The 288,358-nt window shown below is 42.5% G+C and overlaps 7 protein-coding genes and 1 pseudogene across 10 annotated transcripts; all 8 read right to left on the bottom strand.

Annotated features, from left to right (window-relative positions):
- Window positions 1-13,448: 13,448 nt before the first annotated feature.
- LOC139418096 (ceramide synthase-like) lies at window positions 13,449-51,454 on the bottom strand. Of its 2 annotated transcripts, XM_071167275.1 has the most exons (5): window positions 51,101-51,454; window positions 28,510-28,596; window positions 18,784-19,003; window positions 17,034-17,129; window positions 13,449-14,768 (listed from the first exon to the last, which is right to left on the bottom strand). In XM_071167275.1, exons 1-5 carry the CDS (start codon window positions 51,220-51,222, stop codon window positions 14,424-14,426), a joined length of 870 nt encoding a protein of 289 aa, XP_071023376.1. In that variant the 5' UTR covers window positions 51,223-51,454; the 3' UTR covers window positions 13,449-14,423. The 2 variants fall into 2 exon arrangements, with proteins under 2 accessions (XP_071023376.1, XP_071023377.1); XM_071167276.1 differs by lacking the exon at window positions 28,510-28,596 and having other exon boundaries at window positions 51,101-51,432.
- Window positions 51,455-92,480: 41,026 nt separating this feature from the next.
- Window positions 92,481-103,589, bottom strand: LOC139418095 (ubiquitin carboxyl-terminal hydrolase 2-like). The gene is made up of 12 exons (XM_071167274.1): window positions 102,913-103,589; window positions 98,353-98,403; window positions 98,027-98,150; window positions 97,193-97,304; window positions 96,814-96,924; window positions 96,396-96,460; window positions 96,206-96,309; window positions 96,035-96,115; window positions 95,653-95,731; window positions 94,993-95,100; window positions 94,313-94,433; window positions 92,481-93,564 (listed from the first exon to the last, which is right to left on the bottom strand). The coding sequence occupies exons 1-12, from the start codon at window positions 103,069-103,071 to the stop codon at window positions 93,477-93,479; spliced, it is 1,203 nt and encodes a 400-aa protein (XP_071023375.1). The 5' UTR covers window positions 103,072-103,589; the 3' UTR covers window positions 92,481-93,476.
- A 30,647-nt stretch (window positions 103,590-134,236) lies between these two features.
- On the bottom strand, window positions 134,237-211,954 carry LOC139419186 (alpha-tectorin-like). Its single transcript, XM_071169181.1, has 34 exons — window positions 211,711-211,954; window positions 209,136-209,302; window positions 208,705-208,854; window positions 207,663-207,802; window positions 204,169-204,350; window positions 203,144-203,406; window positions 199,936-200,062; window positions 199,505-199,621; window positions 190,161-190,515; window positions 183,236-183,364; window positions 169,985-170,090; window positions 169,543-169,682; window positions 169,096-169,383; window positions 168,564-168,701; window positions 168,106-168,271; window positions 167,592-168,004; window positions 166,868-167,438; window positions 165,956-166,566; window positions 163,616-164,186; window positions 162,736-163,406; window positions 152,049-152,733; window positions 151,450-151,649; window positions 146,974-147,354; window positions 146,568-146,729; window positions 146,304-146,428; window positions 145,738-146,018; window positions 143,149-143,259; window positions 141,627-141,829; window positions 139,304-139,467; window positions 138,165-138,413; window positions 137,847-138,009; window positions 137,568-137,652; window positions 137,321-137,440; window positions 134,237-135,703 (listed from the first exon to the last, which is right to left on the bottom strand). Exons 3-34 carry the CDS (start codon window positions 208,844-208,846, stop codon window positions 135,600-135,602), a joined length of 8,163 nt encoding a protein of 2,720 aa, XP_071025282.1. The 5' UTR covers window positions 208,847-208,854; window positions 209,136-209,302; window positions 211,711-211,954; the 3' UTR covers window positions 134,237-135,599.
- Window positions 211,955-227,715: 15,761 nt separating this feature from the next.
- On the bottom strand, window positions 227,716-238,593 carry LOC139419459 (ribosomal oxygenase 2). The gene is made up of 10 exons (XM_071169406.1): window positions 238,460-238,593; window positions 237,755-238,183; window positions 237,071-237,190; window positions 233,482-233,610; window positions 230,395-230,498; window positions 229,955-230,060; window positions 229,468-229,639; window positions 228,513-228,601; window positions 228,278-228,433; window positions 227,716-227,948 (listed from the first exon to the last, which is right to left on the bottom strand). The coding sequence occupies exons 2-10, from the start codon at window positions 238,175-238,177 to the stop codon at window positions 227,790-227,792; spliced, it is 1,458 nt and encodes a 485-aa protein (XP_071025507.1). The 5' UTR covers window positions 238,178-238,183; window positions 238,460-238,593; the 3' UTR covers window positions 227,716-227,789.
- A 98-nt stretch (window positions 238,594-238,691) lies between these two features.
- On the bottom strand, window positions 238,692-242,941 carry LOC139418094 (TIP41-like protein). 2 transcript variants are annotated; one of them, XR_011635273.1, is made up of 8 exons: window positions 242,866-242,930; window positions 242,127-242,254; window positions 241,607-241,786; window positions 241,318-241,417; window positions 240,342-240,473; window positions 239,933-240,072; window positions 239,727-239,789; window positions 238,692-239,508 (listed from the first exon to the last, which is right to left on the bottom strand). XR_011635273.1 is itself a non-coding variant. In XM_071167273.1 (8 exons), exons 2-8 carry the CDS (start codon window positions 242,249-242,251, stop codon window positions 239,377-239,379), a joined length of 828 nt encoding a protein of 275 aa, XP_071023374.1. In that variant the 5' UTR covers window positions 242,252-242,254; window positions 242,866-242,941; the 3' UTR covers window positions 238,692-239,376. The 2 variants fall into 2 exon arrangements, 1 of the variants encoding a protein (XP_071023374.1); XM_071167273.1 differs by having other exon boundaries at window positions 239,977-240,072; window positions 242,866-242,941.
- A 1,705-nt stretch (window positions 242,942-244,646) lies between these two features.
- On the bottom strand, window positions 244,647-248,849 carry LOC139419457 (tapasin-related protein). The gene is made up of 6 exons (XM_071169405.1): window positions 248,743-248,849; window positions 248,151-248,208; window positions 247,365-247,715; window positions 246,885-247,184; window positions 246,072-246,167; window positions 244,647-245,458 (listed from the first exon to the last, which is right to left on the bottom strand). Exons 2-6 carry the CDS (start codon window positions 248,206-248,208, stop codon window positions 245,322-245,324), a joined length of 942 nt encoding a protein of 313 aa, XP_071025506.1. The 5' UTR covers window positions 248,743-248,849; the 3' UTR covers window positions 244,647-245,321.
- A 4,199-nt stretch (window positions 248,850-253,048) lies between these two features.
- LOC139419185 (general transcription factor II-I repeat domain-containing protein 2A-like) lies at window positions 253,049-253,717 on the bottom strand (annotated as a pseudogene).
- A 13,424-nt stretch (window positions 253,718-267,141) lies between these two features.
- LOC139419456 (uncharacterized) lies at window positions 267,142-275,134 on the bottom strand. 2 transcript variants are annotated; one of them, XM_071169404.1, is made up of 5 exons: window positions 274,681-275,134; window positions 273,113-273,430; window positions 272,690-272,974; window positions 272,283-272,378; window positions 267,142-267,799 (listed from the first exon to the last, which is right to left on the bottom strand). In XM_071169404.1, the coding sequence occupies exons 1-5, from the start codon at window positions 274,739-274,741 to the stop codon at window positions 267,660-267,662; spliced, it is 900 nt and encodes a 299-aa protein (XP_071025505.1). In that variant the 5' UTR covers window positions 274,742-275,134; the 3' UTR covers window positions 267,142-267,659. The 2 variants fall into 2 exon arrangements, 1 of the variants encoding a protein (XP_071025505.1); XR_011635411.1 differs by lacking the exon at window positions 272,690-272,974 and having other exon boundaries at window positions 274,681-274,750.
- Window positions 275,135-288,358: the final 13,224 nt, after the last annotated feature.

Here is a 288,358-nt window from a genome sequence, read left to right as displayed (position 1 = left end):
CACCATTTAATCTCTCTAGATCTAGAAAGGTTCCTAGTGGGTAGGCAGTAGCGACCATTTTGGAATTGGGACACTATGGGGTTCTCTCATTTGGGCAAAAATCTGTCCTCCGTCCTCTCTCCTCCGTGACCCAGTAACCAATAAGAGGTCAAGGAGTGTGTGAATTCCTTAGTAGGCAAACTAAAGACGGTCATCCCCTCTTCAATAGCCTCATTTTGGCAAGTGTAACCTACCGGAGGCCTTTGTCCGAATAGTTTTTAAAGCTGCAATATGTCACTTTTTGAGCGACCTGACCAAATTAATATATACATGTGAGTTATAGATATGTTATTCTCATTGAAAGCAAGTCTAAGAAGCGGTATATATGTTCTATATGCGCTATTTCCATGCTTCCCGTTCTTAAGTTTCATTTTTGCTTCTGGTTTTGTACACCAGCTTCAAACAGCTGAAAATACAATATTTTTGGTTATGGGAAATATATTTCACAGCGGTTAAGATGGTAAATGATTCTCTACACTACAGTTGCTTTTTTTGTCACAAACAGAAGTTAGGTGAACCATTAGAATTTTAGCAACCAGGAAATTGCAGAGCGATTTCTGCATAGTGCATCTTTAAAACCTGCCAGATCCTCTTTGAATCAGCTATATTTTTCTCCATGGGAAAAGAATGGAAACATTTAAAAACGATATGCTACGTATCCTTTTATCAATAAAATGTCTTGCATAACTAGCTAAATTAGTTTGTATCACTTTATACATTTATTTTGGAAATCTACCCTGTAAATATAATTTGCCAAATGAAGCACGATTGTAGAAGGAGAGTCCCAAATCATACAAGTGCTTTTTTCCCCCACTTATCCTCAATGACTTTTGAGCTTTTTCAAAAGGAGGCCAGAGAGGATGCAGGAGTTGAGCAAATCAAATTGACCCTGTGACCTGTCCTGTACATGTGTCCCCGCAAGTGCCACCACAGCCTGACCCTACTCTTTTAACTTTAACACACAGACTGACATGGACCGAGACATAAACATTATATAGTTTAACCTGACTCTTTGAGAAGGAACAGAGCCAGTTCCAAATCGCCCTCCCACCTTCTCCTCCCCAGCCCTGACCCTTTAATGTTTGTTGATCTGTCAGGTGGAAGCAATATGGTGGAAGCTTCAACACTACACTGCTGATATATATCCAGGTCCATCCCACATGCTAAGATCAAGTGGTTAGGGCCAAGGGGGAGAGATAGGGAGCAATTTTGGACTGGCTGATCCGACAGACAGACAGGTCATGAATTCAAAATGAATATTTTTTATAGGACTATGTTTCCTCTGCGTGATGGAAAGCTGCTAAGTGGCATTTTAATGGCTCAACTAGATAAGTATAAACCCAGTAGCCATCAAAATAAAAGCCTTAGACATTTCAGATCAAACTGAGAGAGACAAGTGACATGAGATAACTCTCTACAGTGGTACAGGATAACAAGAGCTTCGGGACCAAATTGAGCTGCCTTATAATCGCCATCTGCTCCACCAACTGTCCAGGACAGGGAAATGGCCTTTCCCATTGCATCTGCTCTAACAAACTCCAACACTCGCCCCATGCAACCTAGTTTGACTGATGAGCAATGCACAAATCATGTAAAATCCTCCATTGATGGCAACTGGAGACCTGCGAGAAAATTTGAGTTAGGTTTAGAGATCTGAAGGTGCCTTATTGTGTTGCGTGTGATTGCCATCTGCTGGTTTTAGAGAGAACATTTCATTTTCTAAAGGAATGTGGCAGCCTGGTCCCAGATCAGTTTGTGTGCGCAGGGATCATCAACTAGATGTAGCTGCAGGACAATTTTTTCTTGATCTGACGGTCAGGGGGCCGGAACATAATTACAAATAATTTGTAAACTGCAAATTAACCGCAAGAAGTACAAACAGATAAAATATTTGACTAAAATATAATAATTTCAAACCTTGCTTACATTTGTATACGATCACATATATCTCTCTATTATGTGTGGGGATACTTTGGCACAGATTTTCAAAATTAAAAATCAGTTGGAGCAGATTTTCTGTTTTTTTTTTTTTAGGTCCAATAAAAAATGTAAATTACCTGTTGGGGAACCCTGCTCTAGTGGTTATACGACTATAGGAGTTGGCTATACAGCACTAACAGATCTGGGACAAGGCTAGGAACGTGGGAGGAAAGAAACAGAAGGTGCATCTCAATAAGCTGAAGTTGCATCCTCTTCTATCGAAACCAGCTTTCACTTGTCCAGATCTTTCTCATCTGTTACGTCAAAGGACTAGAGTGGAAGACACTGCAGACTTCAGAGATGCACCCAGAGTGAAACAGAGACCAGAGATGCGTTTAGTTCGGTTCAACGTTTTCTACGTTGTGTGGCGGTTTGTACTGAACAACATGTTTCCACAAAAATGTGCACAGCGTTCTTCAACAGCCTTTGAAGTAGTGCTACGCTTGCTTCCGTTTAGTGGGTGTGACAAGTTGTAGCCTGATCAATATGGGAGGGACCATTAGAAATCACAAAACTCATGCAGCCAAACATACACGATCGCCCTCTGGGCCACCATAATCACACCATTCTTCTACTGGTCGTTCAGTACAATACCTTTTCCATTAAATCAAACAATGTTCTGTCATTTCGAACACAACCCTGGGTGGTGTTCATTGAGTCCCACCATAGAAAAACGATAAATCTTAATGAGTGTTTCTTCTTGGACAACTTCAGATAGTACCTCCCTGGTTCACTCCGTTTTGGAACATTTTCTCAGATTTTGTAGCTACTAAAGAAACCCTAGAGTTCTCTGTGCAAATTGAGGAAGAGGCATGTACAGCAAATAACAGACTCTGGTTCAAAATAATTCATCAAATCAGTTTTATTTGTCTTTAAGGGGTGTCTGATTTCACAAGTTGCAACTAAATATTTCCTCTCAATCAATGCTTAGTTTATTTAATTAAAGAGCCCATTCTCTTCTCAGATAAGAAAATCCTCAAAAAGGGCACACTACAAACAAACAAAAACATATATGTATATATCAAAGTAGATACATAAATATATATGAAAAAAATCAGATAATGTTATCAAAAAAATAACAGGAGGCAGGGAGTGTTGAAGGTTGTGAATAAGCTGCATATGGTAATTTACACAGCCAAGATGGGACATGAGATGACAGACACTATTGTGTATATATATATATATATATATATATATAAATAAATAAGAGAGAGAGAGCTAGAGAGAATATAATTTGAATTCAAAAACAACGAAGCACAGCAAACTAATTCTGAACTGGAGTATATAAAAAAAAGGTACAGAATCGTGATGAAGGAAGAGAGAAACACATTGGAAGACTCCCCGTAGGAGTCGACAAACACCCTTTTGTCTTAAGAAAATTAAGATAAAAATTTGGGGGATTTTTTAATACGTGTACAGATATTGTACTAAGAGAACGATGGGAGTGCATGCAACGGATAAAACTGCCGGCGCCTCGTTTGATAATGCCCCAAGGGTTTGCTTTCATTTTCGTTTTTTGGAGTTGACCCAGAAAGAAAGACAGCCACAACCTGTAAATGATGCCTGCCAACTCTATTATCGCGCCGAGTTTTGTGGGTATCACAAAGGCAAGGGATACCAATTTGGTTCATTATATCCAGAGTTCCAAATCAAATCAAATTTTATTTGTCACATGCGACGAATAACACAACAGGTGTAGAACTTACCATCAAATGCTTACTTACAAGCCTTTAACCAACAATGCAGTTCAAGAAATTGAGTTAAGAATACATTTACTACAAACAAATTATAAAATCAATCTGGACCATACATTTGCCCAAAAGTTCTAATCCATTTTTTTTCCCTTGATAGTTTTTACATTTGTAATTTATTTCATCAGCCCAGTTCTACTAATATAACTCCCTTCCCTCTTGTTTTTTTACAACCCGATTGATTCAGTCTTAAATTGGAATTGAAATCCACTGGCCAGCAGTCAGTGGGCCATACCCTCGATAACCCTCCAGGCCCATATGTCCCTTGATAGGAGCGACTGGCCCTGTATGGATGTATGAAATCAAAGCAGCAAAAATACTGGAAATGTAAGTCTGCCACCTCAACACAGCCATTAATCCTGATCACACTGGCCATGCACACCTCACGGTCCACCCCACCAATGTTCCTGCATAGACTGGATGTGGATGGATGGTGACCTGGGATAAGGGTTGTGTTAGTGGGGGAGTGGAGACACTGCCATGCAGTCTGGTTGGTAAGGCATGCACTCCCAGTCCTCATTCCTCCCTGGCCGGGTGGGGGTAGGCGGGTGGTTCAGTCTACAGTAAGCCCAAGAGGGTAAGCCCTCTCTTGAGTATGAATAGTGGAGAGTCCCCCCTGGAGAACCAGGCTGGAGGAAGGAGGAGGATGACAGTGTGAGATGAGATGACACACTGAGGGTGGTGGGGGGTGGGATCTAGATCTGTGCTACAGTGGTTTGGAGATTAATGTTAATGATTATATGATAACATGGTTGACTAAAGTGCCTGACAATCTTTGGTCTACCAACCCTACAGGTTGCGATACCGCAAGCCATGCCAGAACGCATTTGGAAGAAAGCAAAAAAACAACAGAACAAGCAGGAGAAGACAGCACAACATTCCAGGTATTTTCATATTTCAGAATCCATCATTTTCATCGAAACTCTTGTTTCACTCACAGCTTCACAAATGTTAAAATAAATCTAAGCTATACAGATATATGTTAACATTTTCTTCATCAAACCCTGAGCAAAGAGAGGAACCTCCAAGGAGGCCGAACATAAGACTTCATACATTATTGTAAAAATAAAAAATAAAATAAATCTGTCCGGAATAAGAATGAATATAAAGAGGATTATCAGGATATGTGTTTTGAATGCTGACCCTTGAACCGCGGGATTCAAAGGCCCTGGATTGCATGTCAGGGAAGGGGGATTGCACTTTAGCGACACATCGAGGTGCCCTAAGTTTCAAAGTGTAGGAGACTACTGGCTCTCTATACTCCGCCTCAAACCTCACAACAACGACATCGAGCTATCAAGAGACAAAGGGACATTTTAAACGTATACCAGAAAAATCCCTAAAGCCATCATTGTCACCCTTACTATATCAGGCCACACCACATATGTCATCGGCTTAAACATCAAATCAATCAATAACAACCCATATGAGAACAACTGAACACTTCAAGATGGGGGCAAATATCTCTGAAATGTCGATTTAAACCATAAAAGGCTCCCCACAGTGGCTGTGCTGCATTGAGAGGACATAAGTGGCGTCGACTTGTGAGGGCATGTGTATTCTGCTCTGGGTTCTGCTCAAAAGTAGTGCACTATATAGGGAATAGGGTGCCAGTTGGAACAGAACCCATGTGTACAGATGATGAGTCTGTCCTTCAGGCATCTCACTGTGTGCTGTGGACTGACTCAGGAGAGCTGCAGACTGCAGTGAGCAGCACATCCAGAGAGCCTTTTTAAAGCCATAATGGCCTCGTTAAGAAAGGGCCCCGTATCCCCTTTAACCCGGTGTTCCCTGGACTCTGAGCTGCTGAGTAGAGACTGGACACCTGAAGCCAGTGGCAGTGCATCTAGACAGGGTACGAGGAGTGAGCGAAAGATGAAGAGACATGAAGGGAGAGAGAAAGTGTAACAGACAAAGAAAGAGGGAGGGCAAGAGAGTGCATGGCAGGGTAGCCTAGTGGTTAGAGCATTGGACTAGTAACCGAAAGGAGAGTCCCCCCTGGAGAACCAGAACTCTGTAAATCTCAGAGCTGACAAGGTACAAATCTGTCGTTCTACCCACTGTTCCTAGGCCGTCATTGAAAATAAGAATTTGTTCTTAACTGACTTGCCTAGTAAAATAAAAAAAAATAAAAAAGAAGGCCTGGGATGTTTCTAGAAGGAGTGCCGTGGTCGTCCCAGGCAGACAGACAGAAGACTTGAGTCGAGGCACATTGATAGAGCTAGACTGAGCCTCACCACTCTCTGCCCGGGCCAAACAAGCCCATCATTTTGCAGTAGCAGCATTCAGCTTCCCTCCTTCCCCAGCCTCCTGCCTGCTCTCGCTCCAGTGGTTACAGAACAAGCCGTCTGCCAGCAGGCCCGCAGTGCACTCATCACTTTCACACACGACCGCCCCGGGAAGCAGGGTCCAACATTAACTTTTTTTTCTACTGGACCGAACAAAATTTCTACTGGCCCAAACATGGGGTAGTTTATAAATGTATTAGGGTCATGGCGGGCCTAGGTTGACCTGCTTTCACTCTATTCAGCAAGTAAGAGACAACATTTGGTTATTAGGGTATATATTAAAAAGCTGTGTAATATAATTTAGCAATGTAAGACATTCTATTCTTTAAAATGGCATTGTATTCATTGTTTTTTGTTTCTAAAGTAGGAGATTTGTTTTCTCAAAATAGGACGCTGCCACGTTAAGACAACTGCTTTTCAAAAGATATCTGGCTACAGTAGGCTAGCCAAGATGAACGCTAGGTGTCTTTTAGCATTCTTTTTGCAGACTAACAGTAGCTACTAGCCAGTCTATTGCTAGCATTTTTTCACTATTAAAAGGTTTACTTTTGTGATTCACTTTCCCTAAAATAAAAAAGCTCAGTGAGTGGATTGAGTGCTTGTGTGTGCAGTGTGAAGGCATCAACTAACTTATTGAGTGCTCGAGAAGTTGAGGATCGTGGTTGAATGAATAGCCAATCATATTGCTCAGATTCAAATAGCATGACTTCTGTGTGCAGTCTTCAATGGTTTTCTATGGCAGACTGCGATACAGCAGGTAAATGTTCAATTGGAACTCCAAAATGCACTGAGAAGTTACTGACCCAGTGGATCTTGTCAGTCACTGGCCAGACGGGGTCAGTAACTTCTCAGTGCATTTTGGAGTTCCAATTGAACATTTACCTGCGATAACATTTTTGTTTTTTTAACAAATGTTTGTTTTTTTCACTGGCCCTGGGCCAGTGGGCCATCGTTAATGTCGGACCCTGCCGGAAGCACAGTGGCCCGGTTTTGTTTGGGCCCGGTTTAGCTCTGGACTGGAGTGTTTTCTGCAGAAAACAGCTGAGTCCCCACAATGCAGTGGTCTACAGAGAACAGCAGTCCCCACAATGCAACTGTCCCCTATAAAGTAAAGCAGTCCCCACAATGCAGCAGTCTCCTACACAGGAGAGCAGAACCCACAAAATACAGTAGTCTCCTACAGAGAGCAAAGTCCCCACAATGCCCGGAAGCACAGTGGCCCGGTTTGGCTCTGGACTGGAGTGTTTTTCTGCAGAAAACGGCTTTGTCCCCACAATGCAGTAGTCTCCTACAGAGAGCAAAGTCCCCACAATGCAAGCTTGAACTTGCAAACAGAATTTCAGGGGACAGGGACACGTTGACATAACTGACGCAAAGGAGCAGAACGAGGGTCTGTACATAAATCACCTTTGTTGGATGTGCCACAAATAATGCATCCTTACAAGGTACCACTACTTATTAAAATAGCCTCCAAGACCTGATAATGTTAATTAAAATCATTATGATTAACTCAAGCTAAAATGTAGTCAGTCGGTGCATGTAGGTTTGAAGCAAAGTTGTTTTTGTTACCACACACAAACTCCCCTCCTTTCTCAAATGTATTCAATTGCCTAGGTCAGCCTTTTTATGTCTGCTCAGCGTTAAAACTAGAATCATGTTTTGAGTTTGAGCAGAAATACAGTGTGTGTGTGTGTGTACACATGATATAAATGTACCGCTCAAGTGCAGTTTGATGGCTTCAGACTTTAAGTGCTAACAGAATCTACAGAAGCTGCTAATTAAGGTTGTCATCATAAAAAAAATTGCGTTCATTTGGTAATGGTTTCTCTAAAAACACATGTTGTTATTATTATCCTGTATTTACAGCCCTATGATTGGTGCTCCATGCTAGCAGCGCTAATGCCAACACAAACGCCACTTCCTCGTTGCCATTATAAACACATGCCATGGATGGGAACTCTGGTTAAAATCATTAGCACTTAAATTTAGCTGTAAATTTGTAATAATTATCTACACGTTAACATTATTTAATTCATTTATACAGAATTATTGCCTTCAGATTGGAAGGCTAAGGAGGAATATTTTTAAGAGAATAACATAAAACTCAAGGCTGTATGGGTTTTGTGACCAATATGAGGTGGATCACATTTAAAAATTGTGCATTGTATAAGTATGGGGTATGGGGTCATTTCTGTATATACTGTATAAGTATGGGGTCATTTCCCACCTAGCTGACCTTTCCTAAGGACCCAACCAAGTAAGGGACAAACTCTAAATTCATTCCCACAACAGGAAATCATAAGGGAAAGTAGAATGTATGAAATGAGTGTGTCGCCACCACCAAGACTTTCTTCTTCTTCTATTCGACAATCTTTGTGAAAATAAATCATTTTGGAGCAGGGTCGCATGCAGCTGGGTAGTCATCCTGCTCAAGCATCATGCTAGGAACCTTACTGTTTTTCTATCAAACATCGGGTTAATCTATTCTACGTGGGGTTTTACATTGTCCTCGCCGTTTTCAACCTTGTTTTATTGCTCTAACTCAGTGGTTCCCAACTCCAGTCCTCAACAGCACACACTTTTGTTGTAGCCCTGGACAAACATATCTGATTCAACTCATTGAGGGCCTGATGATTAGTTGACAAGTTGAATCAGGTGTGCTTCTCTGGGACTACAATAACAATGTGAACTGTTGGTGGTACTCGAGGACCTGAGTCGGGAACCAGTGCTCTAACTGGCGCCTTGTGAGCGGTCCCCGGTGGGCACCATTTGACGTTAAAGAGGAACTGACAGCGTTTTGGCACCATTAAATCTCATTCAAATATGGCGCATTTCTTTACATTTTGTGACAAGTGAGCACATAGATATGGTAATTTCACGTTTTTATACATTCATAGAATGTTTGGGAATGATGTCGAGTCGGGTATTTGTGAAAATTCTATAGTAATATGAGTGGGAAAGTGGCTGTGTGTCTGAGCAATTAATAGACACAGCATACCGCATTAAATAAAAACTAATAAAAACTTGTCAGTATTGTCCCGGATCGGAATCTTCACAGATTACCTAATCAGAGCTACAATCGGCCTGTATGCAAATAAGCCATTGCCATATGGGGATAATGCCATTCACTTTGAACTGTGTTTACAGGCAGTTACAACAGCACGACATTAGGTCATAGAAAGCACTCAGCAAAACCCACAAAATACACCTGAATGGTTTTCTTTAAAAGGGGCAGTTCAGTCAAAAATGTGATTTCCAGTTTTTTTTAAATGATATTCCAACACTATAAAGGCTGAAATAACACTCTGAAATTGTGAAAATTATGATAATAACCTTTTAGTAAGAGCTTTGTGGAAGACAAAAAACATATTCTTGGAATTTCAACCTGTTCAGGTGGGATGGAGTTTTTGGCCAACAGCATGACATCACATTCTGATCGAATTATTCTGACCAATGACCATTCAACTTTAATTTGCATATGTTTCCTCCTACTTTGAAGGGGTAAGCGGGGTAGGTTCTAGACCAGGAGTGGGCAAACTATTTGGCTCGAGGGCCACATCAGGATTTCAAAATTCAACGTAGGGCCGCACATGTTTTGTTTGTCAAAATCTTTTTGCGGGCCAGAAAAAGTGCAGTTATTTGAAAATATATAGGTCCATTATAATTTCTACATATCTTCTATCTAGTTTTAGACATTCAACACAGTGGCCTGTAGTGTTTTCTTAAAAAAAAAAATTACCCCTTTTTCTCCCCAATTTCGTGGTATCCGATTGTTTTAGGAGCTACTATCTTGTCTCATCGCTACAACTCATGTACGGGCTCGGGAAAGACAAAGGTTGAAAGTCATGCGTCCTCCGATACACAACCCAACCAACACATGGTGTCAATGGCCATCCAACCCGGAAGCCAGCCGCACCAATGTGTCGGAGGAAACACTGTGCACCTGGCAACCTTGGTTAGCGCGCACTGCGCCCGGCCCGCCACAGGAGTCGCTGGTGCGCCGACGCTAGGCCAATTGTGCGTCGCCCCACGGACCTCCCGGTTGCGACAGAGCCTGGGCGCGAAACCAGAGTCTCTGGTGGCACAGCTGGTGCTGCAGTACAGCGCCCTTAACCACTGTTTTTTTAAAACCCATAATTCCCCCCCCCCCCCAAAAAAAATTCCCACCGGCCGGATTGAATGGGCTTGCCAGCGGGCCATAGTTTGCTTGTCCCTGCTCTAGACTAGAGTCTAGACGATCCTATCCATCAATTAGGGCTGTGTATGTAAATATATTTACATTTTTATCAACACACCCACACAATCAGACTGAGCATTTCAATGGCAAAACGAGGCTCAGGTAAATAAAAAATATATTTTCATTAAATAAAACAGTGATTTATTAAACATATATCATTGATTTAAAATGAAAAATAATGCATCGGGGCTTTAAATATGTAAATACCAGAAGAGTTAAATCTAGTGAGGGATAAACTCAGTCAAACCTTTTCAGCCTGTAGCTACACTGATACGATGGTGAATAGCTTGCTTGCTCGCCCTGTTGTAGCCTGCCGTCTGTCCCATAACCCACGTTTTTGTAAATTTAACGGGAATTACCAGCTTGCTAGCCTGCACATTTGATTGACAACTAAGATATATGGTAACTGTGGATAACAGTCATTCAGGTTCAGAAGTGAGTCAGATTTCTTGTTAGCTAGCGAACCAAATGACAACTGCAATTTAGCAGTCTGTCAGGGCCTCCCGTGGCGCAGCGGTCTAAGGCACTGCAGTGCTTGACGCATCACTACAGATCCGGTTTGTGTTGCAGCTGGCCGCAACAGGGAGACCCATGAGGCGTCGCACAATTGGCCCAGCGTTGTCCAGGTTAGGGAAGGGTTTGGCCGGTCGGGTGTCCTTGTCCCATCGCGCTCTAGCGACTCCTGTTGCGAGCCGGGCGCATGCATGCTGACACGGTCGGCAGTTGTACGGTGTTTCCGACACATTGGTGCGGCTGGCTTCCAGGTTGAGCGAGCAGTGTGTCAAGAAGCAGTGTGTCTAGGCAGGGTTTTGTTTCGGAGGATGCATGGCTCTCAACCTTCGCCTCTCCTGAGTCCGTAGGGAGTTGCAGCAATGGAACAAGACTAACTACCAATTGGGGAGAAAAAATATCTAAAATAATATAAAGTCTGTCACTTACCCACTCATCCAAGCCTTGACATTAAATCCTCCCAGCAGCTAGCTAGGTACAACAAGGTCATGTGTTTTTAGCTTGCCAAAAATACATAAAAAGATCAGATAGCCTATTAGCCACGTTGACTTGTGATCATTGCCCTTGGTAGCTTTGTCGAAAATATTGAGCGAGTGAAACTTACGACAGTTCATCACTCGAATGGCTGCAAGCAGCAAACAATGTCAATCACAGCTCATACAACCTGATAGCAATATTTTTTACACTGCCAAGAACGTATTGGTAAAATATATTAATCATGCATTGACTGCATCCATCTATTCTGCCACCAATACCAGACTATAAGTCATTGAATTTTGAGTTAAATCTAAGTTATATATACAGTACCAGTCAAAAGTTTGGGCACACCTACTAATTCAAGGGTTTTTCTTAATTTTTTACTATTTTCTACTATGTAGAATAATAGTGAAGACATCAAAACTATGAAATAACACATATGGCAAACATACAAAAAAGTGTTATACAAATCTAAATATATTTTATATTCCTCAAAGTAGCCCTTCTTTGTCTTGATAACAGCTTTGCACACTCTTGGCATTCTCTCAACCAGCTTCATGAGAATGCTTTTCTTGAAGGAGTTCCCACATATGCTGAGCATTTGTTGGCTGCTTTTCCTTCACTCTGTGGTCTAACTCATCCCAAATCTTAATTAAGTTGAGGTCGGGTAATTTTTGAGGCCAGGTCATCTGATGCAACACTCAATCACTCTCCTTCTTGGTCAAATAGCCCTTCCACAGCCTGGAGTTGTGTTTTGGGTCATTGTCCTGTTGAAAAACAAATGAAAAGTCCCACTAAACGCAAACCATATGGGATGGCGTATCGCTACAGAATGCTGTGGTAGCCATGCTGGTTAAGTGTGCCTTGAATTCTAAATAAATCACAGACTGTCACCAGCAAAGAACCCCCACACCTCCTCCTCCATGCTTCACGGTGGGAACCACACATGTGGAGATCCTCCATTCACCTACTCTGCATATCACAAAGACACGGCGGTTGGAAGGCCTGACACGACCATGAAGGCCTGAATCACACAGTCTCCTCTGAACAGTGGATGTTGAGATGTCTGTTACTTGAACTCTGTGAAACACTTATTTTGGTTACTACATGATTCCATATGTGTTATTTCATAGTTTTGTTGTCTTTACTATTATTCTACAATGTAGAAAATAGTAAAAATAAAGAAAAACCTGGAATGAGTAGGTGTGTCCAAACTTTTGACTGATATATATATTAAAATATATATTAAAATAACCTCTTATAAAGTTGGTTTTGAGGGATAAACTGGGAATTGATTGATATTATGATTGTCTGTTTCATATCTGCAAAGTAGTTAAAACGGTGTCAGTTCCACTTTAAATGGGATGCCCAGTGGTATACAAGCCCCTCCCATGTGGCCCCAGCCCCCTTTGCCAGAGGGCAGCATTGACCTAACAGAAGCACCCCTGACACCTTTTGCCGGAGGGCAAAATTTACCTAACAGAAGCACCGGATCACCCACACCCGGCAAACTTGACCTCGAGTGACCGTAAAGTCTTGTCTCCACCCATTAAAAGCAGCTTCAGTTGTCGCTGTAGCAACCGAGCCGAACCCGGGACTAAACAACCTACCCCATTCCTTTTAATGCCGCTACAGCGCTCCCAGAGAAGTCCAAAGATGGTGGATAAATGAAGATAGTTCACTCAGGCCGTTTACCATATCATTTTTTTTCCAGTTCAGGTGTACTTAAGGGGGTGGCTCTCCCATAGACACCAATGTAATAGCAGCTGGGTCTGGTCTACCTCGTTCGTGGACTTCCATTGAAACAGAAAAAATGAGGGAGTGGGATATCTCGCTTGCTCTTCCGTCTCTGAGAAGTCCTGCGTGTGTAAACATACGGACTAATCTTTTGCTAAGCCTCCCCCTTTAGGCAGGTAGGTCACAGCGCATAATATAGAGGCTCCTCCCCCTCTCTTGGGAGGGGTGGAGCTTGTGATGCCCCACCCCCTGTGTGATACTGAGGGGTGGGGCTTATAGACTTACTGTAAACAGACGCAGCAGGGCAGCACACAGAACTCTGTTGGGCCATAAACAACAAAGGAGGAAGATGGGAGCGTTGCAGGCGCACCGATTGGCCAGCGGCAGCAGCCATAGAGACAGGCAAATGAGGAGAAAGGACAATGGGAGGTGTCAAAGTGGATAAAGGAGTGTGGGGTTCCACAATCCAATCACATTAAATGTTTTTTTTGTGTAGCTATGCTGGTGCAAAGAGCTTGGAGCAAACATTTTTACTTCATTGTCTCCTTCAAATGTGGATGCTGACACCCGTACCTAGCTTAGTCTATCCCATCCCACCCCTCCAACCCACCCCTTGTCCCTCCACCCAGCCTTGTCACTATTTCTCTCTGCATGCCGAGCCCCCTACCCGCTTCTCCTCCTTTCCCTCCGGTCTTTTAAAGATCAGGACTGGGTGGGTGGACAAACACTTCATAAAATGGGGATCTTCAAAACTTGACACTTAAAAATCATTGACACCAAATAGAACAAATCAATAAATTCTACAGACACATTCATCTACACTGTAACAGACCCTCCAATCAGCAGATCTAGTAATAGAGAGGGGGCGAGGCTGGGGGAGTGACTCAATACTAAACAGGTCACGTAATATGGGGGAAGAAGCAAGACCCCCCCCCCCCCCCCAATCCCCCCCATCAAAAAAAGCCAGGAGTTCCATTCTCAGTCTTCTTCATATCCTTTTCGGATACTCCACTGTAGCACTCCAAATATAACCCATGTCCAGTCCCTATAATCCAGAAAGAGGGGGGTGGGGGGGTAGGAACTCCCAAAAATATCTAAGGGGGGGGTCAAAAATCATCATCAGTATCGCTTGGACTGGGCATGGGTGGAAGAGCAGTAGCTAGTGTAATCATAGTAGTAACGATAGTAGTAGAAGTAGTGATAATAGTAGTAGTAGTAGTAGTAGTTGTTGTTTTGGGGAGACTGTGGTAAGTAGCCATAGTGCCTTTGCAGTAGTAGTAGTAGTAGTAAGTAGTAAATAGTAGTCAATGGTGGTTCATTTTTGTGTGACTCGAGCGCAGGTAGAGTAGAGAGAACAAGAAAGATCCGAGAGAGCGCAATGGTGACAGAGTGAGCTCTCCAGCTCTAATGGTCTCCCTTGGGTTGGTTGTCCGTGAGGGAGGGACTAGGTGGGGGCAGGGGGGAGGAGTCCTGGCTGCCGGCAGCAGCGGTGGCGTGACGCTGGCGCTGGTAGAGCCGCCAGCCCTTGCGGCAAAGCAGCACGAACCAGTAGACCTGCGGCGCCAGGATGCATAAGTTGCCCAGGTTGACCGACAGCGTCAGATGGAACGGCACGCCGTAGATGGGGATGCCGTAGTGGCGGCCGTAGACCCAGTACATGTAGGGAAAAAGGGCAATTCGACACAGGAAGAAGCTGAGCAGCACCATGCCCCCATTGGCCTTGTGGACCCAGCAGTCCTGCAGACCCAGCTATGACAAACAAGAGGAGAGAAGGGAAGGATGTGTTGGGAAAATATTCAAAAGAGACAAAAAGAGAGAAAAGAGGTCAATATATGGTCAAACAGTGTTGAAATTCTAAGTGAGCAAAACATAAAGTGGGTTGGAATACCTGGGCCTGTTCAAATACTTTGAAAATGCATTCTTCCTTCCTTCCTCCTTTCCATAATGAAATGACTGATCTGACACGACCGAACTGGTGAACTCTATGATGTGGTACCCATGCATAATGATAGATCATTTGATACACCATTACAGGAAGGCAAGGAGGCATTCTAACAGGGCCCATAAGTGACAGTGGCTCTGCAGTACCCAACCAGTCCACCAGAAGGAGGTGTGAGTAAAGACAGAGAGTGGCCCCAAAGATTTTTATAACTAAACCAAGATAGCCCACAGCCTGTCGTTTACAATGGGAACAAATGAGCCATAGTAGGCAAAACAAGCAAGGAGGGGGGCAGAGCCAAGCACAAGCTAGCGAGATCCTATTGGTGCGTTCTAGCATAATCTGCATTATTCCGTTAGGGAACGCTTACTCTGTGAAATGCACCTGTGCAATAACTCAATTTGCCTTTGCACTCCTTCTAAACAATGCACATTTTTCAAACTTTTGCAAAGGCTTAAATTTACAAACCTAAAGTCCACTCTGTTTATAACAGATTCTAGTTTTGGGAACAGCAAACTGTATTGAGATCAAATGTTTCATTGATGAGAAAATGTGCAGAATTTCATCCAAAATCCATCTCCTTCCATCTTCTCCAACTGCCGGCCACTGGGCTTCCCCTTTTCACTACCATATGAGTGGGAACGCCAACCGGATGCTTCACATTTAAACATCCAGTGAAATATCTGTCTCATTGTTCTATCTGTGGCGGGCGGCCCTACAGACTGAAGAGACAGATGTCAGCAGAAAGGGAGCTGGAGGCCAAGAGGACTGCCTGCTCACTGTTCTGCTTTTTTTGTGATACACACATACCAAAAGTGTGCATTTAGTGAGTGGCTGTACGAATACAAGTACATTCACTACATGACCAAAAGTATATGGACACCTGCTCGTCGAACATCATATTGGGCATGAATATGGAGTTGGTCCCCCCTTTGCTGCTATAACAGCCTCCACTCTTCTGGGAAGGCTTTCCACTAAATGTTGGAACATTGCTGCGGGGACTTGCTTCCGTTCAGCCACAAGCGCATTAGTGAGATCGGGCATTGATGTTGGGTGATTAGGCCTTGCTAGCAGTCGGTGTTCCAATTCATCCCAACAAAGTTTGATGGGGTTGAAGTCAGGGATCTGTGCAGGCAAGTCAAGTTCTTCCACACCGATCACGACAAACCATTTCTTTATGGATCTCGTTTGGTGCACGGGGCATTGTCCTGCTGAAAAAAACGTTACCACAAAGTTGAAAGCACAGAATCGTCTAGAATGTAATTGTATGCTCTAGCGTTAAGATTTCCCTTCACTGGAACTAAGGGGCCTAGCCCGAACCATGAAAAACAGCCCCAGACCATTATTCCTCCTCCACCAAACTTTACAGTTGGCAGTATGCATTCGGGCAGATAGCGTTCTCTTAGCATCCGCCAAACCCAGATTCGTCCGTCGGACTGCCAGATGGTGAAGCATGATTCATCACTCCAGAGAATGCTTTTCCACTGCTCCAGAGTCCAATGGCGGCGAGCTTTACACCACTCCAGCCGACGCTTGGCATTGCGCATGGTGATCTTAAGGCTTGTGTGCGGCTGCTCGGCCATGGAAACCCATTTCATGAAGCTCCCTACAACAGCTCTTGTGCTGATGTTGCTTCCAGAGGCAGTTTGGAACTCGGTAGTAAGTGTTGCAACCGAGAACAGATGATTTTTACACACTTCAGCACTCGGTAGTCCCGTTCTGTGAGCTTGTGTGGCCTACCACCTTGTGGCTGAGCTGTTGTTGCTCTATGACATTTCTACTTCACAATAACAACACTTACAGTTGACTGGTGCAGCTCTAGCAAAGCAGAAATTTGACAAACTGACTTGTTGGAAAGGTGGCATCCTATGACGGTGACATGTTGAAAGTCACTGAGATCTTCAGTAAGGCCATTCTACAGCCAATGTTTGTCTATGGAGATTGCATGCCTGTGTGCTTGATTTTATACACTTGTCAGCAACGGGTGTGGCTGAAATAGCCGAATTCACTAATTTGAAGGGTGTCTCATACTTGTGTGTATATAGCGTATCTATACATTGTTAGGTGTGTGTCACCTGGATGAGGATCTTCCCTAGGGAGACGAAGGGCGTGCTGAGCTCTGTGAGAAACAGGCAGCCAATGAAGTAGTCTCCCTGGTCCCTCCTGAAGAACTGAAAAGGCACAGGGAGGGAGATGACACACCGTTACTACAGTCTGATACAAGACCATACACACACACACACACACCCACCCCCCCCCCCCCCCAGTACTTTAGAACAGAAAGGACTTGGAGAATGGATTGTCCCTATGGCTGCACATACAAAAACAGGAGTCAGGACCCGGCTCAATAACACCAACAAGGCCACAAACCAACAGAGAAGAGAAACCAGGCCCAGAAACTCCAATAAGAAACACTCGTATTTCATTGTAAAAGGTTTCTGTTGAGTACACTAATGAATACGATCCAGACTTATGCCATGAGCCCAGTCAGTACGGGAAGAGAATGGATCACTATGAGTAAACATAAGGAGGAGTGTATTGATGGAAGCTGCAGACAAGGATGCCAAACAGAGAGGGCTCTGTGTGTGTTTTGTGTGTGTGTGTTAGATATGGCTGTGCGTGTGTGTGTGTGTCTGTGTGTGTGTGTGTGTGTGTGTGCGTTAGACATGGCTGTGTGTGCGTGTGATGTGATGATGAATAAACCAGTAGCGTGCGGGTGCGAAGGGTAAGACACAAACTCTGCCATCTGCCCAATGGAAGGATGACCTGCAGCACACACTGCTGCTATGTAACACTACACCTACCTACCTACACACACCTACCTACCCACTGTACCTTCCTGCTGGACCAGGCCTCTGTGTGTGTGTGTGTGAGTGTGTGTGTGTATGTATTACATGTCAGTGTGTGTTACCTGCGTGTGTGGGAGGGGAACAAAGCAGGGAGCGAGGGAAGAGGAGGAAGAGAGGAGGATTACAGTAGCTGGAGCCTGAATAATGGAGGGGGGGTAAGGTGATCTCATATCACCATTGACAGCCACTGCAAACACAGGGGTCAGGTTTCCAATGCACCTGGCCTCCTCGCTACATGAAATGGACGCTAACACAATCTGTGTGTGTGTGTCTGTGTAGGTAGGTTTGCTGTTGAATACTGTATTATGCACTCATCTGTCGTTATGCGGCTATTAGCTAGCATTCGACTGAAAATGCTGTGGAGGGGAAGACTGAAGACGCCAAACTAATAGAAGGAAAATATCAGCTAGTCTCTACCTCTTGTATCATTGTCAAAGCACTTGTCAAATAGGGTTAGTGCCATATCTCTCTTAGCCTCTCCCTCCATCATTCACTCATCCCTTTTCTCTCCCCTCTTTTGACTCTCCCTCTCATCAATGTCAGGAAGCAGAATGGTCAACAGGGTATCCCTGTCTTCCCCCTTCCTTCCCTCCCTCTCTCTATATTCTCTCTCACCAGAGTGATGAGCAGCACAATGGTCAGAAGGCCCATGTCACTTTATCACTCACTCACCCTCCTCTCATCTCCCTCCCCTCCTCCTCTCCCATGTCTCCCCTCCTCCGTCTCCCCTCCTACTCTCCCACGTCTCCCCTCCTCCTCTCGTCAGTGGCAGGCAGCAGAATGTTCAGCAGGGCATTCAAATCTCCCTGTTTTTCTGGCCTCAGAGAGAATCTGTGTGTGTGTGTGTTACTGACCAGCGTGATGGGCAGAGACAGGGACAAGAGAGGCATGAGACTGAGGCCAGAGAGAGTCTGTGTGTGCGTCTGTCTGTCTGTCTGTCTGTCTGTCTGTCTGTGTGTGTGTGTGTGTTACTGACCAGGGTGACGGGCAGCAAGATGGTGAGCAGGGCGATGTGGTGGAGCACCAGTAGGAACTCGCGGCGGACAAACGAGTTGACCGTGGTCAGCGAGTGCTCCTTGTACTCCTCGTGGCCCTTGACCCGGAAGCGGTAGTAGTGGCTTAGGTACATGGCATAGATATCGTATGTCATGTAGGGTACGCCGTACCAGATGACAAAGTAGGTGGCCAGCCAGTACCTGAGAGAGAGGGAGGGAAACAAGCGTTTCTTATTGGACACGTTCAGGTTAGTCCATCCCCGTTCTGGCTGTTTGCTTGTGTTTGGTTCCTAGTGAATACAACCCAAGGTCATGTTCATTAGTGACTTCAGATTGTCCCTCCACATTATGGCCCCTTTGGTTCCGTATGTTCCTAGTGATTAAGACCTAGTGTGGGTGTGTTCAGTGATGTGAAAAGTTCAGAGTATCGTAAAATGGATAGAATAGTATGAATAGTGAATAGTGCTGATCTGGCATACAATATTAATAATAACACGATACATTTCTATCTGAATGTTCTGTAACGTTGTATACTCCAAAACAGGGCCCAGGTAGCTTCGCGGTTAAGAGCTTTGGGCCAGTGACCGAAAGGTAAAACCCCAGCCCGCAAGGTGGAAAAATCGGCCGTTCTGCCCTTGAGCAAGGCAGGCTTGGGCGGTATACCGTATACCGGGGTATTTGGAAAAATCTATGGGATGGTTTTTAAATACCGTCAAAACTATTTAAGTTTGTCAAAAGATTTGAATATTTGTAGTTACTTTTTAAGCTAATAACTGCAGTCAACTTGTGCTATATGTTAGGAGATAAAGCATTGCGTTCCTCATTTCACCTGTCACATTACTTTACATTATGAAGCTTACCGTAGTTCCCCAGAACAGTTAAGCCAGTCACGTATGTAAAAAGCACAACGGGAGAAAGTGCTTCTACATATGCAATCCACTACTACATGTTAGCCATCAGCTATCTAATAATGGCTTTCTGACAGAAGTCAAAGAGCTCTGGATGAGTTCTGTACAGTTGCTATTTTTTCCCTGTGTTGCTATTAGAATTTTTTTCCTATCCTCCATTCTTCTCCCCTCTGCTCCGTGTACACATACTGCTCTTCCTTCAAAGAAGCATGCATCAAAACTTTATTCATTTGTACAATTTATCTCATTCCCTTTTGCTTGTAAAATGTCCACTCACCGAAAATTACATTCGGTAGCTACTTGCTATGCTTATATAACTTTATGAGCTGGATTTGCCTGTCTTTGCAATTAGTTTGTTTGTTTTCGCTTGTTAGCATTTAGCTAACAGCGTCTATGCGATTTTGCTATTAGTTTGTGCAATTTTTTTCAGGATTCTGGTGAAAGAGGCCCAATGGGATTTATTTGCTTCTTTAGCGCCCCCTTGTGTGCTATGCCGGTAATACCGTAAATCCCGGGATGAGAGAAGGTCAGTATGACGATATGAAAATCTGTATACCACCAAAGCCTATAGTTTACCCCCAACAACAACTGCTCCCGGGTGCCGATGATGTGGACGTCGAATAACGCAGCCCCCTGCACCTCTCCGATTCAGAGGTGCTGGATTAAATGCGGAAGACACATTTTGGTTGAATGCATTCAGTTGTGCACCTGACTAGGTATTGCCTTTCCATTTCCCAGATTCTTTCTGTGTGTATGGGGAGTGAGAAGTCTTGAGGAAGTTTCATCCTGTGTTTCTGTTGATACAGCATTACACATTTTCCTGCGATACTCATATGAGCAAGCAAGCACTCTCAGACACATGAGTGATCATGTACACAACAACAGGGCTATACAGGCAGCTAAGCTTATGGTGCAACTGTAATAAAGAAATGAAGAGCTTGGGAGTGAGCAGCACAGGAGCAGACTGCCCCTAATAAAAGCAGATTGCTACTGGTTCATATCATGACCGGCCAGAACAGCGTTGGTGACCTTTGACCCCCTCAGTAGATTCAACCTTCACCCTGTATTATAAGGTCACCAGACAGCCATGATGGCTTAACATGCCAGCAAGTGCTTAGGATAAACTGGGTAGTAAAGCTAGTGAGTTTCTCTTGGTCCTGGAGTGGCTCAGTTGGTAAGAGAAGTGTGAGCCAAGTGGGCAAAAAGTTTGTGGGTTCAATTCCCTCAGGGATCACATACATACAGTACCAGTCAAATGTTTGTACATACCTACTCATTCAAGTTTTTTTTCTTTGTTAATATTTGCTACATTGTAGTAATGAAGACATCAAAACTATGAAATAACACATATGGAATCATGTAGTAACCAGAAAAGTGTTAAACAAATCAAAATATATTTTATATTTGAGATTCTTCAAAATAGACAACCTTTGCCTTGATGATAGCTTTGCACACTCTTGGAATTATCTCAACCAGCTTCATGAGGTAGTCACCTGGAATGCATTTCAATTAACAGGTGTGCTTTGTTAAACATTTATTTGTGGAATTTCTTTCCTTCTTAATGCGTTAATGCGTTTGAGCCAATCAGTTGTGTTGTGACAAGGTAGGGGTGGTATAAAGAAGATAGCCCTATTTGGTAAAAGTCCAAGTCCATATTATGGCAAGAACAGCTAAAATAAGCAAAGAGAAACGACATTACTTTAAGACATGAAGGTCAGTCAATGTGGAACATTCTAAGAACTTTGAAAGCTCCTTCAAGTGCAGTCGCAAAAACCATCAAGCGCTATAATGAAATTGTCTCTCATGAGGAAAGGAAGACCTACATTTACCTCTGCTGCAAAGGATAAGTTCATTAGAGTTACCAACCTCAAAAATTGCAGCCCAAATAAATGCTTCAGAGTTCAAGCAACAGACACATCTCAACATCAACTGTTCAGAGAATACTGTGTGATTAAAGCCCTCATGGTCAATTAACAGCAAAGAAACCACTACTAAAGGACACCAATAAGAAGAAGCGATTTGCTTGGGCCAAGGAAAACAAGCAATGGACATTAGATTGGTGGAAATCTGTCCTTTGGTCTGATGATTCAAAATTTGAGATTTCTGTTTCTAACCACTGTCTTTGTAAGACGCAGAGTAGGTGAACAGATGATCTCCGCATGTGTAGTTCCCACCATGAAGCATGGAGGAGGTGTGGGGGTTCTTTGCTGGTGACACTGTCTGTGATTTATTTAGAATTCAAGGCACACTTGAAGCATGGCTACCACAGCATTCTCCATACCATCTGGTGTGCGCTTAGTGGGACTATCATTTGTTTGTCAACAGGACAATGACCCAACACACCTCCAGACTGTGTAAGGGCTATTTGACCAAGAAGGAGTGCTCCATCAGATGACCTGGCCTCCACAATCACCAAACCTCAACCCAATTGAGATGGTTAATGATGAGTTGGACCGCAGAGTGAAGGATAAGCGGCCAACAAGTGCTCAGCATATGTGGGAACTCCTTCAAGACCGTTGGAAAAGCATTCCAGGTGAAGCTGGTTGAGAGAATGCCAAGAGCATTCAAAGCTGTCTTCAAGGCATAGGGTGGCTACTTTGAAGTATCTAAAATATGTTTTGATTTGTTTAATACTTTTTTTTGGTTACTACATGATTCCATATGTGTTATTTCATAGTTTTGATGTCTTCACTATTATTCTACAATGTAGAAAATAATCAAAATAATGAAAAACCCTTGAATGAGTAGGTGTGTCCAAACTTTTGACTGGTACTGTTACAAAATATTTATTCAGTGAATTCACTGTACTGCAAGTTTCTTTGGATAAAAGTGTCTGTTTAGTGTTTGTGGCAATTATTTATAACATTAACTCTAGCTATATGTAGGAATGTAGCAATGTATAGACTGAAACACAACACACCGCGTAGAACAATTAGCTCAGTTGATTAGAGCACATTAGTTGTTGTTACTAACCCTCTGCTGGTCCCTCCCATGCCAGCAGTGAGTCTATTGGAAGAATAGTGTGTGTGTGTGTGTGTGTGTGTGCCTGCCTGCCTGCCTGCCTGACTGCCTAAGCTAAATGACAAGGATAACACAAACAGTCTATCCTCCTTGCACCGTGGCTGTGTGTGTTGCAATGTTACAGGCTGGCGACTCGCGCGCCTGCTCTGCGCTATGCTGTTGCGGAATTAAGCCCAGGGGGGGGGGGGGGGGGATTAGCAGAGCACTGATGCTGGGTTAGGTCAGGAGGAAGAAAGGACATTGCACTGACTGAGGCTGGGCCATGGTCAGAGGCATCCCGGGCTATGGCAACTGACTGGCTGGATTACACTGACTATTAGCATTAGCAGTAGTGTTAGTATTAGCCAAGCAGCACTGCCCAAGCCAAGATAGAGATACAGGGATAAGGATCCTAAGCTACACTAGCCCACACAGCAACCTGCTACTTGCAGACTGAGCATATGGCCATCTGACCGAGATACACTATTAGCATCAGCTAGTTAGCACTGGCCAGGTCAAGGATACGGATAGTAAGCTAAAGCTATGCTGTTGACTGCCACTGACTGACTGAGCAGGTGGCCATCTGACTCAGGATAGAGGGGTTCTGGGCCTAAATGAACTTTTTGGTCCACCAGCCACTGTGGCAGGTAGATAAAAAAATATTCCAGCCACTCAGATGTTTTACTAGCCAAAATATTGTTGCTCCATAATTATATCACAAAAACACAAACAGATGACCATGCTTCGTAATGTTTCTAAAACAATACATTTATTAGTAAGAAGTAATGTGGTATATTGCTCAATTTCTTTGAAAAATAATTGTGACCGGAGTCTATTAACGAAAATATCAGAGAAAAAATGTTCAGCTGCTCCTTTAAGGGCGGGATGTTATTGTGGTATCGGGCCACTCAGTCCTGTCATGCTTGTCTGGGTGTATGAGATTTGGAATCTGACTAGGGCGTCTCTTCGCTATCAGTTGAAGCAGCAGACAAACTAACGTTGAAAAACAACCGAGCTTGTGAAAAAAACAATGCAAATGGCCAAGAACCACGAGAACAGTCTCACTTTGTAGACTTTTGAGTAAATTAGACCAACTGTTATGCCTGTGTGCAGCGCCTACAAAAATGAATCTATCAGCACTTCACTCATTGCGCACAGTTCCCCTGCCAGGCAGTGTTTCTGTGTGAGGTGAAATATGGGATTTATATTTATTTTGTGCAATCAGCAGCTATAAAACAAAACAGCAGAAATACTCATGTGCTCATACTTGACTTTTGACAATTTTATTTGAGAATGTAATGCTATCATTAATGTAATGCTATCATTACTGTAATGCTATTACTAGCCTGTTCAATCTCTCTTTCGTATCATCTGAGATTCACAAAAATTGTAAAGCTGTCACGATCATCCCCCTCTTCAAAAGGGGGAGACACTCTAGACCCAAACTGCTACAGACCTATATCTATCCTACCCTGCCTTTCTAAGGTCTTCGAAAGCCAAGTTAACAAACAGATTACCGACCATTTCGAATCCCACCATACCTTCTCTACTATGCAATTTATGCAACATTCTATTCAGGAGACTAAACAGCCTTGGTTTCTCAAATGACTGCCTCACCTGGTTCACCAACTACTTCTCTGATAGAGTTCAGTGTGTCAAATCGAAGGGCCTGTTGTCTGGACCTCTCTATAGGGGTGCCACAGGGTTCAATTCTCAGGCCGACTCTCTTCTCCGTATACATCAATGATGTTGCTCTTGCTGCTGGTGATTCTCTGATCCACTTCTACGCAGACGATACCATTCTGTATACTTCTGGCCCTTCTTTGGATACTGTGTTAATTAACCTCCAGGCGAGCTTCAATGCCATACAACACTCCTTCCGTGGACTCCATCTGCTCTTAAATGCAAGTAAACTAAATGCATGCTCTTCAACCGATCGCTGCCCGCACATGCCCACACGTCCAACATCACTACTCTGGATGGTTCTGACTTAGAATATGTGGACAACTACAAATACCTAGGTGTCTGGTTAGACTGTGAACTCCCCTTCCAGACTCACATTGTCACGTTCTGACCTCTATTTCCGTTGTTTTGCATTTATTTAGTATGGTCAGGGCGTGAGTTGGGTGGGCAGTCTATGTTTGTTTTTCTATGTTTTGGGGCAGTTCTATGTTTTCGGCCTAGTATGGTTCTCAATCAGAGGCAGGTGTCATTAGTTGTCTCTGATTGAGAATCATACTTAGGTAGCCTGGGTTTCACTGTTTGTTTGTGGGTGATTGTTCCTGTTTTTGTGTTTGCACCAGACAGGGCTGTTTTGAGTTCTCACGTTTCTTGTTTTTTTTCGTTAGTTTGTTCATGTATAGTGTCGTCAATAAATACAATGAACAACCACCACGCTGCGCTTTGGTCCGCCTCTACTTCACAAGAAGAGAATCGTTACAGAATCACCCACCACAACAGGACCAAGCGGTGTGGTAATGGGCAAAGGAGAAAGCAGCAGCAGGAGCAGCGCGAGGAGGTATGGACATGGGAGGACGAATTAGACGGTAAAGGACCTTGGGCTCAGCCAGGAGAATATCGCCGCCCCAAGGAAGAACGGGAGGCGGCGAAAGCGGAGAGGCGCTGGTATGAGGAGGCAGCGCGGCGTCGTGGATGGAAGCCCGGGAGTCAGCCCCAAAAATTTCTTGGGGGGGGGCTAACAGGGAGTATGGCTACGCCAGGTAGGAGACCTGAGCCAACTTCCTGTGGTTACCGGGGGGCTAGAGAGACCGGGCAGGCACCGTGTTATGCTGTGGAGCGCACGGTGTCCCCAGTGCGGGTGCACAGCCCGGTGCGGTACATTCCAGCTCCACGTATCGGCCGGGCTAGAGTGGGCATCGAGCCAAGTGCCATGAAGCCGGCTCTACGCATCTGGTCTCCAGTGCGTCTCCTTGGGCCGGCTTACATGGCACCAGCCTTGCGCACGGTGTCCCCGGTTCGCCTGCATGGCCCAGTGCGGGCTATTCCACCTCGCCGCACTGGCAGGGCGACCGGGACCATTCAACCGGGTAAGGTTGGGCAGGCTCGGTGCTCAAGAGCTCCAGTGCGCCTGCACGGCCCGGTCTATCCGTCACCACCTCCACACCCCAGCCCTCCGGTGGCAGCTCCCCGTACCAGGCTGTCTCTCCGGCCCATCCGTCCAGAGCCTTCCTCCTCTCCAGCGCTGCCGGAGTCTCCCGCCTCTCCGGCGCTACCAGAGCCTTCCTCTCCAGCGCTGCCGGAGTCTCCCGTCTGTCCGGCGCCTCTGCCGGAGTCTCCCGTCTGTCCGGCGCCGCTGCCGGAGCCTCCCGCCTGTCCGGCGCCGCTGCCGGAGCCTCCCGCCTGTCCGGCGCCTCTGCCGGAGCTTCCCGCCTGTTCGGCGCCATCTGAGCTTCCCGTCTGCCCAGCGCCATCTGAGCTTCCCGTCTGCCCAGCGCCGCCCGTCTGCCCAGCGCCGCCAGTGCCGCCCGTCTGCCCAGCGCCGCCAGTGCCGCCCGTCTGCCCAGCGCCGCCAGTGCCGCCCGTCTGCCCAGCGCCGCCAGTGCCGCCCGTCTGCCCAGCGCCGCCAGTGCCGCCCGTCTGCCCAGCGCCGCCAGTGCCGCCCGTCTGCCCAGTGCCGCCCGTCTGCCCAGCGCCGCCAGTGCCGCCCGTCTGCCCAGCGCCGCCCGTCTGCCAGGAGCCGCCAATGCCGCCCGTCAGCCAGGGGCCGCCAGTGCCGCCCGTCAGCCAGGGGCCGCCAGTGCCGCCCGTCAGCCAGGGGCCGCCAGTGCCGCCAGTCAACCAGGGGCCGCCAGTGCCGCCAGTCAGCCAGGGGCCGCCAGTCAGCCAGGGGCCGCTAGAGCCCCTCCGCCCGGAGCAGCTGCCCCTCCGCCCCGAGCAGCTGCCCCTCTGTCCCGAGCTGCTGCCGCCCCTCTGTCCCGAGCTGCTGCCGCCCCTCTGTCCCGAGCTGCTGCCGCCCCTCGGTCCCGAGCAGCTGCCGCCCCTCGGTCCCGAGCAGCTGCCGCCCCTCGGTCCCGAGCAGCTGCCGCCCCTCGGTCCCGAGCAGCTGCCGCCCCTCTGTCCCGAGCAGCTGCCGCCCCTCTGTCCCGAGCAGCTGCTTCACCTCTGTCCCGAGCTGCCCCTCTGTCCCAAGCAGCCCCTCTGTCCAGTGGGGTCATTGAGAGGGGTGGGCATGGTGAGTAAGCCACGGAGGCGGACAATAAGGCGGACTAAGACAATGGCGAAGTGGGGTCCGCGTCCCGCGCCAGAGCCGCCACCGCGGACAGACGCCCACCCAGACCCTCCCCTATAGGTCAAGGTTTTGCGGCCGGAGTCCGCACCTTTGGGGGGGGGGGTACTGTCACGTTCTGACCTCTATTTCCGTTGTTTTGCATTTATTTAGTATGGTCAGGGCGTGAGTTGGGTGGGCAGTCTGTTTGTTTTTCTATGTTTTGGGGCAGTTCTATGTTTTCGGCCTAGTATGGTTCTCAATCAGAGGCAGGTGTCATTAGTTGTCTCTGATTGAGAATCATACTTAGGTAGCCTGGGTTTCACTGTTTGTTTGTGGGTGATTGTTCCTGTTTTTGTGTTTGCACCAGACAGGGCTGTTTTGAGTTCTCACGTTTCTTGTTTTTTTTCGTTAGTTTGTTCATGTATAGTGTCGTCAATAAATACAATGAACAACCACCACGCTGCGCTTTGGTCCGCCTCTACTTCACAAGAAGAGAATCGTTACACACATTAAGCATCTCCAATCCAAAATTAAATCTAGAATCGGCTTCCTATTTTGCAACAAAGCATCCTTCACTCATGCTGCCAAACTTACCCTCGTAAAACTGACCACCCTACTGATCCTCGACTTTGGCGATGTCATTTACAAAATAGCCTCCAACACTCTACTCAACAAATTGGATGCAGTCTATCACAGTGCCATCCATTTTGTCACCAAAGCCCCATATACTACCCACCATTGCGACCTGTACACTCTCGTTGGCTGGCCCTCGCTTCATACTCGTCGCCAAACCCACTGGCTCCAGGTCATCTACAATTCTCTGCTAGGTAAAGCCCCGCCTTATCTCAGCTCGCTGGTCACCATAGCAGCACCCACACGTATCACACGTTCCAGCAGGTATATCTCACTAGTCACCCCCAAAGCCAATTCCTACTTTGGCCGCCTTTCCTTCCAGTTCTCTGCTGCCAATGACTGGAACGAACTGCAAAAATCACTGAAGCTGGAGACTCATATCTCCCTCACTAGCTTTAAGCACCAGCTGGCAGAGCAGCTCACAGATCACTGCACCTGTACATAGCCCATATGTAATATAGCCCATCCAACTACCTCATCCCCATACTGTATTTATTTATCTTGCTCCTTTGCACCCCAAAGGTATCTCTACTTGCACATTCATCTTCTGCACATCAATCACTCCAATGTTTAATTGATATGTTGTAATTACTTCGCCACCATGACCTATTTATTGCCTGTAAATATATTTTTTCCTACTGTATTATTGACTGTAAGTTTGTTTATTCCATGTGTAAATCTGTGTTGCTGTATGTGTCAAACTGCTTTGCTTTATTCTTGGCCAGGTCGCAGAACTTGTTCTCAACTAGCCTACCTGGTTAAATAAAGGTGAAATAAATAAATAAAATAAAATCACTGTAGAGCCCTGCAAACTGACCACCTGCCAACGTGGCTGGTGAAATAGACATTCTTACCTGCCAATACCTAAATCTACCCGCATTTGGCGGGTGGCGGTTGTTAATTTTGTGCTTGTCCCAGTCTGTGAGTGGCTGTCCTACCTGTCAGTCATGACGTTACCGCTGCACGCCGACACCACGATGACTCCCGCCGTGGTGGCCATGATGGCGTGGATGGAGGACACCAGCCTGAGAAAAAGGGGAGAAATGTTTCAAACACGCAATTAAGACAACTAGAAATGTGAAGTTTCAGTAGAAACCGTCAGTTCACTACTATAATTACCAGCTTGCATTAATAATACCAGTTGCATTAATAATAGCAGTTACCAGAATGTCAATGACCAGAAACAGTATTTACAGGCAATAGTCATATGAAAAGCTGTCAACTTTTTTATCAATGTATGTTAGATTTCAAGAAGAGACAAGAAAATCATAGGGAGAGCAGAACTAGACAGCATCATCATACTCTCCATTTTCTAAAGGAAGTATGTCACTTCACAAGTTGCAAATAGACAGAGTATCATTTTTCTTCAGGCAAATTAAGGATGTAAGCATTTTACCCAGTCTAGGCTACTCCGTATCCTGTCTCACAAGCATTTATTATGGCAGGCTAATAGAAAGTCCATTTTATCAGTTTACTGTTCCATTTGGTCTTGAACTGCAAACTTTTATTAACTACATTATTGATTGGGGTGCAATTCACATGTAGCATAATGGAGTAGTTGGAGTAGTTCATTGTAGTTTCACTTCTCCCTTTCCTTCTGGACCTGCCTTCATTGAAACTGTTTGCACCCCATGTCTGTAATGTGGGATGTCACGCAAAATGTCAGCAATTGGCTCACATTCACAGGTGTTGCAACAAATAAATAATTGATTTATTTTTAAAAGTTTTCCATTTTAGAATTAAAATTCAAAATCACATCCTGAATTGGGTGACCTCAGTTCGAATTGACCCCAACCGTACAAATCTTTTGACCCAATCTTTAGACAAAAGCAAAACCAGACAATAGTTTTGAAATATCACATGTACATGAGTATTCAGACCCTTGTTGAAGCACCTTTGGCAGCGATTACAGCCTCGTGACTTCTTGGGTATGACGCTACAAGCTTGGCACGCCTGTATTTGGGGTGTTTCTCCAATTCTTCTCTGCAGATCCCCTTAAGCTCTGTCAGGTTGGATGGGGAGCGTCGCTGCACAGCTATTTTCAGGTCTCCCTGGCTGGGCCACTCAAGGACATGAAGTGAATTGTCCCGAAGCGACTCCTGCGTTGTCTTGGCTGTTTGCTTAGGGTCGTTGTCCTGTTGGAAGGTGAACCTTGCCCCAATCTGAGGTCCTGAGCACTCTGGAGCAGGTTTTCATCAAGGATCTCTGTACTTTGCTCCGTTCGTCTTTCCCTCGATCCTGACTAGTCTCCCAGTCCCTGCTGCTGAAAAACTTTCCCACAGCATGATGCTGCCAACACCATGCTTCTCCATAGGGATGGTGCCAGGTTTCCTCCAGACGTGACACTTGGCATTCAGGCCAAAGAGTGGTTTCATCAGACCAGAGAATCTTGTTTCTCATAGTGTGAGAGACCTTCAGGTGCCTTTTGGCAAACTCCAAGCAGGCTGTCATGTGCCTTTTACTGAGGTGTTGCTTCTGTCTGGCCACTCTACCATAAAGGCCTGATTGGTGGAGTGCTGCAGAGATGGCACCACTATGGGCCCTAGTCAAAAGTAGTACACTATAGGGAATAGCGTGCAATTTCAGACACAGCAATGGAGTTCCCCTTTAAAATGTGGAAAAATGGCTTGTTCAACCAGGCACTTCCACCTCCCAGCTTAGTTTGACAGATCTTGGCACCTCTGGCAATAAGCAGCTCTGAAATATTACGGAAATCTCATTAATTCGCCCTTACCACAGCCACTCGCTATTTACGCCTTTTATGCATTGCACGATTTCCAAATGATTAAAGGGGTGATTCTATTTAGCAGTACAATGGAGTCTCTCAGTCCAGGCTAGGTCAGAGGGAGGGAGGGAGAGAGAAGGCACACACACACAGAGCTGTTTCGTCCGGAGGCCCGCCACCCTTCTCTTTGGGAACGCAGGCCGTCGTGATGACGACAGTGGTTATGTGACCCTACCAGCCCGTAGCTGGATAAGACTACCAACCTCCCCTTCTCCCTTTCACCATCCCCCCCTGCCTTCCTCCACCCCAACTGCCCTCCATACACCCCCCCCCACCTGTTTTTACCTCCACGCCTCACTGCCTCCTTGGGCTGCACACTCGGTCACGAGACCTAGATTTTCAAAACTCACAATTGTGTCCTCCCTTTAAAGGACTTGAGGGGGAAGAGAGGGAGGTGGGTTGCCATGTTTTGTCATGTTTCCCTTTCTTCCCTACCCTTGGCTTCCTTTTCCCAGAACAGAGTCGGTCGGTCTTCCTTTTCTTTCTTTATGGCTACTGTGTGTGGCAGGGCCACGTTTTGAAGACTACCCTCTCGCTCTCTCTCCCTTCTGCCCTCTCTGAGTCAGGAGCAGTGTTTTTCTCCTCCTATGGTTCATGGTGTGTGTAATTTAGAGCAGCACAGTGCACTGGTGCCTGCCCGGGCCGACCGGGAAAAGAGTGCAGAGTGAGAGGAAAAGAGCAAACAGAGCAACACTCATTAACTTCTTGGTGACTAGGGGGCAGTACTGAGTATCTTGGATTAATAAGGTACCCAGAGTAAACTGCCTGCTACTCAGCCATAAAATCTATAATATGCATATAATTAGTATATTTGGATAGAAAACTCTGACATTTCCAAAACAGTTTGAATGATGTCTGTGAGTATAACAGAACTCATATGGCAGACGAAAACCTGAGAAAAAATCCAACCAGGAAGTGGGAAATCTGAGGTTGGTCGTTTTTCAACTCATTCCCTATTGAAGATACAGTGGAATATTGGTCATGTTGCACTTCCTAAGACTTCCACTAGATGTCAACAGTCTTTAGAAACTTGTTTGAGGCTTATTCTGTAAAGGAGGGGCTCATAAAGGCTCTTTGAGTCAGTGGTCTGGCAGAGTGCCACAAGCTCGTGACGCGCGGTCATGAGAGAGGTAGCTTCCGTTCCATTGCTTTTCTACAGACAAAGGAATTCTCCGGTTGGAACATTATTGAAGATTTATGTTAAAAACATCCTAAAGATTGATTCTATACATCATTTGACATGTTTCTACGGACTGTAACGGAACTTTTTGACATTTCGTCTGCTCCTAGTGAACGCGCTTCCTGACTTTGGATTTGTTTACAAAACGCGCTAACAAAAGTAGCTATTTGGACATAAATGGACATTATCGAACAAATCAAACATTTATTGTGGAACTGGGATTCCTGTGAGTGCATTCTGATGAAGATCAAAGGTAAGTGAATATTTATAATGCTATTTCTGATTAATGTAGACTACACAACATGGCAGATATTTCTTTGGCTGATTTGGACTTTTCTGACACAGCGGTTGCATTAAGGAGAAGTATATCTCTAATTCCATGTATAATAGTTGTATCTTTGATCAATGTTTATTATGAGTATTTCTGTGAATTGACGTGGCTCTCTGCAAAATCACTGTATGTTTTGGAACAACTGAACATAATCCATTTTGGATATAAATATGCACTTTATCGAACAAAACATACCTGTATTGTGTAACATGTCCTATGAGTGTCATCTGATGAAGATCATCAAAGGTTAGTGATTCATTTTATCTATATTTCTGCTTTTTGTGACTTCTCTCTTTGGCTGGAAAAATTGCTGTTTTTCTGTGTCTTGGTGGTGACCTAACATAATCGTTTGTGGTGCTTTCGCTGTAAAGCCTTTTTGAAATCAGACACTGTGGCTGGGTTAACGAGAATTGTATCTTTAAAATGGTGTAAAATACTTGTATGCTTAAGGAATTTTAATTATGAGATTCTTGTTGTTTTGAATTTGGCGCCCTGCACTTTCACTGGCTGTTGGCGGAGTGGGGCGCTACCGTCCCGAATATCCCAGAAAGGTTAAAGGCACAGACAGTAGCGAGTCCAGCAGCCCTGCACTCTTTCTGTCCCTCCCCCTTTCTCTCTCGCTCTCTCCTCATACACAGATTAAGCCGAGCCTGTTGTGCTCAATTCATTCATCCCCTAAACTGGACACTATAATAACTGGTTGGAAGCTATTGACAAAACAAACGAGGCTACTGGTTGCTTCTCCTAACACAACCAAAATCATCACAATCCACAATTTCCTGGCTTTAGTAAGATGAGAAGACCCCGAGGCCTGTTCAGAAGGGATGGAGTGATGTGGATTAACCCACATGGTTACTTAGTAACGGCTCATGTTCATGTAGGCTAGGTAGGTACCAAATAGAAGAACATGGACTGAAACCGGGAAGGACTAATTTTAGTCTTCCGTTGCAATGCCCTAGTGAACACTGCCCTGGTGAACAATGATTCATTCAGTGGTGCTTTGGTTCATTATATTGTACTCTATAGTCTATCCACCCATTTTATGTTAACAATGAATAGCCTTTGAAGTTTATAGGCCTATAATTTCTTCCCTAAGGACAAATAAGTATCTAACAGCTATCTATACATCTACAGTATCTAGAAGCATATCTCAAATCAAACTTTATTTGTCACATGTACCGAATACGACAAGTGTAGACCTTACCGTGAAATGCTTACTTACAAGCCCTTAACCAACAGTGCAGTTCAAGAAAAGCTAAGAAAATATTTAACAAATAAAACTAAAGCAAAAAAAAATGTAAAAAGAAATATATACTAAAAAAAAAATATTATAAAAAGTAACACAATAACATACCAGTAACGAGGCTATATACAGGGGGTACCGGTACTGAGTCAGTGTGCGGGGGTACAGGTTAGTTGAGGTAATTTGTACATGTAGGTAGGTGTAGAGTGACTATACATATATAATAAACAGCGAGTAGCAGTAGTGTAAAAACAAATGGGGGGGTCAAAGTAATTTGTTCGGTGGCCATTTGATTAATTGTTCAGCAGTCTTATGGCTTGGGGTAGAAGCTGTTAAGGAGCCATTTGGTCTGAGTTTCCCTTTGTAGTCCGTAATAGTTTGCAAGCCCTGCCACATCCGACGAGCGTCAGAGCCAGTGTAGTAGGATTCAGTCCAATCTTAATCCTGTATTGATGCTTTGCCTGTTTAATGGTTAGTCTGAGGGCATAGCGGTTTTTCGTATAAGCGTCCGGATTAGTGTCCTGCTCCTTGAAAGCGGCAGCTCTAGCCTTTAGCTCAATGCAGATGTTGCCTGTAATCCATGGCTTCTGGTTGGGATATGTATGGTCACTGTGGGGACGACGTCATTGATGCACTTGTTGATGAAGCCGATGACTGAGGTGGTATACTTCTCAATGCCATTGGATGAATCCCAGAACATATCCCAGTCTGTGCTAGCAAAACAGTCCTGTACTGTAGCATCCGCGTCCTCTGACCACTTCCGTATTGAGCGAGTCACTGGTACTTCCAAGTGACTCGGAATCAAGAGGATAAAATTATGGTTAGATTTGCCAAACGGAGGGTGAGGGCGAGCTTTGTATGCATCTCTGTGTGTGGAGTAAAGGTGGTCTAGAGTTTTTTTCCCTTTGGTTGCATGCTGGTTGAAATTAGGTGAAATGGATTAAGTTTGCCTGCATTAAAGCCCCCGGCCACTAGGACCGCCGCTTCTGCATTTTATTTTTTCCTTATGGCCTTATACAGCTCGTTGAGCGCGGTCTTAGTGCCAGCATCGGTCTGTGGTGGTAAATAGACGGCAACGAATAATATAGATGAGAACTCTTTTGTTAGATAGTGTGGTCTACAGCTTATCATAAGGAATTCTACCTCAGGCGAGCAATACTAATATTAGACATTGCGCACCAGCTGTTATCTAGTGTCTATCAATCTATCCATCTAGTTTCTAGGCCAAGCTCTCCAACCCTGTTACTGGAGAACTACCCCCCTGTAAGGTTGCTCCAACCCCAGTTGTAACTAACCTGATTCAGATTTTCAACCAGTTAATTATTAGTAATGTGCAAGATTAGGGTTGGAGCGAAAACCTATAGGACGGTAGCTCTCCAGGAACAGGGTTTGAGAGCCCATCTAGTATAGATCTTATCCATCTACAGTGCATTCGGAAAGTATTCAGACCCGTTGACTTTTTCCACATTTTGTTATGTTACAGCCTTACTCTGAAATTGATTAAATATTTTTTCCCCCTCATCTACACACAATACCTCATATTGACAAAGCGAAAGCAGACATTTTTGAAAATGTATATATAAAATACTTATTTACATAAGCCTTCAGATCTCTTGCTATGAGACTCAAAATTAAGCTCAGGTGCATCCTGTTTCAATTGATCATCCTTGACATGTTTCTACAACTTGATTGGACATGATTTGGAAAGGCACACACCTGTCAATATAAGGTCCCACAGTTGACAGTGCACGTCAGAGCAAAAACCAAGCCATGAGGTCAAAGGAATTGTCTGTAGAACGGCGAGACATGATTGCGTCGATGCACAGACTTGGGGAAGGGTAGCGAAACATTTCTGCAGCATTGAAGGTCCCAAAGAACACAGCGGCTTTCATCATTCTTAAATGCAAGAAGTTTGGAACCACCAAGACTCTTCCTAGAGCTGGCCGCTCAGCCAAACTGAGCAATTGGGAGAGAAGGGGATTGGTCAGGGAGGTGACCAAGAACTCGATGGTCACTCTGACAGAGCTCCTCTGTGAAAATGTCAAGAATAGTTAAAAACTGAGTTTAAATGTATTTGGCTAAGGTGTATGTAAACTTCCGACTTCAACTGTATATAACGTAGGTACAGTTGAAGTCGTAAGTTTACCTTAGCCAAATACATTTAACTCAGTTTTTCACAATTCCTGACATTTAACCAGAGTAAAATTCCCTGTCTTAGATCAGTTAGGATCACCACTTCATTTTAAGAATGTGAAATGTCAGAATAATAGTAGAGAGAATGATTTCTTTCAGCTTTTATTTCTTTCATCACATTCCCAGTGGGTCAAAAGCTTACATACACTCAATTAGTATTTGGTAGCATTGCCTTTAAATTGTTTAACTTGGGTCAAACGTTTTGGGTAGCCTTCCACAACCTTCCCACAATAAGTTGGGTGAATTTTGGCCCATTCCTCCTGACAGACCTGGTGTAACTGAGTCAGGTTTGTAGCCCTCCTTGCTCGCACACAATTTTTCAGTTCTGCCCACAAATGTTCTATAGGATTGAGGTCAGGGCTTTGTGATGGCCACTCCAATACCTTGACTTTGTTGTCCTTAAGCCATTTTGCCTCAACTTTGGAAGTATGCTTGGGGTCATTGTCCATTTGGAAGACCCATTTGCAACCAAGCTTTAACTTCCTGACTTGACTGATGTCTTGATGTTGCTTCAATATATCCACATAATTTTCCTTCCTCATGAAGCCATCTATTTTGTGAAGTGTACCAGTCCCTCCTGCAGCAAAGCACCCCCACAACATGATGCTGCCACCCACGTGCTTCACAGTTGGGATGTTGTTCCTCGGCTCGCAAATCTCCCCCTTTTTCCTCCAAACATAGCAATGGTCATTACGGCCAAACAGTTTTATTTTTGATTCATCAGGCCAGAGGACATTTCTCCAAAAAGTACGATCTTTGTCCCCATGTGCAGTTGCGAACCGTAGTCTGGATTTTTTATGGCGGTTTTGGAGCAGTGGCTTCTTCCTTGCTGAGCGGTCTTTCAGGTTATGTCGATAAAGAACTAGTTTTAATGTGGATATAGATACTTTTGTACCGGTTTCCTTCAGCATCTTCACAAAGTCTGGGATTGAGTTGTTCTGGGATTGAGTTGCACTTTTTGCACCAAAGTACGTTCATCTCCAGGAGACAGAACTTCTGATCCACTGGAATTATGATACAGTGAATTATAAGTAAAATAATCTGTAAACAATTGTTGGAAAAATTACTTGGGTCATGCAAAGTAGATGTCCTAACCGACTTGAAAAACCTATAGTTTGTTAACAAGAAATTTGTGGAGATGTTGAAAAATGAGTTTTAATGACTCCAACCTAAGTGTATGTAAACTTCCGACTTCAACTGTACATGATGTAACGACGCCACATAAAATTATGCGCTACAGGTGCAACGATGCATTGCTAACCTAGCCCACAATGTGTGCTGTGTGGATTGAGCAGTCAACAAGTTGAGCAGTCATTTGAAAGAGTAAGAACATTTCAGCGAGAACTGAAAGGTGAAATCCATTAACGCCAAGATAATGGGATTCATTGCCCTTGACAAATCAACCGTTCTCTGTCACGGGTGATGTACCAAGTAGAGGTCGACCGATTATGATTTTTCAACGCCGATACCGAAAAAGCTGATGCCGATTAAATCGGCCGATTTTTATATAATTTATTTGCAATAATGACAATTACAACAATACTGAACGAACACTTATTTTAACTTAATATAATACATAAATAAAATCATTTTTAGCCTCAAGTAAATAATGAAACATGTTCAATTTGGTTTAAATAATGCAAAAACAAAGTGTTGGAGAAGAAAGTAAAAGTGCAATATGTGCTATGTAAGAAAGCTAACATTACAGTTCCTTGCGCAGAACATGAGAACATTTGAAAGCTGGTGGTTCCTTTTAACATGAGTCTTCAATATTCCCAGGTAAGAAGTTTTAGGTTGTAGTTATTATAGGAATTATAGGACTATTTCCCTCTATACCATTTGTATTAGATGTTCTTATATGCACTTTAGTATTGCCAGTGTAACAGTATAGCTTCCGTCCCTCTCCTCGCTCCTCCCTGGGCTCAAACCAGCAACACAACGACAACAGCCACCATCGAAGCAGCGTTACCCATGCAGAGCAAGGGGAACAACTACTAGAAGGCTCAGAGCGAGTGACGTTTGAAACGCTATTAGCGCGCGCTAACTAGCTAGCCATTTCACTTCGGTTACACCAGCCTCATCTCGGGAGTTGATAGGCTTGAAGTCACTAACAGCGCAATGCTTGACGCACAACGAAGAGCTGCTGGCAAAACGCACAAAAGTGCTGTTTGAATTAATGTTTACGCGCCTGCTTCTGCCTACCACCGCTCAGTCAGATACTTGTATGCTTGTATGCTCAGTCAGATTATATGCAACGTAGGACATGCTAGATAATATCTAGTAATATCATCTACCATGTGTAGTTAACTAGTGATTATGATTGATTGTTTTTTATAAGATAGGTTTAATGCTAGCTAGCAACTTACCTTGGCTTACTGCATTCACGTAACAGGCAGTCTCCTTGTGGCGTGCAACCAGAGAGAGGCATGTCGTTATTGCGTTGGACTAGTTAACTGTAAGGTTGCATGATTGGATCTCCCGAGCTGACAAGGTGAAAATCTGTCATTCTGCCCCTGAATGAGGCAGTTAACCCACCGTTCCTAGGCCGTCATTGAAAATAAGAATGTGTTCTTAACTGACTTGCCTAGTTAAATAACAACAACCCACACAAGTGGCTCAGGTAGTGCAGCTCATCCAGGATGGCACATCAATGCAAGCTGTGGCAAGAAGGTTTGCTGTGTCTGTCAGCTTAGTGTCCAGAGCATGGAGGCGCTACCAGGAGACAGGCCAGTACATCAGGAGACGTGGAGGAGGCCGTAGGAGGGCAACAACCCAGCAGCAGGACCGCTACCTCCGCCTTTGTGCAAGGTGGAGCAGGAGGAGCACTGCCAGAGCCCTGCAAAATTACCTCCAGCAGGTCACAAATGTGCATGTGTCTGCTCAAACGGTAAGAAACAGACTCCATGAGGGTGGTTTGAGGGCCCAACGTCCACAGGTGGGGGTTGTGCTTACAGCCCAACACCGTGCAGGACGTTTGGCATTTGCCAGAGAACACCAAGATTGGCAAATTCGTCACTGGCGCCCTGTGCTCTTCACAGATGAAAGCAGGTTCACACTGAGCACGTGACAGACGTGACAGAGTCTGGAGACACCGTGGAGAACGTTCTGCTGCCTGCAACATCCTCCAGCATGACCAGTTTGGCGGTGGGTCAGTCATGATGTGGGGTGGCATTTCTTTGGGGGGCCGCAGAGCCCTCCATGTGCTCGCCAGAGGTAGCCTGACTGCCATTAGGTACCGAGATGAGATCCTCAGACCCCTTGTGAGACCATATGCTGGTGCGGTTGGCCCTGGGTTCCTCCTAATGCAAGACAATGCTAGACCTCATGTGGCTGGAGTGTATCAGCAGTTCCTGCAAGAGGAAGGCATTGATGCGGGCCCAGCCCGTTCCCCAGACCTGAATCCAATTGAGCACATCTGGGACATCATGTCTCGCTCCATCCACCAACAGACTGTCCAGGAGTTGGAGCATGCCCAGGAGCATGCCCAGGCGTTGTAGGGAGGTCATACAGGCACGTGGAGGCCACACACACTACTGAGCCTCATTTTGACTTGTTTTAAGGACATTACATCAAAGTTGGATCAGCCTGTAGTGTGGTTTTCCACTTTAATTTTGAGTTTGACTCCAAATCCAGACCTCCATGGGTTGATAAATTTGATTTCCATTGTTAATTTATGTGTGGTTTTGTTGTCAGCACATTCAACTATGTAAAGAAAAAAGTATTTAATAAGAATATTTCATTCATTCAGATCTAGGATGTGTTATTTTAGTGTTCCCTTTATTTTTTTGAGCAGCGTATGTAAACCAAATTCTAAAGATTGATTCAGTACATCGTTTGACATGTTTCTACTGACTGTTACGGAACTTTTGGACATTTCGTCACGTTATAGTGGATGCGCTTTGTGACTTTGGAATTGTTTACCAAATGCGCTAACCAAAGTAGCTAATTGGACATAAATAACAGACATTTTCGAACAAATCAAGCATTTATTGTAGACCTGGGATTCATAGGACTGCATTCTGATGAAGTTCATCAAAGGTAAGGAAACATTTATCATATTATTTTCTGGACTCCAACATGGCGGCTAATTTGGCTTCTGTTCTGAGCACCGTCTCAGATTATTGCATGTGTTGCTTTTTCCGTAAACATTTTTTGAAATCTGACACAGCGGTTGCATTAAGGAGAGGTATATCTATAATTCCATGTGTATAACTTGTATTATCATCTACACTTATGATGAGTATTTCTGTTGAAACAATGTGGCTATGCAAAATCACTTGATGTTTTTGGAACTAGTGAATATAATATTTGTTTTATTTATTTTATTTTATTTTAATTTTATTTTTATTTCACCTTTATTTAACCAGGTAGGCTAGTTGAGAACAAGTTCTCATTTGCAACTGCGACCTGGCCAAGATAAAGCATAGCAGTGTGAACAGACAACACAGAGTTACACATGGAGTAAACAATTAACAAGTCAGTAACACAGTAGAAAAAAAGGGGAGTCTATATACATTGTGTGCAAAAGGCATGAGGAGGTAGGCGAATAATTACAATTTTGCAGATTAACAACACTGGAGTGATAAATGATCAGATGGTCATGTACAGGTAGAGATATTAGTGTGCAAAAGAGCAGAAAAGTAAATAAATAAAAACAGTATGGGGATGAGGTAGGTAAAAATGGGTGGGCTGTTTACCGATAGACTATGTACAGCTGCAGCGCTCGGTTAGCTGCTCAGATAGCAGATGTTTGAAGTTGGTGAGGGAGATAAAAGTCTCCAACTTCAGCGATTTTTGCAATTCGTTCCAGTCACAGGCAGCAGAGAACTGGAACGAAAGGCGGCCAAATGAGGTGTTGGCTTTAGGGATGATCAGTGAGATACACCTGCTGGAGCGCGTGCTACGGATGGGTGTTGCCATCGTGACCAGTGAACTGAGATAAGGCGGAGCTTTACCTAGCATGGACTTGTAGATGACCTGGAGCCAGTGGGTCTGGCGACGAATATGTAGCGAGGGCCAGCCGACTAGAGCATACAAGTCGCAGTGGTGGGTGGTATAAGGTGCTTTAGTGACAAAACGGATGGCACTGTGATAAACTGCATCCAGTTTGCTGAGTAGAGTGTTGGAAGCAATTTTGTAGATGACATCGCCGAAGTCGAGGATCGGTAGGATAGTCAGTTTTACTAGGGTAAGTTTGGCGGCGTGAGTAAAGGAGGCTTTGTTGCGGAATAGAAAGCCGACTCTTGATTTGATTTTCGATTGGAGATGTTTGATATGAGTCTGGAAGGAGATATAAATATATGATATAAATACAAACTTTATCAAACAAAACATGCATGTATTGTGTAACATCAAGTCCTATGAGTGTCATCTGATGAAGATAATTCAAGGTTAGTGATTAATTTAATCTTTATTTCTGCTTTTTGTGAATGCTATATTTAGCTGGGAAATGGCTGTGCTTATTGTGGTTTGGTGGAGACCTAACATAAACGTTTGTAGCGCTTTTGCTGAAAAGCATATTTGAAATTGGACCCTTTGATGGGATTAACAACGAGAATAGCTTTAAAATGGTATGAGACACATGTATGTTTTAGGAATTGTAATTATGAGATTTCTGTGGTTTGAATTTGGCGCCCTCTATTTTCCCGTTAGCGGGATTGCAGCCATAACAAGTTTTAAACAGTTCAACATTCACAAGGCTGCAGGGCCAGACGGATTACCTGGACGTGTACTGCGAGCATGCGTTGACCAACTGGAATGTGTCTTCACTGACATTTTCTCCCTGTCTGAGTCTGTAATAATAAGATGTTTTAAGGAGACCACCATAGTCCCTGTGCCCAAGAACACTAAGGTAACCTGGCAAAATGATTACCGACACGTAGCACTCATTTCTGTAACCATGAAATGCTTTGAAAGGCTGGTCATGGCTCACATCACCTCCACCTTACCGGCCACCCTAGACCCACTTCAGTTTGCATATCGCCCTAACAGGTCCACCGACGATGCAATCGCTATATCACTCACTGCACACTGCCCTATCCCATCTGGACAAGAGGAATACCTATGTAAGAATGCTGTTCATTGACTACAGCTCAGCATTCAACACCATAGTAACCTCCAAGCTCATCATCAACCCCGCCCTGTGCAATTGGGCATGGACTTTCTGACAGGCAGCCCCCAGGTGGTGAAGGAAGGAAACAATATCTCCACCTCGCTGACCCTCAACACTGGAGCCCCACAAGGGTGTGTACTCAGCCCCCTCGTGTACTCCCTGTTCACCCATGACTGCGTGGCCATGCACGCCTCCAACTCAATCATCAAGTTTGCAGACGACACAACAGTAGCAGGCTTGATTACTTACAACTACGAGACAGTCTACAGGGAGGAGGTGCGGACAATCGGAGTGTGGTGTCAGAAAAACAACCTCTCACTCAACGTCAACAAAACAAGATGATTGTGGACTTCAGGAAACAGCAGAGGGAGCACCCCCTATCCACATAGAAGGAACAGCAGTGGAGAAAGTGGAAAGTTAAGTTCCTCAGCGTACACATCAACGACAAATTGAAATGGTCCACCCACGCAACAGCGCTTCTTCAACCTCAGGTGACTGAAGAAATGTGGCTTGTCACCCTAAAAAATCCTGACTAACTTTTACAAATCCACAATCACAGCGTGGTACGGCAACTGCTCCGCCCTCAACCGCAAGGCTCTCCAGAGGGTGGTGCAGTCTGCACAACTCTTCACCGGGGGCAAACTACCTGCCCTGCATGACACCTATAGCACCCGATGTCACAGGAAGGCAAAAAAGATCATCACAGACAACAACCACCCGAGCCACTGCCTGTTCACACCGCTACCATCCAGAAGGCGAGGTCAGTATCAGTGCATCAAAGCTGGGACCGAGAGACTGAAGAACAGCTTATATCTCAAAGGAAATCAGACTGCTAAACAGCAATCAGTAACTCAGAGGCTGCTGCCTACACGGAGACTCAATAACTGGCCACTTTAACAAATGGATCACTAGTCATTTTAAACAATGCAACTTTAATAATGTTTACATTACTCCTATCATATATATATATATATATATACTGTATTTTATACCCTCCATTGCACCTTGCCTACGCCGCTCGACCATCCATATACTTATATGTACATATTCTCATTCACCCCTTTTAGATATGTGTGTATTAGGTAGTTGTTGGGGAATTGTTAGATATTACAGCACTGTCGGGAACCAGAAGCACAAGAATTTCACTACACTCGCATTAACATCTGCTAACCATGAGTATGTGAAAAATACAATTTGATTTGATTTGACTACAGCTCAGCGTTCAACACCATAGTGCCCTCAAAGCTCATCAATAAGCTAAGGACCCTGGAACTGAACAACTCCCTCTGCAACTGAATCCTGGACTTTCTGACGGGCCGCCTCCAGGTGGTAACGGTAGGTAACAACATATCAGCCACGCTGATCCTCAACACACAGGCCCCTCAAGGGTGCGTGCTCAGTCCCCTCCTGTACTCCCTGTTCACTCATGACTGCACGGCCAGGCACGACTCCAACACCATCATTAAGTTTGCCGATGACACAACAGTGGTAGGCTTGATCACCGACAACAACAAGACAGTCTATAGGGAGGAGGTCAGAGACCTGGCCGTGTGGTGCCAGGACAACAACCTCTCCCTCAATGTGATCAAGACAAAGGAGATGATTGTGGACTACAGGAAAAGGAGGACCGAGCACATTTTCATTGACCGTGCTGTAGTGGAGCAGGTTGAGAACTTCAAGTTCCTTGGTGTCCACATCACCAACAAACTAACATGGTCCAAGCATACCAAGACAGTCATGAAGAGGGCACGACAAAACCTATTCCCCCTCAAGAGACTGAAAAGATTTATATATCCTCAAAAGGTTCTACAGCTGCACCATCGAGAGCATCCTGACTGGTTGCATCACTGCCTGGTATGGCAACTGCTCGGTCTCCGACCACAAGGCACTACAGAGGGTAGTGCGTACGGCCCAGTACATCACTGTGGCCAAGCTTCCTGCCACCCAGGCCCTCTATACTAGTCGGTGTCAGAGGAAGGCCCTACAATTTGTGAAAGACTCCAGCCACCCTAGTCATAGACTGTTCTCTCTACTACCACGCGGCAAGTAGTACCGGAGCACCAAGTCTAGGTCCAAGAGCCTTCTAAGCAGCTTCTACACCCAAGCAATAAGACTCCTGAAAATCTAATCAAATGGCTACCCAGACCATTTGCAGTGCATTGCCCACCCTCTTTTACACAGCTGCTATTCGGTTATCATCTATGCCTAGTCACTTTAATAACTCTACCTACATGTACATATTACCTCAATTACCTCGACTAACTGGTGCTCCAGCACATGGACACTGTACCGGTACCCCCTGTTTATAGTCTCGCTATTGTTACTTTACTGCTACTCTTTAATTACTTGTTCCTTTTATTTCTTATTTGTATTTTTTAAACTTCATTGTTGTTTAGGGGCTTGTAAGTAAACAACATCTGTTGTATTAAGGCATGTGACTAGGTCTGCACATTTTGGGTAATATTCAGGGGTGGAAACTTTCCGTGGGAATTAATGGCAATATTTGGGAATATGTGCAAATGAATATTAATACCATTTAAATGTAGATGTTTTTGCATTGGATATATTTACCATATCATAGGGAGACAGAAACATAAACATTTTACCTAATCATAAGTAGACATAATTGCAAATTATTAAATCCTTCCAATAGAAATAAAGAAAAACTATTTAGTTACGGAATTGAACTGTAATTAAATTAGTTGACTTCACATGAGATGATTTCACTGAACAACAAAAGGGAATATTGAATGATCTCCAATGATCCATTGCATCTCTCAAAAACGTTTTCAACATATGTGTAAAATTATAGTCTAGAAACTAAAGCTTTGGTTGTCTTCCTCTCAGGCTTCCATGTCTTCTCCCTGGACCTCCTCAATGTCCACCTCTTGATCATCAGACTCTGAGGCCTCATCTTCACTGTCACTTTCCAACCTTGTCGAGGATGGCTCTTTGTCAGGCTCAAAAAGCCTCAAATTTGCCCGGATGACTACCAATTTTTTAACCCTTGTATTGATCAGCGTGTTGTGTGCTTTGGTGTGTGTGTTCCCAAACAAGGACCAGTTGTGCTCTGAGGTGACTGATGTTTGTGGGATTTGGAGGATGATGGAGGCAACAGGGGAAAGAGCCTCAGATCCACAAAGTCGCTTCCACCAGGTGGCTGATTAGATATCTTAGCACGACTGCCATATTGCATCTCAATCCCAAAGCCCTTGCTTGGAACTCTACTTTGCCAGACTACCAAGAACCTTGACCTCATTCAGGCCAAGGTGGCGAGACAGTAGTGATGACACCATAGGCCTTGTTGATCTCTGCACCAGACAGGATGCTCTTGCCAGCATACTTGGGGTCCTACATGTACGCTGCGGCATGTATGGGCTTCAGGCAGAAGTCTTCACACTTTTTGATGCATTTCAGAACTGTAGTTTCCTCTGCTTGGAGCAACAGTGAAGTGGGCAGGACAGTACGGATTTCTCTTACATCTGCAAGCAGAGTCTGAACTAGAGGTCGATCGATTAATCAGCATTTTTGGACACATTATGGCCGATTACATTGCATTCCATGAGGAAACTGCGTGGCAGGCTGACCACCTGTGACGTGAGTGCAGCAAGGAGCCAAGGTAAGTTGCTAGCTAGCATTAAACTCTATGATTTGATAATTGATAGAGTAGTCTGAGCGGTGGTAGGGGGCAGCAGGTTCGTAAGCATTCATTCAAACTATACTGCGTTTGCCAGCAGCTCTTAGCAGTGCTTGATTCACACGCTGTTAATGACTTCAAGCCTATCCACTCCTGAGATTAGGCTGACAATACTAAAGTGCCTATTAGAACATCCAATTGTCAAAAGTATATGAAATACAATGGTATAGAGAGAAATAGTCGACGCGTCATAATTCCTATAATAACTACAACCTAAAACTTAACTGGGAATATTGAAGAACTGGGAATATTCAACCACCAGCTTTCATATGTTCTCATGTTGTTAAGGTTTTCTTCCGTCGAAGGAGAGGAGGACCAAAATGCAGTGTGGTTATTTCGATTAATCCTTAATAAAGATAATGACGACCAGAACAAAAAAATAAACATTTTTTAATTTATTTTTTAAACAGCCCTATCTGGTGCAAACAAACACAGAGACAGGAACAATCACCCACGAACCACTCAAAGAATATGGCTGCCTAAATATGGTTCCCAATCAGAGACAACGATAAACACCTGCCTCTGATTGAGAACCACTCCAGGCAACCATAGACTTTTCTAGACAACCCCACTAACCACAATCCCATAACCTACAAAAAAAACCTAGACAAAATACACCTCATAAATAACCCATGTTACACCCTAGCCTGACCAAAATAATAAAGAAAACACAAAATACTAAGACCAGGGTGTGACACGTGTTCTGAGCAAGGAACTTAAACGTTAGCTTTTTTACATGGCACATATTGCACTTTTACTTTCTTCTCCATTACTGTGTTTTTGCATTATTTAAACCAAAATGAACATGTTTCATTATATATTTGAGACTAAATATATTTTATTTATGTATTATATTAAGTTTAAAGTGTTCATTGTTCATTTAGTATTGTTGTAATTGTCATTATTACAAATAATATATATAAATAATAATAAAAAATAATAAAAAAATATCATCAGATGAATCCGTATTGCCATTTTTTGCTCCTGCAATAATTGGTATCGGCGTTGAAAAATCATAATCCTTCGACCTCTAGTCTGAACATCAGACAGGATGGCATTGTCTCCCTCAATCCGTGCAATGGCTACTGCTATAGGTTTCAGGAGTTTCAGGCTGCTTTCCACTCTCTCCCAAAATACATCATCCAGGAGAATCCTCTTGATGTGGCTGTCCATATCGGCAGACTGTGATATGGCCATTTCTTGGAGAGACTCCTTCCCCTCCAGGAGACTGTCAAACATAATGACAACACCACCCCAACGAGTGTTGCTGGGCAGCTTCAATGTGGTGCACTTATTCTTCTCACTGTGCTTGGTGAGGTAGATTGCTGCTATAACTTGATGACCCTTCACATACCTAACCATTTCCTTGGCTCTCTTGTTTTCAGTGCCATTATGTCCTTGAGGAGCAGATTCAATGCATGAGCAGCACAGCCAATGGGTGTGATGTGAGGGTAGGACTCCTCAACTTCAGACCAAGCAGCCTTCATGTTCGTAGCATTGTCTGTCACCAGTGCAAATACTTTCTGTGGTCCAAGGACAATGACGACTGCCTTCAGCTCATCTACAATATAGAGACCGGTGTGTCTGTTGTCCCTTGTGTCTGTGCTCTTGTAGAATACTGGTTGAGGGGTGGAGATGATGTAGTTAATTATTCCTTGCCCATGAACGTTCGACCACCCATCAGAGATGAATGCAATACAGTCTGCTTTCTCTATGATTTGCTTGACCTTCACTTGAACTCTGTTGGACTCTGCATCCAGCAAATGAGTAGATAAAGCATGTCTGGTTGGAGGGGTGTGTGCTGGGCGAAGAACATTCAGAAATCTTGTCCAATACACATTGCCTGTGAGCATCAGAGGTGAACCAGTTGCATATACAGCTCGAGCAAGACATTCATCAGCATTTCTCTGACTATGATCCTCCATTGAGTCAAAAAAAACTTCTGATTCCAGGAGAACCATGAGCTGTTGCTATCGATAAAGTGTCTGATTCATAATTTTCACCTCGAATAGAAGTAGAGGGACTTTTGTCAGAGGTTGCTTGTTGTGAGTGCTGAGGGAACTTTATGCACTTGGCCAGATGATTCTGCATCTTTGTTGCATTCTTCACATGTGATTTAGCACAGTATTTGCAAATGTACACAGCTTTTCCTTCTACATTAGCGGCAGTAAATGTCTCCACACATCAGATAGTGCCCGTGGCATTTTCCTGTAAAGATTAGGGGAAAAAAAGAGTAAAAAAAACAACAAATACAATTCCATGTACAGATAAATAGTTAAGCAGTTAGATTAAACAACTCCTTTGTAAGATACACGTTTAATTTTAAATATGTATGTAAACAGGTGAATTAACACTCAGTTAGCAGGCTCAAGCAAGCTAAAAATCCACATGATAGCAAAAACTAACTAGCAGAAATTGTTAACAAGTTAGAAATTATTTAAACACACTTTGCCGTAGGCTACTATTTATTAGTTAACAAAATATCATGTATGTCACATAAAATATATTCACCCCACCCAATATTGTAATCAAAACTTACCAGAAAGCATGTAGGCCTTGGCTCAGACAGTGTGGTAGTGTGGGCTCAATAGCATCTCATTAGTGTGTAAGATCTTGAGAATCAGCTGTACATGTGATGGAAGAGCGCACTACACATGTGATGGAAGAATGCACTGTGCATGCAGAGGATTGCAATTCCATTGAATTGGGGATAATGTAACCAAAATATGCCACAAGACCTAGAATTACCTTGTGTATCCCACAAAAAACATTCACTGTTATAAGCTAGCTTTTTTGATGAATTTAAGCAAAATTCCCCAAATTCCCGAGCTTAACTTCCCATGGACAATTTCTGATTTTCTTTTTTAAATTTACCAGAAAGTTTCCTACCCTTTGAAACCCTAACTGCCTTAATTTTGCTGGACCCCAGGACCCCATCCATGGAAATGACTGGTACAAGAAAAATATGGTGGAAACTCCCTCTAGCATAGAATCATGCTTTAATTGTAAGTGGAGTACACAAGTCAAGTGCACACTCCAGGAAAATGTGGGATGCAGCCACACATTGAAAACTGACATTCACATAATAGCAGAAATGGGGCAGCTGAAAACCTTCTGGTGCAACGCTGTGACCATGTCTCTCTCCGTCACTGTGGAGGAAACTATTCTCCAATCCAGATAAACTCAGTGCTTTTTAAACTGGGGCAAGGTCATGTCTTGCCTATAGGTACCCTGATGCTGTTGTATCATTGTGCCAAAAAATATCAAATGTGGAAATGGCCACATACAGCATGATTTTCAGTTGGTTGGAGGAGCATGGGGCTCAAAATAGCTGAGGTGTGGGTTTGATTTAGGTATTGTATTGAATAAATGTCATAACAATATGTTTCTTTGGATTTAATTAGGCCTATATTACTACTGTGTTGGCCAATAGTCATGTACAATGACTATAGTTGGCTATATACACGGAGTGTACAAAACATTAGAAACACATTCCTAATATTGAGTTGCACCCCCTTTTGCGCTCAGAACAGTCTAAATTTGCCAGGGCATGGACTCCACAAGGTGTAGAAAGTGTTCCACAGAAATGCTGGCCATGTTGACTCTAATGCTTCCCACAGTTGTGTCAAGCTGGCTGGATGTCCTTTGGGTGGTAGACCATTCTTGATACACACGGGAAACTGTTAAGCGTGGAAAACCCAGAAGCATTGCAATTCTTGACACAAGCCAGTGTGCCCAGCACCTACTACTATACCCCATTCAAAGACACCTAAATATTTTGTCTTGCCCATTCACCCTCTGAATAGCACACATTCACAATCCATGTCTCAATTGTCTCAAGGCTTAAAAATCCTTATTTAACCTGTCCCCTCCCCTTCTACACTGATTGAAATGGATTTAACAAGTGACATAAAAAAAGGGATCATAGCTTTCACCTGGATTCACCTGGTCTGTCATGGAAAGAGCAGGTGTTCTTAATGTTTTATATTCACACAGGCCAGTTTATTAGGTACACCACCCAGTTCATGACAATGGATCGCACGTGGCATTCACATGCTATATAAAGCAAGCTGACAGGCATCGAGGCATTGTTACTGTTCGATTGAACTCTAGAATGGGAAAAACTAGTGACTTAAGCGACTTTGAGAGTGGTATGATGGTCGGTGCCAGGAACGCCAGATCCAGAGTCTAGGGTAAACAGAGAATGGTGCAACTAGGGTTGCACATGTTGGGGAATATTCGAAGGTGGAAACTTTCCGTGGGAATTAACGGAAATATATGCAAAATAATATTAAGACCATTTAAATGTAGATGTTTTTTGCTTTGGATATATAGTTGAAGTCAGAAGTTTTTTTTATTTATTTAACCTTTATTTAACCAGGTAAGGTAGTTGAGAACAAGTTCTCATTTACAACTGCGACCTGGCCAACATAAAGCAAAGCAGTGCGACACAAACAACAACACAGAGTTACACATGGAATAAACTAGTTTACAGTCAATAACACAATAGAAAAAAATAAAGTCTATATACAGTGTGTGCAAATGGCGTGAGGAGGTAAGGCAAAAAAAAATAGGCCATAGTAGCGAAGTAATTACAATTTAGCAACTTAAAAATCTGCCGTTTCCAGCTACAAAGTCATTTATAACATTAACAATGTCTACACTGTATTTCTGATCAATTTTATGCTATTTTAATTGACTTTTTTTTGCTTTTCCTTCAAAAACATGGACATTTCTAAGTGACCCCAAACTTTTGAACGGTAGTATATTGAAATGTATGTTTCATTGGATAAGCGTGTTGACATAATTACCATATTATAATTAATATGAGGCCTAGATTATTACATAAAGCATGGATTCGAACAGTGTGGGTACATGGGAATTAATTACCTGATGTTCTGTCATGGTGGTGGGCCTTGAACCCACCTGTAGGGGTGGTTAGAGTTGTGGTTAGAGCGTTGGACTTGTGACCGAAAGGTTGCAAGATCTAATCCCTGAGCTGACAAGGTTAAAATCAGTCTGGATTTGAACCAGTTGTCTGTAGTGACGCCTCTAGCACTGAGATGCAGTGTCGGTAAAACACATCACTGGCTAAAATACCGCTAGAGATAGAACAACTCAAGCATCACATCCTGCAGCTTATCCAGACGGTCACTGACCCACTGGCACTTCTAACAGGCAGGTAAAATAAATAAAACACATACAGTTGCTGGCCAACAGATCGGAAAACAAAACTTATCCTATAGCCGTTATTGCAGACAGATAACGTAAAAATTATTCTAAAGAAAACAACATCAACACACGGGCTGTGTGACATTGTAGCAAACTGGAGAGGCATTCAAACGGAGTTTACCGGGCTACTGAGAATGTAGCCCCTGGGGCATCCACACGTGTCAATTATTATTTATTTTTTCCCCGTTAGATGAGCATTATTACCGAATTGATAAGAGCGTTATTAAAACCAAGCGATCCGCTCAGTATAGTTCAGCACTTAACATTGCATAACTCAGTAGCCAGCGCTGGAGGTTGGCGGGGATTATCAACTGGAGTGACAGGGTTCCCAACTAGAGTGACAGGGTTCAAATGAACATTGAATTGACCGTTGCGCATGTGAGTGCGTAATTTTGACCAAAACGGAGCAATATTCCCAAGGTGTTAGTTATTATGTTGTAATTCACTGGGTTAGCCACCGTTATAATAACGCTACTAACGCTACCTACAATAAGATTTGAGTACGACATGTAATGGCCATTAAGACAAATCAAATTTACAAACAAATAATATCTAATCTAATAATATATTTTAGCGCTGTTTGAAAGAGCAAATGTGGCTAATTCGGTTAAAACCTTGTGCCAAGCTCAAGACTCAATTTGTTTTATCAGCTTGCACGACCGTGCTAGCCAGCTAGCTAGCTAGCATAGCCTTAGGGCCAGCTACTGCTTGTCCAGGGTTAAACATATACCATAGAGAAAGGAAATTAATAATTACCTCTCGCTGACCAGTACAACGTCGGCATCGGTCCACTGTTTGAAAATGGAAGGGAGTACTCTCCGAAAGATGAAGAAGAGACCGGGAAAAACTACGACGCCGCAAGCCAGCACTTGCAACATCCTTGCGTTGCACTTGTCCTGCTATCAAGCTAGCGACCTATCTATTATTATAATTTGGTTCGAGGGCTACTAAATGTATTTTACACACCGTGTTTTACACCGGTGACTGGGATTCGCCGTGTTTTCTAGACTGCATTGGTGCTCACGCCACAAGATCCAGTCACCGGTGACCGCTGCGTTTTCCCCTTGCCTCAGCAGCACCACACTGTACCGTTACACAAAAACTAGCGGTGAAGGTACCCGGTGATTGATTGGTCTTCACTCCTGCCCTGGCGCAAAGCCGGTAACGTTAGCCAACACGATAACTACATGCCGCGGAATACACTTTAATTACGAGGTTTGAGATTATTCAACCAGCAAAAACATGCTCCCGGTAGTCCACGATGAATATCATAAATATGTGAATTAAACCGCGGAAAGGCAAGGTTCGACCTATGCTTCTTCGAGATGGGGTGCTATGCTGCTAACCATCAACGACTCGACAAGCGCTTTTATGCCTGACGGTGCAGACCCTACACACTGTGGACTGCAAGGTGCATTCCGCAAGACAGCGCCATCTAGGCAGCAGCGGACCTGTGCTGCATTCCGTTACAGAACCCTGATTATTCTGAATTTAGCTGTTTTAGTAGCCAACTCTTACTAGTCTCCACTAGAACACTGAATTAGACTATGCATTATTATAAAAGCATGCATTTTCTTTAAAAACACTCTATTTATATGTATCACAAAAGAGAAGTAGAAATATAAATATTCACCACATTTTTATGTATTTTCTGTATATGTATTGATGTAATGTGCATGCTATTTCTAATCACCTTAAACGCTGTATAAAACATATAAGTATCAAAAGAGCTCTGTCAATTTTGTATTTGCTCCACATTCTGTATAAGTACAGTACCTTCGTAAAGTTTTCAGACCCCTTGACTTTTTCCACATTTTGTTACGTTACAGCCTTATTCTAAAAATGAATAAATTGTTTACATTTGGGGAGTGTCTTCCATTCTTCTCTGCAGATCCTCTCAAGCTCTGTCAGGGAGGATGGGGAGTGTCGCTGCAAAGCTATTTTCAGGTCTCTCCAAGAAATATTAGATTGGGTTCAAGTCCGGCCTCTGGCTGGGCCATTCGAGGACATTCAGAGACATGTCCCAAAGCCACTCTTGCATTGTGTGCTTAGGGTTGTTGTTGTGTTGGAAGGTGAACCTTCGCCCCAGTCAGGTCCTGAGCGCTCTGGAGCAGGTTTTCATCAAAGATCTCTGTGTACTTTGCTCCGTTCATCTTTCCCTCGATCCTAACTAGTCTGAAAGAGTTCTATCTTGGTTTCATCAGACAAGGGAATCTTGTTTCTCATGGTCAGAGAGTCTTTAGGTGCCTTTCGGCAAACTCCAAGGGACCTGTTTTGTGCCTTTTACTGAGGAGTGGCTTCTGTCTGGCCACTCTACCATAAAGGCCTGATTGGTGGAGTGCTGCAGAGATGGTTGTCCTTCTGGAAGGTTCTCCCATCACCACAGAGGAACTCTAGAGCTCTGTCAGAGTGACCATCGGGTTCTTGGTCACCTCCCTGACCAAGGCCCTTCTCCCTGATTGCTCAGTTTGTCCGGGTGGCCATCTCTAGGAAGAGTCTTGGTGGTTCCAAACAAATTCCATTTAAGAATGATGGAGGCCACTGTGATCTTAGGGACCTTCAATGCTGCAGAAATGTTTTGGTACCCCTCCCCAGATCTGTGCCAAAACACATTCCTGTCTCGGAGCGCTACGGACAATTCCTTCGACCTCATTGCTTGGTTTTTGCTCTGACATGCACTGTCAACTGTGGGACCTTATTTAGACAGATGTGTGCCTTTCCAGATCATGTCCAATCAATTGAATTTACCACAGGTGGACTCCAATCAAGTTGTATAGTCATCTCAAGGATGATCAATGGAAACAAGATGCACCTAAGTTTAACTTCGAGTCTCATAGCAAATGGTCTGAATACTTAAAACAAATTTAAATAAAATAAACGACCTGTTTTCGCTTTGTCATTATGGGGTATTGTGTGTAGATTGCTGAGGATTTTTATTTAATTAATACATTTTAGAATAAGGCTGTAACATAACAAAATGTGGAAAAAGTCAAGGGGTCTGAATACTTTCCGAAGGCACTGCATATCAATGTATACGATGGGGGACAACAGTAAGTAGTGAGTGAAGGTTTTCATGCTGAGGGGGGTATGGTGGGGTGGGTAAAGGGCAGTGTGGCATTAATGGCGCTCCGGCTGTGGCGCTCACTGAGTGGTGGAGGGCTCATGGTGTGAGGGCTTAGTGACCCACAGGTCACCCAGTGCTGTTGAGTCCACACAGGCTCCCCTTTGTTCTCCAGTCTGCCCGTCACAGCCCCTAATCCTGCCCCTGCCCCATGGGCTCCCAAAGCCAGCACCGCCCACTTACCCCTACTGAGTCCTCACACACACACGAGGGAGAGAGATATCCTGTTGGTGTTACTGCTCTCTCTCATGCTATCTCCCACTCTCCCAGATTCAGATATACTTTATTAACATGAATGACAAGGCCACTGTTGCTAAATCAAAGTGAGATAATTACATAAACAAGAACAGTAAATAAATAAATAAATAATAGTAATGGTGATTAGAGGAAGAGGAAAAAAATGTATAAATAAAAATATATATTATTGCTTGGTACTTTTTTCACTAGTCTGTGGTAAAATGTCACAACTGTTAGTACAAAACTTAAAACACATATTCAACAATGCTGTTTTTTCAAAACTTTAAGTGCATTTTCAATTGACTTAGTACAACACACAAAATCACAGTAACTTTTTCACCAAACCTAATCAGTGTTTCATCTAGAAATACCTTAAATGTAAAGTAATTGCAGAATCTTGTTTCTCATGGTCTGAGAGTGTTTAGGTGCATTTTGGCAAACTCCAAGCGACCTGTTATGTGCCTTTTAGTGAGGAGGGGATTCCGTCTGGCCACTCTACCATAAAGGCCTGATTGGTGGAGTGCTGCAGAGATGGTTGTCCTTCTGGAAGGTTCTCCCATCTCCACAGAGGAACTGTGAAGCTCTGTCAGAAGTACCATTGGGTTATTGGTCACCTGTCTGACCAATGCCATTCTCCCCCAATTGAGCAGTTTGTCCAGGTGGCCAGCTCTAGTAAGAGTCTTGGTGGTTCCAAACAAATTCCCTTTAAGAATGATGGAGGCCACTGTGTTCTTGTGGACCTTCAATGCTGCAGAATGTTTTTGGTACCCTTCCCCAGATCTGTGCCTCGACACAATCCTGTCTCGGAACTGAAAGGACAATTCTTTCAACCTCATGGCTTAGTTTTTGCTCTGACATGAACTGTCAGCTGTGGACCTTATATAAAGGGGTGTGTGTCTTTCCAAATAATTTCTAATCAATTTAATTTACCACAGGTGGACTCCAATGAAGTTGTAGAAACATCAAGGATGATCAATGGAAACAGGATGCACCTGAGCTCAATTTTGAGTCTCATGGCAAAGGGTCTGAATAAGCATAGCAAAGGGTCTGAATTAAATATCTAAAAATCTGTTTTCGCTTTGTCATTATTGTAGTGTGTAGATTGATGAGATGTTATATTTATTCATCCACTTTATAATAAGGCTGTAACGTAATAAAATGTGGAAAAAGTCAAGGGGTCTGAATACTTTCCGAATGCAATGTATGGTACATGACAACCATACATGTTGACTACTCGTTATTGCCAATTGATTTAACATAGTGGTAACCACAATTGGTCACAATTTAACAAAAAAGATGTTACAGACAAGATACTTTACATACATTTAAAAATATTAACATGTATTTTATGTGTGCATCTATCAGTTCGGAAAGTATTCAGTCCCCTTGACTTGTTCCACATTTTGTTACATTACAGGCTTATTCTAAAATTTATTAAATGACACATTTTACGCATCAATCTACACACAATACCCCATAATGACAAAGCGAAAACTGTTTTTTTAGAAATACCTTATTTACATAAGTATTCAGACTCTTTGCTATATGGCTCGAAATTGAGATCAAGTGCATCCTGTTTCCATTGATCATACTTGAGATATTTCTGCAACTTGATTGGAGTCCACCTGTGGTAAATCCAATTGATTGGACGTGATTTGGAAAGGCACACACCTGACTAACAAAGGTCCCAGTGCATGTCAGAGCAAAAACCAAGCCATGAGGTCGAAGGAATTGTCCGTAGATCTCCAAGACAGGATTATTTTTTGACACATATCTGGGAGGGTGTTACGAATACATTTTGGCCCGACAGTCTAGGGGGGATGGTAATGAGACCCGTAACATATCTCATGCAAGTTATAGTTGTGACAAAGTAAGTGTGAACGAAATAACCACGACAACTGAAATAATACCGTCAAACTCAGGGTTTATTTATAAACACACGGTAATGGGGGGAGCAGGAAAAGGGGCTGAGCTGGACCCAAGGAAAGAAACAATAAGTATACAAAAACACCCCTAAGCTAGACTAGCCTACTTTAACAACAGCTAACTAACTAACCAAAAATACAGTGGGTGGTCCGCCCAGTTCTAACTAGTGTATTTAACAAAATTCACCTACGGGTAGTGTATGCCCATGGGCGACTTGTCTTAGTTTCCCCTTTTCCCACCAGCAATCAAATACAAACACCATAACCAAAACAATACTCACAGGAGATGACAAAGTGATTTGGAGGTGCTCCAACAAAAGAGAGGTTAAGACACAAAGAGAGAGAGTCGAAAAACAGAGATCTACAAACATGGCATTTACAAAGAGATTGAGCTACTGAAATCTATGAAGAACAGAGATCTACAAACATGGCATTTACAAAGAGATTGAGCTCTAGAGCAAACAAATTATGGGGTTTTTAAACCATGGGGAAGGAACTGTGATAGGGTAGGAAACAGGAGGAGGTGTGTCTTCTGATTGATGGGTTGATTGTTGACTGATTGGGGAGTGATGATTTTCACCTGTGAGGGGAGACGGAGAGAAAAGAAACACACACACACAGGATACACACACAGGATACTTGTATCAGTAACAGAGGGGTACCAAACAATTTATGCAGCATTGAAGGTCCCCAATATCACAGTGGCCTCCATCATTCTTAAATGGAAGAAGTTTGGAACCACCAAGACTTTTCTTAGAGCTGGCCACCTGGCCAAACTGAGCAATTGGGGGAGAAGGGCCTTGGTCAGGGAGGTGACCAAGAACCCGATGGTCACTCTGTCAGAGCTCCACAGTTCCTCTGTGGAGATGGTAGAACCTTCCAGCACCACAAACATCTCTGTAGCACTCCACCAATCAGGCCTTTATGGGAGAGTGGCCAGACAGAAGCCACTCCTCAGTAAAAGGCACATGACAGCCTGCTCTGTGTTTGCTAAAAGGCACCCAAAGACTCTCAGAACATGAGCAACAAGATTCTCTTGTCTGATGAAACCAAGATTGAACTGGAATGCCAAGCATCACGTCTGGAGGAAACCTGGCACCATCCCTACGGTACTAACAGCATCATGGTACTAACAGCATCATGCTGTGGGGATGTTTTTCAGCGGCAGAGACTGGGAGACTAGTACAGAGAGATCCTTGATGAAAACCTGCTTCAGAGAGCTCAGGACCTCATACTGAGGCAAAGGTTCATCTTCCAAGAGGACGACGACCCAAAGCACACAGCCAAGGCAGTGCAGGAGTGGATTCCGGACAAGTCTCTGACTGTCCTTGAGTGGCCCAGCCAGAGCATGGACTTGAACCTGATCGAACATCTCTGTAGAGACCTGAAAATGCTGTGCAGCGACGCTCCCCATCCAACCTGACAGAGCTTGAGAGGATCTGCAGAGAAGAATGGGAGAAACTCCCCAAATACAGTTGTGCCAAGCTTGTAGCATCATACCCAAGAAGACTCTAGGCTGTAATCGCTGCCAAAGGTGTTTCAAGAAAGTACTGAGTAAAGGGTCTGAATACTTATGTAAATGTTATATTTTCTTTATTTTTTGTAAAAAATTCTAAAAACCTTGTTTTGCTTTGTCATTATGGGGAATTGTTGGGCTCCCAAGTGGTGCAGCGGTCTAAGACACTGCAACTCAGCGCTAGAGGTGTCACTACAGACCCTGGTTCATTTCCAGGCTGTATTACAACCGGCCATGATTGGGAGTCTCATAGGGCGGCACACAATTGGCCCAGCGTCGTCCAGGTTTGGCTGGGGTAGGTCATCATTGTAAATAAGAGTTTGTTCTTAACTGACTTGCCTATTTAAATAAAGGTTAAATGAAACATTAAAAATTAAATAAAAGGAAATGTGCGTAGATTTGAGGGGTAAAAAAAACGATTGAATCCATTTTAGAATAAGGCTGTAACGTAACAACATGTGGAGTGGAACAGGTGAACCCAAGAGCAGACTCAGAGACTGGGATGAGGTAACCAAGGTATTTATTGAAACACGGGGGGAAGATTGAGTGCAGGCCAGGGGAAGCTCGGGTGGGTTGCTGGAAACCAGGTGCGGTGGCTCAGGCTGGAGCGAGAGGTGTGGGGAAAGGGTAAGCAGATCCGGAGGGGAATCCAAGGGAGCGTAGAGTGGGGAATCCAGGACAGAGTAGCAGGACTGACGAGAAGTCGGACTGGAGACAGGGACCAGAATCAGAGCAGGCAGAACTGTAGCGGAGAAGAAAACAGCATCAAGCAAGGAAAACAGGCACAACAGGATCTAAATAGTAGGGAACCGTAGACTGACTGAGCAGAGATCTGGCAGTGTGGAAGTGGCAGTGCTGAGTGTCTGTAAAGATCTTGATTATGGAACAGATTGCAGCTGGTGGGGATCTGCTCTGACACACCTGTCTCCGCTCACACAATCACACACACACACAGAGAGAGAGAGGCGGCAGATCAAGAGACACCGGATGAGCACTAGAGGGCGTGGCAGGAACAGATGTGACACACTGTTCGTTGTTGGCATTTCCAGACTAAGTTTTCCCACTATGCCAATGAAGTAATCATTAAAATGATTGCCAACATCGAATGGTTTTGTGATGGATAAGCCATCTGATTCAATGAAAGATGGAATTGAATTTGTCTTTCTGCCCATCATTTCAATCTTTATATCATTGACCTTGGATTCATAATACTGTTTCCTCTTCTTTTTGTTGAGTTTAGTCACATACTTTCTCAATTTGCAGTAAGTCAGCCAGTCAGATGTGCAGCCAGACTTGTTAGCCACTCCTTTTGCCCCATCTCTTTCAACCATTCAGTTGTTCAATTCCTCATCAATCCATGGAGCCTTAACAGTTCTAACTGTCAGTTTCTTAACAGGTGCATGTTTATTAATAATTGGAAGACGCAATTTCATTAATTAATCAAGTGCAGCATCTGGATGCTCCTTATTAATCACATCAGACCAACAAATATTTTTAAGAATGAGGACATTCATGTAGATGAGAATTGATGGCCAAATGCTCAAGACATGCTTGATGCAAATGAATGCATACTAAACTTTGTTTTATTTTTATTCATTTAAGTTGTTTAATTGATTTTTTTTTACATTTAATTACAGACAGTACAACTATGTTGCAATTATACTGAAAAGTGCAATGTTTTTTTGCATGAATGATTGTAGAGGATGTCATTATTGATCACACCTTTGACTACACGTTGGATAGATCTTATGGAAATTATAGATTTTCTGTCAATTTTGTTGGATAATGTAAGTGTTTTGCCTAATGTGAAAAATGTGTAATCTACTGTAATTTACAGTACTGTAACATATTACTTTCAGTACTTCTAAGGGTGATTTTAAACACGTATCTTGCATGGTTTGCTATTGGATTAACTGGTAGTTAAAACAACTAAATTGAAAATATATCATTATGTTGTGTTTTGGTGATTAAACCAATGTTCTCATTACATTTCACGATAAACTTAAGTTTTGAATCCATGGTTGTGTGGTGACAGATGTTTATGATCCAAATGAATGCACAATGACAGGTTTTGAATGAAAGACTGGCTTCGTTACAAGCGTGACCAGTGAGTTTTGTACTAAAAGTTATGAAAATGTACCACATACTTGTGAAAATAATACCAAAGGGATTAAAAATATATATATTTTTGTAAAGTAATAACATTTAAATGATATAAATGAATAAAAATACTAGAGATAATCTAAAAATAATTAAATTAAAAAAATTTAAAAAAATAAAAATAAAAAAAATATAAAAAAAGAAGAACATGTATATCAGTACAATGAAGGCATGCAGTGTATATCTATAAAACATTGAATCAGTACAATGAGATCATCTATGGAATGTAGGTGCGCATGCATGTGTCTGTAGTGTGTGTGCGTGTCCGCACAACCAATTTGTGCTCATAGTTTTGCATGGGTGTGTGGATAAGTATGTGAGTGTATTTCCTGCTATTTTACAGAAATTATTGAAATCATTTAAAAAGGAAACAAAACAAAAAGAGAGCTAAACACAATGACACAAAACAAAAAGAGAGCTAAACACAATGACACAAAACAAAAAGAGAGCTAAACACAATGAAACAAAACAAAAAGAGAGCTAAACACAATGAAACAAAACAAAAAGAGAGCTAAACACAATGAAACAAAACAAAAAGAGAGCTAAACACAATGACACAAAACAAAAAGAGAGCTAAACACAATGACACAAAACAAAAAGAGAGCTAAACACAATGAAACAAAACAAAAAGAGAGCTAAACACAATGACACAAAACAAAAACACAAATAACTGCAAAGTCTATTCTCTCTCTTTCTCTCATTACCATGACGATCCGGGGGCAAATCTCCTCTTCATACTCATACAAACTCATCTTCAACCATCTCACAGGCTACCAACCTGGAGGCTTAGTCTTGAGTCATTCAGTAGAACTCTGTATAATCAACACAATGCTATTCACAGAGCAGTATATATTTTATTAACACATGTTCATTTTACTGGGCCTATTCAAGGGCTGCATCCCAAATGGTGCCCTATGTAGTGCACTATGTAGGGAATAGGGTGACATTTGGGACACAAGGTGCAGATGAAGAAGCCCATTGTCCATTGACACCAATGGAAAATGTCTGACAGCTTGGCTCCAACCATTCAGGGCCCTACGTGAATACATTGCCATAATGACAGACACACTGTATTTCAAGAATTCAAGAGGAAGGAAAAAACCTCTAGTTATCATTCATCACCCCCCGGGCGCACACTTGTTGAGTCAATGTTGTTTCCACGTAATTTCAATGAAACTACGTTAAACCAATGTGGAATAGATGTTGAATTGATGTTTGTGCCCAGTATCTACCATATTCCTTAAATCCTTATATTATATAGTATATGTATTTTATCCAATCACCTTGGCTTTTACCACCTGGATCAGTTAAGGAACTGATTTGGCTGATAATGGCTATTTTTGAGGAAGGGTGTACTTGCAATAATTGTAATGTGTTTATTATTATTTTCTACTTAGTTGAATGCACTGAATGTAAGTTGCTATGTATAAGAATGTGTCCTAAATGACAAAAACTTTAATGAAGGACACCTTGAATATATATATTCTTATAATCATAATCTTTCCCTTTGACTGCCTCAAGATATGGTTTTGTACCGTTTTAATGCATGGTTCCCAGTTAGGTCTATCTCCTGTCTTTCCTCATTGCCCTGAAGTCAGATAAGAGGTTGACAGCAAACTGATAGTGCAATATAATTTTACAGCTCTCCTGGCAATAAAGTGCCAATATGAACAGGAGGATGGACATCCGTTTATTAAGTAAAAAAATATAAATAGTTTATGGTGATGTGGATATGATGACGTGACTTAGATACAGTTTGGTATAAAAGCTGATGAAACTGGGTGAAGAGAATAAGAGGAGAAGAGAAAGAGGGACACACCAGTTGCTGTTATTCCAGGTTAGTGTGGCTAACTTGGTGTACTGTGTTATGCTACAAAATGTAACGTCACTCGTTATGCAAACAATATGATGAAAGGGACCTTTGGGTCAACATTTGAATTGTCAGAGTAAGTATGTATATATGAATAGTATTTATCTTTTGTATTTAAGTATTTTGTTGCGTAAAGCAGTGGTTCCTAACCTTTTTTTTTAACCATGACACACTTTGATGGGATATAAAATTCTGTGGCACACTTACAATTTCTTATTAATGTATTTAGTGGTAATGCCCTCCATCTCATCTGATCCATATTGAAAACAATCTATTTTCTGTGACAAAGTTTTTTTAATAGATTAAATAGAGTTTATTTGAAATATTTTCATAGTTCCTTACTCATGATGGTTAATTGGTGTGTGTACCACTTTAATTGCCTTTTTTCATCAGAAATTATTGGTTATGTGTAAAATTGTACTTTTCTCAGATTTTTTATTCATAGATTTTAGATGTGTGAAAATGTGTTTTTTTTGCAATACACTATATATCCATTGTTTAGCTGGAATGGAATGTTTGTATCCTTTATATTTGACTGTGATATGTGGTTGTCTCACCTAGCTATCTTAAGATGAATGCACTTACTGTAAGTTGCTGTAAGGAGTGCGTACTGGCGGCAGAGAAGTCAGGCGCAGGAGAGCAAAGACTGCGTTACAACGGCGCAGTTTTAATAATAAAAATCACCGTGAACAAAAACAATATATACAATAGGACAAAACCCCGTCGCACACCAGACATAACGTGCACAAGCACTTACAATAACCAATTCCGGACAAGGACATGGGGGAAACAGAGGGTTAAATACACAACATGTAATTATGGAATTGAAACAAGGTGTGTGGGAAGACAAGACAAAACAAATGGAAAATGAAAGGTGGATCGGCGATGGCTAGAAGGCCGGCGACGCCGACCATCGAATGCCTCCCGAACAAGGAGAGGGACCGACTTCCGAAGTCGTGACAGTACCCCTCTCCCCCCCAGCCGCGCGCCGACACCGGCCTCGGGGACTACTGTAATGGTCGTCGTCTGATGAATGATCGGACCAAAGCGCAGCGTGGTAAGTGTTAATGATTTTTATTAACAACTGAACACTAGAACAAAAATAACAAAGTGCAAAACTAAACCGAAACAGTCCTGTCAGGTGCAGAACATTAAACAGAAAACAACTACCCACAAAACCCAGGTGGGAAAAGGCTACCTAAGTATGGTTCCCAATCAGAGACAACGATAGACAGCTGTCCCTGATTGAGAACCATACCCGGCCAAAACAAAGAAATAAAAACATAGACAAATGAACATAGAATGCTCACCCAAATCACACCCTGACTAAACCAAAATAGAAACATAAAAAGCTCTCTACGGTCATGGCGTGACAACGACCCGGAGGGCGAGGTGCAGGGCGATACGAACGAAGACGGTGTAACTCCTGCAGCATTGAAGGGTCCAACACGTCCTTGACCGGAACCCAGCAGCTTTCCTCTGGACCATACGCCTCCCACTCCACGAGATACTGAAGGCCCCTCGCACGACACCTCAAATCCAGTATAGAGCAAACGGAGTACGCCAGGGCCCACTCAATGTCCAGAGGGGGCGGAGGAACGTCCCGCACCTCAGACTCCTGGAGCGGGCCAGCCACCACGGGCCTGAGGAGAGACACATGGAACGAGGGGTTAATACGGTAATTGGGTGGAAGCTGTAACCTATAACAAACCTTGTTCATTCTCCTCAGGACTTTAAATGGCCCCACAAACCGTGGACCCAGCTTCCAGCAGGGTCCGCGGGGCCTCACTGAAGTGGCGATCTGCGTTCTCCTTTTGGCGCAGCATGGCCCGCTGAAGGTGAACACGGACAGCTTCCCATGTCTCCTCCGCACACCTGAACCAGTTGTCCACCGCAGGAACCTCGGTCTGACTCTGATGCAAGGTGCCAGAACCGGCTGGTACCCCAGTACGCACTGGAAGGGAGAGAGGTTAGTGGAGGAGTGGCGAAGCGAGTTCTGTGCTATCTTGTCCCAGGGCAAGCCGCCCAATGCCCCGGCCGGTCCTGGCAATAGGACCGCAGAAACCTGCCCACATCCTGGTTTACTCTCTCCACCTGCCCATTACTCTCGGGGTGAAACCCTGAAGTAAGGCTTATCGAGACCCCCAGACGTTCCATGAACGCCTTCCAGACCCTAGACGTGAACTGGGGACCTCGATCAGACACTATATCCTCAGGCACCCCGTTGTGCCGGAAGACATGCGTAAACAAGGCCTCTGCAGTCTGTAGGGCCATAGGGAGACTGGCCAGAGGGAGGAGATGACAAGACTTAGAGAACCGAACCACAACGACCAGGATCGCGGTGTTACCCTGTGAGGGGGAGATCGGTAAGACAGGTGCGACCGAGGCTGTAGTGGAACGGGTAAGGGTTGTAGCTTCCCTCTGGGAAGCAGGTGCCTAGGAGCCTTACACTGGGCGCACACCGAGCAGGAGGAAACATAAACCCTCACATCCTTAGTCAAGATAGGTCAACAGTACCTCCCGCTCAAACAGCGCACTGTCCGACCGATCCCAGAGGAGGGTGACGTGTGGGCCCAATAGATCAACCAGTCACGAACAGCAGATGGGACGTACAGATGCCCAGCAGGACACTGGACGGGAGCAGGCTCTGCACGTAACGCCTGCTCAATGTCCGTGTCCAGCTCCCACACTACCGGCGCCACCAGGTAGGAGGCAGGGAGTATGGGAGTGGGATCCATGGGTCGCTCCTCTGTGTCATACAGCCAGAACAATGCATCTGCCTTCACGTTTTGGGAGCCTGGTCTGTAGGAAAGGGTGAACACAAAACAGATGAAAAACATGGCCCACCTTGCCTTTCAAGGGTTCAGTCTCCTCGCTGCCCGGATGTACTCCAGATTGCGGTGGTCAGTCCAGATGAGAAAAGGATGTTTAGCCCCCTCAAGCCAATGTCTCCACGCCTTCAAGGCCTTGACAACAGCCAGCAGCTCCCTGTCCCTCACGTCATAGTTTCGCTCCGCCGGGCTGAGCTTCTTCGACAAAAAGGCTTCGGAGGCGTACCCGAGCGCTGAGAGAGCACGGCTCCTATCCCAGCCTCAGACACATCCACCTCCACTGTGAACGCCAAAGAGGGATCCGGATGGGCCAGCACGGGAGCCGAGGTAAACAGAGCCCTCAGATGACTAAAGCCCTGTCCGCCTCAGCTGACCACTGCAAACGCACCGGGCCCCCCTTCAGCAGTGAGGTAATGGGAGCCACTACCTGACCAAAACCCCGGATAAACCTCTGGTAGTAGTTGGCAAAACCTAAGAACCGTTGCACCTCCTTTACCGTGGTGGGAGTTGGCCAATTACGCACAGCTGAAATGCAGTCACTCTCCATCTCCATGCCTGAGGTGGAAATGTGATACCCTAGGAAGGAGACGGGCTGCTAGAAGAACAGGCATTTCTCAGCCTTGATGTACAGGTCATGTTCCAACAGACGACCAAGCACCCTGCGCACCAGGGACACATGCTCGCCGCCTGTAGCGGAGTATATCAGAATATCATCAATATACACCACTACACCTTGCCTGTGCAGGTCCCTGAAAATCTAATCTACAAAGGCTTGGAAGACTGATGGCGCATTCATCAACCCGTACAGCACGAGGTACTCATACTGCCCTGAGATGGTACTGAAAGCCGTCTTCCACTCGTCTCCCTCCCAGATACGCACCAGGTTGTAAGCGCTCCTGAGATCTAGTTTGGTGAAGAAGCGCACCCCGTGCATTGACTCAATCGCTGTGGCTATGAACGGTAGCTGGTAACTATACCTCACAGTGATCTGGTTCAGACCCCGATAGTCAATACACGGACACAGACCTCCCTCCTTCTTCTTCACAAAAAAGAAACTTGAGGAGGCGGGTGAAGTGGAGAACCGAATGTACTGAGACATATGTTTCCATAGCCTCTGTCTCCGCCTGTGAGAGGGGATACACGTGATTCCTGGGAAGTGCAGCGTCTACCAGGAGATTTATCGCACAATCGCCCCGTCGATGGGGTGGTAATTGAGTCGCCTTCTTTTTAGAGAAGGCGAGAGCCAAATCGGCATATTCAGGGGGAATGCACACGGTGGAGACCTGGTCTGGACTTTCCACCGTAATAGCACCAACGGAAACCCCTAAACACCTCCCCGAACACTCTTGCGACCACTCGTGAGAGCCCTCTGTGGCCAAGAAACAGTGGGGTCATGACAAACTAACCAGGGTAGGCCTAGCACCACGGGAAACACAGGAGAGTCAATAAGGAAGAGACTAATTCTCTCCTTGTGACTCCCCTGTGTCACCATGCCCAGAGGAGCGGTGGCCTCCCTAATCAACCCTGACCCTAATGGTCGACTATCTAAGGCATGAACGGGGAAGGGCATAGCCACGGGAACAATGGGGATCCCTAAACTATGGGCGAACGATTTATCTATAAAATTCCCAGCCGCGCCTGAATCACTGAGTGCCTTATGCTGGGAATGCAGGGAAAACTCAGGGAAAGTGACATACACAAACATATGTGCAACAGAGGGCTCTCGGTGAGAATGGTGCCGGCTCACCTGGGGTGGTGCCAGAGCGCCCTGCCTGCTGCTTCGATACCCAGAGGAACCAACCCGGCACCGACCGGCAGTGTGACCTCTGCTGCCACAGATGGTGCATGAGCTGGAGTCTCCCTGCGCACCGCCCTCCCAGCTTAATGGGTATCGGAGAGGGGGTGCGGGGGGATGGAACCAACAGACCCCGATCTGAACGTCCGACGGTAGCCAGCAGGTTATCCAGCCGGATGGACAGGTCCACCAGCTGGTGGAACGTGAGGGTCGTGTCTCTGCAGGCCAACTCCTGACGGACGTCCTCGCGCAGACTGCACCGGTAATGGTCGATCAGGGCCCTGTCATTCTATCCCGCGCCAGCAGCCAGGGTCTGAAACTCCAGGGCAAACTCCTGGGTTCTCCTCATCCCCTGTCTCAGATGGAAGAGGCGCTCTACCCTCAGGCCGGTGGTCGAAGACTGCCCGGAAGTGGCGGGTGAACTCCTCAAACTGGTCCAACACCGCATCTCCCTCTCTCCACACGTCGTTAGCCCACTCCAGGGCTTTCCCGGTGAGGCACGAGACGAGGGCGGACACCCTCTCGCGGCCTGAAGGAGCCGGGTGGACGGTTGCCAGGTATAAGTCCAGCTGCAATAGGAACCCCTGGTAGTTCGCAGCCATCCCATCATATTCCTGGGGAAGAGAGAGACGAATCCCACTGGGACCAGGAGAAGGAGGGGCGCGTAATGGAGACCCCGGTTGTGCTGGTGGAGATGCTGGGAGAACTCCCTGTCTCTCCCAGCGGTCCATTGTCTGGACAACGCGGTCCATGGCGGTGCCAAGATGGTGGAGCATTGCTGCATGCTCCCGGACGCGTTCCTCCACCCCTATACCCAGGGTACCTGCTCCTGCTGACTCCATAAGTTTCGGTCAGGAATTCTGTATGGAGTGTGTACTGGCGGCAGAGAAGTCAGGCGCAGGAGAGCAAAGACTGTGTTACAATGGCGCAGTTTTAATAATAAAATCACTGTGAACTTATACAATATATACAATGGGACAAAACCCTGTTGCACACCAGACATAACGTGCACAAGCACTTACAATAAACAATTCCGGACAAGGACATGGGGGAAACAGAGGGTTAAATACACAACATGTAATTATAGAATTGAAACCAGGTGTGTGGGAAGACAAGACAAAACAAATGGAAATTGAAACGTGGATCGGCGATGGCTAGAAGGCCAGCGATGCTGACCGATGAACGCCGCCCGAACAAGGAGAGGGACCGACTTCGGCGGAAGTCGTGACAGTTGCTCTAGATAAGAGCATCTGCTAAATGACATAAATGTCAAATGTAGGTGTTTTACATACATATCTCAGATTACTGTACTAAATAAATGTTGTTTTTTCATTGATGTCATAAATGTATAATTTGTACATTTCTTTATTAAAAATGTAGTTATTTGTTACAGTTGACTGTATAAAACCTAGCAATACTACTTATTTCTATGAGAGAGGTGAATATACAGCATTTTGCAAAAGAACATGATTATTTATCTCTCCATCAAGTGATTTTAAACAAATACATGTACAGTACCAGTCAAAAGTTTGGACACACCTACTTTGTAGAATAATAGTAAAGAAATCAAAACTATTAAAAAACACATATGTAATCAAAATATATTTTAGATTTTAGATTCTTCAAAGTAGCCACTCTTTGCCTTTATAGCTTTGCACACACTTGGCATTCTCTCAATCAGCCTCACCTGGAAAGCTTTTCCAACAGTCTTGAAGGAGTTCCCACATACGTTGAGCACTTGTTGGCTGCTTTTCCTTCATTCTGCAGTCCAACTCATCCCAAACCATCTCAAATGGGTTGAGGTCGGGTGATTGTGGAGGCCAGGTCATCAGATGCAGCACTCCATCACTCTCCTTCTTGGTCAAATAGCCCTTACACAGCCTGGAGGTGTGTTGGGTTATTGTCCTGTTGAAAAACAAATGATAGTCCCACTAAACGCAAACCAGATTAGATGGAGAATGCTGTGGTAGCCATGCTGGTTAAGTGTGCCTTGAATTCTAAATAAATCACAGACAGTGTCACCAGCAAAGCACCCCCACACCTCCTCCTCCATGCTTTTACGGTGGGAACTACACATGTGGAGACCATCCGTTCACCTACTCTGCGTCTCACATAGACACAGCGGTTGGAACCAAAAATCTCAAATTTGGACTCCAGACCAAAGGTCAAATTTCCACTGGTCTAATGTCCATTGCTAATTTTTCTTGGCCCAAGCAAGTGTCTTCATATTATTGGTGTCCTTTAGTAGTGGTTTCTTTTCAGCAATAACTTTTAACAAGGCACACCTGTTAATTGAAATGCATTCCAGGTGACTACCTCATGAAGCTGGTTGAGAGAATGCCAAAAGTGTGCAAAGCTGTCATCAATGCAACGGGTGGCTACTTTGAAAAATCTCTAATATAAAATATATATTGATTTGTTTAACACTTTTTTGTTACTACATGATTCCACATGTGTTATTTCATAGTGTTGATGTCTTCACTATTACTGCAATGTAGAAAATAGTCAAAATAAAGAAAACCCTTGTATGAGAAGGTGTGTCCAAAGTTTTAACTGTGACTGTATGGCATTGAACAACCCAATGCCATGATTAATTAGTGAAAAAACACACACACATCTCGTTCATATTTTCTTTAAACAATAAAGCTCATTTACCAATATTTCTGAAAATGGATACATAGCGTTTCTGAATTAAACTCTTAAAATGTAACAGCCTGAGCACACTGGACTTGAAACAACGATACAGATGTAACCATTGAATGTATTATCTGACCAGGCACTAGTGCTCCCATGTCAAAATTCCATGTGAACCACTGGAGTAAAGTATCACTGTAAAATATGTCTCATATACAGAAATAAAAGTATTTTAATTATTTCTGTCTGGTTACAGTCAAGACTACATGAGCACTGTGACCTTCTATTGGTGATGTACCTACATTTAGGCTTTTAATGAAGATTTTTTTTAAATCTTGAATTGCCACACCTTATTGACTGTGAGGCAAACCTTCAACAATTCACCTCCTTATTCTCCCTCTACTGCAGGGGTGTCAAAGTCAAATGGACGGAGGGCCAAATAAAAAAATCAGCTACAAGACGAGGGCCGGACTGTTCGAATGTTCATTGAAAATTTTTTAAATGACGCATATAGTCTAGTGAACCTAATTGAACCTACTGAAAACCTAACAAATATATTACAATATGATCAGATAAATAAAGCAATATTTTCTTATGGCTCTGTCAGTAATCTTTAATTTTCAACAGACACAAAAGACAAATTTCCTTTATATAAATATCCCCATAACATGAACATTAAATGAAAGAAACCGGTATTCAAGGCACCATCAGTAGACTATATTTTCTATTTTAGCAAAAGTGGGCTAAATTTACTTCAAAGAAAAAACAATAATAGCAATTTTCTATCATCCACTCAACTGAAATATTTTTAAAATATAATTGGATTGAAATACAAAAAAATAAAGTGCAAAAATCTATTAATCAAAAACAACACTTTGTTTAAGGAGAAGTAACATGCAGTGAAAACAAATATTAAATTGTAACTTTTAAACTTGAACTGAGTAAAAACTCTAAATATGTGATTGCACAGTAATGTTCACTTGTTTGAGGTTGAGGGTGATACTTGGTGGTGTCCCATCTTTTCCACAAGTTCATCAATGTTCGGGGTAAGGCTCTGAGCTGAAGAAATCCTCAGAATTGAGTGGAGGTGTTCAGCAGTAAGTCGACTTCTGTGTGATGTTTTGTTCAGGTTCATCAAAGAAAACAGTTGTTCACACAGGTATGTGCTGCCAAACATAGACAACGTTTGAGCAGCCTGGATGCGCAGCTGGGGCATTGTGCCGGGGAGGAAACGGGCAAACTCCGCAGCACCCACTGCCGCATATTTTTCCCTCAGTGCATCATTGCATTGGAGGTCAATCAACTCCATTTGGAGGTTTGGTGGTGAGCTTTCCACGTCAACAGCAAATGGGTTACCGAGCAGTTCCAACCTGCTTTTTTGTGCTTCAAAGTCAGCAAATCGGCGTCGAAAGTCAGTGGTAAGCATACCTATTTTATCAGCCAACTGTGTGCTCGGGAACGCACTGGTAGAGAGCTTCTCTTTCATGGTCTGGCAGCTGGGAAAGTGGCTCAAATTTTCTTTCCGCATCTGCGTCTCCCACAGAGTCAGTTTGGTTTTAAATGCCTTCACTGTACTGTACATATCAGAGATGACACGATCCCGACCCTGCAGCTGCAAGTTTATTGCATTCAGATGACTCGTAATGTCACACAGAAAAGCCATTTCACACAGAAACATTTCGTCTCGGAGTTGTGTTGTGTCTTTCCCTTTGCTGTCCAAGAATAGACAAATCTCCTCACGAAGCTCGAAACATCTTTGAAGCACCTTTCCCTGGCTTAGCCATCGCACCTCTGTGTGATAAGGCAAATCACCATGCTCCGTTTCTAACTCCGTCAGAAATGCCTTGAACTGGCGGTGATTCAAACCTTTGGCTCTGATAAAGTTAACTGTGCGCGTGATGATGCTCATTACATGCTCCATTTTCAAGGCTTTACCGCACAACGCTTCCTGGTGTATGATACAATGATAAGCTGTCAGCTCACCTGTCGCGTTTTCCTCTTGCATCTTTTCCCGTATCTTCGCCACCAGTCCGCTCCTGTGTCCACACATCGCAGGTGCTCCGTCGGTTGTCAAACCCACGAGTTTTTCCCAAGGCAGCTCCATCTCATTTACACATCTTGACACCTCTTCATACAAATCATGCCCCGTAGTTGTGCCATGCATAGGACGTAAAGCCAAAAACTCCTCTGTCACGCTTAGGCTGGAGTCCACTCCGCGGATGAAAATTGACAACTGGGCAATGTCAGAAATGTCGGTGCTCTCATCCACAGCCAAGGAATATGCAATAAAATCTTTTCCCTTTTTCACAAGCTGCTCTTTTAGATTGATGGACAACTGGTCTACTCTCTCGGCAATGGTGTTTCTGCTCAGACTCACATTTAAAAAGAGTTGCCTTTTTTCTGGGCAAACTTCGTCACAAACTTTAATCATGCAGTTTTTGATGAAATCCCCCTCCGTAAATGGCCGGGCTGATTTAGCGATCTCTTCTGCCAAAATAAAACTGGCCTTGACAGCAGCCTGGCCTTGTGATTTGGCTTTTTTGAACAGAGCCTGTCGAGATTTGAGGCCTCGTTTTAATTCCTCTGCCTTTTGTAGCCTTTGTTCCATGTCCATATTCTTGTTTTTGTCCGCGTGTTTCGTTTCATAATGTCGTCTCAGATTATACTCTTTCAGTACCGCCACACTTTCTCCACACAGAAGACACACAGGTTTTCCAGCTACCTTCGTGAACATATACTCCGACTCCCACCTTGTTTGAAACCCCCGGTTCTCAGTATCCACCTTCCGTTTTGCCATTTTTGATGGGTATCTGAAAGTTAATTTTACTGTGATGCTGACGACTGCTGTGCCAATAAATATTGAAATGAAGCAGCCTACTGCTCGGTGCGTCACCTTTGCATTGTGGGAAATGTAGTATTGGTGCGTGTAAAAGATCTGCGGGCTGCCGGCTTGCTGCGGGCCGGTTCTAATAATAAATCAAGATCATCCCAGGGGCCGTAAAAAACCTTCTTGCGGGCCGGATGTGGCCCGCGGGCCTTGACTCTGACATATGTGCTCTACTGTAACATCTTGTTTGGGATTTTTATCTTTAAACCCCCATGGGGAATTGTTCCAGAATATGTCTGTCAATGTCTCCTATCTTTGATAATCTACTATCATGGAAATCAGTTTACATTACATTTATTTCTCCACATTCTGCCTCTCCCTCTCTGTATCTCTCTCTCTCTCTCACGCTCTGTCTCTCTCTCCCTGTCTCTCTCACTCTCTGTCTCTCTCTCTCCCTGTCTCTCTCACTCTTTTTCTCTCTCTCTCCCTGTCTCTCTCACTCTCTGTCTCTCTCTCTCCCTGTCTCTCTCGCTCTCTGTCTCTCTCTCCCTGTCTATCGGTCTCTCTCTCTCTCTCCCCCCGTGTCTCTCTCTCCCCCCGTGTCTCTCTCACTCTCTGTCTCTCTCTCTCGCTCTCTGTCTCTCTCTCCCTAGACAAACCAAGGCTTCTTCCTTAGCTTGGAGACTTCATACCCAGGGTCATGCCTGTGAACCTATCCACTCTGACTGTTTGCCTGCTAGGCACAGGTAATGGTTTGACACCTAGACATGTGATGTGTTCAGTACAAATTTAGCATTTCTTATTGTACCATTTAGTCAATTTTCTTACATTTGGTGCCTAATGAATACCACCCTGATTAGTTGTAAAAATCTATACAAATCTATATAAATAAATATGTATTTACACACATATCAAAACAAATGAGCATTGAGTAATGAATTCATTTGAAAAAACTACAATGTTATATGTTTTTGAAGGTGCTTGTGTGAACAATGGTGACTGTTAACTCTTTCCTCTTCTTTTATTGTCAGCCATTCTCTGTGCAGACATTTATCCTGCATCTTCAAACAATACATCTACCCCAACAGCACCATCTGTAAGCCCAGAGGATACTCCTGCCAATGTGTCCACCCTCGCACCTTCCACCACTGGTACTAACACCTCTGCTCCAGGGACTGACCCCACATCTAACCCCACAGAGGCCAAGAGCACCATGGTCTCCACATCCGACCAGGCAAATGAAGAAGCCACAGAGACAATATTGTCAACTGGCGAGATAGCCGGCATTGCTGTCGGCAGCATTGCTGGAGTGGCGGCTATTGGTGAGTGTAATACGCACACCGACACATGCACGCAAACACATTCTCCGGCACCGCAATTACCCTGGGCCTTATCTATTCATTAACAGAACAGAGGAAGGGCAAACCCAATATTGAACCATGAAAGTGATACCACACTGGTATCATCATGGTTTCATGCTGTTCCTGTGTAACCAAATTAATGTAAATGCTTCTATTATGGCAGCCCCAACTACCAAATCAGAGGACAAAGGAAGTAAACAGACTATACTGAGGGCAGGGTCTGGTTTATTAAGGCTAACTCTAGTAGTTGTGGTCACAACAGGATTCAAACAGAATGCAAGATGACCTACAAACAAAACAGACAAACATACATATGTCAATGAGAATGCCTGCTCCAGGCTACTCCTGCAACAGCAATTTGTTTGTCAGCGCAATTTAAAAAAAAATAGGATTTGAAAACCAAAATTAACGTTTCTTAATGGAGAAGTCCAAGTAATCATTTTTCTGTCTGTTGTCTTCCATTTGATTCTTCATTAACATGGCCTGGATGTCGGCATATCAGGGTTATAACAGCCTCCCTTCTAAGCCTGAGCCTAACTAAATATTTAACACCTCTATGTGAAGTGAACCCTCAGTTTCATGTAATGTGTACAGTAGTGTGGAAATGTAACATTTGTGATAGCCTTCCTTAATGACATTGACCTACAACTTTCTTCCCAAAAAATAAAACCGAACTTTCTAATATAATGATATAATATCTATCTTTCTCTCTTTTGCTCTCCCTCCCCCTCTCCCCTCTCCCCTCTAGGTGGAGGGATCTTTGCTGGTCTGAAGTTTAGTGGTAAGCTGGCAGGTTAGTGTTGCTAGACTGGACTGGACAGTGCTGGGTAAAGATAAGCTGAGTGGGTTGGTAAGGGGAGATTCGATTGGCCTGAGACCAGTCCAAGACTCTACATACTGCACAACCACTGTGGGAAAAAACAGAGCCCTCTCACCTTCCTCTATCTGAAACCACTGCCAACCAACACATTGAGACCTTAATTTACAACTATAAAGGAATGCAGATTGCATTACAATCTGAAATGTTATACTGTGCTCAGTCGAGATAATATAATACTTCTACTGCTATATATATATAGTATAGTATAAAATTCCAGATTGTAATGCAATCTGCAATCTGCATATATATATATAGGGAAAGCATATGCATATATATATATATATATGTGTGTGTGTGTGTCTTTGCATTCGATTACACACTGAACTGTATATCACATGTTATGCATGGCCACAATGTAGCATTCAGCTGTTGATGCATATGCTTTCCCTATCTAGTGAGAGCATACAGTATATGGGGAAAAAGGAGAACAGTGTCTGAAAAAGACAAATGATAATATGAAATAACATGATAGCTACAGTATATATTTAATATATGGTAGCAAATATATTTTAATATTATGGTTCACCGCACATCTTGTGGTGACAGCTTAACCGTGCTTTGAACCTTCTGCTAAGTGTCTTTTTAAACATTTTTAGATGATCAATGATTTTTGTTGATTGATTTAATGATTTAGTTTTTTTGTCATTAAACATTTTAAGATGAGAATGGATGATCACATGGGATTTTGAATGTTATTTCCTCAAAAATGATTATGCACACACTTTATTTCACAACAAAATACCATGATACTTATGGTATTATGGTCACAATGTAAACACCTCATTTTGTAATAAAGACCAAGAGTAGTTGTGTGACTTTGTTGTGTTTTATTTGTGGCGGTGAAGGTGCCAGTTGAGGGATGTGTCCCCTCTCCCCTCCCAGCTCTGATGGTGTGCTCTCTGTCTGCATGCTTTCATTATGTCTCAGCACTTAGTTTGATTAACCCATTGACTGGCAAGACAGTTAGTTGTCTTACCTGACCAGCACTGAATGGGTTCAATGATTGAAATGTCATAGTGTGCGTTCCAAATTATACCTGATTCCCTATATAGTGCACTACATTTGTACCATATGGCACCATATTCCCTATATAGTGCACTACTTTGGGCCAGGGGCCCTGGTAAAGAAAGGGGAACTTTATAGGAAATAGGATGCCATTTTAGATGCAACCAAAGTGAAATCTAACAAACACTGCAGGCCTGATAGACTGCAGACAGGAATGACTCCCCACTGACCTTTTCACACAGACAAGCCAGCATATAGAATACATTATTACATGTCTCTGCAAAGAGATAAACTTTTGTTATTGACCAAATACTTATTTCCACCATAATTTGCAAATAAATTAATAAAAAATGCTACAATGTGATTTTCTGGATTTTTTTTCTCATTTTGTCTGTCATAGTTGAAGTGTATCTATGTTGAGAATTACAGGCCTCTCTCATCTTTTTAAGTGGGAGAACTTGCACAATTGGTGGCTGACTAAATACTTTTTTGACCCACTGTACATACAGTGCCTTGCAAAAGTATTCACTCCCCTTGGCAATTTTCCTACTTTGTTGCATTACAACCTGGAATTTAAATTGATTTTTATTTGGATTTCATGTAACGGACATACACAAATAGTCCAAATTGGTGAAGTGAAATGAAAAAAATAACTTGTTTCAAAAAATTCAAAAGAATAAAAAACGTAAAAGTGGTGCGTGCATATGTTTTCACCCCCTTTCCTATGAAGCCCCTAAATAAGATCTGGTGCAACCAATTACCTTCATAAGCCACATAATTAGTTAAATAAAGTCCACCTGTGTGCAATCTAAGTGTCACATGATCTGTCACATGATCTCAGTATATATACACATCTGTTCTGAAAGGCCCCAGAGTATGCAACACCACTAAGCAAGGGGCACCACCAAACAAGAGGCACCACAAAGACCAAGGAGCTCTCCAAACAGGTCAGGGACAAAGTTGTGTAGAAGTACAGATTAGGGTTGGATTATAAAAAAATATCAGAAATGTTGAACATCCCACGGAGCACTATTAAATCCATTATTAAAAAATGGAAAGAAAATGGCACCACAACAAACGTGCCAAGAGAGGGCCGCCCACCAAAACTTACGGACCAGGCAAGGAGGGCATTAATCAGAGAGACAACAAAGAGACCAAAGATAACCCTGAAGGAGGTGCAAAGCTCCACAGCGGAGATTGGAGTATTTGTCCATAGGGCCACTTTAAGCCGTACACTCCACAGAGCTGGGCTTTACTAAAGAGTGGCTAGAAAAAAACAATTGCTTAAAGACAAAAATAATCAAACACGTTTGGGATTCGCGAAAAGGCATGTGGCAGACTCCCAAAACATATGGAAGAAAGGTACTCTGGTCACATGAGACAAAAAGTTTGATTTTTGTCCATCAAGGAAAATGCTATGTCTGGCGCAAACCCAACAACTCTCATCGCCCCGAGTGCACCATCACCATGCTGTGGGGATGTTTTTCATCGGCAGGGACTGGGAAACTGGTCAGAATTGAAGGAATGATGCATGGTGCTAAATACAGGGAAATTATTGAGGGGAAACCTGTTTGTCTTCAAGAGATTTGAGACTGGGACGGAGGTTCACCTTCCAGGTTCACCTTCCAGCAGGGTGGGGGGTGGGGGGGGTGAATAGTTATGCACGCTTAAGTTCTGTTTTTTTGTCTTATTTCCTGTTTGGTTCACAAGAAAAAATATTTTGCATCTTCAAAGTGGTAGGCATGTTGTGTAAATCAAATGATACAAACCCCCCCCAAAAATCTATTTTAATTCCAGGTTGTAAGGCAACAAAATAGGAAAACTGCAATGGGGGGAATACTTTCGCAAGCCACTGTAGGCTGAAAACAGAGAACACATAAAAACAACACATACAAAAACATTAGAACAGCACGTCATTGTCACTACACACACTGGTCTGTACAGTGTCTCTTGGGGATGATGTTTCTATGACCCCAAGCTGGTGCAGGTTCTCTATCTTCATGCCAAAGTTTTCATGCGTTTTGCAAGCACATGTTTCTCTGTCTGTGACTCTTCGCTGGCCCATCCATAATGGCTTAAGTTTAAATAATTGAGGCTTGGAAAGGTTGTGCCTTATCAGACAGAAATCTTTTATGAAGATAGTGTCCATTAAGGCTCTCTTACGGATTATCGGGCCCTTTTTCTGAATTTCTCAGGATTCCCCATTTATTACAGTGGAGACTTCATCTTGATAGCGGCTACCAAGTTTGCGGATTACTCTTCTCTGGCTGTTATTCGGTAATGTTCTCTGATGATTTATTTTTGTAGTTTTCTTCTGGACCTCTCTGCCTTCCATGTTGACAATTACCTGCTTCCTCTTGGCCATCATCTCAAGTCTTTTCAGTCTTTTCTTTAGGATGATCATCTCTTTGGTCCTCTCCTGCAGCTTCTCTTCTTTTTAACGCAACTTTGACCTAAATTTTGATAATGTTTTCTTTTTTCTGTTCCTCTTTTTGTGTGATTCCTTTGGGGTAGATGTCTTCATTGGTCCTGGTGTCTGTAGAGATGTCTCTCTTCTTTTATGAGTTGAGTTGATGGCAGGGACATTTACCTGCTGAGGTGAGAATGGCTGTTCTCTTGGGGAGGCTGTGTCTTCTTGAAGATTTTGAATAACTTCTTCATTTGCTCCTTGAACATGTTGAAGCGTATCATCTTCCTGTCTTGATGGTGTTATGTCCAATGCTGCTTTTAGCTGTTTCTTTCTTCTGCAATAACTTTTTGAGTTTTCCTGCCACAGTTTTTTCTTCTTTTCATGTTGCTTCTTTGTCAGATCTTGAGTTTTCTTGATTTTACAATTTTGAGTTTGTTTTTGATATCTGGAACTGGGAAGGAAGCATGACATGAAATGAGCATGTCTCAAAACATGGGGAAAATCTGACTGTTATGGACACGTAATCCTATAGTAGAGACTGAATGGCTTACAGACTGTGTGTGTGTGTGTGTGTGCGTATGCATCCAAGAGTAGGGACTGAATGGCTGTGTGTTTGTGTGTGTCTGTGTGTACACATCCTATGGTAGGGACTGAAAAGGTTACACACTGTGTGTGGACATCCTATAGTACAAACTAAATGGCTTACTGATTGTGTGTGTGTGCGTGTTTGTGGTGGATGTGTGACTTCCTATGGACACTGTGTGACTTCCTATGGACACTGTGTGACTTCCTATGGACACTGTGTGACTTCCTATAGACACTGTGTGACTTCCTATAGACACTGTGTGACTTCCTATAGACACTGTGTGACTTCCTATAGACACTGTGTGACTTCCTATAGACACTGTGTGACTTCCTATAGACACTGTGTGACTTCCTATAGACACTGTGTGACTTCCTATAGACACTGTGTGACTTCCTATAGACACTGTGTGACTTCCTATAGACACTGTGTGACTTCCTATAGACAATGTGTGACTTCCTATAGACACTGTGTGACTTCCTATAGACCCTGACAAAATTCAGATAAAAGTTCACACCAACCCAGAACTGCTGGAAGATTACAGAAGGAAGGAGAGAGAGAGGTTAGGGGTTGGAGAGATTACAGCAAGGTTAATTAACATAGGCTACCTATAGACTATATATATGCTAATTAATCTTGCTGTATCTCTCCAACCCCTAACCTCTCTCTCTCCTTCCTTCTGTACTCTTCCAGCAGTTCTGGGTTGGTGAACTTTTTTTCTGAGTTTTGTCAGCCTAGCCTTTGCTAAAGCTTTCTTTTTGTCCCTTGCTGACTGTCTGCAATTAAACAGGACATAAAGCACAATATGAACAGTTAGTAAATCATATTTCAATGAATAGTTAATTATATATATTTTAAAATATAGTCTGTATGATTAAATTCTCATTACCGAAACAGAAGTTCTCTACTGCAACTGGCCTTAAATTGCAGCAGTAAGTGAGAATGGTGATGCAGAGGATGAGGAAACTTAGCATGTTTTGCTAACAATTGAGAAGACTTGATGACTAAGCACATTTTTCCTCAATGTACATAATTAGACATTAATGAAGGATATTTTCATAGAAAATGTCAAATCTAAAAAAAATCTAAATGTGGAAACATATTAATACTGTTGTGTACGCCGTCTGACAAGAGAATGTTTAACTTTTAACTGGAGAAATATAAATAGATCTGCTTATCTTGAAGGTACTGGCAGATGTGTTTCTTCATTCAAAATCAAACTTTATTTAAAATTCTGTGTGTGTGTGTGTAAACAGTCCTTCAAAAATATTGCGGAGGATGAGAACATCAGTCATGGACACTTATTTTTTCCACTATTTGTTCATTATTATTACACATGAATATTCAGTTAATATTTTTTCTGCCATTTGAAAACATCTAGTAGAACATCCATTTATTTTTTTCAGAATATTTTCATTTTACTCTGCTTAAATTACAACATAACATACATTCAGACAGAGCTGGACGATAATGAGAATTTCAGCAGGGAATGCAATAAAATACAAAACTTGTCACGTTCTGACCTTAGTTCCTTTTTTATGTCTTTGTGTTAGGTTGGTCAGGGCGGGAGTTGGGGTGGGTAGTCTATGTTCTTTTTTCAATGTTATATTTCTGTGTTTGGCCCAGTATGGTTCTCAATCAGAGGCAGGTGTCGTTTGTTGTCTCTGATTGAGAATCATACTTAGGTAGCCTGTTTTCCCCATTTTGGTTGTGGGTGTTTAATTTCTGTTTAGTGTCTGTTCACCTGGCAGAACTGTTTCATTTTCTCTTCGTTATTATTTTGTGTAGTGTTCAGTTTGTTCTATTAAATCATGACGAACACTTACCGCGCTGCATTTTGGTCCTCCTTTCCTTCCACCAACGAAAACCATTACAAAACTAATTAATTCCTAATTAATTCCTAACTAATTTCACATCGGCTACACAAGGTAGAGAACATTTATCTTTATTATGATATTTCGTTATATTACTAAATGACATGTTTTGTATTTAATATCATTACTGCCATGGTATTTTAATGGTTTCATGAGAATGACCCGGATGATCTCCGCATGTATATTTCCCACCATAAAGCATGGCGAAGGGGGTGTTATTGTGTGGGGTTATTTGCTGGTGACACTGTCTGTGATTTATTTAGAATTCAAGGCACACTTAACCAACATGGCTACAACAGCATTCTGCAGCGATACACCATCCCATCTGGTTTGCGCTTAGTGGGACTATCATTTGTTTTTCAACAGGACAATGACCCAACACACCTCCAGGCTGTGTAAGGACTATTTAACCAAGAAGGAGAGTGATGGAGTGCTGCATCAGATGACCTGGCCTCCACAATCCCCCAACTTCAACCAAACTGAGTTGGTTTGGGATGAGTCGGACCACAGAGTGAAGGAAAAGCAGCCAACAAGTGCTCAGCATATGTGGAAACTCCTTCAGGACTGTTGGAAAAGTATTCCAGGTGAAGCTGGTTGAGAGAATGCCAAGAGTGTGCCAAGCTGTCATCAAGGCAAAGGGTGGTTATTTGTAGAATAATAATTTGATTTCTTTAACACTTTTTTGGTTACTACATGATTCCATGTTATTTTATTGTTTTGATTTCTTCACTATTATTCTACAAAGTAGAAAATAGTAAAAGTAAAGAAAAACCCTTGAATGAGTAGGTGTTCTAAAACCTTTGACCGGTAGTGTATGTCTTTCAATGTGGCAATTTTTCTACAGACTCAAAATCATTATGAGATGCTACAAAGACATCATAGTCTTATAATGCATCATAAATCAAATAAAATCACATTTTATTTGTCACATGCTTCATAAATAACAGGTGTAGACTAACAGTGAAATGCTTACTTACGGACCCTTCCCAACAACGCAAAGAGAAAAAGAATAGAAATAAAAATTAAAAATAATAATGAAAGGAATAAATAAACAATAACTTGGCTATATAAAAGGGGTCTCAGTACAGAGTCAGTAACCAGACCATAATGCATTATACTCCAACCATGTTGAGAGAGAGAGAGAGAGAGAGAGAACAAAATAAAAATAAAGATAGAAAGAGTGAAATAAATAGAGGTTTTAGAAGTCTATCATACATCTCTGTTAGTCCAAGGCTGTGTCACTGCATAAGCAGCGTGGACTTTAGCCCTGATCAGCCCAGAGAGGGTTTACGACATGGTCATTAGTTATGAAAGTGTCAACAGACCCTGTTTAGCCAGAGTGGGAGGGTACACAGTGAAACAGCACAGATGTACGTTACCACTAATATCCCAGAGGTGTGTGTTGCCGTGCTGGAGCCATATAGAGTGTGTGTGTGTGTGTGTGTGTGTGTGTGTGTGTGTGTGTGTGTGTGTGTGTGTGTGTGTGTGATTATATATATGTGAGAAACGGCATGTAATGTGTTTACGCATCCGAGCAGTGAGAAAGTGATATGCATCTTTTTCCAAGTGTGTGTATAGAATATATACTGTGTAGAGTAATGTATAGTGTGTGTGTGTGTGTGTGTGTGTGTGTGTGTGCGTGTGTGTGTGCGCATGCATCCTTCAAGGTCTATATATATTTGAGGGGGCTCTTTGTGAGATCAAATGCAGAGCCTTATAGGTCAAGTAGCGTCTAATGCACAGACAGAGAGGCAGCAGCGAAAGGAGCAACATCTCTCTCCCGCTCCCTCCTTCTCTCCCTCTGCCCCTAACTGAGCAGACCATAAAAAATTCATCCCACACTGAACAGCTGCTTTCTAAACAGGATCCAATTTAATCCAGCACAGCACCCTGTTCAACTAAACCTTCTAAGCTGCACTCGCCAGCCTTAAGGGGGGGGGGGGGGGGGGGGAGAGGAGGAGACACCAAGGGTAAGAAAAGGGAGAATGAGATTGGGCTGGAAAGAGGGAGAGAGTGCACTGACAGAGTAAGAGGGTGGAGATAGAAAGGGATAGAGAGCACCAAGAGAGGCAGGAAAGAGGGAGAGAGAGGGAGAATAAAAGAGGAAGGGAGGAGGATGAGAGAGACAGATAGAACCAGGAAAGATAGAGGGAAATAAAACCAAGAGTAAAAGAGTGGAGAAAGAAGAAGAGAGAGGAGGAGAGAGAGAAGAAGAGAGAGGGGCAGAAAGGGTAGGACATAAGGCGAGAGAGCACTGAAATAGATAAAGAAGGGAGCCAGAGGAGAGAGACTGAAAAGGGTAGGACATAAGGCGAGAGAGCACTGAAAGAGATAAAGAAGGGAGCCAGAGGAGGGAGACTGAAAAGGGTAGTAGAAAGGGACAGAGAGCACTGAAAGAGATAAAGAAGGGAGCCAGAGGAGAGAGACTGAAAAGGGTAGTAGAAAGGGACAGAGAGCACTGAAAGAGATAAAGAAGGGAGCCAGAGGAGAGAGACTGAAAGGGGTAGTAGAAAGGGACAGAGAGCACTGAAAGAGATAAAGAAGGGAGCCAGAGGAGAGAGACTGAAAAGGGTAGTAGAAAGGGACAGAGAGCACTGAAAGAGATAAAGAAGGGAGCCAGAGGAGAGAGACTGAAAAGGGTAGTAGAAAGGGACAGAGAGCACCAAGAGATCTAAAGAGGGAAGAGAAAGGATGTGAACTTAAAACAGGTTGTTAGCTACTACCACTCATGGAAATATGTTGACCACCACTGGAAACCTACCAGGACTTCAACAGAAAATGCCCTGTTAGGTTAGGATGGGACAGGATAAACTTTCATCTTTTGAAGGCACTTAAGGAAGGCTTGTATAAATTATGCGGAGGCTTGTTCAGAGAGGGATGGCAGGGCACAGTAACGCCACTATGTTGCCACCATGTCAATGATGGCAGGAGGTGTGTTGTGGCCTCTGGGTTCAGGCAGAGGCTTACGGGGTAGTGTTACCCCTGACACACCAGCCAGGACCAGGCTAGATAATTCTATCCTTCTTCTCCTCAGAAATTGGGTTCCTCGCAAACAGATAATCTGTTTTAGCCTGGGAACCTAATCTGCCCTGTCACTGAGAACATACACACACCTACAAATGAGACAAACACCCAACTGAAACCCTGTACGCGGAATTCTGTAAGAGCATCCTCAGAGTACAGAGAACAACTCCAAACAACAATCCCCTCTTCTGATTAATATCCAAAAAAGAACAAGTGAGCACCACTCCTACCAAAGCCCTCAAATGCCAAAAGTTGACCATAGAAAAGAGTCCCCTCTGCCAGCTGGTTTTGAGGCTCAGTTCACTAACCCATACCCATCTAACAAAGCCTCATGAAAGCACTCAGAAAATCTGGCCCAACCAAATCATCACAAAGCAAAAATAAAAATATAACACCTATTGAAAAGACACCACAAAAAATCTAAGTAAACACCAATGCTATTTGGCTCTAAACAGACAATACATGGTGTCAGACTATGTCACCACAGTGACTGATAGAAAACTGAGAAAAACACAGACTATGTACAGACTCAGTGAACACAATCTGGCCATAGAAACTGGCTATCACAGACAGATCTGGCTACCCAGAGAGGACAGGTTGTGCTCCCTCTGCCCTCAGAGAGAGGTCGAGACAGAGCTGCATTTTCTCCTACACTGCCAAAACTATACAGACTTACGGGCAGTTTTCTTTCCTAAAATTGAAAACAAATAAAAATGTAGCTTCTTGCCACACCCGTAGGGACAGCCAGTGGAATGACCAACCAGAGCAATATTGTCACTTTTTGTGCCTTTCTCACTATTTAATTATTGTCTTCATTTCTTACTGTAGTGTCCTGTTAATTGTTACTACTCATTGATTATTATTATTTGTCCAATTATTATCTATCTGTGTCTTCATTGAGGTTACCTTTAAATAATCCCCAAACAAAACTGTCCACTGTGTTTGGGCCAAACTACTGCTACTGAGGACTTAGCCTTGAATAACCTTGAAGGATACACACCCACACACAGTTAATATCCCATGAGACAATATTAGTGGTGACAACACCCTCCAGTGGCCAAAGAATTAACCAGCATCACTTCTCATGTTGACCTCATGGCCCGTATTCACAAATCGTCTCAGAGTAGGAGTTCTGATCTAGGATCAGTTTTGGCTTAATTGTGTCATTATGAATGAGATTGCATTATTTTGCTGTTAATACAATCTGACTAGACATCCACAGCTCCATCTCTGAATGTTCCAACCCCATCCCGTAGCTCTAAGTGCTGGGCTGCCGCTTTGTTGCTTTTTGAATTAGGGATTATACCTTAAATACTCTGAATTGTTTAAAGTAATGGTTAACTGGGCAACAAAATTCATTTATAAAGATAATTTGGAGTGTCACGTCTACTCCCACTCTCTCTCTCCAACGCTCGACGTTGGCAGTCTACTAACCACCTGCCCTGGCAACAATCATTACTCACACCTGTGCCCCATCATTACGTACACCTGGTCATCATTATCTCCTTGATTAATCTCCCTTTGTTTAGCCCTCAGTCGACAGCAGTCACAAGGTAGTATTGTTTCTCTCACGTTCTGTACGATTGTCATGTTCTGTTCATCTGCATTGTTTCTTTATTAAACTCACCTTCTGCACCTGCTTCCTGACTCCCGGTGTATTTCGTTACAGAGGCTAGTTGGACAAAACAAAAGTGTGGATTGTAGTCCCTCCTTATCCATAAACTGCTTTCAAGATAAAGAAACATATGTAATTTTGCCGAACAGTCCCATTAAGAGTGCATAGTTGGCACAGGTGAAGAAGACTGCTCTTTTAATCAAAGCCATTTACTGTAGATACTGTACAGGTGTTAGTGATGGAGGAAAAAATCGATACAGAGACATATTGGAATATTATTTTTGATCATATTGAGTATTATGTTTGCGCTAGTTGGCTGTACCTGCGCCAAAACTGAAAGAATGACGCTGGAGGGTATGGCTGCCGTTTTACGTGCTCTTAACCAACTGTGCTATTTTGTTATTTTTTTCGTGTTGTTTGAAACTTATTTTTTGACTTATTTTATACATAATGTTGCTGCTACCATCTCTTATGACTGAAAATAACTTCTGGACATCAGAACAGCGATTACTCACCTCGACCTGGAGTCTGACGCTAAGGATACTGTTTTCTCGGGAACGGGCCCAAATACTAGTCATTTGTGTGAAGAAAAGACGGAGAAAAAGGGGGCAAAGGACAGACTGCCCTCTGAGAATTTTGTAGGCGAGTGAGTAAACCCCCACTGCCATCCGTTCTATTCACCAATGTGCAATCATTGGAAAATAAAATGTATGATCTACGATCAAGATTATCCTACCATTAAAAACTGTAAAATTGTATGTTTCACCGAGTCGTGGCTGAACGACGACACGGATAATGTAGAGCTTGAGGGATTTTTGATGCATCGACAGGACAGAGAAGCTACGTCTCTTAAGATGAGTGGCGGGGATGTGAGTCTATTTGTCAATAACAGCTGGTGTGCAATGTCTAATATTAAATATGTCTCGAGGTATTGCTTGCCTGAGGTACTACCTTATGATAAGATATAGACCACACTATCTACCAAAAGAGCTCTCATCTATATTATTCGTAGTCGTCTATTTACCACCACAAATGAATGCTGACACTAAAACCGCACTCAACCAGTTGTATAATGCCATAAGCAAACAAGAAAATGCTCATCCAGAAGCGGCGCTCCTAGTGGCCGGGGACTTTAACGCAGGCAAACTTAATCCGTTTCACCTAATTTCAACCAGAAGGAAAAATACTCTAGACCACCTTTACTCCACACACAGAGATGCATACAAAGCTCTCCCCCATCCTCCATTTGGCAAATCTGACCATAATTCTATCCTCCTGATTCCTGCTTACAAGCAAAAACTAAAGCAGGAAGTACCAGTGACTAGCTCAATACGGAAGTGGTCAGATAACGCGAATGCTACGCTACAGGACTGTTTTGCTAGCACAGACTGGATTATGTTCCGGGATTCATCCAATGGCATCGAGAAGTATACCACCTCAGTCACCGGCTTCATCAATAAGTGCATCGACGACATCGTCCCCACAGTGACTGTACGTACGTACCTGAACCAGAAGCCATGGATTACAGGCAACATCTGCATTGAGCTAACCGCCAGAGCTGCCGCTTCCAAGGAGACAACCCATCAAACAGACAAAGCATCAATACAGGATTAAGCTAGAATCCTACAACACCGGCTATGACTCTCGTCAGATGTGGCAGGGCTTGAGAACTTTTACAGACTACAAAGGGAAACCTAGCCGCGAGCTGCCCAGTGACGCGAGCCTACCAGACGAGCTAAATGCCTTTTATGCTCGTTTGGAGGCAAGCAACACTAAGGCATGCATGAGAGCATCAGCTGTTCCAGACGATTGTGTGATAATGCTCTTGGTAGCAGATGTGAGCAAGACCTTTAAACAGGTCAACATTCACAAAGCCGCAGGGCCAGATGGATTACCAGGACGTGTACTGGAAGCATGTGTGGACCAACTGGCAAGTGTCTTGACTGACATGTTCAACCTCTCCCTGACCGAGTCTGTAATACCTACATGTTTCAAACAGATCACTATAGTCCCTATGCCCAAGGAAGCGAAGGTAACCTGCCTAAATGATTACCGCCTCATAGCACTCACGTCAGGAGCCATGAAGTGCTTTGAAAGGCTGGTCATGGCTCACATCAACAGCATCATCCCACTCCAATTTGCATACCACCCCAACAGATACACAGATGACGGAATCTCAATCACACTCCACACTGCCCTTTCACACCTGGACAAAGGGAACACCTATGTGAGAATGCTGTTAATTGACTACAGCTCAGTGTTCAACACCATGGTGCCCATAAAGCTCATCACTAAGCTAAGGACCCTGGGACTAAACACCTCCCTCTGCAACTGGGTAGGGAAGGGTAGGGTAAGGGTAGGCAACAACATATCTGCCACTCTTATCCTCAACACTGGGGCCCCTCAGTTTGCTGACGACGCAACAGTGGTAGGCCTAATCACCGACAACGATGAGACAGCCTATAGGGAGGAGGTCAAAAGTTCTACAGCTGCGCCAATGAGAGCATCCTTACCGGTTGCATCACTGCCTGGTATGGCAACTGCTCAGCATCTGACCATAAGGCGCTACAGACGGGGCCAAGTTTCCTGCCATCTAGGACCTACAGTGGAAGTTTACATACACTTAGGTTGGAGTTTTTCAACCACTCAACAAATTTCTTGTTAACAAACTATAGTTTTGGCAAGTCCGTTAGGACATCTACGTTCTGCATGACACAAGTAATTTTTCCAACAATTGTTTACAGATTATTTCACTTATAATTCACTGTATCACAATTCCAGTGGGTCAGAAGTTGACTAACACTAAGTTGACTGTGTCTTTAAACAGCTTGGCAAATTCCAGAAAATTAGGTCATGGCTTTTGAAGCTTCTTATAGGCTAATTTATATCATTTGAGTCAATTGGATGTGTACCTGTGGATGTATTTCAAGGCCTACCTTCAAACTCAGTGCCTCTTTGCTTGACATCATGGGAAAATCAAAAGAAATCAGCCAAGACCTCAGAAAAAACATTGTAGTCCTCAAGTCTGGTTCATCCTTGGTAGAAATTTCCAAATGCCTGAATGTTTCACATTCATCTGTACAAACAATAATACGCAAGTATAAACACCATGGGACCCCGCAGCCGTCACACCACTCAGGAAGGAGACGCATTCTGTCTCCTAGAGATGAACGTACTTCGGTGCGAAAAGTGCAAATCAATCCCAGAACAACAGCAAAGGACCTTGTGAAGATGCTGGAGGAAACAGGTACAAAAAACAAGTCCTATATCAACATAACCTGAAAGGCCACTCAGCAAGAAAGAAGCCACTGCTCCAAAACTGCCATAAAAATGCCAGACTACGGTTTGCAACTGCACATGGGGACAAAGATCGTACTTTTTGGCGAAATGTCCTCTGGTCTGATGAAACAAAAATAGAACTGTTTGGCCATAATGACCATTGTTATGTTTGGAGGAAAAATGGGGAGGCTTGCAAGCTGAAGAACACCATCCCAACAGTGATGCACAGGGGTGGCAGCATCATGTTGTGGGGGTGCTTTGCTGCAGGAGGGACTGGTACACTTCACATAATAGATGGCATCATGAGCGTGGAAAATTGTGGATATATTGACGCAACATCTCAAGACATCAGTCAGGAAGTTAAAGCTTGGTCGCAAATGGATCTTCCAAATGGACAATGACCCCAAGCATACTTCCAAAGTTGTGGCAAAATGGCTTAAGGACAACAAAGACAAGGTATTGGAGTGGCCATAACAAAAGCGTGTGCGAGCAAGGAGGCCTGCAAACCGGACTCAGTTACACCAGATCTGTCAGGAAGAATGGGTCAAAATTCACCCAATTTATTGTGGGAAGCTTGTGGAAGGCTACCCAAAACGTTTGACCGAAGTTAAACAATCTAAAGGCAATGCTACCAAATACTTATTGAGTGTACGTAAACTTCTGACCCACTGGGAATGTGATGAAAGAAATAAAAGCTACTATTATTCTGACATTTCACATTCTTAAAATAAAGTGGTGATCCTAACTGACCTAAGACAGGTAATTTTTACTAGGATTAAATGTGAGGAATTGTGAAAAACGGAGTTTAAATGTATTTGGCTAAAGTGTATGTGAACTTCTGACTTCAACTGTAAATTCTAGGCGGTGTCAGACGAAAGCCCCAAAAATTGTCAAAAGACTCCAGTCACCACGTCATAGACGGTTTTCTCTGCTACCTCACCGCAAGCGGTACCAGAGCGCCATGTCTAGGACCCAAAGGGTCTTTAACAGCTTCTACCCCCAAGCCATAAAACTGCTGAACACTTTTTCAAATGCAAACCGGACTGTTGACATTGACGCCCCCCCCCCCCCCCCCCCCCCCCCCCCATTTGTTTTTTTACACTGCTGCTACTCGCTGTTTATTATCTATGCAGTCACTTCACAACTACCTACATGTAGAAATTATGTCGACTAACCTGTACTTCCACACATTGACTGGGTACCGGTGTTGTGCCGAAAATCTCCCCCAAGACAGAATCCCCCCCCCCCCCCCCCTTTCGCGTTCTTCATTTCTGCAACTTTCTGCTCTACACTCCGTTGTCAGTTTAGCCTACATTTCACTGATCTTAGTAGCAGAAAGTATTTTTGTCTGCAGTTTTCGGTTTGGTTATTTGTTTCAAGTGTTCAAGCTATTTGTTTTAACCGTACCCGGGCCCCGGCAAGGTGCCGCAAAGGGCGGCTGCCCATGTCGCTCGTACCCAAATCCGCTGATTTGTATTAATCTATAAATAAATCTCTTTGCCAAAATTCGTCATCTCCCCCATGTTTTATTCAACTAGTATTTTTGAAAGTCTAAGGATAATAATTCAGCCATAGTTGTTCTGAAATGTTTATTGCTTGCCAACATTGTATTCCCACCTTTATGTTTAATAAAACACACACGTTCATTATTCATTTTGGTTCCTCCTCTATGTTTAATATAACACACCTACATTCATTATTCATTTCGGTTGAAGTTTGTTCTATAGAAAGTATTTGACTTTCGCCACAAAATTAAGGAAATTAGAAGGGGTGGGGAGAATTCTGGCACAACACCGGTACCCCCTGTATATAGCCTCGTTATTATTTTGTACTTTCGTTTATTTGGTAAATATTTTCTTAACTCTTTCTTCAACTGCACTGTTGGTTAATTAAGGTCTTGTAAGTAAGCATTTCACGGAAAGGTCTGACAAATACAGTTTGGTTTGATTTGAACTCTGGTATCTTTTTAAATGATGAGCCAACAGCTTTCTTGTACTTTTATTCCCATGACTCCCTTTCTCATGGCTCTCTCGTCTCCCTCTGCAGCAGACGTGGTGGGCAATATATGTGGAACATTGAATCGCAATAAAATCGCAGTATCCAATCACAATACATTTAGATCCTTGAGAATAACAATACATATCCGTCGACACCTAAGTATCATGATAATATCATATTGTGAGGTCCCTGGCAATTCCCAGTCCTAACAGGTGTGTTTGCATATTAGATGGACAATGGCACAATTGTGAGCCCTAGATTTGAACAGACCACGATCGTATTCACTAGACACCAAACGGACGAATACGCACCAAAACAATTTAGGGACATGTCCAATAACAAACTCTAGTTTTCGTTGCAAAACGTTTTCATAGTAAACATGTTTACAGTTTACTACGGTTAACACTAAATAAGACCCTGTGTTCAAAAACTACACTGCTCAAAAAAATAAAGGGAACACTAAAATAACACATCCTAGATCTGAATGAATGAAATATTTGTATTAAATACTTTTTTCTTTACATAGTTGAATGTGCTGACAACAAAATCACACACAAATTATCAATGGAGATCAAATTGATCAACCCATGGAGGTCTGGATTTGGAGTCACACTCAAAATTAAAGTGGAAAACCACACTACAGGCTGATCCAACTTTGATGTAATGTCCTTAAAACAAGTCAAAATGAGGCTCAGTAGTGTGTGTGGCCTCCACGTGCCTGTATGACCTCCCTACAACGCCTGGGCATGCTCCTGATGAGGTGGCGGATGGTCTCCTGGGGGATCTCCTCCCAGACCTGGACTAAAGCACAGTCTGTGGTGCAACGTGGCGTTGGTGGATGGAGCGAGACATGTGTCCCAGATGTGTTCAATTGGATTCAGGTCTGGGGAACGGACGGGCCAGTCCATAGCATCAATGCCTTCCTCTTGCAGGAACTGCTGACACACTCCAGCCACATGAGGTCTAGCATTGTCTTGCATTAGGAGGAACCCAGGGCCAACCGCACCAGCATATGGTCTCACAAGGGGTCTGAGGATCTCATCTCAGTACCTAATGGCAGTCAGGCTACCTCTGGCGAGCACATGGAGGGCTGTGCGGCCCACCAAAGAAATGCCACCCCACACCATGACTGACCCACCGCCAAACCGGTCATGCTGGAGGATGTTGCAGGCAGCAGAACGTTCTCCACGGCGTCTACAGACTGTAACGTCTGTCACATGTGCTCAGTGTGAACCTGCTTTCATCTGTGAAGAGCACAGGGCGCCAGTGGCGAATTTGCCAATCTTGGTGTTCTCTGGCAAATGCCAAACGTCCTGCACGGTGTTGGGCTGTAAGCACAACCCCCACCTGTGGACGTCGGGCCCTCATAACACCCTCATGGAGTCTGTTTCTGACCGTTTGAGCAGACACATGCACATTTGTGGCCTGCTGGAGATCATTTTGCAGGGCTCTGGCAGTGCTCCTCCTGCTCCTCCTTGCACAAAGGCGGAGGTAGCAGTCCTGCTGCTGGGTTGTTGCCCTCCTACGGCTTCCTCCACGTCTCCTGATGTACTGGCCTATCTCCTGGTAGCGCCTCCATGCTCTGGACACTACGCTGACAGACACAGCAAATCTTCTTGCCACAGCTCGCATTGATGTGCCATCCTGGATGAGCTGCACTACCTGAGCCAATTGTGTGGGTTGTAGACTCCGTCTCATGCTACCACTAGAGTGAAAGCACCGCCAGCATTCAAAAGTGACCAAAACATCAGCCAGGAAGCATAGGAACTGAGAAGTGGTCTGTAGTCACCACCTGCAGAACCACTCCTTTATTGGGGGTGTCTTGCCTAGAATTTCCACCTGTTGTCTATTCCATTTCCACAACAGCATGTGAAATGTATTGTCAATCAGTGTTGCTTCCTAAGTGGACAGTTTGATTTCACAGAAGTGTGATTGACTTGGAGTTACATTGTGTTGTTTAAGTGTTCCCTTTATTTTTTTGAGCAGTGTATTTTAAATCATTACAAATACTTCAGCTGTGCTTGATTGATTGAGCTTGCCCCAAACGTGCACTGCACACCCTGCCAACACCTGACACAGGCTTCAAATATTATTTGAACGCAGGTTAAAGACTATTTGAATGAATTATTCTTGTCGTTTTTAAGCCTTTTACAAACAACTATTGAAAAACACTGAGCACTTTTTGTTTTAATATTTAATAATTTACAGACATTTAATACACGTTGACAAAAATCTATGTGATTCAATCTGCATTTTGTTACTTTAAAAAGTAATTATGTTTCAAATGATTGAATGTGTTGAAATACAATTTTGGATATACACCGAGTGCACTAAACATTAAGAACTCCTGATCCTACCATGGCAGACTGACCAGGTGAAAGCCATGATCCCTTATTGATGTCACTTGTTAAATCCACTTCAATCAGTGTAGATGAAGGGGAGGAGACAGGTTAAATGATTTTTAAGCCTTGAGAAAATGACATGGATTGTGTATGTGTGCCATTCAGAGTGAATGAGCAAGACAATACATTTAAGTGCCTTTGAACAGGGTATGGTAGTAAGTGCAACACTGCAGGGTTTATCATTGTCAACATTTTCCTGTGTGTATTAAGAATGGTCAACCACCCAAAGGACATCCAGCCAACTTGACACAACTGTTGAGTCAGCATGGGCCAGAATCCCTGTGGAACGCTTTCGACACCTTGAAGAGTCCATGCCCTGATTAATTGAGGCTGTTCTGAATGCAAATATAATATTAGGAAGGTGTTCTTAATTTTTTGTACACTCAGTGTATACCAAAATACAACACAGACTATGCATTGACCCTTTTATTTTTTCACTGACTCAATGCACACTCACAGGATTACACACACACACACACACACACACACACACACATGCACATGCAATCCTAATTTACACTGCTGCCACTGTTTATCATATATCCTGATTCCTAGTTACCTTACTCTTATGCATGTCTACCCCTATAAGTCCATTATCCCTGCACATTGTAAAAATGTCACTGACCCGAGAACTGACCCTGTATGCAACTTACTTATTTTCTGGTGTTCATCTTGTTTCTATTTCTCATGTCTTTTTGTTCTACTTTATTTTATAATACTATTGTGGGGAAAGAGCTTACAAGAATGGCATTTCACAATACTTGTGCACATGACAATAATACTTGAAACTTGAAAAATAGTGATATTTTAATGATTAGAACAACAGTACAGTTACATTCACCATGTTGTTTTATAAATACAAAAATACGCGTTTAGTCATACAAAACATAGCTAGAGATGTAGTTTCTCTCAATCTCGTTTTGCAATGGCATGATATCTCCACGACTAGTTTGAAGTTGGAGAGGGACCGCTCTCTCTCTCTCTCTCTTTCACACATGCACACAGCAGGCACACACACACAGTCCTATTGAAACGGGAGGAAGATGAGGTTGTGCAAAAACCTACAACCACAGCACACCAACAGATGGTGCTAGAGAGTCATCCCATCTCCAAAGTCACAGATATGATGACATTTAATTTAAATAGAATAATTTACAGAACGGAAGGTCGGAGTGATAAAGTCTTTCATGTCTCAGTGGTGACCTTGAAACGAATGACAACTCCGGCGTGGGGTCATACAGTCCTCGTTGTAGTGCATAGAGAGGCATCTTCACCGTCTGAATGGTGACCACACACACACACACACACACACACACACACACACACACACACACACACACACACACACACACACACACACACACACACACACACACACACACACACACACACACACACACACACACACACACACACACACACACACACACACACACACACACACACACACGTCACCGGGACTTTCAATGATATTCAAAGGACATGTTTTTAGCTGGAAAGGGCCTTCCCATTGTCCCAATGCTCTTCCCAATGTCCCCGGAAGATGGTTGAACCACAACTCAATCTCTGTATCCTGGCAGTACAGTGCAGCCTATGTGCTGAAGCTAAATCCATAGTGCCAAGGGCTCCTGCATAAACATATAGTATACTGTATGCAGTCCACAGAACAAGGCTCAAACATCAACCATCAGACCCAGACACAGGCCTAATAGGCTCATTGCATATGTCATCCATATGACCAGACTGCCAGGCTTTATGTAGCCCATATGTCCATGACATATAGCTTCAGAGGCGTGAATGAGAGGAGGCCAGCTCATAGAAGAGCACGTAGGCATCACTGCTGCGGACCTGGCTGGATGACATGGAGCTCACCCTGTAAGGACACAGAGAACAGGTGTGTGTTAATCAGAGCATTGTTATAGAAATACAGACAAACCCACATATATAGAAATAATCACCGAGTGTACAAAACATTAGGAACACCTGCTCTTTCCATGACATAGACTGACCAGGTGAATCCAGGTGAAAGCTATGATCCCTTATTGAATACATCTGTTAAATCCACTTAAAATCAGCATAGATAAAGGGGAGGAGACAAGTTAAACAAGGATTGTTAAGCCTGGAGACAATTGAGACATGGATTGTGTATTAGTGCTATTCAGAGGGGGAATGGGCAAGACAAAAATATTTAAGTGCCTTTGAACAGGGTATGGTAGTAGGTGCCAGGCACACTGGTTTGTGTGTCAAGAACTGCAATGCTGCTGGGTATTTCATGCTCAACAGTTTCCCCTTGTGTTTCAAGATTGGTCCATCACCCAAAGGACACCCAGCCAACTTGACACAACTGTGGGAAGCAGTGGAGTCAACATGGGCCAGCATTCCTGTGGAACGCTTTTGACACCTTGCGTATAGAGGCTGTTCTGAGGGCAAAAGGGGGTCCAACTCAATATCAGGAAAGTGTTTGTAATGTTTTGTATACTCAGCTTAGTGATATACACACATAGAGACAAGCAAACAGAAAACAAACAAACAGAAAACAGAGCCATTAACTATGATATAGTAGCAAACTACTCCTAGTGGTATTATGAGGATGTATATGACATCATGGTATCATTACATACCTAGAGTCATTGTAGCTGTACCACTCTCCAAGGGCTGGGTTCCTGCAGTAGGCTGTGTAGTGGCCACCCAGCGTATTCCCAGAGTGGTTGGACACGGCATAGAGATTATACACTGTATTCACTACACAGAGAGAGAGAGAGAGAGACAAAGATGAGTGTTATGTCATTGACATCACCAATGCATTCAGTTTCAACAGTCCCCTAACATCATTGAAAAACAATGTATGTTTTAAGCCTGATTTATAAAGAGGATGGGTTATCTAGACTGTACACAAAGCAAGGCTGGGCTCCTGTATAAAGATATAGTATACTGTATGCAGTCCACAGAGCAAGGCTCAAACATCAACCATCAGACCCAGACACAGGCCTAATAGGCTCATTGCATATGTCATCCATATGACCAGACTGCCAGGCTTTATGTAGCCCATATGTCCATGACATGTAGCAGGAGCCCACAAAGCAAGTCAGTTCAACTGGGCGGTAGTGTGTGTGTGCGTCCTGAGTTCAATGAAGCCAGATGATCCAGTCAGTACTTATATCAGGCCAGTCAATAAACGTCATATCTGTACAAGACTCTTCAGAAATGGCCCTGAAAGCACTTCTAAAAAGAAAACCAATACAATATCAAAGTAGCAGGAGACAGAGTGCGTGTTTGTTGAGTGTGTGTGTGTACTACTTACTGCTGTTCTCAGAGCAAAATTCTCTCATGTCCAGCTCTTTGAGGGGGAAGTTGACGTAGGTGGAGAGCTTACTAGTTCGAACACGGTTCTCTGAGAAGCGCTTGAGGTCTGGGACAGGGGCTCGGTCAAGGACAAGCACATGGACAGCTGAAGCATAGAGCTATTGAATGCATAGTGGCATAAATGGCTATTGATATAATAGTAGTATAGCTATTGATAGCATTGATATTGGTAGCATAGCTATTGATAGCATAGTACCATATCTAGATATTGATATATATTGATAGCGTTGTAGCATTGCTATAATGCAATTCTCTACCTGGCTTTCATAGGGCAGCGGACTACATAGGTTAACCCCAGAAGCCAGAACCATAAACTTTTAATACACTTTTTGAAATATATAAAATTTCAACGACTTTGGCTCCAAAGTTCCTTGAAAATGACAGTTCATTCTAGCTATGTATTTGGTTATAGTGTTATTGCTACTCTTCTACTTCTATAAGGTTATACAACATCAACTATTACTAAAACTATTACCATAACAACTATTACTATTAGTAAAACTATTACTACTACACTTATTACTACTAGATTGGAAGTAACTTAATTGTTGGGAGAACCAGTGATGGGGACACTAATATGAAGTAATGGAAAGGATACGAAGCACAAGGATTTGAGGGAACTTCTGGATGGTGAACTTCTTAGTGCATTTCCGCCTGGTTTTACACCTGTAGCATGTCTGGAGGAGGATGTATTTGGAAATTAACTTGGAAAGAATTTGAAACATTAAAATACACTGACTCAAATACACAATACACAAATACCCATGAGTTTAAAACAGTTATTTGAAAATAGTATTTGAAAATTCTCTTAAATACAATTTGGTCGACTATTTGGTTTTTAAAAATAAGCATTCAAATACTCAAATACAATTACTTGTTGGGCTGTGCATTTGAAAATACTCAAATACACAGGAAAATTATTTTTAATACCAAAAACTCAAATAACAGACAGACACAGACACACACCAATAGCACCTTACCGGTTTCTCATCTCCATCCAGTACGTCTTCTTTAGTGAAGAGTCGCATGCAGTCTGTCAGACTTACCTCCCCTGAACCTTTCTGTGGACGCAAACACCCTCAGTTAGGCACAGCTTTTTCACTGTGTGTGAGTGCCTGCATGTGAGTGTGCATGTGAGTGTGTACACTGACCTTAGCGATGGGTAGTGACAAGTCCCAGAATGGATCGAACACAGTGGAGCAGTAACCACACTCACTGCAGGTCAGAGAGCTCTTCAGCTGGCCCACAAACAGATCTATACAGAGAAACAGATACACTATTACACACAATGAAAATCACACTTTAGTATACACACTTGTTCTCAGTCACTCAGACACTTACCAACCACTTTGCTGTCCTCTCTCTCTAGATATTTGTTCCACATTCTCTTCCCTTTCTCATTGTCACTGTGGAGGCGACAAACACAGATCCCACATATGTTTACATTCAAACAAGCTCCTCTAGAACAGACACACTCCTCTCCAATACAGATCCCAGGGGACTTTAATCTGAGGTACCAAGGTCTTGTTAAAAAAACAACAACTATAAAACATGACTCATTACAAAGGCAGTTAACAGCCTGAATATCATGAGGCATGTCTAGGCATGTCTAATCCTAGGAGAACATGTCAAGGTCGTGTTCATGAGGCACCAAGCAGAAGAAAACAGACTAAGAAATGCTAATTGTCGTTTTCTGTTTCAAAACGATTCAAACTAATTAACATGCTCCTGGGTTGGTGCTACGGGAGGTGAGACTTACGGCAAGTGGTCAATGTCCTCGGACGGGAGCCTGGGCCGCACTGTGACCCTGTTGACCTCGTTGTGGAGGCCGTCCAATAGGAAATGCAAGAACTCCTGAGCATCCTGCTGACTGGAGGAGAGAGAGAGAAAGAGAGATGTTTACTTTCAAAAGCTTATTATTTCAACCACAGCCACAAAATGAGAAATGAATATAAAATATGTGTCTACATTAATGCCTTATGGAGAGAGAGAGCTAGAGAGAGGGGTGAGAAAGTACGGTGACATTTTTAATAGTTAAGAAAGTTCACATTAAATGAACTCGCTTTCTCCCAGCACATTTATGGCCATAGAAATAGAATTACTAGATCAGACCACAGCCCTTTTCTGAATAGACTTACTTGTATCCCACAAATTTGGGCGCATATCTCTGGATCTGGGTCTTGAAGTCTGAGGGACTGATTGCCTCGCTGCTGACTGACGTCCATAGGGTCTGAGTGAGTTTGGCAAACTCTGTTAGAGAAAGACAGAGGGATAGAGAGGGAGAGAGGGAGAGAGAGAGAGAGAGAGAGAGAGAGAGAGAGAGAGAGAGAGAGACAGAGAGAGAGACAGAGAGAGAGAGAGAGAGAGAGAGAGAGACAGAGAGAGAGAGAGAGAGAGAGAGAGAGACAGAGAGAGAGAGAGAGACAGAGAGAGAGACAGAGAGAGAGAGAGACAGAGCGTGGCAGAGACAGACAGAGAGAGGAAAGAAAATGAGACCACTTTTAGTCATTGTACTGTTAAGCAGAGGTCACATTGCAGGGGAGAGGAGCCATGTGAAGAATATCAATCAGGTAGTAGACAGAACTACTGTTACTGTTCACCATCTCCAAACCCTGTCTGGGGATCAGTGCGTATGTGTTTGTGTGTGTACATGCACAGAATAGCTCCTATATGTTTCAAATCAACTTAAGACACAATTTGTGTACGTTTTAAGCATACAGGTTGTTACGAATTAGAGGTCAGTATTATAGTGACCCTTAGGTGGTTCTGTAAATATTCTTAGGATGATTATTATGTTGCATAAACATGATTAGTGCTTTTTTTTACACCATTTTGTCCTTTTCTTTTTTTCAGCACTGGTCCACTGTCAAATTTTCCAGAATTCATTTTCCCTCCTTCTAATGTCATTCTAATAATGCATTATACCTGCAGGCTTAAGTAAAGTGCAACCAGTTGGAGCAGTAGTGTCTTACCCTCCATGAGAGCAGCCTTGGCTCTGCAGTTGTTGTTGAGTTCGGTGCGGTGTGTGTTCCTCAGACAGTAGTCCCTCAGGTCAGGAGTGTTGCTCAGACACTGCAGGATCGAGTTCATGAAACACTACACCAGAAAATAGTAGGTGAGAGAAGGGGGAGACAGAGAGAGAGAAAAAGGAGAGAATATTTATTAAGACTAGAAGTGCACACTTTTCAGTGACAGGGATAGATATTCCAAAGAGTGGACATCAGATCTGCTACAAACCAGACATAAGCACAGTGTAAAAACAGACTTGTGTTAGTGGCGGATGTAACGGTTTACTCACTGTGTTGCCGAGGTTTCTCAGTCCCACTAGGCCTTGAGGACTCTTGGAGTTCTGTTGAGACAAAGACAGGGAGACACAGGTTAGAGCAAGGCAGAAATCCCTCTTCACTCAGTCCCTGATACATGTCAACTTAAAGGGACAAACACATACCATTGTATTGCCTGCGCTACAGATGGCTATATCGGTCCACTAATTCAGGACTGGTAAAGGACCAGTGCACTACTTTAGTGAAAAATAAAATGTTCAACAAAAAACAAAAAAATTGCCATGCTACAGACTGCAATTATTATTATTTTTTTTAAATAAATGTTTTTATTAATATATATTTTTTTATTCCCCCTTTTTCAGGGGGTGCTGCAGCACCCTCAGCACCCCTACTTCCCGTGGTTCTGGTTGGATGTTCACTGGAGTGGTGTGACCTTGTCTGAAAGGTTTTTGATGATCAGAGTGTATCGTTGCCTTAAGGTCAGAGTACACACGTGGTAGCTACGTCATGAGTGGTGTGCTTTGTGTCGTTGCGAGACGTTGGGTGAGGGACACTGCTTGTCATGACCAAAACACAAATAACCACCATCTGTGGCTCAACAACTGAAAGAACAAAACCTGACCTATCAGGCCTGCATTAGAACCAGGGCAAAGATCAATTATATCCGGATCTCTTCCATATTGCTATTGTTGTTCAGGACAGATACTAATAGCAATACTATGGTAATACTATGGTATTGTTTGTCATACTTGATCATCTCAACCAATGCCATTTAGTAAAATCATGTGGTTTTCATTATCGGACTCCCATATTTTTTCCAACACACATTCAAGGAAAGGAATGTGAGCAAAACCGAACCTCATTTACCACCATTTGTTGGTGACCTCTAAAACATAATTTTGACACACAAATGTATCATATTTTCTTAATATTTTATATCAGTCCTTATATAACTAAGCCTATCTTCCATTATAAGTAAATTAAGCAGTCATAACATAAATTAATGTATCATTTTTTTTTTTTATTATTTAAAAAGTCTATGCAAATTCCAATACAAAATGTGTTTACTCTAATTAGGCAACTCAACAGGCTGGTTAAGATATTTCCGATGCATTATATATCAAAGTTTAAGTCACGCGAACATAAATTATTAATTTATGGCCTACACTGAGGCCAAATACATATATTCTGCAACAAAAAATTCTGCTATTTTTTTCTTGGTGTTAAAGGGATAATGTGTTCATTTAGTATTGAATACTGGTTTAAACCAGTGCAGGGTTAAGCAGGTTTAATGGATAATACTGCTTTTCCAAGCTTACTGCTACATGTAACTTACTCTATACAGTGTCCCTGTAATACACGTTGCTGTACAGGGACATTTCTGGGGAACGGAAAGTCTTGGAAGTTACATATTAATATTACACATGCATCTAGTGTTCTATGTAGGCTAGTCCAGATTAGGGTGGGGGGTTTGGTGACAGTGTAACATGTGGGGAGGGAAGCCACGCATCATCAGTACTGTACATCTGCTGACGAATGAAACACCTAAACTGGTAGCACCCACCTGACGCCACAGCTGACAAGACTGGGGTGGTATCACATGTACATGCAGGTACAAACATACACACAATAGTCAAGCGCACACACAGGCCTAAAAGCAGGTACACGCACGCACACACGCACGCACGCACGCACACACACACACACACACACACACACACACACACACACACACACACACACACACACACACACACACACACACACACACACACACACACACACACACACACACACACAGAGAGAGATAGTCAAGCAAGCACTAACAGTCAGGCACATACAGGCCTAAAAGCAGGTACACACACACAAACACACACACACACACAGAGAGAGAGAGATAGTCAAGCAAGCACAAACAGTCAGGCACATGTCCACACATGCCATAGACATGCACACTGTGAATTAAGTCTGAAACATGAGTCAGTGACTATTCCGTCCCAGACCAAACCCCTCCACATACTGTACAGTACATAGCACCACAATGCCACTTCTCACAACCAGACAGGTACCAAATGCCTCATACTTCTCATAGTTCACTTTTCATTGTCAGCGCAGTATAGACCTTGTCTCTAGAGGTCAAACTCTAATTGAGCTGGAGTGTGAGTACTGAGTAGAGACTGCGCTGCTGCACATGGCCAATCAGAGGGTGTGTCTGGGTCCACACTGCATTGTTAGCTCTGAAACAGAGCATATGGCTTGAGCAGCATGCACAGGCCAGTTTCTCACAATCTGGGTACAAATAGCACCGGAGCCAGGACACTGGGACACTAGTACAGTGATTACTAAGGAGAGGCCTGTGGAGAATGGGCTCTGTCGGCATGTGGCTCACTCGGGACATGGAGGTGGGTCCAACAATAAGGGCCCTGATTGGCTGACGGCCAATGGAGGAAGTAATTCCATTGGGGAGGAAGTCATTCCATTGGTTGGCACAGATTGAAAGTATGAGAGTGGGGAGAACATTGTGTTCCAGCCTTACTGTGCAGGACTGGTCACAGGCAAACAACTTGTGACTGGGACACACATGCACACATACAAACACACCTCGCTTCATACTGTAGCACCACCCAGCAGACACACTGTAGGCTGACTGTACAGCTCATACCAGTGAGACCAAAACTGTGGTGGATAAAGCAGTGATAATGTATTACAACCATTGATGTTGTTGAAGCGGTGATAATGTTGTGTTACCGTTATTCAATGGTTATCGGTGACAGTCCTGACTGAGGAACATTCTGCTCTCCCCGTAAAGGACATCCATATATTTAGGCCCTCTGCCCATTCTGAGAATCCATGTGCCCTATCACCCACAGCGTACTGTACATCAGATATGGTGAGACTTTCCTGGCGATAAAAGCTGATATTCCTTATCTTGGTGTTCGCTCAAACATCATTACACAATGTCACGCCCTAATTGTTAGTGTGACACAGGGCAAATAGTGCTAACAGTGTTCTTAATGTGTGTTGTGGTTATGCAACAATCGACAAATCAGGCTATCTTCGCCCACAAGTGCTGACAGGGCTTTCCTCTATCAACCAGGGAACATTGTGATGTAAAACACTGCTCTTTATCAAGTGTATACTTTCAAGGACAAGCCGTCACTGAGGGCAATGATTATGAATGGTGTTTCATTGTGAGGTTTTGTGTTGAGAACTTGCCTGATAGAAGGAATGCTAAACAGCTATAAAGCACTGTGAGCCTTTGGTTTGTCCACTAGGGGCCATCCTGTCATTTACTCAGGGTTCATGTAAGGATTCCTGGGCCCATATTCTCAAAACGTCTCACAGTTGATCTAGGATCAGGTTCATGTAATCTAATTCATTATGATCTTAAAGTCTAAACTGATCCTAAATCAGCAATTATACTCTCAGACACTTGATAAATACAACCGCTGATGTTGATCTCCTGCCTGCTTATGTCGTGGCATATTATACAGGCCTTACATTTTATAATACATTTACGCCTAGATATATTTAAACATATATATTTTTCAAGAACGATTTCAGTGTTGTTTAAATAGGCAATGCTACATCAGGTGATGTTTTTTCTTTAGGCCTAATTATTCTCTCTACAATAGACTATAGTCTGCATGTCACATTGGAGGTAAAGGCACATATGAATCAGTATCCTCACAAATTTCCTGTACTGTAAAGCGTAGCCTACATTCAGGGCCAGAAAAGAACAGCTGGAGGTACGCCTAAATTATATGCATTATGGCCAGCAGTGCACACACTCCTCCGGGTAGAGAACGCTCATAGCAAAACTGCTGAAAGCCGGATTACGTAACCAAATCAACTGTGCGAGGTTACAGTACGAGTACCGTGACAAACAGGCAGCTGGCTTGAGCGCTCCGCGGTTTTCAAATGCCCGATGCATTGAACACAATGTGAAAACTTTTCCTATTGGATTGAAACGATTCCTATACCGTCATACCCTATTTAGATCCACCTTAGTACACAAAGCAACAACATAAATTACCTGAGCCTAAATTGGCCTGAGTATGGTGACATCATTCCACCACACATTGTAATTATATTATATTATAACGGGTGTCGAAATCATTTGTAGGCCTGCCTATTCAACCTACAGGTGCATCACTTAAAATTACTTGACTTTAGCTTTGGAAAAGCAATAACTATTAACGCCACGGAACCGACAAGATTCCAAGTTCCAACATGGAAGGAACAGTTTAAAAATCCTCAATCTCTAAAAGCAATTTCATAACACATTTAATCTGTTGCTCACAGATTATAAATGGCATTATTATGTAAGTACGTTTAGCTGCCAACATTATCCTTTACTGGGCTTATTTTTGGGTGGGAATGTCTCCTGTAAATTAAAACAAATCTATCCAAGTTATTGTCAATATCAAATCGGCCCATAATTGGCTAAATCGACTGACAGTGTGATCGATTTGAAGTGCCCATACAATTTACGGCATGGGCACTCCACCACATCTGTAGTGCATGGACTACCTGAATATCCCTTTGCTTGCAGACCGAATAGGCGCACTCACCTTGGCTTGATTGATAAGCAGACCCACAAATGTGGACATCAACAATGACCGCGACATTGGAGGACTCTTCCTGCGCAGGTCCGTCTTTAGGAAGGGGAAAGCGGATGCCGGTGACTCCTCCGGCACCGTCACGGTGTAAGACTGTCGCAGACTAGGCATGATGGCGGTGTAGCGGCGGTGTAATAGCAGACTACAGACCTACAATCAATTTGCGGTGGCGATGGTTAAAAGTTGTTTACTGTGACTGAAACAGTAGTCCTGCGTGACGTTGTTGATCTCCCCCCTATTTTTTTATATATTTTTTCTGATTGAGATGACACGGTTTTCAATTCGAATCCCTTGAAACACATAATTAGACATAAAACAGGCTCTGGTGATAAATAGTTGCGATGTGCAGTAAAAACAACAACAATATAGCAGACACCTTGTTCACTAGAATAACAGACCCGCAACTCAATCTGGAATATCACTCACTGCCTGCTGACTGAGACCGATTCGGTTTTATGTGATTCCACCTCTCCAAGTGTGGGTTGAAGAATAATCGAGTCGGTGTGCACTTTCGTTTTACTACAATGTGCACACGCCCCCTCAGACTCTCTAGACGTCACGAAGTGTCTCATGCTTGTTGAGAGCAGTGGTTGAGAGAGACGTCAAACTGCAGAGGACAAGACCTTCTCAACATTCACAGAGGACGATGATGAAATGGGAGAGGGGGTGGGGGGAAGAAGGAGGAGGCCTGAGAGGAGGGTAGGGGACAGGGTGGTGGAAAATAAGGTCCATATATGGAAAAGCACGATCTGTCTGTGTCTGTCTGTTTCTGTAGGCTATAGAACAATCTACCCATCCATCCATTTTAATACTTTGCCATACAGCGTTGGTTTCTTCCATCTTGACAGGTGAATTTAGCTTGACCACATAATGCCTAATAACAGTGTAATGACCGTATAAGTAAAACCGATATTACATAGTATGACAACATTATGTCATGCTTATGGCATTAAGTAAATCAAAAGTCAATAACATCCGACATGTTGTTGCTTGCAAATTTAGCAAGCTAAAGCAACAATTGGTCTAGCCTCAAGCATTGCCATGTGATTCTCTAGAATATTGTGAATGAATGACAAAACTGGGTCACATCCAATAGGAAGCAAATAGCCCGAAACAGGGAGGGACTTACCTAAATCCGACCAATAAGAAAGCTTGTTTTCATTTTTCGTTGCCAAATGTTTTGGTATGGTGAGGCACTATTAAACACTATCCTGGCATATAGTAAGAGCAATGCAACACATTACCCAATCAAACCCTTTCCCTGGATTAATCTTCCTTCAAGTGACAGACAATTTTATTATGCCAGCAGATTTAGATGTAGGATCTTAATTTGATCCAGTTTGCTACAACAGGAAAATAATCCTGCAGCAACAGGAAATGTGAATTATTAAATGGACATTTTTGTAGGGGTTGATACATTTTTCGGAATGGAAAATCAAGTCTGACATTTCTAAGTGGAAATTACAAACTTCTGAAGCCTTTTTAAACAACAAAAGTAATACATCCACTCTCAAAACACAACAGCCAAAAAACAGAGCACTCTGCCCACCAATCTTAAGCTAAGTTTATATTTTCTTCATGTCATTACATAAGCAGCACAGAACTGTGAATAAGTGCATTCCTCTTGTGAAATGTTATTATATAAGAACTAGGAGAAACTGTGTTTACTAGCAGGCAAGAGGGCAGACGATTACCTATATACTCAGTGTTCCAAAGAGGTTCATAGGAGAACCCTCTGTGGAAAGGGTTCTACATGGAACCAAAAACAGTTCTACCTGGAACCAAAAGGGGTTCTTCAAAGGGTTCTCCTATGGGGACAGCCAAATAACCCTTTTTTGGTTTTAGATGGCACCTTTTTTTCTAAATGTGTAATTTTTTTTCTAAATGTGATCTTAGCACCTCTACATAGTTCAGGCCTATGCCATAAACTCCCTCCCTATCAGTGAGGTCTCTGTGTACATCAGAGATGTGTAACACAGAAGTTCCAAATGGCATCATATTCCATATATAGTGCACTACTTTTAACCAGGTCCCATAGGGATTAGGGTGCCATTTGGGACGCAACGGCGCAGTCATGCATGCCTAATATTCCTTCACTGCCGCGACTGTTCAACCTGTTTGAAGCTTCAAGAAAGGGAAAAATTCAACAAGGATGGGCTAGATAGGGGGAAGGGGATGGATGGCAGAGCTATTACCAGCAACATTCCTGGCCCCCTGCCAGAAGTGGAAGATCACAACTTTACCAACCAGCTGAGGAAAACATATAGGGTGCGACCGAAATGGTACCTAATTCCCTATAAAGGCCTAGTGCACTACTTTTGACCAGAGTCTATGCGGCTAGCTAGGGGTACCTATCGAGCCAGAAGATTTCAACATTTGTCTGGACCTCTGCAGGGTGATCAGTCCTAGGAATGTAAAATTGATATTGAGAAGGAAGGTTCAGAACGGCGGCCTAATTCCCTTCACTGATATTTATTGCTGATGCGTTTCGGAGCAAGCTCTTTCTTCAAAGCACTATCAATGATCAATGATCACGAAAACAGAGAAACATTCTACAAGCTATAGCAAAGTACTCATACCCTACATTGGGCGCAGATACGTTTTGTTTAGAGTGCTGACAGTCTCCCTTGACACATCTCCAGAAAATATGCTGCATATTATCTTAGAGAGAAAGAGAGAGAGAGAGAAAGATAGAAAAAGAGAGCGCAAGAGAGAGAGAGAGAGAGAGAGAGAGAGAAAGGGAGGGAAGGAAACAGAGAGATAGCATGGCTTCACCTCTCTGTGTCCAGTGTAATGTCTCCATACTAACAGAATCAGGAGGATAAGCCCTAGACAGTAGACAAACAGTGACGTCACCGCGACCACTGCAGTGACTCAGACTGCTCTGGGGGACCCTAAAATAGCTCCCAATACACACACACACACTCGGCTGGCATTTAGTGAACACAGCACAGATGTGCACACAGATAGTCGGACACGCACACACAGCTGACGTGATTATGAGTGATTATTGAAGAACACACAGGTGTTTGTAATCATGGCTGGCTGTGGCTTGATTTAATTGTTTGATTTACAGATATAAATAGAACACATAAAAAATCATGAACGGATAACATACGATCATAAATACAATTTGGCTACATAGGCCTACAAACATTATTTACAATGGATAGCAAAAACACAATCCTCACAAGATTGGCTTCAGATCAAACTCTACGTTGAGACCGAAGGGAGCAAGGGTCTTTAAATGAAAGATCCAGGCAATGCCGATATAGTGTTCGATGCCGGACATATGACTGTAAAAAGAAAACCAGGAAATCAGCTCCAAGTGATATTGGAAATATATTTCCAAGTATTCCCACACATAATAGAGAGACACTTGATTGTATACAAATGTAAGCAAGGTTTGAAATTCTTATTTCAGTCAAATATTAGATCTGTTTGGGCTTCAGCACTGTTAATTTGCAGTCTACAAATGATATGTAATTATGTTCCTGCCTCCCGACCATCCGCTCAAGAAAAAAAATTGGCCCACGGCTGAATCTAGTTGATGATCCCTGATATAGAGGGTCTCTCACAGCTACGTTGTTTTCAGGACAGAAATATAGACAGAGCTAACTCATTGAGTCTATGCAAACGCCACAGCCAGAATAGACATAGTTAACCTTGGAATGAGCCTGAAAGTACAGTATGAAAGCGAAACTCTGTCCCGCTGTCCTTGCTCTCTGGCTGCAACATTACCTCGGCGCCATCCACTTCATCATTTATGAACCTGACTCCGGTAAAGTACATCTCAAGTCAAACCAATAGGAATGTAAAATAGACCATTGGACTCTGTGTACACCAGCCATAGCTGCAGGCTAATTCCTCTACCGACAGACAGGGAGGAGGTCCACTCTGTAAAAATAAAATTATAAAAAAATAAAAACACTAAATGGCCAGCCTCGCCACTTGGTTTGCTATAAAGCTGAGTGCTGGAGAAATGTAGTTCATGAGGCATTTCTAAGATATATTCTTCAAGAATCAATGGATCCAGTACATCATTATACTGTTTAATACATTACTGTACATTATTTCTGTACATACTGTAAGTACATTTCTAAGTCACTGGGTGATCTGAAAAGTCATATTCAGTCAATCAATAAAATAATAATACTTTTAGCTTTAGAAAGGTTCAGAACTTTTGTGAAACATCACAGCACAGTTGAAAAATATATGGCAAATAGAAATCCAATATGGACGGTGTTAAGAGATAGAGGGGAGGGGTTGAATGGAGCTGAAGGTTGGGACTAATAACTAATAACAACAAGATAACCAATGTAAAACATACTGTGTCCAAAAAAACGTATATAGGTTCAGAACTTTAGTGAAAGAGCACAGTGTGAAAGATATGGCAAATAGAACCGGATGGACATCAGAAATAGATGGGAGAGGTTGAGGGTAGAGGAAGGACAGGAGTAAAAACAAACAAAATAGAACTATTGTAAAATAGACTGTGTCCATAAAATGTATATACTACAGTTGAAGTAAGAAGTTTACATACATGTCACGTTCTGACCATAGTTCTTTTGTGTTTTCCTTGTTTTAGAGTTGGTCAGGACGTGAGCTGGGTGGGCATTCTATGTTGTGTGTCTAGTTTGTCCGTTTCTATGTATGGCCTGATATGTTTCTCAATCAGAGGCAGATGTTAGTCATTGTCTCTGATTGGGAACCATATTTAGGTAGCTTGTTTTGTGTTGGGGTTTGTGGGTGGTTGTTTCCTGTCTTTGTGTTTATGCACCAGATAGGACTGTTTTGGTTTTTTGCCACGTTTGTTGTTTTTGTAATTGTGTTCATGTTTAGTTTCTCTTATTAAAAACCATGAATTATAACCACGCTGCATTTTGGTCCTCCTCTCCTTCGACGGAAGAAAACCGTTACAATACAGTTAGGTTGGAGTCATTAAAACGTTTTTCAACCACTCCACAAATTTCTTGTTAACAAACTATAGTTTTGGAAAGTCGGTTAGGACATCAACTTTGAGCATGACACAAGTAATTTTTCCAACAATTGTTTACAGACAGATTATTTCACTCATAATTCACCGTGTCATAATTCCAGTGGGTCAGAAGTTTACATACACTAAAATGACTGTGCCTTTAAACAGCTTGGAAAATTCCAGAAAATTAGGTCATGGCTTTAGAAGCTTCTTATAGGCTAATTGATATCATTTGAGTCAATTGGAGGTGTACCCGTGGATGTATTTCAAGGACTACCTTCAAACTCAGGGCCTCTTTGCTTGACATCATGGGAAAATCAAAAGAAAGCAGCCAAGACCTCAGAAAAAAAATTGTAGACCTCGACAAGTCGTTGGGAGCAATTTCCAAATGCCTGAAAGTACCACGTTCATCTGTACAAACAATAGTACGCAAGTATAAACATCCTGCTCAGGAAGGAGACACATTCTATCTCCTAGAGATTAACGTACTTTGGTGCAAAAAGTGCAAATCAATCCCAGAACAACAACAAAGGACCTTGTGAAGATGCTGGAGGAAACGGGTACAAAAGTATCTATATCCACAGTAAAACGAGTCCTATATCGACATAACCTGAAAGGCTGCTCAGCAAGGAAGAAGCCACTGCTCCAAAACCCCCATGAAAAAAGCCAGACTATGGTTTGCAACATCACATGGGGACAAAGATCGTACTTTTTGGAGAAATGTCCTCTGGTCTGATGAAACAAAAATAAAACTGTTTGGCCATAATGACCATTGTTATGTTTGGAAGAAAAAGGGGGAGGCTTGCAAGCCGAAGAACTTCATCCCAACAGTGATGCACGGGGGTGGCAGCATCATGTTGTGGGGGTGCTTTGCTGCAGGAGAGACAGGTGCACTTCACAAAATAGCTGGCATCTATTATGTGGATAAATTGAAGCAACATCTCAAGACATCAGTAAGGAAGTTAAAGCTTGGTTGCAAATGGGTCTTCCAAATGGACAATGACCCCAAGCATACTTCCAAAGTCGTGGCAAAATAGCTTAAGGACAACAAAGTCAAGATATTGGAGGGGCCATCACAAAGCCCTGATCTCAATCCTATAGAAAATTTGTTGGCAGAACTGAAAAAGCGTGCGCGAGCAAGGAGGCCTACAAACCTGACTCAGTTACACCAACTCTGTCAGGAGGAATGGGACAAAATTCCCCAAACTTATTGTGGGAAGCTTGTGGAAGGCTACTCAAAACGTTTGACACAAGTTCAACAATTTAAAGGCAATGCTACCAAATACTAATTGCGTGTATGTAAACTTCTGACCAACTGGGAATGTGATGAAAGAAATAAAAGCTGAAAAAAATAATTCTCTCTACTAAAATTCTGACATTTCACATTCTTAAAATAAAGTGGTGATCCTAACTGACCTAAGGCAGGGAATTTTTACTAGGCTTAAATGTGAGGAATTGTGAAAAACTGAGTTTAAATGTATTTGGCTAAGGTGTATGTAAACTTCAGACTTCAACTGTATGTATAAGCTGGAAGTAGAAGCCTAAGCATTGTTGTTCACTAGTTTACTCCAATTAGAGGGGTGGTAGGGTTAGAAAGTAATACAAGAAAATATATTTTTTTAAAGACGTATATATATATATATATATATATATATATATATATGTGTGTATTTATATGTGTATGTATATGTAACCAATGTGAAATGGCTAGCTAGTTAGCAGGGTGCGCGCTAATAGCGTTGCAAGCGGTGACGTCACTCGCTCTGAGACCTTGAAATAGTTGTTCCCCTTGCTCTGCAAGGACCGTGGGTTTTGTGAAGTGATGGATAGCGATGCTTCGAGGGTGGCTGTTGTCGATGTGTGTAGAGGGTCCCTGATTCGAGCCCAGGTAGGGGCGGGGAGAGGGACGGAAGCTATACTGTTACTTATATGTACAGTACCAGTCAAAAGTTTGGACACACCTACTCATTCCTGGGTTTTTCTTTATTTGTACTATTTTCTACATTGTAGAATAATAGTGAAGACATCAAAACTATGAAATAACACATATGGAATCATGTAGTAACCAAAAAAAGTGTTAAACAAATCAAAATATATCCAAAAGTTCTTCCCGGCTGTATTTAATAACCCAAAAACAATTCTGGGCTAATAATGTAAGAAATAACACACTCAACAACAAAAAAATACCGCAAAATCTCTTAAGAGATAGAAGCACGGCAGCCCTATCTGTCGGCGCCATTTATTTTTGTCTTCTTATTGCTGACCTTTAGTAGTGGTTTCTTTGTAGCAATTCGACCATGAAGGCCTGATTCACGCAGTCTCATCTGAACAGTTGATTTTAAGATGTGTCTGTTACTTGAACTCCGTAAAGAATTTATTTGGGCTGCAGCAGATGTAACTCTGGGCCTTTCCTGTGGTGGTCTTCATGAGAGCCAGTTTCATCATTGCGCCTAATGGTTTTTGCGATTATATAGACTCTGTCTTTTACCAAATAGGGCTATCTTCTGTATACCAACCCTACCTTGTCGCAACACAACTGATTGGTTCAAACGCATTAAGGAAAGAAATTCCACAAATTCACTTTCAACAAGGCACACCTGTTAATTGAAATGCATTCCAGATGACTACCTCATGAAGCTGGTTGAAAGAATACCAAGAGTGTGCAAAGCTGTCATCAAGGCAAAGGGTGGCTACTTTGAAGAATCTCAAATATAAAATATATTTGGAGTTGTTTAACACTTTTTTGGTTACTACATGATCCATATGTGTTATTTCATATTTTTGAGGTCTTCAACTTAATTTGAAAATGTAAAAAATAGTAAAAATAAAGAAAAACCCTGGATTGAGTAGGTGTGTCAAAACTTTTGACGGGTACTGTACATTATCAAGCATTTCACACATATTATCCAGATACTGACTGTTAGCACTTGGTGGTCTATAGCAGTTTCCTACAAGAATGGGCTTTAGGTGAGGCAGATGAACCTGTAGCCATATTACTTCAACAGTATTTAACATCAGACCCACCTCCCCCAGCCATCCTCAAGTACTGTGCCCTCTCTGATTTTTGGGGTGCTTGAAGCCCTTGTTAAAATGCATAATATAGGTAGGTAGCTGTTCTGGTGGTACTGGTGTATATGCTACTAAATATGGTAGGGGGCCGAAGTATACCTTTGACTCAGAGAGGAAATCTGAAGGGATTCTGGCCTCAATTACGCCGGTAAAAGTCTTGTCAGCTGCTGCTGGCCGGCTATTAATAGTTACATAACATGAATGGGGTTTAAAGTGCAGCGCGCGCACACACACACACACACACACACACACACACAGACACACACGCGCGCGCGCACACGCGCACACACACACACACACACACACACACACACACACACACACACACACACACACACACACACACACACACACACACACACACACACACACACACACACACACGTGGTGTTAGAGCATTAAGCTCTTAACAAATGCTAATAGGGGGGCACAGTCATGGAGGCATGTGACCCATTGTGCTGGATGGACTCCACATCTGGACTGTTGCCCAGAGAGGTGGATGGACAGAGAGGGAGAGAGAGCGAGCTAGAGGGGGCGAATAAAGTAGGGAGGAAATGAATGAAAGGGAAAAGAGATGAATGAGAGTGTGGAGTGGGTGGAGAGCGACAGAGAGAGAGCAAGAGAGCGAGAGAGAGATTTAAGAGCAGGGTTTCTCAGACTGCCATGGAATAGACCTGTGTGTCCACAACAAACTCTAGGAACAAACTAGTGCCTGCATCACTGTGTGAGTGTGTGTGTCTTTGTCCTCATAGTGCTTGTTCACCTACTAACAAGAAATGTGTGTGTGTGTGTGTGTATATACACATCCAAGTGTGTTTTCGTCTCAACAATTCCATAAAAAAAGTAACTGTCCAGTGTTTCCTGATTTCTATGAAATATTACTTTTAACTACAATATGATCGAAATAGCCAAGCAAGCACATAACATTCTAAGAACCATATTTTTATTAGAGCATGGTGTGAGGGTGGTTGTCCTATGGTTATTTTGCATACAACCTTCCCACAACTTTCTAGGAATGCTGCAGGACAGTTGCTTGGCTTTGGAACATTTTCAGAACATTTAAGGAACTTCACAAAAAAAACTTTAACAGAACGTTTCCTAAAAGTTGAAACATGTTTACATTTACGTTCTCCAACTTGTTTCACATTGGAAAAGTTCTCAAATAGTTCAGAGAACGTTAAGAAACATATCAAATCAAATTGTATTTGTCACATGCGCCAAATACAACAGGTGTAGATCTTACTGTGAAATGCTTAATTACAAGCCCTTAACCAAAAATGCCGTTTTAAGAAAAAGAAGAGCTAAGGAAATATTTACTAAATAAACAAAAGTAAAAAAGAAATGAGCAAAAATAAAATAACGAGGCTATATACAGGGGTACCGGTACTGAGTCAAACAAAGTTCTTATGTGGGAATTTCAGTAACTCAGCATGTTTCATTGTGGTTCCATTTAAAGTCATTCTGAAATTGTTCCGAGAACGTTAAGAAACAGCCTTCTTCTGTGTGAATTTCAGTACTTCCACAGAACATTCCACACAAGTTCCCATGTGGTTCTATTTAATGTCATATTTTAACTACATTCTGGGAACAGTGACTTAAGCAATGTTCTCAAAACGTTCAGAGAATGTAAGGTTCTCTTATATCAGATCTTGGCAATATTCTGGGAATGTAAAAAAACATCTAATTGTACGCATTAACATCAATAACCTCTAAATTCCATTCTCAGAACAAGCAGAGAACTTTCCATAAAAAACACAAGAAAACTTTAGTAATGTTCAGAAAACACTCCACCCTCTATCTTGTAAAGTATGTTGAGGTGTGTTGGCCACACCCATTAATTGGCCACAACTGATCTTAATGAGCACTTGTTTCCTTTGAAATGGGGCCTGTTTGAATTAGGGTGGACCGACTACCCCCTCTCATTGAAACCACGGAAGTTCAAGGCTGACCATGGTAATGCAGGCATTGTTAGCAGAAAACAGGATTCCCCATTATAGTGAATGGAAAAATTGCGTGGGCAATGTTAGTGGAAAAAACTAAACAATTTGAAGACAATCATGGTACCAATAATTGCCTCTAATAGACCAAATGTATGTCCTTGAACCGATTATTTTAAAATCACACACAGAAGAAGTTATAACGCTAATTTACAATAGTTGCTAAAGGTAACCTGCACTGCCCCTGTTGGCCTTCAACTTGAGTTACCGGTCCTAAAAAAATGTCATACAAGTAGACCGCTGATTGGCCAGCTCAACCAATGAGCCAAAATGACATCATGTTCTATGAGGAAATAGCAAACATTTATTAAACAGTCTGTTTGTGGTGGGTTTTTTGAAGTCTTCCGGTCAGTTTGGGGCTAAAGTTGGGATATTATCCAAGAGTGTTTGGTAATACGATAAAATGTGACTTGCTCCATGTCGTGTTGATGCCAAGCAGTGTGTGTAAAAATAAATATATACAAATTTCTGGGGGAAAACGACCTCAATGACCAAAACCAAATTTAAACAGTGTAGACATGATGATGGACCTCCATTTGAGTCTCTTCACTCTGTCCAGCTCGCTATCAATTACAGAGAAAAAAATCCAAAAACAATGGATAGATTACTATGTTTTGCAAATTTGGACTGTGAGGAAATATAACACATTTTCAGTATGGCCCTCTGGATCTTGACACCCTTGTACTAGACAATTGCAAATCAATGGCTGACTAAGTAAAGTGTGGTATATATTTTTCAGGGACCTTGTGTGTGGTGTGTGCATGAAAATCACATGTGCATTCCTACTAAGCAAACCTGTCATTGTGCTGGACAAGAAAACACACATTGCAGTTATGTGTATCACTCAGCAAAGTGTCACCTTAACACCTCTGTTCTCTCTTGCCATTTCTTTCAAGACATCTGACTGTCTGTCTGTGTAATTCCTGTGCCTTAAACTAGGACAAGTCTGGTTTTCACCTTGTAGACACACACACACATACAGAATAAACACCACTTCCACCAAACAAACGGATCTTAAACATCAATCACAAATGCCCTGGCGAGACCTTGAAGAGATATCTTTTCAACTCCTCTTCATAAATTTTTTATTTCACCTTTATTTAACCAGGTAGGCTAGTTGAGAACAAGTTCTCATTTGCAATTGCGACCTGGCTAAGATAAAGCAAGGCAGTTTGACACATACAGCAACACAGAGTTACACATGGAATAAACACACATACAATCAATAATAAGAATAAGAAAAATCTATATACAGCATGTGCAAATGAGGTAGGATAAGGGAGGTAAGGCAATAAATAGGCCATGGTGGTGAAGTAATTACAATATAGCAATTAAACACTGGAATGGTAGAATGTGTGGATCGGCGTGTAAAAGATCTGCCCTGCTGCTTACCCAAAACATGTTGTACTCTGTGCTATTCCTGTGCTTTCAGCAGTAACCCAGAGTCTGGCCTGTGGTGAACTGTGAAGAATACATTTGATAATAATCACAGACTACGTCCCAAATGACACCCTATTCCGTATTTAGTGCACTACTTTTGACCAGATCTCTATGGGCCCTGGTCAGAAGTAGAGCACTATCTAGGGAAGAAGTTGCCAATTGAGAAGCAGCCCCACAGTCCCTCATCACAAGGTCTCTAGTCTTCTGACATCATCCCCACCCCCCACACTCTACTCTCTGCTCCCAGCCTGCTGTCAATCACCCCTATTGCTACAAAGTCATCTCCCACAATACCATACTTTAAGGTGGATCATCAGCTGGTTGTGGTCCTGGGGTTCTGATTGGTTGATGAATGTCAGCGCCTTTACTACCAACCAATAGGGTGGCTTTTGGGCGCCTCATGCATTTAAACTATTAAATTTGACTTTATGATATAATGTGCAACTTACAGAATGTGGAAATACATAGTCTCTGATGATCTTTCTGCTTGAATTTCTTTATGGAGAGAGCGAGTGAAAGAGAGCGAGTGAAATAGAGAGGAGAGAAAGAGGGAAAGACAGAGAGAGAGAGGCGAGAGAGAGAGGTGAGAAAGAGGGGAAAGACAGAGAGAGAGAGGCGAGAGAGAGAGGAGAGAGAGAGGAGAGAAAGAGGGGAAAGACAGAGAGAGAGAGGCGAGAGAGAGAGGTGAGAAAGAGGGGAAAGACAGAGAGAGGGAGGCGAGAGAGGGAGGCGAGAGAGAGAGGTGAGAGAGAGAGGAGAGAAAGAGGGGAAAGACAGAGAGAGAGGCGAGAGAGAGAGGAGAGAAAGAGGGGAAAGGCAGAGAGAGGAGAGAAAGAGGGGAAAGACAGAGAGAGGGAGGCGAGAGAGGGAGGCGAGAGAGAGAGGTGAGAGAGAGAGGAGAGAAAGATGGGAAAGACAGAGAGAGGCGAGAGAGAGAGGAGAGAAAGAGGGGAATGACAGAGAGAGGCGAGAGAGAGAGGAGAGAAAGAGGGAAAAGACAGAGAGAGAGGCGAGAGAAAGAGTGGAAAGACAGAAAGAGAGGCGAGAGAGAGAGGAGGGAAAGAGGGGAAGACAGAGAGAGAGGTGAGAGAAAGAGGGTAAAGACAGAGAGAGAGGTGAGAGAGAGAGACGAGAGAGAGGAGAGAAAGAGGGGAAAGACAGAGAGAGAGGCGAGAGAGAGAGGTGAGAAAGAGGGGAAAGACAGAGAGAGGGAGGCGAGAGAGGGAGGCGAGAGAGAGAGGTGAGAGAGAGAGAGAGAGAGGAGAGAAAGAGGGGAAAGACAGAGAGAGAGGCGAGAGAGAGAGGAGAGAAAGAGGGGAAAGACAGAGAGAGAGGCGAGAGAGAGAGGAGAGAAAGAGGGGAAAGACAGAAAGAGAGGCGAGAGAGAGAGGAGAGAAAGAGGGGAAAGACAGAGAGAGGTGAGAGAGAGAGGAGAGAAAGAGGGGAATGACAGAGAGAGGCGAGAGAGAGAGGAGAGAAAGAGGGAAAAGACAGAGAGAGAGGCGAGAGAGAGAGGAGAGAAAGAGGGGAAAGACAGAGAGAGAGGCGAGAGAGAGAGGAGAGAAAGAGGGGAAAGACAGAAAGAGAGGCGAGAGAGAGAGGAGAGAAAGAGGGGAAAGACAGAGAGAGGTGAGAGAGAGAGGAGAGAAAGAGGGGAATGACAGAGAGAGGCGAGAGAGAGAGGAGAGAAAGAGGGAAAAGACAGAGAGAGAGGTGAGAGAAAGAGTGGAAAGACAGAGGCGAGAGAGAGAGGAGAGAAAGAGGGGAAAGACAGAGAGAGACGAGAGAGAGAGGAGAGAAAGAGGGGAATGACAGAGAGAGGCGAGAGAGAGAGGAGAGAAAGAGGGAAAAGACAGAGAGAGAGGCGAGAGAAAGAGTGGAAAGACAGAAAGAGAGGCGAGAGAGAGAGGAGAAAAAGATGGAAAAGACAGAGAGAGAGGTGAGAGAAAGAGTAGAAAGACAGAAAGAGAGGCGAGAGAGAGAGGAGAGAAAGAGGGGAAAGACAGAGAGAGGTGAGAGAGAGAGGAGAGAAAGAAGGGAAAGACAGAGAGAGGCGAGAGAGAGAGGAGAGAAAGAGGGGAAACACAGAGAGAGGTGAGAGAGAGGAGAGAAAGAGGGGAAAGACAGAGAGAGGTGAGAGAGAGAGGTGAGAAAGAGGGGAAAGACAGAGAGAGGCGAGAGAGAGAGGAGAGAAAGAGGGGAAAGACAGAGAGGAAGGCGAGAGAGGATAAGACAGAGATAAAGAAAAGACGATATAGAAAGTGAGAGAATCAATTACTTTCTGGTGCTTATTGAGAAAACTACCTGAAACCTAGTGGTTTATTTCATACTTCTTTCACTGAATCCCACAACATTCAAAAGGAATTTAAGCAGGTAATCATGAGGTAATAAAGCTGTTTCCAAATCATTTCCACGTAAACACCAGAAAAAAACAAACTGTTCCTTGTAAGAAGGAAAGACATGAAAAATAAAAAGGAAAATGCTGCAAACTGCTGCTCATGCTCCCAGCTGATTTTATTATAACACTGCTGAGACCCTTAGCTTTTCATCAGGAATCCATACCGATATACATGGCTGATGAAGACCTAAGGGTCGAAACCTAGGAGCATGAGTAGCAGTGTGCTGCATTTTCATTTAGATTTTTCATGAATTCACCTATAACTCCAGCACCTGCAAAAAGTACCTGGATGTGTGTATGTCCTTCAGCTTTTGTACAAGAAGGTAAGATAGACAGCGAGAGCATTTAGGTGCTTAGTTCATTGCATACATGCTAGATTCCATATGGACCTCACCAGTCTCTGGTCTCTCTGGGTTCTGTCAGAGGTTGACATTTACATTAAGAGCAGGTTAACGGTCACACGCATGCGTGCACACGTGCACACAGGAACCATGAATGAGCCCTGCTAGTTAGACTAGAAGCCGTCATCCTAGGAGAACCCATTGGCCTTGACATCTATCTATATAGCTAGGTTTACCACAGAAAAGTGCAGAGGACAGCAGCAATTGTCATTGATTTGTCCTTGTAAACTTAACAGCTCTATACAGACCTCCATGGAGACAGGTACAGTTTACAGCTTATAGCTGGGTGGCCTGGTCATTAAGTGTGTGCTGGGCAGAGTCCAATGCCATAGCCACGTAACTTGTAGTTTGTTGATGAATCAGGTAAGGATTGGATGGATATGTGTCGTAAGTGAGAGGTCCTTGATCTCACACACACACACACACACACACACACACACACACACACACACACACACACACACACACACACACACACACACACACACACACACACAGAGTACAGAACATTACACGCGCGTACGTCTATGCAAACACACACACACACGATTGCACGCACACACACGTGTATGTGTATATGCACACACACACACACTGTACATAAGATTACGCACGCACCCCCCCATCCCCACCCCCCTGAACACGCCAGTCCTTACCCTACTGATGTCACCTCACCACATCAATATACTGTAGGGTACCAAAACAAACTTTGGCTGCGTTTAAACAGGCAGCACAATTCTGATTTTTTTTCTTTTCACATCAGGTCTTTTTCAGAGCTGGTCAAAATACCAATTAGCATTACAAATATCAGAATATCACTTACTCCAGGAAAGATCTCTCTGCGTAAGGTAAGCTGAAGGCTCACCCAGATTTTAAATGACAAAGATATTTTAGAGGCAGCATACAGTGGGAACTCAATATACACTATATGTCCAAAAGTATATGGACACCTGCTCTTTGAACATCTCATTACAAAATCAAGGGCATTAATATGGAGTTGGTCTCCCCTTTTCTGGGAAGGCTTTCTTCTAGATGTTGGAACATTGCTGCGGGGACTTGCTTCCATTCAGCAGCAAGAGCATTAGTGAGGTCGGGCACTGATGTTGGGCGATTAGGCCAGGCTCACAGTCGGCGTTCCAATTCATCCCAAAGGTGTTTGATGGGGTTGAGGTCAGTCAAGATCTTCCACACCAACCTTGACAAACCATTTCTGTATGGAACAGGAAAGGGCCTTCCCAAAACTGTTGCCACAAAGTTGGAAGCACAGAATTGTCTAGAATTTAATTGTATGCTGTAGAATTAAGATTTCCCTTCACTGGAACTAACGGACCTAGCCCGGACCATGAAAAACAGCCCCAGACCATTATTCTGCAGACTTGTTTACGTGTTGCTGTGCGTTTTGTTGCTAACCTTACTTTGCTACCTGACAACTTTACAGTTTTTACTTTTTAATTATGTTTACATTTTTGGTTTTTCCCTCACTCAACTTTTTTTTTTTTCATTCAACTTTTTCACTCCGGACGCTTTATCTGGACGTGGTTCGTCAGGACCTCCAACAGCCGAAGCTAAGTAGTACATTAACATGATGCCTTCTAATTCCAGTCGCTGTACTCATAATATACAGGAGAATGATCGCCTTACGGCGAGAATAACTGTGCTGCAAGCCCACCTTCAGACACAAGCGTTAGGCAAGGGTCATTTCAGTGTAGGAAAGTATGAAACTGCGTCTGTGCCACCAGTAAGTACAGATAGTAACGTTAGTATAAATCAACTCGCACGGTCCCCGCAGCCGGACAACTTTCTCATGGCTTCTGGAGGGAAATGCTGTAGGAATGCTCAACCGGTGTTGCTCATTCAGCCGATAGAAGCTTTCAACCGGTTTTCCCCATTAAGCAGCAAGTTGGAGGCTGAGGCCGAGCCTTCTCTGGTCTCTACTCCTCCCGTTACGGGGTCTGAGACGCCTAAGCCTCCCACCATTACCTCTGACAAATTGAAAACCCTAGTCATTGGCGACTCCATTACCCGCAGTATTGGATTTAAAACGACTCATCCAGCGATCATACATTTTTGGTGATTTTAATATTCACATGGAAAAGTCTACAGACCCACTCCAAAAGGCTTTCGGAGCCATCATCGACTCAGTGGGTTTTGTCCAACATGTCTCTGGACCTACTCACTGTCACAGTCATACTCTGGACCTAGTTTTGTCCCATGGAATACATGTTGTGGATCTTAATGTTTTTCCTCATAATCCTGGACTATCGGACCACCATTTTATTATGTTTGCAAACGCAACAAATAATCTGCTCAGACCCCAACCAAGGAGCCTCAAAAGTCGTGCTATAAATTCACAGACAACCCAAAGATTCCTTGATGCCCTTCCAGACTCCCTCTGCCTACCCAAGGACGTCAGAGGACAAAAATCAGTTAACCACCTAACTGAGGAACTCAATTTAACCTTGCGCAATACCCTAGATGCAGTTGCACCCCTTAAAAACATTTGTCATAAGAAACTAGCTCCCTGGTATACAGAAAATACCCGAGCTCTGAAACAAGCTTCCAGAAAATTGGAACGGAAATGGCGCCACACCAAACTGGAAGTCTTCCGACTAGCTTGGAAAGACAGTACCGTGCAGCATCGAAGAGCCCTTACTGCTGCTCGATCATCCTATTTTTCCAACTTAATTGAGGAAAATAAGAACAATACAAAATTTATTTTTGATACTGTCGCAAAGCTAACTAAAAAGCAGCATTCCTCAAGAGAGGATGGCTTTCACTTCAGCAGTAATAAATTCATGAACTTCTTTGAGGAAAACTCAAATGCTTCAGAACTTGGCGGTCCTTTCTGTGAGCTTGTGTGGTCAACCACTTTGCGGCTGAGCCATTGTTGCTCGTAGACGTTTCCACTTCACAATAACAGCACTTACAGTTGACCGGTGTAGCTCTAGCAGGGCAGAAATTTGAAGAACTGACTTGTTGGAAAGGTGGCATCATATGACGGTGTCACATTGAAAGTCACTGAGCTCTCCAGTAAGGCCATTCTACTGCCAATGTTTATCTATGGAGCTTGCATGACTGTGTGCTCGATTTTATACACCTGTCAGTTACAGGTGTGGCTGAAATAGTCAAACCCACTCATTTGAAGGGGTGTCCACATACTTTGTATATATAGATTATTTCTGTAAAAAATAATGGAAACATTATTCATTTTGGTGACAATTCCATTACCTACAAAATCCTGGGTCGTATTCATTCGGGCATGCAACGGAGAAAGAAAATGTAACGCCAATGAAAATGAGCATTTCTCATAGTCCAAGTAGTGCTCACACTTTCAGTCGGTTTCTTCCATTTGGTGCCTAATGAACATGACTATGCTCTCAGTCCTTCTTTGTGAAGGAAAGGGAAGAGGTGCGTTGTCTTTATGGAAATACTGGAACCTAAAGTAAAGACAGAATGTGCCTCATTGATGATAAGGTCTCTAAGAATCGTTGTAAAATCAGAAACATTACAAAAATGCAGTAAAAATCTTAATTGACAACACACGTAAGCAATAAGACTGTAATACAAACTTGGCAATATGCATATGGGTGCATGGCTGCATGCACACACACACAGACACACACTGTAACAGCTGTTGGAAGGAGAAGACCAAGGTGCAGCATGGTATGTGTCCATATTTATTTAATGAACACTGAAATCACAAAAAATAACAGCGCAAACGACCGAAACAGTTCTGGCTGGTGCAGACACACAACAGAAAACAACTACCCACAACTCAAGGGCGAAACCAGGCTGCCTAAGTATGTTCTCAATCAGAGACAACGATTGACAGCTGCCTCTGATTGGGAACCATACCAGGCCAAACACATAGAAATACAAACATAGAACAAAAACATAGAATACCCATCCACATCACACCTTGACCAAACTAAAAATAGAAACATACAAAGCAATCTACGGTCAGGGCGTGACACACACACACACACACACACACACACACACACACACACACACACACACACACACACACACACACACACACACACACACACACACACACACACACACACACACACACACACACAATAATAGTGATGTACACACAAGCACACCTTAGTATACATTACAAGACATTCACATAATTCCAGGGAAGCCTCTGTGGGAAAAGCCCTACCTGGGAATCCTGTTGTACTTCTACTAGGTAAGGTGTCATCACCCCGGAAACCAAGCAAGACAGCACAACATTAGATCAGGCTAGATGACTCACATTGGCCACTAGGAAGATATGGATTAATAGTCATACATATGCTCATCTGGAATGATTATACAACTGAGAAGCCAAACACCAACACAAACAGCAAACACCCAATAACAACTGATGTAGAGGGGGTAGACACACCTTATTTTGTGAATAGGGTTCTCCCATGTCTTACACTAGAGTTTTTATACATTTAGGGTTTACCCACCTATTGACCCACAGTGCTCAGGGTTTATCCACCTATATTTTACGACTACATCCCCCCATATCCAAACAATCATTAGTTAACCTCTCCATCAAGGCAAACTCATACATTACATTCAGCTCCTAGTAGCTCAATGTCACTTGATGATAATACAACCAGGTGGAATAGGCTAACATGTTGTTGTGAATGTCACTGTGAATGAGGCTAGTCTTCCCTTACAATTAAAAAAAATGCTTTGAAACCAAGTAAACTTACCTACTTGGGACTTAAAGGACACAGTGAACTCCCTCCACTTAACCCATGAAAAGGCTGTATAAAACCCTGTATAAATACAATCTACCATGACTATGGCAGAGGCTGAATGTCTACAGTCTATATTTCTCAGTCTTGTTGTCATTCTGAAGTAGTGGCCCCTCCCCAGGTCACACACGCTTATGTAAGGCAAAGCTAGGCCAGAATATTCAAAACAGTGGTATATCAACAGTCAACACAAATCACTTCATATCTGAGAGAGAGAGAGAGAGAGAGAGAGAGAGAGAGAGAGGGTTGGGGGGAAAGAGCACACCCTGTCTCACCTAGAATGTTACATTTAAATAACGTCACATCTATCAAAGGTGATTTAAATGCAGTTCTTTAATACAGTGAGGGTTTTCTAAGTCCTCTGTATAGTAGGTAATAATGTGAATAATAATGTGGTCAGAACATTTTGTGATCAGAAATGTAGTGGCAGCTTTGCATTCTGTTTTGCATATCATTCCAGTCTTTCATGGACATTTACAATTGAGGTCAGTGGGGTGAATAAAAATGTCATTTCCTCACAGTTGACTAATTATTTTCTGGAGATTCAAAATGTGGGGCCGAACAGTCATTAAAACCTGCCTAGATCCTTACAATACAGGGTTGAATCCTAACTTGAGAGACATGCGCAATTGCGCATAACTCAAAGTTTGGTGGATATCATATGTTGGTGTCAATGGACGTTTTGTGTGAAGGGTTGAAGTTGTTCAGCGCTCTTTAGTCTCTACTACTTTGGTACTACTCAGGGTTCTCCCCAAAGAATGTAAGATGGGAGCTGCTGTGGACTGGCTGCACCACTATGTAAACTATGAAATTGTACTTTATTTGTTATTATTCAAGGCCAGAAACCACACCTAATAGAGTATTATTTTTGCTCTAGATTGCAGGAAATGGCATTTACAGGTGTTCAAAAATGCCGTACTCAGCAGCACCATCTTGTTAAAATATCCTGAGGAGAACCTGCCACTGTATAAAATAGTAATTTGCTGCCCTCTGCTGTACATAGGGAAGGTTGCTATCTAGTGGTCTACAGTGAGAATTGCATAAATACCTAATTATTTCAACTCAGTGTCCTTGTGTTTGCTTTCACCACCAGCCCTGTCTTGAGGGCCAAGAGGCATGGAAAGCATAGCTAGTACCCTATGCCACCATGGGAACATCCAAGTCGTATTGCTATCATTACCTTTATCTGATGTGCCACTTTAAAGGCACTATGAATCAACTACAGATTGGCTCTCAGAGTATGATGTGTTTACAATGCCTTCGGAAAGTATTCAGACCCCTTGACTTTTTCCATATTTTGTTACGTATTCTAAAATGTATTAAATAAATGTTTTTCCTCATCAATCTACACACAAGACCCCATAATGACAAAGCAAAAATTGTTTTTTTGAAATGTTTGTAAATGTATTAAAAATAAAAAACAGAAAGTCCTTATTTGCCTAAGTATTCAGACCCTTTGCTATGAGACTCGAAATTGAGCTCAGGTTTATCCTGTTACCATTGATCATCCTTGAGATCTACAACTTGGACTCCACTTGTGGTAAATTCAATTGATTGGACATGATTTGGAAAGGCATAAACCTATCTATATATAAGTTCCCACAGTTGACAGTGCATGTTGGAGCAATAACCAAGCCATGAGGTCGAAGGATTTGTCCGTAGAGCTCCGAGACAGGAGTGTCGAGGCACAGATCTGGGGAAGGGTACCAAAAAATGTCTGCAGCATTGAAGGTCCCCAAGAACACAGTGGCCTCCATCATTCTTAAATGGAACAAGTCTGGAACCACTGTCATGATGTGACCCTTTCTGGGTGTAAATCATGGCTCTCCCTCTCTCTCACTCTCTCCTACACCCATGTTCTGCTTTCTCTGGTTATGCAGAGAGAGACACCACAGAGTGAACAAAGGATTTCACTTGGCCAAACTCCCTAAATCCCCAAAATGGGGTAATTAAACTATATTCCCACTTGTGGGAATGATCCGTGGACACTTAAGGGGCGGGTATGACGAGTGTGTTTCATTTGGTGAACTCATGGAGGACAGGAAACTATCTCTCTGAATGTGTACACTTCTCAATTATGGGGTTTTCATATGATTCTTGTATAAAATGAATGAGTATAGATGAATAGATTAAACGATTTGTGAAATGATGTAATGTGATGTTAACCTTTAGAATGAGAGAATTGTATTCCCTGTAAAGTTGAACTAGTCAGCGGCCACGCCCCCGTGAGCACAGACATAATCTGGCGTCATGGAACCTGTCACTCCCTGACCGTAGAGATCCTTTCATTCTCTATGTCTGGTTGGTCAGGGTGTGACTCGGGTGGGAAACTCTATGTTCTTTGTTTCTATGTTTTGGCCGGGTATGGTTCTCAATCAGGGACAGCTGTCTATCGTTGTCTCTGATTGGGAATCATACTTAGTCAGCCTTTTATCTTTTTTGTATTTCTGGGCAGTTGTCTTTGTTAGTGGTATTATAGCCTAAGTAAGCTTCATGGTCGTTTCCTTGTTCTTTGTTTTGTTGGAGACATTTATCAACAAAAGAAATGTACGCTCACCATGCTGCACCTTGGTCCGGTCATTTCCACGACGACAGCGATCGTGACAGAGCTACCCACCACAAACAGACCAAGCGGCGTGGCCGGGAGGAGCAGACAGAATGGACATGGGAAGACAGGCTGGAAGGAAATGGATCCTAGACGTGGGAGGAGATCCTGGCTGGAAAGGATCGCCTGCCGTGGAAGCAGCGAGGAAGGCGGAGGCAGCTAGTAAAGGGGCCCAGCGTTACACAGGGTCACGGCCAGCACGGAAGCCCTAGAGGCAGCTCCAAAAAAGGTTTGGGGGGAGGGGGTGGCACGCGGGGAGATTGGCGGAGTCAGGGTTTAGACCTGAGCCAACTCCCCGTGCTTACTGTGGGGAGCATGGTACTGGTCAGGCACCGTGTTATGCCACCAAGATAGATGCCCACCCGGACCCTCCCCTATAGTGTCAGGTTTGCGTCCGGAGTCCGCACCTTTGGGGGGAGGTACTGTGCCTGCTCCACACACCAGGCTTCCAGTGCATCTCCCCAGTCCGGTGAGACCTGTTCCGATTCCACATACCAGGCCTCCTGTATGTCTCCCCAGCCTGGTAAGCCCTGTGGCAGCTCCACACACCAGACTTCCAGTACGTCTCCTCAGTCCAGTGAGACCTGTTCCGGCTCCACGTAGGAAGCCTCCAGTGACGATCCATGGCCCGAAGCCTCCAGTGATGATCCATGGCACGAAGCCTCCAATGATGATCCATGGCATGAAGCCTCCAGTGATGATCCATGGCACGGAGCCTCCAGCGTCGATCCGCGGTCCGGAGCCTCCAGTAATGATCCATGGCATGAAGCCTCCAGTGATGATCCATGGCACGGAGCCTCCAGCGTCGATCCGCGGTCCGGAGCCTCCAGCGACGGTCCCCGGTCCGGAGCCTGCAGCGACGGTCTCCGGTCCGGAGCCTCCAGCGACAGTCCACAGTCCGGAGCCTCCAGTGACGGTCCACAGTCCGGGGCCTGCGGCGAGGGTCCCCAGTCTGGGGCCTGCGGGGAGGGTCCCCAGTCTGGGGCCTTCTGCGACAGTCCCCAGTCAGGGGCTGAGGTGGAGCGGGGTTGGCGTCCCGCACCGGAGCCTCCACCAAGATAGATGCCCATCCGGACCCTCCCCTATAGTGTCAGGTTTGATTCCGGAGTCCGCACCTTTGGGGGGGGGGGTACTGTCACTCCCTGACCGTAGAGATCCTTTCATTCTCTATGTTTGTTTGGTCAGGGTGTGACTCGGGTGGGAAACTCTATGTTCTTTGTTTCTATGTTTTGGCCGGGTATGGTTCTCAATCAGGGACAGCTGTCTATCGTTGTCTCTGATTGGGAATCATACTTAGTCAGCCTTTTATCTTTTTTGTATTTCTGGGCAGTTGTCTTTGTTAGTGGTATTATAGCCTAAGTAAGATTCACGGTCGTTTCCTTGTTCTTTGTTTTGTTGGTGACATTTACCAATAAAAGAAATGTACGCTCACCATGCTGCACCTTGGTCCGGTCATTTCCACGACAACAGCGATCGTGACAGAACCACCCTTTTCTATTATTATGAATAAAAGACCCTCCTGAGGAAATCCTCTTCAGACTAAGAAAACCCCCAGCGTGATCTGTGGTTGCAATGGTTGAGTACCAAGACTAGAAAATCATACCACGCATTGGCTACACGGCTGGAAATGGTTAAACTCTGAGAGTTTAAGGTACTACACCCTCTTCTGGCTCAAGAAAAGTCACGATGGCGGACGGAAAGACAGGGTGGTGCGGCAGGTGCCACTTCTCATTCGAATGCTGTAATTTTATCTAAACCATCATGTACGCCAACCCCAGCTAAGTAACTCGTGCAAAGAGTTAAAGCGCAATTATGTGTTTTATCTCCAGTACTCTGCCATGATTGTCAGTTATGTAGCTGCTCTACTGATAATCAGTACACAGCGTACCATAATGTTCTGAATAATGGCCAAGTCTATCTCGCTCCCTATTCTACTGAACCGCTTAGGCGTAACAAACACAAGTCCAACATTTATCGGAAACTGTTAAACTACCTGTTCACTACCCTCCTGCTCTCCGGGGATGTGCAACTCAATCCTGGGCCCAACATCACCGAGACAGCTATCTGACTCTGCTTCTGGTACGCAAGCTGTTTTATTTATTTTGTTCCCAGCATCCAGTGCAGGCAGGAGGGATTGTTAATTGCGCTACTGAACTGCCCTTAATCAAAATGAAACAAAACGGCCTAAACACAGAAAATGTAACTTTTTTCAATGTGTCAATCACTCTCGAGTCATCTGGGACCCACGAGCTAAGCCCAAGGGACTACTAGGGGGGCACTTGAACATTCGTAGTGTCCAAAAGGAGATCAAATTCAACATCTACTCACAGACTCCAACCTTGACTTCCTCTGCCTCTCAGAGACACTGCTCCATAAAACCTCTCCATATGCTGCTGTGATTGTGCCTGGCTACAATGTTTTCAGGAGAGACAGGACTGAAGGAAGAGGAGAGGGTCTGATGATTTACATTACAGAAGATATCTGATGTAAACAAATTGAGTGGTCATGTGATAATGAACTAGAATGTATTGGCCTGAACGTTACACTGTCTCCCCAAATGTCTTTTACCCTTATTGGATTGTATAGGCCACCTTCCACCAAAAGTGTGTTTTTTGATCAGTTTAATAACATGCTTGGGGAATGTGACTTTGGGAAAGAGGTAATCTTAATGGGAGATTTTAACATTAATTATGAAGACAAGTTTTGTAGGAAAACCCTCAAACGGATCACTAATACCTTTGACCTTACACAGCTAGTTAAAGGACCAACCAGGGTGACTTGTTGCTCTAAAACACAGATTGATTTGGTGTTCAGTAATAAACCAGAGAGAGTGACTAAATCATTCAATATGGTTACTGGGCTATCTGATCATAATCTGACACTTATTGCCAGAAAGCTGTCTAAGAGCAGGTTTAACCTCTCTACTGTTAGAAAGCCGGATCAACTAAAAATACCTAAGAGTGAATTAAGCTATTTTGAAAATGTAATTAAGGGAATTAACTGGTATGATCTCTTTTCCTATACAGATGTGGAAGCTGATAGTCAAGTTCTTCTATCCACAATCCAGACTACAATAAATGGTTTCCTAAAGAAAATCAAATCCAAACCTGGCCAAAAGAGCACTCTTCCTTGGCTAAATGGAGAAATCTGGAAATTGATGAAAGAACGAGATTATGCTCTAAAAATAGCCCTAAAATCCAAATTAGAGCATGACAGACGTAGGTTTACTATGTTGAGAAATAAGGTGATGAAAGAAATCAGACAGGCCAAGGCAAACCTTTTTATTAACATAATTGGTGAAGCAAAGGGAAATTCTAAACTGATCTGGGAGAATCTAAAAAAGTTAACAGGGAAATACCATAGTAACACTGAAAAAAGACTAGAAATCAAAGTGAATAACAATTTAACACAGGATGCAGTCGAAATAGCAATAGCCTTCAATTCCTACTTTATTGACTCTGTCAGGGTACTGACACAGAACCCCTCCACTGATTTATTGGGCTCAGTGCTAGTAAATTATGCTCAACCTGTCTTCATCATAAGGGAGGTTTCTGAGTCAAAGGTGAACAAGGTGATTAGCTCACTAAAGAACTCTAAAGCCAAAGATGTGTTTGGGCTGGACTCTACCTTTCTTAAAAACTACAAAGAGTCACTCATTGGCCCCATTACTAAGGTCACCAACACATCTATTGGTCTCGGGGTGTTTCCAAGGGTATGGAAGTCGGCCATAATAACGTCCATCTTTAAATCAGGCAACTCTGCTGACGTGAGTAACTACAGGCCCATTAGTATACTACCTGTGGTGTCAAAGGTTGTTGAAAAGTGTGTAGCAGAACAACTGATTGCCCACCTCAACAAAAGCACCTTCACATTACACTCCATGCAGTTTGGCTTCAGAGCGAAACACTCCCCAGATACGGCCAACTGCTTTCTTCTGGAAAATGTGAAGTCCAAGATGGACAAAGGGGGCGTTGTTGGGACTGTGTTTCTGGACCTAAGGAAGGCTTTTGATACTGTTAACCATGAGATTCTCATCACAAAATTGTCCAAGTTCAACTTTTCCCCTGATGCCTTGAGATGGATGAAATCATACCTTGAAGGCAGAACTCAGTGTGTCAGAGTGAGCAATGAGCTGTCGCCCACTCTTAGCTATGATGTGGGCGTGCCCCAAGGGTCAATACTGGGGCCCCTCCTGTTCAGCCTGTACATTAATGATCTGCCTTCTGTCTGTACTGGGTCTGAAGTTAAAATGTATGCAGATGATACAGTGATATATGTGCACGCAAAGAGCAAACAACAAGCTGCACAAGAACTCACTACTGTACAGGTTACAAAGTGACTCAGTGACTCATGTTTGCATCTCAATGTGAAAAATACTGTTTGCATGTTCTTCACAAAGAGGGCAACAGATGCTACTGAGCCAGATGTCTATGTGTCAGGGGAGAAGCTCCAGGTGGTATCTGATTTTAAGTACCTTGGCATCATACTTGATTCCAACCTCTCTTTTAAAAAGCATGTGAAAAAGGTCATTCAAATAACCAAATTCAACCTAGCTAATTTCCGATTTATATGAAATTGTTTGACTACAGAGGTAGCAAAACTGTACTTCAAATCTATGATACTCCCTCACTTAACATACTGCTTGGCTAGTTGGGCCCAAGCTTGCTGTACAACATTAAGACCTATTCAGTCTGTCTACAAACAGGCTCTCAAAGTGCTTGATAGGAAGCCCAATAGCCATCATCACTGTTACATCCTCAGAAAGCATGAGCTCCTGAGTTGGGGAAATCTTGTGCAATACACTGAAGCATGTATTGTATTCAAGATCCTAAATGGCCTGGCTCCCCCTCCAGTCAGTATTTTTGTTAAACAGAAAACCCAAACATATGGCAGCAGATCCACAAGGTCTGCCATGAGAGGTGACTGTATAGTTCCCTTAAGGAAAAGCACCTTATGTAAATCCGTTTTCTCTGTGAGAGCTTCCCATGTCTGGAATACACTGCCATCAGACACACATAACTGCACCACATATCACACTTTCACAAAATGCTTGAAGACATGGCTAAAGGTCAATCAGATTTGTGAACATAATCCCTAGCTGTGTGTTGCCGCTTTCCATGTTGTCTGTTGTCTGTAGCTTGTGAGGTGTGGAAACACTTTGTTGCTTTTATGAATTTTGTCTTGCTGCTTTTTGTTCTATGTTGCTCTGTCTGTATGCTACATCTTGCGTGTGCTATGTTGCTCTGTCTGTATGCTACGTCTTGCTTGTCCTATGTTGCTCTGTCTGTATGCTACGTCTTGCTTGTCCTATGTTGCTCTGTCTGTATGCTACATCTTGCGTGTGCTATGTTGCTCTGTCTGTATGCTACGTCTTGCTTGTCCTATGTTGCTCTGTCTGTATGCTATGTCTTGCTTGTCCTATGTTGCTATTGTCTATATTGTAATTGTTTTTAATAACCTGCCCAGGGACTGCAGTTGAAAATTAGCCGGCTGGCTAAAACCGGCACTTTTACTGAAACGTTGATTAATGTGCACTGTCCCTGTAAAAATTAAATAAACTCAAACTCAAACTATCGATCCCTACAGAATAAGAGCAAATCTTAGATACTAATTACTAGGCTGCAGCTAGAAATTATGTAAACAAAGGACAACCACCAAAACATCTACTCTAAGAACAATGAACGCCTGACATATTCTTTACAACAGACACTATCAGGAGCCGCCGACAGAGCTACCACCTTGAGTAACCAGAGAATCTCTGATGAACTGACTCTCCAGCAGACGGACCGACAATTCCAATAGTGACATATGGGCGTAAATATATTGATTGCAATTATTCCCGAATGAGCGAGCGTTCACGTGCAAAGGATTAGCATTTCAAATAATATAATTGTCTACTGTGTGTAGTGATCCATTTTGTCATTCCCGCTCCTTTATCGGACCACACCCCCTTTTCTTTGTATACCAAGCTGTCATATCGGTTTAGCCCAATAGGGGATCTTCCCTATCATTGTTAGTAACCAATATCTACTGTTTGTTATGCATTTCTGTGATTATTTAGTTAGTTAGTAAATGAATGATTAAGCCAATTGGTGTATGGATGATTCATAGTCTAGACTGGGTTTGTGCAGATAACCAACAATTTACGACGTTTGGAATGAGACTGACGTAAGGTAAAGAATAATTCATTAATAGAAGACTGTGTGTATAGAAGAACGGATGTGTACCAAACTCACTAAAAGTGGCAGTAATAAAGCCTCTCTTGAAAAAGCCAAACCTGAAAAAGCCAAACCTGTCAAAACTGTCGGCCTATATCGAATCTTCCATTCCTCTCAAACATTTTAGAAAAAGCTGTTGCGCAGTCTGGTTTTAGACCCCATCATAGCACTGAGACTGCACTTGTGAAGGTGGTAAATAACCTTTTAATGGCGTCCGACCGAGGCTCTGCATCTGTCCTCGTGCTCCTAGACCTTAGTGCTGCTTTTGATACCATCGATCACCACATTCTTTTGGCCTGGTTTAGATCTTATCTGTCAGAAAGATATCAGTTTGTCTCTGTGAATGGTTCGTCCTCTGACAAATCAACTGTAAATTTTGGTGATACTCAAGGTTCCGTTTTAGGACCACTATTGTTTTCACTATATATTTTACCTCATGGGGATGTCATTCGAAAACATAATGTTAACTTTCACTATTATGTGGATGACACAGAGCTGTACATTTCAATGAAACATGGTGAAGCTCCAAAATTGCCCTTGCTAGAAGCCTGTGTTTCAGACATAAGGAAGTGGATGGCTGCAAACTTTCTACTTTTAAACTCAGACAAAACAGAGATACTTGTTCTAGGTCCCAAGAAGCAAAGAGATCTTCTGTTGAATCTGACAATTAATCTTGATGGCTGTACAGTTGTCTCAAATAAAACTGTGAAGGTCCTCGGCGTTACTCTGGACCCTGATCTCTATTTTGACAAACATATCAAGACTGTTTAAAGGATGTTTTTTTCCATCTACGTAACATTGCAAAAATCAGAAACTTTCTGTCCAAAACTGATGCAGAAAAATTAATCCATGCTTTTGTTACTTCTAGGTTAGACTACTGCAATGATCTACTTTCCGGCTACCTGGATAAAGCACTAAATAAACTTCAGTTAGTGCTAAATACGGCTGCTAGAATCTTGACTATAACCAAAAAATGTGATCATATTACTCCAGTGCTAGCCTCCCTACACTGGCTTCCTGTTAAGGCAAGGACTGATTTTTTTAACCTACAAAGCATTACATGGGCTTGCTCCTACCTATCTTTCCGATTTGGTCCTGCCGTACATACCTACACGTACGCAATGGTCACAAGACGCAGGCCCCCTAATTGTCCCTTTTTGCTAATGCATAAATCAAAATCAACTCAAACAAACCCCTGTTGCTGTAGTTATGTAGTTGCTATAAACATAATCTGCAGGTTGGGAAGACAGCTGGCCTAGTAGGTGCAATACATTAGAGGGGGTTAAAAAGTATTGTAATCTCGAACCCTCGACCTTTGAGCCCGAGGTCCGGCGCGCTATCGACTGGGCCGCAAAAGCATGCTCGTGCATGCTCCCTCCTTTTAAAGAGCGCAAACCCAGGGTCTACTCCCTTTGTTCAAAGAGCGCGTCCTCGTGCTAGTTTACAGGAACGCGCTCACCGGCCAAGCACACACACTGTCGTGGATGCGCTGTCCGATGCTTCTGACACCATGCTCGTGCGCAAACACTACTCCCTCCTTTCAAAGAGCGCAAACCCAGGGTCGTTACAGTATCGTAGCCTCAGTAGTCTTGTCCACCCATGCTCTTTTACATGGAACCGGGCTTAAAGACAGTCGGTAACCAACGTTAGATTTACGCTTAGCCAGTTACATCATTGCAGTTAGTGTACAGTAGACTACATAAAGTAGGTTCTCTCGCACCTTCGAAGTCTTAACTTTTCTGCAGTGTCCAAAACGCAAATGTAGCTTCTGCGTCGATGTCAAACCAATATTTATTTTGCCCTTATCTATATCTGCACATTATATATAACATATTCCACCTTCCATCAAGACAGCGGTAAAGTTGCCGTATCTTTAAGCTGTGTATATTGCATGCATGTACAGTAGCTAGGTCTATTTTCGTTTTTAAAGTATTTTAGACCCGGTATCACGCGGTCGCCTTAGTGACGGAATACCCATGCACACGCTCGTCTATTGTCCAACATTCGCGCCTATTTATTGCACAACTATACAACCCCAAATTAACAGTAAGCATGTTAACATTTGTAGCTCTTTCACATAGCCTACGTTTAGCATATTAATTAAGTTTATGGTTTTATAAAATCATTGAGGCATGAATGCATGTAGGCTTATGTGGAACTTTTGAAGAGACAAAACAGATACAATGGTCAATTATGAGAGCTGTTCAGTTTATTCTTGAAATGTTATTGCTTTTCTAAAATGGGATAATTGCCTCCTCTTGCTGCCTTTTAGGGTCAAATAATTGTGCAAACTCGATATTGAAATGCCAATTGAAATTCATACAATATCACAACAAAAAGCCTGTACCAACAATATGTTTACTAAACAAAAATATAAATGCAACATGAAACAATTTAAAATATTTTTATTGAGTTACAGTTCATATAAGCAAATTAGTCAACTATAATAAATTCATTAGGCTTAATCTATGGACTTCACATGACTGGGAATACAGATATGCAGCTGTTTGTCACAGATACCTTAATAAATAAATAAAGTAGGTGCGAGGATCAGAAACACAGTCAGTATCTGGTGTGACCACCATTTGCCTCATGCAGCGTGAGTTGATCAGGCTGTTGATTGTGGCCTGTGGAATGGTGTCCCACTCCTCTTCAATGGCTGTGCGAAGTAGCTGGACATTGGCGTGAACTGGAACACGCTGTCTTACACGGTGATCCGGAGCATCCCAAACAAGCTCAATGGGTGAAAGGTCTGGTGAGTATGCAGGCCATGGAAGAACTGGGACACTTTCAGCTTCCAGAAATTGTGTACAGATCCTTGCAACATTGTCATGTTGAAACATGAGGTGATGGCAACGGATGAATGGCACAACAATGGGCCACAGGATCTCATCACGGTATCTATCGCTGTGCATTCCAATTGCCGTTGATAAAATGTACATTTTGTTCGTTGTCCATAGCTTATGCCTGCCCATACCCTAACCCCACCATGGGGCACTCTGTTCATAACATTGACATCAGCAAACTGCTCGATCACACAACGCCATAGACGTGGTCTGCGGTTGTGAGGCCGGTTGGATGTACCGTCAAATTCTCTAAAACGACATTGGAGGCTGCTTATGGTAGAGAAATTAACATTCAATTCACTGGCAACACCGCTGTTGGACATTCCTGCAGTCAGCATGCCAATCGCACGCTCCCTCAAAACTTGAGACATCTGTGACATTGTGTTGTGTGAAAAAAATGCACATTTTAGAGTGGCTTTTTATTGTCCACATGTGTAATGATGTTTAATCAGCTTCTTGATATGCCACACCTGTCAGGTGGATGGATTATCTTGGCAAAGGAGAAAAGATCAGTAACAGGAATGTAAACAAATTTGTGCACAAAATTGGAAAGAAATAAGCTTTTTGTACTGTATGGAACATTTCTGGGATATTTTATTTCAGCTCATGAAATATGGGACCAACACTTTACAGGTTACATTTATATTTTTGTTCAGTATACATTTGTACATAATGAAAATGTTATGAGATACTCCAATATTTTCTAACATAAATGGTTATTGCTAGCTATATGGAGTGGGATGAGCTTCTTTCTGTGTCATTGTACAAAAACATTGCTTATTTCACATGCTGATAACAGTAGCCTAGGTAGGCGTATTTTGACACAGGTCACATTGCTTTTTTGCTCATAATGATATCGGTCTGGAGAACTGGACCTGCATCGGTTTTTACAAAATGTCTGTTGTGCACAAAAAAAAAACATTTTGAGAAGTAATTTAACTTTCACAATATTCATTATTTTTCAATCAAATGTTTCTAGGAGTATCATTTTGAACATACAAATGATTTTAGAACTGTTTCTGATTGAGGCTGGCACATGAGTAGGCACATAGAATGGCAGTGTGACATGACCAAACCCTTTGGTAGTCAAGGCACATCTACCAGCACATTGTATGTTATTGAGACTCATTCAATATTTTCAGAGTTGGGGATAAGGGGTTGAGTGGGGAACAAGTAATCAATTCACATACACAGCTTTAGACTTTACACATAAATAATGATAAAATATATTTTTTAATCATTTTGGAAACCAAGCTTTGCCATCAAAGATAAATGTAGGGCAAACTATGCCCTCACCTTTCATAAAACAACGCTTTATCTAATACTAACTCACTAAGCTGTTTTTTAAATGAAATATACTGACTTTCTTGTGTCTAGCTAAAGTTTATGTGAGTAAAAATATTATTTAGGGGGGCTTTTTTCATTGTGAACCAGGGCCTTGTGAGTTGTTGTTGTTGTGATCCAGGGCCTTGTGAGTTGTTGTGATCCAGGGCCTTGTGAGTTGTTGTTGTTGTGATCCAGGGCCTTGTGAGTTGTTGTTGTTGTGATCCAGGGCCTTGTGAGTTGTTGTTGTTGTGATCCAGGGCCTTGTGAGTTGTTGTGATCCAGGGCCTTGTGAGTTGTTGTGATCCAGGGCCTTGTGAGTTGTTGTGATCCAGGGCCTTGTGAGTTGTTGTTGTTGTGATCCAGGGCCTTGTGGTTGTTGTTTTTGTGATCCAGGGCCTTGTTGTTGTTGTTGTGATCCAGGGCCTTGTGAGTTGTTGCTGTTGTCAAGTCCATCCAGAGGGAAGGGCTTCTTGTCTCTGTGATTGGTTGCTGTGGATGTCTCTGTGACCGTGAGCAGGAAGTGTTACATTGCTCTCCTCTTCTCTTTTTATCTGTCTCTCTCTCTCTCCCTTCTCTCTCTCTAACTGTCCTCCCAGTGTTAGGAGAAGAGAAAAGTGTGTGAGTGAGCATGGAGCACGGAGACCACCGTGCTAAGGGCCAGAGGGAGAACGAGGGGTCGTAGGTCAACGCTGGAGCTGACAGCTGGATGGAGGGAATAAAAAATAAATGAAGAAGGATGTCTTATGAAGGACAGAATAAAGGGTCAGATGCAGGGGTGAAAGTAAGGCGGTCCGGTACGGCGTCCCATCAAAATATATAGTGGGGGTACGCCATACTGGTAAAACATGAGCCTTTCACAATAACTAAAACCAAATGTCAAGAAAACTGGAGGCTATTACATCACTATTTATCATTAGGCTACCACATGTCAGAGGCATGATAAATGAGTGAATGGACAAGTAAACAGTTGGTATAGCCTACGCCCTAACATGCAATGTGGTTAGACGAGAACACTGACATTTTGCCAAGGAAGAGATGAATTGCCGACACCAAGACGCACGCGGACAGTAGTGGATACATAAATTCTGGCCTAATGACAAAATGTTTGAGTAACAGATGTCTCTTTCCATTCACCACTGCTTGGAGGCTGGAAATATGTTTCTAGTGGATGAACGTGTACAGGTAGCCTAGTAAAGGAGCTTCTTTGAAGTGACTAAAAACATCAAGACTGGTTGTGTTTATGACACAATAAAATGTAATACATTTAAAAAGTGAAATTATAAATCTTTACGACTAGGCCCACAGAGATCCTACTGAAGTAATAGGGATTCTAAATGTAATTCTATGATTAAGCATGTGCACACATAGGAGGTCCCGTACTTTCACCCCTGGTCAGATGAGAAAGAAGAGAACCCCAGTGCCTTTGGAGGTAAACATAATTTTTTGGTAGCACTTACTTTACGGTACTGAAATGACCAGGTATTACTTAAAAATAGACGGTAACATGTTAATAACACAGTATTAATGATTTACGGGCTCGTTTGTTGAGGATTGATTAAAACAAGCACAACTGGTTATCATTAGGTAACAAGTATTTACCAATTGTGTTGAATAAGTACCAGAAAGTAACCATTGAAAACCACATATTTTTCCTAGTAAACACACCAAGTTAATACCAGAGGAAAAAGTACTGTAAATACTGTAAAAAAAACTATTGTAAAATATTGAACGAGGAAGTCACATGCACACTCTTTGTGCTTGTCACACTCTACATTTACATTTGACATTTTAGTCATTTAGCAGACGTTCTTATCCACAGCAACTTACAGTAGTGAGTGCATACATTTTCATAATTTATTTTCTCCCTATACTGGTCCCCCATGGGAATCAAACCAACAACCCTGGCTTTGCAAGTGCCATGCTCTACCAACTGAGCTACACAGGACTTCCTCTACACATCCCTTACTTGCAAGTACAGTACCTTCAAAATTAAGACAGAGTGTGTGCCCACAGTACAGTGCGTGGAATAAATTCCATTTAAATTCAGTCAATTATAATGGAATTGACCCCAACCTTTGTAGAGTGTATGTGCATTTTTGTTTGCACAATTCCCAAGTTATGCAGAAATCCAGATTTGGGAATTTTGGGAAAGTTACCAGAATTTTGCAACTCCAGTCACACTGTTGAGATGGGATAACATTGTTACGAAGAAGGTTAAAATGATGTGAAATAGTATTTTTTTTAAACAAAATTACAATACTTAAAAGGCACTTTATTCATAGAATGACCCATATAGCAATGTATAGGATGTGTGTTTACCTCTACAGCTCTTTCTGTCCCTCTGCAGCATCCCAGTCACACAGCTACACACAGCTCCCATCCCTTTACTGGTGCAGATCTGCTCACAGCCCCCGTTCCCCACCTCACACCAGTCCGACTCTAATATACACAAAATTGTGAATCGCACACATACTGGTATTTACACAAGTGCATGCATACACTAAGGCGACATGTCTGTATCACATACATGCACGCACACACACACTAGGGCAACACTCATCTGTACCTCTCCTTCTGATGGGTCCTACAGTGAGGATCTGCTCCTTGTGATTGCTGTAGTCCGTGTACATCCTCCTGTTGTGGGGACAGTTCTACACACACACACACACACACACACACACTTGTATTAAGGTGGCATAACATAGCCATTGTAAGCTTAGCTATTCTAAGCATGCTTCACAACATGTTAGATTTGTTATCATTTGCCGCTTATAAAAACTGGACAAAGACAAAACTGGTTCCGTATTTAATTCAGTATTCATCACCATGTTCAGGGTTTCCTCACCACTTTGCAGGCATTGATCTCGTGGTCACACAGCGACACGTCACAGTGGAGGTGGACCTCGTCATAGTCCCCAATGAACTTGAAGACTGTGACGTGGAAGCGGCAGGTGAGGGACACCCCGTTCTCAGCCATGCCAATGGTGTTATCCTTGATGTTGGGACAACTTCATAGATAAAGAAAGAGAAGGTAGTGTGGTCCTTTGTTTTCGTACAATACAACCTAACGTCTGTTCCTAACGTCTGTCTGTCATTTGTGCAAGTTATAGGGGATAGGGTTCTATATTGGCTGCAGACATGTGGTTTGTTATTTTGAGCCTACCCTCTTTCTATGATGATGTAGCGGAGCCGGTCGCTGCTGTAGCGGGACGGCGTGGCCCAGCACATATTGACGATAAGGATGAGCTGGTTCTCGTCGGCTCCCTCCACAAACACCCCCACGAAGAGGATGTCCCGCGTGCTCAGCACCACCTCGCCCTCGCGGTACGGCTGGTGGTACGACGAGTTCTTGTACAGTGCCATCTTAGTGATGAAGTTACCCTCCTGGGTGGGGAGGGTGAGGTTGATCACACTGGAGAAAGGGTTTAGGGAGAGAGAGATACAGGAAGGGGGAGAGAAGGTGAGGGATCTCATTGAGGGACATCATTGAATAAACTCTATAACAAGTCAGGCGATGGAAAACATTGGTCTTGTGTGGAGCAGTACTTTTCTGTACACGCATGCGCAGGCTACACAGAGAAGTATCGCTTGAGACCAACGGAATGCTATAACGTTGCGGATAAAGTTGTAATGACACAATTTCATGTGTACAACATGAACATACAACAAGCATGAGAAAGTAGATCACTGGTGGGCAGGTTTCTCCAAACCAAGTTAAATCGCAAAAAAAGTGTCTGGACACTTCTATAACATGCCAAATACATTTTTGGTTAAAAAAAAGAAAAAAAAGTGAACTTGTCCTTTAAAGGCCTAGTGCAGTCAAAAACTTGATTTCTAGTGTTTTATATACATTTCCACACTATGGGGTTGGAATAATACTGTGAAATTGTGAAAATGATAATGCCCTTTTAGTGTAAATTTCAGCCTGTTTTGGTGTGATGGAGTTTTGAGCTACCTGGTGACATCACCAGGTGGTACATTAGTTAATAGACCAATAAGAAAAAAGGGTTCCAAACCACTGCCAATAACAGGTAGTTTTCAGTTTTCCCCTTCCCACTCAGACCACTCCCAGACAGTGCTAGTAAAATTCTTCCTTGAGAAATTAGTCTTTGCCAAGAAGCTATTTTAGTTTCTTTTTGGCCATTTTAATTGAAAACAATCACAGTAGGGTTGCAAAATTCCGCTAAATCTCCCAAAATTCCCAGGTTTACAGGAAGTTATGACTTGAGGATTTCAAATTTCCTGCTTAGATTAGAAAACCTGAGAATTTGGGGAAAGTTGAGAAAAAGTAGGTCCTCTAACCTGAGCATGGGCCTAAGCACGGTCTCCAGAGATATTTTGAGGTCCAGCTCGTAGGCGCAGGAAAACTCCACGTTGATTGTCTTGTCCCTGGTAATGATGTTGCCAGTGTTGTTCACGCTCTCAATCCACACCGTGTTCTTGTACATGATGTGTGTGCTGTTGGACTTGTAGAAAATAAAAATGGCAGATATGCTGGACAATAAACATCATTACAGTAAGTATAGTATGCCTATTGGCCGGGGAAGAGATTTCCTCAGTAACATGGAGCCCTACTGGCCCTTGCGATAGGAAATTACAGGTCTACCCTATTGGCTATACAGTTTCTCACCAATAAAATTAAGTCCTATTGCCCCTTGGTGATGAGTCACAAGCCTAAGGCATGTGTTTGGCACCAGTAAGTGGAAGTAGCACTAACCACTACTCCAGGATCAGATATTTCTCAATCCCCCTAATGACTAGTTATGATTAAATGTAAGATAATCTGACTACAGATCTGTGGCAACCTTTACGATACAGCCACGTGGCCCCTGGTGTTGTTAATGTAGAAGGAGATCACTGATATAGGGTCAGATACACAGTTGAAGTCGGAAGTTTACATACACCTTAGCCAAATACATTTGAACTTCGTTTTTCACAATTCCTGACATTTAATCAGAGTAAAAAACCTGTCTTAGGTCAGTTAGGATCACCACTTTATTTTAAGAATGTGAAATGTCAGAATAATAGTAGAGAGAATTCTTAATTTCTGCTTTTATTTCTTTCATCACATTCCCAGGGTGTCAGGAGTTTACATACACTCAATTAGTATTTGGTAGCATTGCCTTTAAATTGTTTAACTTGGGTCAAACATTTCAGGTAGCCTTCCACAAGCTTCCCACAATAAGTTGGGTGAATTTTGTCCCATTCCTCCTGATAGAGCTGGTGAAACTGAGTAAGGTTTGTAGGCCTCCTTGCTCGCGCACACTTTTTCAGTTCTGCCCACAAATTTTCTATAGGATTGAGGTCAGGGCTTTGTAATGGCCACTCCAATATCTTGACTTTGTTGTCCTTATGCCATTTTGCCAAAAACTTTGCTTGTGGTAATATGCTTGGGGTAATTGTCCATTTGGAAGACCCATTTGCGACCAAGCTTTAACTTCTTGACTGATGTCTTGAGATGTTGCTTCAATATATCCACATAACTTTCCCTCCTCTATTTTGTGAAGTGTACCAGTCCCTCCTGCAGCAAAGCACCCCCACAACAGGATGCTGCCACCCCCGTGCTTCACAGTTGGGATGGTGTTCTTCAGCTTGCAAGCCCCCCCTTTTTCCTCCAAACATAACAATGGTAATTCTGGCCAAACAGTTCTATTTCTGTTTCATCGGGACAGAGGACATTTCTCCAAAACGTACAATCTTTGTCCCCATGTGCAGTTGCAAACCGTAGTCTGGCATTTTTATGGCGGTTTTGGAGCAGTGGCTTCTTCCTTGCTGAGTGGCCTTTCAGGTTATGTCGATATAGGACTCGTTTTACTGTGGATATAGATACTTTTGTACCCGTTTCCTCCAGCATCTTCACAAGGTCCTTTGCTGTTGTTCTGGGATTGATTTGCACTTTTCGCACCAAAGTACGTTCATCTCTACGAGACAGAACGCGTCTCCTTTCTGAGCGGTATGACAGCTGCGTGGTCCCATGGTGTTTATACTTGCTTACTATTGTTTGTACAGATGAATGTGGTACCTTCAGGCCTTTGGAAATTGCTCCCAAGGATGAACCATGCTTGTGGTCTACAATTTTTGTTTTGAGATCTTGGCTGATTTCTATTGATTTTCCCATGATGTCAAGCAAAGAGGCACTGAGTTTGAAGGTAGGCCTTGAAATACATCCACAGGTACACCTCCTGTCAATCAGAAGCTTCTAAAGCAATTACATCGTTTTTGGGAATTAGCCTATCAGAAGCTTCTAAAGCAATTACATCATTTTGGGGAATTTTCCAAGCTGTTTAAAGGCACAGTCAACTGAGTGTATGTACACTTAAGTGTATGTACACTTCCGACTTCAACTGTATTATCACAGGGTAGCCTAGTGGTTGGACTAGCCGAGCGTTGGACTAGTAACAGGAAGTTTGCAAGTTCAAACCCCCGAGCTGACAAGGTACAAATCTGTCGTTCTGCCCCTGAACAGGCAGTTAACCCACTGTTCCTAGGCCGTCATTGAAAATAAGAATTTGTTCTTAACTGATCTTGCCTAGTTAAATAAAGGTAAAATAAAAAAATTAAATCCCTAAAGATTAAGGTCAAGTTTGAATAATTATCCACTGATCCTAGATCTGTGGTTAATTACCTGTACGATGGAGCCGCAATGGCCCTTAGTGTTGTTGATGTGAAAGGAGATGAAGTCCTCTCCCTCGATGCCGGGGCAGTGCTGGTCGTTGATCCTCACGTCCTCACGCTCGAATCCCAGCTGGAAGAGCTTACACTTGGAGATGGACACCTCCATCTGGGCGTGCTTACACGTCACCTCTGCCTGGATGATGTCATCCTCGTCTAGTGGGAAAACACAGGGGTGAGAATCATAAGACTACGGTAGCTAACTTGAATACAGATGCTAGACTTGGGCTTGGGTCGTGTTCAAACATGAATCAAATCAAATCGTATTTGTCACATGCGCCGAATACAACAGGTGTAGTAGACCTTACAGTGAAATGCTGAATACAACAGGTGTAGTAGACCTTACAGTGAAATGCTGAATACAACAGGTGTAGTAGACCTTACAGTGAAATGCTGAATACAACAGGTGTAGTAGACCTTACAGTGAAATGCTGAATACAACAGGTGTAGTAGACCTTACAGTGAAATGCTGAATACAACAGGTGTAGTAGACCTTACAGTGAAATGCTGAATACAACAGGTGTAGTAGACCTTACAGTGAAATGCTTACTTACAAAACCTTAACCAACAATGCAGTTTTAAGAAAATACCACAAAAAATAGTAAGAGATAGGAATAACAAATAATTAAAGAGCAGCAGTAAATAACAATAGCAGAACTATATACAGGGGGTACCGGTACAGAGTCAATGTGCGGGGCACTGGTGTCGAGGTAATTGAGGTAATATGTACATGTAGGTAGAGTTATTAAAGTGACTATGCACAGATAATAACAGAGAGTATCAGCAGTGTAGAAGGGGGGGGGGGGGGGGCAATGCAAATAGTCTGGGTAGACATTTGATTCGATGTTCAGGAGTCTTATGTCTTGGGGGTAGATGCTGTTTAGAAGCGTCTTGGACCTAGACTTGGCGCTCGGGTACTGCTTGTCGTGCGGTAGCAGAGAGAACAGTCCTTGACTAGGGTGGCTGGAGTCTGACAATTTTTAGGGCCTTCCTCTTGCACCGCCTGGTATAGAGGTCCTGGATGGCAGGAAGCTTGGCCCCGGTGATGTACTGGGCCGTATGCACTACCCTTTGTAGTGTTTTGTGGTCAGAGGCCGAGCAGTTGCCATACCAGGCAGTGATACAACACGTCAGGATGCAAGTAGTTCTGTCCTTGAGCTGTTCTTGTCTATTAATATTCTGTATTAGGCAGTGTTTCATGTTTTGCGTGGACCCCAGGAAGTGTAGCTGCTGCTTTCCCAACAGCTAATGGGGATCCTAATAAAATACCAAATAGTACTCCCATTTCATGCCTAATGAACACGACCAATGTATTCTTGTAAAAGATTTGATCAAAATAAGACTGAGCTGGATAAATTAATTATTAAGATAAAAAAGAGATAAAATATATATTTATCCTGTATAGCCTAACGATTACCACCACCCCCTCGCTCATCCCCCTTCCCTGACTCCCCTCCCTCCCTCCACACACTCACCCCCAGCGTTGTTGGGCAGCTCAGGGCAGCCACACAGGTCTCCCCCGTTTTCCTGTTCACACGTGTTGTTGGTGCAGATCTCTCCTGCACAGGGGTCGTAGATCCATTCTGCTAAAGACAGATCCAGGCACAATGTTAGCTGTCACACCACCTCATCCAACCAATTGTACTAACTGTTATTCTTGAAGAGCCTAATGCTATGTTTTATAAATGTAACAAACATTTTCCTGCAAACCACCCAGTCATTAACACATGCTCCAAGTTCAAGTTACCTGTATATAAAGTGCCTTCAGTATTAATATCCTTTGACTTATTGCACATTTTGTTGTGTTACAGACAGAATTTAAAATAGATCAAATGTATTTTTATCTCACCCATCTAGACATAATAACCCATAATGACAAAGTAATGTTTGGACATTTTTGCAAATGTATTGAAAATGATATAAAGTATTATCACCGCTTGGCTATGATATTACAAATTGAGCTCAGGTGCATCCAATTTCCCTGATCGTCTGGCGTATGCAAAAAGTCATGTGAAAGACAGACCATAAAGGCAAAAGATGCTGTGGTCTGAGGAGACAAAATGTTCCTTAACTGTACACAACTAATTACCTGTCTAACAGTCTAACACCATCCCTACTGTGAAGTGTGGTGGTGGCAGCATCATGCTATGGGGATGCTTATAAGCAGCAGGGACTGGGAGACTGGTAAGGATAGAGGGTACAATGAATGGAACCAAATACAGGCAAATCATTGATGAGATGATGATTCAGAGTGCAAAGGACCTTAGACTGGGGCCAAGATTTACACTGAACAAAAAATAAAAAATATAAATCCCATGTTTTATGAGCTGAAATAAAAGATAGCAGAAATATTCCATATGCACAAAAAAGCTTTCTCTCAAATTTTGTGCACAAATATGTTTACATCCCTGTCAGTGAGCATTTCTCCTTTGCAAAGATAATTCATCCACCTGACAGGTGTGGTATATCAAGAACATGATTAAACATGATTAAACAGCATGCTCATTACACAGGTGCACCTTGTGCTGGGGACAATAAAAGGCCAATCTAAAATGTGCAGTTTTGTCACACAACACATTCCCTGTTGCCAGAAAATTGTATGTTAATCTCTATACCATAAGTTTTTAAAGAGAATTTGACAGTACGTCCAACCTGCCTCACAGCAGCAGACCACTTGTATGGAGTCGTGTGGGCGAGCAATTTGCTGTTCCATGGTTATGGTATGGGCAGGTATAAACTACAGATAATGAACACAATTGTATTTTATTGATGGCAGTTTGAATGCACAGAGATACCGTGACGAGATCCTAAGGCCCATTGTCATGCCATTCATCCTCTACCATCACCTCATGTTTCAGCATGATAATGCACGGCCCCATGTCGCAAGGATGTGTATACAATTCCTGGCTGCTGAAAATTTGCCAATTCTTCCTTGGCCTGCATACTCACCAGACATGTCATCCATTGAGCATGTTTGGGATTCTCTGGATCGACGTGTACAACAGCGTGTTTCACTGGTACAACATTACACAGGCCACAATCAACAGCCTGATCAACTCTATTCGAAGGAGATGTAAATGGTGGTCACGCTAGACTGCATGAGGTAAATAGTGGTCACGCTAGATACTGACCTGTTTTCTGATCCACGCTCCTACTTTTTTTTTACAGGCATCTGTGATCAACAAATGCATATCTGTATTGCCAGTCATATGAAATCCATAGATTGGGGCCTAATGAATTAATTTCAATAGACTGATTTCCTTATATAAACTGTAACTCAGTAAAAATTTGAAATTGTTCCATGTTGCATTTATATTTTTGTTTAGTATATGTCCCAACAGGACATTGACCCCAAGCATACAGCCAAAACAGTCCTAGAGTGGCCCAGCCAAAGCCCAGACTTGAATCCCATTGAATATCTGTGGAAAGACTTGAAGATTGCTGTTCACTTATGCTCCCCATCTAATTTAACAGAGCTTGAAAAAATCTACAAGGAAGAATGGGAGAAAATCCCTAAATCCAGATGTGCAAAGCTGATACAGACATACCCAAAGCCGTTATCGCCGCCAAAGGTGCTTCTGCAAAGTATTGTCTCAAGGGTGTGAATACTTATGCAAATCAGATTTTTCTATATTTTATTTTCAATAAATGTGCTAACATTTCTAAAAATATGTTTTCAATTTGCTATTTGTGTAGGTGGGTGAGATATTTTTTTTAATGTAATCCATTTTGAATTCAAGCTGTAACAACAAAATGTAGAATAAGTTATGGGGTTTGAGTAGGCACTGTAGCTCAAGTTTGAAACAATGAGAGCCATTGCAAAATATGTTTGTGTGTTACATCGCCCATTGGTAGCATGTACAGCTTAGTAGGAACAATAATGGTCCAAGGACTTACCCCTGCAGAACTCTTAGAACTCTTAGTGAACTTAGTGTTCTAAATACTATTTTATCAAACTGCACAAATTGGTACCTATTCACCATCGTGCCTCCCTTTATACCCCTCCTCCAGAAAGCCATTCTTTCCACCATGCCCCCATGACCGTCCCCATCCCGTGCCCTTACAGCAGTTCTCCTGCGCGATCCATTTTGTTGTGAGCGTGCCCAGGGAGCGGCAGGCCTCGCCGTAGGCAGCAAGCGAGCCGCACACCTGGGCCTTGCGGTGGTTGTAGCAGCCATCTAGGTAGCAGGACTGGTAGAATGGCCTGGGGTCCAGCAGGCCGTGGCAGGGCTGGAAGAAGCCCTTCATTTGGGTGAGCTTCTGGCACCCCTCCTCGCCCTGGAGGCCAAGCACGGCCGTGTTCTCGCACGACTGGGCCAGTGCCACGTACTGGGTCTCGTCACAGCTGGGGAGAGGGTGAAGAGATGGGAGGTAAGAGGTTGAGATGGGAAGATCCATCCATGCTTTTGAATGCACAAATCTGTTTAAACTAGCACCACAACAATCTCCAGAAATCCTAGAAGATTCTGGACACCGCCAAATAACCAGCAAACAAATTTAAAAACAGCTTGGAGGAAGCCACAAAATCCTAGGTGTGATAAACAAAAACATTTTTAAAAATGTTACTGTCAATTTAACAACTGTCTATCTCTTCCATGTCACCCCTTCCCATGCCTCCTCTCCAATTCACCTGTTCTGCATGCCATTGGTCTTCCAGCTCTGGGCCAGCTCCAGGGCGCTGATGGCTGGCTTCCCGCGGGAGGTGATGTAGTCGTCAGTGGGGTCTCCGTTGAAGTTGCCACAAAGGCCACACACCTTAATAATAATATTAATATATAGCTCTTTTATAGCTCTCACAGTTATTTTCTAAAACCTAAAGAGGCTTTACAATAACCATATAATGCATTAAATAAAGCGTATATAATGCTCTACAACCATAAGGAAAACAACAAACCTTGTTTTGCAGCCGCTGACCCATGGTGATACTAAGCGTGTTGAAGCGGTTGTAGCGCACCTGGATGTCCTGTGGTGTGTCGATGACCAGGAAGCCCTCCGACGTGGAGACGCGTGTCATTAAACCCGTGACGAATGGCACCGATACGGGTGTGCCGTTCACCTAGTTAGGAGGATGAGAAAGCGAAGATTCATGCGCGCATTGACGTGGTGAGACTAAGTACACATAAAAAAATAACTATACACATAACTCACCATCTAACTTCAAAGTAATACAAACACACACATTTCACATGCATTCTTTTCATAATAAACATTATAAAGTGATGCTAAAACTCATCTATCCATCCATGTATTAATTCTATTAATCTATCCACCATCCATCTCTAACCCTCTTTTCTCCTCACTTTCACAGTGCTCCCGGAAATCAGTATATTCTCCTCGTTGATATAGAGGTATGCGTGGGAGATGGTGGTGAGGTTTGGCGTGCTCCACTTGTCGAAGTTGGCGATGAGCTGGAAGGAGAGGTCAGGTAGCTTGTGGCAGTTGGTGGACAGCACGAAGGAGCAGGAGGCAGGCAGGCGCAAGGACGCCCCGTCAAAGGTCCTGAAGACACCGCCGCCGGATGCCACGCAGTGCTGCGAGCGCCGGGCAAAGCAGCCACGCACACCGTGGTGCAGGGCACACTCCTCCTCGGCCTTGCAGCGGCGCGGGTCGCACTGGATGAGGTTGCGGCCGATGCATTGGCAGCGCTTGGTGCAGTCGCCATTCCAGAACAGCTGTTTGGGCTGGCGAAGAGGAACATAAGTTATGACAATACAGTGCCTTCAGAAAGTATTCATACCCCTTGACTTTTCCTAAATGTTTTGTGTTACAACCTGAATTCAAAATGGATGACTTAAAAAAAAAAAAAAAATTATCTACACATAATACCCGATACTGACAGAGTGAAAACATGTTTTTAGAAATGTTGTCAAATGTATTGAATATGAAATACAGAAATATCTCATTTACTTAAGTATTCAAACCCCTGAGTCAATACCTTGTAGAAGAACCTTTGGCAGCGATTACAGCTGTGACTGTTTCTGGGTAAGTCTCTAAGAGCTTTCCACACCTGGATTTTGCAACAGTTTCCCATTATTATTTTCAGAATTCTTCAAGCTCTGTCAAATTAGTTGTTGGTCATTGCTAGACAACCATTTTCAGGTCTTGCCATAGATTTTGAAGTAGATTTAAGTCAAAACTGTAACTTGGTCATGCAGGAACATTCACAGTCTTCTTGGTAAGCAACTCCAGCATAGATTTGGTCTTGTGTTTTATGTTATTGTCCTGCTGAAAAATGAATTTATCTCCCAGTGTCTGGTGGAAAGCAGACTGAACCAGGTTTTCGTCTAGGATTTTGACTGTGCTTAGTTCCATTCCGTTTCTTTATCCTGAAAAAACTCCCCAGTCCTTAATGATTACAGGCATACCCATAACATGATGCAGCCAACACTATTCTTGAAAATATGGAGAGTGGTAATGCGGCAGGTAGACCTAGTGGTTAGAACGTTGGACTAGTAACCGAAAGGTTTCAAGATCAAATCCCCAAGCTGACAAGGTAAAAATCTGTCGTTCTGCCCCTGAACAAGGCAGTTAACCCACTGTTCCTTGGCCATCATTGAAAATAAGAATTTGTTCTTTAACTGACTTGCCTAGTTAAATAAAGGTAAAATAAAAAATGCTTTGTATTGGATTTTACCCAAACATAACACTTTGTATTCAGGACAAAAAGTGAATTGCTTTGCCACATTTATTTGCATTATTACTTTAGTGCCATGCTGCAAACTGGATGCATGTTTTGGAAGATTTGTATTCTGTACAGCCTTCCTTATTTTCAATTAGGTTAGTATTGTGGAGTAACTACAATGTTGTTGGTCCATCCTCAGTTTTCTCCTATCACAGGCATTCAACTCTGTAACTATTTTAAAGTCACCATTGGCCTCATGGAGAAATCCTTGAACGGTTTCCTTCCTCTCCGGCAACTGAGTTAGGAAGAACGCCTGTGTCTTTGTAGTGACTGGGTTTATTGATACATCATCCAAAGTATAATTAATAACTTCACCATACTCAAATGGATATTCAATGTTTGCTTTTTTTTACCCATCTACCAATAGGTGCCCTTCTTTGTGAGGCGTTGGAAAACCTCCCTTGTCTTGTGGTTGAATCTGTGTTTGAAATGTACTGCTCAACTGAGGGACCTTATAGATAATTGTATGTGTAGGGTACAGAGATGAGGTAGTCATTCAAAAATCATGTTAGACATTATTATTGCACACAGAGTGAGTTCATGCAAATTATGTGAGTTGTTAAACACATTTTTACTCCTGAACTTATTTAGGCTTGCCATAAAAAAAGGGGTTCAATACTTATTGACTCAAGAAGTTCAGCTTTTAATTTTTAATAAAGGTATAAACATTCAACTTTGACATTATGGAGTTTTGCATGTAGGTAAGTGGCACAAAATCTAAATGTAATCCATTTTAAATTCAGGCTGTAACACAAAAAAGGGATGTGAATACTTTCTGAAAGCATTGTATGTGCAGTTTTAATGTTACAATATTTAAACCTCTAGGTGAGGATTTCAAAGGCTGAATACCATTCCATAATGTTCAGTTCACACAACAGACAATTCATTGCATTAAGTAGTGTCTGTGTACTCTCTCCAAACATAATTGAAATCTCAAGCTAACTACCCAGCATACTGGGAGCATTCCCAGAACATTAGCTAAGATTCCCATTAAGCTCTAGTTGGGGTTTTATCTAACATTAAGATGATAACATCCCCAAAACATTCTAATAATGTTTTTGATGAAAATACAAAATACAAATGTTTTAAATAAGATATTCTTGTAATGTTCTCCTGACATTCACTAAAATGTTATGCACAACATCTGTAACAACCACCACAGAACCTTCCCCCAAAGTTCTCATTAGGTTTCCAAGAAGTGTAAAAACAATGTACCAGTAACATTTTCCCAGCCAACCAAATTTGTTCTGTGAAAGTTGCCAGCAAATTTTCTCAAAGCACAAAAACTGTTTAGTCATGATGATGATCATAATGTTTTTATAAAACATTCTCCTTATGTTGCAATAACGTTCCCAGAACACATTTTGTCTGTTCCTTAAAAGTTCCCTGATTTTTCATTAGGTTGGGAAGAGTCTGTTGGGAACATTGTGGGGACATCACAAAAGATATGTTCCCAAAACACAAAAAACTGTTGAGTTGTGCTGATTATACAGGAATGGCCAACATATTTTGTTACCTTTTATTCTCCTGGTGTTAAAAGAATGTTCCAAGACCAAATGTTTTATGTTCTTTAAAAGTTTGTAAAAAGTTTCTTTAGGTTGTGGGAACATTTTGGGGATATGACAAGAGATAGTTTTAGTGTTATGGGAACCTATCCAGATGTGCTGACATTAAAATTATGTTCCCATTCTCTTCATATGCTGTGTACTGTAACACTGCATATTATGATTTTTCTCTTTGCTATTGTATTTTTTGTTGTGTTCACAATTTTAATTGAAAACAATAACAGTAAAGTACTTAATTGTTACCCCAAAATGATTTGATATTAAGATTAAAACAGTTGCATTGGACCTTTAAATCAATAAAAGATTATTGCATTGAACATCAATATGTTTTTATATATTTCAGAATGGCTTTTGCTTTTATAAGAAAAGGTCAAATTATTTTCTTATTTAGTTTGATAGTTTGGAGCCTGTATTTAAGAAGCATATGAATTCACAAGAATTCAAGTTACTTAAAGGAAGCTCAATCAAACTCAAATCCAATTTTATAATACTTCCAACACGTGATGGAGAAAGGAAATCATCAAATACAGTTTTACAAGTACACAGCATGTGAAGAGGATGGGAACATTTTAATAACAAAAAATGATGATGTTCTATGTCCTGATTGACCATATTAGACTGAAAGAACACTGCAATACAGATATCCCATGGTGGTGCAGAGGGACCCAATGAGTCCCACCATAATGCCCACCATAATGCCGGCATGATTTAGGACTTCTAAACCCTTTTAAACTACAGACGATCGTGTGTACTACAGTTTGAGCTACAGACTGGGTTATACTATTGGATTTGTCTATTTCGTCTGCCTCCGTAGATATCAACCATTAGTCTGTGTGATTAACAGGGGCTGCCAGAGTGGTCTTTGTGAGACAAGGGCAGATACCTGAAGGGGCTAGGCCAGGTCTTTTATTTTTACAAAAACGTCTGTCGAGTCCGAATGGTTTGAGATACAAACTATTAAAAGATATCTAGGAAAAGCTGAGACTCTCACAAACATGTATAGAAATACAGTCGGTATGATGCATTTTGCGTCATATGATGTGGTAGTTTGTGTCATATGATGTGGTAGTTTGTGTCATATGATGTGGTAGTTTGTGTCATATGATGCAAAATGCATCATACCGGCTGTATTTCGGTATTTTGAAAGTTATATCTTGAAAACTTGATTGCTGGCATGCAAAACATGTTGGGACTATATCAACAATGGACTAAGGAAACAAATACCAAAAGATAGTTTTGGGGTGGAATTTTTCTTTAAACATTGTATGAATCCCATCACAACTGAGCCTATTTTGTTTTTTTAGTAACCTCTCTTGTAATATACCCACACTGTTCCCATAACCAAATTAAATGTTCTGGGAACACTTAAAAGAAACATTCTATAAACATCCGCACAACTGGACAGTTTTTGTGTTATGAGAACATTTGCCGTGACCTAACATATGTTCTGGGAACTTTTTGTTTGCTGGTACCATGTCAGGTGAACAGTATCGTCTGTGGAGAGAGACTACTCTGTGTGATTTACTCACCTCATAGTACTTGCCGTCCGTGTAGCAGCCACAGTTCTGGGGCAGGATGCAGCCTTTGCCGTTGAGGACGTAGCCCTGGTCACACTGACAGCCCTCCACACAGTCCTGGGTGCACTCCCTCTGGCCTCGGGCTGGGGCACACTGCGGCTGGCACACTGACATGCAGCCAGAGTAGTGGCTGTTGGCTGGGCATGTCAGCACTGAGGAATGAGAAAAATTAATCATGTCCTCAACGAAGATGTGGGTTAAGACCAAAATGGCACCCTATTCCTTATGTACAGTAGTGCACTAGACAGACATGATAAACCTTTTTTTATTTACCTGGCACTGGCACTCTGGACAAATTACAAGTCTGGGTGCATTTAGTGGATGGTATACGCAGAATAGATATGAACAAAATATTAGTTAGCTGTTCATGTGACAATGTACTCATTGTATAGGAGGGGTTACATAAAGCTCCTGCTTGTGATTAATCTCTTCCTTAATAATATGACTGAAAACTCCATGTAACCTTTGAGAAAGTATAAGTTATTATTATCTAGTAAGCTATTTCTATTGAAGTGTAGTCCCATGTGAGCCTCAATTATTATTGTGCTCACCACAGGGCGTGTCACTTCTCCAGCCTAACACGCGCACCCCCTGGGTCTGGCATGTGCTGGTGTAGATCTGCAGCCAGTTGCAAATAGTTTCTGGGGCGCCCTGGTCCAGGCACGTGTCCTGCAGACAGCTTTGGTAAAAGAATGCTGGCGCCACCTTGCTGTGACAGCGTGCAAACACACCACCGCGGTCCGCGATCAGCCCGCACAGACGCACTGCCTCGGGCTCCACAAACACGTACAGCCCGTCACCCAGGTGGAATCGGATTCCCGTGTAGCCCCCGCCTTCAACATTGATGCCTCCTCCCTCGACATTTTGGGCCCCATCTTCCACGTTGGCATCCGTGACAAGGAGAGGGGCGTCGACGGCGCCGAGGCCTCTCTCGACCAATCCACAACGTGGGCACGAGTCGCCGCAGCCTACCTGGCAGAAGGTGTCCCGATCGGCCCAGGCCATGCCCCAGTCGTTGGTGGTGAAGGTGGGAGGAGAGGAGAGTGGCATGCCCTGGCACAGGCCGCAGGTTGCGTTGTAGAGGCGTCTGGGCAGCGTGAGCAGGAGCAGGGTGTTCCAGTCGAAGGCTACCTTCAGGCCAAAATCCGTCTCCAACACCAGCTGCATGCCGAAGGTGAAGATGTGGACCTTCCCTGGTCCCAGCTTCAGAGGCAGGTATAGACGCTCCTTATTCACCTAGGAGATAACATGAGAGAGAGTCATGGCTGTGTGTCTGTGTGTGTGCAGGGACGCCATATAGGGGGGGAAAGTTAAGATGATTCTAAGGGCTTGTGACTGACAGGGGCCCTAAAAAATTATTAGAACATGAGGTTAATAATTTAATATTGAAAAAAATGTACCTATCATTAATATAATATTTTATTTACAATGTACTAATAAAACTAACAGTTTATTTTTCTTTTCTTGTTTTTGGCTAAAAGTAAACATCCAGAGAGCCTCTGTTTGCATGAAATGGTTCTGTCCTGCCCCCAAACTGGGCGGGAAAGGTACTTGCTAGCAGTGAGTAAGGAGTATCATGTCTCGCTTCCTAAAGAAAAATCTGGCTTCCAAAAACTAAAAGAAAGACAGGAGAGAGAAAAGGGCGACACTATGTTTATTTTTACATTTTATTTTTACAGGGACAGTGCACATTAATCAACGTTTCAGGAAAAGTGCCGGTTTTAGCCAGCCAGCTCATTTTCAACTGCAGTCCCTGGGCAGGTTATAATGTGTCACCCAATTTTTCACAAAGGAAGGTGGGTGTAGTCCGTGAGTGGTGGAAATTAACCTGTTAGCTTAGTCCATAGTGAAATATGCTACTTTTGCTCCCCTAACATTAGTTACTTAATATTTTCCCTAAAAATTCGGAGTGTTTACATATCGCTCCACTATTAATCGACATTTAAACAATGCAGGCAAACCTTTAGCAAGCTAGTCATACTAAATCAGGGATGCTGGCCTTCTAGGCAGCATCAGGATGCTGGCCTTCCTCTGTCCAGTGTCTGTGTTCTTTTGCCCATCTTAATCTTTACTTTTTATTGGCCAGTCTGAGATATGGCTTTTTCTTTGCAACTCTGCCTAGAAGGCCAGCATCCCAGAGTCGCCTCTTCACTGTAGACGTTGAGACAGGTGTTTTTTGCAGGTCCTATTTAATGAAGCTGCCAGTTGAGGACTTGTGAGCCGTCTGTTTCTCAAACTAGACACTCTAATATATTTGTCCTCTTGCTCAGTTGTGCACTGGGGCCTCCCACTCCTCTTTATATTCTGGTTAAAGCCAGTTTGCGCTGTTCTGTGAAGGGAGTAGTACACAGCGTTGTACGAGATCTTCAGTTTCTTGGCAATTTCTCGCATGGAATAGCCTTCAATTCTTAGAACAAGAATAGACTGACAAGTTTCAGAAGAAAGTCTTTGTTCCTAGCCATTTTGAGCCTGTAATCGAACCCACAAATGCTGATGCTCCGAATACACAACTAGTCTAAAGAAGGCCAGTTTTATTGCTTCTTTAATCAGCAGAACAGTTTTCAGCTGTGCTAACATAATTGCAAAAGGGTTTTCTAATGATCAATAAGCCTTTTAAAATTATAAACTAGCTAACACAACTTGCCATTGGAAAACAGGAGTGATGGTTGCTGATAATGGGTCTCTGTACGCCTATGTAGATTTTCCATAAAAAATTAGGCATTTCCAGCTACAATAGATGTTTACAAGCACTGTATTTCTGATCAATTTGATGTTATTTTAAAGGATAATGTGCTTTTCAAAAACAAGGACATTTCTAAGTGACCCCAAACTTTTCAACGGTACTGTACACACACACACACAACACACGCACAGTCAAAAGTTTGGACACACCTACTCTTTCAAGGGTTTTTCTTTATTTTTACTATTTTCTACATTAACAGTGAACACATCAAAACTATGAAATAACACATATGGAATCATGTAGTAACCAATCAAGTGTTAAACAAATGAAAATATATTTCATATTTGAGATTCTTCAAATAGCCACCCATTGCCTTGATGACAGCTTTGCACACTCTTGGCATTCTCTCAACCAGCTTCACCTTGAATGCTTTTCCAACAGTCTTGAAGGAGTTCACAAATATGCTGAGTACTTGTTGGCTGCTTTTGCTTCATCTGCGGTCCGACTCATCCCAAACCATCTCAATTGGGTTGAGGTCGGGGGATTGTGGAGGCCAGGACCTCTGATGCAGCACTCCATCACTCTCCTTCTTGGTCAAATAGCCTTTACACAGCCTGGAGGTGTGTTGGGTCATTATCCTGTTGAAAAACAAATGATAGTCCCACTAAGCGCAAGCCAGATGGAATGAAGTACAGTTGAAGTCAGAAGTTTACATACACCTTAGCCAAATACATTTAAAACAGATTTTTTCACAATCCTGATATTTAATCATAGCAAAAAGTCCTTGTCTTAGGTCAGTTAGGATCGCCACTTTATTTTAAGAATGTGAAATGTCCGAATAATATTTATTTCAGCTTTTATTTCTTTCATCACATTCCCAGTGGATCAGAAGTGTACATGCACTCAATTAGTATTTGGTAGCATTGCCTTTAAATTGTTTAATTTGGGTCAAACTTTTCGGGTAGACTTCCACAAGCTTCCCACAATAAGTCCGGTTTGTAAGCCTCCTTGCTCGCACACGCTTTTTCAGTTCTGCCCATACATTTTCTATAGGATTGAGGTTAGGACTTTGTGATGGCCACTCCAATACCTTGACTTTGTTGTCCTTAGGTCATTTTGCCACAACTTTGGAAATATTTGCTTGGGGTCATTGTCCATTTGGAAGAGCCATTTGCAACCAAGCTTTAACTTCCTGACGGATGTCTTGAGATGCTTCTATATATCTAGATCATTTTCCTTCCTCACGTTGCCATCTATATTGTGAAGTGCACCTGTCCCTCCTGCAGCAAAGCACCCCCACAACATGATGCTTCATGTTTGGGATGGTGTTCTTCGGCATTCAAGCTTCCCACTTTTTCCTCCAAACATAACGATGGTCATTACGGCCAAACAGCTCTATTTTTGTTTCATCAGACCAGAGGACATTTCTCCAAAAAGTACAATCTTTGTCCCCATGTGCAGTTGCAAACCATAGTCTGGCTTTTTGTTTATGGCTGTTTTGGAGCAGTGGCTTCTTCCTTGCTGAGCGGCCATTCAGGTTATGTCGATATAGGACTAATTTTATTGTGGATATGGATACTTTTGTACCTGTTTCCTAAAGCATCTTCACAAGATCCTTTGCTGTTGTTCTGGGATTGATTCGCACTTTTCGCACCAAAGCACGTTCATCTCTAGGAGACAGAACGCGTCTCCTTCCTGAGCGGTATGAAGGCTGCGTGGTCCCATGTGTTAATACTTGCATACTATTGTTTGTACAGATGAACGTGGTACCTTCAGGCGTTTGGAAATTGCTCCCAAGGATGAACCAGACATGTGGAGGTCTACAATGTTTTTTATGAGATCTTGGCTGATTTCTTTTCATTTTCCCATGATGTCAAGCAAAGAGGCACTGAGTTTGAAGGCAGGCCTTGAAATACATCCACAGCTACACCTACAATTTACTCAAATTATGTCAATTATCCTATCAGAAGCTTCTAAAGCCATGACATAATTTTCTGGAATTTTCCAAGCTGTTTAAAGGCACAGTCAACTTAGTGTATGTAAACTTCTGACCCATTGGAATTGTGATACAGTGAATTATAAGTAGAATAATCTGTTTGTAAACAATTGTTGCAAAAATTACTTGTGTCATGCACAAAGAAGATGTCCTAACCGGCTTGCCAAAACTATAGTTTATTAACAAGAAATTGTGGATTGGCTGAAAAACAAGTTTTAATATTTCCAACCTAAGTGTATGTAAACTTCCGACTTCAGCTGCATCGCTGCAGAATGCCCTTGGTAGCCATGCTGGTTAAGCTTGCCTTGAGTTTTAAATAAATCACTGATAGTGTTACCAGCAAAGCACACACACCTCCTCCTCCATGCGGAGATCATCCATTCACCAACTCTGCGTCTCACAAAGACACAGCGGTTGCAACCAAAAATCTGAAATTTGGACACAGACCAAATGGACAGATTTCCACCGGTTTAATATCCATTGCTCAGGTTTCTTGGCCCAAGCAAGTCTCTTCTTATTATTGGTGTCCTTTAGTAGTGGGTTCTTTGCAGCAATTGAACCATGGCTTGATTCAAGCAGTCTACTCTGAACAGTTGATGTTGGGATGTGTCCGTTATTTAAACTCTGAAGCATTTATTTGGGCTGCAATTTCTGAGGCTGGTAACTCTAATTAACTTATCCTCTGCAGCAGAGATAACTCTGGGTCTTCCTTTTCCTTTGATGGTCCTCATGAGAGCCATTTTTATTTTTTTACATTTTATTTCACCTTTATATAACCAGGTAGGCTAGTTGAGAACTAGTTCTCATTTACAACTGTGACCTGGCCAAAATAAGGCACAGCAGATTGACACATACAACAACAACAGAGTTACACATGGAATAAACAAACATACAGTCAATAATACAGTAGGAAAAAAAATATATATATATTTAAAGTCTATATACAGTGTGTGCAAATGAGGTAAGATAAGGGAGGTAAGGCAATAAATAGGCCATGGTGGCGAAGTAATTACAATATAGCAATTAAACACTGGAATGGTAGATGTGCAAAGGAGCAAGATAAATAAATAAATACAGTATGGGGATGCGATAGTTGGATGGGCTGTTTACAGATGGGCTGTTTACAGATGGGCTATGTACAGGTGCAGTGATATGTGAGCTGCTCTGACAGCTGGTGCTTAAAGCTAGTGAGGGAGAAATGAGTCTCCAGCTTCAGTGATTTTGAAGGAAAGGCAGCCAAATTAGGAATTGGCTTGGGGGGGTGACCAGTGAGATATACCTGCTGGAGCGCGTGCTATGTGTGGGTGCTGCTATGGTGACCAGTGAGCTGAGATAAGGCGGGGCTTTACCTAGCAGAGACTTGTAGATGACCTGGAGCCAGTGGGTTTGGCGACGTGTATGAAGTGAGGGCCAGCCAACGAGAGTGTACAGGTCACAGTGGTGGGTAGTATATGGGACTTTGGTGACAAAACAGATGGCACTGTGATAGACTGCATCCAATTTGTTGAGTAGAGTGTTGGAGGGTATTTTATAAATGACATAGCCGAAATCGAGGATCGGTAGGATAGTCAGTTTTACAAGGGTATGTTTGGCAGCACGAGGGAAGGATGCTTTGTTGCGAAATAGGAAGCTGATTCTAGATTTAATTTTGGATTGGAGATGCTTAATGTGAGTCTGGAAGGAGAGATCACAGTCTAACCAGACACCTAGGTATTTACAGTTGTCCACATAATCCAAGTCTAAGTTAGAACCGTCCAGAGTAGTGATGCTGGACGGCGGGCAGGTGCGGAAAGTGATTGGTTGAAGAGCATGCATTTAGTTTAACTTGCATTTAAGAGCAGTTGGAGGCCACAGAAGGAGAGTTGTATGGCATTGAAGCTCGTCTGGAGGTTAGTTAACACAGTGTCCAAAGAAGGGCCGGAAGTATACAGAATGGTGTCATCTGCGTAGAGGTGGATCAGAGAATCACAAGCAGCAAGAGCGACATCATTGACATGTACAGAGAAGAGAGTCGGCCCGAGAATTGAACCCTGTGGCACCGACATAGAGACTGCCAGAGGTCCGGACAACAGGCCCTCCGATTTGACACACTGAACTCTATCAGAGAAGTAGTTGGTGAACCAGGTGAGGCAATCATTTGAGAAATCAAGGCTGTTGAGTCTGCCAATAAGAATGTGGTGATTGACCCCTCCTGTCTCAACCTCCAGTATTTATGCTGCAGTAGTTTATGTGTCGGGGGACTAGGGTCAGTTTGTTATATCTGGAGTACTTCTCCTGTCCTATTCGGTGTCCTGTGTGAATTTAAGTGTGCTCTATCTAATTCTCTCTTTCTCTCTTTCTTTCTCTCTCTCGGAGGACCTGAGCCCTAGGACCATGCCTCAGGACTACCAGACATGATGACTCCTTGCTGTCCCCAGTCCACCTGGCCGTGCTGCTGCTCCAGTTTCAACTGTTCTGCCTTATTATTATTGGACCATGCTGGTCATTTATGAACATTTGAACATCTTGGCCATGTTCTGTTACAATCTCCACCCGGCACAGCCAGAAGAGGACTGAGGCCTGAGGCCTGAGGACTGAGGCCACCCCTCATAGCCTGGTTCCTCTCTAGGTTTCTTCCTAGGTTTTGGCCTTTCTAGGGAGTTTTTTCTAGCCACCGTGCTTCTACACCTGCATTGCTTGCTGTTTGGGGTTTTAGGCTGGGTTTCTGTACAGCACTTTGAGATATCAGCTGATGTACGAAGGGCTATATAAATAAATTTGATTTGATTTGATTGACAAAGTCGAAAGCCTTGGCCAGGTCGATGAATACGGCTGAACAGTTATGACTCTTATCGATGGAGGTTATGATATCGTTTTGGACCTCGAAATGGTCAGTAATCTGTTTGTTGAGTTGGCTTTCGAAGACCTTAGAAAGGCAGGGTGGGATAGATATAGGTCTGTAGCAGTTTGGGTCTAGAGTGTCTCCCCCTTTGAAGAGGGGGATGACCGCAGCAGATTTCCAATCTTTGGGAATCTCAGACGACACAAAAGAGAGGTTGAACAGGCTGGTAATAGGGGTTGCAACAATTTCGACAGATCATTTTAGAAAGAGAGAGTCCAGATTGTCTAGCCCAGCTGATTTGTAGGGGTCCAGATTTTGCAGCTCTTTCAGAACATCAGCTATCTGGATTTGGGTGAAGGAGAAATGGGGGAGGCTTGAGCGAGTTGCTGTGGGGAGTGCAGGGCTGTTAACCGGGGTAGGGGTAGCCAGGTGGAAATCATGGCCAGCTGTAGAAAAGTGCTTATTGATATTCTCAATTATAGTGGATTTATCGGTGGTGACAGTGTTTCCTAGCCTCAGTGCAGTGGGCAGCTGGGAGGAGGTGCTCTTATTCTCCATGGACATTACAGTGTCCCAGAACTTTTTTGAGTTTGTGCTACAGGATGCAAATTTCTGCTTGAAAAAGCTAGCCTTAGCTTTCCTAACTGCCTGAGTTTCATCATAGCGCTTGATGGTTTTTGCGACTGCACTTGAAGAAACTTTCAAAGTTCTTGAAATTTTCCGGATTGACTGACCTTCATGTCTTAAAGTAATGATGGACTGTCGTTTCTCTTAGCTTATTTAAGATGTTCTTGCCATAATATGGATGTGATCTTTTACCAAATAGGGCTTTCTTCTGTATACCACCATTACCTTGTCGCAACACAACTGATTGGCTCAAAATTAATTAAGAAGGAAATAAATTCCACAAATTCACTTTTAACAAGGCACACCTGTTAATTGAAATGCATTCCAGGTGACTACCTCATGAAGCTGGTGGAGAGAATGCCAAGAGTGTGCAAAGCTGTCAGGGCAAACTGTCTGTGATTTATTTAGAATTCAAGGCACACTTAACCAGCATGGCTACAACACCATTCTGTAGCAATACGCCATCCAATTTTGTTTGTGCTTAATGGGACTATCTTTTGTTTTTCAACAGGACAATGACCCAACACACCTCCAGGCTGTGTAAGGACTATTTGACCAAGAAGGAGAGTGATGGAGTGCTGTATCAGATGACCTGGCCTCCACAATTCCCCAACCTCAACCCAATTGAGATGGTTTGGGATGAGTTGGACCGCAGAGTGAAGGAAAAGCAGCCAACAAGTGCTCAGCACATGTGGGAACTCCTTCAAGACTGTTGGAAAAGCATTCCAGGTGAAGCTGATTGAGAGAATGTCAAGAGTGTGTAAGCTGTCATTAAGGCAAAGGGTGGCTATTTGTAGAATCTCAAATATTAAATATATTGTGATTTATTTAACACCTTTTTGGTTACTACATGATTCCATAGTTTTGATGTCTTCTAGTATTCTACAATGTAGAAAATAGTAAAAAAGAAAGAAAAACCCTGGAATGAGCCAGTGTCCAAACTGTTGACTGGTACTCTGTGTTTATTTTATTTTAATTTTTTTAACAGGACAAATATAATGAGACACGTGCCCTTGTGCCCCCTATGATCATGATGGCTCTGTATGTCTGCTTGTTTGTATTTGTTTGTTTGTGTGTGTTGTCGTGGTAATTTCCTGTATTACTAAATGAGGAGAGTTTACAAACCACACACAAGTCAGAGTTATACTTAAACTTCATATTTTAATAATATGAGCTTAACCATAGCCCTGTGACTCTCAGATCAATTCAGTGTCTATAAATGAATTCTGAAGGTGTCAACATAATGGCAACTGAGATCTTTTATAGAAAATATCCACCCTTCTCAACTTACATGACAAACCACAGATCTCAGGAACTCTTCACAAAGGGACTTTTACTTAAAAAATGAGTATCCCATAGCCAGATGGCATTAGCTATAAATTATCATTCAGTTTGGTCTCTAAAACAAGATTCTAATCTCGTTCCTGGTACTTCATAGTACCAAAACATTACCTCACTATCTGGAATGCTCTTTAGGCTTTATTGGCCAAAGACATGGTAAATCTCCTCTGTCAGTGTTATCTCATAGAGGCCCATCCTCAGTGGAACACTGAACACACAATAGTTAACAGAATACACTATTCTGTCGAATAAAACAACCATTCTAATGCAATACAAAGATTATAAAATAATCTTACAAGCACTATAACATAATCTTGCAATTTTCCACGACATCTTCCCATCACATGGTATAACAGATACATTCACATATGAAGAAAAAGTTCAATTCTGACTTCTCCCTTTCTGATATTCTGCATATTACCAGACATGTAAAAGACAAGCCTGACCTCTCCCCTCTCTGGGCCCCAAGTGACTTTTCCCTAGAGAAGAAAGGAAAATACAACTGCCAACAGTATAGTCCAAAAAAAGACATCCTAAGGACAAGTATCTCACATAAGCATATTATGAAAGTAAATAAAACATTTAATTTATCAATGTTACCTAACTAATTCTGATTCAGCCATGACAGTGTGTGTGTGTGTGTGTGTGTGTGTGTGTGTGTGTGTGTGTGTGTGTGTGTGTGTGTGTGTGTGTGTGTGTGTGTGTGTGTGTGTGTGTATAGGACCAAGTGTGTGTATTGTGGTTTTTCTCAGATCTTTGGGTTGGCTTGTGAACCCTTTCCAAATGTCGCTCAGGTCAGCCGTTCCTCTGAGCCCAATCCAGCCCGATAAAAGATGTTGATTGAAATAAGATCCACCCTGAGCCAATCAAAGAGGAATTCACACTTTTCTCCGTTATTCTATAGGCTTGATTAGCAAATAACTCTCCCTTACACATCCAACCACTGTGACCTTCACAATATATCAGTCACATTGGAAGGATGAATACGCACTGAAATTAAGACATAATAAGAACACATTTCCCCAGTCACTTTTCAGTTGGATTCTCTGAAAGGCATTGGTAAGATTATTGGCCTGTTCCCATTACTTACCACAGAGGTTTCTTCCTAATAAAGTCTAACAAGATTGACTGTGCCTCAAGAGTTTTTCACACTACTGACTCAAACCAAACCAAGCATTACTGAGCATTTCACAAAGGACAATGTGAAATAAAAATATCAGAGCCGGGCCTCCCAGGTGGTGCAGTGGTCTAGGGCACTGCATCGCAGTGCTAGCTGTGCCACCAGAGACTCTGGGTTCGAGCCCAGGCTCTGTTGTAGCCGGCCGCGACTGGGAGGTCCATGGGGCGACGCACAATTGGCCTAGCGTCGTCCAGGTTAGGGAGGGTTTGGCCGGTAGGGATATCCTTGTCTCATCGTGCACTAGCGACTCCTGTGGCGGGCCGGGCGTAGTGCGCACTAACCAGGTCGCCAGGTGCAGGGTGTTTCCTCCGACACATTGGTGCGGCTGGCTTCCGGGTTGGATGCGCGCTGTGTTAAGAAGCAGTGCGGCTTGGTTGGGTTGTGTTTCGGAGGACGCATGGCTTTCGACCTTCGTCTCTCCCGAGCCCGTACGGGAGATGTAGCGATGAGACAAGATAGTTACTACTAACATTTGATACCATGAAATTGGGGAGAAAAGGGAGTAAAAAAATATATATATATCAGAGCCAGTACAGTTTGGTTCAGGAGAGGTAGTGTGAAAAGGGAGAGGTAGTGTGAAATCCACTCACCGTGATGGTGTGCTTGTAGCTCCGAGACACCTCAATCTCATAGCCGTAGACCTCCAAGATGAACCCTCTCACCCAAATGGCCTGCCCCGTGTCCCTCTCCTCGTTCCGAGCTGACAGCTTGAAGTGAGGGAAGGTGTCGCTGCTGCTCGTCCCAGGCTGGGTGGCGGGGCTCTGATCCCCATCATCCTCCCCCACCACCCCGCCGTTGCACGCCGTCGTAGCCAGCCTCAAGGTACAGCTGCTCTGTAGCTCGAAGGGCACACCACCGAACGGAAGGAAGTGGCTGTAACCGGCGGCAACGCATAGCGCCTCGGTGCGCGGCTGACAGAAGTAGAGGCCCTCAAGGCCCTCCTGGCAGTACTCGCCCTCCCCACATGGTGCCAGAGTGCAGTAGACGCTGTTGTCCGAACCGTTGCAGTAGCAGCGCTCTTTGCACTCCCAGTCGGTCCAGAAGGTTTGGTTGGTGGTCAGCTGCCGGCTGCCAAGGTCGAGGCAGCCGCAGTCACTGCGTGCCACGCACTGGCCATCGCGCAGCGCAAAGCCCTCCTCGCACTGGCAACCCTCCTGGCAGGGCAGTGGGCACGGCTCGTCTGGCTCGTCAAGGCCGGCGCAGGTCAGCTGGCACGCGCTAGTGCACTCATCGAAGTGACTGTTCTCTGGACAGGGCAAGGCTGCAGGAAAGAGAGAGAGAAAGGTGGGGGAGAGAGAAAGAAAGAAAGAGAAAAAAGTAGAGAGATAAAGACAGATGTCGAACAGAGACAGAAACAAGAGAAACAAAAATAATTAGCAGATTCAATGCGTGGTTCATAAAGAAAAAATTCATGTTTAGTCAATTACTCAACAACATTCCAAGGTGGTGGTGGTGAGGGGACTAACTCACGGCAATTGGTAGCACTCCTCCAGGCGGCAAGGCCCACCTGGGCGTCCTGACAGGCTGAGGCATACGCCTGCAGCGAAGAGCAGAGCGCCGAGCGGTTTCCCTCCCGCACGCACATGTTGTACAGGCAGTTCCGGAAGAAAGGCGAGGGGTTGACGGCACCGTGGCACGCCAGGAAGGAGCTGTTCCCCGGGTCGTTGATGTTGCCGCACATCCATGGGCTCTGGTAGAGCCGCAGGTCTGTGCACATGCGGTACAGGTCGTCGCAATCGCCGTTACATGTCAGGTCGTCGGCGATGGCCCGCCAGCCTTCGGTAAAGAGTTCGGGGGATTCGGCCAGACGGCCGTTGGGAAGACGGAGGTCGTCGCTGGCATTTCCGTTGAAGAGGCCGCACAGGCCACAGGTGGCGTTGTAAAAGAGGGTAGAGAGGGAGATGTTGAGGAAGCCCTGGCGGGTGTAGCGCACTAGGACCAATCCGCTGGACTCCACCACGGTGGCGTTGCCCGGGGCGCGGTAGATCATCAGGGTCTCCAGAGGGTGGATATAAGGTAGTAGTACCGGCTCACCGTTCAGCTGGGAATTAGAGACATCATAACATTGTGTCACAGACTGGTAATAGCAGGGTAAATTAATTTGAATTCAATCACTTTTTGACAGCATCCCTTTTGATTTAAACAATATTTTCCATACATGTTTGCCCATGGAAGAAGTGGTCAGGAAGTTACTTTTTGGACCTGAATGCAAAAACCAGGAGATAAAGGTGCTCAAAGTTGAACCATTTTGCATATCCCATAATACCTTGAGACAACCATGTCTTTATCGCTGGGAAAGATAAATGGTTGAGTTTGATATCATTTAAAAGTTTACAAAACGGGTTTGTCAAACTATATTATAATAATTTATTTCAAATATATATATACATATAAATATATATATACACACACACTGCATTATTTTACCTTAAACGTCAATTATCAAACATTGTGTAAATTCTGATTGTTTTCATATTCGCGTATGTTGTAGCTTAGACCCTACTTTACATCATCTGTGGGTTTTTTTTTTTTTGTGCCTGCCATTGGTTGATACAACATGCTCTTGAATACAGGGTGGTGTCACTTCGATCATAGAAATGTAATTCATAGATTGGACTTATCCCTTCAGACAACTGCAATTTAGCTAGGACACCATTGAAATTGAATTTACATTTTTACTTCGAATTACTACAACAAAGATGGCCGCCCGAATCACCCACCGTTGAATGTCAACTTAAATGGTCATGTCTATTCTATTATCTATATTTCTATGATTTCAATAGGTTTCCTATGGAAGATTGACAGTATTATTTGAAACAAAAGATATTCCCATCCAAGTCAACATTCTCTGATGTGTGGACCTCCAACCATCTTTGTGGTACAATTTGAAAGTTGAAATGTAAATGCTTTTAACATTTTTGTAAATGACACCCATCCTGAGCATGACACCCATATTCAAGAGCGTGTTGAGAGCAACCGATGGCGAGCACAACACAAGGTGATGATGTAAAATTAAGTGTAAGCTACAACATATGCGAATATGAAAACTCTAGTTCATGCGTTTTTAGATAATTGATGTTTAAGGTTAAAAAAAAATACAAAAAACATGTCCAAGAAAAATGATCAAAGAGTTTGACAACCCTGTTTGTAAGCTTTTAAATCAATCTCAACCATTTATCTTTTCCAGTGATGACGACATGACATGGTGGGGTATAAGAAATTGGTCAACTTTGAGCACCTTTATCTCCAATATGTCCCTTTCTGAGCACTTATACCATTGGCAAATATTTATGGAAGGTTTCATTCAAATCAAGAGGGGTGTTGTCAAAAAGCCATTTAATTGAAATAGATTTACCCGGCAGCAACATTCAATCACTGTAATGTAGTGTTGGGATATACATATATTCCAGCTAAATTACTTTGAGCATGAGAAAGGTATCTCATGATGACATTAGACTTTCAGGGCGAGTTTCCCAGACTCATAATTAGCCTATCCCTGGTGTAAAATTATGTCAAATGGAGTTTCTCCACTGGAAGTGATTCTTAGTCCAGAAGTAAAGTTAGCCTAGGTCTGGAAAACCGACCGGCAACGAGGCCCACAATACTGATGCCTTCTGAATACATTTTCAACAGAATCTTTACAGATCTCTTTATCTGTCTGGAGACTCATACGTTTTCTCTCAATCATAAGACTGAGGTAGTACCAAAATAGCCTGGTCCCATACTGTATGTTTTGCATGACAATGAACAAACACAGAGACAAGTTGGCTAAAGCACAAACAGACTGGAGCACCAGGCTATAATACTGACCTTCACTGTGTCAAAGTCCGATCCACCCATCTGGGCCTCCAGGTTGGCCACCCTGACCACCACGGGCCTCATCCAGGTCGGACCCTTGTTCACCAACCGCCGGCCCATCTTCACCTCTACAGCCGACACGTTGGCCGGCGTCGGCCCGCATGACCTCAGCAGGTAGTAGGAGCTGTCGTCCGGAAAGAACATGGAGGCCCCGTCGAAGGAGGCCGTCACAGCGTTCTGGCCCAGAGAACACACTCCCTCCCTGCGGGGGTAACAACCCAACAGGCCGACCTCCGCCACACACACCTCGCCTTCTCTACACGAGTCATTGAAGCAGGAGACTTCGCCGTTGGGCCCACAGACACAGCGCAGGGTACACTCTCTGGCCTCGCCAGTGGGGCCGGCCCAAAAAGTGTCGTTGAGGGGGTAGTAAAGGCCGTCACGCTCGCAGCCGCAGTTCTGCCGCCGGACACAGCGGCTGCCACTCAGCACGTAGCCTGGGTCGCACTGGCAGCCCTCGGTGCAGGGGTGGGCACAGTACAGGTGAGCGGTGAGGTCTGAGCAAGAGGCCGGGCAGGCACTGGTGCACACCTGGTAGTGGCTGGACTCAGGGCATGTCAGGGCTGGCAGCAAATCAAACGAGAAAGAGGATGTTATATTACAAATTATATTAATGAAACATTGTTATGTTGTTATGTGTTAAATGATTACTACTGTAAGTTGTATTATGATATTGTGGGGGCAAAGAAAGAATGAGAGATAAAGACAGCTGTTGGAGTAAGCAATATTAACCACACCTAACAGAAACATCAAATTACATCTTTATTTTAGGGATAAGTAGCTATGAGTCCCTTTCATGTCCAAACAAAACCATTCCTACCCCGACATATGTGGGAGATACATGTGGGACAGAAGAGCACCTACCACAGAAGGTGCGTGATCTCCAGGGTCGTATGGTGACCCCCAGGGCTTGGCAGGCTAAGGCATAGGCCTGGATGGCCTGACAGAGGGTGGTAATGTTGTCCCTGTTGCTGCACATGTCATAGACACAACTATAGACGAAGGCCGTGGGGTCCACCACTGCCCTGCAGTCCCTGAAAGGCCCATCTGTCTTGTTGATGAGTCCACAGTAGTCCGGGCGGAAGTAGAACGCCTCGGTCAACGGGTCACAGATACTGCAGTTCTGAGCGCAGCCATCCGTGCAGCGCCAGTCAGCATCCTCTGCCCGCCAGCTGCCACCTAGCTCCACCACGCTCTCGGCCAGCGAGCCGTCGGGCAACACGGGGTCGTCAGCAGGGTCATCGTTATAGTTACCACACAGGCCGCATGTGTTGTTGAAGTAGGAGCTAGGCAGGGAGATAGAGGCATAGTGCTGCCCGTCGTAAGACACCAGGAGGCCAAAGTCGGTCTCCAGGGCGACAGCAACACCTGACTGGTACACCCTGACCGCACCCAGCTGGAGTTGGACTGGCAGTGTCTTTACCAGCCCATCCACCTGGAAAAGAAAGAGGTAGGAGATTCAGGGCGGATTATGGAGTTTAGTACCACGTAAACACCATATTCGATAACCAATAGAGCGGTACACAGAATCTGCTGGTCTTACCTGTCAAACTACCTGATCAGACCACTTTTATGTACCTAGCCTCACCTGTACAGTGCCCAGGCTGCCCTTAGGCAGGGTGACGCGGTGGCCGTACACCTCCACAGTGACGTCCCTCAACCAGGATACGGAGGCCACGCCGCGGTTCTCGTTCTTTGCCTCCACGCTGAAGAAGGGCAGGCCGGCCACCTCCCAGCATGGCCGCGCAAGCAAATAGGAGCAGGTGCCCTGGAAGTGGTAGAGGAAGCCGTCAAAGGTATGGTAGTGTGGGTCACCGAAAACCACGCAGGTGCTGGTGCGCGTGGGCTGGCAGTAGAAGGCACCCTCCTGCTGCTCGCATGTTTCCAGCTGGCCGCATGGCGCCTCCTGGCAGAGCACCTCATTGTCCAAGTCTAGGCAGCGGCATCGCTGGGAGCACTGATCAGACAGCCAGAAGATCTCGCCGCGGCGATAGAACCGCCCTAGGAGAAGATATGGACATTCCTAATGACTATGGGGTCTTCCCGAACCTAGATATTTGTCCTGTGTGTCAAGTCTTTGTTATGTTCCACTTCATACTCACCATTGTAACTGCAGCCATTGGCTGGGTCTATCAGGGCAGTGTCTATACGGAAGACCCAGCGGCCAGGCAGGTTAACATTGGTCGTCTGCTCGATTTCAACCACGTCATTGGAGCGGGACCCAGGCAGGTTGAGGAAGTGACCAATGTCTCCTCCATTAAAACCTGACTGGAAATGCGAGAGATGGGGAAAGGCAAGTGAGGAGGTTATCACTTACTTAGAGGTGGGAGGCATCAAGATTGATCTGCTGTATTTCAGCTATATCTGGGGGGTTGGTCTTCTGTGTTTTAGAGGTCATAGGTGGGACTTCATGATTGGTCTGATATGGTTTTAGGGGAGGTATATGGGACATCATGGTTGGTTGGTTGGTTTGGTGTGTTTTAGGGGTAGTACATGGGGAAATGTGATTGGTTTGATGTGTGCCGTTGGTGGTATATGTAGGTTATCATGATAAGACTACCTGTGCTGTGGTTCCACCTAAACCAGTCAGAGGGTCTCCTCCACTTGCAGTGCCTGTGCTCCAGTTGATCTCTCCATAGTTGAACATGGAAAAGCATGACAGACCATCTGATATCAATACAGCCTGAAACGTGTTAACCTATAGAGAGGTGAGAATATGCAGGCATAGTAAGTTCAATATGAGCCCAAAGAGAGGGAAAAGAAAAACCCTGAGTGAGACTAAATAAACAAAGATTCACCACCTGGCAGAACGGACCTTTTAACAGAACGGACCATTAGACTAAACAAATACTTACCTAGAGTTTCAATGAGATTTCTATTTGAGGCAACATTTACCTTCAGTTCTGGCTAAGGATCACAGACACACATGATTTATTCTGGGATAAATGGTAATGTCAGTGGCCATCGTCAACTAAGGCCACATACTGTAGAACCCCAATTCAGGTACCATCTCTTTTCTTGTGCGTGTGCCTAGAGGTGTTTTGAGTGTGGAGCATAATAATCCTTATGATTAGTGATTGTGGTTATTTTACCGGGGTGGTCTGACTGCCTCCGTAGAAGGTGACCTGGTGCCAGGTTGTGATGAAGACCCAGGTGGCTGTGAAGGTGGGCATGTTCTTGAAGTACTTGCGGATGTCTTGTGAGGCCCGCTCCAGTAACTCTGGGTCTGTGCTCTCGCGGTAGTACACGTCTCCGCGGATGCCGTTGTGCACGTCTGCCCATAGTGGGGCGATGAAGGATCTGCTGTCACTCAGGGGGAAGGCCTCGGGGGTGAACTGGCTCACCTGCACGTTGAAGGAGATCACACCGTTGTTGTTGACCTGCAGAGATTGAGAGGGAGGCACGTTAATGATTGATGTGTTGATGAACAGATTGGTGATAAAAAGAACAATTAATCGTTAGGTGAATGATATGGCGTACTAACATTTCTCTGAGATATTTGCCATTATTGAAGGAAATAAGGGTATATAGGAGCTTACATAGATTGAGCGATAGGGGTTATTAAAGAAAATGAATGGCATGAGTATAATTATTTCAGTGGAACTTCCATCATCCATCTTGGGTGTCTCCAGATCTCGGTGGACGGGCCCATAGGGGTACATGATCTCTTGAGAAAGAGCTGAAGGAAGAAGGAGGGAGACAATTGTAACAGATCTAGCAAAGAAGGGAGAACAACTGGTCACATTTTTAGATAGACTACTCATGTCATCTGAGACATTTTGGAGAATTCAATCATGACAAAACCAATGTTGTGCTTGTTAAACCAGAAAGAAAGGGAAAATAACTTATGCCTTCTAAACATACAGAACTTTTACTCTTTCATAACGGTCTATAAGACAGAGGTCATTGAGTAATTTGCTCTGATACCTCTATATAAGATACAGAAAACATGTGAATCAGAATGGGATCCACGTCACTCACCTTCTCTCTGAGTAAAGAAGCTAAAGAGGTGGAACAGAATGACTGGAGTGCCTGGCCTGAGCATCCTAGATGGAGGAAAGAGAAAGAGGGGATTGAAGTAAGTCCACTGGGTACAATGAGAGTGAGAATAGTTAATTCAGGACAAAGCATTTAACGAGAGTTATTCAGGAAGGGCTTGTTGATTGAGTTTTTCGGATTCTTCCATAGCCATAGACCCCCAAAACCTCATGAACAACAGCGCCAGCAACTATAACCCTATGTCTTCTAGGAGGCTGATACCAAAGAAGGGTAAATGACTCACAGAGACAACTTCTCATAAACAGGAGCATTTAACAAGAGCACTGGGGAGCAAGGGAGTACCGGCCAGCCGGTCGACGACGACGACGACATGTAACTTCTTTAAAATCAGTCTCCCATGTCTCCCTTGGGAGTACCCCCTTCTCCCCGCCGCGGTGGCCCATTAAAGGAGCCCTGAAAAGGCCCCATTATGCATTCAGGAACAATGTGTCAGGATCACATTCGCCTTGCGGTCCCGTGTGAGTGGACCACAGTGGGGCTATGCCCTCTCAAAGCCATGGACCCTGCGGCCCAACCCAAGCCTCTCCGCTCCAGAGTCTCCTTGATGGGAGCTGGGCCTGGGAGCTCATTACCACGTCTGTTTGGGAGCCATGTCTTGTTGGCTAAAGAGAGGGGAGCGTAAACAGTGGAGCACTAATAGCTTTAATTGAGCAGGCTTGAATTGCTAGGGTTCTTACTGTGGCCCTCTGGGATTGCGTCGGTGCCTGGCTTGGCCGGCTTCCCACTGCCAAACCAGAATGTACAGCCAAGTCCATCCAAGGGAAAATTCCTGATCTAATTCAATTCAACATTTGATTGAATGGTAGCTGAATGTTGATTGAATGGTTGTCGTCAATTGAATGTAAAAATATAATTTAACGTTGTGTCCTCTCTGATTTGTGCCTGTAAGACGCTTGGAGAAAGTCCCAAAGGGGTTCAATGGTTACGTTATTACTTCATTACTGATTTGAAAAACCAAAACTCAAGGTACTTTTTTTGCATAGGTGTTTTTTTAATTGCCTTTGAAAGTGATCACAGAGAATAGGATGTTTTATTCATAATGGACAATGTTAATTGATATCCATGCCCATTGATCTACATAATCCAAATTAAGCGTTTGTAGATGTAGTTTAAAAAACATTCATTTATAAAACTAGATCTATGTAAATTTGTATTTTTTTTAAATGTATTAGTTCATGTGGCTCTTGACCTTTTTGCTAAGAATGAGAGATACAGTATCATATGCAACATTCTGGGCACAAACTGGTTGAACCAACATTGTTTCGAAGTAATTTTACAACATATTGTGACGTGGAATCTATGTGGAAAATATATTGGATTTGAAAAAAGTAATCAACGTAAACTGGTGGAATTTCAACCATAGGATTATGTCATCATTGTAACCAACTTTCAACATAGGCAAACCTTGTATAAAATATGTTGAATTTGTACCTTTGAAACAATGTCAGACCTTCAATGTTATATCCACTATCAGAAAAAAAACAATCGGCGAGGCAACACATCCTACTGGAGAGTTGATCTATTTACAGCTATTTGTTTGGCTATCCATCCAGGATTTTAACCAAGCCCTGGTTTAGCTTTGTCACTACTAACAATGTGCTATTGTGAGAATGATTATTGAGAGATCTCTTAATAAAGGAATATATTTCACTGTTGCTCTCGAAGTCATTCCTTTTTTGATAAATTGTATTTTAGTTTTTTACTGTCACACTTGCACAGACCCAAGTTCTCATCGTATCCACACTCAGTGTTGTTTCTAATACTTGTAAGACTCTACCCCATATGACAAATTGTGTTTTATTTCTGTCTAAAATAATGAAGCAGTATATTCTTCCATTCTCTTAACGTTGGAGTATCATTTGACTCCCAGTATTTAAGTAATAGCAATATTGTCCAACCCACTGGGTATCTCACCGCACCCCCATTTGCCATGTCTTGGAATATGCAGATGGGTGGATTAAAAGTCAATTTACATTGTCAAACTTCTGACATCCAACTTTCTAACTCTACCTTTAACTTTTGGACTTGATAGCTCTCGCAGAAGTTATGAATTACTGAGTTAGTGTTAGTTTTACACTTAAGACATGACTGACATTGTTGTTTCTAATTAAAGCATTTGTATCTTTAAAAATTATGAACTGGTTTGGTGTGTACTCATTTTGTGAGGGCTGTGAGGTGTTTACCAGGTTTATTTGGCATAAAATAGTATGCTTTTTTTAGTGTAACCTGAAGCTGTTGGCTCTCTTCAAAAGTAAAATATCATATACAGTGGGGCAAAAAAGTATTTAGTCAGCCACCAATTGTTCAAGTTCTCCCACTTAAAAAGATGAGAGGCCTGTAATTTTTCATCATAGGTACACTGTCTGTCAACTATGACAGACAAAATCAGAAAAAAAATCCAGAAAATCACATTGTAGGATTTTTTATGAATCTATTTGAAAATGATGGTGGAAAATAAGTATTTGGTCACCTACAAACAAGCAAGATTTCTAGCGCTCACTGACCTGTAACTTCTTTAAGAGGCTTCTCTGTCCTCCACTCGTTACCTGTATTAATGGCACCTGTTTGAACTTGTTATCAGTATAAAAGACACCTGTCCACAACCTCAAACAGTCACACTCCAAACTCCACTATGGCCAAGACCAACGAGCTGTCAAAGGACACCAGAAACAAAATTGTAGACCTGCACCAGACTGGGAAGACTGAATCTGCAATAGGTAAGCAGCTTGGTTTGAAGAAATCAACTGTGGGAGCAATTATTAGGAAATGGAAGACATACAAGACCACTGATAATCTCCCTCGATCTGGGGCTCCACGCAAGATCTCACCCCGAGGGGTCAAAATGATCACAAGAACGGTGAGCAAAAATCCCAGAACCACACGGGGGGGACATAGTGAATGACCTGCAGAGAGCTGGGACCAAAGTAACAAAGCCTACCATCAGTAACACACTACGCCGCCAGGGACTCAAATCCTGCAGTGCCAGACGTGTCCCCCTGCTTAAGCCAGTACATGTCCAGGCCCGTCTGAAGTTTGCTAGAGAGCATTTGGATGATCCAGAAGAAGATTGGGAGAATGTCATATGGTCAGATGAAACCAAAATATAACTTTTTGGTAAAAACTCAACTCGTCGTGTTTGGAGGACAAAGATTGCTGAGTTGCATCCAAAGAACACCATACCTACTGTGAAACATGGGGGTGGAAACATCATGCTTTGGGGCTGTTTTTCTGCAAAGGGACCAGGACGACTGATCCGTGTAAAGGAAAGAATGAATGGGGCCATGTATCGTGAGATTTTGAGTGAAAACCTCCTTCCATCAGCAAGGGCTTTGAAGATGAAACGTGGCTGGGTCTTTCAGCATGACAATGATCCCAAACACACCGCCCGGGCAACGAAGGAGTGGCTTCGTAAGAAGCATTTCAAGGTCCTGGAGTGGTTTAGCCAGTCTCCAGATCTCAACCCCATAGAAAATCTTTGGAGGGAGTTGAAAGTTTGTGTTGCCCAGCATCAGCCCCAAAACATCACTGCTCTAGAGGAGATCTGCATGGAGGAATGGGCCAAAATACCAGCAACAGTGTGTGAAAACCTTGTGAAGACTTACAGAAAACGTTTGACCTCTGTCATTGCCAACAAAGGGTATATAACAAAGTATTGAGATAAACTTTTGTTATTGACCAAATACATATTTTCCACCATAATTTGCAAATATATTCATAAAAATCCTACAATGTGATTTTCTGGATTTTTTTCTCTCATTTTGTCTGTCATAGTTGAAGTGTACCTATGATGAAAATTACAGGCCTCTCTCATCTTTTTAAGTGGGAGAACTTACACAAATGGTGGCTGACTAAATACTTTTTTGCCCCACTGTACCTGTTTAAGTTCAGAATTGGTATTATCTTCTTTACCATGTAAAGATGTTGTATCTTTTTTTCTAAAATAGAAATGAATACAAATAAATAACTAATTCAGATTTAACTTTTGCAGAGTATGAGATTATCATTCCCCTAAAAGACATCTTAAAAGCATCCCAAATTATGTAGGGGGCCAGCTTTTCTCTGTCCTCTAGGTCTACATCTGTAATGTAAAATTCATTTTTGTTTTCATTTACATATTTAATACCTTTTGGGTCTTGAAGATGCAATCTGTTCATTCTCCATATTCTGTCACTAAGTGTATTTTATGTGGGTACAATTAAGCATGATACAGGAGAATGATCCAATATCACTCACTATACAGTGCATTCAGAAAGTATTCCAACCCCTTGACCTTTTACACATTTTGTTAAGTTACAGCCTTATTCTAAAATGTATTAAATTGTTTTCCCCCCCTCATCAATCTGCACACAATACCCCATAATGACAAAGCAAAAACAGGTTTTTAGAAATGTTTGCATATTGCCTCGATCTTGACTAGTCTCCCAGTCCGGACCAAAAGGCTCCTTAACAGCTTCTACCCCCAAGCCATAAGACTGCTGAACAAATTAATCAAATGGCCACCGGACTATTTACATTGACCCCCCCCCCCCCCATTTGTTTTATACACTGCTGCTACTCGCTGTTTATTATCTATGCAGTCACTCAACATCTATCTCAACATGTACAAATTACCTTGAATAACCTGTACCCCTGGACATTGAATCGGTACCGGCACCCCCTGCATATAAAATGAAAGTTAAAGTTTGATTTGATTTGAGTCCGTGCCACTGAAAAACATTCCCACCACAGCATGATGCTACCACCACCATGCTTCACAATAAGGATGGTGCCAGGTTTCCTCCAGATGTGACGCTTGGCATTCAGGCCAAAGAGTTCAATCTTGGTTTCATCAGACCGGAGAATCTTGTTTCAAGTGGGCTGTCACGTGCCTTTTACTGAGGAGTGGCTTCTGTCTGGCCACTACCATAAAGGCCTGATTGGTGGAGTGCTGCAGAGATGGTTTTCTAGAGCGTTCTCCCATCTCCACAGAGGAATTCTAGAGCTCTGTCAGAGTGACCATTGGGTTCTTGGTCACATCCCTGACCAAGGCCCTTCTCCCCCGATTGCGCAGTTTTGCCGGGTGGCCAGCTCTAGGAAGAGTCTTGGTGGTTCCAAACTTCTTCTATTTATGAATGATGGAGGCCACTGTGTTCTTGGGGACCTTCAATGCTGAAGACCTTTTGTGGTACCCTTCCCCAGATCTGTGCCTCTCCTCGACACAAACTTGTCTCGGAGCTCTACGAACAATTCCTTCGACCTCATGGCTTGGTTGTTGCTCTGACATGCACTGTCATCTGTGGGACCTTGTATAGACAGGTGTGTGCCTTTCCAAATCATGTGCAATCAATTGAATTTACCACAGGTGGACTCCAATCAAATTGTAGAAACATCTCAAGGATGATCAACGGAAACAGAATGAACGTGAGCTCACTTTCAAGTCTCATATCAAAAAGTCTGAATACTTACGTAAATAAGGTATTTTTGTTCATTTTTTATACATTAGCAAAAATTCTAAAATACTGTTTTTGCTTTGTCATTATGGGGTACTGTGTGTAGATTACTGAGATAAAAAAAATGTGGAAAAAGTCAAGGGGTCTGAAAAGTTTCCGAAGGCACCGTATCATATATTTTAAAACCCAGTATATTGTTGAGTGCATTTTTGTAAATCAAAATGTAGTCAATTCTTGAATAGCTTTCCTTACTTTGAGACAAAATAAAGTATTTTGTAGTTGGAAATAATAATCTGCAGATATCCTGTAAAATATTTGAAGAGATGAAAATGTTCAGCCTCTTTGGAGGTTCCTTGAATTTAACTTTTTTGATTGCCATATCTGTCTAACTTGCTAAATGGCTGATCACCTGCTAAAATAATAGTTCCAGTCTGGTGTTGATCTAATATAGCTTGAATTATATCTCAAAACACCAGGTTTGCACCTGGGAGGATATACAATGAAATCAATGTGTATATTTCCTCATGTAAGGTACAATTCAAATTAGAAATTGTTCTTCTTGGTCCGTATGCTGGGATATACAGTAATGGAAAAGGGTGTATTCCTATTTATGAGGATGCCAACACCTCTTCTGTTACTACAGTAGGTGGCAGCATAGGCCTCTCCAACAAGACTCTCTTTAAATATTACATTTATCATTTTTTGAGGTGTAGCTCTTGCATAAAAAACAAATTACATAAAGCAATACTTACAGTTGAAGTCGGAAGTTTACATAAACCTTAGCCAAATACATTTAAACTCAGATTTTCAAAATTCCTGACATTTAATTACAGTAAAAATTCTCTGTCTTAGGTCAGTTAGGATCACCACTTTATTTTAAGAATGTGAAATGTCAGAATAATAGTAGAGAGAGTGATTTATTTCAGCTTTTATTTTTTCATCACATTCCCAGTGGGTCAAACGTTTACATACACTCAATTAGTATTTGGTAGCATTGCCTTTAAATTCTTTAACTTGGGTCAAACATTTTGGGTAGCCTTCCACAAGCTTTGCACAATAATTTGGGTGAATTTTGGCCCGTTCCTCCTGACAGAGCTGGTGTAACTGAGTCAGGTTTGTAGGCCTCCTTGCTCGCACATGTTTTTTCAGTTGTGCTGACAAATTTTCTATAGGATTGAGGTCAGGGCTTTGTGATGGCCACTCCAATACCTTGACTTTGTTGTCCTTATGCCATTTTGCCACAACTTTGGAAGTATGCTTGGGGTCATTGTCCATTTGGAAGACCCATTTGCGACCAAGCTTTAACTGATGTCTTGAGATGTTGCTTCAATATATCCACATAATTTTCCTGTCTCATGATTCCATCTATTTTGTGAAGTGCACCAGCCCCTCTTGCAGCAAAGCACCCCCACAACATGATGCTGTCACCCACGTGCGTCACGGTTGGGATGGTGTTCTTCAGCTTGCAAGCCTCCCCATTTTTCCTCCAAACATAACAATGGTCATTATGGCCAAACAGTTCTATTTTTGTTTCATCAGACCAGAGGACATTTCGCCAAAAAGTACGATCTTTGTCCCCATGTGCAGTTGCAAACCGTAGTCTGGCATTTTTATGGCAGTTTTGGAGCAGTGGCTTCTTCATTGCTGAGCGGCCTTTCAGGTTATGTTGATATAGGACTCATTTTACTGTGGATATAAATACTTTTGTACCTGTTTACTCCAGCATCTTCACAAGGTCCTTTGCTGTTGTTCTGGGATTGATTTGCACTTTTCGCACCAAAGTACGTTCATCTCTAGGAAACAGAACGCGTCTCCTTCCTGAGCGGTATGACGGCTGCGTGGTCCCATGGTGTTTATACTTGCGCACTATTGTTTGTACAGATGAACGTGGTACCTTCAGGCGTTTGGAAATTGCTCCCAAGGATGAACCAGACTTGTGGAGGTCTACAATTGTTTTCTGAGGTCTTGGCTGATTTCTTTTCATTTTACCATGATGTCAAGCAAAAGAGGCACTGAGTTTGAAGGTAGGCCTTGAAATACATCCACAGGTACACCTACAATTGACTCAAATTATGTCAATTAGCCTATCAGAAGCTTCAAAAGCCATGACATACTTTTCTGGAATGTTCCAAGCTGTTTAAAGGCAGTCAACTTAGTGTATGTGAACTTCTGACCCACTGGAATTGTGATACAGTGAATTAATTATAAGTGAAATAATCTGTCTGTAAACAATAGTTGGAAAAATTACCTATGTCAAAGTAGCTGAAAAAGCATGCACAAAGTAGATGTCCTAAACGACTTGCCAAAACTATAGTTTGTTAACAAGAAATTTGTGAAGTGGTTGAAAAATGAGTTTTAATGACTCCAACCTAAGTGTATGTAAACTTCCAACTTCAACTGTATTTGTATTTTGAGGCGCTATGCCTTTTTAGGGCTTCTAAGCTCCTACTCCTCCCCTAACGCACCAAAAATATGTGGATTATGTCATTGTAAATGAATTGGAAAAAGACTGACACTTAAATACTGTGGCCAGTTTGTAATACCTTGTGAATTAAATTAAATCATACCACAGCATTATTGAATGCTTGTTTTTGATTGGTTAGAATGTACATTAAAACAAGATATCGGGACAGTTGGAAAAGACATTGGGACACCTTGCAATCATGACGCAATAAGCACCTTCACATGAGGGCCGGACTTGCTTCAAAGTCACAGAAAGCTAAAACAACAACCACACAAACCAAAATTGGATACATTGTTAATGCAGGTCCAACAAGGAAAAAACGTAGCTAGCTAACTAGCATTCATTTATTTTTGCAGATACTTTTTTTTGGAGCATCTGATGACCTAACATGGTGAGTGATGAACATGAATTTCTCTGGTCCCGACTGTCGCTTATGAAAATATCAACCAAAAAAGTATTTATACTGGTAAATTAGTGCTTTCATATTATTTTCTTATGCAAATGTGGAATAAGCACGATTTATAAAAAAAAAATGTCAAATACATTTTTACTTTTATTTAACGATAAACGCCTCTGTTCTGTAAATTATCTTTAAAAAATTAACTCTGCAAAGGGACTGGGCTCCACCTCATCCTGCAGCGTTGTCCATTATTCCAAGGTAATGCACAGAATGTTGCCGTTTATCCCTTATGTAAAGCGGCTGGGGGGGGCTCTACGTGAGAAGAGTGGGTCCATCGAAAGACTGAAGTGAGATGCATGGAGGCACCACCAGCTATCGAAGTCATTCCAAAGGGTAGGTTTAACAAAGCAAATTAAATGTTACCATACTTTATAAGTCTCATATCAATGATACTATTTATTAGGCCTTTATAGCATTTGCAAAGTCATCAACAGCTTCCATTTCAACTGAATACAGACAATACATATAGGCCTAGAGTTTCAAGCTTTGGTTGATTTCAAATGTTATCTTCAAGTAAATCATTAAAATGTTGGATTCACATCTCCATCTCAACCAACAATGTAAGTTTAGTCCTTAAATGTAGTCCAATTCTTTAACTTAGATTTTGGTTGAGATGGAGACAGGAATCTAACATCAATGATTAATTTGTAGACAAACTTGATATTGAATTGTGTTTGGTTGTCATGACAACCAATTACCAACATTTGAAGGAGATTCATCTTCTGCTTGGATAGTTCCATCTGTGCCACTGACTTAGTCTGGCTTAAATTCCATCTAGTCTACAAATTAATAATTGATATGTTGGATTTCCTTTAAAATGTTGATATTTGGTTGCGTTGTCAACCAAACAGAAATCAATATTCAGTTAATCTACAAATTAATAATTGATGTTGGAGTCACATAAAAAGTTAAGGCTAACAAACTAATGTAACAGTATTTATTCAACATTAAAATGAGTAACACATTCATGGCCACATTTTGAGTTAAGCCTACAGTAACTTCTTATGTAATCATAATCAAGATAGCATGCAGGTCGCTGGTCTGTGGAGATCTTCACAACTGCTATAATAATATGCGCAGAATCTCAAAGAGCTTGGATCACTTGCATTATGTACTTTTAATGCAATCTCAACTGCAATTCAGATCATTTGGTTGTGCTATGAGATGAAGCACAGTGATAACATGTATTCCCATTTTAACTCTGTTGTGCTATTAAATGGTTGAAAGCCTAGTGATAACACAATGGGATTTCAACAAACTTCTGACAGTCTTTTTGAGTGGATGAATAAAGGTTGAAATCTCATTGAACAACGTCTCAACCAAATATTACCCAAATGTCCATGTTGAAATGATGTGCCCAGTTATCCTCATTGTGATCTCTGGGGAATGTGATGTGAATTAAGTATGTCTCTCCCAAATCTCCACTGTCATCTCTTTAATGCGTGTACAGTATTCAGCCTGATGGTAAATTGTGTTCAGGTGTGCCAAGGTTAGTGGACCCTGGTGAGAGGGGATCATCGTTCAGTCATCGCCCTGCCGTCATGCTTTGTCAACACAGAGATTACCACAACTGCTATTTTCACTCCTTCAGTTCCCCCCACGCTATCTGACAGACATTCACTCCATAATGTTTCAACAGAACAATGGAGATAAAGCCCGGGAAGGCACTCAGGGACTGCACTTTCTAAAGAAAGAGCTCTTCTAATGGTGTAAACACAACCACTCTGGGCTCACACTCCAGTGCCCTAAACTTCTGAATCTATCAGGAGTTTACTCTAGCTACAACTAATAGAACACAAACAATTGTGGGAGTATCCAATTCATGAAATAATACAGCTAGCAGAACATTCAAATATAGCATAATTATTGCCATGTATCTGAAGACACAAGTAGATTAGGGACTGTTGGCTAATGTTACTGAAATTCTATTAAAACGACAGACTGATTAACTTCTCAACACACATCTTCATTAGCACATACTTGTCAAGTCAAACTATAATGCCAGATGCTCAGCAGTAGCAATGTTATAACATTGAACATATCATCTTAATACAGTATTAACTAATGAAAGAAAGGCATTACATTATTCCAAGACCAAATGCCAAGGATAGCTCCGTCATCTTCCCTGTGAGACATCACCATACACATGCTCATAAAGCAATATGACATCCTCTATACTCTCATGTCCATATTTCCTAAGAGCTGAAATGGGTGAGGCTATAAAATGTCCTGATACCTTAAATGCTGTATAAAACATGTCTATCAGTGACAGGGATTATCTTCAAACAGCTATGAGATGCCAAGGATAAACAAGTATAAAACACACACCTATCCAGGAGTCAGATTCAGGTGCACCTTAACTGTCCACTTGTCGGTGAGGAACCTGCTGGAGTGAAAGAGAGATAGAGGAAGAGGTAGATAGATTGACCACTCACCTGCTTTCAGAAGATGGACATTTAGCTCCTCACCACTCTCATCAGGCTGCCTCCAGTACACAGCTGTGTTCCATCCAGCTGGGAACATCCACAGAGTTTAAAAGAAGTGAGGAGAGGACTGGAGAAAGACTGAGGGGTGGTGGTGGTTGTTGTGGTGATGGTGGTGGGAGGGGAGGGGGGGTGGACATCCAAACAGAGGAGCACTTCTCATCCACTTCCAGCAGGATTAACGGTACTGTAATAATGGGAGTCCCAGAAAACAGCCGAATCCTCGCCTAGGGCATCCAATGGATTTCAAAAGGAGCAGGGGGAAAGAGAATACTTGAATGAGAGGAGCAGAGAAAGTGTAAGCCCCTGCCGAAGCTCTGGAAGGAACTTTACTAAAAGAGGCAGGTGCAAACTTTACCGGGGATAGTGTTCAACTTAATCAGAAATCAGTGTTTGGGGAAAGGGGAAAGTGGGGAGGGGGACTTTGAGAGTGCAGAAAGAGGGAGAGAGAGTGTGTAGAAAGTGAGGGAGAGAGCAAATAAGAGATCCTGGAAATGAGGGAGGAAATACTACACAAGCAAAGGCAAAATATTGAAACTAGACCTTATTTCCCTCCAGGCATGGAAGGCAAAACGGTTTAAACAAATAGGATTGACATAAATGTCAGCCCCTTGGATTGGGCCCTGATTCCCCCCCCCCATCAGCTCTGTCTATGTATGGCTAAAGCTTTCTACCGGAGTGACTCAGACTCAGCCAAAGCAGCCCAGTCTCACTCGGTTATTTTATGGACACAAAGAGAGAGAAAAACACACATACTAAAACCTTGCTTTTTCAAGACCTTGGGTAGTTTGAGTTACAGAATTAACATGAGTCACTTAGGACACACTGTGTGCTTCTCTTTAATTAGGGACAGCCTCATTTACAGGGACACACAGCGCACCTCATTTCCATAGATCCTGGAGAGATTAGGCATAAGGGAAATCGTAGGTGGATCCATGCTGATAGGGTCTGGGAAGGAGAGGGGAGTCACTTGGGTCTTTGTTGTAAGGGGGACAGTGGAGGTAACTGGAGAGGTGGGAGCAGGATGTGTGAAAGGCTGCAGGACTGAGGGTCGACCCGGGGCTCCCATTGACCAGTGTAGGGGCTCTCTGTGGAGGATTCTTTTACACCTCCCATGCCTTGTTGTGTAAAAAGCACATACTCTTAACCAACCTGTGAAAGAGAGCGACACACAAAAGGGGACAAAAAACAACATGATCCCAGTGGGCCTGCCGGGACCGGGATCCTCCTGTGCTAACGGTCAGTGTTTTGGGAAATGTCGAGGACAAGGAGAAGTGGGAGATATTGAGATGGGGACGATAGGCCGGATTTTCACTTGAACCCTTTCTCTCTCGCATGGACTCACTCACACTCATCTGCCCAAACAAAATTCTTTCGACAACAAGGACATGATAGTGAGAGGATAATGGTCGCTCCCTCTCCATTTAGCTCACTGGGAATGGGGACAGTGTTGTATAATCAAATTGGTTGTTACATACTGAGCTCAGCTGAGGTGACACTGCATATTTGCCCCATGTAAGGTGTGCACACATCTATGCCGAAATGGAGGACAGGATGACATAGATATTTCCAGGAACATAGTCTTCCTAAGGAGGTTGAACTATGACTAAATGGTCTGATTGTCGTTTCAATTGTAAAAAAGTTGAGAAAATAAAAGTCATGGTTGAAACGGACTGATCCATTTACCTCAATAAGTAAAAAAGCATTACATCAACCGTTTATGTGGGACCACAGTGACAGGTGAGAACAGAGTCGGGCGTATCAAACATCAGAAGTTCTGAAGAGCCCATCAAGCTTGACCAACCCTCCAAAAAAAATAATCCTGGAATGGATTCTGGGTGAGCTCAGCACAACAGTCACCCAATCCCCAGAGGGGGCCACTCCATATCAACACTCTAACCTCCCCCTATGCCCAGCAGTTGGCCTTGCCCTCCTCTCCTCTTCTTTCCTCCACAATGTAGAACCTCCTTGTGGTAACCCAAATCCACCTTCCCAAAAGACTCCTTCTCCTGGGCACACAATGGGCTCCGTTCAGCCCAACCTGCCCTTGGTCCAGCTCCATAATGCAATGGGGGAGATCAGGATACCGCCTGCCCGGCCAGGTCTTAGATACGGGACAAGGGCGTGAAGAGGTAACGCAACAACTCACCCCCCACCACCTCCCAACCTCTGCGTGACCCTGCATTAGCGGGGCAGCCTCGTTTTCACAGCCTGGTAACCCTATCACCAGCCTGTTTGTCTCCAGAATCCTAGACTTCCCTCTGTGGAGGAACTGGAACTGGTGGGCCTGGTGCTCCAGTCAGAGAAGGCCCAGGCCAAGGAGACCTCAGCTCAAACCTCTGCCTGGTGACAGAGCTTCTGCTGGGGCTGGAAGTTGGGATTTAGAGCCGGCCGGCTGAATTGGCTGAGGGAGGTTGCAATGGCATCAGCCAAATGTGTCTCATGTGGTTCACAGTCACACCATGGCTGGAGGATGGGGAGTGAGGGGAGGTGGAGCTTTCAGCACCTCCAGGCTGGGTGACACCAATTAAGCCTGATTATTTTGCAGCCAAGTTGTTGCAGTGATCCAGGCGGTTGTGGGACTGGCTCCAGTTGGAAGACTTGAGCTCCGTGGTGGTGACTGCAGTAGTTGGCTTTTTCAGGTCTCCCACAAAACAGGTCAGGAAAGCAACTTCCTATCAGTCAAAACTATAAATTATGAAATGTATGACCTAAAGCCAGTGGATCATAATCAAAAACCACCCAGACTATTTGCATTGCCCCCCTCCTTTTACACCGCTGCTACTCTCTGTTGTTATCATCTATGCACTTTAATATCTCTACCTACATGTACATATTACTTCAACCAACCAGTGCCCCCGCACATTGACTCTGTACCGATACCCCTCTGTTAATAGTTTTGCTATTGTTATTTTACTGCTGCTCTTTAATTACTTGTTACTTTTATTTCTTACTTTTATTTCTTATTCATATTTTTATTTAAACTGCATTGTTGGTTAAGGGCTCGTAAGTAAGCATTTCACTGTAAGGTCTAAACCTGTTGTATTCGGCGCATGTGACTAATACAATTTGATAGGTCTTGCAGACACGGCATAGTTAGAAAGACACCAGCCAACTAGAGTGCAGACATCATTTGCATCAGGAACCAGACAACTCAATTTACAAAGGTGAGAGGCCAACGAGAATGCACCTGAGGAAGGATTCCCATTTCGATAGAAGTGAATAAGGTATGACGTGACATGAATCATGTCTGTGAATATCCTCAGATGCCACAGAGTTGTCAAGTCACATCCAGACCTGTATAACCTCTATCCCACTAAATGTGGACCTATTTGGGATATGAGAAGCACCTCTGAGTCTAATCTGAAGTCCCTAATGGGTCTTGAGTTCCAGTTGACACCCTTCACCGGAATAGTGTTGCACTGAGTTGCCTTGAGAAGGGGTCTTGTGGTGGTGGACATAGCTATACCACTCATAGGCTCCGGATTAAATACATTTTGGTGGGAAATGAAGGAGGGGAGTAGAGAGGGGAATCCCCAGAAACCCAACACCTGTCACCTATGGAATGGAAACATAGCTGCAGCTAAGCTTAAACATGAATGCCGGAGAGAGAGAACCTAGGTTTGTGGAATGGACCTGACGTGCCTACCTTACCGAGCCCACAAGGCTACTGCAGCCTATGAAATGGAGCTGCATTGGCTGGACTGTATGCAGGCAGATTTACAAAATTGTCAGTGGAAGTGCTTACATCGTATCGTCTGAGAATTCTAGATTGGAAAGCAGCCGTGGTCATCCCCCTCTTCAAAGAGGGAGACACTCTAGACCCAAACGGTTACAGACCTATAATCCATCCTGCCCTGCCTTTATAAAGTCTTCAAAAGCCAAGTTAAACAGATCACCGACCGTTTTGAATCCCACCGTACCTTATCCGCTCTGCAATCCAGATTCCGAGCTGGTCACGAGTGCACCTCAGCCACGCTCAAGGTCCAAAACGATATCTTAACCGCCATTGATAAAAGACAGTACTGTGCAGCCATCTTCATCGACCTGACCAAGGCTTTCGGCTCTGTCAATCACCACATTCTTATCGGCAGACTCAACAGCTTTGGATTCTCTATTGACTGCCTAGGCTGGTTCACCAACTACTTCTCAGATAGAGTTCAGTGTGTCAAATCGGAGGGCCTGTTGTACAGACCTCTGGCAGTCTCTATGGGGGTGCCACAGGGTTCAATTCTCGGGCAGACTCTTCTCTGTATACAGTGCCTTGCGAAAGTATTCGGCCCCCTTGAACTTTGCAACCTTTTGCCACATTTCAGGCTTCAAACATAAAGATATAAAACTGTATTTTTTTGTGAAGAATCAACAACAAGTGGGACACAATCATGAAGTGGAACAACATTTATTGGATATTTTAAATTTTTTAACAAATCAAAAACTGAAAAATTGGGCGTGCAAAATTATTCAGCCCCCTTAAGTTAATACTTTGTAGCGCCACCTTTTGCTGCGATTACAGCTGTAAGTCGCTTGGGGTATGTCTCTATCAGTTTTGCACATCGAGAGACTGAAATTTTTTCACATTCCTCCTTGCAAAACAGCTCGAGCTCAGTGAGGTTGGATGGAGAGCATTTGTGAACAGCAGTTTTCAGTTCTTTCCACAGATTCTTGATTGGATTCAGGTCTGGACTTTGACTTGGCCATTCTAACACCTGGATATGTTTATTTTTGAACCATTCCATTGTAGATTTTGCTTTATGTTTTGGATCAATGTCTTGTTGGAAGACAAATCTCCGTCCCAGTCTCAGGTCTTTTGCAGACTCCATCAGGTTTTCTTCCAGAATGGTCCTGTATTTGGCTCCATCCATCTTCCCATCAATTTTAACCATCTTCCCTGTCCCTGCTGAAGAAAAGCAGGCCCAAACCATGATGCTGCCACCACCATGTTTGACAGTGGGGATGGTGTGTTCAGCTGTGTTGCTTTTACGCCAAACATAACGTTTTGCATTGTTGCCAAAAAGTTCAATTTTGGTTTCATCTGACCAGAGCACCTTCTTCAACATGTTTGGTGTGTCTCCCAGGTGGCTTGTGACAAACTTTAAACAACACTTTTTATGGATATCTTTAAGAAATGGCTTTCTTCTTGCCACTCTTCCATAAAGGCCCGATTTGTGCAATATATGACTGATTGTTGTCCTATGGACAGAGTCTCCCACCTCAGCTGTAGATCTCTGCAGTTCATCCAGAGTGATCATGGGCCTCTTGGCTGCATCTCTGATCAGTCTTCTCCTTGTATGAGCTGAAAGTTTAGAGGGACGGCCAGGTCTTGGTAGATTTGCAGTGGTCTGATACTCCTTCCATTTCAATATTTTCGCTTGCACAGTGCTCCTTGGGATGTTTAAAGCTTGGGAAATATTTTTGTATCCAAATCCGGCTTTAAACTTCTTCACAACAGTATCTCGGACCTGCCTGGTGTGTTCCTTGTTCTTCATGATGCTCTCTGCGCTTTTGACGGACCTCTGAGACTATCACAGTGCAGGTGCATTTATACGGAGACTTGATTACACACAGGTGGATTGTATTTATCATCATTAGTCGTTTAGGTCAACATTGGATCATTCAGAGATCCTCACTGAACTTCTGGAGAGAGTTTGCTGCACTGAAAGTAAAGGGGCTGAATAATTTTGCACGCCCAATTTTTCAGTTTTTGATTTGTTAAAAAAGTTTGAAATATCCAATAAATGTCATTCCACTTCATGATTGTGTCCCACTTGTTGTTGATTCTTCACAAAAAAATACAGTTTTATATCTTTATGTTTGAAGCCTGAAATGTGGCAAAAGGTCGCAAAGTTCAAGGGGGCCGAATACTTTCGCAAGACACTGTACATCAATGATGTCACTCTTGCTGTGACTCTTTGATCAATCTCTATGCAGACGACACCATTCTGTATACTTCCGTCCCTTCTTTGGACACTGTGTTAACAAACCTCCAAACGAGCTTCAATACCATACAAACACTCCTTCAGTGGCCTCCAACTGCTCTTAAATGCTAGTAAAACTAAATGCATGCTCTTCAACCGATCGCTGCCCGCACCCGCCCGTCAGACTAGCATCTCTACTCTGGACGGTTCTGACTTGGATTATGTGGACAACTACAAATACCTAGGTGTCTGGCTAGCCTGTAAACTCTCCTTCCAGACTCACATTAAAGCATCTCCAATCCAAAATTAAATCTAGAATCTAGAATTTCGCAACAAAGCCTCCTTCATTCATGCTGCCAAACATACCCTCGTAAAACTGACCATCCTACCGATCCTCCATGTCATTTATAAAACCAACCAATTGGATGCCGTCTATCACAGTGCCATCCATTTTGTCACCAAAGCCCCATATACTACCCACCGCTGCGACCTGTACGCTCTCGTTGGCTGGTCCTCACTACATATTCGTCGCCAAACCCACTGGCTCCAGGTCGTCTAAAAGTCTTTGCTAGGTAAAGCTCTGCCTTATCTCAGCTCATTGGTCACCATAGCAACACCCACCCGTAGCACACGCTCCAGCAGGTATATTTCACCTGTCATCCCCAAAGCCAAAACCTTCTTTGACCGCCTTTCTTTCAAGTTCTCTGCTGCCAATGACTGGAACGAATTGCAAAAATTACTGAAGTTGGAGACATATCTCCATCACTAACTTTAAGCATCAGCTGTCAGAGCAGCTTACCGATCGCTGCAGCTGTACACAGCCCATCTGTAAATAGCCCATCCAACCACCTACATCATCCCCATATTTGTTTTTCTGCTCTTTTGCACACCAGTATTTATACATCCTCATCTGCACATCTATCACTGCAGTGTTAATTGCTAAATTGTAATTACTTTGCCACTATGGCCTATTTATTGCCTTACCTCCTTAATTTGCATACACTGTATACAGATCTTCTATTGTGTTATTGACTGTACGTTTGTTTATCCCATGTTCAACTCTGTGTTGTTTGTGTCGCACTGCTTTGCTTTATCTTGGCCAGGTCGCAATTGTAAATGAGAACTTGTTCTCAACTGGCCTGCCTGGTTAAATAAAGGGGAAATAAAAAACAACATTAAAACAGCCATGTGACGATATGGTCCTACGCCTCTATGTTAGTATACTGTTCATATGAAAAAGTAAAAGAAAAATGCAATGCTTTATTCCTTAGTCCAATATTTACTTAGAAATAATATAAAACAAACAATTATATAACAATTTCCTTCTGGTTTCTTTGGCATTCATTGATACAAAGACCACTACAACAATTTGGTGGAATGTTACCAACTATATTGAATTCCTTGAAGTACATAGATTAAGTTGCAGAAAATATCCATTGTTATCCCGTAATTCCGTTATACAAGAAGTTCTAGGTAAATACGATCTGAAATAGGTCTGTAAAATAAAGCATTGCCAATATAAGAGAAAACCATAAAACACCACCATAATAAAGCAAAACGTTCTCATAAAACCAAAAGTATCTAAAACATTTATTTACAGATATCAAGGCAGATGGTAAAAGGTTGTAGACAGAAGTAAATTACAGTGCTACAAATAGTCAGATTTAACAGTCTGCAGGAAAACATTGGTAAATAAATTATGTGTGCATTCAATTTGATTTTAGCCAAAGACAAAATAACATTTAAAAAAATGTACTGGAGGCATTGAAGCTTTCAGAAAAAAATCTTAATCACTAAACAATAGTTATCGATCTGATCATCCTCCAATAACTTCATGTAACATCAGATAAACACATACTATAGTATACACTTTTAGTGTAGGTACCTCTAATTTGTTAAAAGTGCATGCAATCCCAAATATTAAATGGCCCACTTTTAAAAAATCCATGGTCCCAGCCCACATACCATATATTACACACTTTACCATTACCAATCATGCAAACACAACATTAAAGGATCAAGAAGCACCTGAGATTCACCTAAAATAATTCCCAAAGGACAAAAGTCATCCAGTTATTTAAACAAAGCCTAGCTGTGACAGTCACGTTCATTCAGCTTTTGCAAACATACTTTTCTTACATTTTTCCACATAATATGTAATGTAAAAAACATCAGAGGAATTTAGATTAAAAAGGGAAAATGTAATTGGTAGAGTAATTGGTAAATAAACCCAGTATGTGGTTCACCTTGGTTTACGGATTTCTCCCATCTATAAGAGTAGATGTAAACTGATGCAAACAAACACTGAGTGAAATTATCCATAGGACTGGGGAACAACCAGATGTGATTTCCCATTGGTCATTTCTCACATCTATCTGCCAATTGCAGAAGGTCTCTGAATCTGAAGACACCTATTGGACAACATGCACCAATGGGAGAGCACAAATTCCAGGGGTGTATCATTGACCCAGGGTCGACTAAAACAATGGACACTGGTTCCAGTGGAGGTGTGAGACGGGGAGAGAGGACGAGAGAGGGAGCGATAGAGAGAGGTGAGGAAGGCCACAGCCTGTTGGGTGAACCAATTGAAATCCAAGCACAGAGGAAGTGACCGTGACACAGCGGCCGGTGTGTGGTTACCCAGCGAGGTTGGGCTGGGGTTCTCCTTCCAACACCCACTCCCCCTCACATCCCATCCCCACTCCCCTCAGCAAGGGGGTAGAGAGCTGCTCCATTCATGAGGAAACAGACAGCAAGACGACCTGAAGCAACCTGAGTGCAGTGCACCTCCCCTCCTCCCCTTTCCGCCAGGTCACCTGTGTGAGTTGAGGTCAGTGATGTTCCGTGTGGTCTCTGTGTGTCACAAGCTCTATCATCCTCAAAGCTCAATGGAGCGTCTCTCAGTGCACCACCCTCTAATTCTGACTCAGAGGTTATCTCAGGACATCTGAAGCACGTGGTTCAAGACTGAGTGGGAGAGAGGGGGACTATGCTATTGGGTTAACATTACTTAAAAACCATAAATATTTCTGATAAAAGACTCTTCTGTGCTCTCTTTTGACAGACCAAGCGCAATCGCAAATCGCAGTGCGGTGCTTCGCACCTAGCCATAAATTGAGCCCTCAGTGTGATAGTGTGCATGTAGCATACATGAGAGTCGTGTGTGTGTGTGTACAGTAAGAGGCTTTGCTAATAAACATCTTTACAATCAACGTAATTTAGGAAACAGAATAAAACAATAAAATTAAAAAAAAGAGACTGCATAGAAAGTTGGTGCCAGAAGCTGGTCAGTCTGTAATTAAGCCCTGAGTCCTCCACACACACACACACACACACACAACTTCTTAGGAGTCGGAGGAGGTGGATGAGATGGTGCGGCTCTTGGTTTTGGGCACCACCAGGATCTCATCCCCGTCTTGGATCATGTACGAGTGGAGTGCCCGGCTGCTGTACTTCATCTCTTCAGGTCCCAGCGCGGAGCCCAGCTCGCGGGCGATGTAGTACAGTCGCATGCCATTGGCTGGCAGCCCCACCAGCGCCCTGAGCTCCTTCTTGAGCTCCCCAACAGTCTGCTCCAGCCGCAGGCTCAGCGCCTCCGTCCGCTCGCCCCAGCGCACCTCCAGGGTGGCCGTGCAGGGCGGACGCAGGTCCACCTCTGCCAACGGGGCAAGCTGCCCGTACTTGGACACCAGGACGTGGTACCTTTTGAGATAGGACAGGATGGATGGGAGGTTGGGATTGGTCATTTGTTCAAGAATAGTGGTGATTGGTCAGTCTTGTACATACAGTAACTTCGGAAAGTATTCAGACACCTTGACTTTTCCACATTTTGGTACGTTACAACTTTATACTAAAATTGATAAAATAAATAAAAGAATCCTCAGCAATCTACATGCAATACTCCATAATGACAAAGTGAAACATTTATTTTGAAATGTTTGCACATTAATAAAAATAAATAAAACAGAAATACCTTATTTACATAAGTATTCAGACCCTTTGCTATGAGACTCGAAATTGAGCTCAGGTTCATCTTGTTTCCATTAATCATCCTTGAGATGTTTCTACAACTTCATCGGAGTCCACCTGTGGTAAATTCAATTGATTGAGGTGACCAAGACCCTGATGGTCACTCTGACAGAGCTCTAGATTTCCTTTGTGGAGATGGGAGAACCTTCGGGAAGGAAACCATCTCTGCACACCAATCAGGTCATTATGGTACAGTGGCCAGACGGAAGCCACTCCTCAGTAAAATGCAAATGACGGCCTGCTTGAAGTTTGCCAAAAGGCACCTAAAGACTCTCAGACCATGAGAAACAAGATTCCCTGGTCTGATGAATCCAAGATTGAACTCTTTGGCCTGAATGCCAAGCATCACATCTGGTGGAAACTTGGCACCATCCTTACAGTGAAACACGGTGGTGGCAGCATCATGCTGCTGGGATGTTTTTTAGCGGCAGGGACTGGGAGACTAGTCAGGACTAAGGCAAAGATGAACGGAGCAAAGTAGAGAGATACTTGATGAAAACATGTTCCAGAGACTCTCAGGACCTCAGACTGGGGCGAAGGTTCACCTGTCAAAAGGACAACAACCCTAAGCACACAGCCAAGACAATGCAAGAGTGGCTTCGGGACAAGTCTCTGAATGTCCTTGAGTGGTCCAGCCAGAGCCCGGACTTAAACCAGATCGAACATCATGAAAATAGCTGTGCAGCAACGCTCCCAGTCCAACTGACAGAGCTTGAAATTATCTGCAGAGAAGAATGGGAGAAACTCCCCAAGTACAGGTGTGCCAAGCTTGTAGCGTCATACCCAAGAGGACTCGGGGCTGTAATCACTGCCAAAGGTGCTTCAACAAAGTACTGAGTAAAGGGTCTGAAGACTTATGGAAATGTGATATCCGTTTATTTTTAATAGATTTGCAAACATTTCTGAAAACATAATACCTCATAATGTCAAAGTGGAATTATGTGTAAGCCAATGACACAATCTCAATTGAATCCATTTTAAATTCAGGCTGTGACACAACAAAATGTGGAGAAGGTCCAGGGGTGTGAAAACTTTCCAAATGCCTTCAGAAAGTATTCACACCCCTGGACCTTCTCCACATGTTGTTGTGTTAGTCTGAATTTAAAATGGATTCAATTGAGATTGTGTAATTGGCTTACACATAATACCTCATAATGTCAAAGTGGAATTATGTTTTTAGAAATGTGTATAAATTCATTCAAAATGAAAAGCTGAAATGTCTTGAGTCAAAGTATTCAACCCTTTGTTATGGCAAGCTTAAATAAGTTCAAGAGTAAAAATGTGCTTAACAAGTCACATAATAAGTTGCATTGACTCACTCTGTTGCAATAAGTTTTTAAGATGATTTTTTAATGTCCGTCTCTAGCTGCTGGCTACTTTCAGTCTGCTACTCTGTGGCAATATACACCGCTGTCCTGGTCCAAACACCACAAAGCAAGCTAGAAAACTATGCCCAAACTGTGGTAAGACCGAAGAACTGGTGGCCTGTGACATTTGTGATGTGTTTGTTCACATAAAGTATGGAGATATCCAACCCATGTCATATAATGAAGCTGTAAAGTCTCAAAGTAACATTTAGCTTGTTTGCAATGTATGCTGTTTAAACACGGAGCCAAACATTGGGATGCTGGACACAAGCAGGGATGATGAGTGCAATCTAGATGAGATAGTCGACTTATCAGTAGTGGGGACAGAAAATGACATGTTTGACTGTTACAATCGGAGAGGACTTCACTTTATCCATGTGAACGCGTGGAGCCTGCAATCGGAATTAGAGGAATTAAAACACCTCGCTTCTAACACCTGGGCTGCAGTAGTTGCTGTGACTGAGACATGGCTCGATGGGTCAATTGAGGACAATAACGTTGAGCTAACGGGGTTATAGCATTCATAGAATTCACCGAAACGGTGGCAGTGTGTTTTTACTTGGTATTAAGTGTTTTTTAACCCTTGTTTATAACTGAAAATAGGTCTTGAAGTTGCATGGGTAGATATACTTCTTCCTAAATGTCGTCCTGTCACTGTTGGTGTCTGCTATTGGCCTCCTCCTAAGCAGAACAATATCTATTATTTACTTGAATCAAATTGGTGTGATCAAAGTATTTGCTGATAGAGAATGTATTTTGCTTGGTGATTTTAATACAAATGTGCAGTTATCACCCAAGAACAGTACACAAGTAAATGCCCTGTATAACTTTAATCAGTTATTTGGACTGAAACAACTGATTGTTGAGCCAACCCAGGTATGTATTGACAGTAAATCAACTTTGGACTTGATTATTGTGTCAGACCAAGAGAACATATGTCTGTCAAGACTTTTAAATATTGCATTTAGTGATCATATGGTAACCTACTGTACCTGTAAGAAATCCAAAATGCTGCTTGAGCCAGGTAATAACTTCATGAATGTACGGTCTATGAAACAATACTCAAAGGAATGTTTTGTAGAAGTACTTGGGAATTTGGATTGGTCTCATGTACTAAACTGTGATGTTGATCAAGCTTGGTATCTTTTTAAAGATCTGTTTGTCGGCACTCGACGAAACTAATTTGAATCAAACAGTGGTCAGGGAAATGGATCACCTCCGAGATCTTAGACCTTATAAAGGAAAAGGGATCACTGCCTGGCCAAATTCAAAAGGACAAATCTACAATACGATTATGATGGTTATATTAACTATAGGAAAGATACAAAACGGATAAGGCCAAATCCCAACATTATAACGACGTTGTTAATAATGACAACTTACACCAGCCTCTTAAACTGTGGAAAATGTAAGAATATTGGCTCAAAATCCTGTAATATTGGCCTGGATATTGATTATGTTTTATGCTATGAACAAGGTTTTACCACTATAGCCTCATCTCTAAGAAGTTACCCACCTGCTCTGGACACTATGGCCAGTCTTTCATTAACAACTTTTACCATAGCAAAGGTATGTTTGAGCCGTGCATGGTAACAGAGGACAAAGTTTCCAATCTACTATGCTTAATGAGAACAAACAAAGCAACTGGGCTGGATAACCTTCCTGCAAGATTCATAAAGGATAGCGCTTGTGTCACTGCTAAAATGATAATACATATTGTAAACCTTTCTATTAGTGCTGGTACATTTCCCAATGATCTCAAAAGTCTGGGTGGTTACGCTCCACAAGAAGAGCAGTAAGACAAATTTAGGAAAATACAGGCCTGTGTCGATCCTCAGCACCTTATCCAAAGTTGTTGAGAGAATTGTTTTTAAAATCAACTTGAGGGATACCTTCGAGCACAAGCTTCTTTATGAACTCAAATCTGGCTTTACAACAGCTCATTCTACTGATACTTGCCTTATACACCTTTTTGACCGCATCAAGCAGGAAAGTGAGAAGGGGAACTATGCAGGTATGGTCATGTTAGACTTGCAGAAAGCATTTGACACTGTGGACCATGATATTCTCCTGATGAAACTGAAAATGCATGGGTATAAATGATGTAGCAGTGAATTGGTATAGGTCTTATCTGAACAACGGAACACAAGTATGTAATGTTGGTGATGTTCTGTCAGAGGCCAAAGAAATATCCTGTGGAGTACCGCAGAGATTAATTTTAGGGCCTCTCTTATTTCTAATATACGTTAATGATATGCCAGAAACAGTGTAAACTACTACTTTATGCTGATGACTCAGCCATAGTGGTATCTGGAAAGGATACATTTTACATAGAGGAGACCCTGAGTAAGGAATTGCATTTTGTTAGAGATTGGTTGACTGACAACAAATTGTCGCTACATTTAGGAAAAACTTAATCGATAAGGATAATTAATCTAAAACAAGTGTACCTTATCATGGTCTGTCCCTACATCAATCCCTTTCTGGAGACCTGCTAAAATTCTTTATAAAAAATGTAAATTTGTTCACCATTTTAGATCATAACACTAGATATTTTAAGATTAAAGTTAAGTGCAGAGTGGACCAACTTAAATTTAATCGTATGTTTGACATCTTAAATGATCATGCTTCAGGCTATATGAAAAACCACATTGATATGGTCTTAACCAACACAGTCACAATATCAGCGCTAGTGTGATGTCTTGTAAAACCCCAAGAGTAAACAGTACTGCGAGGAGCACGTTTTCTATACAGGCATTTGTCTATGGAATAGCCTCCCCTTGGAGATCAAGCAAATAAAAAGCATAAGCTTTAAAAAGCAGGCAAAGGTTTTTCATTTGGAAAAAGTAAGAGAAACCACTCCACTGCCCCTTGTGCCCTCTACTGCTGGTCAGGTGTATTTATTTGAATGATAGGTATGATGTGCAATGAAGATTGTTTTTTAAGGTTGAAATGTGAAATGAATATGGTTGATTTTTAAGGTTAGGGAGAAGGGCAGTGAATAGTGCCACTTTTTAGGATGTCAATATAAATTAATGTATTTATGATAGTTTGTAATTTTGTCTAGCCTTTTATTCATTTTTTGTGTTATTGTATTTGCCAATCGAGAACCACGTTGGAAACAAGCGTTTTAATTAATAATTTTAAGTGATATCCTCGGTCCACATTGTACACTTTGTTGTATGTCTGTTAGCCAAAATAAATTAAATTCAATCTCATCTCTGTACCCCACACAGACTTGTCTGTAAGGTCCCCGAGTCGAGCAGTACATTTCAAACACAGATTCAATCACAAAGAACAGTGAGGTTTTCCATTGCCTCGCAAAGAAGGGCACCTATTGGTAGATGGGTTAAAAAAAAGCAGACATTGAAGAATATCTCTTTGAGCATGGTGAAGTTATTATTTACACTTTGGATGGTGTATCAATGCAACCAGTTACTACAAAGATACAGGCATCCTTTAATGGGTGTGATAGGCGATAACCGAGGATGGATCAACAACATTGTTGTTACTCCACAGTACTAACCTAAATGACAGAGTGAAAAGAAGGAAGCCTGTATAGAATAAAAATATTCCAAAACATGCATCCTGTTTGCAATAAGGCACTAAAGTAAAAAAAAATTAAAATCTGGCAAAGAAATTGGCTTTAGGTCCTGAATACAAAGCTTTATGTTTGGGGCAAATCCTACAACACATCACTGAGTACCACTTCATATTTTCAAGCAAGGCGGTGGCTGCATCATGTTATGGGTATGCTTGTCATCACCAAAGATTAGGGAGTTAATTAAGATAAAAGAAACAGAATAGAGTCAAGCACATGCAAAATCTTAGAGGAAAAGTCTGCTTTCTAACAAACACTGGGAGACAAATTCACTTTTCATCAGGACAATAACCTAAAAACACAAGCCCAAATATACACTGGAGTTGCTTACGACACTGAATGTTCCTGAGGGGCCTTGTTACAGTTTTGACTTAAATCGGCATGAAAATGTATGGCAAGACTTGAAAATGTCTGTCTAGCAATGATCAACAACCTACTTCACAGAGCTTGAAGAATTTTTAAAATAATTAATTTTCAAATATTGTACACTCCAGATGTGCAAAGCTCTTAGAGACTTACTCAGAAAGACATTCTGCTGTAATTGCTGCCAACAGTGATTCTAACATGTATTTCCTCAGGGTTGTGAATACTTATGTAAATTATATATTTCCGTATTTAATTATCAATACATTTGCAAAAGTTTATACTAACAAATTAATTGTGTGTCGAAGGGTGGGAAAAATAATCACTTTAAATCAATTCTGAATTCAGGCTGTAACAACAAAATGTGGAATAATTCAAGGGGTATGAATACTTTCTGAAAGCACTGTACATTATGGGAAACAGACCATTTTAATCCCACATGTTTTGCAGACGTGATATACACTGAGACAAACTGTTCTCTCTCAAACAAGCATAATATTTTTCAGTTTAATATACAATGAATATATCTGAACGATAACACCAGCGAAAAACATAGTGAAAAGGTTTGCAGTATTTTATAGTCTAATCATTATCTAAGAAAAAGGCTTTTTCTGACACTGTGGTGGTAAGTTGGGACAAATGTGTTAGTGAATGAGTGTGTGTTTGTGTGTGCTCGCTAAGAGTGGTGTGCTCGTTCGGAAAACACAGTGAGCCCTCTACCCCTCTCTCAGCCGTGAGAAAGCCCCCACCCCCCCCTCAAGGGAACACTGAGGTAGAGATAAGGAACGATTAAATAAAATCCCAGAGAAAAAGCCTTTCTCTTTTCAAAGCTACTATACCATCTGGGCCAATCAAAGCAATTTCCCCTTCCCACCCCCAAAACCCCGCCTGGCCGGGGTTTCAGTGCGTGTGTGTGCCACCGCCATGGGAATTCTACTCCAAGGCCCCAGTCAGTGCACAAAGTGCCATTCTGTGAGAAGCCCATTTCTACTCTCACTTAAAGGTCTCATTTAATGTGGTAACTAACCACTCATACACCTCTGTAAATTACATTGCGAGAGATAATGGAGGTATGGTAATGCTAAATGCCAATTTTAATGGTCCTGTGGTGCCTGAAAAAAAGCTGTGGCATTCATTTAATACCCGTGTTTCTATACACGGCCAAAAGTATTGGGGCTAATACCTTACCTTGTATCTACCCGAGATCTCTTAGGGACTTATCGTCTGGCATTTCATGCCACTCTCACTCTCTGTTCTTTAATCCTCCTCAGCTGCCTGGTTGAGAGATGACGTGCTAAAAGGTTTGTGTTACGTTGTAGTTCCTCACTTCCCCGGTATGCCCTCAATCCCCTTACTCTGTCTCTTAATAATGACCCCATGCCCCATCTCTACATATCACAAGGCCCTTCCTCTTTATAACCCCCCTTCTTTACCCAGACCCCTCTGTAGCCCCTTCTTTCTCTCCTTACCTCAAGTGCACTCCTCTCCACACTTTCCTCACCACACCCCTCTTGTAAACCCCTCCTCTCTCTCTCTCCTTACCCCAAGCCTCCCCAGTCTCTCCACTCTCGCATCATTTCAATCTCCCCAAACTGTTTCAGAAAGCTGCTTGCGACCACCAAATAGCTCTATTTTCATGTCACCTGACCATAGCACTGGTTCAAATCCAAGTGCCAATTCCGTTTATCAAACTCCAGGCGGTGCTTTAATCAGTTGACATGAAAATATTTATCTTTGGCCATGCACAACAGCGGTGGTTTTGGTGTTGAAAAACAGAAGCATATGCAGAAAAGTAGCTCATACCTACTGTAAAATATGGTGGGGGATCTTTGATGTTATGGGGATTTTATTTAAAAAATATATTTTACACTTCCACTGGTCCTGGAGCCCTTAAGGTCAACGGCATCATGAACTTTACTAAGTACCAGAGCATTTTAGCCAAAAACCTGGTTGCCTCTGCCATGAGACTGACACTTGGCCACAAGTTGATCTTGCAGCAAGAAAATATGCCAAAACACATCAAAATCCACAAAAAAAGTGGTTAATTGACCACAAAACCCACATTTTGCAATGGCCATCTCAGTCTCCAGTCTTGAACCCCATTGAAAACCTGTGGTTTGAATTGAAGAGGGCAGTCTAAGAGCAGACGAAGGCTATCAAGGATCTGGAAATATTCTGTTTGGAGGAATGGTCTAAGAACCCTCCCAACGTGTTCTCCAATCTCATAAAACATTGTAGAAAAAGGCTCAGTGTCATTATCCTCGCAAGGAGAGGGTGCTACAGTATTGCAAACAGAATCTCTTTCTCTGAGAAATTGTATTAGTATAATAATATATTATTTTTAGGTGATCTGTTCATCTATAGCTATGACTAAGACTAGGCTACGGTTATTCAAAGGCAGCTGTCTCAAATCTGTGCAGGCTGCCGTGTTCACCAGTTGTTTAAAAAGCAAGGAGAGAGAGAAATATAATTAAACAGAGAAAAGTGAGCAAAAGAAAACCAAGAAAGCGGTTTGCGGCTTTGAAACACTTCCATTGCAGTACCCTGATTAATCTGAGACACTGTGGGGACGCTGTGTTGGTTTGGAGTCATTGGTCCACTGGCAGAAACACACCTGCAGAGAAAAAGAAAACCCAAGCACCCCCCCACCAAAAAAGGCACTTTCCCCACATAATTAGGAGGACAATATTCACACAGAGCCGAGCTACAACAGGTCTGGTTACACAGGGAAATGAGTCAAGCTCTCAATCTCCCCCTTAAAGGAAAAGAAAAGAGAGAGCGAATGAACGAGTGAAGGAGGAGGAGGTCAAAAAAATAATCTACCTGCCACCTTGTGTATCGGTTTTCCGATCTGAGTATTCAGAGGCACAAAGAAGTCATTGAGTAGGCAGTGACTGGTGCCATTGTCTCGCAAAGGTTACTTTCCCCCAGTCAAGGAGCGCGCTTTCCCCCCGAAAATCCTTCCATCACATTCTCCTAAGGTTAAGTGGAATGTGGCTGGCAAAAAGCGTGGGCCGATTCATTTTTATGCATGGGCCCGAAACCCCCCCCAATAAAATTCCCATCATGGGAAGTCCTGAGATGACAATATGTTACGGGATGTCAGGTGTGTTAGAACACTGAGGGGAGTGTTAACATAAGCAGAGAGAGGTACTGACTCAGTGATTCCTGTCTGCTGTTGAGGTTGTTGTCTCAGAGGAATGATAGTGCTATTAAGAACAACCTTGTGGTTCATATCAGAAGAAAAATGTGTGCGTGTGTTTACAGTTAACCTGACATACAGTAGCTCTACCTCAACAGAGTGTGGAGTGTGTATGTGTGTCAACAGTACCTCTGAGGCAGCATCTCTTCAGAACAGTCCAGGTAATGTCTGATGAAGAACCTCTCAGCGTCTTCCCTCTCTCCTTCCATCACCACACTCCCATTCAACACAGTCACAGATGGCAACCTGCAAAAGGACAAAGATTGAGTGTGTGTGTGTGTGACACATTTACACAAATGAAACAGGTGTGTATTCAACAGGTTTAATAACCCCCCCCAAACTCAAATAAATAATTAACACCCTACCATTGTACTTGTACTTTTCTTGCACTAACACCTTTTCTCACTAGTAGTGACTTTGCCGATAGCTGCTTAATTGAATAATTTTTTGACATGGTATTGTGACATGTGGTTGCTTTTCCTAGCTACCTTTAAGATGAAGTACTAACTCAATCACTCTGGATAAGACTAAAATGTAAGTGTGTGTGTGTGTACACTCACTGTGCCACGGTGAGGCTGCGTCTCTCTTTGTTGGTGTAAGGCTGCAGTAAGGGAATCCCCATCAGCCTCGCCTCCTCCAGCTTAGGGAAGAAATTCAGCCTCTCTATGTCCTCCCATCGGTTAAGTCCTTTAGGACACACATGTGCAAACACACGCATGCATGCACACACCCAAGGATATGGAAATGATCAGCACTCATTCTCTATGGAAGGCCAGGATACAGTATTGACTATGGCGTACAGAAGTAGTACAATACAATACATAGTCCTCATCTATTTTCACATCAGAGAGATCATAGAGGGCTCTTTCAGTGATTGAATGAGTGTGTATATTAGTTAAATTTATTTAGCCTATATAAAAAGGGGGTAAAATGCCTTTAAAATGCCAAATGTAGTGTTAAAATACATTGGAATGTAACAGAACTTAAGCTCTTCTCAGTAGACCTACTGATTTCCAGAGGGTTCCCTGTCCTGCATGAGAAAGGTACAGAAGCAGAGGAGTAAGAACAGGAGAAAAGGGAAGGAAAACAGGAATAGTGGATGAAGAGTTATTAGGTAGAGGAAAGAGGGATTTGTGTTTATACAACGGATGGGTCTAATCCTGAATGTAGATTAAAAACGCATTCCAGAAGTTAACACCAGCTAACTCTATGACGTTAAAATGCCCATTTACTCTGTTCCATCTCACTGATCAATCTGTCTCATCAGCCCAGCCAGGCTGTCTCATCACCACTATAAAAAGTATCTCACATTTCTTTTAGACTAACATTTAGTTGTTTTCAACAGTGGATATTTGTTTACATCTTGCAGTCTGTCTCTCAGACATTTGCAACATTGAATTTGCATATTTGAACAATCTCCAGATGTCCCTCCCATATTAATGAACATGTCAGGAGTTGGGACGAGACACAGCCAGGCAACCTTTCTCAGCCAGTCGAAATCATGAATCAGCATCATTTTTATGGATATATACAGTTGTAGCTAAAAGTTGAGAATGACACAAATATTAATTTTCACAAAGTCTGCTGCCTCAGTTTGTATGATGGCAATTTGCATATATTCCAGAATGTTATGAAGAGTGAACAGATGAATTGCAATGTCCCTCTTTGCCATGCAAATGAACTGAATCCCCCAAAAAAACATTTCCACTGCATTTGAGTCCTGCCACAAAGACCAGCTGACATCATGTCAGTGATTCTCTCGTTAACACAGGTGTGAGTGTTGACGAGGAAAAGTTGGATATCACTCTGTCATGCTGATTGAGTTGGAATAACAGACTGGAAGCTTTAAAAGGAGGCTGGTGCTTGGAATCATTGTTCTTCCTCTGTCAACCATGGTTACTTGCAAGGAAACACGTGCCTTCATCATTGCTTTGCACAAAAAGGGCTTCACAAGAAAGGATATTGCTGCCAGTAAGATTGCACCTAAATCAACCATTTATCGGATCATCAAGAACTTCAAGGAGAGCGGATCAATTATTGTGAAGGCGGCTTCAGGGCACCCAAGAAAGTCCAGCAAGCGCCAGTACAGTCTCCTAAAGTTGATTCAGCTGCGGGATCGGGGAACCACCAGTACAGAGCTTGCTCAGGAATGGCAGCAGGCAGGTGTGTGCATCTGCACGCACAGTGAGGCGAAGACGTTTGGAGGATGGCCTGGTGTCAAGAAGGGCAGCAAAGAAGCCACTTCTCTCCAGGAAAACATCAGGGACAGACTGATATTCTGCAAAAGGTACAGGGATTGGACTGCTGAGAACTGGGGTAAAGTCATTTTCTCTGATGAATCCCCTTTCTGATTGTTTGGGGCATCCGGAAAAAAGCTTGTCCAGAGAAGATAAGGTGAGAGCTATACCACCAGTCCTGTGTCATGCCAACAGTAAAGCATCCTGAGACCATTCATGTGTGGGGTTGCTTCTCAGCCAAGGGAGTGTGCTCACTCACAATTTTGTCTAAGAACACAGCCATGAATAAAGAATGGTACCAACACATCCTCCGAGAGCAACTTCTCCCAACCATCCAGGAACAGTTTGGTGACGAACAATGCCTTTTCCAGCATGATGGAGCACCTTGCCATAAGGCAAAAGTGATAACTAAGTGGCTCAGGGAACAAAACATTGATATTTTGGGTCCATGGCCAGGAAACGCCCCAGACCTTAATCCCATTGAGAACTTGTGGTCAATCCTCAAGAGGCGGGTGGACAAACAAAAACCCACAAATTCTGACAAACCCCAAGCATTGATTATGCAAGAATGGGCTGCCATCAGTCAGGATGTGGCCACGAAGTTAATTGACAGCATGCCAGGGCGGATTGCAGAGGTCTTGAAAAGAAATGCTTGTAATTATACTTCAATATTCAATAGTATCATCTGAAAAAAATATCTAGAGACACTGAAGCAGCAAACTTTGTGGAAATTAATATTTGTGTCATTCTCAAAACGTTTGGCCACGACTGTACAAAGAACTATCAATAGAAAACAGGTAAAACACAAAGTGCAGCTAGTTTGCAGTCTTTCCATTTTCAGTTTAAGTGGTTGTGTTAGCTGTGTTGTTGGCTAACTCGTCTGAATAAGTGTCCGGACGAGAGAGACATTTTTTACGCCAGGCGAAATCGCTCATCATTATCTCATTGTTACCGATGTATCCAAATAAATGTCACAAGAAAACAGCTTAAACAAACGCAAATGCAGGTACTGTTGTTATTCTGGCTGCACTGTTTGACGTGACTGTAAGTTAGCCGTAGTTGGCTGGCTAGCAAGCAAGGGATAAGAACGTTGGCAGCCAGTATGGCAATGGAACATTTAGAATGAACGACTGGGTCGCGTCTCTGGCAACCGAACCAATAGAATGTTAGACCAGCCGGCTTGGGTAGCAACCCTAGATTTGTGTTGGGACTATATCTTGTGGAAGGATGAAATAGTATGAATAAATTAATAAAAAATATTTTAAAATAGGAAAATGTCAAATCTTTATTTGAATATGTTGGTAACCCATTGTAAAAAAAAAAGTGATAATGCCGGTGTTTTGAGGATATATTGTCCCGGTTTTCCTGCCAGAGATGAAGACTTGGGCCTAACAACACACGTGCCAATATATCCTCCAAACACAGGCTTCTCGAGCATTATCACTTAAGTATGCTCCTGCTGTGTGTGTGCGCGCGCCTGTGTGTGTGTGTGTGTGTGTGTTTGCATGTGTATGAGACTCCCTTCGCAAACCTGAGTTGTTGAGGTTGATGCTGCGCAGGTTAGGAAACAGGCGCTGCAGTGTGTCCTGAGGTGTGTCCTCCTCCACAGAGCTGAGTCTGTTGTTGGACAACACCAGGGTGTTCAGGCACGGGTACATCGGCCCAAACTTACGGACCTCACTCCACTCCTGTAGCTGGTTGTCTGTGATCTGGAGCAGGCGCAGGGAGGGGCAGGGGACCGGGGACTCAGCAACCTGGTCATAATCATTCAGACAAAGGAAGAGCTCCTCCAGTCTGCAGGGGGAGATAGTATGAGTATCAGAGGTAGCTAGGTCGTTCCACAAAGAGTGCCCTTTTCACTTAAAATATCACTTTGTACACCAATATTCAATTTTAAAAGCCTGTTATGTTAAATGAAGTGCCCTTTAATATAGACCACATGGATAATTCAATAAACAGATATAATTTGTTTTATATAAAGACTTAATAAGTGGCCAAATTCTGCATTTTGACATGTCCCACCGTCAACCCTGTGCCTCTTCCAGGAAGTTTCAACCCACTTAATCCCAAAATGTATCCATGTTTTTACCATCATTGTAAAGTCATAGTTATTGTGTTGCTTTGATAAAGTAATTTCTGAAGATTACTATTTATTTAATGCGATTAGTGATTCATTTGTTCCTCGTTTTATGGTCTACCCTGTTACGTGAACTGATCTCACATTTTAATACTGTATAACTATATATTTTTAAATATATTTTTTTCAAAACAAACATTGAACATGTAATAGTCAAATCATAGTGTAAAAACTGGTGAGGTCAACCCTGGTACTATATTTGGCACTTAACAGGCACCTACTAGTGCTTTTTTTGTACCTCTTGAGATTGAAAACGTGTTTATGAAGTTGAACATGTCCTCTTTATGACAATGTTAAAATTAGGTGAAATTAAAAATATATTTTGGACCAAGTTACACTTCTTATAAGGCACCGAATTGTATTCACGTGTGCCATGTGTCTGGTTTGTGATTCACAGTCCACTATCTGTCATGACTTACTCAGGGGTCTGGCGTGTGAGTGTGTGTACCGTGTCCCAGGTCACACGTGTGTTGATGAGGACCAGGCGGCGGACTCGGGAGAACACCTCAGCCAGGCCTGGCTCCAGTTCAATCCCACTCAGAGGGTTCATACTCAGGTTAAGGAAGTCCAGGTTGGGGATGTTAGACACAATCGTGCAGATCTGGCAACCCAAAAGACAGATTGGAGCCAAAACACTTAACTGACTGTACTGACAACATAAAAGACAGATTGGAGATATTATGCACAAATCACACTGTATGTCACATGCACCAAATACAACAGGTGTAGACTTTCGCTACAACGCAGAGTTAAAAAGGAAGAAGGATGAGCAAAAAAAACAATCAAATAGTAACACAAAATAACATTGGTTATGGTTTGTTTCATTGAAAAGGGGCTGATATAACATTGATTCGACCACAGAAAAAAAGTTGATAATATAGTGCAAACTAATGGGGCAAACTCAGTGAAGTTCAATCTTGTGCGTCTCTGTGCAGCATGGCATTCGTTCTGCGCAGCAGTCCTGGAGGAGCTGCGCGGCGGCCAGTTCTGGAGGAGGTGCGTGTGCAGTTGAGGGAACATTGCATGTATGTAGGGGTAAAAGTGACTAGGCAATCAGGATAGATAATAAATAAATAGAATAGCAGCAACATATGTGGAGTGTGAAAGTGTGTCTGTGGCATCAATATGCACTGTGCATAATGTGTGTGTGTGTGTGCGCGCTGGAGTGTCAACGTAGCATGTGTGAATGTGAGGGTAGAGTCCAGTGAGTGTGCATAGGGGTCAATGTTAATAGTCCAGGTGGCCATTTGATTAACTGTTCAGCAGTCTTATGGCTTTGGGGTAGAAGCTGTATACTGTAGTATACACTGTAGTGTACTATGTTAAGAATGATGTTCTGATGATTATTCCCGATTGGAAGGCCTGGGCCCTTGAACCATAAACTAGGTCATGGTGTCCTTAAGCAATCAAGACATTTGAAATGTATAGTCTATTCAAACCCTAGGTCTCATCCTTGATTTAATGTTTTAGCTTCAGGCATGGAAGGGTGAAAGCGCAAAAAGATAATACACAAGTGTTTAGGTCTGCCCTGCGAACCCCTTAGAGGAAGGCATCTGTTTTCTCATTTGCATTTGCCTGTCTATGTTGCTCTACTAAACCTTTGAAGCAGCAATATGTAACTTTTTGGGTGACCCACATAAATGTGAGTTAAAAATCTGTCATGCTCATAGAACGCAAGTAAGAAACAGTAGATTTCTTCTACGTGCGCTATTTAAATGCTTCCCGTTATTACATTTAGGTTTAGATGGTACAATGATTCTCTACACTATAATTGCTTGTTTTGTCACAAACTGAAATGGTGGAGTGTATACTTTACATAATTTATACACATGTTGACCGGTTTTGAATTCCTGTAGTATTTACTATAGTGGTTTTCTTTTTTTTATTATTTTTTGGGGTCTTTCTTCAAGGAAACCTCCTGAACAAATACTAAAAGAGCAAAAAGTAGGTAGGATTGGGGTCTGAACGGCTAGGCTCAGCACTTCTGCTCTTTTTTTATAACTTGTACGGAGCACAATATATTAGTCTACACTTGGCATGTACAGTTGAAGTCGGACGTTTACATACACTTTAACCAAATATATTTCAACTCAGTTTTTCACAATTCCTGACATTTAATCAGAGTAAAAATTCACTGTCTTGGGTCAGTTAGAATCACCACTTTATTTTAAGAATGTGAAATGTCAGAATAATAGTAGAGAGAATGATTGATTTCAGCTTTTATTTCTTTCATCACATTCCCAGTGGGTCAGAAGTTTACATACACTCAATTAGTATTTGGTAGCATTGCCTTTACATTCTTTAACTTGGGTCAAACATTTTGGGTAGCCTTCCACAAGTTGGGTGAATGTTGGCCCATTCCTCCTAACAGAGCTGGTGTAACTGAGTCAGGTTTGTAGGCCTCCATGCTCACAAACACTTTTTCAGTTCTGCCCACAAACTTTCTATATGATTGAGGTCAGGTCTTTGTGATGGCCACTCCAATACCTTGACTTTGTTGTCCTTATGCCATTTTGCCACAACTTTGGAAGTATGCTTGGGGTCATTGTCCATTTGGAAGACCCATTTGCGACCAAGCTTTAACTTCCTGACTGATGTCTTGAGATGTTGCTTCAATATATCCACATAAATTTCCTGTCTCATGATGCCATCTATTTTGTGAAGTGCACCTGTCCCTCCTGCAGAAAAGCACCCCCACAACATGATGCTGCCACCCACGTGCTTCATGGTTGGGATGGCGTTCTTCGGCTTGCAAGCCTCCCCCTTTTTCCTCCAAACATAACAATGGTCATTATGTCCAAACAGTTATATTTTTGCTTCATCAGACCAGAGGACATTTCTTCAAAAAGTACGATCTTTGTCCCCATGTGCAGTTGCAAACCGTAGTCTGGCATTTTTATGGCGGTTTTGGAGCAGTGGCTTCTTCCTTGCTGAGCGGCCTTTCAGGTTGTCAATATAGGACTCATTTTATTGTGGATATAGATACTTTTGTACCTGTTTCCTCCAGCATCTTCACAAGGTCCTTTGCTGTTGTTCTGGGATTAATTTGCACAATTAATCTACAATTTTTTAATTTCTAAAAATTTTTTTCTGAGGTCTTGGCTGATTTATTTTGGTTTTCCCATGATGTCAAGCAAAGAGGCACTGAGTTTGAAGGTAGGCCTTGAAATACATCCACAGGTACACCTCCAATTTACTCAAATTATGTCAATTATCAATTATCAGAAGCTTCTAAAGCCATGACATCATTTTCTGGAATTTTCCAAGCTGTTGAAAGGCACAGTCAACTTAGTGTATGTAAACTTCTGACCCACTGGAATTGTGATACAGTGAATTATAAGTGAAATAATCTGTCTGTAAACAATTGTTGGAAAAATTACTTGTGTCATGCACAAAGTAGATGTCCTAACCGACTTGCCAAAACTATAGTTTGTTAACAAGTAATTTGTGGATTGATTGAAAAACTAGTTTTAATGACTACAACCTAAGTGTATGTAAACTTCTGACTTCAACTGTAGGTTTCACACTCATGGGTGACAGAAATTTAAATATGGGGGATGGGAATGGGCTGACAAGGTACAAAATCTGTCGTTCTGCCCCTGAATAAGGCAGTATGGTCCATTTGCTACATGCTTCTTTAATGCTAGCCAAGAGGTGCTGGACATTTAAAAAGTCCAATAGTTGGTTATTTTGTAAAAACTGTCCAGATAAAACACCTTAGACATGTAGAAAATAAGTCAAACTTTTATCAAAAAAGTTAACAATCTCTGAAAATTATGAAAACAATGAAAAATGTGTAAAAAAAAAAAAATGTGTTGACCGTGCCTTGGTGCTAATAACTAGCTGCTTATAAATAAATGGTGCATAACATGGTAGCAAGGGTGAGGAGGATAAGGAGAACTACAGTACCCACCTCCCTCCAGTCTTGCAGCTGGTTGTGGGACAGGTCCAGCTCCACCACGTGGGCACAGAAGGTGGCCACCTCAGCCTTGTCCCCAGCTTTACTGATGCCACAGCCGTCCAGGACCAGCACACTGGGCAGGTTCAGACGATCTGGAGCGAGACAACAATCTTTCTAGTGAATAATTGTTCTTTATTTAAATTAAACTGTACCGTCAATAAGAATCACATTCACATTACAGGGGACAACAACCTGGTATCACTTATTGTCATTACTTATTTTGGCATCACTACATAGGCAGTATCCTTGGGGCGCTAAGGCATTAGAGAATGACTCATGATGTGTAGATACACTATATCCCTTATAAGGTAAGTACATGGAGTTTGCAGTATTCCTGGGTAACTAGAAGATGATAACTTGTGTGATTTCCCTGTATAACACATGCAAGTAAGCCTACGTGGAGTTATTACCGCTTAATTCAGGTGTTTTTGTAAAACAGAAAGTAGGCTGTAAAGTATGGCCCTTGACTCTTCTACCTTGAGAAATAACAACTTTTTCAGTTCATTAGAGTATAAATCACATCGCACCCACCAACTCAGTTTAGCACGTAACATAACAAATGCTACAGAGAAAAGATGCATAGGTCACCATATCACTGAGTTTTTACTCAAAGTCAGCGCGCTAATGCGGCCTTCAAATGCTTGTCGGAACTGGAAAACTTCAAAGTTATGAAGTCATAAGTCCGACATGACTGTGTTCAAGTGGTTTTGAAGTCAGAATAATTCCTCAAACAATTAGATTTTATCTAACTAGAGGAGCTAGCTAATGTTGCTAATGATAAAGTTAGCTAACTTGTTTAACGTTGCCAATATGGTCAAACTAGCTACATTATCTACATTGATAAGTTTGACAATGCCAAAAATGTATTTGCTTTATAATCGTCACAACTAGTGTGAAATTATCTCCAACATTCCCACGGAACCTCGTATTTCCTACTTGCGAGGAGCATTTGAAGGCAGCATAAGCTACGGATCCAAACACCTTGATTTCTGACCTTTGATGGGCGACCCCTGTGGAGGAGACACTACCACGACACCCATGCCGTTCCCACGACAGTATGGGAAATTCTCTGGGTTGTACTTCTCACTGACCACCTGGACAAAGGTGCGCCCCTCCTCTTCATCAGAGGACTCCATGGCCCCAACTGTATGATCAGAGAGAACGAGAGGCTTACACCCAGGGGTATGGTTACAAAGTACAGTAGGACTTGTTGGGTACACCACATGTCCATGCCAATCAGACTTGGAAACACTTGGTTTAGCATATAGAGGCTATAGGTCTTTACAGATAAAGCACATGGCTTTAGTTACATGCCCTTTCAACTGACTTGTCTACTGCTAGCATACATGCTAACAAGTCAAATCTTGTTCACGTACCAAAACATTGACTTAAGGTTAGCAGAGAATGTTTGAAATATTGACTCACAAATATGACTCCTCTAGGGGTAAAGTTGGTGTGGACCACAGACAGACACCTCTGGGCTGTAGTGTTGTGAGGAGGTGCTGTCTCTCTCCCTCTCTGGCACCGGCCAGGCCTGGTGGATGAGGAGGCAGTGCCAGTGGCTCACGCAGCACAGGCCTGGTACACTGCGGCTTAGGGAGAGAGAGAGGGCCCAAGAGGGGGGGAGAAAAGAAAGAGAGCGTGTCACATGAGCTAAAAGAGTGAACCCATTATCCTTCCACATTGTGACATCATCTCAATGAAGTAACCATAGATATAATAATGACCTTTTCAATAGAAGTAACAATGATTCACTCTACTCTGTTCTTTAACATATCCTGTTCAACTCTCGTTTGATTACTAGATTACTAGTCTGACAGAAATCACTGATCTCTAACATTTGTGGTTCACTTAGCCTGCATAAGGTTTACGCAACAGTCTATTTGTTGAGTCAAAAGAAAAGTCCATACACTCTCTCCAACTCCAACGGTCATGGAGTGCTACTGGGTACACAGGCTTTAGTGAAAGCTTACAAATATTTCAGTTTTTAAACTGCAGTAAAAGAGCAGTAACTGTAGTCGACTGTGGTATTTTGGACGCAGTAATTGCAGTTAGACATTCTAGATGCAGTATTTGCTGCATAGTGCAGTTATACTGCACTCTAACTTCAATATTTTTTCGTAAGGGCAGCACTGTTTCAATTTAAAATAATCAACTAATGATAGTCTTCAGTCTGAACCACAATTTGTTGAATCAAGGCCTGGTGTGTTTCTGCTGGGCTGGAACAAAAGCCTACACTCTCAGTGGCTCTCCAGGTATGAAGTTAGAGATATGTAATCCCTTTCGTAAGGACACAGGTGTCTGAGCAGGTGTCGGATTCTTACAGTGCTATCTAAATTATCAGACTTATCGGTTTCGCTATCTGGTTGGGTTAAGCTCGGTCTGTCTGCAAACTGATTCTCTGCCCTGGACCCATCTGAACTCACAACATACCCTTTTCACACCATCATGCTGACTCGAACCATACAGAACTAGCCTAACTCAGGTATTTTATTTTCACTTTGCCCTTTCCAGCACTATACGTAACCAGGCCAGCGCAGTTCAGCTTGGCTCAGTAGTGTAAAGCAGCCAATAAACCAGTAGGCGTATCTCAAGTGGTTCTGTTCCCAGCCCTGAGCCGTCTGAGACAACATGATGACACCATACAGACAGGGTTCTGTCAAGAACCTGTGTGAAGTCCAGTTAGAGAAGGTTTCCCATATCAGAGACCCTCTGGTTTCAATCTTCGATACACCTGGGATCAAAGACGTGACGAATAGCCCAGATCAGGTGCTTCTGACAGCAAACTGGGATTAACACTGAGATAACTTTGTGTTTGAGTATGAATCCAGGAAGATTAGCCCTGATAGTCATGGGTATTTTAGCTCATTGTAAGGGCCAAGAGAGCGACAGTGGTACTACAGGTGCAACATTTGTTTATAGTTACATTACCAAGCGATCTTGGCTGGTATTTTCAAGTATGTCCGATAAAATAGACTATAGCAATGTGATTTTTGTGGTTCTAAACCACAACCATAGCCTGCTTGCCTTGACAAGTCAGCCAGACTTGAGATTTGCTTTTCAATAATAACTAGAGTTAACTCAAATTCTTTAACACGCTTGTTGACAATGTGAACACTATTCTGTAACCACTAGGCAAACTGTACGCTCAAACATAGGCTACTACCTCAAAACATGAGCATATGCCATATCAAAAGGACACAACAGAAACAGGGTTTGGATGTCAAGGTTACATGTGACAAAACTCAACGATAATCTCTGATAGAGCACGACTTCCATCACAAAAGACTACCGGTAGGGTATATGTATGTATATTTATTATTATTTTGTATTTTTTTTCTTTTCGGTAGGGTATATTAATGAAGAGCGGAGGACATGGTGGGCCTATGGGAGAAGGTGGGGGTAGGGGTCATGCGCACAGCTGCCATGACAACACCTTTGTGGCCCAACGCGTAATGGGGGGGAGGGGGGGGCATTAGAACAAGATATAACAATTAGTTAATAATTCTTGAACGTGGCCCATGTGACTGTGACGTAATTGCAGTGGATTTCTATTCTACTTGAATAAACTCAAGTTCTTGGAGATTTTTTTTTGTATGTGTATAGAAAACTTGCACGGTTCTATACGCAGCCAATTTTTTGAATTGAGAAAAACATTCCCCGAAATCAGAATGATTCTAGAAAAAAAAATATCGACAGTGAATAAAAACACCCAAAATGCATCAAATTACATTGCTTTGAAACCAAGCTGTATAAATCGACATGATCAATAGATTATTATTTGATTGCGACAATGATATGTGTTTGAAGTAACAGGTTGTATGTAGGCTACTTGTACGGTACATCCATGCTCATTTACTGTAGCTATGATTTAGGGAATATATTGTAACCTAAAACAATGGTCCTTAACAAAAATCATCGGGAAATATACCTACGCCGTCAGACCATTGAAATATATATATTTCGAATACGCATTGAGAGAACATTCGATGACACTTACCGTTCTCTGTCGTTCACTTCGAATGTTTGTTATTTTCGTTCGGTTAGGCAAGGGTCGTCACTAGTTACAACAGCCACAAAGTCATAAACCCCGCCTATTTCTACAATTTCTCCTCTTAAAATATGATTTTAAGCCTAACCGTAACCTTACCCACACTGCTAACTTTATATTAAGACCAAGAAGTTATTTTACGATGTAGTTTACAGCTATGTCTGTACTATCTACTATAGTGGAAATATTAGGTGACACTCAAAGACCCACCTCCTTCGTTGAGGAAGTGACGCAATTTAAAAGAACAGTCAATCAACTCTCAAAAGAAAACACTTTTTAAAAGTCAATTTTGTAGATATTTTACAGATGATGACAAAAAATTGTTGTGGAGAAATACTGTGCAAATGACTAAATACAATTCCCAATCGCATTGATGAAAAAAATCCCCAGTGTTATGCAAATTAGAATATAGGACCTATAATGGAATAATGGAATAACTGTGATTCATCCACACATCATGCTTATCAGGAGCAGAAAAACGAACATTTTATGACGCAATGTTTTTATATATCTAATATAATCCAGAGCCATATATAGCTTTTCATGGCTCTGAAATAAACAGTGAAAAAGAATTTCCATGTCTCGCTGTATCAGCCATAAACCTGACCTGAGTAATGTCAAAGTGTAGTTAATCTCAAAAAAATAAAACTAATGTTCAGAATTCACAGACGCACAAGTAGGTCAATGTATTGAATCTGAAGAGAGACACCTTTAGTTCCCTCTACTGGAGAAAGAGGTAATTGTTCTGGCTGTGTGTCTCCTGTCAATAGAAATACATAGTAATGGCGTATCCCTTTTAAACTCTACCATGGTTGTCCAATCTCTTCTCTTTTATTTATTTTAGCCACAGATTTACTAGCCGTATTTCTTAAAAAATCTGATAATTTAAAAGGGATACGTATTTTTGGTAAATATATAAATATCAGTCAATTTGCAGATGATACTGCCCTTTCCCTAAAGGATAGAGCGGCTATTCCCTTGGCTATTGACAGAATCAAGACATTTTCAATGGCCTCTGAATTGAGTCTCAAATTTAACAAATGTGATCTCATGCCAATTCATTGCTGTGACTCCGTCAACATTGGAATTGTTATCACTAAAAACGTTTCAGATAGAGAATCTTTAAACGTCCGTAATACAATTAATTCCATGAGAGTTTCATTAAGTCAATGGCTGCAACGTGATATCTACATTTTGGGTCGTATTCTTTTGTCCAAGACTGATGGTTTATCTAGAATCATTTACCCAAGTCCCTCCCTTTACCTTTCTTCTAAAAACATCGAAAACAGTTCATTCTGTTATACTTAGATTTGTTTGGAGGAATAAAACACATTATAGTTGGGAATCTCAATTAGTGAAAGACTATGACCGTGGAGGTTTACAGGCTATTGATTTTGAGTCGTTAGTGGGTGCTTTTAGAATTAAATGGTTGAAATTGTCTGTCTAATCCTACCTCTAGGTGGTATCATAGCCCTAACAGTTGGTTTTATAAACTTCGTGAACTTAAATTCCGAATGAAATGCGATTTTGACCCTCCAAAATTACCTGTGAAACTGTTTAAGTTTCACCAGCAAATTAGATTTTTCTGGTAAATGATATTCAAGCACAAAACATTGATTTGGAATAATAGAGTTATTAAAATTAATAGGAAATCCATTTTCAAAGGCCTTTGGTTTGACAAGGGTATTAATTTTCTATGTGATCTGTTCGACAACACTGGGGAGTTTCTGCAGTTTTATGAATTAATTGGTACAGTTCAGGTTAATATTACTCAGAGAGAATATATGAAGGTTTGCAAAGCAATTACACATCCTTTACTTGGACTTATTAAGAACACTGTTATATTATGAGGTTGTTCCCTCCTTTCCAAGTTTACAAATAAATGACACATACAAATCTACAATACGTGGATACGATTGGCAGTTAATGAAGTATATTTATAATTCAATATATTGCTATGGAAGTGACCAACCCATGCTATGGTCAAAAACGACTACCTTTAACCTTAATTATCCAGTTATGTAAAAAAAAATATTGAAACTAATTTTAAAATATTTTCTTCCATCTACCTTGTTTTAAGGTTTTCTTGCACAAAATATTAAATTTTGGCAAAATGCCTTGTGTTTTTTGTTCCTCTGATTCAGAATCTTTAAAGCATTTCTTTTTTTCATTCAGCCATTCTAGTAAACTATGGATTGAAATTCATGAATGGCTGTGTATAAATTCTCCAGAATTTTCTTTGATGATGTTAAATGGGATTATGCTTATCCTTGTAATTCCGACGTAACTATTTTATTAACATTATTCTCTTGGCCAAATATCATATTCACAAATATAAATGGGGTGGAAAAATTCCTATTTTATTGTTCTTTTCATTTAACTGTTACAATTTTATAAATCCCTCAAATTTGTGAAGCTTGAAATGTTGGAAAAATTATTAGAATTTACGCCTCTGAACGTCTGTTAATGTCTCAATGCCTTGTCACATATAAATTATGTCCTGAATTATTATTATTTATTTATTTTCTGGGGGGAGGGGGGGGGTTCACCTGTTGTTTTGTTTTATTTTTACAGGAATGTCCCTGTATTGATGTGCAATATTGTTATTGTTGCAATTAATTTTTATATATTTTTTAAACTCTACCATGGTTTGTTGGACAAAGCCTATGGAGAAAATGAATGGCGTTCTTGTAGGGTTTTTGGATAAACGCTGAAAATAAGTTATGTGGTATACACAGGTTTAGGAGATTTTCTATGTTTTGTTCTATGAGATAACCTTCATCAGCTAACGTAACTTTTTGTGAATTTTTAAGCATTTACGTAATAAAAAACACAAAGCACATAATTCATAAAAGGTCATGTTAACTGACTTCTATTATCACAAAAACCAAACGTATAAGATCTCCTAAGCCTTTGTTAACCTCGGATCTCATTTTCAGGGTTTTTCCAAAACCCTATTCATTCCCAATTAATTTTCCCATAGGGATGGCTGAAGGAACCTGCATTTTTGCACCACAAGCTGGCGAGCTCTATTTAGTCTAAAATAGGTTCATTAGTCAATGCTTTGATCAACAGTGTTCAGGAGTGTCACCTGCTGGTCAAAATCATTTAGAGCAGCCAAATCATTATAGATGATGTCCCACACTCCATAGCTTGTGTGCATCGAAGGCTTTTTGTCTTCTAACAAATCACTACCAAACCAATCAGGTGGTTGTTTGACAAAATGAAGCTTCGGACGTCATTTATCACGTGCTTCTGATAACTTTTTTGTATACATGTATTTTATTGCCAATGAACAAATACAATAAGGCATAACATGCATTCAAATAGTCAGTGGGAATTAGAGCACACAAGGGTTACACCACAGCTAAATAAACAAACCAAAATACAAAAGCAAATAAATAAACCATAATAAAATAAGGGCTACAAATTAGGCATAACTTAAGCTATGGGGTCTTCTAATAAATCTAATCTATTAATCAATTTTATGTTAAGCGGTGAGACACAGGGGAACCCAAGAGCATTCTCAGATGAGGAAACTGGGATGAAAGAACCAAAATATTAATTGTTATTAATTGTTACACATGGAGTGCAGATCCGGGAAGCTCGGATGAGTTGCAGAAAAAACAGATGTGGAGACTGAGGTTGGAGCTAGCTGAGTAGAACAGGGTAAACAGGTCCTGAGGGGAATCCAAGGTAGCGGTGTTGAGTAAAATCCAAAGCAAGGGAGTTGGGTGGTGAGATGTGGAACAGGAGACAGGAGCCAGAGACAGAGCGGTAACTACAATGAGAGGATAAACGGTGTCAGGCAGGGAAACAGGCACAGCAGCGTAACAGGATCTTGCATAATCATAAATGGCTAGAATCATGAACTGACTGAGCAGAGATCACGATCTGGCAGAGTGGAAGTGGCAGGACTAGAGGTCTTGATTATGCAACAAGTTGCAGCTGGTAGGGATCTGCTCTGACTTCAGCACACCTGTCTCCAACCACACAATCACACAGAGAGGGAGAGGGAGAGAGAAAGTGTGTACAGGGGGAGTAACTGCAGGTCAAGAAGACACCGGATGAACACCAGAGGGCATAGCAGGAGCAGATGTGACATTTCAAGAGTCTTTTAGACAACTTTTTTTTCATACACATTTCAATGAATTGAAGTAATTAACATATCATTTCTGAAAAACAATAAGCAAAGGCTGTATTTACTTTTCATGAATATAACATTTACCAAAAATAAGTAAAACATTCAATAGAAATTCTATGTTCTTATCTTCCAAATTGTATACCGAAAGTTACATTATCTCTAGTAAACTGGGTTATTGGAAAGATTTTGTCTTCTTCTAACCAGTAATACATATCACTCCAGGGTGTGTTGCTGTAAACACAAATGGTCTGTAGTTTCAAATTCTGAGACACAAAATATGCAGTTATTGTGACCAAAATTGAATCTATGCCTAAGGAATTCTCTTGAGGGATATATATCATTAAATATTTTGAAGTGCAATTCCTTCACTTTAGGCGGTACAGGAAAAGACAAGTAATTAATACATTTCCTAATAATGGGCTTCGAATAAATTAGAGATATGGATTTTTTGCTGAATTGCATAGGAAATAAATTGTTGGTTTAAAGTTGATGGATTAATTTGTTTGGCAATTTATCACTTGTGAAATCATGCCCATCAATCAGTAATGACGGCAAATGAGGGAGGTCAACCATATGAGGTACTGTGTTTTTAACAATGAGAGCAAAATACTTTGGGATACTCTTGAAGAGACAACCTTGCTTTATGACATATCTCCTTATAATGTTGGTCACCACTGTAGAGAAGTGTCAATTTTTGTTCATAAATGTTTTAAATTCTTTGTAAGAGAGGACCTCACACTTACAGATAACATTGATTTTGTAGAAATTCCCTGGTATCGGCCACCAGATTCTGACATTGGTAGTTTCATTGATATCCTTTTTTATTATTTTTATTATGATATATATTTTTTTGCCCTTTTTCTTCCCAATTGGTAGTTACAGTCTTTTCCCATCGCTGCAACTCCCGTGCGGACTAGGGAGAGGCGAAGGTCGAGAGCCATGCATCCTCCGAAACACGACCCTTCCAAGCCGCACTGCTTCTTGACACAATGCTCACTTAACCCAGCCGCACCAATGTGTCGGAGGAACCACCGTACAGTTGGCAACCGAAGCCAGCGTACATGCACCCAGCTGCCACAAGGAGTCAATTGTGCGTTGCCTCATGGGTCTCCCGGTCGCGGCTGGCTGCGACACAGCCCGGGATCGAACCCAGATCTGTAGTGACACCTCTAGCACTGATCAGTGCCTAACATCTGATGTTTAAATACTTTATACTCCAGCTATATGTATCCCCTCATCTATAAGCCCACAAGAGTGACCACTTCATCTGCCACCCTTATTGATAATATAGAGTCTGCTTACCATACTTTCCTCACATCTTTCAATTCTGTATTTTACCACAGCTTTCCTTTAGTTAAATCACGTAAGAGAGCTGGAAACCTTGGTTTACAACTGGTTTTAAAAAATCCTCAGTTAAAATCCTGTATAAAAACTTTTTCAAAATCCCTCTCCCCTGAATTCTGCAAATTACAAAAAGTATAAGAACAAATTTACTCACCTACTTTGGATATCCCCCCAAAATTATTTTACAAACAAATTCCAAAAATCCTTAAATAATAAAGTCAAAATCCTCAATCAACTGTTGAATAAAAAGACATCTACAACTATTCCATCTCAATTTATTGTTGAAAAGAGGACCTACAGTGATCCTGATGTTATTTCATGTTAATTGTATAACGTTTTTGTGAATGTAGGTTCCTTCCTCTCTGTCAAACAAAAGACTGATGGAATTCCTTTGGATTACATTAAGGGACATTTCCCTTCTCTGCTTCAGTTTGATCCTCCTGATGTAATGGAGGTGATGGAGATAATTGTTAACTTTAAGATATCAGCAGCAGGTCATGAGATTGGTTCCTCTGGGGAAATCAGTGTCTTCCTCAATTACTGAGCCTCTGAAATATATCTTCACCAAATCAATGCAAACGGGTATTGTTCCTAAATATTTGAAAATTGCCAAAGTTATTCACCTCTATAAATATTGCGATCCCAGATCTTTTACAAATTATCGCTCAATATCTGTACTAGCATGCTTTTCTAAACTCATTGAAAAATTGGTGATTAGAGAATGTTGAAACATTTAAATCGACACTGTATTCTATATGAGCACCAATATCGTTTTCGTAAAAACTACTCCACAGATATGGCTCTTTTGCAACTTGTGGATCAAATCTTTACAGCCCTGAACAACAATGAATACCTTTAGGCATCTTTTTTAGATTTAGCCAAAGCGTTGGACTTGGTTGATCATGAAATATTACTTTCTACATTGTATTATTACTGTTTTCACGATTTTATATATAATTGGCTATATATTTATGTTTATGTTAGAGAACAATATGTTTATTCAAATCTTTAAATAACTTGTTTTATTTAGTATAGTAAAAGTTATTGTCTTAAGCATCCTAAATAATGCCATAGATTCAGTTTTTGAAAAATAGTCAACTTCAAGACAAAAAAAAGGGGAAGCATGATGTAAACCTAGTATTCTAACTGATTATAAACTACTAACATGCTGACCAGACCTGACAGGTAGCAAAATACATTTAGAAATCCATGTTATTCAATTATTGCACCCACACTGCTCGCGCGTGAACCAGGGACCCTCTGCACACATCAACAACAGTCACTCACGAAGCATCTTTACCCATCGCTCCACAAAATCCGAGGCCCTTGCAGAGCAAGGGGAACTACTACTTCAAGGTCTCAGAGCAAGTGAAGTCACCGATTGAAACGCTATTTAGCTCGCACCACCGCTAACTAAGCTAGCCGTTTCACATCCGTTACACCAACGAGCGTCTGCGATGCCAAGAGCTAAAATAGAACTCTGTTCTATTTCTGTCGCAGATCGTGCTGAAAGTCCTGCCTCTATAGAAGCAGGTACCCACGTGCCATCTCCTCATTGATTATACCCACATGGGTGATTGAAAGACGAACTGTTTTGCTGGTGGTTGTGGTAATATTATGAAAGTTTAGATGCGATCACCATATAAATTCAAAGATGAAAAATCCTGGAAGGAGGAGAGATGACTAGAAACGATTCGGGTGGCCGTTATATGTGTGGATTATTGTCGGAGTAGAGGACCTTATGCATTTCAGGTAAAATAAGAACTCAATGTTTATATCCCAGGACAAATTAGCTAGCAAGTGCAAGCTAACTAGCCAAATTGCCATACATGTTTAATGCTTTTCGACCTGTCCCCAAATTAATGTCATTGGTTCAGAGTTTGTTTTGATATTTTAACCTGCGTGTCGTGATCGCGTTTGGTGTAGGGGGACAAAATAAATGTGCGCACGATGGCGCACGCGCGCAGCCGGTTTGGGTTCCGTGTAAAGGCCAACGATTTATCGCTGCGCCACTGAGTATGTATGAAAACAGCGGAGGAAAAAAACGTATATCTGAACATCTCACGCCGCTTTTTATTGCTGACCAGCAGATGTCACTAATGGATATTATGAACAGATAATGATGCTCTGAGTAATGAACCGTTTTTTCAGCAACAATTTGGTGAAAGGGCTCGGAGCTTTAAGAAAGCCTCGGTTTCCCATCAATACTAAGGGTCCGTTCGTAAATGCACTCTGGCTATCTACTCCGATTTCACAGCACTCTCGTTTGAGCGTGCCAGAGCGCAGAATAACTGATTCATTTACAAACGCTCAGCACGCATTGAAAATGGCAGGTGTCAGTGAACGTGGCAACGGTTACAATCACCAACGCTCTAGATAACATGAAAACAGCCTAGTTTTTTTTGTTTTGGTAATGGATCAATAAAGATGCATGTATTATTGTGTTGGTTAAATTAAATGTTTTGTCTCTTCTTGGCCATTTGTAGTTTGGAGATCCCAGATGGATGCCTGGTATTCTATTGTTGTCCAGCATAGGTTACCTAAATGGGCTTTACATTTTTTTAAATATCAAAAGTAGCCTACTTCCTATTTCATAATGAATGTCACTGTATGAGTTCAATTAGGCCTACGTAGTTTCATAAGAGTTTCTATTGTAAACGAATTGAGTTACAATTGTATCCGTTTTAATTTCAAATTGCAATTTTCTCATGTAAACAAATGGCACAACAGCCCATTTACAAATAACTATTTTGTATCTTTGAAACAAATTTTCAAAACTAGAATTACCTTCACATTGACAATTTGTTTTGTAATCAATCGTTAGAGTTTCAAACCACTTGTACAACACTATGAAATGCATGCTAATTTTGGCCAATAAGGTAAATGAGACGGAGCACGTTTTGTGGCGCACTGCCAAGCTGTGTGGTTGCTACTTCTCCGTTAGATGGCGCCGTTGCAGCTGTATAGCAGCGAGCTATTTCACTACAAGGTTGACAACGCATAAGGGGGAATGAAAGAGTGCACACTTCTGGAGAAGGGTGGAGAATCGGTAGCAGCCATAATAAATTGACTCAGTGATAAGACCCTAACTCAAGTGTATACTGCTAAACATCCCGTGGTCCCCAAAGAGCCTTCCTCTGTATAGTTATGGGCCTGTCCATGCATAACTGCCAGGGCCGGTCCGCTCATTACGTAGGGTTTCCACCACCTCAGAATTTGCCAAAGTCCCGCCCCATTCAATTTCAATGGGAGTCCGCGAAGAAATGGGCATGGGATTGTGGGAAGGTGAGCTGGCGAACCCTTCTTACTGAGCAGACGTTTGCTTGAAAGTCTTCCATTCATGAAACATAGTTCCAGGCAATCACAACCAAAAGAGATGGAGGAAAGCCAATCCCTGCTGTGTCTGGTTTTCCAATTCTATATGGTTTTGCTTTGCTAGAATACAGACAAAATCATAAGGTCAAAAGCATGATTGCAGAGACTGTTGGTGTTGATGGTGAGTGAAGAGAGATTTGCACGTTTGCTTGTGCTGTTAGCTAGTTATGAACATCGAGCAGCCTAAACCTCAAAACTGAAATTGTGAAATGTCCCACCAAAGGATAGAAATCACTAGTAACATGCATTAAAAACATTGTAAATGATACACTAAGCATGAATTGTCCATGTAATATGCTACCAATGGTATTATGGTATCTTGATTCTCATATTATAGCTTATCGCTCTTTCATTATACTGGTGTCATGGCATTGACATTCTCTGCTTCAGATGTACACATGCCCATTAGACCAGTTATGTCATCATACTGTAGGACTATGGCTGCATTGGTGATGCATGACATTATGATAAGCTGCATAATGAGTTCACATGGCTGATATCCTGAGACAGTGACAATCAAATAAAACCAATTGGAGAGCTCACAACTGTACAAAAAGGTCATGTAATTTGAGAAAGCAACAGACAAATTAGAGAAATGTATTGTTGAATAAAACATTTGCTACCATAAGTGCACATACAACCCATGGCATACAACGATGTGCCAGAAGTCTCTTGGGGCATTCACTGGGCCCTCTTCATCTGCAGACATGCTTCCACAGCTCTCCATATCCAAGGACAGACATCACAAAGAAACAGGCTTCACTTTATTACAATTAGACAGCCCTGACTTATCTCTCTGTCTGTCTTCAGTTTTCCTCTCTAGGGACTAAAACTGGAGAATATTTTCATATTGTCATCCCACAACCCGCCCTATATTAACTAGTCCACCTTCACCCTTTAAGACAGCTGGAACAAGAAACCCTTTCACCCTTTTCCATTGCTGTTATCTATACTGAACAAAAATATAAACACAACATGCAACAACTTTACTTCATCAGTCAATTGAAATAAATAAATTAGGCCCTAATCTATGGTTGTGAGGCCGGTTGGACGTACTGTCAAATTCTCTAAAACAACAGAGGCAGCTTATAGTAGAGAAATTAAATCAAATCAAATTGATTTATATAGCCCTTCATACATCAGTTGACATCTCAAAGTGCTGTACAGAAACCCAGCCTAAAACCCCAAACAGCAAGCAATGCAGGTGTAGAAGCACGGTGGCTAGGAAAAACTCCCTAGAAAGGCCAAAACCTAGGAAGAAACCTAGAGAGGAACCAGGCTATGAGGGGTGGCCAGTCCTCTTCTGGCTGTGCCGGGTGGAGATTATAACAGAACATGGCCAAGATGTTCAAATGTTCATAAATGACCAGCATGGTCCAATAATAAAAAGGCAGAACAGTTGAAACTGGAGCAGCAGCACTGCCAGGTGGACTGGGGACAGCAAGGAGTCATCATGTCAGGTAGTCCTGAGGCATGGTCCTAGGGCTCCGAGAGAGAGAAAGAAAGAGAGAATTAGAGAGAGCACACTTAAATTCACACAGGACACCGAATAGGACAGGAGAAGTACTCCAGATAAAACAAACTGACCCTAGCCCCCCGACACATGAACTACTGCAGCATAAATACTGGAGGCTGAGACAGGAGGGGTCAGGAGACACTGTGGCCCCATCCGAGGACACCCCCAGACAGGGCCAAACAGGAAGGATATAACCCCACCCACTTTGCCAAAGCACAGCCCCACACCACTAGAGGGATATCTTCAACCACCAACTTACCATCCTGAGACAAGGCTGAGTATAGCCCACAAAGATCTCCGCCACGGCACAACCCAAGGAGGGGGCGCCAACCCAGACAGGATGATCACATCAGTGACTCAACCCACTCAGTTGACGCACCCCTCCCAGGGACGGTATGAGAGAGCCCCAGTAAGCCAGTGACTCAGCCCCTGTAATAGGGTTAGAGGCAGAGAATCCAAGTGGAAAGAGGGGAACCGGCCAGGCAGAGACAGCAAGGGTGGTTCGTTGCTCCAGAGCCTTTCCGTTCACCTTCACACTCCTGGGCCAGACTACACTCAATCATATGACCCACTGAAGAGATGAGTCTTCAGTAAAGACTTAAAGGTTGAGACCGAGTTTGCGTCTCTGACATGGGTAGGCAGACCGTTCCATAAAAATTGAGCTCTATAGGAGAAAGCCCTGCCTCCAGCTGTTTGCTTAGAAATTCTAGGGACAATTAGGAGGCCTGCGTCTTGTGACCGTAGCGTACGTGTAGGTATGTACGGCAGGACCAAATCAGAGAGATAGGTAGGGGCAAGCCCATGTAATGCTTTGTAGGTTAGCAGTAAAACCTTGAAATCAGCCCTTGCTTTGACAGGAAGCCAGTGTAGGGAGGCTAGCACTGGAGTAATATGATCAAATTTTTGGGTTCTAGTCAGGATTCTAGCAGCCGTATTTAGCACTAACTGAAGTTTATTTAGTGCTTTATCCGGGTAGCCGGAAAGTAGAGCATTGCAGTAGTCTAACCTAGAAGTGACAAAAGCATGGATAAATTTTTCTGCATCATTTTTGGACAGAAAGTTTCTGATTTTTGCAATGTTACGTAGATGGAAAAAAGCTGTCCTTGAAATGGTCTTGATATGTTCTTCAAAAGAGAGATCAGGGTCCAGAGTAACGCTGAGGTCCTTCACAGTTTTATTTGAGACGACTGTACAACCATTAAGATTAATTGTCAGATTCAACAGAAGATCTCTTTCTTTCTTGGGACCTAGAACAAGCATCTCTGTTTTGTCCGAGTTTAAAAGTAGAAAGTATGCAGCCATCCACTTCCTTATGTCTGAAACACATGCTTCTAGTGAGGGCAATTTTGGGGCTTCACCATGTTTCATTGAAATGTACAGCTGTGTGTCATCCGCATAGCAGTGAAAGTTAACATCATGTTTTCGAATGACATCCCCAAGAGGTAAAATATATAGTGAAAACAATAGTGGTCCTAAAACGGAACCTTGAGGAACACCGAAATGTACAGTTGATTTGTCAGAGGACAAACCATTCACAGAGACAAACTGATATCTTTCCGACAGATAAGATCTAAACCAGGCCAGAACTTGTCCGTGTAGACCAATTTGGGTTTCCAATCTCTCCAAAAGAATGTGGTGATCGATGGTATCAAAAGCAGCACTAAGGTCTAGGAGCACGAGGACAGATGCAGAGCCTTGGTCTGATGCCATTAAAAGGTCATTTACCACCTTCACAAGTGCAGTCTCAGTGCTATGATGGGGTCTAAAATCAGACTGAAGCATTTCGTATACATTGTTTGTCTTCACGAAGGCAGTGAGTTGCTGCGCTACAGCCTTTTCTAAAATTTTTGAGAGGAATGGAACATAGGCCGATAGTTTTTTATATTTTCTGGGTCAAGGTTTGGCTTTTTCAAGAGAGGCTTTATTACTGCCACTTTTAGTGAGTTTGGTACACATCCGGTGGATAGAGAGCCGTTTATTATGTTCAACATAGGAGGGCCAAGCACAGGAAGCAGCTCTTTCAGTAGTTTAGTTGGAATAGGGTCCAGTATGCAGCTTGAAGGTTTAGAGGCCATGATTATTTTCATCATTGTGTCAAGAGATATAGTACTAAAACACTTGAGCGTCTCTCTTGATCCTAGGTCCTGGCAGAGTTGTGCAGACTCAGGACAACTGAGCTTTGAAGGAATACGCAGATTTAAAGAGGAGTCCGTAATTTGCTTTCTAATAATCATGATCTTTTCCTCAAAGAAGTTCATGAATTTATCACTGCTAAAGTGAAAGCCATCCTCTCTTGGGGAATGCTGCTTTTTAGTTAGCTTTGCGACAGTATCAAAAAGGAATTTCGGATTGTTCTTATTTTCCTCAATTAAGTTAGAAAAATAGGATGATCGAGCAGCAGTAAGGGCTCTTCGGTACTGCACGGTACTGTCTTTCCAAGCTAGTCGGAAGACTTCCAGTTTGGTGTGGCGCCATTTCCGTTCCAATTTTCTGGAAGCTTGCTTCAGAGCTCGGGTATTTTCTGTGTACCAGGGAGCTAGTTTCTTATGAGAAATGTTTTTAGTTTTTAGGGGTGCAACTGCATCTAGGGTATTGCGCAAGGTTAAATTGAGTTCCTCAGTTAGGTGGTTAACTGATTTTTGTCCTCTGGCGTCCTTGGGTAGACAGGGAATCTGGAAGGACATCAAGGAATCTTTGTGTTGTCTGTGAATTTATAGCACGACTTTTGATGTTCCTTGGTTGGGGTCTGAGCAGATTATTTGTTGCAATTGCAAACGTAATAAAATGGTGGTCCGATAGTCCAGGATTATGAGGAAAAACATTAAGATCCACAACATTTATTCCATGGGACAAAACTAGGTCCAGAGTATGACTGTGACAGTGAGTGGGTCCAGAGACATGTTGGACAAAACCCACTGAGTCGATGATGGCTCCGAAAGCCTTTTGGAGTGGGTCTGTGGACTTTTCCATGTGAATATTAAAGTCACCAAAGATTAGAATATTACCTATTATGAGTACAAGGTCCGATAGGAATTCAGGGAACTCAATGAGGAACGCTGTATATGGCCCAGGAGGCCTGTAAACAGTAGCTATAAAAAGTGATTGAGTAGGCTGCATAGATTTCATGACTAGAAGCTCAAATTAACATTTAATTATTTGGCAACATCTCTGGTGGACATTCCTGCAGTCAGCAAGCCAATTGTACACTTCCTCAAAACTTGAGACATCTGTGGCAGTGTTGTGTGACAGAACTGCACATTTTAGAGAGGCCTTTTATTGTCCCCAGCACAAGGTGCACCTGTGTAATGAGCCGGCTATTTAATCTGCTTTTTTAAATAAAAAATGCAACACCTGTCACGTGGATGGATGATCTTGACAAAGGAGAAAAACTCACTAACAGGGATGTAAACAAATTTGTGCACATTTTAGAAAAATAATATTTTTGTGCATATGGAATATTTCTGGAACGTTTTAATTCAGTTCATGAAACATGGTACCAACACTGCATTTATATTTTTGTTCAGTACAAATGCATTTGGAGCATACATGTTTAATTTACAATGATACATAGGCAAACGTCAAGATAACAAGCTAATATGAAGTTAACGTTAGTTGGTGATATTTCACTTAGTTCTGTAAAGTTGGCTAGCTAGCTAACAAGCAGCTCAATAGCATACACAGCTAGCTAATAATACTTTAAAAAAAAAAATATATATATATATAAACATTTTCCAAATGTATTTACTTACTTGAATAGGTTCACGCCTACGCCCATGAAGCGACCAATCTCTTAGAGCGAAGAGTTGTCAAACTCATCACTTCTGGTCGAAGCATAGCCTTTGCAGCGCAGATTGATGGCGGACATTTCTGAACTGACCAAGGCGCACCTCCAACAACAAATAAAACCTCACATTATTTTGCCAAAAAACAAAGACGATTTAGCTCAACCAGTGGCATATGGGCTTGTTAGGTGAGCGCTGATGCCGCCCTGTGATAAGCAGTGGTCACTTTTTCAATAGCGCAAAATAGTTCGCTTGTCCATTCCGAGCACGCCTCTCCAGGGTGCTGTTGGAGAGACGCGAGGCTTCACCAACTTTCCGTCCCCCTAAAATATTTGAACATAAATCATGTAGCAGATATAGACTACATCATGGAGGTTTCTATGGTCAAATAGCCTAACCTAAATGGCACCCAATCCAAAAAAATATGAACAAACAAACATCCTCCCAAAACAGGAGAGGTCAAAGTAAAATGGACAATCAGGCTACTCACAACTGCGGTCCAGGAGTTTCCTTTACGAAAAAAGATTGCAGTCAAGAGTGCAGTACGACTAACTGTAGTATGCTGTAAATACTGCGTCCAAAATAATGTTTTACTGCAATCACTGCCTCCAAAATACCAGTCGACTGCACTTTCATTAAAAAAAATTGTGTAAGGGTTCACCCCGTGAGCTAAGTAGTCATGATGGTTTCAAGTTTGTATCCATCAATTTTTTATGATCATAGCGAAAAATAAAATACATCTGCATTTCCCGCTGTGTACACACATTGATTCTCGTTGCAAATAGGCCCAGGATAACTCCTGATAACGTTGGGTAGCTGCTGATATTCATCTTATAAATAGCCATTCATTCGTCACAGGAATCAGGACTAAAGCCAATGCAACGGCCTGTTTTACAAACGGTGGGTCTACCGCAGATGGGCATTCATAAAATTCCAATGCAACCAGACATGTGGCCTAAACACTAGTGTAAGCAAGGACCGACGCAGACGTCTTTTATATGTATTTTTTTGGTCCCATCTGGACCAGCAGGCTTTTGGTGTTTCACAAACATTATGCCTACCACATTGATGGGCATTCATAAAATTCCATTGCAGGCAGACACTGTAGGCTACACCCCAGTACACACAGACCGATGCCTTTGACATATTTTTTGGTCCTGTCCAGACAGGCCTAGATTTCCACATTGGTTTTTAGTCCTGACCAAATCTGAACCAATCATAGACGTCTATGTTTGGTCTAGATTTTGTCCAGTCTGGGCCAGCCTTAATTTGGGCTATATACTTCCATGTTTGGTTCAGGTTCCAACTTTCATTTAGAACCTAAGTTGAACCTAACTTCTGGAAAATAAATATTTTCAAACTTGCTTACTGGGACTATTCTATTTTTTGGGGAAGGGGGCAATGTTTTTTGTTGTGCCTAGGGTGGCAGAAAGGCCAGGTCTGATAACTGCTGCTCTCCTCAGAGCACAAATCATCCAGCCTAAATTCACAGATCTCTTCAACTACAGTGTACCTGTGGAACCAAGAAAGTCTGTTTGCATACAGACACTTTGCATTGGAAGGTCTGGGGGTGTTAGGAGCCTATGAGCAGACTCAGACCGAGCCAACCACATCCCCGTGTCTACTCCCCCGCTTTGCCCAAGCAATGTTGATGTATTTGATGTGTTTCCAGTCGATAAAGTGTGTTACAATATTACATTTACAGTTGTTTCAGATCTGTAAACAGACACACACACACACGCCACACCGCACCGCACCGCACACATTTAAATTAGATGAAGTAAACCGTAGAATAAAGGACTCTTGATTTATTGTGTGACCAAATGGAAAGCAGTGGTTGTTGGTGTCAGAGTATGCTGTTGGGGTATTAGCACACCTCCAGCAGGCCCTCCGACCAGAGCACCAGGGCCATCTGGACTTTGTCATTGTCCAATTGCCTTTTTAGCTGAGACACGGGGATGGGCTGTCCCGCCTGCAGCTGCCTGATGGCCGGGAGGTCTTCGAAGGGGAAGGTCATGCCGGGGGTCTAGGAGATAGGCGGAGAGATATGACAGACAGAACTTTATAGACAGTTTCAGACATGACCATGCATTTTGCCTGTGTAAACAAAATATCAGGAATTGGGCCTTATCTACAGACATATAGCTTCTGATTCGATACTTTGATGAGGGTCAATATGAATTACAGTAACACAAACATCTTCATTCATAAACCATTCAAATCCTGGCTGACTGGCAGCGTATAATCTACTTTAAGAATCCTATATAATATCCAAATGATAGAGGTACTTTAACTCAAATCCTATATCCATATTGTCAACTAAATACATTGTCTATGCAAAATGTGCCAGGTTACCTCAGAGGGTGCATCTTCCTCCTCTTCACCACTATCGTCATCACCACCACTATCATCATCATCATCATCATCATCACCACTCTGTCCCATCATATGTTTCTCCCTTCTGTTCCTCAGAGAGTGCATCACATCAACCACCAATGATACCGACCCATCCTAAACACACACAAACACACACTTTAGTCCAAGAGCAGCTAGGTAAAATATGTAAACTGTTAAAACTGAAGGCACTTACTGATGGGCTTTGACACGTCTCTAAAGACACCAGGATGTGGTCTTTAAACCTCAGACACACCGTATCTTCTAAAGCAGGCATCTTTCCAGCTGTGAAGAACACACACACAGAAACAGACACACACAGATTAGATCTAGAGAGAAGGACCTAGGCTAATACATGTACACTCATGCCAAATAAACTCCTCCTGGGAACTTCTTGTAGCTCTGAAAGGATTGGATAAGTTGTACCATATTAGTTACTTAATACTCTTGTTACTTATTATATATATTAAATATATTTATATTATATATATATATACACATATATATATATACACATATATACACATATATATATATACACATATATATATATATATATACACATATATATATATATATATACACAATATATATACCTTCCTTCAGAACCAAGAGTATTAAGTTTCAACTCCCGAGTGGCGCAGCGGTCTAAGGCACTGCATCTCAGTGTTAGAGGCGTCACTACAGACCCTGGTTTGATCCCAGGCTGTATCACAACCGGCCGTGGTCGGAATCCCATAGGGCGGCGCACAATTGGCACAGATTCGTCCGGGTTTGGCCGGGGTAGGCCGCCATTGTAAAATAAGAATTTGTTCTTAACTGACTTGCCTAGTTAAATTAAAGGTAAAAAAATATATATATAGCAAGCGTCCGGACAGATGTTAACAAATATGTTAAGTCTGTCAGAAAAACGTAAGAGGCGCATTCTAAAGTATCAATGCACATCACTATTTAAATGCATATCTGTAGCCTGTACAGAAACATCACTTCTTAGTAGAAAAACACCACTGTCCTTTTCTAATTTAAATTGATTCATATCTCAGAATATGGCTGTGTCCAGTTACTGTTTCACATTCTATGGGCAACACACACTGTCTGTAATAAACATTATACTCATTGGACTTTTAAATATTATTCAGCAAGACACACACCTGATGACGAGATGTCATCTTGCTCTGGTGTGTAAGGTGGCAGTCTGTGGAGGGCAAAGTCCCTCTTCATGTCCCCGGCACGGAGTTCGTGTTCACCCCTCTCCATCTGATCTGCCACGCTCCTCAATAATGAGGCCAACTGCCTGCTTGTGTCTGGGGCTGCGTTGGCTCCCTTGTACACACACAATGTTATAGTGCTTAATAGATAGCAGTAGGTAAGACTGAACTACGCAGATAGGACACTATTATTTTCAATAGGCATACATTGTAATTTCTATTATGAAACGAAATTTAGCAGAACATGCAACCAGTGAGAACTAAAGTTTAGACATTAAACATTCAACACATCGTTCAGTGCAAATTCCTTATTCCTCCTTATTCCACAATCACCAATCTGACCATGGCAGATGAGTGTTTCCCTCAAGGAAGGACAGAAGGAAGGATGAAATGTTTAAGTGTTGGAACAGAGTACGGAAGCGGACCTCACCATCAAGATTCTCCTGGGCATGCCTACCCTCCTGGTGATGTCACTGGTCTTAAGGGAGTCATACAAGAAATTGGGGAACACGTTGGCCAGATAGTCTCCCCATGACCTGAGGTGAAAAAAGTTTAAGTAACTTTACACACCAAGATTATGAATTTCCATTGTTTCAAATGAGAGAATGAAGAAGTGGTGGGGCTGAGATAGCGTTGAGGTTAGAGAGGTATAGCCAGTTCGAAACCCAGGGGAAGATCTGTCAGGCTACGAGTTGGCAAATTCTGACTAAGGCCATTGATGGCTGAAACATGATATTAATAGCTGTATAAATAAAATATCAGGTTTCTAATAGTGTGCGAGCGTTGCGCGTATTACTTTTCAAGGAATGAGTTCGCAACCAGAGGGTCGCTGGTATCAATTTCTTAGGTGCCACAGTGAGTCTCACGTACGTGTTCTGGTAGGTACTGAGGGTTAGGTGGGTAGAATGATCCACTCCCACGGGGGTGTCCGCCTGATGGATGGTTCCTCTGGGGAAGTAGAGCAGATCACCTGCCTATGGAAAAAAAGGACAAACACCCCCCTCACTTAACCTCAATAGCTCAGGCCACAAGTCACACTACGTTGCAAAATACTCCAATGAAGCGTTTTCCAAATGTGGATCAAGACTCTTAAGTGCACTACTGTGGATTACTTTCGGGTTGTGGCCTTTGACTGGTCTTGCCTAGAGAGACATTGGTTTTGTTTAGTCGACAGGAAACCCCTAAAGCGTGATCACCCTGCCACTGTTTTGGTCAAATTCATAGACAAAGCTATGGATGCAAGGACTGACCGTCCATGGTATTAAAATTATGGTTAAAACTTGTTTTGAAGCTACACAGTGTTTGTTTACAATTACATTGTTTGCAAACAATGAAGTAAAACAGGCTTAAATGTTGGGTTCTGATAGTGTATGACAGTTAAACTAAGCTCATGAGGCATTTATAGTTGGGCCGGGACAACATCAGTAGGGCGATACTCAATATCGATACTCAATATTGTGGCAAGGAAACAAACTTCTATAGGAAAATAGCCCTACTATTGGAAACAAACATCATGTTGTCATCCAGTCACAATTATTTATTTTCCAAGCTATAGCACACAATATTTGACATATAGCAAGTTTGTACAGGACCAAAGAGTCTATGTAGTCTGCGATACTGGTAAATAAAATAAAATAAAATGAAATATCACATTTACATAAGTATTCAGGCCCTTTACTTAGTACTTTGTTGAAGCACCTTTGGTAGCGATTACAGCCTCGAGTCTTCTTGGGTATGACGCTACAAGCTTGGCACACCAATATTTGGGGAGTTTCTCCCATTCTTCTCTGCAGATCCTCTCAAGCTCTGTCAGGTTGAATGGGGAGAATCGCTGCACAGATATTTTCAGGTCTCTCCAGAGATGTTCGATTGGGTTCAAGTCCAGGCTCTAGTTGGGCCACTCAAGAACATTGACTTGTCCCGAAGCCACTCCTGCATTATCTTGGCTGTGTGCTTAGGGGCGTTATCCTGTTGGAAGGTGTACCTTCACCCCAGTCTGAGGTCCTGAGAGCCCTGGAGCAGGTTTTCATCAAGGACCTCTCTGTATTCTGCAAAAGGTACAGAGATTGGACTGCTGAGGACTGGGGTAAAGTCATTTTCTCTGATGAATCCCCTTTCCGATTGTTTGGGGCATCCGGAAAAAAAAGCTTGTCCGGAGAAGACAAGGTGAGCACTACCATCAGTCCTGTGTCATGCCAACGGAAAAGCATCCTGAGACCATTCATGTGTGGGGTTGCTCCTCAGCCAAGGGAGTGGGCTCACTCACAATTTTGCCTAAGAACACAGCCATGATTAAAGAATGGTACAAACATATCCTCCGAGAGCAACTTCTTCCAACCATCCAGGAACAGTTCGGTGACGAACAATGTCTTTTCCTGCATGATGGAGCACCTTGCCATGAGGCAAAAGTGACAACTAAGTGACTTGGGGAACAAAACATTGATATTTTGGGTCCATGGCCAGGAAACTCCCCAGACCTTAACTTCTTGGTGACAGGGTATTTTCACATCCGGATGAAATGCATGCCCAAATTCAACTGCCTGCTACTCATCCCCAGAAGATAAGATATGCATATTATTAGTGGATTTGGATAGAAAACACTCTGAAGTTTCTACAACTGTTTTAATCATGTCTGTGAGTATAACAGAACTTATTTAGCAGGTGAAACCCCGAGGACAAACCATTCAGATTTTTGTTTTTTGAGGTCACTCTTTTCAATGGGTTTTCATTGGGAATCCAGATTTCTAAAGGGACCTTCTTGCAGTTCCTATCGCTTCCACTGGATGTCAACAGTCTTTAGAAAATGGTTGAGGTTATTCCTTTGTGTAATGAAGAAGTACGGCCATCTTGAACGAGGGTCACTTGAAGTGTACTGTTAGATAGAGGCGCGTGACCAGAAAGCTAGCTACAGTTTGTTTTCCTCCTGTATTGAACACAGATCATCTCGTCTTCAATTTTATCGATTATTTACGTTAAATACCTAAAGTTGTATTACAAAAGTAGTTTGAAATGTTTTGGCAAAGTTTACAGGTAACTTTTGAGATATTTTGTAGTCACGTTGCGCAAGTTGGAACCGATGTTTTTCTGGATCAAACACGCCAAATAAATGGACATTTTGGATATATAATCGATGGAATTAATCGAACAAAAGGACCATTTGTGATGTTTATGGGACATATTGGAGTGCCAACAAAAGAAGCTCGTCAAAGGTAAGGCATGAATTATATTTTTATTTCTGTGTTTTGTGTTGCGCCTGCAGGGTTGAAATATGTTTTCTCTCTTTGTTTATGGAGGTGCTATCCTCAGATAATAGCATCGTTTGCTTTCAGCGAAAAGCCTTCTTGAAATCTGACATGTTGGCTGGATTCACAACAAGTGTAGCTTTAATTTGCATGCGTGATTTAATGAAAGTTAGATTTTTATAGTAATTTATTTGATTTTGGCGCTCTGCATTTTCCTTGGCTTTTGGCCAGGTGGGACGCTAGCGTTCCACATATCCCAGAGAGGTTTTAATCCCATTGAGAACTTGTGGTCAATCCTCAAGAGGCGGGTGGACAAACAAAAACCCACAAATTCTGACAAACCCCAAGCATTGATTATGCACGAATGGGCTGCCATCAGTTAATTGACAGCATGCCAGGATGGATTGCAGAGGTCTTGAAAAAGAAGGGTCAACACTGCAAATATTGACTCTTTGCATCAACTTCATGTAATTGTCAATAAAAGCCTTTGACACTGCTTGCAATTATACTTCAGCATTCCATAGTAACATCTGACAAAAATATCTAAAGACACTGAGGCAGCAGACTTTGTGAAAATGTATATTCGTGTCATTCTCAAAACTTTTGGCCACGACTGTATATCATTAAATTAAGTCCCAAAATGTATGTCGCAATTGCCCCCAATAAATGCAAACTGACACAGATTATGGGCAGCGTCACCCTGCTCCTAACGTACCTTCAGTATGATGTCGTGTGTGGGGCTGCCGATGCGCTCCTCAAGCGCCACGCAGTACTCTCTGGCCAGGGGCACCGTGGGGCTGTACAGACGCCAATGTTTCTCGCCCTCCAACTGGAGGATAAACACCTGGGGAAAGGCGTACACATATTTAGCAGATGTTATCGCAGGTGCAGCAAAATACTTGTTTCTGTCTCAAACAGTTATACCGAACATTACAAAACAATACACTCAAATCCCCCAAATTCTAAGAAAGAAATGTAGAAATAGCATAATGAGCAATGTCTGTGTCCAGAATATAAATATATACACTGAACAAAAATAAAAGCAACATGTAACAATTTCAAAGATTTACAGTTCATATAAGGAAATCAGTCAATTGAAATACATTCTTTAGGCCATAATCTATGGATTTCACATGACTGGGAATACAGATATGCATCTGTTGGTCACAGATACCTTATACAAATGGTAGGGGCATGGATCAGAAAACCAGTCAGTATCTGCTGTGACCAGCATTTGCCTCATGTAGAGTGACATCTCCTTTGCATAGAGCCCCAGGACAACAGCACAATTAAACCCAACCAATTCATGAGAAAACAGAAAGATAATTACTTGACACATTGGAAATAATTAATAAAAAAACAGAGCAAACTAGAATGCTATTTTGCCCTACACAGAGAGTACACAGCGGCAGAATACCTGACCACTGTAACTGACCCAAAATTAAGGATAGCTTTGACTATGTACAGACTCAGTGAGCATAGCCTTGCTATTGAGAAAGGCCGCCGTAGGCAGACATGGCTCTTAAGAGAAGACAGGCTATGTGCTCACTGCCCACAAAATGAGGTGGAAACTGAGCTGCACTTCCTAACCTCCTGCCCAATGTATGACCATATTAGAGAGACATATTTCCCTCAGATTACACAGATCCACAAAGAATTCGAAAACAAATCCAATTTTGAAAAACTCCCATATCTACTGGGTGAAATTCCACAGTGTGCCATCACAGCAGCAAGATTTGTGACCTGTTGCCACGAGAAAAGGGCAACCAGTGAAGAACAAACACCATTGTAAATACAACCCATATTAATGCTTATTTATTTTATATTGTGTCCTTTAACCATTTGTACATTGTTAAAACACTGTATAAATATATATATATGACATTTGTAATGTCTTTATTGTTTTGAAACTTCTGTATGTGTAATGTTTACTGTTAATTTTTATTGTTTTTCACTTTATATATTCACTTTATATATTATCTACCTCACTTGCTTTGGCAATGTTAACACATGTTTCCCATGCCAATAAAGCCCTTGAATTGAATTGAGATAATCAGACTGTTGATTGAGGGCAGTGGAATGTTGTCCCACTCCTCTTCAATGGCTGTGTGAAGTTGCTTGATATTGGCGGGAACTGGAACACGTCGTTGTACAAGTTGATCCAGAGCATGACGAGCACGCAGATGAGCTTCCCCGAGATGGTCTGTGTTTTGTTCGACTTACTGCCAAATTCTCTAAAACGACACTTCTGGTAGAGAAATTAACATTCAATTCTCTAGCAACAGCTCTGGTGGACATTCCTGCAGTCTGTACATTTTAAAGTATACTTTTATTGTCCCCAGCACAAGGTGCACCTGTTTAATCAGCTTCTTGATATGCCAGATCTGTCAAGTGGATGGATTATATTGGCAAAGGAGAAATGCTCACTAACAGGGATGTAAACACATATGCACAACATTTGAGAGAAATAAGCTTTTTGTGCATATAGAAAACTTCAGGATCTTTTATTTCAGCTCATGAAACCAAAACTTTACATGATGCCTTTATATTTTTGTTCAATATATATATATATATGCTATATATGCTATATATATATATAGTGCTCAAAAAAATAAAGGGAACACTTAAACAACACAATGTAACTCCAAGTCAATCACACTTCTGTGAAATCAAACTGTCCACTTAGGAAGCAACACTGATTGACAGTAAATTTCACATGCTGTTGTGCAAGTGGAATAGACAACAGGTGGAAATTATAGGCAATTAGCAAGACACCCCCAATAAAGGAGTGGTTCTGCAGGTGGGGACCACAGACCACTTCTCAGTTCCTATGCTTCCTGGCTGATGTTTTGGTCACTTTTGAATGCTGGCGGTTCCTCCACTCTAGTGGTAGCATGAGACGGAGTCTACAACCCACACAAGTGGCTCAGGTAGTGCAGCTCATCAGGATGGAACATCAATGCGAGCTGTGGCAAGAAGGTTTGCTGTGTCTGTCAACGTAGTGTCCAGAGCATGGAGGCGCTACCAGGAGACAGGCCAGTACATCAGGAGATGTGGAGGAGGCCGTAAGAGGGCAACAACCCAGCAGCAGGGCCGCTACCTCCGCCTTTGTGCAAGGAGGAGCAGGAGGAGCACTGCCAGAGCCCTGCAAAATGACCTCCAGCAGGCCACAAATGTGCATGTGTCTGCTCAAACGGTCAGAAACAGACACCATGAGGGTGGTATGAGGGCCCGACGTCCACAGGTGGACAGTTTGATTTCACAGAAGTGTGATTGACTTGGAGTTACATTGTGTTGTTTAATAGTTCCCTTTATTTTTTTAAGCAGTGTATATATATGTGTATATATATATATATATATGTGTGTACATATATATATATTTAACAAAAATATAAAGGCATCATGTAAAGTTTTGGTTTCATGAGCTGAAATAAAAGATCCCAAAGTTTTCTATATGCACAAAAAGCTTATTTCTCTCAAATGTTGTGCATATGTGTTTACATCCCTGTTAGTGAGCATTTCTCCTTTGCCAATATAATCCATCCACTTGACAGATCTGGCATATCAATATATATATTTATATGTATATGTGTATATGTATATGTATATTGGCCATAATGGAGTTTGGAGTGTGACTGTTTGAGGTTGTGGACAAGTGTCTTTTATACTGATAACAAGTTTAAACAGGTGCCATTAATACAGGTAACGAGTGGAGGACAGAGGAGCCTCTTAAAGAAGAAGTTACAGGTCTGTGAGAGCCAGAAATCTTGCTTGTTTGTAGGTGACCAAATACTTATTTTCCACCATAATTTGCAAATAAATTCATAAAAAATCCTACAATGTGATTTTCTGGATTTTTTTTCTTCTCATTTTGTCTGTCATAGTTGAAGTGTACCTATGATGAAAATTACAGGCCTCTCTCATCTTTTTAAGTGGGAGAACTTGCACAATTGGTGGCTGACTAAATACTTTTTTGCCCCACTGTGTGTATATGATGGTGTGTAGACAGTATGGACAGTATATGAATAGGAAAGGTGTACAGCAGTAGATATATAGGATTACTAGAATACAGCATATACATATGAAGTGGGTAAAAGAGTATGTAAACATTTAAATATTGTCTAACCCTCAAACTATACTACAAACGTTGCAGCCAGGGTTATGTTCAGTAGGGAACACTGTAGCAAAATTATTTGAAATGTAAAGGTTAAATTTTAGTTTCTTATGGGTAGCTATGACATGTTCTGGTTCCCACTGAACACTACCCTGATGTGGACCATTTTGGGGCCAGTTCAGTGGTGTACCTCCACATCGTCGTAGTGTGGGGGTAGCCCTTGGGAATCCTGTGGGGTGATGTAGACGTTGGAGCCCACAAGAGCGCCGAAGAAACACTCCAGCTTCTCCTGAATCCGCCACAACTCGTCCTGGAGACACACGGTTAGTTAGAGGAGAGCAGGCATCTTAGAATCTCCGAATAGAATACTATTGGGTTCAGCTCTGCACAAATATGGAATGATCAAGATGTTCAGATATCTGTGCAATAGATTTTAATTAATGTTGTGTTCACCAACATATTCAAGGTGTTCACATTTAAAATAGGCAAATCTGAATCTGAGCTAAACAACATCTTAGCTAAAGGATATATGTCACTACCAGTCCCTTTCTGTTACCACAGAGCCACTGCCACAGTGCTGCATTAACTAGACCTTCACTCCATTTTCTACAGGGATGCAGTTTTGGCAGGCCAAGATCTAATAATACCTTATTCAACTGATCAACAGTCATAATTAATACAATCAAGCTGAATCAGGTGTTTAGGTAATAATGCTAGGCTGGGACAACCCTTCCCCACATACTGTGGCCCTACAGGAACAGAGTCATGTTCAGTAGAAACAAAACATGTTCTCCTGTTTCATACTATCACAGACCAGAACCCATGACTCGGGAGTACAAAACACTGTGGATAAACACATGTCCACTACTCTCACCTTAAACCTCTGAGGCTGGTGGAACTGGATGGTGGCCTTCTGGTTGAAGTCCTTTTTGAGCTGGCTGTAGTTGACACGGCCTTCCTTGTTCAACACAGTCTTGTTGCCCTGGACGCTGCGGCACACATTGAGGTCTCTGGCATACGTCAGGCCCTGGGCGCACAGCCCCTTCAGGTCTGAAAGCTGGAACAGAGACTTGTAGTAGGAGGCCAGGCCTGGGTCAGACCTCTGGAGGTGGAGGGGCTTCTTCTCCCAGTAGTCAGTGAAAAATTCCTCCTGTCCCACTGGGGAAATTAGGCTCTGGAAGACAGTGTCTGGGGTGTCGAAGCAGAAAGGAGAGGGGACGCCATTGGAGTCTGTTTTCCTATGTTTGGGAGCGACCTCTTCATCTCCGGATGCTGCTTTTCTTCCTTTCCTGGGCATCTTTAGCTGATAGAGAACGTTACATCAGTGGCATTAGATTAGAAGATAGCTAGCTAGCAGTTTCAATTTTGCATTGCTATCAAATTAAGATTAACAGTGCCCTTGGTGAAGTGCAGTTGGAATAGCCCGTTCGATAGCAAATACTTGGTGTTGTGTAGCTACTGTAGCAAGCTTCAGATACAAATGTTAGCTAGCTAATAACGTTTATGGGCTAACGTTAACGTTAGATAGCTTGCAAACTGTAGCTAACGTTATATAATGCTAAAACATAGCGAACGTTACCTGTTTTGCTTATGTTCCCACCTTCGGATTTAACACATATTAGCTATAAACTCTCCTTTTTCCCAAATCAGTTTGGTTTGATAGCTACACGTGAGAATCGTGTTCTGTCCGGTAGCATAAAATGTCCGAAGGCAAACAAGTACTTTCCATTCCGCTCTGGTGATTCATGTCTCGAGTGTGGATTATTTCCAAATTGTATTCAATACAGAAATGATACGCAACCACTACAATAAATGTTTGCATGTTAAGGCTAAAGACTTTTATTAGTTGACATTTATCTTGAATACAATAAAACAAGCAGAGCTGAGCAGGTTCTGTAAGGAGACCGTTCTAATTACAACAGCTAGCTAGATCAAAATCTTAGTTTGAAAAGGGGGAAAGGTAGGAGGATGTCATTAAAGTGAGATGCACAAGAGGGGCTCCTCGACTTCAGCAGTGAGCTCTCCTCTAATCAAGATCCAATGTCCAGTAAAAGATTAAACACATACAAAAAGTTAATTTATTTACACATTGGCTCTTTCAACATTTTGATAACATGAGGAATGGATCTCTATAATAGCTATCTCTGTGATAGCACAACATTCAAATATCAGACTACTTTATGTGGAATTCAACAAACCCATTATGTGGAGTTCTAATAGAAAAGACGCAACTATCACAATTTTCCGACCAAAATATTTACGTTGAGGAAATGTGAAATAACACTAAAAATAAGAGGCCACTTGAAAATGCCAAAATTAAGTTCCATTAACTGTTGTTTTTCCTGTGTATGGAGGGAGGCAGGTGCAGTGTTTTGGTTAAAAAAAATATTTGTAGAGCGGAGGGAGGATGAACTCTGCCTTGGTTGGCAGACGCTCATCTTAAGTCCAGGCAGGAGAGAATTTGATGTCCAATCACAGGACCCAGCCTGCTCTCCATCACTGGGGGGCCTCTGTGTCCCCTGGATGGGGGCCTGTCTCAGGGAGCTCCAACTTCTCGCACTCGGTCAACTTCAAAGTTAAGTGCTGGGCAATCTCGTTGGGGTCAGTATACAGAGCAGCAGGGACGTTCTGGAAGGCAAAGAGAGAGAAACTAAATGCCGTTGTCTTTTCTAGATATTGCCATTGACTAATTGTTCTCCATTTACAATAGTGATATGATTGCATCAGCTGCACAGTGACATATACACATGTAGCATGAATGTTTTGGACAATATTTTAGTGATGTCACTGCACAATGCTGACTTCCGCTACACATGTACTTTTCAAACAGAGAAGAAAAATCTCACCTTCAATTCTGAAATTTTGCTTTCCCGAGTGCTAAACTCTCTGATCATGTAATTCTTTCCAGTCTGTAAAGAAAACCTCTGTAAGCGATTAGTCATTTCATAAGTAGGCATAACCATTATGTAGATGAAGTTACATAGAAGGAAATGGACATCACTAAAGTTATCCACAGAATTTGATTCCAATGCATATCCATTCTGGTGGTTACCGTTAATCGATTGCCATTTCCCAGGAAAGCCCAGTCACACTTGCCTCGTGATAGAGCCGCGTGTCATTTATCCGGATCAGAACTCCATCCACCCGCAGGAAGAACCGGAGAAGCAGGAAGAAACTGGTGGGCATCACTCTCTGTATCACACACAAGTGGGTACGAAGGGAGTAAGTCATTCTTCAAAATCTCCTCAGAACAAATTAATCTGTCTCTCAAAGATGCAAGCGTTTAAGAAAATCCATTAAACATAAGTACTATAGGTGAATATAAAAAGCCTTTTTTATTCCTGGTCTTACAGCCCCCGCAAGGACATGTCCTTTGGTGCTTGTCACACAGCCACAGACATCATATGGGGCGAATGTGCATCATCATAAAGTGTCAGTTCCTGTCTGAAAGTGGCACTCACTATTTTGACGCTGATCATGGACACGCCGTGGTCGTGAAGCTCGTCCTCAAACAGCAGCACGTCATCGAAGAACATGATCTGTTCTCGCGCCTTCAGCTTCTCCATGTCGATGCGCTCCAACGTTTCTGTCGCCTGATGGAATAAAGAGTGATTTATTAGTGCAAACCTTAGCAAAAAACTAAACGTTTTGCAACTGAACATTTTTTTTATTGGACACATTCAGGTAGGTAGGTCTCTCGTTGTTTCGGCATGTTTGCCTCAATTTGATTCCTAATGAATAAGGCAATTGACAGCTTGAGATAAGTTAATGAATATTATGCCTATGCGAAAGAAACATTGCATTCCAGGCGGACTACATTGCAGTTGCATCAGCCGGTGGTTGTGTTCCACATCATTGACGGTGCAGTCGGGCATCAGACTGATATACCATATGGTGTGGTTAGTTGATATGTTAATCACCGATAGATCTGGCAGGAGTTTGCAATATAGACGACCTGAAACGCAGCCAATGACTTGGGGGTGAATCCTATCTTCCACTTACAGTACCAGTCAAGAGTTTGGACACACCTACTCATTCAAGGTTTTAATTATTTTTTTTATATATTTGAACCTGCGCTGTGAGGAAAATGCATTCCAGGTGACTACCTCATGAAGCTAAGGGTGGCTACTTGGAAGCATCTCAAATAAAATATTTAGATTTGTTTAACTTTTTTGGTTACTACATGATACCATGTGTTATTTCATAGTTTTGATGTTGTCACTATTACTCTACAATGTAGAAAATAGTACAAATTAAGAAAAACCCTGTAATGAGTAAGTGTCCAAACCTTTGACCGGTACTGTATGTCAAATATACATTTAGTCATGTATCAAGTTCAATTTTGACTTAAATTCAAATTAAGATTTGCCCCTTATTTTGTAATGTGTTTGTTTGGGATATTGTATTGTATCCAGTGTGAACTGAAAGGCCTTTCACCCTCATCTGCTGGTCCTCTCCTAACAAAGTGCCTCTGTAGTCTGTGGTATATGTCCAGTCGTAGTGTTTCACAGCCTCTTTGGAGTGTTCAGAATCGGCCCTGGGAATACAACCACACGACAACAGTCTCAGATCCATTCTCCATAACGGGACTGGTAATTGACTGATTATTCAACACTTTTTATCGAAACAATTTAAAAATGCAATTTTTTGTTGTATTTATTTTACAAGCATATAGACAATGAAGGGGGATATTGTTATCACAGTGGTATTATGATAGTGGTTGTACCTGCTCTCTTGCCATTCCTGTGCACAGGCCACTTTCACAGAGTCCTGCATGTTGTTGACCCTCTTGAGGGCATCGATGGCATTAAACTCAATGCCATAGCCGTCTGTGTGCTGAATGCGTAGAACGTTGTCCCCAAACAGCATCTCTGGGAGTGAGGGCATGTGCATCTCCTCCCCTAACCTGGGACAAAACCAACCTCAATGTAGCTAGCCAAGTAAGTTGACAATATTTATTTGACCTTTATTTAACTAGGCAAGTCAGTTAAGAACAAATTCTTATTTTCAATGATGGCCTAGGAACTGTGGGTTAACTGCCTGTTCAGGGGCAGAACGACAGATGTGTACCTTGTCAGCTCGGGGATTTGAACTTGCAACCATTTTGGTTACTAGTCTTTAAAGTAAGACCAAGTCGATAAACAAGCTCCCCAATGTAGATTAAACCTTAAGAATACTAAACAGACAAAATTAAAGAAAAAGTTTAGTCTGACACAAAAATCGGCAAAATACTTGGACCAGGTTACCGTTCAATGTCCTTAGACTTCATAATGTGGGTTTTTGCTGCAGTCACTTTCCATGGTCCGAATATGAAGTCTTGCTTACTGCTCTTAAACCCATGGGTCATCATGGCTGACAAATTGGCCAACATCAACTGCAAATACAGTCAAACACCAAGCCCATCAGAGACATAAGTAAATAAACAGTACATGCAAGTACAGAATACATTGCATATCGACCACTGCAGAACTGTAGATAGTTGAGTACGTTCAGCCCTCGGAAATGACCTAGCAATCCAATGTCTTTATTGGCGAGTTGTAAAAGTAGTTATCTAGTTAGCTAGGATATATATGGTTAGCTATAACAAGATAATTATACCCGCTGTACAGGCTTGCTAGTTAGCTAGCTAGTAGCTTTGCTAGCCTACCTAACTAGCTATTGTAACATTCAACGTCATATAAAATGCGAATCAGGTAGCTGACAAAACACCCAAACGTGTTTATGGAATAGGTGTCGACAATGCAATAACTAGAGTATGCATTCCACAACCTTATTTATCTAGCTAAAGTAGCTAACTGAGCCTCCGGATGTTAGTGACAAGCTGGCTGTTTCAGCATCACTTCAATCATCATCACACTAACTTGTCATCTTAACTTCATTACTAATGGATATACATCCAACATCAATACCCTACTGACAAGAGACTTCATGGAAATAGAAATCAAAGATTCGATATTAAATAAATCTAAAAGTTAATCCACTTACTCCAGTATTTTGATTGTCAGCTAACGTCCATGAAAGAGAGAGCTTCACAAAAAGCTTCCGACGTACTTTTCATTCTACTATTATATGGTTCCGTATCCAGTAATCCTGTAAATTTTCACAAAATATACAGTGGCGCAAAAAAGTATTTAGTCAGCCACCAATTGTGCAAGTTCTCCCACTTAAAAAGATGAGAGAGGTTTGTAATTTTCATCATAGGTACACTTCATATATGACAGACAAAATGAGAGAAAAAAAATCCAGAAAATCACATTGTAGGATTTTTAATTGATTTATTTGCAAATTATGGTGGAAAATAAGTATTTGGTCACCTACAAACAAGCAAGATTTCTGGCTCTCACAGACCTGTAACTTCTTCTTTAAGAGGCTCCTCTGTCCTCCACTCGTTGCCTGTATTAATGGCACCTGTTTGAACTTGTTATCAGTATAAAAGACACCTGTCCACAACCTCAAACCTCACACTCCAAACTCCACTATGGCCAAGACCAAAGAGCTGTCAAAGAACACCAGAAACAAAATTGTAGACCTGCACCAGGCTGGGAAGACTGAATCTGCAATAGGTAAGCAGCTTGGTTTGAAGAAATCAACTGTAGGAGCAATTATTAGGAAATGGAAGACATACAAGACCACTGATAATCTCCCTCGATCTGGGGCTCCACGCAAGATCTCACCCCGTGGGGTCAAAATGATCACAAGAACGGTGAGCAAAAATCCCAGAACCACACGGGGGGACCTAGTGAATGACCTGCAGAGAGCTGGGACCAAAGTAACAAAGCCTACCATCAGTAACACACTATGCTTCCAGGGACTCAAATTCTGCAGTGCCAGACGTGTCCCCCTGCTTAAGCCAGTACATGTCCAGGCCCGTCTGAAGTTTGCTAGAGAGCATTTGGATGATCCAGAAGAGGATTGGGAGAATGTCATATGGTCAGATGAAATCAAAATATAACTTTTTGGTTGCATCCAAAGAACACCATACCTACTGTGAAGCATGGGGGTGGAAACATCATGCTTTGGGGCTGTTTTTCTGCAAAGGGACCAGGACGACTGATCCGTGTAAAGGAAAGAATGAATGGGGCCATGTATCGTGAGATTTTGAGTGAAAACCTTCTTCCATCAGCAAGGGCATTGAAGATGAAACGTGGCTGGGTCTTTCAGCATGACAATGATCCCAAACACACCACCCGGGCAACAAAGGAGTGGCTTCGTAAGAAGCATTTCAAGGTCCTGGAGTGGCCTAGCCAGTCTCCAGATCTCAACCCCATAGAAAATCTTTGGAGGGAGTTGAAAGTCTGTGTTGCCCAGCAACAGCCCCAAAACATCACTGCTCTAGAGGAGATCTGCATGGAGGAATGGGCCAAAATACCAGCAACAGTGTGTGAAAACCTTGTGAAGACTTACAGAAAACATTTAACCTCTGTCATTGCCAACAAAGGGTATATAACAAAGTATTGAGATAAACTTTTGTTATTGACCAAATACTTATTTTCCACCATAATTTGCAAATAAATTCATTAAAAATCCTACAATGTGATTTTCAGGATTTTGTCTGTCATAGTTGAAGTGTACCTATGATGAAAATTACAGGCCTCTCTCATCTTTTTAAGTGGGAGAACTTGCCAAATTGTTGGCTGACTAAATACTTTTTTGCCTCACTGTATATATTGCTTTGTTGCTACATGTCCTAAATGTATGATAGTATGCTGTGTTTATACAAGTTGCTCTCTAAGGGAGGTCTCCATCAAAAATACATTTCACAGAAATAAAATGTAATATGTTTTTTAATGGCATATCATTTTTTTTAATTTTGTTTTTGTATTTATTTTATTTCACCTTTATTTAACCAGGTAGGCTAGTTGAGAACAAGTTCTCATTTACAACTGCGACCTGGCCAAGATAAAGCAAAATAGTGCGACACAAACAACAACACAAGAGTTACACATGGAATAAACAAACATACAGCCAATAACACAATAGAGAAAATGTAGGGGTAGCCAGGTGGAAAGCATGGCCAGCTGTAGAAAAATGCTTATTGAAATTCTCAATTTTCATGGATTTATCAGTGGTGACAGTGTTTCCTAGCCTCCGTGCAGTGGGCAGCTGGGAGAAGGAATTGTACTGGGCTGCTACCCAGACATAGAGAGACTATTACTGGTATTAATGACAGTCGTCATTGGATTATCTGAGATTAACATAATCAGAGGCATTACAGTATCGAGAACCATTCAACATCAAATTGATTTTATGCACATCATTAGAATAGATAGCCTACAAGCAAATTTATATTTTTTCATTCCCCAGTCAAGTGTCCCAAACATGGTGATTCTGAGAAAGTCCTACATGATTCATCTGCAGCTAGGATCCCATCCTAGGATTTGGTACATCAGGTGGTACTGTCTATGGCCCTATTGGTACAGTACTGCTTGTTGATCCCTTGTCTATGTTGGTACAGCAGTGGAGAGAGTGATTGGATGATGGTCTCCCAGTGTTGAGTAGATGATGTTCTCAGTCACGGAGGAGACAGTGTGGACAGGTTCTTGGGATTTTCCAAGAAGAAAAAGGTGTTTGACTCTCTCTGGATAAAAATCAATGTGACATTGATCAACTGGACCAAATGCACTGTAACAAAATATGTTCGATTGGGAAATAAGTGACAAATAATTCCCCTAGAAAAAACCTGACTCCCAAACATTACTGTATGTTTATGACTTGTACTATAATTGGAAATGTGCACTAATAGTTAACAATTTTTAGTGTTTTCTAATGCATTACACATCTAGTGCTTGATACTTAGAGATGCACTCTAAAACTCTTGTATCATTTCAGCCAGTAGTTTGAAAGTGGTGCTCACGAGCCAACACAGGTCAGTTTTTTTGTGTACTACATCATCAAATTGTGTACTACATCATACATTTTGTGTCATGTTGCGAATTTTGCAATTCGTATTATATCATAGGAATTTAGCAATTCGTATTATATCATAGGAATTTAGCAATTCGTATTATATCATAGGAATTTAGCAATTCGTATTATATCATAGGAATTTAGCAATTTGTGTGATGTTACAAACCTCATTCGTGCAATATGTTATGAATTTGTTGAGCTTAAAATTCCAGAGTGCATCTTTAATATATCATATCATGCTATCACAATGTCAAGCATGCGAAACAGAAAAGCTAATTACTCACTGAAATGTGTACACTTGATGATCATGATGATAAGGACCACTAGAATCAAGACTGCTCCAATGCTGACCACAATAAATGGCCAATGCACTGGGACACCTAAAAAATATCAGGAAAAGTGTGTGATGTTCATTAAATAATGAGAAAAATTATTGACATACAGTACCCCAAAACATAATTATTGCCAGAAAGAATAGAAGTTAGATCAGTATATTGAAAAATGGATCCACCAATTCTCTTAGAATGGTGATTGAATGGTGGTGAGCTCCAAAAGTATTGGGACAGTAACACATTGGTTGTTGTTTTGGCTCTGTACTCCAGCACTTTCAATTTGAAATTATACAGTGAATATGAGGTTAAAGTGCAGATTGTCAGATTTAATCTGAGGTTATTTTCATCCATATTGGGTGAACCGTTTGAAACATAACCAAAACAAACAGCAAATGCATCCAACAAATGTGTAGAGTCACAAATTTGATGTAGTCTTTGTGTGATATGAATATGGGACCAAATACTTTATACTACTTGAATACACATGTAAGTGAATTTGTCCCAATATTTTTTGTCCTGTAAAATAGGGGGACAATGTACAAAAAGTGCTGTAATTTCTAACCAGATCATTTCAAATCCAAAGTGCTGGAGTACAAAGCCAAAACCACAAAAATATGTCACTGTCCCAATACTTTTGGAGTACACTGTATCACAAGATATTATGGAAAAGTTGTGTAGACCACCAACATTATATTACATAGATATAGAAATCAACCGATTACATTGTCAACTAGTAATCCTGATTTATTAACACTTAGCTCTCACCATTGGACATGACTGTGTGATTGACAGTGATGGGATGGCTGAGGGAAGAGTGGTTGACCCAGCAGAGATAGAGGCCAGCCTGGCTGGGTCCTGAGGACAGAGGCAGGTAGGAGTGGACGGTGATGGAACCATCTGTGTTGACCTCTCTTTGCCTGTCTGAAAGTCTGGTGTTGAGGAGCTGACCATCTCTAAACCACACCTGCTCTATGGTCTTTGGGTAAAACCCCTGAGAGGAGCACAGCAACATGGGAAGTCCACTACTGGACTCCTTTACATCAGACACAGACACTGCAGGAGGGGCTGGATGCACAAACAGAAAGTTGCAGATGCAGAAATAAAAGTGTAAACAAAGAGTTTAAACTGTAGACAAATTATTTTCAATTTGGAGGCAACTAGCATTCACATACCATGTGATGACAGGGTCATAATGGTTTTACATGTAGATTGTAGTTCTATCAAGTATTTTCAGAGATCACTAACCTGTTACACAAATAGTTATGTTTTTTGAGAAAACTTGTGCAGGTGGAGGTGCAGCTCTTTTCACTTCACAAGAGTAAAGTCCAGAATCATTTATCTGTAGATTCATCAGTGAAAAGAAGATTTCTCTGGTCTCATTATTCCACTTAATTTGTATGCTTTCTTTACATGTCTTCGACACCAGACACTCTTGTCTGTTAAACTGAGAAAAGCACAGCACCTCTGTTCCTTTTATAGTTACTGTAAATATTTCAATGTCATTGGGTAAATTGTGGGTGCAGTGGATCGTCACTGAATTTCCTTTGTGTAATATGACTGCTGTTGGATTTGGCAGTGTAGTTAGGTTCTGCAAACCTGTAGAAAAATAGATCAATGTTGATCAGTCTGAGAAAACAGATGATGAACTGGTTCAGGTGGTGATACATATGACAATTGTAAAACTATTTTAAGCCACTTCACTTCCCAGCTCCATACTGGCTGGGACAAATGTATTAAGTCAATAAATGTAGGGTCTGTCTACTATATTTACCACTAGTGTTAAACCAAACAGCAATTCTCTCAGGAATCACTTTTCATTTCAGTTCCATGATTTTCATATTTCAGTTGTAAAGGCACTGATTCTGTCTTATCCAATCATAAATTATAATTTGACCTACGATAGTCCACCCCCCACCCCTCCCCTTAGAACAAAACTGTACCTTAAGTGTCCACAGTTTTCATAGTAAGTGCAGTCTCTAAATGTATCATGTATCATGTATGAAGAGGTTTTGTCAAAGCATTTCACATTACCTGAGTGGAGACTCAGAAGCATTGCCAAATGCAGAACAGAAGAATAGAGCACCGACATCTGTTCCAAAAAGAGCAACGACAAAGATAAGATAGTTACTTAAACACAACATTTCAGTGGTTTTTCAACCTTCACATCCTGTGATTACAAGAGGTTCAGTACGTGAAGTGTGGCTTGTATCATACACTGAAAACATGCATGGAATGACAGAAATGTTTTTTGTGAAGTTTCCAAAATAACAAATACATTTTATTTTGAATGGTAGACATTAAAGTATGTTGAATATTGCAGTTCTATCGCAGTTTTTGTTGCAAGATTCTGACACAGAAGTGTGGAGTCTTGCGGACCTAAAGCATATGCAAGTCTCTCAGCGAATAGATTTAACAGAAGTTGAATACAAAAATCGTTCAAGAAGCATTCCGTTTACTCTCATATTTGACTGATTTTTCCATAGTGCAGTTAAAATAATAACAGTTTTTACATTTAAATATACATTTTATAATTAAGATGGAATGAACAAATCTGTTTGAATACACCATATCTATTAGTTAAAGACACCTGCATCCAAATCCTCAAGATATGCACTGTACTTACGTTCTCTGTGTCGCTGTGTGAACCACTATCATTTATATCACCATTGCATCTCGTATCAATTTCCTCACAGCGCAGGTTCAATGAGTGTGAGTCTAGTGCTTCTGTGTTCAACATCTCATGTTAGCTGATTGGTGCTAGCTACCCTCTACCACACAACACGCCTTGAGTGACATTTACAGACCCATTTACAGACCCAATGTGATTTTTTCACCATTGGGTTTAACTACTGATAATGGTTTGACTTGTAGCCCAAGTTGTTGTCAGCATGGTGAATCCAGAATGAGCTATTTTCACTATTTTTCAATCAACATTAGTGAATGTAGCATTCATTCTGGATTCACCAGTCTAAGTTGTAGTTGTATTCTAAAATACACAAACATCCATATTAGCTTTAGAAATATCGTTCACATACTATAATAAAACATTGAAACAGTTTGCAACAGCATGCAGATACTCAGCCCATGGTCATATGTTGAATTGAAACAGAGAGTTCACAGCTCATGTTTTACACACTTAGTAATACTATGGTTTAACGCTTTTCCTTACGGAGTTATCTTAAAGCTCTACTTTGGCAAGAAACACACAATAAAAACGTATTTAGAGAAGGCAAGTAAAATTGCAATAGTTAGCTAGGTGTTAAAAATAATTTTCAGATTAGAACTAGACCCAGAAAGAGTATCAGGTTATGATGGGCAGCTAGGTTTTAAGATTAGTTTTAAGATTAGTTTTAAGATTAGTTTTAAGATTAGTTTTAAGATTAGTTTTAAGATTAGTTTTAAGATTAGTTTTAAGATTAGTTTTAAGATTTTGTCCAGCAAAACAAAATGTGAAAATTACCCACATGCATCACCACCTCTCCTCCAATTCTCACACTCTCTTATCCTACCTTTTAGATACTTTCTCTCTGACTTTGGTGAACAGAGGGGACTTGAGAATTTATGAAGACTATGGCTAATGTCATGAAACTGTGAAACAAACTACCACGTCAAAAAGCATCCTGCAGTCAACGATGGAGAAAACTGCAGAAGTGGCCACAACATTACTGAGTGGTGGTTGTGAGAGGCTGCACCATAGTTGTTTTCAGTTAAGTAAAAGTAGACCACAGCATTGACAGCAATGTTGACACTGAAACAGGAAGTCAGAGTTGTTAAGCCTTTTCTGGCACAACCAATGCGTACTTACAAATAACTGAAAAGTCATGAATCTGCATGTGTAACGCAGATGAACAGTTCATTAAACCCATTTCCCATTTTTTTTTTGTTGCAATACATGTTTACAGGATTGATATATTAGGTTAGACTTTTCATCTCCAAGTCAGAAAATATATATAATGCAAAGCTCATACAAAATAAGTCCTAAGCAGCAGTTGAGGACGTTACATTCATTGGCCCAAACACTCTTATAGAGTGATTCACACATGCACATTAAGGTTTTATGTCACATTAAAAATGACAGCAAGAGGAAAACGTTATATACAATGTAATTATATTACTGGCAACCATCCAATTTATGTGCAGAGTGAATGTAGGGTAGGAGTTTATGTCAGATATATTAAATGACTATTTCTGTAGCTTGGACATGTTCAACTGAGCTAGCATTCAAGACACACTGGTCCAATGTTTGATCGATTCAACAATACCTTGATCTGGGATAGTAAAGCATCACACAACAATACTACCATATTTGAAAATTGGCTAAAGGCTACAAATACCTATGAACTCAAATAAAAAGAGGAAAAAGGAGTGACAGTGAGATTTAAATGGTTTTGTTCTCATAAAGGCATTGTTCCTGGATGGATGCAGTGGTCGCCTGTCTCTGTTGGGTTTGCATACTTAAACTGATGTTTTCAAACACCTTGTTGTTGTATGAGACTGAATCCCCTTTATCATTGGTCCTCTGTCGACCTGCTTGGGGAGAAGGACAATCAACTAATCACATTTAGGGTTGAAGCTCATGCTGAATAGTTGCCTACTGCTAAGTGTCAAAAGATTTGTTAAGGTGTTTGGCATTGCAGGCAACATTTTTTTGGTACAAAATAACACAGATCTGTGCAGAAAAGTATCAAATTAAATCAAATGACAGTTTTTGAATAGAGCTGACAATTTTGTACCACCATAAGTGAGTTATTTTGTATCCAAGTGTTTGGTAGACTATCATACAACATGTTAAATAAAGCTCATACTAAAAGTGCATTTTGCTTGTGGGCTGATACCTTGAAAAACATTAGTGGCTCTCAGCTTTAAATTTCACACCTCTGTTGTGTTTCATGACAAGGTATAATGCCATATTAAGGTCTGATGCGAGCTGTGCTGTGCTGAGCTCAAGGGCCACCCATTTTTTCTAGAGCAGGGTTTGACAACTGGCAGCCCAGGTGCCGGAAACAAACCAACCTTGCCTTGTATCTGGACTGAAATGTGAGTTATAGATCTGTCATTCTCATTGAAAGCAAGTCTAAGAAGCGGTAGATCTGTTCTTTGTGCGCTATTTTTATGCTTCACGTTTTATGTTCAAACAGCTGAAAATACGTTTAATATGGTTATTTAAAATATATTTCGATGGTTTAGATGGTACATTGGTTCTCTACACTCTGAGTGTTTGTTTTGTCACATAAACCCGAAATTAGGCTAATTATTTTGACGACCGGGAAAAGAGCAAATTCTGCATTTTGCACCTTTACATTTTTATATAGGATCATTAAAACACTCACAAATCTAATGTGGTGGCAAAAATGGTGCCGGTGTGACATACTGCATATAAGTATTAAAGTCCTGATTCAAAATGTAAAATGGTGATGGAAAATACATTTATGTCCTGAAATGAAGATAGACACACACACAGGTATATGCACAGACCTGACAGAGTCCATCTGCTGACCTCTAGTGGAAATAAAAAATTAAGCATGTAGTTGCATGGCCATTGAATCACACTCAAAAGGCAGTTTAGAATATCCAATCAGTTCTAAACCTTCAGGACTCCTGTTGGATGAGATGAAACAGTTGTGATTCAAATAACATCATGTAACATAACACACTAAGTCCTAAAATGGAAGCTGATGTGACTTGTGGTTTAGTGCCATAAATAGGTAGCCTATAAAACAGAATGTCAACACAAGACAGCAGGCAAAGGCGTCAAAAGCAGGGGTGGTGGCAATGTAGTCATTTCCTCTGACTTCATGAGGGGGCTAGATCTTGCTCCGATGACAGTAAATATCACTTGGAAATATAAGTACATTCTGTAACCAAGATATCAGTCTCTGGGTTAAGGGTTTACTTCTGCTTTCTCTGTTCCAGATTCCAGTGAATCCAAAGTATTACTGAACACAAATATAAATGCAACGTGCAACAATTTCAAGGATTTTACTGAGTTACAGTTCATATAAGGAAATCAGTCATTTGAAATAAATTCATTAGGCTCTAATCTATGGATTTCACATGAGTGGGAATACACTTAAAAAAAGGTATCTTTTACCAGATATGAAAACCAGTCAGTATCTGGTGTGACCACCATTTGCCTCATGCAGAGCAACACATCTCCTTCGCATAGAGCTAATCAGGCTGTTGATTGTGGCTTGTGCAATGTTGTCCCACTCCTCTTCAATGGCTGTGCGAAGTTTCTGGCTATTGGCGGGAACTGGAACATGCTATCGTACACGCCGATCCAGAGCATCCCAAAATGCTCAGTAGGTGACATGTCTGGTGAGTATGCAGACAGCTTCCAGGAATTGGGTACAGATCCTTGCGACATGGGGCCATGTATTATCATGCTGAAACATGGGGTGATGGTGGCTGATGAATGTCACGACAATGGACCTCAGGATCTTGTCACGGTACCTTTGTGCATTCAAATTGCCATTGACAAGATGCAATTGTGTTCGTTATTGATAGCTTATGCATGACCATACCCTAACCCCACCATAGGGCTCTGTTCACAGCATTGACATCAGCAAACCGCTTCCCCACACGACGCCATACACGTGATCTGCGGTTTTGAGGCTGGTTAGACCTACTGTCAAATTGTCTAAAACGATGTTGGAGGCGGCTTATGGTAGAGAAATTATCATGACATTCTTAGGTAACAGCTCTGAGGGACATTCCTGCAGTCATTCCTACAGTGAAGCTTATTATGTTAGCTTTTATCTCATACTTTTATAGCCTACTGGACTCATAGAGAGCTACTCTCTAAAGTTATCTTGTTGGGGCAGTGACTCTTTGAACTTACTAGCCCCAAGTCGTTCTATTTTGTTCTTGTGCTTCATGCTATTTTTCTCATGACTCCTGTGTGCTTTGTTGACTATGAAATTGCTTGTTTACCCAACCGAGGGGCAGACTGTTTGTTCCTCAAAACGATGAGAAAACTCACCGTTCAAAGCACGCAGCAGCGATGTATACTTCTCCTGCTGGTTATCTGATGGGGAACAGGCTAGAAGTGTCGGAAGGTGGGTGAGATTGTTGGCACCTACTTGGCGGGTTAGGTGGAGTAATTTTCCCTTGAATGCCTTGACAAGGCCGTACATCTGATGTGCAAAAAGGCCCTTCCCTTGTAGATTGGAATTCAGTTTATTCATGAGGGCTATGATGTCCACGGTGAAGGCAAAATCAGCCAACCATTCTTTATCTTGCAGTTGAGGGAAATCCACGTTTTCGTTTCATTTGAAATAACTCTCCGACTTCAGGTCCCACATCCTTTTAAGCACCTTCCTCAGACTCAGCCATGACATGTTTGTGTGGTAGGGGAGATCTGCAGGGCCCGACTCAGTCTCTTCCAACAGTGAGACAAACTGCCTGTGGTTTAAAGATTTTGCTCTTATGAAGTTTACCACTTTAGTGACTGTATCCACAACATGGCTCATTTTCAGAACACATTTACAGAGAACCTCCTGATGAATAATGCAATGCAGGAAAATAATTTTCTGATCTGGGTTCAACTCAGCTACTTGATCTTGTATCCTTATCAAAGGGCCAAATTTGGGCACCCATCAGTGGTCACACTGGATAATTTTTCAAAACTCAGTCCCAGATTTGCCACACACTTATTAACATCCTCCAATAAATATTGTCCTGTGGTTGTGCTCTTCATTGACTGCACTGAAGCAAGTTCCTCTGTAATTTCAAAGTCTGGGGTTATGCCTCGTAAGAATATCAACAACTGCACCGTGTCACATGCATCACTGTTCTCATCCAGGGCCATGGGGAAATAGGTGAAATACTTTACCTTGTCTTTCAACTGTTGTTCCATATTCTCTGCGAAGTCCTCAACACGTTGTGTCACTGTTCTTCTTGACAGAGAAACATTTTCAAACAGATCTTTCTTGTCGGGGCAAAGTATTGCTGCAGTCAATTAAACATTCTTTAATGAATTCACCCTCAGCAAATGGCTTGCTATGTTTAGCAATTTTGTGGGACTGTAAATAGCTAGCTCTCGCAATTGTGTCGTTTGATGAATGCAGTTTTGTGAAAAGTCCTTGCTGCTATTGCTGCTGAGAAAGTAACTCTTTCGAAGCACTTGCCCTCTGCTCAGAAGACATATTTCTATATTTCTCTGCATGCTTTGTCTGGAAGGGTTGGGACAAGTTGTAGTCTTTCAAGACAGCGATGCTGTCTTTGCACACTAAGCACACAGCTTTCCCTGATGCCTCAATAAATACATATTTCAATGTTCGCTCTTGCTGGAACACCTTACATTCATTGTCTACTTTCTTTTAATTTGACATCTTTGAAAAACTCATGTGGTTTGGTAATACGAATGCCCCTCTCTCCACTGGTGTGATTACTACCTCTGAGGGCTTAGAGCTTGAGGTAGTCTTCTCATACAAGCACGTGGGAGTATACAAGTACTTGGGAGAATAGCTAGACGGTACACTGTCCTTCTCAGATGACCTAACTAAAAATCCAGCAAACATATAGTATCTATGTTTGCATATGTATCTATCTGTAAATAGCCCATCCAACCACCTCATCCCCATACTGTATTTATTTATTTATCTTGCTCTTTTGCACCCCAGCATCTCTACTACATTCATCTTCTGCACATCTACAATTCCAGTGTTTTATTGCTATATTGTAATTACTTCGCCACCATGGCCTATTTATTGCCTTACCTCCCTTATCTTACCTCATTTGCACATACTGTATATATACTTTCTGTATATATACTATTGACTGTATGTTTATTTATTCCATGTGTAACTCTGTGTTGTTGTATGTGTCGAACTGCTTTGCTTTATCTTGGCCAGGTCGCAGTTGTAAATGAGAAAGTGTTCTCAACTAGCCTACCTGGTTAAATAAAGGTGAAAAAAAACATATAAAACAATGACAAGTGTACAATGCCTGTTGCTATTCATGTCCAGTAACTTCAAACACGTTAACAGGCGCTAACTAACTTTAGCTAAGCTAACCGGCTGGTTAGCTAACGTGAGACTCATGTCAAGAAGTTTTGCATATGCATTTAGAACGCATACATTCTAAATTGTCCAGTTGTATTCTTTTGATTAGCTACAAGAACATTCTATGATGTCTGGTGACGTCTTCTTCTTAATGCTCTACACTTGCTAAATAGCTACAGCCAACTAGCTAGTGCCCACACAGCCCTTGATCATCTCTCAGTTCCATTACACATAAGAGTTATCGGACGAAAACGTCTTCTGTACGGGGCAGTTTTGTTATTAAGAGCCCTGACGCTTGGTCTGAACATTAACATGCATTGCTTGCAGGACAGGTTTGGAAGCATAAGGACCATATTTTTCATATTGGCGATAAAAAAACAAAAAAACACAAAAGGTTTAATTGATACACACCTTTTAAGGGTTAGTGTTCCCACATGGCCTTATCCCCATGTTACCGCACTTGTTTATGGAAAACAGACAGAAGACAGAGACTAATACTTTTGCTAATTAGCTATCTAGCATGTTCCGAACACCAACTAGGGCCATATGTTTAGAAAGTCATATCACAAGCGATGATTAATGACATTTATAAACGTTAAAACACAGCGTCGGGAATGTAGTTCACATGAGCCAGTCGTGGGCTAAGCTAACCACTGAAAACTGTAGGGAGAAGGCAGAATGTTGCCTAGAGTTTTCTTGAGCTAGCTCCCAAATGGCCGACATCAAATCACATTGGGAATTTTCCGCCATGTACGAGGGAGGGTAAATAGTAAATACAGTCTCTTTTCTTTACAAAATACTAAACTTGTAATTTACATGGTCATATATATTTTTTGTTATTCCCCTCTGTTCAATGTTGGCAAGAGACTTGACTTAACTAGATAGCTACGTACAACAACACTCAGAAAGGAGCAAGGAGTTTTGACTGAGCTGACGGAGGTATGGGATTATTCTGGTGCAAGTGTCAGTTTAGTGTACATGGTTGCATGCATGGGGGAGCGGTGAGTGACAGGGTTGTGAGTGATGTCTGCAACAGAGAAACAAGTGGTAGGCATGGATGAGGGGAAGGAGAAGACAAGAAGTAGAAGTTTAGTGGCAGTGCACTGCAGACACAACAGACAGCACACAATGCATTGCAATGGGACTGAGCGAAAAAACAACTTTATTTTTCAGACAGCACAAAACGCAGCACAGTGTGACTGAGGGATGAACTAAGAAAAATGTAACAAAATCACAGAGCTCCTGTGGGATGTGTGTCCCCTATTTTTAAGCAGATTGGGTCTCTGCTGTGGTGTTCATTTCCTTACAGAGCAGGTTCAATGTGTGTGAATCTAGTGGATCTTTGCTCAAAATCTCAGGTTAGCGCAAAGGTGGGTGCTAGCTACGTTCTACCACACAACAGTGATATCATGTACATTTACAAACCCAACTGCCCAGTTCATCTCATGTGGTTTTTTCACCATTTGGGTTTAACCGCAGATGGCGGGCTGCCTTCTGAGGAGTAGGAGGCGATCGAATAAACCCCCACTTCCCTCAATTCTGCTCGCAAACATGCAATCTTTGGACAATAAAATGGACGAGTTATTGGGAAGATTAAGCTACCAACGGGACATTAAAAACGGTAACATCTTATGCTTCACGGAGTCATGGCTGAACGACGACAATATCAACATACAGCTGGCTGGTTATACGACATACCAGCAGGATAGAACAGCGGTGTCTGGTAAGACAAGGTGCGACGTTCTATGTATTTTTTAAACAATGGCTGGTCCACGATATCTAAGGAGGTCTCGAGCTATTGCTCGCCTGAGGTAGAGTTTCTCATGATAAGCTGCAGACCACATTACCTACCGAGAGAGTTTTCATCTATATTCTTTGTAGATGTTTACATACCACCACAGTCAGAGGCTGGTACTAATATAGCATTAAATGAGCTGTATTCCGCCATAAGCAAACAAGAAAACGCTCACCCAGAGGCGGCGCTCCTAGTAGCCGGGGACTTTTATGCAGGGAAATTTCTATCATCATGTGAAATGTGCCATCAGAGGGAAAAGAACTCTGCATTGTCCAAAGATTACATGTTTGCGAATTGAGAATTGAGGTTTGTATGCATCTCTGTGTGTGGAGTATAGGTGGTAGAGAGTTGAGGGAAGTGGGGGTTTATTCAATCGCTCTCCCAGTTGGTAAATCTGACAATAATTCTATCCTCCTGATTCCTGCTTACAATCAAAAATGTAAGCAGGAAGCACCAGTAACTAGATTGATTAAAAAAGTGGTCAGATGAAGCAGATGCTAAGCTACAGGACTGTTTTGCTAGCACAGACTGGAATATGTTCCGGGATTCCTTCACTGGCATTGGGGAGTACACCACATCTGTCATTGGCCATGAAATTGTTTAAAAAAATCCACATCATACTGCAGTCAATGATGGCAAAAACTGCTGAGGGTCCTGCAGAAGTGGCCACATCATTGCTGAGTGGTGAATGTGAGAGGCTTGTGGTGGTTAATGTCTGTATTATCAAACAAGGAGAGACAAACTTATCACACAAGTCAGAGTTATACTTAAACTAAATCTTTAATAAGAAGAGCTTTGCAATAGCAATGACTTTCAACGATTCACCATTTCTAATGAACCGTTGAGAGTGATAAAACAAAAGTACAAAGTTCTTTTAAAGCCAAGATACACCCCTCTCAACCTACATGACGAACAACAGATACATAGAATGGTCACAAGGTTAAGATTTGTATGAAAGATATCTATAATACATAGCAGACAGCAACTGCTGTGTCAACAGTTTTCATTGTATAGACCAGTGTCTGGCCCTCCTACTCCAAACTGGAACCATCTCACCCTGGTACGGTATAGAGCAGAAACATTAACTCATGTTCTCTGGAATGTTCTTTAGGTTTTATCACCCAAAGACATTGTAAATCTCCTCTGTCAGTGTTATCTCATAGAGGCCCATCCTCTGTAGAACACACACACACAATAGTTAACAGAATACTCTATTCTGTCGAATAAAACAACCATTATAATGCAATACAAACATTATAACATAATCCTGCAATTTCCATGACAGGCTGCGCCATAGCTGTTTCCAGTCACGTGAAAGCAGACCACAGCATTGACAGCAATGTTGGCACTAAAACAGGAACTCAGAGTTGTTCAACCTTTTCTGGAACAACCCATGTGTACTCGTAATAACTGAACAAGTCAAGAAAAGTCATGAATCTGTAGGTGCAACGCAGATAACCCGTACATTAAATCAGTTTCCTACATGTTCATTTAGCAATGAATGTCCACAGGATAGATATATTAGGTTTGACTTCAGTTATCTCCAAGTTAGAAAATTCAAATCATGCAAATCTCAAACAAAATAAGTTCTTAGCAGCAGTTGAGGACATTACATTAATTTACCAGTAATCATTGGCCAAAACACTCTCATTCAGAGGGATGCGCTATGGACATATTTAAGTCAAGTCACCAAAAGTGTCAACATGTAGTATGCATGGAAACCGTACACTCTGATGGTCATTGTAAAGCAATGCATTTCCTTCTCCACATGACCTTGTATGCATCCTCCACATGCACTGTTTAGTTAGAACATTGTTTACAATAGCAAAAGTGAACAGGAAAAAAGGTTTGAAGTTCCTTTACCTGTCTGTGTCTTATTTTTAATTGTTTAACTACATAACTTGAAAGCCCTGATTGCTAAGGTCATTTTAAGATTTTAGGCTTAAATCTTTTCCGCCATTTTGGAACAGTGACTCACTACCCAAACCAGGTGCAACTGGTTTCAAGGCGGCAAGAGACGTCATGTGATGTACTACTGCTATCTGTTGGATGAACTGGGAATCAGACATCAATAGAAAGGTAGAGACTTCAGCTTTCCTCGTATGTACACTACCGTTCAAAAGTTTGGGGTCACTTAGAAATGTCCTTGTTCTTGAAAGCAAAGCACATTTTTTGCCCATTAAAATATCATCAAATTGATCAGAAATACAGTGTAGATATTGTTAATGTTGTAAATGACTATTGTAGCTGGAAACGGCTGATATGTAATGGAATATCTACATAGGCGTACAGAGGCCCATTATCAGCAACCATCACTCCTATGTTCCAATTGCACGTTGTGTTAGCTAATCCAAGTTTATCATTTTAAAAGGCTAATTGAGCATTAGAAAACTATTTTCCAATTATGTTAGCACAGCTGAAAACTGTTGTGCTCATTAAAGAAGCACTGAAACTGGCCCGTCTCAACGTCAACAGTGAAGATGTGACCCCCGGATGCTGGCCTTCTAGGCAGAGTTGCAAAGAAAAAGCCATATCACAGACTGGCCAATAAAAAGAAAAGATTAAGATGGGCAAAAGAACACAGACACTGGACAGAGGAACTCTGCCTAGAATAAAATAAAATAAAATAAAATTAAATGTGATTACTTATTTACGAGCCCCTAACCAACAATGCTATTTAAAAAAAAATACGGATAAGAATAAGAGATAAAAGTAACAAGTAATTAAAGAGCAGCAATAAAATAACAATAGTGAGACTATATACTGTACAGGGGGGTACCGATACAGAGTCAATGTGCAGGGGCACCGGTTAGTTGAGGTAGTATGTACATGTAGATAGAGTTATTAAAGTGACAATGCATAGAAGACAACAGAGAGTAGCAACGGTGTAAAGGGGGGGCAATGCAAATAGTCTTGGTAGCCATTTAACTAGATGTTCAGGAGTCTTATGGCTTGGGGGTAGAAGCTGTTTAGAAGCCTCTTGGACCTAGACTTGGTGCTACGGTAACGCTTGCCGTGCGGTAACAGAGAGAACAGTCTTTGACTAGGGTGGCTGGAGTCGTAAATTTTTTTTTAGGGCCCTCCTCTGACACCTAACGGTATAGAGGTCCTGGATGGCATGAAGCTTGGCCCCAGTGATATACTGGGCCTTTCGCACTACCCTCTGTAAGTGCCTTGCGGTTGGAGTCTGTGCAGTTGCCATACCAGGCAGTGATGAAATGGTGCAGCTGTAGAACATTTTTAGGATCTGAGGACCCATGCCAAATCTTTTCAGTCTCTTGAGGGGGATTAGGTTTTGTCATGCCCACTCCACGACTGTCTTGGTGTGCTTGGACCATGTTAGTTTGTTGGTGATGTGGACACCAAGGAACTTGAAACTCCCAACCTGCTCCACTGCAGCCCCGTCGATGAGAATGGGGGCATGCTCAGTCCTCTTTTTCCTGTAGTCCACAATCCTCTCCTTTGTCTTGATCACATTGAGGGAGAGGTTGTTGTCTTGGCACCACCCGGCCAGGTCTCTGACCTCCTCCCTATAGGCACATTTAATGATGGTGTTGGAGTCGTGCCTGGCCGTGCAGTCATGAGTGAACAGGGAGTACAGGAGGGGACTAAGCACGCACCCCTGAGGGGCCCCTGTATTGAGGATCAGTGTGGCGATGTGTTGTTACCTATCCTTACCACCTGGGGGCGGCCCATCAGGAAGTCCAGGATCCAGTTGCAGAGGGAGGTGTTGGGAAAGGGCAGTGTGGAGTGCAATATAGATTGCATCATCTGTGGATCTGTTGGGGCGGAATGCAACTTTCAGTGGGTCTTGTGTTTCTGGGATGATGGTGTTCACTCTGACCAGCCTTTCAAAGCACTTCATGGCTACAGACATGGCCATCTGGGAGAAAGGAGAGGAGGAGCTAGGTTCTTATGAGGGGCTCTGGCTCTGTTTAAATGCGTTTTCGATCAGAGTGGGATGTGAGCGTCTGCTTCTGCTACAGCAGGGGAATCAGACTGCTGCTGAGTATGCACTCACCTTCCAGACAGTAGCAGCTCCAGTGGATGGAATGAGCCGGTGCTTCACACGCTATTCAGATGAGGTCTGCTCGAGGAGGTCCAGACGTAACTGCCCTGTCGGGACGACAACCTCACCCTGGACGCACTCATTGCGATAACCTGGATAACCTTCTCCAGGAGAGTCGCCATTCTCATCGCTTCTCTCCCTCCTTCGGCGATTACTCTGGATCAACCATGGAGGTAGAGGTCACATGCTTTTCCGCGGCAGAACAACGCAGACGGATACAGCTGGGCTATGTCTGTATTGCGGGCAAGGAAGGCACCACCTCCAGCAGTGTCAGGTACTTCTGAATCTGGGATTCACTAGAGCAGAGGGACAGTCATGTGCTGTTCCATCCCCTGGACCAGGAGTGAGTATTCCATATTCAGCTCTTCCTGCTAGACTCTTTTTGGTGTCCATCACTCTGGCTGACTGTCCCTCATGTACTTTGTCTACAGCTTTAGTGGATTCCGGCACCGCCGGAAACTTTATGGATCAGACCCTTGCCTACTCCCTCAACATTACCATCTATCTGCTCTCCTCTCCTTTTCCAGTTCAAGGACTTTAGGATCTGGGTCTATCACACACATCACTCAACCACTCACCCTCACCATAGAGTCCAATCACCAGGAGAGCATCTTTCTTCATCACAAGTGCACCAGGTCACAAAATCGGCCTCCCTTGGCTCCACATGCCATAACCCTATCTCATGGTCGGGGATGAAAATCAGAAAATCTTCTACCCTCTGTCTGTGGCTGAGACCCAGGCCATGGAGGATTACATTCAAGAGGCACCCCAACAGGGTTTCATCCGCACATCCACGTCCCCTGCGTCTGCTGGTTTCTTCTTCATGACCAAAAAGGAGGGAGGATTATGCCCATGTAACGATTACCGAGGACTTGATGACATTACCAGGAAGTATTGGTACCCTCTCTTGTTGGTGCCGTCAGCCATAGAGCATTTCCACTGGGCTCAGTTCTTCACCAAACTGGACCTGCGTGGTGCCTACAATCTCATCCGCGTCCATGAGGGGGATGAGTGGAAGACTGCGTTCAGCACGATGTCTGGTCACTACAAGTATTTGGTTATGCCCTTTGGCTTGGCCAATGCTCTGTCAGTGTTCCAGGCATTCATCAACGAGAGGTTCAGGAACCTGCTCGGAGGGCAGGTGATTGTATACATTGACGTCCTGATCTTCTCGACCAACCTGAAAGATCACGTCACCCACGTTCGAGCAGTCCTGGAATGCCTCTTGGTCAATCACCTGTTTGTCAAGGTGAAGTGCTAATTCCACCAGAGGGCTGTATCCTTCCTGGGTTACCAAATCACCTGCAGGGAGTGAGGATGGAGAACAAGAAGGTAGATGAGTTAAGGTCATGGCAAGTCCCAACCACCATCAAGGGGTTACAACGGTTTCTGGGGTTTGACAACTTCTACCACCACTTCATCAGGATTTTCAGCGCTGTCGCCACCCCTCTCACCTCCGGCCTCAAGGGTGGGCCTCGTAGGTTGGTGTGGTCTCCAGCAGCCGATGAGGCCTTTCGTCTCAAGGGGCGTTTCACCTCCACCTCCTTGCTAAAACACCCAGACCCCACTCTATTTCTTGTGGTTGAGGTAGACACATCTGAGGTGGGGGAAGTTGTCTAAGACAGGGTAACCCATTGAGATTGTGTGCTTTCTTTCTCCTCCGTAGAGAGGAATTACGACATTGGCGATCAGAAGCTCCTGGCATTGAAGTTGGTGTTAGAGGAGTGGAGTCAATGGTTGGAGGGTGCCAAGGAACCATTCGTCATCCTAGCCGACCATCGGAAACTAGAGTACATACGGACAGCGAGGAGACTGAATCCGCGCCAAGCCAGGTGTGCACCTTCACCAGGTTCGACTTCATGCTGACTTATTGCCCAGGTTCTAAGAACTGAAGGCCAATGCTCTGTCCCGTATCTACAATTTGGGAGAGCTTCCTGTCCAGAGGGCACCCATAATCCCATCCTCCCGAGTCGTGGGTCCAGTGGTTTGGGACATAGATGTGGACATCCGCCAGGCTCTAGAGAAGGAGCCTGCACCCCGAAAATGTCCTCCCGAGCGAATCTACGTTCCCACAGGGATAAGGGATCGGCTGCTGACCTGGGCACACACATCTACGTTCCCACAGGGATAAGGGATTGGCTGCTGACCTGGGCACACACATCTACGTTCCCACAGGGATAAGGGATCGGCTGCTGACCTGGGCACACTCATCTACGTTCCCACAGGGATAAGGGATCGGCTGCTGACCTGGGCACACACATCTACGTTCCCACAGGGATAAGGGACCGGCTGCTGACCTGGGCACACACATCTACGTTCCCACAGGGATAAGGGACCGGCTGCTGACCTGGGCACACACATCTACGTTCCCACAGGGATAAGGGATCGGCTGCTGACCTGGGCACACACATCTACGTTCCCACAGGGATAAGGGACCGGCTGCTGTCCTGGGCACACACAGCTGTCGTCGCTGGACATCCAGGTATTTCTCGCACCATCCACTCCATCGCTAAGAAGTACTGGTGGCCCACCTTGGTGCAGGGTGTCACTCATTATGTCAACTCCTGGTCACATCTATCCATTTACTGTGTAACCGATCTCTCTCCCCCCTCTTATGCTTTCATCATCGCGTAATCCCTCTTCCTGGTCTCCCCACTGCTCTCCAGGTTGCTGAGGCACTCTTCCAGCAGGTCTTCAGCAGGTCTCTTCCAGCAGATCACGGTCAGCCTCACTTCCGAGTATCGGCCTCAGTCCAACGGGCAGGTGGAGAGGATGAACCAGGATCTGGGGAGGTTCCTGAGGAGTCATTGTCAGGATCGGCAGGGTGAGTGTGGACGATTCCTTCCCTGGGAAGAGTACGCCCTGAGCTCCCTATGTCACTCCCCCACTGGGTTGACCTCCTTCCAGTGTGTTTTGGGTTTCCAGCCGGCCCTGGCCCCGTGGACCCCGGGCCTGACCACAGCTCCTTTGCAGTAGATGAGTGGTTCTGGCATCAGGAACAGGCAGACCGTCACCGCAGTGAGACACCTGTGTTCCATCCTGAGGACCGCATCTGGCTCTCTACCAGGAACCTCACACTCCGCCTGCCCTGGAAGAAACTGAGCCCCCGGTTTGTGAGGCTGTTCAAGGTTCTCCAGAGAGTCAATGAGGTGACATACAGGTTACAACTACCCAGTCAATATCGCGTCTCCCTTCTCAGGCCGGTGGTTCCTGGTCCTCTAGCTGATACTGTTCCCCAGGCCTACGCTGTAAGATCCCTACTGGACTTCCTATGTATTGGGGGGCCAGCTCTAGTATCTGGTGGACTGGGAGTGGTTTGGCCCAGAGGAGAGGTGTTGGGTTCCGGTGGAGGACAATCTGGACCCTCAACATCATCCGTGATCTCCACCTTCACCGCCCGGACCGACCTGCTCCTAGGGGTCATTCATTACTGTCACATCTTCTCCTGCTCCTCCCCTCCGGTGTACAACATCGGCCAGAATACTAACCACTGGTCCTGGGACTCATCATTACGCGCACCTGTTAATCATGATTCACACCAGGACTTCATTACCTTCATAATTTCCTCCCCTTTATATGTCACTCCCTCATGTTCTCTACCAGTTGGTATTGTTATTGTTTACCAGCATGTAGCCGGTAAACAATGGAATTGTTTTATTAAATGTTGCATCTGCTTCCTGACTCACAGCGCTGATATTTTGACTCCGTACTCCAGCACTTCGGATTTGCAATGATACAAAGTGCAGACAGTCAGCTTCAATTTGAGGGTATCTTCATCCATATTAGGTGAACCGTTTAGAAATTATATCACTTGATATTTGTGGCGAACTTTATCACTCATCATTATTCAGCACTAACCATAATCATGGTAGTATTCACATTAATGTAGAAGTGTCTAGAAATGTATTCTTATTTACAAAAGGGGCTCCAAAATAACACCATACATTATTTACCATTCATATTGGGCACAGCATAACGTGAAACGCAACCAAAACAAACAGCAAATGCATCCAAGTTTTTTAAAAGTATCTCTTCAGTCTCATTATTCCAATTAAATTGTATGCTTTCTTTACATGTCTTCGACACCAGCCACTCTTGTCTGTTAAACTGAGAAAAGCACAGCACCTCTGTTCCTTTTATAGTTAATCGTCACTGAATTTCCTTTGTGTAATATGACTGCTGTTGGATTTGAAAGTAAACCTGTAGAAAAAAGAGACCAATATTGATCAGTCCGAGAACAGGTGATGAACTGGTTCAGGTGGTGATACATATGACAATTGTAAAACTATTTTAAGCCACTTCACTTCCCAGCTCCATACTGGCTGAGACAAATGTATTACGTGAATAAATGTAGGGTCTGTCTACTATATTTACCACAAGTGTAAAACCAAACAGCAATTCTCTCAGCAATCACTTTTCATTTTGGTTCCGTCATTTTCATATTTCAGTTGCAAAGTCATTGATTCTTTCTTATGCAATCATAAATTATAATTTGACCTACGATAGTCCACCCCCCACCCCTCCCCCTTAGAACAAAACTGTTTGAGGTGGACCGGGCAGGCACTGTGTTATGCCTTGAGGCACATGGTGTCCCCAGTGCGCAGGTATAGCCCAGTGCGCTACATCGCAGCACCTCGTATTGGCCGGGCTAGAGTGGGCATCGAGCCAGGAGCTAAGAAGCCGGATCAGCGCATCTGGTCTCCAGTCCGTCTCCTCGGCCAGGGTTATATGGCACCAGCCCTACGCATGGTGTCCCCAGTTCGCCAGCACAGCCCAGTGCGTCTGTTCCACCCCGCGGCACTTGCCGGGCTATGGGGAGTATCCAGCCAGGACAGGTTGTGCAGCACCGATGGTCCGGTTCATCCGGTGCCTCCTCCAAGCACCAGGCCTCCGGTGGCAGCCCCGCTTCCAGAGTCTTCCTCCTGTCCAGCGCTTCCAGAGTCTTCCTCCTGTCCAGCGCTTCCAGAGTCTCCCTCCTGTCCTGCGTTGCCAGAGTCTCCCTCCTGTCCTGCGTTGCCAGAGTCTCCCTCCTGTCCTGCGTTGCCAGAGTCTCCCTCCTGTCCTGCGTTGCCAGAGTCTCCCTCCTGTCCTGCGTTGCCAGAGCCGCCCGTCTGTCCTGAGCTGCCAGAGCCGCCCGTCTGTCCTGAGCTGCCAGAGCCGCCCGTCTGTCCTGAGCTGCCAGAGCCACCCGTTAGTATACTGTAAACGAACCGTATCGTTTAAGTTGAGCGTACTAGTGCTTCGCCTGTCTACCGGAAGTTGATGCTGTTGCTATTCAACCTCTTGCTAGCTTGTTAGCATAGCAAATGACTAGCTAGACATTTTACGATTTTGGGTGTGTTCGTGAATTCAATCTGGAGTGCCAGAGTGCACTCTGGGCGTTCGTAAATCCAGAGTGTTGTCAGATTGTCCGTTTGTAAATTTTGAGCGTTTCGCTCTCAGAGCGTTCAGAGCGCACACTGGATGCTTTGGCCAAGGAGTAGGGTTGATCCAGCGTTCAACGGCAGTCAAGCACCCAAGCTAACTGGGAACTCCTTCAAGACTGTTGGAAAAAGCATTCCAGGTGAAGCTGGTTGAGAGAATGCCTAGAGTGTGCAAAGCTGTCATCAAGGCAAAGGATGGCTACTTTGAATAATATAAAATATAAATATATTTTGAATTGTTTCACATCTTTTGGTCACTACATGATTCCATATGTGTTATTTCATAGTGTTCATGTCTTCAGTATTATTCTACAATGTAGAAAATAGTAAAAATAAAGAAAAACCCTTGAATGAGTAGCTGTATCCAAACTTTTGATGGGTGCTGTATATACTCTGTGGCTTTGGTGAGCAAAAAGAGACCTTTAGAAATTAGGAATTGTTCACTCTGAAGAATGTGAAAAGTCATAAAGTCATAAAACTGTGAACTGTGAAAAAAACTCCACATCAAAAAGAATATTGCAATCAATGATGGCAAAAATGGCTGAGGGACCTGCAGAAGTGAACGTGATAGACTGCACCCTAATTGTTTCCAGTCACGTGAAAACAGACCGTAGCATTGACAGCAATGTTGGCACTAAAACAGGAACTCAGAGTTGTTCAACCTTTTCTGGAACAACCAATGTGTACTTGTAATAACAGAACAAGTCAAGAAAAGTCATGAGTCTGCAGGTGCAACGCAGATAACCAGTACATTAAACCATTTACATACATGTTAATTTAGCAATGAATTTCCACAGGATTGATATTCAGAACATGCAAATCTCATAGAAAATAAGTCCCAAGCAGGTGTTGAGGACATTACATTAATTTACCAGTAGTCATTGGCCCAAACACTTATCCAGAGTGATTCACACATGCACAGTAAGGTTTTATATCACATTAAAAAGGACAGCAAGAGGAAAACGTTATATACAATTTAATGATATCAATGGCAATCACCCAATGTATGCCTAGAGTAAATGTTTGGAAAGAGTTTTTGCGTGATTGTCAGATATATTTTAACCTGTTAAACTCTGAACCCCCCAAAAATAATAATCAGAAAATAGAAATTGACATATCATTTGAAAGCTACAGGCCTTGTCTTTTTGGAAATCAAGCTAAAATCTTACTGCTGGCAATGTCATAATGTCACATCTATGAACTCGGATGAAAAGAGGAACAAGGGTGTCAGAGTGAGATTAAGATTGTCTAGTTCTCATAAATGCATTGTTCCTGGATGGACGCAGTGGTCGTCTGTCTCTGTTGGGTTTGTGTGCTGAAACTGAAGTTCTCGTACACCTTGTTGTTATATGAGACGGAATCACCTTCATCATTGGTCCTCTGCCGACCTGCATGGGGAGAAGGCCAATCAACTAATCACATTTTGTGTTGACTCTTAAGCTGAATAGTTGCCTACTACTGCGTTCCAGGCAACATTTTGGTGGTGCAAAATAGCACAGATTAATCAAATTAAATTACAGTTTTTAAACAGAGCTGTAACAGAGCTGTAACACCATAAATGTATTTGTATCCAATATTTTTTTAGACAATCATGCACCATATTAAATAAAGCACATATTAAAATAGCATTTTGCATGTGGGCTGATTGATACCGTACTACTCTTGAAAAACATTGGTAACTCTCAATTTAGCTTAATTTTTCACACCTCTGTTGTGTTGTATGACAAGTTTGTGGGAACTATAAGGTCATATTGAGATTTGAGCTGAGCTGTGCTGAGCTCAGGGCCACCCATTTTTTTTCTAGAGTAGGATTGGGCAACTGGTGTTCCGGGGACATGAAAGGCTAATTAAAGCCCTCTTAAATCAAAACATTTTGCCAAAAATTGTGCCGGTGTGACACACAGCAACTTCAATGCGCTAGTCTAAAGTCTAGAAGTGATTCATAATTTATATGTGGTGAATGACAAATAAAATTGTGTCATGTTAAAGGTTAAAGGTCCAATATCAAATCATTTCTGGGTAAAAATTAAGAACCTTACTGTGATTGTTTTAAATTAAAATGGTCAAAAATAAACAAAAAATAGCTTCCTAGAGAAGAGCAATTTCTCAAGCAACAATTTTGCTAAGACTGTCTGGGAGTGGTCTGAAGGGAAAACTGAAAACTAGCTGTTATTGGCAGAGAGGTTTGAAACTCTCTTTCTTATTGGTCTATTAATTAATTTAACGCCTGGTGATGTCACCAGTCAGGCCAAAACTCCATTCCACCAAAACAGGCTAATATTTCAGCTCTTGCACTAAAAGGGCATTATAATAATTTTCACAATATTATTTCAACCTCATAGTATGGAAATACTGTATGCCCTGACCTTAGAGAGACGTTTTATTTCTGTATTTGGTTAGGTCAGGGTGTGATTTGGGGTTGTCTATTTCTTTGTGGTTTTCCGAGTATGGTTCCCAATCAGAGGCAGCTGTCTATCGTTGTCTCTGATTGGGGATCATACTTAGGCAGCCCTTTTTCCCACTTTCTGTTGTGGGATCTTGTTTTTGTTAGTTGCTGGTTTAGCGCTACATTACTTTACGTGTCGTTTATCTTTCTTGTTTTTTTAGGTTGTTCATTTAATAACTTCAAAATATACGCCTACCACGCTGCACCTTTTTCCCATTACGACGACAGCCGTAATAGAAGATCTCACCACCAAAGGACCAAGCAGCATGGTCAGGAGGAATGGACCTGGGAGGAGATCTTAGACGGGAAAGGACCCTGGGCGCAGGCTGGAGAGTATCGCCGTCTGAAGGAGGAGATGGAGGCAGCTAAAGCGGAACGGCTACGTTACGAGGAGTTGGCTTAACGAAGCAAGCACAAGAAGCAGCCCCCATCTCCTGGCCTCCGGTGCATCTCTTCGGCCCAGGTTATCCTGCGCCAGCTTTTTCGCACGGTATCCCCAATTCGCCAGCACAACCCAGTGCGGCCTGTTCCAGCTCCCCGCACTTGCCGGGCTATGGGGGGTATCCAGCCAGGACGAGTTGTGCCAGCTCTGCGCTCCAGACCTCCGGTGCGCCCCCACGGTCTTGTGTGTCCTGCGCTGGCTCTACGCACTATGCCTCCAGTGCGCCGTCATAGCCAGTGCATCCGGTGCCAGCTCTCCACACTCACCGAGCTAGAGTGGGTATCCAGCCAGGACGTGTTGTGGCAGCTCCACTCACTAGGCTGCCAGTACGTCTCCTCAGTCCAGTGAGACCTGTTCTGGCTCCACATATGAAGCCTCCAGGGATGATCCATAGCCCGAAGCCTCCAGTGATAATCCATGACCCGGAGCCTCTAGTGATAATCCATGGCACGAAGCCTCCAGTGATCATCCATGGCCCGGAGCCTCCAGTGATGATCCATGGCATGAAGCCTCCAGTGATGATCCATGGCATGAAGCCTCCAGTGATGATCCATGGCCCGGACCCTCCAGTGATGATCCATGGCACGAAGCCTCCAGTGATGTTCCATGGCCCGGAGCCTGTAGCGATGATCCATGGCAAGGAGCCTGCAGCGACGGTCCCCAGTCCGGAGCATCCAGCGACGGCCCCCAGTCCGGAGCCTCCAGCGACGGTCTGCACTCCGGAGTCTTCAGCGACGAGCTGCAGTCCAGAGCCCCCAGCGGGGGTTCCCAGGCCTCCGTAGGGATCAGCGTAGGGAGCGGGGGCTACGTCCCGAACCGAAGCCGCCACCGAGGGTAGATGCCCACCCGGACCCTCCTCTATAGCTTCAGGTTTCCGGCCGGTCGTCCGCACCTTTGGAGGAGGGGGGGGGGGGGGGGGGGTACTGTCATGCACTGACCTTAGAGAGATGTTTTATTTCTCTATTTGGTTCGGTCAGGGTGTGATTTGGGTTTGCCAAAAACATAACGCTTTGTATTCAGGACCAAAAGTTTATTTCTTAGCAATTATTTTTGGCAGTATTACTTTTTTGAGTATTTGTATTCTATATAGGCTTCCTTCTTTTTACTCATTTATTTTAATATTGTGGAGTAACTACAATGTCGTTGATGCATTCTTAGTTTTGTCCTCTAACAGCCTTTCATTTCTGTAACTGTTTTAAAATCATGGTGAAATCCTTGAGTGGTTTCTTTCCTCTCTGACAACTTAGGAAGGGTTGCGGTATATTTGTAATGACTGTGTGTATTGATTCACCATCCAAAGTGTAATAAAAACTGCACTATGCTCAAAAGGATAGTCAATGTCTTTTTTTTGTTTTACACATCTACCAATAGGTGCCCTTTGCGAACCATTGGAAAACCTCCCTGGTCCTTGTGGTTGAATCTGTGCTTGAAATTCACTGCTCGACTGAGGGACCTTACAGATGTGTGTGTGTGTATCATGTTAAACACTATTATTGCATGCAGAGTGAGTCCATGCAACTTATTGTGTGACTTGTTAAGCACATTTTTACTCCATAACAAACGAGTTGAACACTTATTGACTCAAGACCTTTCAGCTTTTCATTTTTTATACATTTTTAAAATGTCTGGAAACATAATTTCACTTTCACATTATTAGGTATTGTGTGTAGATCAGTGACACACAATCTCAATTTAATCCAATTTAAATTCAGGCTGTAACCCAACAAAATGTGGAAAAAGTCAAGGAATATGAATACTTTCTGAAGGAACTGTAGGTCTATGCACAGACCTCACAGAGTCCATATGCTGAAAATGACTCACCTGTAGTTGCATGCCCTGCATAGAATCCCCGTGTCACGCCCTGACCATAGAGATCCGTTTATTCTCTATGTTGGTTAGGTCAGGGTGTGACTAGGGTAGGTTATCTAGGTTATTATCTGTCTATGTTGGCCTGGTATGGTTCCCAGCTGATTGGGGATCATATATAGGCAGCCTTTTCCCACTGGGTTTTTGTGGGACCTTGTTTTTGTGTAGTTGCTGTTGAGCACTGCATTTACTTCACGCTTCGTTTGTTCTGTATTTTTTTGGTGAGTTTCATTTATTAAACATGTGGAACTCTACGCACGCTGCGCCTTGGTCCGTTAATTCTTTAGACGATCGTGACAGAAGATCCCACCACACAACAGGACCAAGCAGCGTGCCCAGGTGGAGAAAGTATCATGGACTTGGGAGGAGATTTTGGATGGGAAGGGATCCTGGACTTGGGAGGAAATCGCCTTCCTTGGAGGGAGACGCAAGAAGAGAAGGGAGGACAGCGACGACTTCGGGGTTTGTGGCCAGGTAGAAAGCCCAAAAGACAGCCCAAAAAATGGTTTTTGGAGGGGCACATGGGGTGGTCGGCGGAGCCAAGGGGTGAACCAGAGCTAGTCAGGGAGTCGAAGGAGGAACTCGACGAAAAATTCTGGAGAGAGGTGTTGGCGATGAGAGCGCTGCAGAGCAGGCGTGCTCCAACACACTGAGTCCTAAAATGGAAGCTGATGTGATTCGTGGTTTAGTCCATAAATTGGTAGCCTACAAGCCAGGATGTCAACATAAGATAGCAGGCAAAGGCGTCAACAGCAGGGGTGGTGGGAAGGTAGTAATTTCCTCTTTGAGTATGAGGGGGCTGAATTTTTCTCCAATGAGAGTAAATATCACTTTGAAATGTAAGGTGACGCTGTGGCCAAGATTTTGTCTGTAAGTAATGGTCCACTTCTGCTTTCTTTGTTCAGGATTCCAGTGAATCCAAACAACAAACCACAATTTAAAGTGAACTGGTTACAAGACCAGTGACTTGAGAGTTACCTCAAATGATCAAGCCTGTGAATAAAGTAATTGACCATGGAACTTACATGGCCTTTTGTGTAAATAGAAAAATATGTATAAATTGTGTAAGCTTAAGAAAGCACTGACCCCCCAAAAATATATAGACTACAAGACTTACATTTGTAAATACTTATGGTGACAGCTGCGATGGCCACAACCCCGATGGATGTGCTGACACAGATGATAGTCAAAAGGTTGTCCTCATGGTAGGTCTCTGAAACAACAAGACCATCAAGGGTCAGAGATTTACCGTTATAGATAGTGTCATAAATCAAAGTGTCCAGCCTGCCATATGTGATTGTGAAGCTTGGGGCAAAATAACAACCTGATTTAGCTAACCCCACTGTTCAGTGTCTGTTTATCACAGTTTTTCTATGACCTTGTGTGTCAGGAATCTTGTCAGGTTACACTCAACAGTCAACCAATGAATTAGAGGGAGAAAAATAACAAAATCAGAAGTCAATTACTATTAAAAGTAGACTGCACTACTTAACAGTACATGTATTATGTCTGAATGTCACCCACCTAGTTCCCTGTAGGGAAGTCTGATGCTCAGGTTGGTGTTATTGGCTAGGAGTCTGACATTGCAGGTGATCGTGTCACCCTCTCTCCACACTGATTGGCACAGGGTCAGAAAGCTGCTCTGTTTAGAGGGGGTGTGATTGGTCAACAGTGTCTCCAGTGAACCCTGACCTTGTCGGGTCCAAGTGAAGTTGACGTCCTGGGGGTCAAGGCCCTCCAAAGTACAGAGGAGCTGGATGCAGCCAGGATCACTGCTGTTCTGCCTCTCTAGGACTAGACCTGGAGGCACTGCAGAAGAAGAGAATAGCACTGGAACTAGAACGACTGTAAATGCCATTCTAATATCCTACTGTATGCTTTGATTTAGAGACACAAAAACTAGTAAACACGTGTTTATAAAGTGATATCTTCAACGAGATAAATTACCTGTCACTTGAAGATCAACAGAGGAGGAATTCTCAATGGTTGGTGGTGGTATGACTCTTGATATGAAGCAGGTATATAGACCAGAGTCGGTGCTCTTTGGCTCTGAAACATACAGCTTAGGAGGTTGTCCGGTTACCTTGAATTGAGATTTACAGGATACGACTGAACTGATTTCTCTATTCACATTGTATTCGCAAATAATGCCAGGACTTCCAATTTTCTTCCATTTAAAAACAACTTTCCCATCAAATCCAAAGGGTGAGGGACAAGGAAGGTGGGAAGGACTGCCTTCGGCTGCTCTAACGTTCTCCTTAACACCTGCGGAACCAAACAGGATTATTTTTCAATCCAAAGTTAACACAATAAAATAGGACACAGGTTATGTGCTCATTCATATTCAGGATACTGTACACTCATGATACTACGTGAGAGTAAAGGAAATGAACAAAAATACAAATAATGGTAATAACAACAAAGTTCATCCCATATTAAGATCATGCTATATTAGGCCATACTATTTACATACGTCCAGTACTGAAAATACCTATATGAAGTGGCTAAAAGTTGATGTTCCAGATTAATGCAACCAAAGCAGTGGAGACTCCTCAGAGGAAGGGGTTTACTAACGCATTAGTTCTTTAAGCTATGTTGACTATGACATTAGCTAATATGGTGACCATGAAGTAGGCTGTGTGTAGAGTTGAGCGCTTATGGTATGAAGGTTTGGCTTGGAAAGGTTTTTTCGCCTGCTCACAGAGAGCGGTTTTGTTGTGCACTGAAGTCCACAAGCGAAGGGAAAAGATGAGAAGAGGAGAGTGTGTACATGCAAGAAGAAATTATACAATGAGAAAAGTGATCATGCTGTTTGTATCTCGCTGTATTGAAAGTGAACTGTGTGTGCAGGTGAACAGGGGTGTATTCATTCCGCCAATTCTGTTGAAAAACATTTCTTAAACGGAAGCAAACGGAATGGGGATAAACATACAGTACCTCAACTTGTCCAATACAAACTCTTGTTTACAACTGTTTGTACTATTGATTACACCGTAGATAAGTTAGATGCAGGCAAGAGTGTGCAAAGCGGTATTGAATTGTTGGTTACCTTGATTACTGACATTTTTCTCACAACCTGTGCACCTACGTTGTAAACTTGAATTCATAGGCTAGATGGAAGCAACCTCATGATGGGTATAGGGATCATTTTTGTATCATGTTGTAGCATAAACCTATCAGTGTTACATTGAGCTGGGTGAATGGAATATGAATGACAGTCATCCAATATGCTGTAGTGGAAATAAGGCCATGCTCATAAAAAACAGCACGGACCGCTACTGAAACAAAGCAAACCCAAATAGCTGTTACAATATAATATTCATATCTACATTGACTGGTCAATCAATAACTGGTTTTCAACTGTTACAGTATGTTGATTCAAACAACTAAACCACTGAATGGACGAATCACCCTGCTACTGTAGCTTACAATTTTTCTTACAATGAATCATTGTACAACTGTACAACTAATAGATAAATCCTACCAAAATGCAACAATAAGACAGAAATACTCACCAGTAAATTGGGTAGAGAGGGTGAGGGTGGTTAGGAGAGAGAAAGCTTGTTGCAATAGCATTGTGAATAGGCAGTCCTACACCCTCTAGCCAAAGACTCTGTGTACCGGTACTTCTGTATGTCTTTCAGACACAATAGCTGATCATGAATGCAAGTACGCATGCACACTCACACAAACACTTACATTCCCTGTCATGTCTTCCTGTCCAATGGAGGAAAACACCCACTGCAGAACTAAGTAGCTCACAAGTGCCAAAACCACAACTCTTTCCTTTCTACAAGAGACCATTTTCCCCCAACAGTGTAACTATCTTTTTATCCATCTATCACTCTAAATGACATGATCCACAACTAATAAAGCTAAAATATGATGCTAACACAACTCTCAGAATTAGTATTTAATTTGGCTAAAATCCTAAGAGACATGTTACTTTAAAGTTACTTTAAAGTTCTCAGTTGGTACAGAAAGTGTGGTAGAGTAAGAACCACTCAGAGACCTAATTATTTTGCTCTTGATTGGTTGAGGCCATACCACCTGCTCGTCAGCGGTCTGCACATTCGCAGTTTCACAGGGAGATCAAAGAAACCTCTACCTAAAGACTGGTTGGAACTCAAAGTATATGAAGGAAATAACGGAACACTGTGAAACAACAACCTGTGGTTAGTTAGTGAACAGACGTTTCCTACAAGTAGCAGTTCCCTCAAGTAGTTTATTGCACAAACTCAAAACTTAGAAGTTGTCAAAAGTTTTTAGATATCTGTTGGAGCTCGAGCTCGTTACCGGATCTAGGTTAGCAACAAAAAAACACTGCTCACAGGAAGTGGAAACATGCCATACTGTGGCGTCATGCATCAACAAATCTTTATTGTACATTTGGAGTGTAAGATTATACTTCACCAGGGTAGCAATAGAGTGCTTACAGGGAGTGGAAATGTACCATTAAGTTGTGGCATCATGATATAAAAGGATATCTAAAGACTCTAAACAGAGACCCTATAGTGGTTGGGTACACTACATTATGCACACCTGAGCTGCAGAAGCAGCCCTTCACAGACCAACCAACACACAGATGAAAATCTGGAGTAAATTTTACAGCAACAAGATTAGAATGTTCCAGGTCTTAAAAATCTGAAAAATGGAAATCACTTTAACACCACCAATCAGAAGGTTGTGGGTTTTACGAAGTTATTCATGGATTTTACAAAACACTTCTCTGATAACCTACAGAATTACAACCTATCTCAGAGATGGCTAACTCTGGAGATTCCCTCCATCTCCACTTGCTTGAGGAATGGTCTACAGCAGTGGTCACCATCCAGTCATTCCTATTCGATCACCAAATATTTCTGAAAAACCAACGATAAAGGCTTGCTCCTTTTTTAAAATTTTTTTTTCACTGTTGGGGATAGGGGCACTTGATTTTGAAGCCCTGTGCATCAGGGTATTTGTATTTATTATGGATCCCCATTAGCTGCTGCCAAAGTAGCAGCTACTCTCCAGTTTATAACATTTTAAAACATTACAATACATTCATAGATTTCACAACACACTGTGTGCCCTCAGGCCCCTATTCCACCACTACCACATATCTACAGTACTAAATCCATGTGTATGTATAGTGCGTATGTTATCGTGTGTGTGTGTGTGTGTGTGTGTGTGTGTGTGCCTGTGCCTGTGCCTGTGCCTGTGCCTGTGCCTGTGCCTGTGCCTGTGCCTGTGCCTGTGCCTGTGCCCGTGCCTGTGCGCGTGCCCCCGTTGTTCCATAAGGTGTTTTTTTAATCTGTTTTTTAAATCAAATTTTACTGCTTGTGTCAGTTACTTGATATGAAATAGAGTTCCATGTAGTCATGGCTCTATGTAGTACTGTGTGCCTCCCATAATCTGTTCTGGACTTGGGGACTGTGAAGAGTCCTCTTGTGGTATGTCTTATGGGGTATGCATGGGTGTCCAAGCTGTGTGCCAGTAGTTTAGACAGACAGCTCGGTGCATTCAACAATACCTCTCATAAATAAAAGTAGTGATGAAGTCAATCTGTCTCCACTTTCAGCCAGGAGAGATTGACATTCATATTATTAATATTCACTCTCTGTGTACATCCAAGGGCCAGCCGTGCTGCCCTGTTCTGAGCCAATTGCAATTTTCCTATGTCCTTTTTGTGGCACCTGACCACACGACTGCACAGTAGTCCAGGTGCGACAAAACTAGCGCCTGTGGGACCTGCCTTGTTGATAGTGTTGTTAAGAAGGCAGAGCATCGCTTTATTCTAGACAGACTTCTCCCCATCTTAGCTACTACTGCATCAATATGTTCTGACCATGACAGTTTACAATCTAGTGTTACACCAAGCAGTTTAGTCATCTCAACTTCCTCAATTTCCACATAATTTATTACAAGACTTAGTTGAGGTTTAGGGTTTAGTGAGTGTTTTGTTCCAAATACAATGCCTTTAGTTGTAGAAATATTTAGGGCTAACTTATTCCTTGCCACCCACTCTGAAACTAACTGCAACTCTTTGTTGAGTGTTGTAGTCATTTCAGTCGCTGTAGTAGCTGACATGTATAGTGTTGAGTCATCCGATACATAGAAACTCTGGATTTGCTCAAAGTCAGTGGTATGTCGTTAGTAAAAATTTTAAAAAGCAAGGGGCCTAAACAGCTACCCTTGGGAATTCCTGATTCTAACTGGATTATATTTGATAGGGTTCCGTTAAAGAACACCCTCTGTGTTCTGTTAGACAAGTAACTCTTTATCCACATTATAACAGGGGGTTATAACACATACGTGTTATGATCAATAATTGATCAGACTATGATCAATAATGTCAGAATCTGTACTGAAGTTTAACAAGACAGCCCACACAATCATTTATTCATAAATTTCTCTCAGCCAATCATCAGTCATTTGTGTAAGTGCTGTGCTTGTTGATTGTCCTTCCCTATAAGCATGCTGAAATTCTGTTGTCAATTTGTTTACTGTGAAATAGCATTGTATCTGGTCAACACACAATTTTTTCCAGAAGTTTACTAAGGGTTGGTAACAGAGTGATTGGTCGGCTATTTGAGCCAGTAAAGGGGGCTTTACTATTCTTGGGTAGCGGAATTACTTTAGCTTTCCTCCAGCCCTGAGGGCACACGCTCTCTAGTAGGCTTAAATTGAAGATGTGGCAAATAGGAGTGGCAATATTGTCTGCTATTATCCTCAGTAATTTTCCATCTAGATTGTCAGACCCTGGTGACTTGTCATTGTTGATAGACAACAAAAAAAAATCACCTCTTCCACACAGACTTTACGGAATTCAGAAGTACAGTCTTTCATAATTTGGTCCGATATACTTGAATGTGTAGTGTCAGGGTTTGCTCCTGGCATGTCATTCCTAAGTTTGCTTATCTTGCCAATGAAAAAGTCATTAAAGTAGTTTGCAATATCAGTGGGCTTTGTGATGAATGAGCCATCTTATTCAATAAATGAAGGAGCCGAGTTGGCTTTTTCCCCAAAAATGTAATTTAAGTTTCCCCAAAGCTTTTTACTGTCCTTCTTTATATAATTTATCTTTGTTTCATAGTGTAGTTTATTTTTTATTTTTATTTAGTTTAGTCACATGATTTCTTAATTTGCAGTACATTTGCCAATCAGTTGGGCTGCCAGACTTAATTGCCATACTTTTTGCCTCATCCCTCTCACCATGCAATTTTTCAATTCCTCATCAATCCCAGGGGATGTAACAGTTTTTACAGTCATTTTCTTAATGGGTGCGTGCTTATTAGTAACTGGAATAAGTAGTTTCATAAATGTGTCAAGTGCAGCATCTGTTTGCTCCTAATTACACACCACAGACCAGCAAATATTCTTTACATCATCAACATAGGAATCACTACAAAACATATTGTATGACCTCTTATACACTATATTAGGCCCAGCCGTTGGAACTTTGCTTTCCCTAGATATGACTACTATATTGTGATCACTACATCCATGGATTGGGATACAGCTTTAAAGCAAATATCTGCAGCGTTAGTAAAAATGTGATCAAAACATGATGATGATTTAATTCCTGTGCTGTTTGTAACAACCCTGGTAGGTTGACTGACAACCTGATCCAAGTTGCAGGTACTGGTTACAGTTTTATTTTTTTTCCTGAGTGGGCAGCTTGATGATAGCCAGTTAATATTTAAATCACACAGAAAATATACTTCTCTGTTGGTATCGCATACATTATCAAGCATTTTACACATATTATCCAGATACTGACTGTTAGCACTTGGTGGTCTATAGCAGCTTCCCACCAGAATGGGCTTTAGATGAGGCAGATTGAAACTGTAGCCATATTACTTCAACAGTATTTAACATTAGATCGTCTCTAAGCTTTACAGGAATGTGCTTCTGAATATAGACAGCGAAAACCGCTTTTTGGTAGATGTTTTAACCATGTATTGCTACCACTGTATCATCAAAGGTATTATCTAAGTGAGTTTCAGAGTCAGAATATGAATCTGTTACCAGCAAGTTATTGACTTCATGGACCTTGTTTCTTAGGCTACATATGTTAATATGGGTTATTTTTAGCACTTTTCTGGGTTGCTTGATTGTTTTTAATGCTCTACTAGGAAGCTTATCAGAGATAGACTTACTCATGTTATTTACATTGGTGCTGATAGTGCAGGGTGAGCTGCATAAAGTGGTCTTCCTACTATTGCACACTGCCTCAGTGCTAACAGTGTAACTCTGTTTTATAGGCTCATGATTATTGCTTACAATAGCTGTAGGATAAACAGATATATTTGGTGCAATTTGGGGTACATCAATTAAATTACTTACATTGTGTTTGCCAATGCCCCTAAGATCATGTACTGTACATTTGATGCAGCATTATGAAGACTCATTGTCACAATGGTAGGGATTAACTGAGCTGGTCTTGGATCATTTACCAGTCATTGTTTCAACGCAGCCTTGAAATGCGTGGACAGAGTCCAGGAGCCAAGATGATTTGGATGGACTCCGTCATTCCCGTAGAGTATCTTCTGTTTCCAGAAGGTGTCAAAGTTATCAATAAAAGTGACTCCAGCAGAGCTACAGTAGTCTTTTAGCCAGGTGTGTAATGCCAGCAGTCTGCTGAATCTTTCACACCCGCAGCCCAACGATGGTACTGGACCTGAAATTGTTGGCCATTTTTGGAGTCTTTTAATGCTAAAATTAAGGGTAGGCAAAGTGTTCCCATTCTGAACCATTTCATTTGTCTTAAATACAAACTCTGCCTACTTGGCAGATCTGTGGCTAAATCGAGTGTACCTACTGCACTGGCCAATCGGATAGCACAAATCACCGTGCCTACAGGGACCACGGCCACAGGAAAGTTTAATACTAGCCTGAGATTTTGTAACTTTTAAAACAATGACCAGAGAGAGACTGTCAAAGAATACTGCAGAGCTGCTGTTTTTATGAATGAAATCATGCCTAATTCTCTACTGTCAACACTTTTTTTCAACACTATCACAAAACAGAACTAGCTTCTCCGTAGTTCCACTCGCGCTACAGCTGCAATGAATGAGTAGACAAGTGTATTGAAAGCCTTCTGTTTTTATTATTATTAGCAGCTCGTCATATCTATTTTCATATAAATTATCAATTCATATTTCACTTTCTCTGGTCATAGGAACAACCTGAATTTGTGCATGAGGCAAATGCGGTGTGACTTGAGTTTCGCCATCAGGTGGAAGAAGGTGTCCCCTCTCTGGTCAGTCTCACAGCTGAGACTAATGCCATGTTCAAAACAACTGGGAAGTCGGAAATAGCTGACTTCAGTGAGTTCAAGACAACTGGGAACTCAGAAAATGTTTTGATCCGACTGGGAAAAATAGTTTTGAACGGTCATCCATCTCGGAATTCGAAGTTGGAAACTTGGGCATCTTTCTAGAGCTCCAACTTTCCAACTTGAAGATAACTAATGTCATGATTTGATCTCGTTTTATTCCGAGTTGTCTTTGTGAGGACAGGGAGTGAACATTTAATGAATGAAACGATGCAACGAAACAAGGACAGCGTCTGGACAAGGGAAACATAATGACAATAATGCTGACACGGGGATGAAACTGAGGAATAGACAGATATAGGGGAGGCAATCAAAAACTTGAAGGAGTCCAGGTGAGTCGAAAGAAGCACTGATACACGTAATGATGGTGACAGGTGTGCGTAATGATGGGAAACCTGGTGCCCTCGAGCGCCAGAGAGGAGTTTCTCTAGGGGTAGAATAGCAGAGACTTGAGAAAGCCGCATTCTCGCAGATGGTACTTCAGGTGTGGACCACAGTTACACTGATTTTTTTGGCTAAGTAAACAAGGGTATTGAACAGATGTTCAGAGTCAAAACACAAAGTTACAATCAAAGTAGAGCGAATATAAGGTGAAAAAGCAAATTGTCTACCCAAGATCTTCTGGATGTGTAAATGAATATCATTCCAATAAGACTGGATTCTGCCACAATACCAAAAAACGTGCATGAAGGTGCCAGTATCCTGTTTACATTTGAAACATAAATGATGCATTGGAAAACATTCTGTGAAGGCGGACAGGTGTAAAGTAGGTTCTATTAAAAAATTGTAGTTATTGGTTATTGGATGTTTATGGAGGTGCATTTGGAGTAGACCCTTTCGCAGATAGTATGCATGTCCAATGTCTCTCTCCCAAACATGTCTCAACACATCATGGGATGAGGCACTTCTGTTCAATAAAATGTCGGAGATTAAACCTCTCCGAACAGTAGGATTCGTAAATAGTGTTATAACTTCAGTCATTTGAAAACTGTCACGCCCTGATCTGTTTCACCTGTCCTGTGATTGTCTCCACCCCCTCCAGGGGTCACTTATTTTCCCCAGTATATTTATCCCTGTTTCCTGTCTCTCTGTGCCAGTTTGTCTTGTATGTTTCAAAGTCAACCAGCGGATTTCCTATTCTCCTGCTTTTTGCGTTCTCCTTTTTCTAGTCCTCCCGGTTTTGACCCTTGCCTGTTTCTGGACTTTGTACCCGCCTGCCTGACCATTCTGCTTGCCTTGACCACGAGCCTGTCTGCCACTCTGTACCTCCTGGACTCTGATCTGGTTTTGACCTTTTTGCCTGTCCACGACCATTCTCTTGCCTACCCATTTGGATTAATAAACATTGTAAGACTCCAACCATCTGCCTCCTGTGTCTGCATTTGGGTCTCGCCTTGTGCCTTGATAAAAAATATAGTTAATCAACTTTCTTCTGACCCTCTATGAAGTGTCTAAATTGTAGGTTCCTAAAATAATATTTGTTGGGTAAGTCAAACTCAGTTTTTATCTGTTGGAACGATTTCAGAGTGTCCTGAGTAAATAAAGGCGTAAGGTCAGCAATACCCTTTGTCTTCCAGTCCAGAAGTCCAATACTCCTCATTTGGGGGGAAGAGCTGGATTAAGGGCAATCGGTGACCAGAGTGATATATGGTCTGGAATCTGCAAGTACGTCCTTGCATCTTTCCAAAGCTAAGAGTGTATTGTGTACTGTCAGATAATTGTCAGATAAGGCTAATGCACTTGGATGACATGCTATTGATTCCATCCAAACCCAAAGTAAGTGGTGTCTGTCTAGGCACCAACTAATCATGTGTTTCATCTGAGCAGACCAGTAATATAGTTGCAGATTTGGCAAAGAGACCGCTCCTAAATCCTTCGGCTTAATTAGTTTGGTAAATTTGGTTCTAGGTTTCTTATTGTTCCAGATATATTTATATATATTGGCATTCATTTCCTGGAAAAAGTACTGAGATAGATGGCAGGGGATATTTTGGAATAGAGGAAGGACATTCATTCTGCCAAACAGAGAGTTTGGTAGCGTAGACCAGTTAATCAGGTCATGTTTAATCTTAGTGAGCAAAAGCATATACTTTTAAGTGAACACGTCTTTAAGATTTGGAGTAATATTTTATATTCTTCAAAGTAGCCACCCTTTGCCTTGATGGCAACTTTGCATACTCTTGGCATTCTCTCAACCAGATTCATGAGGTAGTTACCTGGAATGCATTTCAGTTAACAGGTGTGCCTTAAAAGTTAATAATGTGTTTCAGTCAATCAGTTGTGTTGTGACAAGGTAGAGCGATAGCCCTATTTGATAAAAGACCAAGTCCATATTATGGCAAGAACAGCTCAAATAAGCAAAAAGAAACGACAGTCCATCATTACTTTAAGGCATGAAGGTCAGACATTACAGAACATTTCAGAAACTTGGAAAGTTTCTTCAAATGCAGTTGCAAAAACCATAAAGCGCTATGATGAACTGGCTCTCATGAGGACCACCACAGGAATGGAAGATCCAGAGTTACCTCTGCTGCAGAGGATACGTTCATTAGAATTACCAGCCTCCCTGGGTTCGCGCCCAGGCTCTGTCGTAACCGGCCGCGACCGGGAGGTCCATTGGGCGACGCACAATTGGCCTAGCGTCGTCCGGGTTAGGGAGGGCTTGGTTGGTAGTGATGTCCTTGTCTCATCGCACACCAGCGACTCCTGTGGCGGACCGGGCGCAGTGCGCGCTAACCAAGGTTGCCAGGTGCACAGTGTTTCCTCCGACACATTGGTGCGGCTGGCTTCCGGGTTGGATGCGCGCTGTGTTAAGAAGCAGTGCGGCTAGGTTGGGTTGTGTATCGGAGGACGCATGACTTTCAACCTTCGTCTCTCCCGAGCCCGTACGGGAGTTGTAGCGATGAGACAAGATAGTAGCTACTACAACAATTGGACACTACGAAATTGGGGCGAAAAAGGGGTAGAATTCAACAACAAAAAAAACACAACAAAAAAATAATTACCAGCCTCCGAAATTGCAGCCCAAATGAATGCTTCTCAGAGTTCACGTAACAGACACATCTCAACATCAACTGTTCAGAGAAGACTGTGTGAATCAAGCCTTCATAGTCGAATTGCTGCAAAGAAACCATTACTAAAAGGACAGCAAGAAGAATAAGACTTGCTTGGGCCAAGAAACACGAGCAATGGACATTAGACCGGTGGAAATTTGTCCTTTGGTCTGGAGTCTAAATTGGGGATTTTTGTTTCCAACCTCCAGGTCTTTGTGAGACTCGGTGTGGGTGAACGGATGATCTCCGCATGTGTATTTACCACTGCAAAGCATGGAGGAGGAGGTGTTATGGTGTGAGGGTGCTTTGCTGGTGACACTGTCTGTGATTTATTTAGAATTCAAGGCACACTTAACCAGCATGGCTACCACAGCATTCTGCAGCATTATGCCATCCCATCTGGCTTGCGCTTAGTGGGACTATCATTTGTTTTTCAACAGGACAATGACCCAACACACCTCCAAGCTGTGTAAGGGCTATTTTACCAAGAAGGAGAGTTATGGAGTGCTGCATCAGATGACCTGGCCTCCACAATCCCCCAACCTCAACCCAATTGAGATGGTTTGGGATGAGTCGGACCGCAGAGTGAAGGGAAAGCAGCCATCAAGTGCTCAGCATATGTGGGAACTCCTTGAAGAATGTTGGAAAAGCATTCCAGGTGAAGTTGGTTAAGAGAATGCCAAGAGTGTGCAAAGCTGTCATCAAGGCAAAGGGTGGCTATTTGAAGAATCTCGAATATTAAATATATTTTGATTTGCTTAACACTTGTTTGGTTACTACATGATGCCATATGTGTTATTTCATAGTTTTGATGTCTTCACTATTATGTTGTAACTCAGACTCCTGAGTGGCGCAGCGGTCTAAGGCACTGCATTTCAACACTTAAGGTGTCCCTACAGACACGCTGGTTCAAATCCAGGCTGTATCACAACCAGCTCTGATTGGGAGTCCCACAAGGTTTCAATAGTCAAGTTCAACATTAACAATGTCTACGCTGTATTTTTGATCAATTTGATGTTATTTTAATGGACAAGAAAATGGCTTTTCTTTCAAGAACAAGGACATTTCTAAGTGACCCCAAACTTTTGAATAGTAGTTTACCTTGGACCAAATGTCTAATATATGTGTTGTTCTCTCCCTGTTAATTATAATGAATTTTAACTTATTTTGAACAAATATGCCGCTGCTGAGAAGGCCTTTACACTTGCCCTCTCTTGGCACATTTAAATACAGTATATGCATTTTAATACCACTAGGTGGCCATACATCCATTTTGGCCAATGTGTTTGCAATACTGCAGTAGTGTACAGATAACAGATTGTCTGAGGGCTTGAAATAATCCCATTTTACAACTTCAACTCCGCCACAAATTCCTTTTTTCATGAGCATTGTATTTGGTACAAATCGTTCCCTTAACTCTAGACCTCAGTTGAATCTGATAATGAATGGTGTGACTGTTGAACAAGTTGGGGAGACTAAATTACTTGGAGTTACCTTAGGATTGTAAACTGTCATAGTCAAAACATATAGATTCAATGGTTGTAAAGATGGGAAGAGGTCTGTCCATAATAAAGAGATTCTCTGCTTTTTTGACACCACACTCCAAAAAGCAAGTCCTGCAGGCTCTAGTTTTGTCATACCTTGATTATTGTCCAGTCATGTGGTCAAGTACTGCAAAGAAAGACATAGTTAAGCTGCAGCTGGCCCAGAACAGAACGGCACACCTTTCTCTTCATTGTAATCAGAGGGCTGATATTAATACTATGCATGCCAGTCTCCCTTGGCTAAGAGTTGAGGAGAGACTGACTGCGTCACTTCTTTTTATAAGAAACATTCATGTTCTACAAATTCCAAATTGTTTGCATAATCAACTTACACACACCTCTGACACACATACTTACCCCTTCAGACATGCCACCAAGGGTCTTTTCATAGTCCCCAAATCCAGAACAAATTTAAGAAAGTGTAGTGTTATATAGAGCCATTATTGCATATCATATTGCTCAAATGAACAGCAAAGATGGTTTTAAATACCCCCCAGATAAAACAGCACCTAACAGGCACAATGCATGTCCCCTATGTATTGATATGTATGTAGGCTGTGTGCCGTTTTTACCTTCATGTAGTTCTGTCTTTGAGATATTATTTTCTATTAATGTTCTGTATTATGTCATGTTTGTGTTTTGTGTGGACCCCAGGATGAGTAGCTGCTGCTTTCACAACATCTAATGGGGATCCTAATGAAATGCCAAATATCACATAATACATGTGACAATTTTTTTTTTTTTTACTGAGTTACAGTTCATATAAGGAATTAGTCAATTTAAATAAATTCATTAGGCCCTAATCTATGGATTTCACATGACTGGGCAGGGGCGCAGCCATGGGTGGGCCAGGGGGGGGATATAAGCCCACCCACTTGGGAGCCAGACATACCCACTGGCTAGCCAGGCCCAGCCAATCAGGGGGAAACAATCCCCACAAAAGGGCTTTATTACAGTCCAAAATGCTCCTCAGTTACATCAGCTGTCCGGGTGGCTGATTTAAGACAATCCTGCAGGTGAAGAAGCCGGACGTGGAGATCTTGGGCTGGCGTGGTTACATGTGGTCTGCAGTTGTGAGGCCGTCTGGACGTACTGTCAAATTGTCTAAAATTATGTTGGAAGCGACTTGTGGTAGAGAAATTAAAATTAAATTATCTCAAATGTCAGTTGGCTATGAAAAGCCAACTGACATTTACTCCTGAGGTGCTGACTTGTTGCACCGTCGACAACCACTGTGATTATTGTTATTTGACCATGCTGGTCATTTATGAACATTTGAACATCTTGGCCATGTTCTGTTATAATCTCCACCCGGCACAGCCAGAAGAGGACTGGCCACCCCTCATAGCCTGGTTCCTCTCTAGGTTTCTTCCTAGGTTTTGGCCTTTCTAGGGATTTTTTCCTGGCCACCATGCTTCTACACCTGCATTGCTTGCTGTTTGGGGTTTTAGGCTGGGTTTCTGTACAGTACTTTGAGATATCAGCTGATGTAAGAAGGGCTATATAAATACAACTTTTGTATAAACACACAGTTCCACAATCCTGAGGACATTGTCCCAGACAGCGGTTACCCCAAGAAAGGTAAATGCAAAAACTGTTTGCGTAACGAGACATTAAGAGACAAAAAAATAATAAGTTATGTCTGTCATATCATTCCTGCAACAAACATTGTTAGAAATTGGTGTATTTGGCAAATATCATCCTCTTCTCTGCAACTGAGTACGTGTGTGAGTTTGAGTGAGCGACCACGCCTTCACTTTTCAACATTTTGTTACGTTACAGCCTTATTCTAAAACAATTTTTAAAATCCTCATGAATCTAAACACAATACCCCATAATCACAAAGCAAAAACAGGTTTTTAGAAATGTTTGCAAATTTACATAAAACAAACCCCGGAAATATCAAATTTACATAAGTATTAAGATCCTTTACTCATTACTTTGTTGTAGCACCTTTGGCAGCAATTACAGCCTTGAGTATTCTTGGTTATGACACTACAAGCTTGGCACACCTGTATTTGGGGAATTTCTCCCATTCCTCTGCAGATTCTCTCAAGCTCAGTTAAGTTGGATGGGGAGTGTAACAGTTTTCTTCCGTGCCCCACTGGACTAAACAAACTCCTCCGGACTGAGGGGCAGCTCCGGACTGAGGGGTAGCTCCGAACTGAGGAGCAGCTCAGGACTGAGGGGTATCTCAGGACTGAGGGGTAGCTCAGGACTGAGGGGTAGCTCAGGACTGAGAGATCGTTCAGGCTGGTTGACGGCTCTGGCAGCTTCTGGCTGACTGACGACTCTGGCAGCTCCTGGCTGACTGACGGCTCTGGCAGATCCTGGCTGAATGGCGGCTCTGGCAGATCCTGGCTGGATGGCGGCTCTGGCAGATCCTGGCTGAATGGCGGCTCTGGCAGATCCTGGCTGACTGGCGGCTCTGGAAGATCCTGGCTGACTGGCGGCTCTGGAAGATCCTGGCTGACTGGCGGCTCTGGAGGATCCTGGCTGACTGGCGGCTCTGGCGGATCCTGGCTGACTGGCGGCTCTGGCGGATCCTGGCTGACTAGTGGCTAACCAACAACTATAACAACATATTTTAGAGACAACAAGTGCTCAATGTGCAAATGTATTTGTTTTCAACAGTCTAAGCCAACCCCACAATTGATACAATTATATGGACAGGAGGGAACTAATCCAAGAACAGCTCTCCTACTTGGAGACGATCGATACATATACAACCCATGGTGCATTGGGTGATATCATATCACTGATATGATTCGCTCACACCCAAATGAAGAGAAACTAGAGGTGTACTCAGAAATAACTTGTGGTTCAAACACTGGCACATTAACAGTTCAATGTGGATGTGCTGATTGTCACATACATCGACATTTTGAGACAGAGGCAAACACCATCCAATTCAACCAATTTGTATTCTCAAATGTGAACATTTTTCCCAGGCATCTGATGTAGACTCTGTTGAAATTTGCAGGCAACAATGAGGGACTGAGTTACTCTTGTGAGTATGTTGCCATGGATACCTGCAGAGTGAAGAAATTCCTCCTGAAGTGAAATCTCAACACTTTGTTTGTACAGTGTTTTAACTGCCACAAGCCATTTTCCTGTCTAATGAAGTAGGACTCTAACTATTAAATGGCTAGTAAGCAATAGCAATATCATGCGGCGTCTGAGGAAGGCCCGAAGATTGTTGAGGACTCCGTCACCCATGGACTGTTCACTCTGCTACTATCTGGCAAATGGTATCGGATCATCAGGTCTCGGA

This window comes from Oncorhynchus clarkii, chromosome 10, assembly GCF_045791955.1.
Source record: "Oncorhynchus clarkii lewisi isolate Uvic-CL-2024 chromosome 10, UVic_Ocla_1.0, whole genome shotgun sequence".
In the NCBI taxonomy this organism is placed as follows: domain Eukaryota; kingdom Metazoa; phylum Chordata; class Actinopteri; order Salmoniformes; family Salmonidae; genus Oncorhynchus; species Oncorhynchus clarkii.
The sequence above is the reverse complement of the archived record's forward strand: the minus strand, read 5'-3'. Positions and strand labels throughout refer to the sequence as shown.

Bases quoted from the DNA above. Each gene is read 5' to 3' on its own strand.
- LOC139419456 (XM_071169404.1), bottom strand. From the start codon at position 274,741: ATGCTATTGCAACAAGCTTTCTCTCTCCTAACCACCCTCACCCTCTCT. The intron at 272,975-273,112 runs GTAATTTATCTC...CTTCTTCTGCAG, and splicing joins TGTTGATCTTCAAGTGACAG to TGCCTCCAGGTCTAGTCCTA. The intron at 272,379-272,689 runs GTGGGTGACATT...TTGTTGTTTCAG, and splicing joins ACTTCCCTACAGGGAACTAG to AGACCTACCATGAGGACAAC.
- LOC139418096 (XM_071167275.1), bottom strand. From the start codon at position 51,222: ATGTTGCAAGTGCTGGCTTGCGGCGTCGTAGTTTTTCCCGGTCTCTTC. The intron at 19,004-28,509 runs GTAGGACAGCCA...CCTCTCTCTCAG, and splicing joins GGTAACGTCATGACTGACAG to GTACTGGCTGGCCACCTACT. The intron at 14,769-17,033 runs GTGACACACACC...TGTTTGTCATAG, and splicing joins TAGGGAAGATCCTCATCCAG to CTGGGTCTGCAGGACTGCTG.
- LOC139419459 (XM_071169406.1), bottom strand. From the start codon at position 238,177: ATGCCCAGGAAAGGAAGAAAAGCAGCATCCGGAGATGAAGAGGTCGCT. The intron at 237,191-237,754 runs GTGAGAGTAGTG...GTGTGTCTCCAG, and splicing joins ACCAGCCTCAGAGGTTTAAG to GACGAGTTGTGGCGGATTCA. The intron at 229,640-229,954 runs GTGAGGTCCGCT...TGTGTGTACAAG, and splicing joins TGCCCAGGAGAATCTTGATG to GGAGCCAACGCAGCCCCAGA.
- LOC139418094 (XM_071167273.1), bottom strand. From the start codon at position 242,251: ATGTTGGCCAATTTGTCAGCCATGATGACCCATGGGTTTAAGAGCAGT. The intron at 241,787-242,126 runs GTAACCTGGTCC...GTTTTGTCCCAG, and splicing joins AAGTCTAAGGACATTGAACG to GTTAGGGGAGGAGATGCACA. The intron at 240,073-240,341 runs GTGAGTGCCACT...TGTGTGATACAG, and splicing joins CCATGATCAGCGTCAAAATA to AGAGTGATGCCCACCAGTTT.
- LOC139419457 (XM_071169405.1), bottom strand. From the start codon at position 248,208: ATGTCGGTGCTCTATTCTTCTGTTCTGCATTTGGCAATGCTTCTGAGT. The intron at 247,716-248,150 runs GTAATGTGAAAT...ATTTTTCTACAG, and splicing joins GCTTCTGAGTCTCCACTCAG to GTTTGCAGAACCTAACTACA. The intron at 246,168-246,884 runs GTGAGAGCTAAG...GATATTTTTTAG, and splicing joins TCACACAGTCATGTCCAATG to GTGTCCCAGTGCATTGGCCA.
- LOC139419186 (XM_071169181.1), bottom strand. From the start codon at position 208,846: ATGGAGTCCTCTGATGAAGAGGAGGGGCGCACCTTTGTCCAGGTGGTC. The intron at 168,005-168,105 runs GTGAGTATGAAG...ATCTTCTCCTAG, and splicing joins CAATGGCTGCAGTTACAATG to GGCGGTTCTATCGCCGCGGC. The intron at 151,650-152,048 runs GTGAGCACAATA...CTCATTCCTCAG, and splicing joins GAGAAGTGACACGCCCTGTG to TGCTGACATGCCCAGCCAAC.
- LOC139418095 (XM_071167274.1), bottom strand. From the start codon at position 103,071: ATGCCTAGTCTGCGACAGTCTTACACCGTGACGGTGCCGGAGGAGTCA. The intron at 98,151-98,352 runs GTGAGTAAACCG...TTTCTGGTGTAG, and splicing joins TGAGAAACCTCGGCAACACA to TGTTTCATGAACTCGATCCT. The intron at 95,101-95,652 runs GTATCCTTTCCA...CCCCTGTCCCAG, and splicing joins CCCTCAAATCCTTGTGCTTC to ACCTCAAGCGCTTCTCAGAG.